Here is a 284,997-nt window from a genome sequence, read left to right as displayed (position 1 = left end):
GCATCCACCTAATGAATGCTCCACTTTATAACAAGGCACAAGAATGTAGAATGCATTTAGAAATCACAGAAAATTTTTTACTGATTCGCTCTCCGACGTAGAAGCTTCGCTGCAGACACTTGGAAAAATAATTTACTACGGTCAAAAGATTATATCGGCCCTACGGCAAATAGCTTTTCAGTTACAAAAGCAACGCTCTTTAGCATACCAAAATGGAATTTTGTACCTTGAGGATGGTTTCTTTACCCGTGCTTTAATGTATATTAGACCACAGAGTTTTGCCCTATTATTTACCAGTAGGTTTATTGAGCGCTTCTTTTAGAAATATGGTAAGGTGAAGTCAGATTACTAGCAAAAATAAACTCGAAGGTTATGAAAATAGCACTTTTGTTTTCAATTAAAATTAAACCCTAGAATAAAATGTGTGATATTATTTGTTGTCAAGTCTTTTATACAATTAAATAAATGTGTCTCCAAAGTAAGTCACTTGGGCTATGTCAAGTATTTTTCTGTGCTGAAAGATACTAAGTTGTGTAAAGACTAGTCCGTATGCTTGATATTATCGTCTTCAAAATAAATGTCGGAAATTTGTGCGGCTCGCGTTATTCAGAACCATTTTTGTGCGGTTAACGTCTGCGGCACATGCAAATGAGACTTCATTGGAGACGCAGGTTACTATGGATTTCAAGCTAGAGCTCCGTACGGGCTCGGGCCGTGGGGAAGAGCTCTTACTGAGACCCGGGCCAGGGTACTTTTGGCTCGGGTGGACCGGGTCGGACACCGTGATCCCGAGCATACTCAACTTTTATGAAAGCGTGAATATGAACGTGGTGCGATAGGCGTCTAGGAGGCTCATCGTTTTCCCGTGTCCTCCCCACGCAACAGCTTCTGATTTCTCTCCCTTTGTCCGCCCGCCTTTCCTCCACTCCTACTGGCCGTCCGCGCATCTTTTTTAGCCATCAGTGACCGAGAAGACCGGTCGTTTATATGTGCCGAGATTCGAATTTGTCTGCGCTTCTCTAACACTGGTGAAGATCTCTAGTCGTTAATTTCGAGATTAGCCTCACACTGTAGCTTACCACTCGTTTCTGTTGGGGCTTTCCCCTGGCCTCGACGTGGCCTCGGTTGAACCGGGACGTAGCTTAACGCATCCTCGGTTCTTGAGTTTGCTCTTCTTTCTCGGCTCAGACAATGCGGTGGCGGAGCCTTGCCGGCGCAGTGAAAACACGTGAAGGCCCACGTTGAGCGAGACGAAGAGACCGAGTACTTGACCGCAGAAGCAGCCCCTTGTTTAGAATTAGAGTTAGCACACTTTTGGAGCAACAAAGAAGTCGCTTACCAAACCTTGTTTTCCTTGCTAAAGCTAAAGACAGACTGTGACCGTGCTACACAGCCTGCTGAGACGATCCAACGACGAGAACCCAGACTATCCCGTTGTCGATAAACTTACCACACACGGAAGCGAGCAAAGATCGAAGCGGCCACAACGACTTCGGCTGCGGCCGATGGCTAAGACTTGTGAAACTTGCTTCAAGGGTAGTTGAACCTCAACAATTTTGTTTAGTGTGAAAGCTCTACAAGTGGTCACGATTTGTCATTGTTCAGACATGCTGCATCACGCTCTTAATTGGTTGTCAAACTTGAAAGACCCGATCTGAGACCCGCACGTTGAGAGCCGATACCGGACACAGCTTGAATTACCCGTGTGAGTGGCTTGGTTCGATTTGTAGGGTTTAATATCCCAAAGCGACCCAGGCTATGAGAGACGCCCTAGTGGAGCATTCCGGAAATGTTGCATACATGGGGCTACTTAACGTGCACTGATGTTGCAAAGGGGGAAGCTTTAAAGCGATGAAGAAATTGGACATAGACAAAAATCAGATGTATGCGCTAAGGGACAAGGCGGGCAATGTCATCACGAATATGGACAAGATAGTCAAAGCAGCCGAGAAGTTCTATGCTGATCTCTACAGCAGCCAAAGAAGTCGCGACAATAATGAGATTGGCGGGAGGGAAATGCAGTCAGACGTTCCGCCAGTGACGTAGGACGAAGTTAAGAAAGCATTAGAAACTATGAAAAGGGGTAAAGCAGCTGGAGAGGATCACATAACTATAGATTTCTTGAACGAAAGAAGGGCGGGGGGAACCCTGTGTATGCAGTGCCTGGTGTCATCGACCAATTAAAGACCAATCGGCTTACTATCTATTACAAATAAGGTATTTACCAAGGTAATCGGTAATGAATTCAGGACAGCCTTAGACTGCAACCAAGCAAAATATCAAGCAGGTTTTCGAAAAGAGCACTCTACTATCGATCATATACATACAATCAACCAGGTGATGGAAAAATGTTCGGAATATAACCAGCCCTCATACATAACATTCATTGATTACGAAAAAGCATTTGACTCAGTAGAAACCTCGGCGGTCATGCAGTCATAGCCAAATCAGGGTGTAGACTAGCCTTACGCGAAAGTGCTGGAAGATATATATATAGAGGGTGCACAGCAACCATAGTTCTCCATAAAAAAAGTAACAAAATTCCTATAATGAAAGGTGTTAGGCAAGGAGACTATCTCCCCAGTACCATTCACAGCTTGCTTAGAAGTATTCAGAGACTTGGAATGGGGGCATATAGGGATAAGAGTAGATGGAGAATACCTCAGTAATCTGCGATTTGATGATGACATTGCCTTGTTAAGTAACTCAAGAGATGAATATCAAAGAATGATTGATGACCAAGACAGGAAAAGTAGAAAGGTAGGCTTGAAAATCAATATGCAGAAGAATAAGGTAATATTCAATAGCCTAGGGAAGGAACAGCAATTTACGTTAGGTAGCGAAGCAGTGGAAGCAGTAGGCGAATACGTCTACTTAGGACCGGTAGTAACCGCAGATCCGGACCACGCAAGGGAAATAACAAGGAGAATAAGACTGGGATGGAGCGCATTTGGCAAGCACTCCAAGATTATGACTAGCAGCTTAACGGTATCGCTCAAGAGGAAAGTATACAACAGTTGCATCTTACCTGTACTTACCTAAGGGGCTGAAACGTGGAGGCTAACAAAGAGGGTTCTACTTAAGTTGAGGACAACGCAGAGAGGTATGGAAAGAAAAATGGTAGGGATAACGTTAAGAGCCAGGAAACGTGCAGAGTGTTTCAAAGAAATAACTCAACTCACTGATATTTTAGTGAAAATCAAGAAGAAGAAATGTGCATGGTCAGGACATGTATTGCGAAGAAAGGATAACCGATGGTCGCTTAGGGCAACAAACTGGACTCCTAGGGGGCGGCAGAGAGCTATGTGGGTGGATGAGGTTAAGAAGTTCGCATGGGTCAAGTGGATACAGCTAGCACAGGACCTGGTTAATTGGAGGAACATGGGAGAAGCCTTCGCCCTGCAGTGGGTATAGTCAGGCTGATGATGATAATGATGTTGCAAAGCACACGGACGTCACTCCGTTTTGCCTCCATCGAAACGCGGCCGCCAGCGGTCGGGACTGAGGCCGGGTACTTCGGCACAGTAGTCGGGCATCTTAATCTTTGCGTCACCACGGCGGGTCTATTATTGCCCGCGTGAGGCCACGTGGTTGGGGCATCACAAAACTGCTTAGCCAATCAGACTGCCTACACAAAAAAGATCGGGCATGATGCCTGGAAGGTGGTGGGGAGCGTATGAGTCATTTCCCACTTAAATTCGTCACTGGCTAGATATCGCAGTAGGCAATTAAAGTAGCTTTAAAAGGAATCGTTTTACGAATGTCAAACTAGCGGCCTGAGACGATGCCGGTAAAGCTATTTCGACAAAGAAGCAGTGGCCGCAGTAAACGTCGTGGCATCCATAAGATCTTTCCGGCGTGATAAACGCGGGTCATAGTAGCCGCCCTCTCGCCTATACTCGAGCTATGTTGGACTAATATACTATATTATGTCTTAAATGCAACATGGATATGATCATAAATCACCAAATAAAAAATAGCATTGACTTAGCTCCGTTATGCCAGGATATATGTCGCGAGAAGTGCAGGTTTCACTAAGTCTAATCAGGTGATCGGTTACACGGCGGGCTTTCACGTCGTCCTCCATCTCCGCATCGCCTTCCAGCGAGGCCAGGGCACGCCGCTTTGCGTCTCAACGCCGTCTCTTGGCCAGGTGTTACTCTCTCTGCTCCGGCGTCTCTGCGTCTCGATTGTCCTTGCGCCGTTCGTCCTTCCTGTTCTCGGCGGCCAGCCGGCAGGCCGCAACCTCGGTGTCGGAGGAGTTGAGATTCTCCACTCTCCAGCGGTGCTAGGAAGCGGCCTGACTCTCCTTCTCCATGGAAAGCGGTTATACCAGTGTTGCCACATTGGTCAGCTGCATTTTTGCAGGTGTTAACACAAAATTTCCCTTTTTTTCATATCGAAATTATTTTTGCGTGAAATAATAATTTTAGAGTTAACACCTGCAATCAAATTCATTGGAAAAGTAGCGCAATAAAACAAAATATAAATGCCACGCATATGTTGATCAAGGGGATAGTTCTTCATGGCGCCTCCCCCTAGATGTCGGTGCAGGCTGACACTAGCCCTTGAGTTTTCAGACATATGGTATTTAGAAACTCAATTTTGGTGGCTATATCTCTGTGACTCTAGCGGCCTGCGCTAACCCCTCCCCCTGCGACTCTACACTTTTTCTCCAACTTAATTACCCCCTTCTGCACTCCGCACCCCTTGTTCGAGGCCTGATCGTGTCTACGGTACAGTGACAAATTCATCTCCTTCCTGGCCTTTTCTTCAGAGCCGCAGAAAGTTTCTCGGAATGTATCTGAATGCGTTGCGGGCATCAGTGTGTGCGTGAAAAGAAGCTATCCCATTCCGGCCTTCCAAGAAAGTGAACCCGGAATGCCATCCTCTGGGCACTTTTGCGGCTTTGCAACCAAGGCCAGACCGTAAAGTGTAGAGTGGCCGAAATTCTGCATCGCAAAAAGGTAAGCTCGACGTTTTCACTCCCTGTCTACACAGTTCCCCGAGGAAACATTAGTAACAGCAATTTCCGCAAGAACAGAAATTTCCCACATTTTCAATGGGTTCAAAGTAAATTGCCCTTTTCCCCTTACTAAGCTTGCATTTCCCACAAAATGGAAAGATTCCCACGATTCGGCAACTCTGGGCTATACCCCGCGGCTGTATCACCCTTCATTTACACGGCGAGACAGCCCCGTTGCGCATGCGCAGTAGCGCGCGCCGTGCTGTCGACACTGCTTCTCGCGCACGCGCACATATGGCAAAGCGAAGTTGTCAGAGCGGCGGCGAGGCGAGCGCCAGCTGCACGCTGTGACGTGACTCTGCTCCTCGCGCATGCGCAGAACTGTACGTGCTGGAGGTACGTGAAAGGGCGAAACTATGGCCAATGTAGCTCTCGCTACAAAAACAAAACCAATTTTCCTCACACCGCTACGGTTTGATGCCCAGCGGCCGTCAGCAAGGGCGCGTCAGAGCCATGTGCTCGATTAACGCCAATGCATGATGCCCTTCATCGCTAGCGTCAGCAGCAGAATGACCGAACGCTGCACTAGAAACTCATCAAGCGTGGCATACACCCGCGCGTGAGTGAGGGTGAGTTTGTCGTTACTCGGAGCATTCTCGTCGTGAGCCCGCAGACATAGTCACTGCCCTTAGGCAGAGCTGCGGTGCCTACACGAAGCGATACAGCTGCGCCGCCTAGTATGAACTGTAAGGTCCAACAACTGCTTATTTCGCCTCCCTGGTCGTCTGTCAGCAAATTAAAGGACGGTTTGGACTGAAAACGTTCTGTGAGCTGCTTATAAGGCAACACACTTCCATGGAAGATGTTAAATGCTTTAGGTGCAGGTAATCGCATTGTATGATCGTTGCCGCACCAAGAGAAAACGCCAGCGATTCCTGCCGCGTCGACGCAAAAACCTGTTTTCAGCTGCCGCGGCGACTCGAACGGAGAGAGCGACGCAGTTTCAGCAGGTTGGAAAATGTTCGCTCTGTCGCTGCTGCTCGCTGCCGAGTTTGCTCAATTGCTTGCATGTGAACCAGCCTTAACATATGATGTCCCCTCCTGGCTATGTTCACTACTGGTTTTGCGGCTGCTTAGTCTCAAAAGCATTCCGTAACGCAACCTTAAAGATAACACACCCCAAGGGAAGGCGGCTTAGCTGCGTGATGCAAAATGTCAATTAAATTCAGAACGTTTCTGGCTTTTTTTCGCTAGGTGATGCTGCTGAGGCCCCTATACCGTTGAGACAACGCAATCAAGCGCCGCGGGGCGTCCCCGAAGCTGTTCCAGCTGCCTTAGCCGTGATCCGTTTATTTGACCGATAATGTCTCACAAAAACAAAAAAAAGCTATCATACTGCGCATTTGAAACAAGTAAAAAGTGGTCTTGCGTTTATCAGCTTTAACTTAACCTAAAGAAATCATATTATCATCAAGTAGAACATTCCGACGCAGTCTGGTTATCCCGAGCCGCATCGACCCACCCTCGAGAGAAAACTACGCCGAAACTTTCTTGGAACGGTAAGCGCTAGCAGTCTCCCTGCAAATCCCCCGCTGTAGGTATGTGCCATTTCGACTCAGGACTTCATCATCAACGTTATCTCGAACCACAGCAGAGCTAGGGTTGCAAAATTGTATCGAATACGTGGATTGCAAGACCCCCCCCCCCCCCCCTCTGTCTGTCTTCAGGCGGCAGTGGCCGTCCTTCTCATTATACTGTGCATCCTCGTAGAGAACTTCGTTCCCAATAGGACTACTAATCTCCTTGTTGTTCCTAAAAGCCTCAGAGAAGAAATCTTTCAAACGTCCATCTATCAACCGACAACAGTGTTATGTAATCAGTAGCGCCCCCTACGAATCCCTTCGTTCTTACGCAATAAACGCCACTTCCAACCTGAAGTAGGCCAGAGTCATGTCATGCTCTCACCATGGCGCCCGTTCTCTGTCGTATCATCTCACATATAATCTGCAGTCATCCAGATATAATATGGTGTCAGAAGTAAAGCAACACAACGTATCACCGCTTCGGCCCTTGAGTGACACAATGTCACAAGCATGGCACACCCCCTCATTCAACCACCTAAGCGTTTTGAGCCGGGCAGCAATCCCGCGGAAGCCATGGTAGGAATGGAAGGCGGCCTACCAGCTTTACGAAGCAGCATGCGAATATACCACAAATGCAGAAGCATCAAGGTGAGCACTGCTACTTCATGTCATGGGCCCAACAGTGCGGAAAGTTGTGGAGACATTCCGTTTTCCTGAGCCAGCATGCAGGTGAGCCGAGAAGCGACACGGTAGCAGCCATTTCTGCGAAGTTCGACGAGAGGTACCTTCCTTACAAAAACGTGACGCAAACGACCGCGTCTTCAACAGCATGAGTCAGAAACAAAACCAACCTATCGACGAGTTTATTGCTGAACTTCAGCATTAACAACAAGGTGCGACTTCGGTGACAAGCATGACCGCCTCCTTAGCAACAGGATCATCGTCGGCATTTGTGACGCAGCACTACGACTTGACACTAGAGAAAATCATCTCTACATGCAGAACGGCGGAAATCTCCAAGCAGCATGTCTTCGCTAGCAACGACTGCAGACGGACAAGAAATGACGGTGCACTACCTGGACAGAAAATATAAGCGCATTCGACAACAAGTAGCTGGCAAGCAACAGTCGAGAGGACAACCAGCGTTCCATCGATAAAACAGTCAGCCCAAAGAAACAGTACCGCAGCGCACATGTGGCAGCGTACAAAGTTCGGATGCTTAGCACTGAGCATGATGACTCCGACTAGAAATTCTTCTTGGGAAGCCTCATCGTAGACATTGTAAATGATGAATCATAAGACTGGTTCGAAAGCTTCGAAGTGAATGGCCGGAACGTGGATTTCAAATGGGACACGGGATCCGGTGTGAATATTCTTCCTGAGCAGCTAGTGTCCAAATGGAAGCCTCAAGAAACTGTGACAACAAAAGTAAAGGTCATAGCTTACCTAGGTGAGCAACTCAACATTGAATATGAATGCACTCTCTTCCTCAGTGAAAAACAAGCAAAGCTTTCTCAAGTTTTTGCTAGTCAAAGGAAGCCTCAAGCCTATACTTGAAGCAGCTGCATGAACAGCACTAAACTTGGTGCACAAAGTCAGGAACATCACAGCAGAGGAACAGCCATGCCCTCCGGCTTCTCAGAAGCTTGAAGCTCTGCTGCAAGAATTTCTTGATGTGTTCAAAGGCATTGGCAGGCTACCAGGAGAGTACAGCATACACCTCCAGCAAGACGCAAAACCTACAGTTGCCGCCCCTCGCCGCCTACCAAGTGCACTATAAAGAACTGTCAAAGCTGAGCTCGAAAGAATGGAACAGAATGGCATAATTAAGCATGTGTAGAACTAACAGACTGGGTGCATCCGATTGTCCTAACCACAAATAAAGATGGAATGTGCGAATCTGTCTTGATCCAAGAAACTTAAGTGCACCAGATAAAGCGACATCACTATTGTATTCCGGTTCCAGAAGAACTGTTTGCACGACTAAGTGGGTGTACAGTGTTCTCAGTTTAGAATGCAAAGTGCATTTTTGCAGCTAGCACTCGACGAAAGTAGCTCGTATCTATGCACATTTTCCACACTATATGGGCGCTACAGGCTCCTCCGGGTGCCATTTGGCCTCGATACAGACCCTGAACGTTTTCAGTAAGCAATTGACAGTATCTTTGAACGTCAATGCCTTGTAACACCCTACTTCGCCGATATCTTAATCGCATCAAGAACCCTTGATGAATATTTAGCTCATTTGCGTAAACTGCTAAACATAGCACGAGCTAACAATCTCAAACTGAATTACGACAGACTCAAACTGGGTTTGTCCTCGGTTACCTATCTAGGACATCAACTGAAAAAGCAAAGCATAACCCCTGACCCCAGCAAGGTCAAGGTCATTAACTCTATACCGGCTCCAACCAGCAAAGCTGAGCTTCTTCGCTTTCTGGCAATGGCAACATACCTCATGAAGTTAATCCCAAACTTCTCAACGAAGACACAGCTTCTTCGACAACTACTTAAGTCTGATATCTCATGGCACTGGACTACCAAGATGGCAGATGCTTTCAACGAGATCAAGAGCAAGCTGACAACAGAACCAGTGTTGCACTACTTCGACCCGGCACAGCCTATCACATTATCAAGAGATGCAAGTTCCTATGAAATTGGCGGCGTCTTTTTTCAGAATGGACACCCAGTGGCCTATGCATCTGCAGCACTCACACCAGCACAGCAGCGCTATGCACAAATTGAGAAGGAACTGTTAGCTGTTGTGTTTGCCAGTGAACAGTTTTGCCATTATATATGTGGTCGCAGCATTGTGATTGAAACTGATCATATACCTCTCATCGGTCTTCAGTGTAAGGACTTGCACAAAATCTCCCCCAGACTACAACGCCTACTACTTCGGCTCCAGCGCTATACTGTGAAGTTGGTGTACGTACCTGGTAAACACTTGACAGTTAAAGACACACTGTCCAGAGCTCCTGATTCAGCAGTCACCATTAAGACCTCGGACCAAGAGTATCAGGTTATGGCATGTACATTGGTGCAAGCTTCAACTGCCAAGCTAGCTGAGATAAGAAACTGCCCAGCTACGGATTGCACACTTCAACGTGTAGCCACATACATTCAGAAGGGCTGGCATGACAAGATCTCAAATGTTGCTGCAGCAGTGAAGCCTTACTACTCTATTAAGAATGAACTATACACAACTGATAGTTTTCTGTGTTATGGTCAACGACTTTTCGTGCCCCAGACATGCCAGGAGGAAGTGTCCTCTAAGCTCTACATGACCCATCGAGGCATCGTCTCGTGCAGAACAGCTCGCCAGTGTCTACTGGCCTGGAATAAACCAGGACACTTAGGAGATGATATCTAATTGCGAGATCTGCCAAAGCCATCAACGGACTATAGTCCGTTGATGGCTTGAGTGGCTCTCGCTGGTTATAACCAGCGAGAGCCACTTCTTGACAGAGAACTACCAACACGTCCACGAGAGAGATTGGCAGTGGACTTCTTCCACCACAGTGGAGCTACTTATTTGCTCTTAGTGGGCTGCTATTCAAAGTTTGTGGAGGTCAAGAAAATGCCAACAACCTCAGTCTCATTGGTGATCCCATTGCTAACAGATATACGCACGCTTTGGTATACCTTCAGAAGTTGTGAGTGATTAAAGGGGTCGTGAAACGCTTTTCGGAAATTTTGCACGGCTTTTGTAAACGTAATCCTTATCCTTCATAATATATTCCTTTCGTTTCATTTTCGATTCGTTTCGTTTCATCACCCACATTGGTTTAATAGCGACAAAAACAGAATTTCGGTTTCCTAGCGCTGCGTCCTCCTCAACTCAACAGATACGTCATAGCGCTAATCCAATGAGAAGCTCCTATTGTCGGAGCCTGCTGAGCCGAAGTTGACCGAGCTCGCAGCATTTCTAGATGTTCTAATTGTGCCCTACTCTACTCTCAATTAGTGTTTTTAATATGGCCGACGTTCCAGATGCGAGGCGGTCGTTGTTTCAGCATTGCTACTGTTAGAAACATGGTTAGAAAGAAGTCTGCTATTGTGCTTTGAGCCTTACGCCGACGCAAGTTTTCGGGTGCGAGGTCGGCGAAGATGGTGCTTGCGATCGGCCTGTAACGCTCGTGTCGAGAGGCCGCGGTAACCGCGGCACAACTCCGGCTTGCAGAAGCCCCGACCACCAGCCTCCCGATCCTAGCCGTCTCGGAAGTACGCATTTGTATGTTATATCCTAGTCTTGCAGCCTAGCCTACGTTCGACCGTTGCGAGAGTGCGCAACCGCTATCCGAAGCTTTCGAACAGGTGCAGCTGCGGGCTATGCGTGCCGATGCCGACTGCTCTTGAGAGCATCTGGACAGGACCCGGCGGCGACTACGTAATTGAAGCAGCCGTCTGGGTACATTACAGATCATCCGCATTTACTCCAAATGCTTCTTGATCATGGACTGCTTGTCGAGAACACAAGGTAAGAAACGAGCGAAAGGCGACATAGCTTGAACAAGTGATCACCTGTTTTTCATTTTCTCGAGCAAGAAACGCTCTCATGAAAACTATTGCGGAAGGCAGTGCTAATAAAATAAAGCTTTCCCGTTAACGTTACCTACTTGCGATCATCTACACTCCCTAAGAAAAATGTGAAAAAAAAAACGCTGATGTTGCATTTGCGCTGTGTTTCAGTGTCGAGTCGACATTGCGCCACATTAGCGCGAACAAAACATCGCTGAATTTTATATATATTTTTTTTGTTTTCGTAGATAGGTGCGCATGACACGAAGTTTAACCATGCAGATTACTGGTTTGCTTAATTCCATGCACGAGTAAACGAGAAAACATGCATCATCTGATAGAGTGAACTTGCTAAATGGAAAGGGCATGCACAATGATGTGAAGTAATGGCAAAAAATAAAAACGTTGTCCAGACACATTTGCTTGTTTTATTAGCCAGGTATGACCTTCAACAAATGCAGCACTTCAAAAGAGGGATACATAAGGAAGGCCACAAGAAATACAGTAAATAAGTACGAAAACAGTCATTTCGGAGGAGTCTGTGTTAAATTAAATTGCATATAGCGAAGTAGCCTGTCCTCTGCAGAAGCCGTGGGAAAATGCACTAAAAATTAGCTCGGGCTTTGCTTTGGTTAAGTCTGGTAGGTTGCGAAAGCAATGCGGCGACCTTGCGCAATCTTTCTTTCTCCTTGTCCATAACATGTCTAACGTTGTTCTTGTTGCGGCTGTAAGAAGAAGGAAATAAAATACACGGGCCTGCTACTGACTCTGTAGCTGAGCCACCTCCGCTGCCTCGTGCGGACAGAAGAGAAAATAGAAAAGAGAGAAAAAGAAGAGGAAGAGAAAGACGCGCGCCGCAACAACAGCCGTCGTCCACCACCTAACGCGGTGGCGGGCGCAATGACGGCCTACAATAGATAAAAATTCGGTGGCTGGCTAGCCCCCACCGCAAGCGATGTTGACCTGCCGCCCCAGCCCCGTAGGGCCAGGAACAATCCACCCCTGTCCCAATACTCTGTCAAACAAGGAGCAGCGTGCCTCTTTTATACCGTCACTAAAAGGGGAAGCGCAGTGCCTCCTAGCAGGAAAACCGCCGGCTGGCGTGGCATGATCCGAGATCGCCCGACGACTAGATGTAGTAGCCCATCTCTCGCAACTGGTATGACGTCATAGCGAGCGCGGCGCCTCTAGCGAGGGAACCGCCGGCCGGCGTGGCACGATCAGGGATCGCCCGACGACAAGACTTGGTAGCCCATCTCTCGCAGCTAGTATGACGTCATAGCGAGCGCGGGCGCCTCTAGTGGGAGAAATGCCGGCCGGCGTGGCACAATCCGGGATCGCCCAACGACTCGACTTGGTAGGCCATCACTCACAGCTGGTATGACGTCATAGGTAATCCATGGTTGGCGCCTAAAGGTCAAACGAGGCACGGTCCGGGATTACGCGAAATGTCGTTCATGGGCGTTATATTGCTTTCGCAATAAAACGACAAAGAAGAGGAAAACACACAGAGCAGGACTGGCTTCTGCAGACGATCACTAACTAACCAAACAACTCTTGTTATAGCCTGTCCCCACTTGCTGGCAGAACAATCACCATACCAGCACTCAAAGCTTTATTTGCTAGTTTTTTTATCCACTTGCATTAGGTGACAGTGTTGTATAGTCTGCAAAAATAATTAAAAATTGTCTAACGTCACTGATACCATCATCAACACTTCCACACAGTGGTGTGCTTTGACACTGATGACATCTTACATGTGCTGAAATGTGGGTACTAAAAAAAAAAAGAAGAAAGACGTTCTTCCAAAGGACAGTACAGCGAAACTTCCACAGCTTGAGTAAGTGTTGGACATTTTATAGTTAGCAAATGAAGTTGACAAAAAGATCATGTCATAGAGTAGTTCTGCGCCACTTCCAGAAATTTGGCACCAAAAACTTAGTTTCACTGTTACCTCTTTATGTGCTGGTTACGCTTTGTTTATCAACTCGCTGTGGTGTGTTGCGGGGAAACAACTGAGAGTCGTTGACAGAAGTGGACTTCATGCTATGCGGATGATATCAGCGTGCACATTGACATCGGCCACAACACTAGTATACAGAGTGTAAGACGACGACTACCAGGTGTTGTCAGTCAAAAGCTGCATTGCCTTCAGGCATTATCCTACTGCAGTAGCAAATTGTGATTGCATTGCAGTTCTAATATTTGGTGGGTATCATTCTCTCTCGGTCACCTGAAGCAGAATTCAAAGTTTGCCATACTTCCAGTGAGAATAAATTGACAGAGAAAGTTACATTGTACAGCTTGCAACCTGTTAGATGGGAATTAATTGTACAGATGCTGGCAACATGAATAACTTTCTGATTTGTAAAAGATCCCAACTAGATTTTCGTTTTCTTATGCTGAAAAGTGAATATTGCTCTTTCTCTTGTCAGCAGGAAGCACCGCTACATCAGCTACAGTCAGCTTGTGCACTGGCTTTGGGGACACCTCAGCAGACCTCCATATTTATGCTGCAAGCCAAATAAGGGAAATATTTCCATCTGACAGTTACACTGGTTTCCAGTTTACACATGATTTGTAAAGTCATCACCTTATTCATTTTGAAACCAGCCAAAAAACATGAAAAAAGAACTGCAAGACAGCTGGACTAACAACTGAAATTTTACTGAAGAAAAGAGGCAAAAGAAGACTTGCACAGAGATGCGCACATAAAAAAGGCCTCAAAAGACTGTTTGTTAACCAACTACTTAGCCACACACACGTCCTTAGCCTTTGCGATATAGTGTGCTTTTGGGTTTGTATATCTGGCTTCCCTTTTGTAACGGGTGGTCCTTGACCAAAAGGAATTTGCTTTTTTAGATGATTCAGTAGCACAATGGTGACTTTTGGTTGTTTTCCACCCTTTCTGCTTTCCACGCGTTCACTGCTTTCGGGTTTTTCGTGCGCGCACATTTCTGTGCGAATCTTCTTTTGCCTCTTTTCTTCAATAACATTTCAGTTGTATAGTCAAGCTTTGTCTTGTACTCCTCTCTTCTCATGTGTTTCGTCTTCTGGCTGGTTTTAAAATGAATCAGTATCATCTCCCGTTGTTAGTCTTGTTGACATCACTAGCCTGACTATACACCCACTGCTGGGCAAATGCCTCTCCCATATCCATCTGAATAACCTGCTCCTGTGCCAGGTGCATGATTCCCGTAAACTTCCTAATTTCATCTGCCTGCCTCAGTTTCAGACGAGTGCTGCCCCCTGCTACACTTGCCTTCCCTTGGAATCTACAAGACATAGATAAACTCACTTAGAATGAATTTTGTGCACTCAATCACTACCTATACCTTTGACGGGTGTATTTTTTTAGCACTGACCACAAGTACATCATAATTTCGCAGCTGTATATACCTGTTTGTATAGATGTCTCTCCCATATCCATCCAAATAACCTGATCCTCTGTCAGCTGCATCCATCACATCCTCGCAAACTTCCTAATCTCATCTGCCTGCCTGAATTTCTGTCGCCCCCTGCTACACTTGCCTTCCCTTGGAATCTACAAGACATAGACAGGCTCACTTAAAATGAATTTTGTGTTACTCTCTCCCGACCTATATCTTTGACGGGTACTTTTTTTTAGCACTGACATCATGATTGTGAAGCTTCATATACCCATTCGTACCTTTAGGAGTGAGGAAGGCAGCGTAGTAGCATGAATAAACGCTGTCTTGCTCCAGGTCAGCTGCCTTCTAGCCTAAAAAAAATTATTGCACTGATGAACCAGCAGCCAACCAATCAATTATTTTGAAAGCAACACATCTCTTTTTTAACACTCATTTGGTAACATTAGAGAATACCCAAATGTACTACAGAGTGATGGTCCTTGTGGCACTGACAAACCTAGATCTTCTAATTGCCACGTTCATCTTTACACAGCCTCGGAAAAGAGTGGTTCATAGGGAGTAGAAAGATCGAAAGGTTTGCCGCAAAAGCGGCTTTGAAAGGTGGCCACTGCAGCATTTTGCAGTCTCATTTAGAAGCAAGCCAACATAATCTGCAATTAAGTAGACATGCATGCAATATTATGAGCCTTATCCTTTGAAATGCACCAGACATTAACCAGTCATAAAACAGCGTGCTGAAAATGTATGTATAGTACAGCCTCCTTTGTTGATGATCATACACACCCATAGTTTGCATGGAAACATCTGAACTAGAACCTGCATATATTATTGCGTTAATTGACCTGCTGGTTCAATACGCACCAAAACTCTGGTAATACAATAAAATTCCTCTCGTCCTGGGGAAGGACTTCCTCGGTGTAGGGGTCAAGTCTGAAAATATAAAGTTGGTATGGTTAAATTGTGAAATCTTTTGGTGCTGAATTCACTGCAGGCTAGAGTAACAGGATTAAATGGCAGCTGTAGACGTAAGGGCAGCCCACATTGGCACTGCATGTTATGTGTCCTAGTGCGCATATCTGCATACCGGGAATGTTTTGCTTGTATACAATGTAACCACATTTTTGTAAAGCTCCAAGAATGCTTAACGACGGCGCCAACGTGGTCGCTCAAAAACTGGCCGTAGATTTGAAGAAAATCGGCCTACCTGGTCGACTTTTGTGTCCAGTTGTTCCGCTTGGTTTTCCGGATCGATGGATGCCAGTTTCGACGGGGTAGAATGATTTGGGACGCGGCCCCAGCCGCAAATTGGCGGAGCCGAAACACACGCATCTGCTCACGTCGCATGCTCGCAGCTTTGCGGGGGTAACACTGATGCTGTTTTAGTACCTGCTTGTGTCACTGAATATTGTGAAAGCCTTTTGATGGAGCGACAACTGCTTTGTGAATATTTATGCAGAGTGAGGTTGGTCAGCAGAGCAGGTGATATGTACACCTTCGCAATTTAATCACGCAAGTACAGACAATATGATACTCATACAAATTGAAAAATAAAAGGGAAGGAGCTGAACTGAAGACTTCTCGGTTCTGCATTCCAAACTTCTGCTACATGTGCCTTGGGCTGTGTGTGCTATTCCGCTTGGAATCTGATCCCCCGAGCCAAGAAAATGGTGCACACCCTTATGAGCACCACTCCCAGTACTCCTTAACACATTTTTTGGCTTGCGGCTTTGCAGCACAGAAGTGCAGGTGCCTAGGATAAACCTTGGCTTCCGCAATGCACCTCAAACAATGGCATGTTAGCCAGAATAGCAGATTGGGCTTGTTGGTTTTCCATCCTCAGGTAACAGCGCAAAACGGGGACGGGAGCACAAGATGAGAAGACGACGTGACGTTGTTTCGTCTTCTCGTCTTGTGCTTCCGTCCACGTTTTGCTCTGTTACTTCAGAATGGCATGTGCCTGCCCAATACCAACATACTTGTTGCAACTACGCAATTCTAATTCATAAATTTAGGACATTGGAACCAACAGGAATAAATATCTCTAAAGGAACATTAGAATCCCTTAAGTATATATCGTCTGTACCATAACTATTCGGGAAAGCAGTCCCACATAACGTTATTTGTACAGTTTATTCACAACACATGTACACTCCATTCCCTTCTGCAATAGCATAAGCTGCACGTATTTCTCCAAACACATTTCCTCCTTATCGCTTGCTACTTGATTTCGCCCTCGAACCTTCTTTTTTTTTTTTTTTTGCATGTCAGTTGTGGTTTACTGTGCGGTTATTATTCTGTTGCTTTGTCCTTCCCCCCCCCCCCCCCCCCCCCCGTCCTTTGCAAAACGTTTTAAGAATTGTTCCCCTTATATATATATTCTTTATCAGGGCCCTTTCCAAAGCTTGTCCTTTTAAGGTGTATCTGCACCAAACCTCCTTAGGTTGTGGCTAATCATCCACCCGGTATTGTAGTTTTTTCCTGGTACTGCCTTTTTTATTTTTTTTGCAGGCCACACGATCCCTGATTCCAGGCTTAGAAATACGTACTGTACATACTGAAGAAACATTTTTCCCCTCCATGACCTACTTTCTTCTCACCCATCCTCTTCCTCCACACTCCTTGACCTACTTTCTTCTCACCCACGTTTCTCCTGCCCAGCTCGTCTTCGGAAGCAAAAGCGTATTTAAACCCCTGCCAGTGATGATCGCTTCGCCCAGATGAAGATAAGTCCACTTGTCAAAACATTGGCCCGACCTGCGAACTGAGGCGTCCCCCCTTTACCCTTGTTTAGTGCTCCTTCATACCGCGTAAACCGTCTTCTTCCTCTTGTTCTACCTGGATCCTCAGGGAACTAGAGAAATAGAGACAGAACTTTTATTTGTCCGACATTGACTATTCCCGCTCTTCGGGGGTTAGACCCGGAAGGTGGGACAGTTGCCTTAGTTGCAGGCCGGTAGTTCTTGGATTCCGGCGGCATCTTCGGCCAGTCGAACAATTTCTCTTTGGGCTCTTGGGTCTGAGCTTCGCAGAGGGGTCTCTCAGGTGTCTTTAGTTATATTTATAGCTCTGCCTGGTGACTTCGCACATTCCCATATTATGTGATCTAGTGATTCCCTTTCTTTCCTTACATAATGAACATAGGTCTGATCGTATTTCCGGCCATATATGATTGACTAGAACTGGGTTAATGCATTTTATGACCATGCTATTCATCCTATATTTTTCGGCCTATTTCGCATGGCATACTCGACTCTGCTTATTATGAAAGCTTGTATGAGCCTTAATAGGTTACTTTTCTTAAGGCCTCCTTTTTTATTGGGTATTCTCCTTATAAGGGTTTTCGTTTCTGTGACCTCTTCTTCCAATTTCTTTATCGTTTCTCTGTTGTATTCGTTTGTTTGGAGGACCATTCCTAGCACTCTCATTTGCTCAAATTTCGGGAGCGCTTTTCTCTCTACTTCTATATTTACGTCCACTTGTTCTTTTGGCCTTAAGTGTTTCGGATTGTATATAAACAATTCCGATTTTTCTGAAGAACATGTCTCTCTCTTTTGCATATTGTACAGTGTTGTTTGCCGCCTCTTGCAATTTGTGCTCGATTTCAGCATCGCTACCTTTGTTTGTCCAAATGGTTATGCCATCCGTATATAGGCTGAATTTTATGTCTATTATTTTCCTTAGCTTTTTTGGGAGACCACGCATGGCTATGTTGAAAAGTGTGGGCGATAGCACCGCTCCTTGCGGTGTGCCCCTGCTCCTAAATTCGAATATCTGAGATTCTATCCGCTGGTATCCTATTTTTGCTTTTCTGTCCGTTAGAAAGTTTATTATATATTCATACAACCTTTCTCCTACGTTTAGTTCCGTGAGGGTCTCTGAATAGCATCGAGTTTTGCACTGCCAAATGCCTTCTTCACGTCCAATCCTAAGATAACTTTACCATCTTTTGATCTTGATTTTACTATATCATGGTGTAGCCTGAGCATATTAAGATGTTGCCTGAACCCTATGAATCCCGGGGCCATAGCTCATTCTCCTCCATGTATCTGGTCAGTCTTCTCTGAATCACATGTTCGAATAATTTACCTACACATGATGTGAGTGATATTGGTCGCAAATTATCGACCATCGGAGTTTTTCCGGGTTTGGGTATTAGCACTATCTCAGCAAATTTTCATTGCTCTGGGATTTCCCCTGTTTCCCAGCATTTCTGCATGAAATTAGTTAGCTCCACTATTGAGTCGTTATCCAAGTTCCTCAGCATCTTGTTTGTTATCCCATCCGGCCCTGGTGCCGATTTCATCTTTAGTCTACGGATTTCTGCCACCACTTCAGCTATCATTATGGGGGCATCTAGTCGCTGGTTTGGGTGTCCTTTTTAGTTTTCTAATTTATCTTTCCTTACTTCTCCGATATATTTGTATTTACGTTCTTTAAGGAAGTCTTCATCGCTGCCTCTATGATGGTGCCTATAGCCTTTATTAACTCAATGGAAGTTTGCGTTTTATGGCGAATTCCAATCGCAGAACTGGAGCAGCGCGCACGCTCCATCACAGAACGCCTCAATCCGGCGGAAGCACGCTCCCAGACTCTGCGTTTCGAATACTCTTGCTCTGGCCGGAGCAAGTAGGTGGCGCTCGTGAGCAAACGGAGACGGAGAAAGTACCCATCATTCCTTGCACTTGCCCGCGCTTTTCGTACGCTCGCGTCGTCTGCTTTGCAAGCCTGCAGCCTTTCTTCCCTTTGATATGGAGGTTACACCAGCCGTTTACGCAATTATATCCTCCTTGCTCGAAGAGCCGAGCGCGGACACACACGGTAAGACTCCTTCAGCATTTTCTTTAATATGGAAGAAAACTTCGGTTCACGTACCGAATGTTTGCAGTCTTCCAGAGCCGAGCTGTAACGTGCGCGGCTTTGAGTTTACACGGACGATGGACATATAAATAGTTGATTCTTGATTCTTCGACAGATGAGTCGGAACTGCTGCTCTCCGACTCGCTGTCCTCAAGCAAAGCGAGCGCAAGAGCGCGACGCGAATCACCATCCATGGCGGCGGCAAATACTGATCGTCTGCTATGGAGCGGCGCGTTGTCTCTGAAGCTACTGAAGCCAACGCGGCGAGCCACCGGAAATGGATGCGCTAGCTAGCGCATGCGCAAGCGTCGCTCGGAAAGTCACGTCACGCAAACTTCCGGTCGGTTCCCCCCGATTTCGGCGGAGCAGTTTTGACTGCTCCGCGGAGCGACCCTTGCTCGGCAATTGCTCCCGTTCTGCGTTTGGAAGACGCGATCCGTGTTCCGGATCTGCGTTTGGAAGACAATTGCTCCGAAAGGAGCAGAAAACGTTGCTCTGGAAGTGCTCCTGCTCTGCGATTGGAATTCACCTTTAGTTTTCTCTGGGTCTAGCAGGTGTCGCATTATGCTCCATGTCTAATAGTGTCAGCAAGGACACGTCTCCGGACCTTACACTTTCAAAGAACATAGAAGGTCTAGAGTGGTACAATCTGGAATTAAACGCAGGGGACTAACAGATCACTAATGATAAATTATCTAGACAGGAGAAGCAGAAAGGTAGGCCTACAAATTAATATGCAGAAGACTAAGGTAATGCTGAACAACCTGGGAAAGGAACAGCAGTTTAAAATAGGTAGCGAAGCATTGAAAGTGATAGGCGAATATGTCTACTTAGTACAGGTAGTGACCGCAAATCCGGACCACGAAAGAAATGAACTAGGAGAATAAAACTGGGATGGAGCGCATTTGGAAGGTACTCAAACATTATGACTAGCAGCATACCGGTATCACCCAAGAAGAAAGTGTATAACAGTGGCATCCTACCGGTACTGACCTATGGGTCTGAAACATGGAGGTTAACGAAAACGGTTCTACTTAAGTTGAGGACAACGCAGAGGGCCATGGAACGAAAAATGGTAGGGGTAACATTAAGAGATAGGAAGCGTACAGTGGGAGTCAGATAAATAACTCAAGTTACCGACATTCTAGTGGAAATTAAGAAGAAGAAATGGGCATGGGCAGGACATGTAGTTCGAAGAGAGACTAACCGATGGTTTCTAAGACTAACTAATTGGATTCTAAGGGAATGTAATCGTAGTAGGGGGCGGCAGACAATTAGGTGGGTGGATGAGATTAAGAAATTCGCAGGGGTCAAGTGGTGGCAGCTAGCACAGGATCGGGCTAATTGGAAGAAAATGGGAGAGGTCTTCGCCCTGCAGTGGGCATAGTCTGGATTATGATGATGACAAAACTGCTTGTGTGTGGGCGCGCATGCATGCAAATAACTCATGTGGAGTCTGCGGCCCCGCGTAAGGTGATCAGTACTCTTGCGCGTTTTAATTACAAAGGGCGAAAGAAGCGCACAATCCCTGCAGCGTACTGCGAAGAAGCAGACTCACGACTTCGAGTCTCTGCGTCGATTCCAATACCAGCCATCCCGCCAAACCATCGGAAGAAAAAGAATAAAAGCAAACGCAAAGTGGCTTGTTGGGCGAGTTGGTTAGAACACGGACAAAAAAAATCTGTGTTTGTCTCTACCTGTCTGTGTCTCATCTGTCCATGTGTGTTTGTCTCTATCAGTCCGTGTTCTAGTGCTGTTTTTCAAAGTAAAGAAAACAAAACGTTGCGAACGCACCGAATCGGCTCTCACTCTATACATTACCCCACATCGTGCCTTTTGACTAAACAGCACGCTTGTCTCAAGGCAAAAAAGAAAGGAACACCTTCACGAGCAACGTGTACGTGACGTATAAGCGACGTCACCCACGTGACACGTGATTGTGCACCGAGGACCTGCTAAAATATTTCTCCAAGACAAGCTACCTTAGGACGCCCGGCTGCCACCTGCAGACAAATGAACTTACATAATTTTTGAATAGAATTATCGCGCTCATGCTCGACATGTACCTCAACACAGAACTCGGGACATGGACACCATCCTGCCGTACGTCATCTTCGCCCTATAACACCGCCGTCCAAGAGACAACCCGATGACCTCTTTCAAACTTGTGTATGGCAGTGAGCCCACGACGACGTTCGACGCAATGCTGCCGCACGTAACCGACGAGGATAATTTGAACGGAGAATCTGAAGCCCGACGACTCTCCCGGCTGCACATTAATACCAGTAACGCATCTACTTCTGACGATACAACTTGGAACGACATCACGCAGAGTATAAGCAAGGAGACCAAGTCTGGGTTTGGACGCCGATTCACCGTCGCTGACTGGGTGAACAGCTCTTACGGCGGTATTTTGGCCCATACGAAATCCTAGACGCATTCAGCAACTGGACTTGGAGTCGTCCATGCTGTGCACCTGAAGCCTAACTACGCGTGATAAAGGCAATTAATGTTTTAATTTGTAAAGGTTATGTTTACCTTGCTCTGTTTTGTTAGCGGAAGCATTATGCTGGTGCATTTTCAGGGGGAGTAATGCCGCGAAGCTTGCAAACCTTTGTTTGTCGTCTTCAACAGCCGCTAGCATGGTGCTTTATCACTGTAATTGCTGTGCACGGAACGACCTTGTGCTCTTTGTTTATGCTCGGTGTCGTGAACCATGTCTTTATCAATTTCCTTCTAACCCAAGATTAAGCTGGAATGATTGCGGACAAGCACAACTGCTGAAATTATGAGCCTGTCAGAGTACCCACTCATCTTTAACTCATACCTGTAATACGAGGCTACGCGTTACTTGATGAGAATATTGTCATGTGCATGGTGGTGACAGTGTCGTGGGCGACAAACGAAGAGACTAGCGTTTTACTTAAACTCTATTAGGCTGAGTTGCGCTCGCAAGAGCATTAAGCGACTTGTCGGCGTCGATAGCAGCAATCGTACTCGTCGGTGTCGAACTAAGAATGGCCACTCCATTCGGCTGCGCTTAATTTATAGCCGCCTCCCCAACATCCAGATAAACTAGCAAAAGAATACTTGAAAAGCCTAGAACAACACGGAAACTGTTGCACTCGCCTGCCATCATTCCAGACTATTCTCGGCGCATGTAGCGCTGGAAATGAATTAAGATACGTTTCACACAACGAGCATATACAAAGAGCGCAAGATCTTTCCGTGCGTAATGTGACAACGAAACACGCAGTATTATTGCTGCTGGAAATTTGTGAACTGTTAAAAACGTGTTTTTGACCTATATTATCACAGAGTATTGAAAAGCAACGTTATCATAGTTATTCAAACGTTTTAGTCCATTTTTATGCTGTGAGGCGGCGTGAGACGAAGGCGTCTACTATGACGTCTACGAGGCCGTCTTGTTAGACATCTCAGGAATCGGAACGCACCCAGCGACGAGGCCTAGCCGCGATGGTTGTAGACGATGGGATACCCGGTTTTCATAAACTCTCGTTAGGACATAGTACGCCCTCATCCATGTTATACCTAAATGCCACAGTTAATTTTTAGTTGTGATGCCACGTCCTGTCACGTGACTTTTGGTACCATCCCTTCCAGCGACGTGTCCTGCATTGCATGAGACGTATGATTTTCGCCTTAATAACAAGCGGCAGACAAAGCGATACGAGCATAGACATCGCTGCGCACAAGAACCGTACTGAGGTAGATATTTACTATTTGTGGATTTGACTGGCGGTGAAGACGAGAATTCGGCACCTGTCCGCTGCCCCGTCTCCCGCCGAACTCTACTTTATATACAGGGTGTCCAAGCTAATTTTACCCAAGGGTTAAAAAATGAAATATTTGTGGTAGCCCAGAGAAACCACTTGTATACATCTGTCAGCCATTTGGCGCGCCATATGGAATTTTTTTTTATTTATAATCAACTAATTAGTATTTAAAACAATTTTCTAATTTATTAACTATTGCCTTTAGACAATAAATGGATTTGCAAAGTTGGAAAACACTTTCTGAAACCCCCATCGTTTTTCCGATCTTTAAAGAAAGTCCGCGAAATGCAAAACTATCACGTGACCGGCGCATTCGTACGCCATTATTGTGCTGTTCTCGACCTGGATTTCAGTGAACGAAATCAGCTGCGGCCTTGGCTTCACGACCTCGTGGCAGCAGCAGCCGACCGATATGTCTGCGATGATTTCTTCGTCCGCTTCAGGCAGTCGGCGCACGTGATGGTGTAAGTCGCAGCGAGCTCACCGCGCAAGCTACAACCATCGCTAATTTCATTCACTCAAAACACGATTGAGAGCACCACAATCGCGGCACAGGAAGGAGGAGAAGGAGAAGAAACCTTTATTCAGGAGAAATTGGTGTGGTCTTTCTTCGTGAGAGGACGCTTCTCCTCAAGCGCCCCAGGAGTGGTCGTCGCTCAATGGTGCTCGACGACCTCCTTGGCCCAGGCTGTGATGGCGAGTTGACGGCCTGGATAAGAGCTAAGTAATGCGGCCTCCCGTTGTTCCGAATCGATAATCTGAAGGCCCTCCGGCGATTTCATGGTTTCACATTTAAACATCGTGGGCTATAGATCTGCCCTCTGATCACCGCAAAGGCAACATGAGGGGCTATATTCGCCTGGATACCGTTGTGCTAATTTATGTCGATTAAAGCACGTAATTGCTTAAAGGTTTCTGAGTAGTGTTTCTTGTGATTTGCTGAGCTTAGGGTGGGGTTCTGGATATTTCAGTCTGTTGTCTTTGTACCAATTCTCAATTCCTCTGCACGTGGGGTCTCTCTCGCGAGCCGATCTTAGTTCGGGGTAACGCACCTCTCGGCCTACGACGAATCCTCAGGCATACTGGTGCGCCACCTCATTTCCAGGATGACCCGCGTGTCTGAGGACCCACAAAATTTTGATTGAACGTGCAATTTTAGAGTGATTAAAAGCCTTCAAAATTTCGGGAGTTTGTTGATGAATTCTACCTGTTGATAAATTTCGAATCACTGTTTTCGAGTTGCTCAAAATGAATTTGGAGTTCGTCATGACAATCGCCAGAGCTACAGCCGCCTCTTCTGGCTCCTCTGGTGTTCATCATAGAAGACAGTTTGGCTAGTTGGTGTCTATTCGTTAATGACTGTTACATTGCAACTAGCGTGGAAAAACACAAAGCACAGGGACAAAAGGTACCGACGTGTTTTTTTATCGCTCTTGAATTTTGTAAGCGATACGTGTGATCGACTAGTGCCAGGGCATAGGCTCTCTTGCCTCCGTATTCTGCCGCGTCGACATATGTCGTTCGTGGTAGATTAGAATAGTGTTTTTCTAATGATTGGGCTCTTGCTACCAAACACTGCAGATGAAACTCCGGGTGCATGTTTTTAGGTAGGGAAGGGACTTCCAGTATTTTGTATATTGAACCGGGTACCGACTTTACCTGGGAGTGTCTACCCTTGTAGTGTATGTTGGTCTTTTGCAGAATTGTCTTCCGATCGATGCTCCGGTCAGCCGCTCATAATGCGCCGTGAGGTGCGCTTCAGTCACTCCTTCTAGTGTGTTATGTATTCTCAGTTGCATGAGTATCTCGGTAGTCGGGCTAAGGAGAAGACCGATTGCCGTTTTGAAGTAATCCCGAATAATGGAGTCGATCGCTTCTCTTTCCTTGGCCTGTAGTAATAAGTAGGGCGTTAGCTCAGCTACTTTGGTCATCTGATGAGAAGAGAGGAGTCGCTGGAGAAATATTTGATGTTGGGAAAGGTTGAGGGTCGCCGGAGAAGGGGTAGGCAGCGAACGCGATGGTTAGATGGCGTCCTCGAGGCGCTGCAGATGAAGTTATGTGATGTTAGGAAGATGGTGAGAGACCGGAAAGCGTGGCTTGACATGGTTCATAGGGTCACGAAGAGTCGGACACGACTGAACGACTGAACTGACCTGGAATATATGATACGGCTGAGAACGAAGGCTTGCACAAGTTTTAGCGTCTCCTTTTCTTTCATTTCGTTTTCTTTTTGTGATATCCTCCATATAAGGCGAGATGTTTAATTACTTATCGTTCGGAGTTTCTGCATTAAATCGGTGTTTTTACCATTTGATTGAACGTACATACCCAGTATGCGTAACTTTTCTACTCTCGGGATGGTGAAACCATCCATGTATGTATTAATGTTTGTGTTGATTTTTTTTTTATCTTTTCGGTCCAGCGAATAAAAGTTAGATTTTTGAGATGATCATTCCAAGCCAATTTTCTTCGCCTTCTCCACTACCGCATCTGCTGCTTGCTGCAGCGTGTCCTCAATTGTGCCGGCGTGACCCTTGGTTGCCCATAGAGTAATATCGTCGGAATGCAAAGAGTCTTCTAGATCTTGAATTTGTTCTGATTTGCGTGCCAGTTTTATTAAAGTGATATTAAAGAGAAATGGGGACAGTACAGAGCCTTGCGGTGTACCCCTGTCTCCTAGTGGGAATTTGTTAGAATGAATACATACTAATGGAATTTCTGCTCTCCTACCTATTAGGAACTCCATGATAAAATTATGCAATCTGACGCCTACCTCAGGCTCGGATGGACACTCGCGCGGCCACCGACGAGAGCAGACGTGCGCGGATGGGCTCTCGCCTCAACGCTACAAGCTGTGAGTCCTCAAACGCGCCGCGCCGTACGACTACCCTCGCATCGGACCCACAGGCCGCCCGACGCGTCGTAGAGCGAGGCTCTTCGCCTCAACCATGCTGGGCTAGGCATATCGACGACCACGCTGTCGAAGAGCCGGACATTGCCAGCGCTTCCCTGCAGTGTTGGCCACCTCCTCATTGGACAAACAACCAACAACATCATGGCTATCGGAGGAACGCAAGATTAAGCAAGCACCTCCCGGGGAAATCCACATGAAGAGTACGTAGGCCTTCCTGAGGACTACGGCTCAATGAACGATAGCCCGGAACCCGACACCGTCAACGTCTATGACGAACCCTGCAATGAACAAGGGCCCTTGTCATCAACCGAGTGTGCTGCTGGTGTTCTCCCGAGCGACCCAGCATGGGAGGACGCCATCAGCAGATTCGGGCGAAGAAGCTCCGCACGGCAGCCCGAAGACAACCCAACACCGAGAACCCCACCCAACCCGTGAGTGGTACAACCGCTACGAGCCCAAATGACCCAATTTGGAAGCAAGGTCCTCCCCGTAGGCCCAGGCTCACCCCACTACCCAAGGGAGAGATCAAAATCGTAATACGCCCTACACGAGGGCTATGCCTACGCGAATATCCGAACCACGTCATCAAAGCAGCGCTCACCCGTTCCTGCCCACAACCGAACGAGGTCGAAGGCAAATACATAATAAGGCCACACCTGGGCTCCAACATAATAGTGGCTAGTAAACCACATCAAGAAGTGGCAGCAACGCTCCGGCAGCTTACACACCTGAAGATCACAAGTTCGGGCCTACGGGCCATTTTCCCCTCAACTACTACGCGGGGTCATTCATGGACTTGACCCCAACAACAGAAGAGAATCCCTCATGAAAGGCCTATGGTTCAGGGACACAAGAGTCAAAATCTTGGATGCCCGGATCCTGGGAACCTCAACAATCGCCCTGCTGACGAATGACGATGGACGGCCCAAATCTCCCAAGACTCGTTTACAACGGACGCTGCGAGTACCCATGCTTTCATTACGGACCTGCACGGCAGTTTTGTCCGTATTGCATGCAAGCAGGACAGGCATGACGTCTGCCCTACCCCGAACATCCCAATCTGCCGTAGCTGCGGCCTGCAAAACCCCACCGCAGACCACAAGTGTCAGCCCAAGTGTGTCAACTTCGGGGGCCCACACGTAGCAACGTGCAAAAAATGCCCAACGACTCAAGCCGGTAAGAACAAACCAGCCACCAGCTCCACCACAAAAGAAGGCCCATATCCCGAGAAAGGAAATGGTCAATACAAACACAAGGCAACGCTGGTTCAGTAACGAGGACCAGGGCGGCAACTATCAACACCAAGACATGCCAAACAACAGGAGTGAAAGCCGCAAACGAGCGGAGAATAAGAAACGAGGCGAGAGCGGGGCGAGCGGCCATGTGCCATCCCAGACCAAGGTTACAGCCGGCGAGGGCGGGCAGTGGCGTGCAGTGGGACTTGCGCTGCGCCCGACTCCGAAGCCGCGGTGAGAGCCGCCGCAACGACATGTGCAGCTGCAGACGAAGCCGAAGTCAGCAACCCAGGCGCCGGGCGGCATCAACCAGTCGAGCCAGGGGCCATCGCTTTGCGCACCCGGACCCGCAGCTTAAGAACAAGCAAAACAGGCGAGTTGGGCAGAGAGGCTTAAGCAGCAACCACCCCCACTAGCAGAACCGAGAATAATACAACTCCAGACTATAATCACGGAACAAAACAAACAGCTTGCACAACAAGCTGCGCAGATGGCGCGCATGCAGACCCAAATAGAACAACTAATATCAAGCAGGGGAACAAATCTTCAGCGCGAACAAATAACTGAGAAATCTACACCGTCGCCCCCGACACAACAACATCGACTAGAGAACATAGTAACCCCTCAGGTCATTGGGCTCCTCCCCTCCAAAGTGGAACAGACAGTTGAAGTCCGCATAGAACACAAGGTGGCCGAGATACACCAGGCCTGGCAATCACTGGAAGAACGTATGACACATCTCATACAGGCATCAATACAGGCATTGGAAGAACGCATGACACAAACCATGATTGTGCTATTTCAGGAACTAGCCTCAAGCCAAATACGTAAAGTGTCACACACACCGAAGCAGCCCCCCCCCCCAAAAAAAAAAAAAAAAAAAAAATGCGACATCGTGCAGACTCGCAGGGCAGTGAAACTAGCTCTTCGAGCACTTTCACACTGAACTAAAATGGCAGGATACCTTCGCACAAAGAAAACAGAACGCCTCGAAATTTGGCAATGTAATTGCAGAGGGTGCCGGCACAAGCAGGAGCTCCTCAAGCAGTATATTGCCAATATGCCGATCAAACCTGACGTAATCTGCCTGCAGGAGATAGGAGCCGACAGTACTCTTATGTTATCCGGCTATTACGCTATCAGTCAACTCCTCAAGCCCACAGTGGCTAACCTCGTAACCAAAGAGATCACAGCCGTCGAACACACCTTTCCGGACTCCGACATTGAACACCTCTTAGTAGAGATAGTCCCTAACAAACGGAGACGGAAGAGTATATCACGAACATATACAAGCAGCCCAAACAAATGAAGTGCTCATTCACAAATGTCATCAGAGAAGCCCACAAGTTGGCGCAGTCAAATCAGCTCGTCATTGTGGGAGACTTCAACTCTCCCCACACAGAATGGAGATACAAATCCAACTTGCAAAGAGGAGACTATTATGCTCAATATGGAACTTCCCACGAATCCGCTCTATCCGACTAGAGAAGGAAATAGTGTTTCAAGAGACACATGTGCTGACCTCACAATGATCAAAAATGCCAAGGAAGCTACATGGACTAACCTGGGCGAAACACTAGGAAGCTACCCCGGCATAATCAGCACCTCCATATCCACCCCTAAAATTCGTCGAAACCTCGGCATTGCCAGACTTGCTGACTGGACCCTTGTCCCAAAGCTCAACCTCTTAAACAAGCCAACCAATAACATCGATAACAGACTGAAGTGAGAGCATCTGTGGAGCCCACGGTGAGGCCACGGAAACCGTAAAACGCATCCCAGACGCACCGGAAATTCACAAACACCTGGTTCAACCCTAGCAACAGACTCCGTATGATACGAAGATGGAAGAGACGAAAGCTCAAATGGCAGCTACGCTTCCGCATAGCAGCCATCACAGAAGAAGCACAAGCTTATGCAACGGAACCAGCCCACAACAATTGGCAACACTACTATGAATCGCTCAAGGGTACATTTGGTTCAAAACATGGACCATCCTAAGGAACCTAATCGACCCTGCCAAATCCAAATCAGAAGCGAACAGAACACTTAAATGCATCACCCACAGCTATCCGGGAGATGATGAAGCATTACTCAAAGACCTAAAAAACAAATACATGGGAACAAATGGAAATAATACCCCACCCTGCACTCTACCATATACTGGCCGAGCCAACCCTGAATTGAACGCTCTCATAACTGAATCCGAAATCTATGCAGCAGCACGCGCATGCACTAAAAACACCGCTGCCGGCGCTGACAAAATCAACTACGCCATGATTCGAAACCCAAGCAAAGAGTAAATCAAAGAGCTCACTCTATACATTAACGACTCCCTATGGCTGTAAAACACCATGCCACAAGAGTGAAATCACACAGAGATCATTGACATACCCAAGCCGGGGAAGCAGCCAATGATCGAAGCACTGCGACCCATCTCTCTAACATCGTGCCTGGGAAAACTACAAACTAGTGGTCCAGCCTAGGCCCCAAAACTACCTAGAAGACAACGATCTCAATTTATGACTGGCTTCAAACCAGGGTTTTCTACACAGGATGCCTTCCTTCTCCTAAATGAAGAAGTTCTTACCAACATACCAAGAGGCGGGGAGCACCTTATCATGGCACTCGACCTCAAAGGTGCCTTCGACAACGTATCGCATCAAACAATACTAGAAGAGCTATCCAACATCAACTGCGGACAATGGACCTGCGAATATGTCCAGACGTTCTTGTCAAACCGCACAGCCACCATATGAACGGGGGAGACAAGATGTGACCACCAGGCCGTGCCAAAGGCACACCCCAAGGCTCGATCATCTCATCTCCACTCTTCAAAATCGTCATGACAAGAGTTGTCAGGGGACTACAGGCTGTCCCTAAAATTGGCTTCACCCTGTATGCCGACGACATCACGGTTTGGACAAAAACATGCTCCCTAGTGGACCAAGAACAATCTCTTCAACAAGCCGCCACCTGCATGGAAGACATCGCCAGACAATGCGACCTAATGTGCGCGCCGAAAAAATCCGAAGTGATCCGCATCAAAGGGTACAACTACCGCACTCAAGACCCAATTCAAAATCCACTTGAAGGAGACCTAATCCGAGAAGTAGCACTCATAACAATCCTAGGAATCTGGATCCAATTCGACTGCAATGCAACCCACGCAATCAAACTCCTGAACACAGCTACCACCAAAGTATCACGCATGATACGCCGTGCAGCCAGAACGCGCAAAGGAATGAAGGAAGAGGATGCTGTGCGGCTCTTCCAAGAACTGGTCATCACCAGAGTCGCATATGGCCTCCCCTACTTACCACTACCCAAAGTATAATGCAACAGAATAGATGACTTCATCAAATCAGCCATCAAAAATGCCCTCGGCCCCCCATCATACACCACCAACAACACGCTTGAAGCGTTGGGAGTCCACAACTAAAAAGAGAGCGTCTGCTCAAAACAGAAGCGGACAGACAAATCCTACAACGAGTCGGCTATCCAGCCGACTTGCAGATCATCCAATCCACAACCAACATCCCATCGGAAAGCAGATCTCACATACACGTAGCTTCCATGCCCAAGAACATGTCGACCCACTCCCACGAAGCCAGGAGAACAGCCAGAGTGGACTTCATAAGGCGCACGATAGGAAGAAGTGACAAGGCAGTCTACGTAGACCGAGCCTTGTATCCATCTTCTCATGGAAATGCAGCGGTAGCCACCGTAGTAGCCGCCAACGACCAAGTACTCGTCAGCCTCTGCACCATACTGGAAACAGAAATGACTGCGATAGCCCTGTCAATACAGCACGGAAACGGTACCGGCCGATCCCTCCACATCGTGATCGACTCACAGGCGGCTTGTCGGCTCTCCCTTGCAGGTGGAATTCATAAAAGATTGCTTCCATTAGTATCAGGCAACCCAACACTAAACACAGATATCAAACATGAAATAACATTTGACCCCTGCACACTCAGGATTGGAGGGAAACGATGTCGCGGATGTCTTAGCTCGAGGATACGCAAACCGAGGGGGCCAAGACACAACACCACCCACCCAATCACTAATACAACCTATGTCGCCATTCTACAACACTAGACTCGAACACCAACGCATCATGCGACAGTTGCTGCCACCACCTCACAAGCAACTAACAGCACAGGAGGCTAGAGACTGGAGACCAGACCAACACTTTCCTTAACCTCCATAAATACATTATATTCCCAGACAGATACCGCCCCACCTTCCCATGGTGCGATGGCCAACCCACAACTCACCATGTAACATGGGGATACACCAGGCCTGAACCACCTCATTTACAAATACATAAAACAAAGGAACAGTGGGAGGCCTCTTTTTCTACCTCTGACCAACAACCACTGGTTCACCAGGCCCGAGCGGCGGCGATGGCCACAGGAGCTCTGAAATGAGAGCCCCAACTACGACTACGCCTCTGACATTTTGTTTCCGCAATCAATAAATGTTTTCCTACTGCTACTACTACTGCAGCTCGGATAGGGCACCCATGATAGCATTGTGGTTCACGTTATCGAAAGCTTTTGTGAGGTCAAGGGCTAATATGGCTCTTAGCCTGTTATGCATCTCAGGTGCAGAGATTTCATGCGGCATGTCACAGGATACTTTTTTTTTTGTATTTCACGGGCTTTCTGTAGAGCTTGGAGAAACGATACACGTGAGTCTTTCTTAATCGGAATTAAATGGAATGGGGGCTTCAGAATGTGCTCTTCAACTTTGCAAATCACATTTGTGATCTAAAGGCGATACTTAGTAAATTAAAAAAATATTTAATTACTAATTAGTTAACTGCAAAATAAATGTCTGAGGTGCGCCAGATGGTGGACAGCTGTATACAAATGGTTTCTTTGGCATAACTCATATGTTTTATTTTTAACACTTGGCTAAAGTTAGCTTGGACACCCAATATATCTTAAAAGCAGGGGCCACAATATATAATTGCTTCATCCTCCACTGAATCATCATCATCATCATCATCAGCCTGACTACACCCACTGCAGGGCGAAGGCCTCTCCCATATTTCTCCAATTAAGCCGGTTCTGTGCTAGCTGCATCCACTTGACCCCTGCGAACTTACTTCTTAACCTCATCCGCCCACCTAACTTTCTGCCGCCCCTTGCTACGCTTTCCTTCCCTTGGAATCGTGGAACAAACTGGATCCACTGAATAGGTCAGCGAATATTTTTTCATTCATTTACCCCCCCCCCCCTCCCCCCCCGCCACACACGCACACACACACACACACACACACACACACACACACACACACACACACACACACACACACACACACACACACACACACACACACACACACACACACACACACACACACACACACACACACACACACACACACACACACACACACACACACACACACACACACACACACACACACACACACACACACACACACACACACACACACACACACACACACACACACACACACACACACACACACACACACACACACACACACACACACACACACACACACACACACACACACACACACACACACACACACACACACACACACACACACACACACACACACACACACACACACACACACACACACACACACACACACACACACACACACACACACACACACACACACTTTTTTTCATCTATAGAACCGTTTTCATGCCGCGAGACAATAAACGTTTTATAACGGGTGTTTTTGTTTGAAGGTCCAAAATTTTACGCCAATGGTAACTGAGTTTAGATTTCAACGTGGCGGCTATACTTGGGAGCTACGGCGGACATCCAAGTAAGAGGTAAACTTCTTCATTAGTTCGCTAATCAACTAAATACATTAAATTCTCTCTTTTTCTCTATGTTTGTTTTCTTGATGTATTATTGATATGCCCACTCCTGCCTAAGGCCTCAAACTGAGGCCAGCAGTATCCTGTAAATAAAATAAATAAATAAAATAAAATGTCTAATTTTCATTTTAGGGAGGATGTTGTATTTGCAAACTGTAGCTCGTCTTCCAAACAGTATACCAACGAAGACAAATTTTCTTTAAAAAAAAATATTGTAGAGCGCGTTATAAGGCCCACAAATGTCACCTTGACAGGTTGTTTCACACTGTAGGACAACGTACGTCTATGACGTAGATTGCTGTACACGGATATTTTGTCCCTCTGCTAGCATTACCTAACAGTCAGACGGGCGCGCGGCGGTTCACTGTCTATTTCGTTTCGAGAGCAGCCTCGCTGATATCCGCCGCGTCGATCAAAACGCGCAGTCACGGCATGTGGCCGAGCGATCTACGCCGGATGCGCCACTGGCGCTGGGTTATTGGGTGAAACCGACTATCAAGGGGACATTTGTGGGCCTTGTAACGCCCGGTAAAATTTTTTTGAATAATTTTTTTTTTTCGCAACTGTACTGTTTGGAGGACAAGACCCAATTCTGAAAATACAATAACCATACTCCCTAAAATAAAAACTAAAAAGTTAATGAACGTGTTTAGTGAACTAACTGAAGCACTCTGAGTCTTACCTATTGACCGCCGTAGCCCCCAATATAGCCGCAGGGCTAAAATTGATTTCACGACAGTTACCTTTTTTAAGAATTTTGGACCTTCTAAACAAACAAGCAGCGGTGGCGTAGCGGTAGAACATCCGCCTCGCATGCAAGAGGACCGGGGTTCAAATCCCGGTGCCGCGCAATTTTCCACTTGATAAAAAAAAAAAAAATCCGCGTGTCGATGGAATTGCATACACAGGTTTGGGGTGCGACCTGATGCCGGTGAACACCTCCGGCAACGCACTCCCTCACCAGAACAGGAGTTGGCCACCCTGGTGCAGTAATTGGCCACAACCTCCTATGATAAGCTCCATAAAACCCCGGCCCTCAGTCACCAGCGGCTGCGGAACAACTGACCACGGCGGCGGTCAGACCTGTGACGCAGCAGGGGGTGCTAAGAAAGCCTGGCTCCGCTGGACAGGCCGCCATTGGAAACTGACCCTGGCAACGTTTAATGCTAGAACCTTAGCTAGTGAAGCTAGTTTAGCAGTGCTGTTAGAGGAACTGGAGGGCATGAAATGGGATGTCATAGGGCTTAGTGAGGTTAGGAGGCTGAATGAGGCATATACTGTACTGAAGGATGGGCATGTACTGTGTTATCAAGGTTTACCGGAGAGGCGACAACTAGGAGTAGGTTTCCTTGTCAATAAGTATATAGCGGGTAATATACATGAATTCTATAGTATTAATGAGAGGGTTGCAGGCATCGTAATTAGGCTTAATAAGCGGTATAAACTGAAGGTTGTACAGGCCTATGCACCTACATGTAGTTATGATGACCAGGCAGTTGAAAGCTTCTATGAAGATGTAGAATCGGCAATGCGAAAAGTAAAAACGCAGTATACTGTACTAATGGGCGACTTCAATGCCAAGGTAGGGAAAAACAGGCAGGAGACAAGGCAGTAGGTGACTATGGCATTGGTTCTAGGAATAGCAGGGGGGAGTTACTAGTTGAGTTTGCAGAGCGCAATAACTTACGAATCATGAATACCTTCTTCAGCAAACGGAAGAACCGGAAATGGACATGGAAAAGTCCTAACGGAGAGACTAAAAATGAAATTGACTTCATAATGTGTTCAACCCCCGCCATTGTGCAGGATGTAGAGGTAATCGGGAAAGTGCGATGCAGTGACCACAGGATGGTGAGGTCCCGAATTAGCCTAAATCTGAAGAAGGAACGCAGTAGATTAGTAAGAAAGAAACCCATCAACGAATTAGCGGTGAGGGGGAGGGCAGAAGAGTTCAGGATCTCGCTACAGAATAGGTATTCAGCTCTAACTGAGGATGGCGACATTACCCTAGAGGCAAGGAACAATAATTTCAGAAATATCGTTACTGAGTGCGCGGTAGAGGTAGGCGGTAGGATAGTTAGAGAGGATACCGGTAAGCTGTCCAAGGAGACGAAAAATTTGATTAAGAAACGCCAGAGTATGAAAGCTTCCAATCCAACAGACCAGATCGAATTGGCCGAGATATCAAAGCTAATCAATAAGCGCAAGGTGGCCGATATAAGGAAGTATAACATGGACAAAATTGAGCATGCTGTAAAAAACGGGGGAAGCCTTAAAGCGGTAAAGAAGAAATTGGGCATAGGCAAAAACCAGATGTATGCGATAAGGGACAAGGCGGGCAACATCATCACTAATATGGACAAGATAGTCAAAGTGGCCGAGGAGTTCTATACAGATCTCTACAGTAGCCAAAGTAGTCAGGACCGTAATGAGATTGGCGGTAGGGAAAAACAGTCAGACGTTCCACCAGTGACGAAGGACGAGGTCAAGAAAGCACTAGAAACTATGAAAAGGGAGAAATCAGCTGGAGAGGATCAGATAACTACAGATTTGCTGAAGGACGGGGGGGATATCGTGCTAGAAAAACTGCCCACCCTGTATACGCAGTGCCTGGTGTCATCAACGGTACCGGAACCATGGAAGAACGCAAACATTATCCTCATTCACAAGAAAGGGGACTCTAAGGACCTTAAAAATTACAGACCAATCAGCTTACTGTCGGTTACGTATAAGGTATTTACTAAGCTAATCACTAATAGAATCAGGACAACCTTAGACTGCAATCAAGCAAAGGATCAAGGAGGGTTTCGGAAACGGTACTCTACTATCGATCATATCCATACCATCAATCAGGTGATAGAAAAATGCTCGGAATATAACCAGCCCTTATACATAGCATTCATTGATTACGAAAAAGCATTTGACTCAGTTGAAACCTCGGCAGTGATGCAGGCATTGCGAAATCAGGGGGTGGACGAGCCGTACGTGAAAGTGCTGGAAGATATATATAGTGGCTGCACAGCAACTATAGTTCTGCATAAAGAAAGTAACAAAATTCCCATAACGAAAGGTGTTAGGCAAGGAGACACAATCTGCCCAGTACTATTCACAGCTTGTTTAGAGGAAGTATTCAGAGACTTGGAATGGGAGCAGTTAGGGATAAGGGTAGATGGAGAATACCTCAGTAATCTGCGATTTGCTGATGACATTGCCTTGCTAAGCAACTCGGGGGATGAACTGCAAATAATGATTGATGACCTAGACAGAAAAAGTAGAAAGGTAGGCTTGAAAATCAATATGCAGAAGACTAAGGTAATGTTCAACAGCCTCGGGAAGGAACAGCAGTTTACATTAGGTAGCGAAATACTGGAAGTAGTAGGCGAATATGTCTACTTAGGACAGGTAGTAACCGCAGATCCGAACCATGAAAAGGAAATAACAAGAAGAATAAGATTGGGATGGAGCGCGTTTGGCAAGCACTCTCAGATTATGACTAGCAGCTTACCGGTATCGCTCAAGAGGAAAGTATACAACAGTTGCATCTTGCCTTTACTCACCTATGGGGCTGAAACGTGGAGGCTAACCAAGAGAGTTCTACTTAAGTTGAGGACAACCCAGAGGGCTATGGAACGAAAAATGGTAGGGGTAACATTAAGAGATAGAAAGCGTGCAGAGTGGGTCAGAGAAATAACTCAAGTTACCGACATTCTAGTGGAAATTAAGAAGAAGAAATGGACATGGGCAGGACATGTAGTGCGAAGAGAGGATAACCGATGGTCGCTGAGGGTAACAAACTGGATTCCAAGGGAAGGAAAGCGTAGCAGGGGGCGGCAGAAAGTTAGGTGGGCGGATGAGATTAAGAAGTTCGCAGGGGTCAAGTGGATGCAGCTTGCACAGAACCGGGTTAAGTGGAGAAATATGGGAGAGGCCTTCGCCCTGCAGTGGGTATAATCAGGCTGATGATGATGAAACAAACACCCGATACCTATATATATTTATTTATAAACACCCGATACCTATGTGTGTGTGTGTGTGTGTGTGTGTGTGTGTGTGTGTGTGTGTGTGTGTGAGTGTGTGTGTGTGTGTGTGTGTGTGTGTGTGTGTGTGTGTGTGTGTGTGTGTGTGTGTGTGTGTGTGTGTGTGTGTGTGTGTGTGTGTGTGTGTGTGTGTGTGTGTGTGTGTGTGTGTGTGTGTGTGTGTGTGTACATAAATGATCCGTACACAAGGACAGTACCGCAGTAAAGGTACCATGATTTTTCACTGCTATTCAACTCTTTCAGTTCTCCATCGGTCTTCCTCACATATTAAGTGAGCCTGCCTAACCACCTTCTCGTTGTTCCATTTTTTCTGAAATTTTGAAGCGAAAACTTCACTTGGCTAGCGGAGGCGTGTTTCACGTACGCCGCAGTTTGACCTCCTGCCGACCTTCAACTGCGTGCCTCGCGGTGCGCGGCCTACTAGCCGCCCGTTTCTTCGCACGTGTGATGCCCAGAGCGGGCGGCACTACGATATTCTTCGGCGGTTGCTTCGCTTCTTTTACATCGCACACGTGCGTCTTCTTCACAGAGCTGGCAAACTTCATTCGTGCCTGTATGGTACTACATATCGCCGGTCTCCGCGGAGCGGGCGCGTGACGTCGTCACTTTGCTATGCGACTCACTGCGCATGCGCGGTACATTTCAGCTGCTGCGATTCAGCGGAGGATATAAGCAGTGGAGCAGCCGCTGCTCGCTTGCGAAGGCGCATATATACGCTCAGAATTGCGCCGAGTCTGTAGTGCTATGCCATGGATAAGGTAACAATAGTACGAGCGCTAGCTACGCTCGCCTAAAAGCCGAATCTGCTCATGCTGCTATCATCTCTCGCCGTGAAGAAGCGGCACGTAGCAAAAATCAAGCTGAGAGAGCTAAACGATCGATGGAAACTCCCGAAGAGCGAGAAGAGAGACTGAAAGTGACGACGCAAGACGGGGGAGAAGAAGGTGCGACAAGAATAGCATCAGAGAAACGATTCGGTCTCATCCACGACTACTACTGCTTTTGCTTTGTGTATCATGGCTTAGCTGAGTTAAGCCACTGCCAGTTTTTTCATCACCAACTGGATCAGCTCATCACGGAAAACTGGCAGCGCGCCTGAAGTATTGCCGTGGATGGTATGCACACACGATGGGGGGCTGACCAGGATTTGGTATAGATTGTTATTCAGAAGAAATATTAACAGACATGTATATGAAAGTCACGCATTGAAGTGGGAAGGAAGAATCTTTAAGGAAAGTATGAATTTAAATTTTGGCTATGGGTCGAAAGCACCTTGAATGAGGTTAACCGAAACATAGCTGATGTAAAAATTAATTTAAACCACCTTTTAAAGAAATAAAAAGACATCTTATGATAGCAATAATTAAAGCTCACGAGATGCTCACATAAACTTCCTTCTTGTTAGGAATTATTTCTAAATCATTATCTTCAGTCAGTGTAATCACCTGGCAGCATACAAAAGATGCAGAATTTTAACCATCCCTGGATCTCGCATGAATAGGACCTGTTCAATAGAATGCCACTATTTTTATTTCTACATAAAAAAATACAAAAACTGACAGGTAGCGTTTCAAACCTGTCGGCTGCGTTATTGTCGCTTTTACAGGCACCTTGTGGCATATACATGCCCACATTGCGGGACGGCTGAAAACGGGAGGCGTTTCTACCAACTAAGAGGACAAACTTCCTTTTGTTCACGCTTTTGCATATTCGAAGACGACAATCTCGAAGTCAAGTACAACTTTTTTGGAGAAAGATAATATGAATAATTATCAGCATCCCCTTTTTAAAGGGGTGGCGAGAAGTGTCACCTAGCTCGTAATATGCGTCGAGTGCTCAGTATTTTGATTACGTTAATTGATTATTTTCTCTGCACAGTCAAGCACTACTCCCTTGATCTTTTCCACCAACCCTCAAATCTCCTCTTACTTGCTTCCACTGTTTCATAATTTAGCCTATCATATATGTCCCGAAACCGCAGTGCTTCTCGAATCCCGTCGTCGTCGTCGTTCACTGCCGGTTGAAATGCCTTACATTCCATAATGATATGTTCAATCGTTTCCCTGCTTTTCATGCCGCAGCAGCAAATGTCCGCGCTGTCAAATTTTTTCCGGTAGCATTTCGTCAAACTACTACCTTGCGAATTTAAAAAAAAGTTTCCTTTTGAATTTTGGTCTTAGCCGCCCTATAAAGCTCCATCGTCAGTTTGTCCAGCATTCTCTTAGGCAGGGCACTTGCAGTGCCATCCCGTTTGCAAGCAATCAGGCCACGTAATCACTACCACCGTTTTCGTCATCCTCACCCCACGAACTGCAAACAAGAAAGCACTGCATTTGTTTAAATTCAGTCGGAGTTTTTTCTATTGACAAGACAAAAGCAATCTCTTTTTGCGTTATAACTTAACCAATATAAATAGCCCCCAACTTGACTAGCAGATGTGTGCTTGTGCAAAATGTGTAAAGAAATGATATGACACTACCCTGAACGCTGCATAAAAACATCACGGCACAATTTTGATGCGAAATCTCCTTCGTATTTTTGCCACGAATTTTTTCTTTTCAATTCTCGGATGCGGCTCAGCGACGGTGACGCCTTTTCAACCGAAAGAGCTCTATACGATACCGCGTAAAATAAGGTGCCTCGGTGCCCCTAGCGTAAAATAGAGCAACGTGAGAAGTGAAGCGTGTGTCCTAGATGAATCACTTCCTCGCTTAAGCGTGCCGTATTTTCAGGGGCGAGTATTACAATCAGACATAAAACAGACTGGTGTCACGTTCACTGGTTCCCTGTTTTTTTTCTTGCGGCAGGCATGTCCTACTAAGAAAAATATGTGCCTCATTGTCTTCACAAGACATCGCTAGCACAAATAGCACTACAAAATTTTCTAGCACCCCTGCCTGCCAGGCGAAATTCCTTTTATTGCGTTAAAAACAACAGCGCTCCTTCATTAAAAATGATATATCGCATTCGTGATAGTTATCGCACTTGTAATGGCTTGGAAACGGGCGGCGTCTGTATGCAAGGCGCTCGCTGTTGCTACTGTCCATTGCGTCTGAGCACTCAGTTCACTAAAAATTATTTATTTTGGCTACGGCACAAACCGCAGCGACCAAACAGCTGGAGACCATCAGGACCATTTGGCTCCTCCGCGGCATGCACTCTGTTCCGGCCGAAAAGTCTGTTTAGGTATCTCTGATCGCCTCTGTTCTCCAAGGCATACGTCGCCGCTCCAGTTTCGATCAATGAATGTATTTGCGCTAATTCATGCTGAAAGGTTTGCAACTATCAGAAAGATGGATGCCAATGTTCCACGCTAGCGGGTAGCTCTTTTTAAGGTCATACGTGTTACGGGCCGCGGGAACTGATAGCATGACGCCTATAGTGGTTCACGCGTGCCTGTCATAACCTTATCTGGATCAAAAACATAATTCGATACATGACTGACTGCTTCAGACACATTTGGTGATTTGTTATTCTTGATGACAAATTACGCGTTCCTGCTTGCAGGTACAGCATTGCCATAACCTTCATTTGCTGAGTATATAGGTCCTCCATCAGGGCAGCTTTCCTCGCCACGGAATCCAGACGTTGTTGTACAGTCCCGGGTCAGACAAGGGGTCGTACGGGAGGTTGGCAGGCGGCGTGGCCGCAGCCGCGTAACGACTCAGCTTCGCAAGCAGTCTTTGCACCAGCTGCGCACGAAAGAAAAAAAAAAAAAGCCGATTCAACAAGCAAGCAGTTATTCTACAAGTGTTGAGTGCAACGTATATAGGACAGTTCTGCAGCACGTATTGACCGTAACACCATGTCCGCGCGCGCAAACACACAAACACGCGCGCACATACACACGCGCGCGCGCTTTCCTTTGCCCGCTCTCGGGGCAGCGACGCATGCGCGTGCACGATACCTTGTTATCAAAGGAAAAGGGCGTGGAGATGCCGAAAGGGCTCCAAAGGAGGAAGAAGGTTGGTTTGTGAGGTTTAACGTCCCAAAGCGACTCAGACTATGAGAGACGCCGTAGTGGAGGACTCCGGATAATTTCGACCATCTGGAGTCCTGTAACGTACACTGACATCGCACAGGACACGAGCGCCTTGCTTTTCGCTTCCATCGAAAAGCGGCTGCCGTGGCCGGAATTCGATTTGCGCGTCCTTCAGTTCAGCCCTCGAGTGCCGTAACCACTGAGTCACAGCGGCAGGGCGTACAGTAAGCAAAGATATCTTATTGCTCTCCCAGAGCTCAGCATCCTAATAAATTTGTTTCCCCCAGGATAGGAAGAAAGTGTCTGAATAGTGTTGGTGTAAAATTTTCAAAAATATTGAGAAGATTTGAAACGTATCAATTGTTTTAAACAAACCAAGATCTATAGCTGTACCGAAGCAGCAAACAGCTTTTTATCCTAGCTGTTTGTTGCTCATGGATATACCTATAGAAAGGCATAAATGACACCTTTCATGGATTACGATGTTGCTGCCATATGGGCTGCAGCCTCCGCTGCCGCATGTAAGAGGAAGGGGTCAAAGTTCGGCTGTGCGCACCCAGAGCGGCAATAGGCTAAAGGTGCAGCGAGTGCAGAAGCTGGTTTTCATTTGTTCCAACTTATACCTTAAGTCTCTATTTTGATGAACAGCGCCGGAAATGACAACAGCAACGGTTCGGTCTTGCCTTGCTTCCGGCATGGAGGCAAGGCCAGAACTGTTCCGGCAGAGAACAGAGAAGCAGGCACTGCTTCTCTCGAGCGAAGTTTCTTTTGCAAATCATATATTTTTTTAATTGTATATATTTTTTTTGTAGTGAAATATCCTGTGCAGTTCAATCTACCGCAATTTCCGCACTATAGTTTGCATCCGGTGTATAGGCCACGGGGGTGAATTGTGGCTAAAAATAATGTTTTTTTTTCCCGTTAGCTAATTCGCCGGGACGAATTTCACTTGAAAACAGGCTTCTTTTTCTGTTCAATTTTGAGCAAACAGTGTACAATGGGCAAGCAAATTCTGCTGCCAAAAAGTAAAACCGTGCGCTGTATTATACTGCATTTCGATTTTCTCGGGGCTGGACGCCTTCGAAAACGCTCTTTTCCGAGCCATCGCAACCGTTTAGATTGCGCCAGCACTGGCGTTACATTTAAATGTATGCATCCCCTTGTTTGTAATTTATTCTTAATCATGTACATGTTCTCAAAAATAAGAAGCACTGCAAAGCAGCCACCCTCCGCAACAGCGACAGCATTCGCTTGCACGCCGAAGTTGATTCCATGCCAGAGCCGATTTCGCTATATGCCATTTAGCACGATAACTTGTAGTAGGCGCCCATTGGGGCACGTTTCTACTTTTCCTTCATAGCGACTGGTAGGCTTCTCCAGCTCTGACAAACCATATGAAAAAAAAAATAAAATAATGTAAAGTCCGCACACACTCTGTATGACGCAAAATTTATACTCTTGGACATGTATAATCCGCCGACTAAAGCCCGCAAATTACGGTATATCTTAATTTGCTTTCTTTTTCTTTTCTTTTTCAATCAGTCAAGTGGGAATAAGGGCTCCTCATTCTTCTCTTTTCTTCTTTTTGGTTCGTTTTATATTTACGTTCAAATGTCCTTTTAATACTCCATTGAGTGCTCTTGTACCATTTGGGGTTTATTTCAGTTTTCCTTCCATCAAATACGGGACCAAATGTACAGACAACATTTCTCTATCTTCCCCTTGTGTTTTTATCCATGCTTACTCTTACTTGCCCTTTTTCTTTCGTGCGATATTTAATGCGCAGTTTAAAGTATGCAAATTTCCCTCTCAAATACCCATGCAGAAACAGTATTGGATACTTTTTAGCATTTTTAAGCTATATAATATTTTGGTCTCTTGATGCCAACGTGCGCAAAAGTTAACAGCATTTAATTAAAGAATGAGAAAAAAATTATGGTTCACACATAAGCTCCGCCCTTTAGGGTATGACGCGATAGCGTAAGCCACCAGCCCACACATAAAGCCCCGCTTTAACCAAGCCTTATGACTGTGCCTGCGTGGTCTAGGAGTAGCGGGAATGCAAGACTCCTGGCAGGCAGATTCTGATATCACCCCCTCATTTGGGAAGAGAGGCCCGAGTAGGAAAAGCCTGCTAAATAATGTTAGGCAACCCTAGGTCCAGTCAGTGCTCGGCCATGTCAGCTGCCAGCTACCGCCTGCCGCCACGATCGTGATTTTCCGCTCACAACGCTGACAACGATGCCGGACTTCCGGTGAACGGGGCCTTTATAACGTTAAAATTTAGATCAGAATATGTGAAAGAAGGCTCATGGAGTGCAACAGAATGTAGGATCAATAAAACGTTCTGCTGGGCGAGTTGGTTCATAGTGGCAAAGGACTGCTTTTAGCGCGAAACAACTAAGAATGGACTAAAACAGAACACATAGACATATAGCGTCCTTTCGTGTCTACGTGTTCTGTCCTGGTCCCTTCCTAGTCATTTCGCACTAAAAGTAGTCATTTGCCCTTATGAACCAACTCGCCCAGCAGAACGTTTTATTGAACGTCATTTCCCGCACTGTCGGTCTTTCTACTTTTTCTTCAAGCGCCTTTTCGTGTCTATGTGATCTGTCCTCGATCACCCCTTGCTAGTTCTCGCGCGCTAAAAGTAGTTATTCTCCACTAAGACAGCAGGACGACGCAACGCACTTGCAGGTGTGGCGCTGGTCAAACGCGTTAATTAGAACACAAAATCGTATAGGCACATTTTTGTGCCTACAGACAGCACTGACACAAGTGAGAAAGCACGTAAATGCGGTTGCATTTTCTAAACACTGTCAATTCACCCTTGTGGGACAGAAATCTGCATTGCAGTGATCTCGCGCTCGGCTAAGTAGGAAGACTTACATAAAATCCAACAAGCAGCGGATAACTGCTATGTCGTTTTCTCGGAATACGATCCCATTTCTTTCTACAACAGCTGAAAAATTAAAAAAAAGATTATCTACACGGGCTTGTTAACGCACAATGGCTACGAGTATCCTTCACATCTGAGTATAATCCCAGCCGTCAGTTCTACCTGCATGCACTCAATATGTTCCAGCACTGCACTGTTTATGTGCTGCTCCCGAACTTACACACCACCTATAATGCGTGTCACACTGCTTTACTCATTGCCGTGTACGCACTGCGCGATCTTTCGCTCTAAGAGTAGCAAACAAAGCTTATGACCCGGTAATTCCACCTCGGGGCTCGTCACCTCGGGGTGTTCGGAGGCAACGTCGTTGTATTCGCACGGGTCCTTTTCCAGGTCAAACAGACAGGGTGCCACGGTCGGCTGGCACGTCTTTCTGGGGACCTGGGAGCCGCAGTCGATGGGCGCGGGGTAACTGCCGCCGCCTAAGCCACACACGGGGTCCAGGCCCAGGCTTGTCAGCACTCGAGCCACCGTAGACCTTTCGCACTGTCCCAGGGGCTCCGTCGAACTCCAGTTGACGTTGCCGACTATCGGGTACCAGTGCTCGAACATCCCTCCCTCTGCAACTCCCATCACGAGCTTGAAGCGGTCTTCAATTATGGCCGAGTAGTTGTCGACGGGGTCAATGTTGACCACGAGCTCTGTGCGCGGAGGTGCAACCGAAATTGAGGCCAAAGATTCAGCGTGGCTCACTCCGTCGATGTTGCCCAACTCGGCGGAGGCGCCTCCTGCAAGATGAGTGTGATAAGTGCACCTCACAGCATAGGGAAGTGGAGCCATGGGCAGCGAGAAAGCGTACACTGTCGGATGTATAGTTATTGGTGTTGGTTCCCAGCTTTCCAAGTAAAGCTACAGTCGCGAACACTCTGCTGTTTAAGTCACTGGTAGTTTAACCAACTGTAAATTTACATAACGCAAACCACACTTATGTCCGCTCAGGCGGACGTCCTTCCGACGTCGGAGGAGCTACTGATGAAACCACTTCAATGCGACGCTGATACATCCTCTCATGCCAGTAAGTCGAACCGCTTCCTTTGCACGTGCAATGAAATTATAACTAAGTCTCTTTAGTAGATCGTGTCATCAAGGATTCCAACTATTCGCGTACAGGCGTTGTGAAAGTCCCAAGCAGCATTACCGCGTATACGCTCCCTAAATCACTTTTTTTTTTTACGCTAAATAAAGCACAACTTTGGTCTTAATTGGCGATTAAGATCAAATCACTGACGACAACGTGAACGTCAGCACGAAGCCAAGGAGTGAGGTTTTACGAAAAGAGCCAGTGAGATAGTAAAAGACGCGCCCAAATGCTTTGCCATGTTTTTTCTTAGCGAAGATTAGTAAAAGGTATATTTTTGAAGAAAAATCATTTTGTAACAAGTTATCAGCAACAACATGCATAGCAATAGATGTCCAATTTTATTTAGTCGAGAAAAATTGTAAAGAGCTCGCAATATGCGCAAAAACGTCCGTTTTAAACAGACGCAGCCTCAATCACAGCCGACGACAATGCGTTCCGGATCTAGTCTGGTTTCCAGGCGAAACAACCATGCCGGTGTAGAATCAACTGATATATCTCCAAGGCTTTTGATTTCGCTGTTCTGCGGGCGTAGTTGGGTGCGATTGGTTGGGATCGATGCTCGTGTTTCCCTCGTCTGCGAATAACCATGCGAACGGCGATCGGTCCGTGAGGTAAACATTGCTAGACAAAGGCATCGTGCGCGAAGCTCTCTGCAGGCGCCCTTGAAAACATGGAAACTATAAGCCGCACGCACTGGGGCTTCTGAACTCCGAGGTGAAGGCCCGTTTTTCTCTGCAAAACCTGGTTCGCATGCAATTCATTGAGCGAACTCAGCGGCGAGCGGCAGCGACAAGAGCGACAAATTTCCAACGTGTTGGAACAGCGTTGCTTTCGCCGCTGGAGCCGCCGCGACAGCTGAAAACGGGACGCGTCTTCGCGGCAGAAATTGCTAGAGTTTTCGCTTGCATGTGAAACAGGCTTAAACCGGCGCGAATTTACGGCTCAAGCCCGTTTCACATGGTGCGACGAGCACGACAAAAATCGGCCCGGTCGCACTGTCGTTGCGACGGCAATCGCAGCAGCCCGTTTCACATGCTTGACAGCGCCCTGCGATTTATGTCGGTGCGGCGCGAGCGGCCGATGATTCCGAAGAAATTATTTTCAAAAAATGAATATCAAACATGATGTATTGTCTTTATTTCATTGTACGATATCTTTCAATTTATACGTAACCTACATTTAGGCAGAAAACTATTCTTGGAACTTTCGCCGGCTTCGACAGCTGCCGCTCCGTCGTTTCCTGTGACGTATGCCTCGGAATCCTATTGGCTGACGGCTGGCCCCGTCGCAGCGGTTGCACCGGCCGTGCGGCAATGAGACCAACTCGTTGGAAGCTCGTTGCAGTGGCTCTACGACGAGAGCGGCGAGCATTTCTGTTGCTGTGCGGCTGAAATCGCACTCTGCTGCGGCAAGAATGGCATCTTGTGAAACGGGCTTCACTCCACTGGAGGCTATTTGCACAGTTAACTCCTTCACCCCCCCCCCCCCCTTTTACTTCCTAACAGAAATGGTGGTGTCACTGTGTTTTCCATAAAAATAGTTTCAAGTATTTCAATCATATAGGCGACCGGATACGGAGCACGCACCGCCGAAAGAAGGCCGCGCTTGGCCCTCGGCCTCTGTGCCACGCTCACTCCTGTTTCCTCTTTCATTGTTTCTCATTGCTACCCCCTTCCATACCATAGCCTCCTCTTTCGCTTTCTTGCACTCGCCTTACCCTCACCCTGTACTTTTCTCCTGATGCTACCGTTACACCTTCTTCGCTTTCTGCCCATCGCCTTCTTCAGTATCGTCCTACTTTCATCCTCCACTATGCTTGCGTTCGCTCTCTTTCATCATCCGCTGTGCTTTTCGTACGCTCTTCTGTTTACAAGCTCGACACTGGCACTCTACCCAAAAAGGGTGTCTTAAGAGCTGCGCTCTAAATCTTTTCATTTGCTCATCGTTTCCTTTGCTTAAATTCTCACATAGTTGTACTGGACGTGGCATAAAACATGCAACAATTCAGGTCCCAGCTGAAATAAACTAGCGGCAGGTTCAAGCCTCGCGATTGGCATGCATCAAAGGCCGAAAGTTTTAAAACACAGGCACGCTTTCATTTCACGCCCTTCCATCCTTGTGAAAACTAACCAACCATGTGATCGAGGAATAACAGTTCCAAGACCTTGAGCTACGAAAGCAGCTGCACACGATGCACCAAACGCAGAGGAGTTCTCACAGCTGAACGTCCGTATATATAGTGCTTACTACGTGCCTCGCACCAGCAGGGGCGACATGATTGATTGCGGCTGCGCCAGTTTGATGCCACAAAAACAGTACAAGATAGCCGTAGGCTTTCGATATAGGCGGCATGTTCACTGGCTTATTCATTATTAATATCTTACAATAATAATTAATAATTAACAAAATATCTTGATGTTCACTGGCATTGCAACGGCCACTGTGCGCTTGCAAAACTGAACTTTATATAGGGCGATTCAGAATTCGCAGAAAAAGTAGCAGAAACAATCGGTCATTCGAAAAGTATTGGCAGTCGTAGAGTGCGATTCTCGCAGGATTGCCCAAAAACATATGGGTGTTTTCTTTAATAATGACACACTGTATATTAATTATAACACTCGCCACTGGCAGGTTGTGCTTTTGTTGCGTTGGTAGCGTCTGCATGTTGTGGGTGGACGGACGAATGGACCGGAAGAAAGACTGATAGTTGGGTAGGCAACGAGGGTTAAATTTCGTCTTGTAGCTTCGAATTCTATATCACTCCTATTTCGCATAAAAAAGAAGGGCGCTGCCTTCTGAATTATCAAGGGCCAATTCTTTCCTGATTGTCGTGTTCATTCACTATATAGGTGTAGAGTCCGCTTTCTTTTTTTTTTTTTTTTTTTTTTTTTTTCATTCAAATAATCTAGTTCCTACTCTCCGCGTTTGTGACATGTCGTTTCAAGCTCTTTATTTCTCCATACTGGTCACCTGTATACTTGTCGGTTAGTTTTTTAAACCTTCTTCTGCCACTGTGTGTCAGCACACTTTATGTACAAGTATTTAAATAACTTAGCGGTCCACCCTCTAAACATGAATTGCCTTATGAGGGAGTAATAAGGTAGGAATATGTTCCCCGTTTTTCTCCCTATTAGAGAGAGGGCATGCTGCGTAAGATGAAATGCAGATTTCGACTACTGAATATACGGAATGTTATGCTATTAGTTATAAAGACATACTCTTACCTCAAATCGCTTTAATTTTATGCAGCTAGCAGTAGGAGACTTTTATCTGCAGTTCTAGATGTTTTGAGGTTAGCGATCACAGGAGGTTGAAACATCGGTTAAATTCTGGACTTCACGAACTTCACATGTTTTGAAAGGAGAGATTGCTTCTGCTGCCAACCGCAGGTATTACGCATTTTATAGTGATGAACATCTACCACATAAATTCCTTGCCCCTATAAGGGAGTGTGCTAGAGGACATGTTACTCCCTTTCTACTCGCTCATAAGGTAATTCGTGTTTTGGGGTTCACCAGTTATTGTTCACTTCTTTATCAGGTGTTATTCATATAATATTTTACTTTCAGCTTCCCGCGCTTCGAGCAATTCCCAGCCCATGTCCCCCAGTATCGTCTAATTTATGGTTTTACCATGGGTACCTAGTGGTAATCTGCCAACAGCTCTCTCATTTATTTATAGCCCCGACTGAACTTCCTCCCACAATCCCAAACGTAAGCCTTGGTACTAATATTTCCTAATGCCTTTGGGTACTTCAATACCTATTATACCTATATAATGTTGTTTGCTTAAGTATCGCTGCATCTCTTCGCCTTTATTCACTAAGTGTTTTTATCAAAGAGGAATTAATGACGGTAAGTTTTGAGTGTATTACTCTCCTCAAGTATTGACTAGAGTTTGTCATCAGCACAATAGTACGATATCGTCAGAATACATTAAGCTCGGAAGCCTCTACAATTCATGCGCCCAGTATTCGTACGCACCTCTTATGTCCAGTAGGCTAAATAGGTGGGCCCTTTTTCCCCCCTAGCTATTTCTATGCATTAGCTGAGAACGAACAGGCTACCATGGAAAGCGCTACCTCTTCTAAACCCGTTCTGAAGTCCTTTTCTAGCCATGGCTGCATTCTTTATTTCAATGTCTGCATTTACAGCCTGCATGTAACTGAATATATCATATTTAGTCTAAAGGATTGAATGTTCTTCCTGTCTCTTTTCTCTTTATAGATCAAAATCATTTTATTTTGTCAACAGATGCCCGGAAGTTGCTTATTTGCTATTGCTGCTTCCAATGCTTTTAGCAACGCTTCATTGCTGCTTCAACCAAGTTGAATAATTAGGTTCACTAGAATTCGTCTATCCCTGCGTTTGTGCACTCGGAAGTATTTGCCTCCGCCTTTTCCCAGTTAAGATTGTCCAATTCTAGGCTCCTTTCCGTTATGCCGTTTCGTGCTGCTGCTTACTACAGGAATGTAACCCCCCCCCCCCCCCCCTCTCCCGTCGCTCATAAATGACCGAGCTATAACTGATGTATGTATTTCAAAGCGCCGTCTTCTTCTAAACAGTTTCCCTCCGCATCTTGGATCATTTCCTGCTTTTTTTTTTTATTCTCTTTACCCAGACAGCTTATACGGCTCCAGAATTTGTTTGCCCATTTTTATTTGCATCGCAAACATAAGCATCCAGCGATTAGTGCTTCTTTATTTTATCTTGTACTTCCGCTTTCTTTTGTCAGTAACGTTTGCATTTTGGTCAATTTAATTTTGAGACATCTGAGCAAGTTTCTTTGCTTTTCTGTGTTCTTTTGAATCTACCCGTGTGTGTTCGATTGTCTCTTTAATTTCCTTACTGCACCAGCTTCATGTCTTCTATTTTCGTTACAGCGGTTTGCCTCTTACTGGTTCCATTTGCTTGCAGACGAGGCGTTCTAACGGATTATAAGCATACATTTTACCTTCATGATGGAAAATAGCGCGAAAGTACACGAAGGACGGAAGGAAGTAAGACACGGACAAGCGCTATTGCTGCTTCCAATGCTTTTAGCAACGCTTCATTGCTGCTTCATCCAAGTTCTATAATTAGGTTCACTAGAATTCGTCTATCCCTGCGTTCGTGCACTCGGAAGTATGTGCCTACGCCTTTTCCCAGTTAAGATTGTCCAATTCTAGGCTCCTTTCCGTTATGCCGTTTCGTGCTGCTGCTTGTCCGTGTCTAATTACTTCCTTCCGTCCTTCGTGTACTTTCGCGCTATTTTCCATCATGAATGTTAACCAACTCGCCCAACTTTCGGCATTCCATTTTACCACAGGGTGCTTCTCTACTGTTTCTTCAACGCCTGCTGCTATTAGCACCACCTGAGAGTCGTTGAAACCTGCGTTGGCGTTCTGCGTTTCCTGCATTTCTGTTTTGACCCGGCGTCCTCTCTGCAGACGTAAACGCTCACGATCACTTTCCCCGCGATTTTTCTTTTGCACTTATATTTACAATAACTAGGTTTTGCTTCTCACTGAGTTCTAACATTAACTTCCCGTTAATCTGTCCAAATATTCAATAAGGCCATTCTTAACTCCCCATAGAATTGTATCGGTGCCATCTACAAAGCGCTTTAGGCCTTTTACTATATCCGTGTTTTCTTGCTTGCAATTGTCCCTTATCCACAAATAACCTACCCTATAGCCATGTGTGCCGAGACACGTTATCTGCAAATTGATTTCATTCTTTGCCAATAGTTTCTTGGATGTATATGCGTACCAACTCCCCCCCCCCCCCCCCCCTTTCTTCGGCGTCGTTGTTCACTAAAGATATGTCGCCTAGATCGCCAAGATGTGTCTTGCATAGAGTACGTACGTACGCAGACGGCCACCATTAACGTTATCATGCCCTCTATAATTTTGTTCTCTTTTTGTCTCTTCTGTTTGCGCCCTGTTTGTTGTTCTCCCTAGTAAAATTCCGACTTCTACTCGCCTCGCCTTTCTTCCTATATTTCGCTCCATTAGAGTCCTGAAGTCCAATCGCCTAAAGAAACAGCCCTCGTCCCGCTTAATCCGCGCAGTGACTCGTCGTTTTCGGTGGCCATGAACCAAAACACTGGCCAAAAACTAAAGATAATCAGCGTCTTCTCTCTCTCTCTCTCTCTCTCTCTCTCTCTCTATATATATATATATATATATATATATATATATATATATATATATATATATATATATATATATATATATATATCCGCGGTCCTGTATTGGAAGAAGTTGAGGTGTGGCGGGAGAAGCTGAAGAAGAAGAGGAAGCTGGGTTTGTCAACTCTTGGTGTGCTAACGTCCAACGCATCTAACACCCGCCGTGTAAATAGACCACGTAACACCTATGGTGGAGGTGCTGGGTATCGATCACCACGGAACCTCTGCAGAATAGCTAGGCTGCCCCTCTACTGACGGAGATGGCGCAAGTACACGTTCCAACGCTGCCAATGTCAGAAGCTCAACCGACCACCCCAAGGCCTTATCGGGAACCCCGGCACTTTTAAGGCAAGCCCGGGGAAGCAAATAAAACCGCTGGGATGCGAAGACCACGTTGAGGAATGTGGTATTCTTTCTTGAAGAAACGGCGCTAACACGGTTTGACAGTCATGAAGCATCCCTTACCACCTGGAATCGCTTCATGGAAGAAATGAGAGCGGGATTTGGCGATGCCGATGCTCGAAAAAAGAGCGCCGAACATACTCTGGCTCAGCGAGCGCAGTACCGGGGGAGACCTGGGCCCGTATTCCTAGTTTGCGTCGTTATCGAAGTGTCGCTATCTCAAGTGACTTCAAGTCATCTGATTGGTCTAAACGACGGAACTGGGTGTTGCCACTGCGGAACCGGAAGAGGTGGCAACACCATTTTCCCGCGTTTCCACCAATCAGGTGTCTCGAGGTCGGGGAGACAGCGACACTCACGATAACGAAGCAAGCTCAGAATACAAGCCCTGCACATCTTACATAGAAGAAGTCCTCAAGCTGTGCAGAATAGTTGATGCTCGGATGACTGAGGAAGACAAAGTGGGCCACCTCCTCAAAGGAATAGCGGAAGCCGTGTACAGCTTTCTCTCCAGCAAGGACGATTTGAATACCACCGCTGATGTAACACGACACTGCCGCACGTTTGAAGGTTTGAAGCGACGCCGTATCATCCGGAAGTTTGGTCGGTTGCCGAATGTGAAACTGCCCCCAGTGTGGATGTGTCTGAGGTGACGAGCATGGCAGATACAATTCGACAGATTGTCCGCGGAAGAGCTTCGGAGGCATCACAATTATGGGGGCTACGTCAGACCTGTCTACAGTGGCGTCTCTTCGGCAGACAATCGTCCATCTTCTGCCTGTTATGCTCTCCCTGTTACATCCTTCGGACATCCGATGCTCTGCTGCTCATCGCCCTAACATCCAACCTCCCACCATCAACGCCTACAATAGCGAGCACGCTCGCCTTCCTCGTCGACGTCCAGACCATGAAGCATTTAACCCAAGCGGCGATAAGCCTTATTCATCGCGTGAAAGTGAACCGCCGGTGTGTTATGCTTGTGGAATGATGGGCCACATTTCGCGTTTTTGCCGCAATCGCCGTCGATATACCAGCAGTATCGCAGACAGTGAGTGAGCTCCCGTAGAAAGTTTCCCGCTGACAGTGATGATCCATATAGAACGCCTAGCCGGAATTAGTGCAGAGCAACACCTAGCCGACAAGAGCACAGAACGGCGCTGAACCGAAACGAATCACCGGCCTCTGACCGCAGCCTGACACCACCATCTTGGCGCCTACGACACTCACCTTCTCCCCGACGACGGTCGCCACCTCCGGGAAACTAGTCAGTGAGCCCGATGGAGATGGGGTCGCAAATGATTCTAGCTTACCTATGCCTCCGCCCGTTTCGATGTTAAAGAACAGAATTGAAGTTTTTGTGGACGGTGTAGGTGCTATGGCGTTGGTGGACACAGGTGCAACCTTTCTATTATGAACCTCGCTTTTAAAAACTGCCTTGGTCGTAAAGATGCGCAAAACGCCGACAACTCCGCCTCTCGCCAAAGCCGCAAAGCGTAGGCGGGCTCGGTCGGGCGCTGTTCATGTCAGCGTATATACGCGCGCGTCGTGTTTTCGTCTTTGGTCGCGGTTTAACGGATATAACGCCGCTGTTAACATTTAGCAATGTCCGGGAAGAATTGCTGCGCATTTGGTTTTTCAAACACACATAAAACCTTGCCAGGAACATGTTTGTATAAGTTTTCAGTTATGCATCACGAGAACGACGGCGGCCGTGAATCTCGGCGTTCGACGCAGAAAGCAAACAAATCCACCGAATTACATTTGTTCAGGTTAAAGTCCCTTTTTCGACGCGCTGCTACACGACCAAAGCTAATGCAATTTCCAAATTATGGTAACTGCGATTGATATGCAAATGTTGGTGCGCCTTCAATATGTTGCGAAGATGACTGCGCTGTAAACGAAAGCAGCCTTTCAATTGACATTCATGTCTTGCTTCCCTTGTAATCAACCTGTTGATTAGGACTACCAATCACGAAGTTAGCGGCAGTGTCGGTGGCGTTTGTTTATGAAAGGGCACGGAAGGTGCGCATGTCTGCGCTCGACTGCGAAACGCTTACGAGTTTCAACAACAGACACTTTGCGCACTATAAAGCAAGTGTCAAGAGCAACACGTAAAATAGGCAGTATCTAGTGTACTGTCCGACGGCGCTTTTATAGAACCTTCGAGTATCACCCTACGCCGAAGCATACTACAGCCCCATTGACTCCCGTGCGTTTTCGCCATATCGTTCGCTCGGCGTATTAAGGCCCGTCGAAAAATGCTCGAGCTTGGCCTCATCAAGAAAGCATGCGGCGAATTCGTAACGCTTGCCACATCTGATACCGCGAGCTTGCCGCAACGACGCTGCCCGCGAAAGCGACCGACGACGGTGCTCTGGCCGTGTGCTGGGCCCTAGTCATCGCTAGGTCCATAAACGCCTAAACGATTTCGCATTAAAGCCGTAACTGGAAGCGCTTTGGAAATAGTAAATTTCATATTCATAAAACTTCCTTGGTATCAGCTCAATCAGAAAGTGTCTCACAGTAAACGGAAGGTGTAACTTCGGCGACGTCTTAGCAGTGGAGCTAGATAACGAAATCTGATGAGCTGCATCACACCGGCGGCAGCTGCTGATGTAAGCAGAAATTTGCTTTTATTGCTGTTATCCCTTCTTCCAAAATCTCGTTACATAACAGCGATCCTCAGTAAAGATAAGTTTTTTTTTTAGATTCCTTCATCAAATTCAGCGAATATTATTTAAGGTTAACAGAGCATGTTTTTCTGAAGGTGGCGAAAGAAATACGGCGTGTCGGCGACTCGGCGCCGACGGACCGCGGCAGCAGGAGCGACTTGTTCCGCCCGCGCTGAGTGCAGTGGCTACGGGTTGGCTGGCAGCTATGGGTGCCAGTTTTTTTTTTTTATGATGATATGGGACATATTTTACATAGATGACTAGCGAAATTATAGGAGCGCAACAGTATATAATGCAGGTGGCCCTTTTGCAGTTTATTTTGGGTGTATCTTCACACCGAGTCTCTGGTGTAGAGATAACATATCTCGATCGCATTAGGATGACCAAACTGATTCGGTACCTAATGTCGTTTTCATCGAATGTCATTATATTTTCTCGTGCAGCAGCAACCAAATATCATTTTGAACGAATGTCATTCGATGGAAATGGCATTAAATTTGCCGAGTGGCAGGGATGAGTGATAACTATGTTTTCAGTGTTTTATGCTTGTCATTGCACCTTCTGTGAGCACTTCTTGTTTAAACTACGTCGCCTCCGCTAGCTAAGAAGATAATATATGCATTAGATTAGTGAAACACTTAGCCAGGCGATCTTAAGCGTGCATTGACATTGCACACCACACGGTTGCATTTTCCGTTTCGCCTCCACCTAAACGCGGGCGGCGCAGTCGACTTCAGTCCCGATAACCTGATCCTCCTCAGTAGCCTGAGCCACCACGGCGGGTTATTGAACAGATATTTGCCAATATGCGTTTTGAAACTTGCCATGCAATTACATTGAAGACCAGAGCCAGTGTTCCTGTTGTCTGGCAAGATTACGAAAACATAACATGTCGCTGCACTTGCTATTCAGACTATAGGGCCCTAGGATTGGTTATAAAGCGCGCTGTAATTCTGCAGTTGGGCGCGAGGGTAATACAAATGAAATGAAGATGATACTACAATAATAAAATATGATATAAAGTTTAAATGTAATATGCCCTACGTCCGCCTCGTGTTCGGGAGGTACCAGGTTCAATCCCTGGTGCCGCCGGGTACCCACCGGCTTTTCAATGGGTGCAAGCTTTCCCCCGGCCTGGTGCTCGGCTCTTTGGGGTGAAATGTTTGGGAAAGGGCACACATAATGGGCTTTTGCCGCACAAGGCGGACTTATTGTTGTCCGATGGCGGAACTGATCACTGCCACATCGGAGCAACAATTTGGAGGGGGCACCCGGGTTTTTTTTTTGTTTGTTTTTACCGAAGCGTGGCCTTGTGGTAGAGCATCCGCCTCGTGTTCGGGAGGTACCAGGTTCGATCCCTGGTGCCGCCGGGTACCCATCGGCTTTTCAATGGGTATAAACTTTCCCCCGGCCTGGTGCTCGGCTCTTTGAGGTGAAATGTTTGGGAAAGGGGTCATAGGTCTGAAATAATTGCTCCGATGTAGCAGTGACCAGTTCCGCCATCGGACAACAATAAGTCCGACTTGTGCGGCAAAAGCCCATAATGTGGCCCTTTTTTCAGCCCGGCCTTTGCAGGCCATTGTTGTTCGAAACTTTAAGCCCTCAAAGGAGCACAGCAGGGTTAGCAGAGCCTCTTCCAAACGCACACCCCTGAAAGAGCCGGGCGCCGGGCCGGGGGCGCTTGTACCCAATTTTACCGGTGGGTGTCCGGCGGCGGGTTTCGAAATGACCACCTCCCGCAAAGAAAGTAACAAAATCCCCATAAAGAAAGGTGTTAGGCGAGGGGACACAATCTCCCCAGTACTATTCACAGCTTGCTTAGAGGAAGTATTCAGAGACTTGGAATGGGAACAGTTAGGGATAAGGGTAGATGGAGAATACCTCAGTAATCTGCGATTTGCTGATGACATTGCCTTGCTAAGCAACTCGGGGGATGAACTGCAAGCAACGATTGGTGACCTAGACAGGAAAAGTAGAAAGGTAGGCTTCAAAATCAATATGCAGAATACGAAGGTAATGTTCAACAGCCTTGGGAAGGAACAGCAGTTTACATTAGGTAGCGAAGTACTGGAAGTAGTAGGCGAATATGTCTACTTAGGACAGGTAGTAACCGCAGATCCGGACCATGAAAAGGAATTAACAAGAAGAATAAGATTGGGATGGAGCGCATTTGGCAAGCACTCACAGATTATGACTAGCAGCTTACCGGTATCGCCAAAGAGGAAAGTATATAACAGTTGCATCTTACCTGTACTCACCTATGGGGCTGAAACGTTGAGGCTAACCAAGAGAGTTCTACTTAAGTTGATGACAACCCAGATGGCTATGGAACGAAAAATGGTAGGGGTAACATTAAGAGATAGGAAGCGTGCAGAGTGGGTCAGAGAAATAACTGAAGTTACCGACATTCAAGGAGAAATTAAGAAGAAGAAATGGGCATGGGCAGGACATGTAGTGCGAAGAGAGGATAACCGATGGTCGCTTAAGGTAACAAACTGGATTCCAAGAGAAGGGAAGCGTAGCAGAGGGCGGCAGAAAGTTAGGTGGGCGGATGAGGTGAAGAAGTTCGCGGAGGTCAAGTGGATGCAGCTAGCACAGAACCGAGTTAAGTGGAGAAATATGGGAGAGGCCTTCGCCCTGCAGTGGGTATAGTCAGACTGATGATGATGATGATGATAATGATGCCCTTGACTAGCCTGTGATGCAGCTTTTCAGATAATTCCTTTGCTGATATCTCACTCCCGCATGAAATTATCTACCCCATGTGCCTTTTTGACGACGGAATACGTGAAATCCATGCCGTACAGGCAGTGGTAAAGCGGAGGCATAAAAAATCTGAACTCTTACTACAGGAGCCCAATATGCGCTATTTTTCTGATGCTCAGAATGCTCGTTTGCAAGCTCGCTGGCTTTTCCTGCGGTTGCACCGGTAAGAAACCGCTCGCAGTTACGACGATGCCGCCTAGTTTACTGTAGCGATATATTGCATGTAAACAAAGCAAGCGTGTACCATTAAGCAAAGAAAGAGCATTGGTTCATAGGTCAAGGAATGAACGAATTAGCGTGGCGTTGTAATGAAAGCGAGGAACTCAAAATGAGCTCCACTTCGTACGCAACCTTGTTGACGCTCGTCTTCAGCAGACACTTGATGCATATGGAGGCGATGTAGTCCCAGACGGCCGTGATATCGAACACATGTCCACTATTATACAGTGCGATCCCCCTGCGCACGCTGTCAGTGCGGAAGTGCCCGCGAGACGCGCACATGGCAGATCGCAGGCGCGCACCACGGCCAGGCTTGCCGCATGGGGCCCACCTCGGATTCCGACGGCCGCCGCTACGCGGCTTTCAGTGCCGCTCCTATAGGTGCTGCTCATGGCGTACAATGTTGGTGACGAACCACTTAACCCACTTGGAGTCTGTTCCGTGAACCTTGTAATCGCCGGCCACACATTCCGAGCCGAATTAGTGGTACTTGCTCGGATCAACGCACAACGTAATTCTTGGTCTCGATTTTCTGGAACAATGTGGGGCCACTCTCGACTTTCGCAACGGAGACATTTCTGTGAGCAATTGAATTGAATCTGCTTTGTGTGAAAATTCGTGGAACAATCCTAGCACGCTTTCGGTTTCGGACGACATAATCATTCATGCAATGTCAGCAGTGTTTATACAAGTTCGTAGTTCAGGCTGTGCCAGTGATGCGTTCGACGCTGTGGTTGAACCAGTCACCCTCAAGTGCGCGAAGAAAAGTATTCTGATTCCCCGCTGCATCATCTCAGTGATGAATGGCCATGCTTCTGTGTGGACGACTAACTGCTCTAACGAACCTGTTGTATTGTCACGTGGCCTAAAACTGCCAACTTTGACGAAGACGCTGTTGAATGAGTGGCAGTGCTCAGCACAGACAATTCCCAGCCTACCGCATGCTCAGAAGAAGATAAGACAAAATTTCTTGTCATGGTTAACAAATCCCTGCGAACAAGTGATCTTCACATTTTAGTGGTAGTTCTGCCGAAACATGCTGCGGCTTTCGATTTCTCTCGGGACTCGCCGCCACGGATTCCCATTTCTCGTACTCAGTGCAGAATCAATACTGGGACTGCTGATTCAATCGGTCAGAAGCCTTATTGTGTATCCCCATCAGAGCGCCAGATGATCGGAGAACAAGTTCGTGATAAGCTGCATAAGGAAATTCAGGTATCATCTGGTCCGTGGGCTGCCCCTGTGATATTAGTAAAAAAGAAAGGTTTTATGTTGATTATCGACGGCCGATAAGTGTTACCAAGAAGGACGTGTATCCTCTGTCACGTATTGATGACGTCATTGATTGTTTGCATTCTGCCTCCTATTTTTCCTCACTTTACCTGCGATCAGACTATTGGCAGATTTCCAAGCACCCGAAAGATGAAGAAAAGACGGCATTCATCACCCCAGACGGACTGTATAATTTTAATGTGATGCCGTTTGGATTATGTAACGCTGCAGCCACCTTCGAAAGATCCATTTTTGGACGATGTAGTAATATTCGGAACTACCTTTCGTGAACACAATAGTCGATTAGAGATTGTCTTGGAGTGCATTGAGAAAGCTGGTCTGGTACTCAATTGCAAGAAATGTCGTTTTCGAGAACTCAAGACAGTGGTACTTGGAGATCTCGTAGACAAGTATGGGGTCAGGCCTGATCCGGAAAAAATTGAAGCTGTCACTTTAAACGGCCGAAATCGTTAAAACAGCTCAGAAGTTTTTTGGGGCTTTGCTTCTATTTCCAGCGCGTTTTGTTCCAAAGTTTGCTGACTTACTTGACAGTTTTGGCCTGCAAATAAAGTCCCGCATATCTCAGGACCAGGCGCACTAATAGTTTGTACAAAATAAAATAGTTTTTGAATGACATTCTGAAACGTTTTCAATATAAACATGCATGCTATAGCTGCAGTGAACAAAACGTTTATTAGTGAATTCTAGTTAATTTCTGAGTTTACGAGAACAACGTTTTTCAATAGTTCGTGCCCGCCTGGCCAGATGAGCTATTAACATTAACCACATTCATGTAGTGCTTCTCGTACTTTTTTATGATGAGGAAAAATATAACTTTGAACCTCCTGTAGTTCTTTCGAGCGCAAGATGTTAGTGAACTTCCACGTGGTTGGGCGGCTGTGGCCCACCATGCTACCCAGCCTCTGTTCCAGACTTCCACATGAGAGTTGGTTTCATGTCCTTCATCAAGAGTAGCCGCTCCACATCACAGGGATGTAAGTGGAGGGCGTTGACCACAAAATTACCAAGTTGCTAGCTCTGTTTATCCATCTGTAGGTACTGGAAACATGTGCTGCATCAGAATAGCCTGGTATTTCTTGGGCAACTTCTGACATTAGGCCTTTCAATACACCCATTTCATCTTCTACGCCGTCAAGCGGCAGAAAGCAAGATTGTATCACCACCATGCAAATACAAGTAATTCTCGATTTCGCCTGTAAAGGCCGGTTCACTGGACCAAGGTCTTCAATTTCTCACCAATGCTTCAATGTAGAAGAAAGAAGAATGTCTTTACGGTAACATCTTCTTCAAAGACAGCCTCACTGATAGCATCGGTGGTCAACCTTCCAAAGTTGCACGCAGCTACAGTAATAAACCTCGCAGTAATAGACGAAAATCTGGATTAAAAAAACAATGGAAATAACAAAGTAAAAAACCAGTTGATAGCTAATACACATGCAGCCGCGCTATTCAGTGCATTTCACTAGACTTGATTGTATTGCAGCTGCAGGACATTTGAAACAGCACCCATTTGGGTGCCTTTTCTTCGAACTTGCAAATGGGGCGTTTTTTTTTTCCGAGGCCATTTTTTCCAGGAACGATTATTCCAGGGACGTTTTTCAAGAATCCCGCGACTATATACAGGCTTGAGCTACTTTTGGAGCGCTGACATATGCATGCAAGCTTGTCTAGCATGCAGGAGCGGTATACGGCTGCACAAAGAAAGCGAGAGCTTAGCACACCTGCTCTGCTGAGGGCATAGAGCTCGTGTCAGCGTCGTTTCCATGCCAATGCCACAGCGCTCAAGCGCAAGGGTTGTCTGGAAAATCCATCAGCTGCTTCAAAATTTTTCCCTCATCTGCCCTGTAGAGTACCGCTCCAGCCCCTATAGACAAGCTGGTGCAGGACTCTATACATACATCCTGCGATACCGTACCACCTATTACTTCTAGCTCCACTTTGATCGGCCCAGTATCTGTCCACGGAACATGATGACATTCATTCCTTTTCGAAAATAAGTGCCGCGGCTGCACTTGGTGTCATCGAAGTGTGGCGTCTTGAAAGCTATACAGTCGGCATCAGTACACTAAGATAGAGTTATCAAACCTGCTCGGACGCAAAGTTCGTAACTGGATCGCTTTACAGTCGTGATAATCTAGCGTACGATAACTAAAAAGTCTGCCAATTTCTCCAGTCGTTCAACGTGCGAACAGTTTTCTATATACAGTCGCTGATTAGCTGAGACTAGCTGAGGTTGCCGTTACACGATACCCCATTTTGGTGGGACAAAGTAAGCCTAAAGGTCGCCCATGTCTCATCGCCGCCACCGGTGGATGGCTGTAAATGGACGAGCTTTTACAGAGTAATTTGGCATTATATGCAGGGCAAGCATAGCGAGCTAGGCGGAACTGAAAGACACCCGCTCTTGCAGTGTGGAGAAATCGCACTAACCCGCCATGTTGTAGAGGGTGGGAAGCCAATCTGTGATGTGGAACAGGTGCTCGTAATCTGCGCCCATGGAGTGCAAGAGAGCGGAGCTCCAGATGACGGCGGCGGCGCGCACGCCTCCCTCCCAAGGGGTGTACTTCTGGCCCTTTAGCGGCCACGAAGACGCGTGGTTGGCGTTGGCGCCCGCCACATCAGCACCGTTGTCCGAGCAGAACACGAACAGCGTGTTGTTCAGCATGCCCCTCTTCGCCAGCGCTTCGAACACTAGTCCCACAGATTCGTCCAAGGTCGAAACCATGCCTGCGATTCAATGAACAGTCCAGATGATGTCAGCTGAAAAAAAAAGAACAAAAAAAGAGGAAAGGCAGACAAATCACATTTTTTGTAACTGAAAGTGGCAGCTGTTGAATGGCTGAAAGATGTGAAAGGATCGGTTCTGTGGAGTGCCATTTTTTCGGGCCGCAGTTGTCAGGAACGGGGTAGAGGTGTCTATAAGCGAGTCAGCGGCCCCTGGGCAGCGACTTTAGTGTAGACGGGCAACAGAACCTTCCAGAACACCAAGCAGCAGCGGGAAATTCTTCTAGGAAAGGGAGACCGCTATAGCATGGTGACCATCGGACTGCTACAGCCGCAGCTTTCACATGTCTCTTTTGCGTACGATCCTCCAGCTAGCGCCGTGAAAGGGGGCACCTACAGCTACAGCCGAGCAATATGCCGATGCCACTAACGTCCTCCTTCCCAGGTTTAAAGCGGCAAGCCAGCCCTTCGGTTGCCGCAGTGCCATTTTATGCTGCACTACATTATCACAAGTTGTCTTGCTTGTGTGACTCTGACGTGATGAGATCACGGTGTTATTGCTCACCATGGCTTCCTGCACAGGCGGACGCGCGGTCGACGTCACTTTTGAGAGAGCAAAGCTGGCACCTGCGCACCAGTCGCGAGCACGGCGCCCCAGCTAGAAGGGTTGCCTTAGGTATAGCCTGGCAAAAAGAGGCTTGAAACCATACATGGCAAAATCACCTTTGAAAAGGAATTAAATTACATTACTAATTACTTTACGGCAAATCGCAGAAAGGTAATTAAATTACATTACTCCTTACAGCTCCCAAAAAGTTATGAATTTACTTTACAATTACTTCTACTGAGTAATTCAGTTACTTTGAAATTACTTTCTACTCTCTATCTATGCAAAAACTAAGTAAAGCTAGTAAACAAAAGAACAACTTGTTCTCCAGACGCGCAGCTCACACATTATTTCGTCTTCCCGCTAAATTCCGTCCCAGAGAGCTATTCCTTCGCTCTTTCCTACAGCACTTGCCATTACAAAAGCAAGACCACAGCAAAAAAGAAAAAAAAGACAACTACAACAAAAGCAGAAGCATGGTCCAACGATCGTGGAATGACCGGCGAAGCCAGCGTCTTGCTAGCCCGGAGCTGCTTCCTCTATCTGAAGGGCCCCAAGAAGCTATGTTATTTATTGTTTCCGCAGTCCCAAGAATCGACGTCGGCATCTTGTGCTCACTGCTCAGTAATGCTCAAGCCACGGTGGATCACGCTATGAACCCTTCCGCCTATCTCCCCCAACCCCAATCCTCCCTCGCTCCGGATGCGAGTGTAACCAGGCACAACTGTGCCCTAGTCGACGCAACAAGGAGGGCCACTGCGCCGCGCTCCCAACTAGTTTTCAACTCCAGCCTTCTTGCACCATCTCTACCTTCGGCATTCCCTTGAGGCCTTGTATCCTGCTGCTTGGAGAATGGTTGCCATGAGATAGCCACTCTAAGTGACCCTGCTACACACGAGGTATCAGACGCATTGTTCTGCTCAATTCCGTCTCCTTTTGCCGATCCGTTACGCTGGCTTCGGCTTGCCGCACGTCATTTCTGCTTTCGTGGCCCTCAACTTTGTTGGCTATTGAAGGAGTAGTGGCACCCTTTAGTAAAAGTAAGTTCGAAAGAAATAATTACTTTTGCTGCGAAATTACTATCAAAAAGTAATTCATTACATTACTAAATTACCGGGGAAATAATTAAATTACAGTAATGAAATTACTATAATTCAATTACTGCCATGCCTTTACAGTAATGAAATTACTGTAATTCAATTACTGCCATGTCTGCTTGAAACAACTGGTCAAACACGCGTTAACGCCATGGTGGTTAGCACTCCACCAGTAAGAACTGATGACTGGAGATTTCTTAAAGGACCTCTGAAACAGTACTTGGGGTAATATTCTAATGCGAGAAATCCAGAGGTGGTTGTTGTAAGTATTGAGCTAAATTTAAAAGCTTTTTACGGAGTCTTAAATTTACAAATAATTTATAAAAAGTGCGCTTCGCGACCGTTCGCAACCACATTTGGGCGACACCTCCATGCGCGCTCCCTTTCCGACCGGGGCTTGTTGGATGGTGCCGGAGCATAGTGGGGCGCCGTCACGACTTGTTCTCTTCATGTTTTCTTGAGCTCTGGCACGCGCTGAGATTAGAGGAGAGAGGAGGAGCATCATTTGCGATATTTTAACAGAACCAATCTCACCTCCGAGGTGTGCGGATGTCTTTTCGCTCCCCTCCCGCGATATAGTCGCGCCTCGCTACGTCGCGCCAGCCTCACTGCCGCCGAGCACCGTCGCTTGCGCTCGCTACCACACGTAGCGACAGGCGGTTCCCCAGCGTCGCCGAGAGCCCTCCCAGCAACCGGCCGGGCTACGGCCACTCGCTACCTCTCCTAGAGGCTTAGCTCGGCGGGCCGCTTCGGCGGCCGCGGCGCCCTACTCCTCGAAGAAGGATTTCCTCGGGGCCGCCTTGTTTGCTGCGGCGGCGGCCCCCCCTCCCCCCTCTGCTACATGAATAGCAGCCTGCAGAAGCGCCCGCGGCTACCTGCAGCTCCTCGGACCTGGGACAACACCGGGCTCCTTGCCTTCCCCGCCGCCATGGATCACGTGTTGCCGTGACACCCGGTGGCATACCCACCGCGCAGCAGCAGTAGTTTCAGGTGGTCCTCCAAGTTGCCGCCCGACCTCGTCGAGGCGGTGACTTCCTGCCGCCATCCTCGTAATGCCGCAGTCCTCGCTGCGCTAGTACTCCTTGCGAAGCGCAGCCCTAGGCCATGCCTGGCCTCGCCGCCGGCGCCAGCCAGCACGTTTGCCACGTGCAAGCCACCTGCCGTCCTCGCATCACCAGTGGTGCGCTCCGAGGCGGCTCCACCTCGCCGCCATGGACCGCGTGTTGCCGTGAATTACTGGTGGCCTACCCGCTGCGCTGCTGTTGCTGCAGCAGTTCCCAGCGGTCTCCCAAGTTGCCACCCGACCTCGTCGATGCGGTGATTTCCTGCCATTATCCTCGTGATGCCGCGCAGCCCTAGGCCATCCCTGGCCTCGCCGCTGGCGCCAGCCAGCACGCCTACCATCGCGGCCCTCCCCGCTGCAAGGAGCGGCGGCTGTGGTATGAGCCACGTGTGGGCAAACAACTCCCCGATCTCTTCGCTGCATCCCGCGGACCGGCGGCGGACGAGCGAGCCCCTTCTTTCTCGACATCACAGCTGCCGCGCCATGGCAGCACCCCTCCTGCACGTTTCGGTGCAGATCCTGGCCGTTCGCGCGCCATCCTGGCGTGCGCTCACCTACCCCTCGGTCTCCTGGATCTTCCCGTGTTCCCTGGATTGTTGTGCCTGGCCAAAGCCGCCCAGAAATTCAGCCGGACGCCAAACTTCTTCGGCTAACGCCGCCTTCACAAAATACGAATACTTCTCTGCAAATCACCAGTGCACTGGAGGCGAGCCGTGCCAAAGGGAGAGAAGCGATGTGTTTCAACATGAGCTGAGCGTCCAGACAGCACGGCGCCGTGGCCCTGACGGTGAACCCCTTCTCGTTCCGCGGCATATTTCAAGCGATAGCGCAGAAAGCTCTCCCATTGGCCCTGCGAAAGTGCTGCCGTCGGATTGGACCATTTTGAGCGTCAACGGTTCTCGGCGACGGAGTCTCAAGTGCTTCCGTTCGAGACTCCGAGTGTGAGTTCGTCACTAGCGTCCATCGGGAGCAGTTCGCCCCCTGACAGTGCGGACGCGGCGGAATCTCCCCGGCCGTCGCTGCGCGAGAACAGTCGCGTATGACTATGTTGGCTTTCGGCCCCAGAGCCGAACTCGTTGTTTAAATGCCTGTAAATAGTGTATAAAGCGTTTTCTTCATCTCACCAACGCCGACTCGGATTCATCGCTACCGCCCAGGGAGCTGACAGCCCTCGTTCACGAAACGGGTGACGAGCGCTGCGTTACCAACTCCTTGGCACAACCCTGTTGACGGTGGGCTACTGTGTGATAACCCCACCGGCACAACAGGATGCACGGACCTCTGCGCGCCGCCGGACACGGCGGTCTTCCCAGCGCAAACCGCCGCGCTGCTGCCTTGGCAGCAGTCAGTTGAGGTCCTCCCCTGCTGCTACGGTTGTCTCAACCGTCGTGGCATCCTGCTGACAACATCAGCAGTCATCTCTGTACCTCGCAGAGGCGCAGCACCAGGCTTTTTCGCCTGGACCTACCCTGGAGCGCTGCTGCAACGGAGCCTCCACGCCGGACCGCCGCCCTGCAGATGTTCACCGAGCTATTTGCTTGGTGCTGGCCATATAAACTACCCTCCCTCCCTCCCCCACCCCTCCCCATATCCCATCTCGACATCCTTGGACGCCAAGAGTACCGTCACGACTTAGGCCGGCATAAACCGCCTCCGGTATCTCCTCCCCAAGAATACATCGAAGTACTCAGCAGTAGTATTTTTCTTTTTCGCGCTGCGGGTAGGAATGATTGGATACCTGTTGCTCGTGCGAGTTTTCTAGTTTGAAAAAAAAAAAAAAAATCTGTTTTAGTAAAAACGTATACTCGCTTTTAAAGGGTCCATGAAATAGCTTTTCATGGACCCTTTAAAAGCGAGTATACGGTTTTGTACTCCTGTATTTTGTACTCCTGTACTCACCTATGGGGCTGAAACGTGGAGGCTAACCAAGAGAGTTCTACTTAAGTTGAGGACAACCCAGAGGGCTATGGAACGAAAAATGGTAGGGGTAACAGTAAGAGATAGGAAGCGTGCACAGTGGGTCAGGGAAATAACTCTAGTTACCGACATTCTAGTGGAAATTAAGAAGAAGAAATGGACATGGGCAGGACATGTAGTGCGAAGAGAGGATAACCGATGGTCGCTGAGGGTAACAAACTGGATTCCAAGGGAAGGAAAGCGTAGCAGGGGGCGGCAGAAAGTTAGGTGGGCGGATGAGATTAAGAAGCTCGCAGGGGTCAAGTGGATGCAACTAGCAGAGAACCGGGTTAAGTGGAGAAATATGGGAGAGGCGTTCGCCCTGTAGTGGGTATAGTCAGGCTGATGATGATGATGATGATGATACGGCTTTCACTTTCGAGAGCTCCATTCTAGTTTAGAACAACGCAGAACACTTAGTGGAATGGTTTAGTTTGGTTTACCAAGGGGACTTATATGAGGAAAGTCGTAGTGGACGACTCTAGTGTGCTCTCTCTCTTGAAAGCTTTCCGCAACTTAAAGCTTCCCATATGACAAAATATTCACATATATTTGTATATTAAGAGCTTTTGCGTTCTTCTATGCTAGAATTTTCAAAAGTGAACAGCGTGATTTTAAAAATCTTTACAACACTTTAGCCTATTTAATCACGTGGGAGCACATAATGAACTTGTAAAGTACAGGTTTTGCATTGCGGACATAAGCTATTCGAGAAATATCAATATAGAAATAAGCGCTTGCGTGTGATGATTCAACGCCCGTTCACACGAGTGCGGATTTTCGTACATTCAACAAGGTTATACAGATCGATCAACGTCCTTAGTTGCGCCGTGCTACTTGGACTCACCTGCATACTTCATTCTTTCGGGGGACCCAATATCTCGGTACTGCTCGATGTATTTGTCAGGCACTTGCAAAGGATCTCGTGGAGTGGCCGAGTGGGGAGCTAGGTGTGCCAGGTACAAAAACAAAGGCTGTGAAACAACGCCGGGAAGTAGCATTCGTTAAGGCAAAGCTAATCAACGGCTACTAAGCAGAAAACATTGTGATCGCTCATTTGCCGCGGGGTGTTTCAAGGCAGGCTACGGGAATCGACGCTCGGGTTACCTTGTCGTCTGGATGGTCTTCTATCACTGCCACAGCTTCCTCAGTTAGCAGCTGAGTGAGGTATCTCCCTGTGTCATTTCGGGCTAGAAGGAAATTCCTTCTTATATCCAGTCCTGGAGATCGAGTAGGCTGAAAAAGAAAGCATTCGTAAATAAAATCGGGCGCTTTGAAGAAAATTTCACTGACAATCAATGAGGTTGATGCAGCATACATAGGTATCAGCGTGAGCGTTACTTTTTTGCAGCATGCTGTGTGTATACGTTATCAGATTATCGCCTATGTAACGACATAACTGTGTACATTAATGCAATTTAGGAAATTGCGGCTCCAATCAATCACTGTCCGGCCACGTCACCTGTCAACGGCTACCTGCCAGCGGCGTGCCAGTGATTTTTCGAGGCTGCTAGGCTTGAAACGTACGACGCCGCCGGGCTTTTCTTTTTTTACAACGTGGGCCGAGGTAGTAATGCTGTTGTGTTCAGAAATTACCTGCATTCTTCGTTATAATTAATGAGGAACTTTTGACCACATCCGGGACGCTTCAGAGAACACCCACCACGTCAACCGTATAGTGGAGCTCTTGATCGGCACCCGCAAAGATCAAAAGATCTACCGAAAGGTGAGGAGAAGACTTCTGGTTATCGTACGCTTGAAAGAACGCCACAAGTGTACTGCTACAGAGCGCTACAGAGCTAGGAAACAAGCTCTGCTGCTTGGTCACTTTTTCAATGGCGCAGCAGCAGCGGCACGTCGACGCCTCACGGAAGGTGTGGTCTTCTAGCCTTCAGAAGCGTGCTGGCGCCATGATACAACCACACGAGTGCACCTGACAGTCATACAAATTTACTACACAGTGGCCGTGCGAGGAAGCGCTCACGCGGGTCTCGTGAATTCTTGCTGCAGTGCAGGAGGGCGTGAATACGCAGGTGACTTTTAAACTCGGTAGCGGCTTTGTAAGCGAAAAGTGATGGGACTGCCTCTGACGATGGTTGTTGGCAGGTGTCATGGCCCAGCACCCATTCGTCGATGAGTTGTGTTGTGTAACGATACCATATAATATCAGAACGTTGGGAAGAGCTGCCAATGGGAGTTGCTTATCTGAGGGATGTATACCAGTAATCAACCTTCCAGGCATCTTGGGTGCCGAGTCAAGTGCGCTACTGCTAGGCCACACAGGCAGGTTCGCACGCCTCGGCTAAAGCGGTGCTTTATATCCATGTCTGGTGGTAAATTACGACCGGCAAATGGATAACGTGGTAGCATAGCACTGCATGCTAACAAGAAGGTGTGAGACATTAGACGCTCGAGCTATGTGAGACTTTAGACGCTCACAATTATGTGAGCAGAGGCTGTGTGCGTATGCGCGCGCGCGTGGGTGTGTGTGTGTGTGTGTGTGCGTGTGTGTGGGTGTGTGTGTTGTGTGCGTGCGTGCGTGCGTGTGTGTGTGTGCGTGTGCGTGCGTGAGTGTGCGTGTGTGCGCGCGTGTGTGTGGGTGTGTGTTTTGTATGTGTTGTGTGTGCGTGCGTACGTGCGTGTGTGTGTGTGGGCGTGCGCGCGTGTGCGTGTGCATGTGTGTGTGTGTGTGTGTGTGTGTGTGTGTGTGTGTGTGTGTGTGTGTGTGTGTGTGTGTGTGTGTGTGTGTGTGTGTGTGTGTGTGTGTGCGCGCACCAGCGTTACGCGGTGAAGCAAATGGAGCGCACTGCATGGTGGCCTGGTGTACCTCGCTCGCTTAAGTACCTAAGGCGTTGCGGAAAGTACTTGCGACTTAATTTTAATGAACGATTACTCAATTTACATTGCACTGGTAACAGGAGTATACATTTTATGATAAGCTGCGGCTAGTTTCGAAGTGCTCTCTGTTGCGATTTCAGTGCTAAGCTGACGAGTCATGTCCGCACGCAGCCAGCACGCCCCGGCGCGCGGAACGCCTTTGCAAGACAAGCGTCACTGGAGGGGGTGAAACGTATTCCTGACTTCAGCTCAGATATCGCTTTTTGTTTTATACATTATCTGTAAAACTAAATGTTTGACAAGCGCCATAGAATTTGATATATCTGGGCTCGGCGTAGTTGAAACCAAATGTTTTGTTGGAGCTCAAAAAACGTTCCCGCCCTCCATCATGACGCGCAGCTTCTACGAATGCCTTTTTTTGTTGTTGTTGTCGTTCAGGGCAGTCCGCGACATAATGTAATACATCGCGAATAAGACTGAAAATGCATTTGCCCTATTTTTAGTGCCGCTGAGCAAGGATTCAACCACACTTGGACACACATGGATGTCCATATGCAAGCGCAGTCATCGAAGATCGTGCACGTGACCTTACCCCGAGGTAGTCCTTTTCGTGCTGGTAGTAGTCAATGTAGGCTCCCCAGAAACCCACGTGCCGCTGGAAACCTCGCATCGTGGGTGTGTAGTCCTCTTTGTAGAAACCGATGTGCCACTGAAATAAACGGCGTATCGGTGTGGCCACAAGGTACTTACTGTGTAAAACATTAGACAATATATAAGTTTGTATACGTATCTCAAATGCAATTTTGAAAGGTTCCAATAGTCTCAGCTGAATACGTTTCCTCATTTCGTTGAGGAAATACTCCTGACACACGTTTCCGAGTGAACAAGCTTTATGGAAGTCCGTTGTATGCAGTACGCCTCATATATGCATTCGTGCGGTTTACTGAAAGCCTCCTTCAATTTTAAGCACCGAAGAACCGCGGGAAAGTATGACCTTCGCATCTGCATTTTAAATTAAACACAAACGCGCTTCTGGCACTACAACGACACAGGCTATTGCTAAAGGTACTAATATTTGCCTCAGGAGCGAGCTGCAGGAGTGCACAGGAGTCAATCGCTGGAGGATCGCCATCGTGCTTTAAAACGGCACTGCAACAGGTAAGCGCCGCTGCGCTTCACAAGCCTTTCACGCAGGAATTCGGTTGCTACCTTGGCACTTCGACCTCTGGGCAAAATTCCACTCTTTAAAACAATAGCAAGGCCAAAAGCCTACGCGAACGCCTATGCGAACGCCTCCGCATACTAATCGGCCTGTTTGGCGACTAACATGAAACGGTGCGAATGAGGCCACAGCAGCTCTTGAGCGATGAGGCAACCATCTCTGCACTTTCGATTCACGGCGACGAATGGTGCTGCTATGCGTCCCGGGACGCTAGTTCTGCACTCACACGCATGTATCACAATGTTTCTACGAGCAAGGTGGTATACACTAATTAACCGTGGTTAAGAAAAAAAGGTGGGAAGTGAAAATTTCTGAGGTGGAGTTCAAAGTGCCATTCAAAATAAGGCCTTCGCAGTCACCACGAATCTTTATATTTCTATTAATTTAAATATTTTTATCTTTATTCATTTAATTAGCGTCTTTGTATAAGTATAGACTTAGTGCTGGCTTGGGGTAGCGTGAAAAGGGAGAGCAAGCGTGTATATTGTGCTAGGGAACAAACGCGTGTAACATTCTAGTCGAAATCGAGAAGAAGTGGGCATGGGCAGGTCATGTGTAATGCGAAGGCAAGATAACCGATGGACGCCAAAGATAACGGCAAGGGAAGGTGAGCGTATAGCAGGGAGCGACTGAAAGGTGAACGGATGTGATTAGGAATTGTGCAGGGATTAGGTGGCAGCATCTGGCACAGAACCGTATTAATTGGGAGGGTGGGGGAGAGACCTTTGCCCGGCAGTGGGTGCAATCAGGCCGATGATGATAATGACGATGATTACTCCCTCCAACCCGTTATTGAAAGCGCGCCCCTGAGCATGTAGAACCGAAGAAGTTCTATCAACACGAAAACATCAAACTACGCTTCTGTTCCAGCCATACGGGCTTGATGAAGACTGATTATACGGATGCGGTTTGCCATCTCCTAGCACAATAACATAGCGATCATGGTGACGTTGGTGCATGTCGTCTGCGCGCACGCACACACACACACACACACACACACACACACACACACACACACACACACACACACACACACACACACACACACACACACACACACACACACACACACACACACACACACACACACACACACACACACACACACACACACACGCACACACGCACACACGCACACACGCACACACGCACGCACGCACACACACACACACACACACACACACACACACACACACACACACACACACACACACACACACACACACACACACACACACACACACACACACACACACACACACACACACACACACACACACACACACACACACACACACACACACACACACACACACACACACACACACACACACACACACACACACACACACACACACACACACACACATATATATCCGAAGTGAAAAGGCGTTGGATACTAGTCATATTTCTTGATAGATGCTGGCTTTTTAAAAGCCTTTTTCCAACTTCAGATTTGTTCACTCCGAAGAAGGCCGAACCCCGGCCGAAACGTCAGTATTAAAGTGTTTTTCGTCGTGGCCATATTCAGGTATATATATATATATATATATATATATATATATATATATATATATATATATATATATATATATATATATAGAGAGAGAGAGAGAGAGAGAGAGAGAGACCAGCACCGATCTGTGACGTAAGCACGATGCAGTGGCGCTTCTGTCACCAGGCTGAGCCGACTGGTGTGAAAAGTAGGCTTAGCGCTAATAGAAGTACATTGAAACGAAATATTATTATGCAGTTCTTTTTTATTTCATGGGGCACCTATGATGATGTTATTCGGCACAGAGCAACCAACCATGAACATCCTAGAACAGATCGTGAAAGTATGAAACCTCATTTCCGAGGCGAAGTATATTTAAAACACCGCGAAACGTATGGGGGTGCGAGTTTGGAGGGCGACCCATAGAAACACATGTAAACAAAACTTACGGCAACATTTTTCTCGTCTCGCAGAGCACCAGAAGTGGTGGCCGGTCGTTAAACGTTTCCCAGCGCTTTGAATAGGTGTGTTACAAAGTATGTTTCGTCATTGCTGAGGCCGTCTACCTTTAAAACCCCTCGTTGTGTAGAATACAAGTTAGAAATGCATTGCGAAAGCGCGGTCCATACAAAATATATGTAAAGAATGATTCGAAAAGAAGCTGACTTTGCGCCTACGAAAGCAGTCGTTTGTTAAGGGCTGGTGCACTTTTTTTAAGGTCATGAGAATGCGTATCAGCAACATTTCGCCCCTGACATCTCTGTAAGTATAATCATCAATAAATATGTGCGGCGCGTTTCCAGAAGAACCCCTGTCTAGAGGTTAGTCACCCAAGCGGCTTTTTTTATTCTTTTTTTCTTTTTTTTTTTTTTTTTTTTTTGGTGAAGGTCTGGCGACGCGCATGAGCCGCGTAAGGCAGCAATGATGCCGTCGAGACGTGGTTCATTTTGTAAACCGACAGGAATAAAACGAAAAATTACCTGCACAACGTCATTCCGACAAAAAAGGGACTCCCTGAAAACGTTGCAGCTTTCAAAGCATCTTTCAGGGTCCTAAACTATCGAAAGGTGCAACATTGATCTCTACTGTGGTACACGAAACACGAATTCGGACTATTATTTGCATCATAGTAAAGTTACACGCCCAGGGAAAGGCTGACGATGAGCATGATTAAGCTATAGCGGCTGATGTCATTTGATGAGAGGGATGAGCGTGTGAGCCACGTCCACCGAGATCGAACATGACGGCGGGGTTTGTTAAGCAAAAAAAAAAAAAATTGTTTCGGAAAAGAAAATTTACGGCATTTACGGCATAGTGGATGGGGGAGAGATAGATTTGGAGCTTCGGAGGACCGTATTCTCTATTACAGGATCCCGTTGTCCACCACCGTAGCCTTGGCCTTCGTCACCAGTTTATAAGCGGCATGCAGTGTGCTCGGATCGGAGGAGTCACTCAGGAGGAGACGAGGGCTGCTTGTCTTTGGTAATAAATCCTGATTAACTCTGTCGCATCGCTCATTCCTGAAGCATATGTGTATGATTTATGAACGCTACCGCGAAAATGGACCGAGCTGCGGCGCTGAACAATTCTTCTAACTTCCGACCGAGACCGATCGGTACAGCATTAGCAGCATTCTGTGCAGCGATGGTGTAAGTTATGCATTTTAAAATGTCGCCCAACGTAACCACGGCGTTTCCTGCTCCACTTCCATGCCAACCGTTCTCAAACTGTTCAAAAACTTGAGGACATGTACGACTTGTTTGGAGTAATTTTGAGCATGCACTATTCAATTATCTCAGCGAATCTAATTGGGAATATTTGATTTGTTACTCGAGAATATCCAAGTTCGTCCACCCCTGCTAAAACATGATATCGCTATCATAAACGGCAAGCTACAAACCTCACGAAGTAATTAATTGAAAAGGTCCGAATTAGTTAACACGATCAATTCACTTGCTTTACGTTCCTCTGCAATAGATGTAATATATGCACATAAAAAACGCTAAGTGGGTTTCGCTGAAGCACGCTGCATACAACTACCACTAAAATTCGCAGTTATCCTCGAGCTCGCAAGGCTGAACGGTATGGCTTCGAATACCGTGTGGTTCTTGCTGCCGCTGTTGTCCCGCCTTCTCGGCATCGTGACCTCGCACGTCACGGTAAATCAGAGGCGGTGAAGCCGGCTAGAAAACGAGCTTTTCATCTGTCATGTCTCTGGACATAACAGACGACATAAGAACAGAACAAAGCCGTGTGAAATGTTCAAGCGCAACCTGCGATGGGCATGGTACTTTCAGTGCTTACCTTTCCCAGAATATGTGTGACGTACCCAAGGCCGGCTAGCCACTGGGGCAAGAGCTTGGTCGATAATGGGAGTCCCCTCGGCTCCTCGTTGTAGATGACCGAGTGCTGGAGCCCTGCAACGGCATCAAATACATGCAGATGCGCCCCGCTGGGGTGGTGGCGCAGTGGTTACGGCGCTCGACTACTGTTCCCAAGGGCGCGGGATCGAATCCCGGCCTCGGCAGCAGCTTTTCAATGGAGGCGAAAAGCAAGGCGCCCGTGTGCTGCGCGATGTCAGTGCACGTTAAAGAACCCCAGGTGGTCGAAATATCCGGAGTCCTCCATTACGGCGTCTCTCATAGCCTGAGTTGCTTTGGGACGTTAAATCCCACAAAGCAAACATGCAGATGCTGCGCAGCATGCCTATATAGGGCATCTCAGTGCAGGTGGCGTTTGTCAGGTGAAGGGTCGCGTCAGGAAACATGCAGGACCCAGTCTATACGACTCTCACGTATACTACAAAAAACATGGCCTCATCGGCCAGCGTTGATGTCTATGAGTATAGTGGAAGAAATAGCCACCCCGCTCTAATAGCGGTGACAGGAGTACCCGCGCGCATTATTCTAAATCATGAGCGTTCTCTATAAGCCTAATTTTTCACCAAAAGCCTCGCAACTGACAGGGACGCGCTCTATCACATACATAAGCCACATAGGAGCGCACAATTTACAAATAATTGTTAAAAGTGCTCCTGGCGACCGCTCGCGAGTGATTGGGGCGAAACATCCCTTCTCGCGCCGCGCGAGTCCTCCCATGCGATGTCACATGGGCTTGCTGGGCGCGCCCGCTCATTGGACGCTCCCAAATTCCGCAGGCGAGACGGGGCGTGATGAGGCCCTTCGCGACTTTTTCACTTTGTTTTTTCTTGCGCGCCGGCGTGGGCAGAGTTGAGGGGGGAGAGAAGCATCATTTTCGATCGCCCATATATTCGGGGCTAATGAAGGTAGCTTAAACATTTTTTGCGTTGTGGCGACGATAGATGGGATGCCTAATGCTCGTGCACGTTTTCTAGTTTTCGTAATTAGCTTTATATGGTCCCTTTAAGGTCACTCGCTACATTTTTAGGACGCATCCGGACCCGAGACCCCAACGAGTGGGCATGAACGGCGCAAAGAAATTCCTAGTAGGGTGGCGTGGAAAAAAGGACGGGGAGAGGTAGATCCATTAAAATACGGGGACGCTTAAGTCACCTTAAGATTAGAATGCGACGGCATTGGAAGCAAGGTTGCTGCTACAGGTGCCTACTATTGCATCTTGACGTAAACGAGTATCAAAGCTCCTGCATGCGAATAGGACCCACAAGGGAAGCCACAGACGGGAGCCATTAACGTTTTCGTGTCATCCTCTAAAAAGCGGAGCTCAAGTATCTCTTTTTTTTTACGCGAAAACGTTAGTATTTTCATGTCGAAATAAAAATGTCTGTCAGCGGCGTCGACCGTTTGGAGCCTCGTAGCCTAAAAAATTACAAGGGTTCAACGCTGCTGAACCAAATATTGAGCGAAAGCATTAGCTGCGGGTGACCGAGCATTCTTCTTCTTCTTCTTCCTCAGCCCACCTATAAAGCCCCACTTTAACCAACCGATATGAACGTGCCTTAGTGGCCTATAGGAGTAACGTGAATGCCAGGGTCCTAGCAGGCTGATTCTGACATAACCGTCCCATGTGAAACGAGAGACCCAAGTTGGCAGCTCCTGCCAGCTTGGGGTCGTCGTCTAAAGGTCAAAGGTCAATAGTGGTCACCGCCGTTCTACGCTGAAGGCTCAAACTGCGAGCAGTATTGCTTTCGCAATAAAAATATCTCAAGCCTGCATCTGACAGGTGATAGTTGGCAGGTGACATGGCTGGGCAATGATTGGTAGGAGTGCAATGGCGCGCCAGCGCTCATTTCTCTTTTTCTATTTCGCTAATAGAAGTCGCCGGGCGTGTGATTGCTCGACTGGTTGCGTAACTTCACGAAACTAGAGGGCACGGTCGAGTTGGAAGGAGCTATTAAAAACTATGGCAACCCCGTTCATATCGAAGGATGAGAGGTCAATAGAGCACGGAATCAATGCACGCCACGTTTGAAGCATGGCTACCAATAGGAAAATCACGAACACTCTTCTTGGGGGAGCGGCATGGGAGTGTCTGCTTCTCTGACCACGAGGTTGTGATGATGCCATTGAGATCGAAACCTTCATTACATGATGCCGTTGGCTACATGACATCCCATGTTGTATAGATGGTTTGGTTTGGTTTGTGGGGTTTAACGTCCCAAAGCAACTCAGGCTATGAGAGACGCCGTAGAGAAGGACTCCGGAAATTTAGACCAGCTGGGGGTCTTTAACGTGCACTGACATCGCACAGCACACGGGCGCCTTGCTCCGCCGAGGTCGGGATTCGATCCCGCAACCTTGGGAACAGTAGTCGAGCGCCGTAACCCCTGCGCCACACCGGCGCGGTTCATGTTGTATAGAGGTTATTCACGTGACGTCATTCACGTGACGGCAACCATGGCACGCACAACGCAACATAGGAAAGGGGGAAAGAAAAAGAGAGAGAAGGCCTACGGCGAATCGTGACACGGCATCGGTGAAATCCGAGCTTCGGTTGGACGGTGTTCCAAACGGCGTCTCAAGTGTCCGACGAATGAACGGCGCGCAGCAGGGAGGACGCCGCTAGACCGGCGCCGAAATGCTTCGGAAACATTTTTGCGTGCTTTTAGTTTCGAACCACCCAACGTTATGGCGCCTCCACAATACAGGGTTGCCACAACTACCGCCTTCTAAACCTGATAGTGAATAGGGTCTATAGGTCACCTAAAAGCAAATCTTCATCGAACAATACATCATTCACAAACAAGCATTAGTGCCTCTGGGATTTTTTGCGTAGACGATAACATACTCATGTAGCACCCTGTGGAAAAGTAACGCTCTCGTGTATATGCCACATGAATACCACTGATCGTCTCTGAATATTTTAATTGGCTTTAAAGTTTTTATCCTTACCGCAGGCAGTGAATCTAACCTACCGCCACCGCTCTCCTCTATGTCACGTGACCATTGCGGCTGTCAACTTGTGTGAAATGTAAATTGGTTTATAGAAAATGGAAAGGCGCAGTATCTGTCGCACATCTCCGTGGACACCTGACCCGCGCTGTAAGGGAAGAAAAAGGGTGGGATCGAAAGAAGAGAGAGAAAGAAAGAGGTGCCGCTGGGGGAGGAGTCCGGAATAATTTCGACATCTGGGAATCTTTGACGTACACCGGCGCCGCGGTATACGGTTGGAACTCGGGCACTCCGGATCATGACACCGCCAGGTTTTTGCTCATGTGGACTCTAATACTATCGCAATAAACTTTTGGACAGGCATGATGCCTCTGTGGCTTTGATATGACCAGGCAGTTTCTCTGGGGCCCGACAATATTTGCCCATCCCATGACGCCGTCACCACGAGTACGGTGATATGGTGGGTCGGCGCCGCTGTCGAACTGGAATCAAGGCGCTGGCCAAAATCGACAGCCCGTCGACCACGACTTGGTGGTAGTTTGTCGCGCGTCTGTTGCTCTTAGAGCATCTCGGCGCTTGCATTTCTATTTGTGCAGTGCTGACTTACCAAGGTTAAGCGGGTAGCGGCCACTCAGCAGAGCAGCCCTTGACGGCGTGCAAAGCGGCTGCGCGTAGTAGCGGCGCAGCCGGATCCCGTTCCAAGCTAGGGCGTCGATGTTCGGCGTGCGGATCTGCGGGCAACCGTGGTAGCTCACGTCGTTCCAGCCCTGCGATCGAGCGCTGCCGTAAGTGCGTGTTGAGACCTCTGACACTGTCCCAATTAAAGCACGAGCCAAAGGTTGCAAAAAAGTGTTGGTTACGTCGCTCTGACCTAGTTGTTTACTTTGCAGTTACCCACAAATTTTAATTTGTACCTGAAAGCTTATCTATTCGGAGAGATGTATACTGCACAAGGCTCCTTAACTGCTCCGGTGAAAAGGGAGCTTGGATAGAGCTGTACTATAGAAAGCAACCTTGGTCATCTTAGAGCCAAACGAAAGTGGTGCCCATGTGGATTGTTTCAGAGTAGGGGAAGAGGCTGCAAGTTCATCGCCGTCACTTAATTGCTTACTCTGCAGGAAGGTAAAAGGTCCGAGCGTCTTTTTTGATTTTCATGGTAACCTCCTTAATCACGTTACGCGGGACTGGATATAAATAAAGGTCGCATAGTGCCAGCAATCAGCTCGTGCTGTAGTTAACCTCTATTGAGGTGCTCCACATGCCCCAGACCTGTACACGTTACAGAAAATAAGTAACCGATTTCGATTACAATTACTCCACTCGAAATGTAATCTATTACAGGCGTCAATTACAGCCCTACAAAAGTAACTGAACAATTGCAGAAAAGTAATCGATTACTTTTGCGTTACTTTTCTTCGAGCAGTTTATTCATATAACACAAGTGTACAGAGATGACAGAGAAACTGCGGACTGCGTGATACACAATTAAACATTGTTAATTTTCAAGAAGAGCTGTTTTTTCATGCTATCTTCGCTAATCCTCCCACGTTTTCTCGTTAAGGGGTCCGCAGCTTTGTTAAACACTAGTTGCAGCTACGAAGGCCAGCGAGCTTCGTTCGCTTTGTCGTCTTCACAACTTCGTCGTCTTCGGCGACGTCTCCGTTTTACTCTAAGAGAGCACGTTGTTGGGCTGGTCGGTCACACATACTTAAAAAAAGGGAATTGCGCTAAAAAAGACACGGACGAGAAGAGGACATGGACGGGCGCCCGTCCATGTCCTCTTCTCGTCCGTGTCTTTTTTTTAGCGCAATTCCCTTTTTTTAAGTTCGTTTTACTCCTCTTGCTGCTTGTTCATCAGGTCAAGTATCTCTCTTACAATACCCCACCTTCCCTGTAAAAAGACGCCGTCCTTTCATGCCCAGTGTTCCTCTGGAGCAACAACTGAAAAAAAATTTCTTTTTCTTCGGCCCATTGCGCGCTTTCGATCCGGCAGTGCCATCTGGTGTAACTGTGAAGAAGCCTCTACCTATGCAATCAAATCTATATTGCATCACTAATCCATCCTTGCTCAGAAGTAGCCCACATTTCGGGATCCTCGGGGCCACGTGCACACCGCTCCACAAGGTGAGATGATTATTTTGTCCCCTGCCCATTGTTATGACCGTGCATGGTCCGCACATGCGCACTCTATTGTTCGCCTGTGGGCATGGATATGTGCTGTTGTTGCAAGGGCGCTAAGTGAGCCTGTTTCCATGAATCCTTTTGTGTGAGCCTGTTTTGCTTTGTTGAGACCCTGCAAATGCCAAATTGGCCCTGTCAAGGGAACGTCAAGAAAAATACAAAGAAACGTCGCCCTGTGAGAAATAGCCGGATGTGCTTTTGTTCAAATTGTTCACCCTTCCCGTCGAGAAGCGCTATTTTCAAGTGAGGAATGTCTATTGTCCAAAGGAGGCGTCAGAGTGACACGTCCGCTGACGTACAGGACAAGAAAGGAGCAAGGTGATTACGGCCATTAGAGGATTTCCCGGGAATGCAGGAAAGATTTGCAATTGTCGGAAAGGGACAATGCTGGGAGCAGTATGTGGCGCGCACGTGCACTTGGGTTTCTGAGAAGGAAATCCACTTGCCGGAACCAGCATATCGGATCTTTGCTGAAGGATAGAAATGTACCTCCTCGCCGTTCCCAAGCTCTACCCGCCAACAAGTGACCACGCCCAACGAAACAATGCCGGACCAGTCAGTGCATCAGACCATCAGTGCAGTGATGTGTTCGATTGGATGCCGATATCTGAGGGGCGTGCCCTGGAACTGGTTGGTCAGCATCTTCAGAGAGGGGCTGGACATAGGGGGTTTTAAGGACATTGCAGAGCACGAAATGACGCTCTGAGCCCTGGGTAAACGGCTCATCCAGACGCTTCTCGCTATGAACTCTACGCTTGCCATTTTGTTAATATACCCTTTTTTCATGTAAATACGTTTTCTCAAAGTGCCATTAAACCTGCTTATATATATTTTACCAACTTCGAAGATTCAATCCTTAATCAACCCGGAGTCTCGGCACGCTACCAAGTGAAGGCCGGGTTGACTTAGTCCCAGCGTCACGACAACTGGTGACCAGCGTTGGGATCTGAATCTACAAGCCACAACATCTGGTGATTGGAGGTGGATCAGAATCTACAAGCCACAACATCTGGTGATCGGAGGTGGCATCAGAAGCTACAAGCCACAACATCTTGTGATCGGAGGTGGCATCTCAAGCAACAAGCAGGAGGAACAATCGGCCTACAAGAAAGCAGCTCGGAACATCGATCGCATGTGTGGGTGAGTGCTTGGCTTTTCTTCTGATGTGGACCAGGTTCTAGAACAGGGTTAGATTTTAGAACTGGTAAAGAGTGTTGAAACGCCTTTAGATTTGGTAGTTTGCACAGTTGTTTTGGAAGTAGCCGACACTCGGAGCGATCATGGACCTACAAAAGCTGCAGAAACCGGAACTGTTGCTACTGTGTGAGGAATTGGGAATTGATACAAGTGGTTTGGCACGAAAACCCTTGATTTTAAAGGCAATCACTGATTTGGGAACCGATGATGAGGAGCTCAGTGAAGCATGGAACCTCATCGGACAAAAAAAGAAAGAGCGGGAAATAGAGGAAAAGAGGCGAGAGCGTGAAATTGAGAGAGAAGCAAAAAGGCTGGAGCAAGAAACTGAGCTCCGGAAATTAGAAGTAGAGTTGAGCAAGAGGTCGGACAATTGTCCCCAGCTAGCGGTACCTCTTCTCAACAAGGAGGCAGATTTCAAGATGTCAAAGTACATGCAGCCATATGTGATATCAGGGGATATCGGTCTGTATCTGGCTAACTTTGAGCGAACCTGCGAAAAACTGTCCTTCCAGCGAGACACTTGGTCTCAGAGATTATTGACGGTTCTGCCCTGCGAGGCAGCGGAGGTTGTCGCGCGGCTAAGCAAGGAGGACGCGGACAACTACGAGAAGGTCAAAGCTTGCCTTCTGAGAAAGTATATGCTTAGCGCCGAGGCGTTCAGACAACGTTTTCGGAACGCTACTAAGTCCAAGGACGAAAGTTACCCTGAATTCCTGTACAATTTAAGAGTCAATTTTGGCGAGTGGCTAAAGAGCACAGATTCCTACAGTGATAGGGATGCTGTAGTCGAGCGAATTCTATTGGAGCAGTTTTGTAACTGCCTTCCAGAAAAAGAAAGAAATTGGTTACAGGACCGAGGCGACATTAAGTCGGCAACTGAAGCTGCCGAACTCATTGAGGAGTATGCTTCGCGCCGACAATTCAGCAACCCAGCAGTGGATAGGCCCTGGAATCCCAAGTTGAGTGTGAATAACAGTCAGGAAAGGCACTTTGCTAGAGTTGGAAACGAAGAAAGGAAGGTTTCTTCAGGCAAACTCCCTAGAAAGGACGGCAGTGAAAAAAGTGGGGAAGTGACCAACGCGCACAACACAAAGAATAAGCTTGATGCTAGGAAGCCGCTCACATGCTTTAGGTGTATGAGCAGGGTCACATTGCCGTCAACTGCCGGAAAGAAAAGATTGCTTTCTCGTATGTCAGTGACTGCGATGAAAATATGCAGCTTTTGAAACCCTACCTGCCTGACCTAGTAGTCAACGGGAAGCCTTGCAAGGTACTGCGCGATTCGGCCGCAACGATGGATGTTGTCCATCCGGCGTATGTGTCGCCTTCCGACTATACAGGACAGTGTGCATGGATCCGCCAGGTAGTGGAGGAACAGAGTGTGTGCTTGCCAGTCGCGAACGTGGTCATCGAGGGCCCTTTCGGCGAGTTAACAACCGAGGCTGCCGTTTCAGGAAAGCTTCCTAAGTGCTATCCGTATTTGTTTTCCAACAAATCGGACATGCTACTGCGAAAGAGGGGCATCCTTTTCGGAGACAGAGTTGTGCAAGCCTTAACACGTTCAAAGGCGCGAGAACTAGCTACACTGCTCATTCCAGAAAAATCCACAGCAGAGGAAACGGCAGTTAAAACAGTGGTCGATGCGGAAGATAGCGGTTCAGAAAACTTTGAGAGCGAGGCATCTCAGATAAGTCAAATTGAAAGTGAGCTTGATGAGACGCGGAATGAGGACGTTCTTGAGAGTAACCTCTTGCCGCCAGTGTCTAATAATCTCACGAGACTTTTAAGTGGAACCCGAGACGACTTAGCTATGGAGAAAGCCAATGATCCCAAGATACAGGAGATAAGGGAGCGCCACTAAGACAGCAAGGAATATTTCTTTCGAGATGAGAAAGTGAGTGCTGTATCGCCTATTCAAGGATAAGCGCGGAGTTGAGCGGGACCAATTAGTCGTTCCCCAAAAGTACCGCGAAGACTTACTGCGACTTCCCATGGCAGCTCGTGGTCATGTCACCTTTGAATAAGGAAAACAAAGCAGAGGCTGTTGCAAGAATACTATTGGCCTGGATGTTTTAAGGACACGGAAAATTTTGTACGGTCATGCGACACGTGCCAGCGAGTTGGAAAGGCGCAATATAAGTGGAAAGCTCCGATGATGTTAGTACCAATCATTACCGAGCCGTTTCACCGGTTAGTAATAGATGTAGTTGGGCCACTTCCTGTGACAGAGTCAGGGTACCGTTATATCCTCACTATGTTATGCCCAGCCACAAAGTTTCCAGAAGCTATTCCGCTGCGCGAGGTGACGTCCGAGAGTGTAGTGGATTCGCTGCTGTCAGGGTTTGCGCGAGTTGGATTCCCTTCCGAGGTCCGAAGTGATCAGGGTAGCGTTTTCACAAGTGTCCTCACCACCTCATTTCTCGAGCGATGCGGCATTAAGGTAGTGCATAGCTCGATCCACCATCCGCAGAGCAACAGCGTAGAAAGATGGCATTCTGTTCTCAAACGCGTCCTGAGGGGACTGTGCTAAGAAAACAAGCGCGAATGGGATACCTGCCTGGCAAGGGCGACCGTGGAGTACATTTGGGTCACAATCTAGGTCAAGGTTTCAGGAAACCCAGCGAGATTAAGATTTCTGAGGTAGCAGACTACCCACGGCCGAGCACGAAGACGGAAATTCGGGCATTCTTGGGGCTGACGGGATACTACAATCACTACATCCCTAACTATTCATCTTTAGCTAGCCCCCTGACCGACGCTCTCCGCAGGACAGAACCGACAAATGTAGTCTGGGACGAACAAAAGGAAACCTCCTTCGTAAACCTGAAGGCTGTGCTGATTAGCCGTCCGGTATTGCGAGCTCCCGACTATGACCGAGAATTCACGGTCCAGTGTGATGCAAGTGATCGAGGGCTAGGTGCTGTTCTCTGCCAGAGAGATGACGACGGTAATGAGCACCCCGTGCTCTACCTGAGCAGAAAACTGAGTTCTAGAGAGAGGGCTTATTGCGCGTCAGAGAAAGAGTGCGCTTGCATTGTATGGGCCATTTAAAAATTGCAGTGCTATCTTGGAGGGGCCAAATTCACCGTAGAGACGGACCATTGTCCCCTGGCTTGGCTGCAAACTGCGACATCGAATAACAGTCGCCTTCTGAGGTGGAGCTTGATTTTACAGCAGTACAATTTTGAAATAACATACAAAAAGGGGAAGTTAAATGGGAATGCGGACGCGCTTAGCCGCTGTTTCTAAGCGATCCGAGGTGTTCCTCACCATGTATCCAAATTGATACTCAGGTTCTTTTTTTTTTCGTGCGCTTGTACATGTGTGACTATGTAAAGCAGCACGTTTGGTTTTCTAGGCATACTGGGTCCTGAACGTCTTGAGTGTGGGCTTTTCTCGGACAACGATGGCAGTTTTCTGCTCACCTGGTCTCTTTAGACAGAAGCCGAGTGCTTGCTTAGACATGTGGTTGAGTTTCAGACAGCTCAAGCAATTTGGCCTACGACAATCAAGACAACGCGACAAGCAACAGCGAGCTGCAAGCGTTCATGTGCAGGCCATTAAGTCGTCTCTTTATGCAGCAGCTGCGACTGCTGCCCTCCGTGACTCTTCTGGCGGGGGAGGAGGCTGTTATGACCGTACATGGTCCGCACTTGCGCGCTCAATTGTTCGCCTGTGGGCATGGATATGTGCTGTGGATATGTGCTGTTGTTGCAAGGGCGCTAAGTGAGCCTGTTTCCGTGAATCCTTTTGTGTGAGCCTGTTTTGCTTTGTTGAGACCCTGCAAATGCCAAATTGGCCTTGTCAAGGGAACGTCAAGAAAAATACAAAGAAACGTCGCCCTGTGAGAAATAGCCGGATGTGCTTTTGTTCAATTGTTCACCCTTCCCGTCGAGAAGCGCTATTGTCAAGTGAGGAATGTCTATTGTCCAAAGGAGGCGACAGAGTGACACGTCCGCTGATGTACAGGACAAGAAAGGAGCAAGGTGATTACGGCCATTAGAGGATTTCCCGGGAATGCAGAAAAGATTTGCAATTGTCGGAAAGGGACAATGCTGGGAGCAGTATGTGGCGCGCACGTGCACTTGGGTTTCTGAGAAGGAAATCCACTTGCCGGAACCTGCATATCGGATCTTTGCTGAAGAATAGAAATGTACCTCCTTGCCGTTCCCAAGCTCTACCCGCCAACAAGTGACCACGCCCGACGAAACAATACTGGACCAGTCAGTGCATCAGACCATCAGTGCAGTGATGGGCTCGATTGGATGCCGATATCTGAGGGGCGTGCCCTGGAACTGGTTGGTCAGCATCTTCAGAGAGGGGCTGGACATAGGGGGTTTTAAGGACATTGCAGAGCACGAAATGACGCTCTGAGCCCTGGGTAAACGGCTCATCCAGACGCTTCTCGCTATGAACTCTTTACGCTTGCCATTTTGTTAATATACCCTTTTTTCATGTAAATACGTTTTCTCAAAGTGCCATTAAACCTGCTTGTATATATTTTACCAACTTCGAAGATTCAATCCTTAATCAACCCGGAGTCTCGGCACGCTACCAAGTGAAGGCCGGGTCGACTTAGTCCCAGCGTCACGACACCATATATAGAAGCTATTTAAGAACGCAACACTATGTGGTACTTTTTAATTAGTAGACGGGAAGCATTCGTGTGCAGCAATATTGCGAAAAAGATCCATAGTCTTCTGAAGTTCAAACAGTGATGTTGCTCAGGAGCAATATCGGGCACCTGCGGGTGCTATCTGACACCGGAAATGGTAGAGGCGGCAAGCCATCACAATTGATAAACTGCTTACACAGGGGAGAATTTCTATCGATTTCCATGTTGTTATGCTTTAATGAGATGAACGGATGCAGTTCTTTTCTATTGAGATAGAGAGATCGAGACATCAGAAGCCACGATGGCAGGGTCAATATGGATCATTTCACTTCCTCGGCTGCGGTGATCTATTAAAGGCGGGAGGGGCTCGATATGGTAATTATCCGGGCAAGCTTGTTGAAGCACACGATAGGGTCCCTGTATCGACACAGAAGCTTGGGCGACTGGTCTGAGGTAGCAGAGGGCGCCCTGTTGTGACCGGAGTTCCGGCCAGACTTCAGTAGCTGACAATGGAGGCTGTTTTAACCGGAGTTCCGGCTAGGCTTCAGCAGCTCACAGTGGAGGCGTACTTAGCGGACGCCGGCGAGCGACCGCGAACAAAAGTAGCGAAGCGACGGCGACAACAGAGCACCTATTCTTGTGCTTAATGGGCACGAGACCCGTCGCCGAGCAGCATTGACCCCGCTCGCCGAATTCTCGAGGCAAGCAGGTGGCCCCCTTGGAATTTCGCGGGGTGAATGACCACCGTCAATAGGCGACTTCTCGCACCATTTTGCCCTGGTACCGAAACACCATCGCCCGCACAAAATCGTCATCGACATCAGAAGATTTGCCCTCGTCACCGGAAGATGTGCAAGGAGGTTCACCCTTGGCAGTGGGCGGCACCACGAGTGATCCCTTGCCCCCACTGATTGGATAGCATCGATGAACTTTGTTTCCCCAGCTAGGGAACTGGGGATACCAAACCATATTTAACTGACGGATTTTGTTTGGACAGATAGCTCCGTTTTCCTATCATGAATTGTACCCTCTTCAGTATGTAGAAAGTGTATAACTTTACTTTTGCCTCTCCTCCCAGGCTGTCTTCCGCCTCGATGCATCGTCGCTTCCTGAGGCCGCTGCGGCGAAGCTCGCCCCCTGAACCCGACACACATCAACTGGTTGGCTGCAGTGGAATCGTCCACGCTTGGTCCTGGCATCGGAAATGGTGAGCGCTTGACTTTCTGTGAGAATTTGCCAGGTTTGATAACTCAGGGACTTTATCAAAACTAGTAGATTTCATTTTGTGCTTTTGAAGCAGCAGTGTTTTACGAAAGTCATTGTTCCAAAGTGGCCATGGACATCAGCAAGTTAAAGGAACAGGAGTTGATTTTGTTTTGCGAAGAGCTTGGTATTTAGGTGGGGAAAAGCCATAGAAAGCCACAGCTTATTGAGGCTATTCAGGAGTGTGGGGCGGATGGCAATGAAATTTCGGAGACTTGGGATTTCATTCAGGAGAAGTCCAGGGAGGCTAAAGAAGAGGCCATCAGACTTGAGGCTAAAGTTGCAGAGGAGAGGGAAATTGCACTCAGGCAGTTAGATTTTCAAATTGCTCAGGCAACGCGCGCCGGAAACAATCTAACAATCAGGCTATTCCGACGGGTGCAACAATAAAAATGAAAGATCTCCTGCAGCCCTACAAGACAAACGAGGACATTGGGCTGTTCCTCGTAAATTTTGAAAGGATCTGTGAAAATGAGGGAATTAAGCGGGACATCTGGCCCCAGAAAATATTAAACGTACTTCCTTGTGAAGTGGCTGAAGCAATTGCCAGATTGTCGAAAGAGGATGCCGAAAGGTACGATAAAGTTAAGGCAGCTCTCCTTAAAAAGTACCGGCTATCAGCTGATGCATTCCGGCGCCACTTTCGAGAGGCAGCACGGAAGCAAGGCGAGACGTTTCAGGACTTTTCGTACAAATTGAAAGCAGATCTGATCGAATGACTGAAAGGTGAAGAGGCTTATGACAGTCGCGATAGCGTCATTCAGGTAATCTGCCTTGAACAGTTTTATGGTAGCCTGGGAGAGGAGAAGCGCCAATGGGTGCAGGATAGGCCCTGCAAAAAGACTTTGGAACGCGCTGCAGAATTAGCTGACGAGTTCGCGACCCGTCGAGAATCGGAGAAAGCACGCATCAGATCCAGTTGAAAGTCGGTAGGGATAATCGGGCGCACTCTCACCCACAGGGAAAAGTGGGAATTGCGTTGTCTAATATCCCTGTTGTACAACAAAGAGGTGGAGTAAGCAGCTCGAAGGAAGACGCGAGAAAAGAAAAGGTTTTCAAATCTAAGAAGCCGGTCGTCTGCTTCCGCTGCCAGCAGCCTGGGTATGTAGCGGCCTGCTGCCGTAATCCAAAAGTGGTGTTTTCGTTTCTGGATAACGAGGACGACAACTTGCGATTGTTGCAGCCTTATCTTAGGGATCTGACCGTAAATGGCAAACCATGCAAAGTTCTCCGCGGCTCCGCTGCTACCATGGACGTCATCCACCCTGAATACGTTAGTTCTGGAGAATTCACGGGTGAATGCGCCTGGATACGGCAGGTGGTTGAGGAGAATAGCGTATGTCTGCCGATTGCCCGTGTCGAGATCGAGGGACCGTTCGGGGTGCTTTACACTGAGGCAGCCGTCTCTCAAAACCTACCCAAGCAGTATCCCTACATATTTTCCAATCGCTCGGACATGCTGCTCAGGGAAAAGGGGCTGAGTTTTGGAGACCATGCTGTCCAGGCTCTCACACGTGCGAAGGCGCGAGAAATCGCAGCGCAGACGAAGCTAGAGGAAAAGGGTAAGCATGAAACTGTAAGCCAAGTGCAGGATCACGGTGGCGAGCAGCAACAGGATTTACTCACTAATAGCGCTGATCTAGAAAGCACCGATAGCGGTGCTGGCTGCACTGACTGTCCCGAATTATGTGCAACTGCTCAATCTGAGCCAGGAGAGGAAGTCAGTACGAATCTGGTGCTGCCGCATTCAGAGAGTTTTCTCGAGCTCCTTCGTGTGGACCGAGAAATGTTTGCCGCTGAGCAAGAGAGAGATCAGTCTGTGCAAAACGTGTGCGACCAAGGAGAAACGTGTGTGTCACGCAAAAACATCGCTTTCCAGCGCCGGTCTGGCCTATGGTATCGCCAGTATAAGGACAGGAAAGGAGTAGAACACGACCAGCTTGTTGTCCCGTCTAAGCATAGGGCTCAAGTTCTCGCCCTGTCGCATGGAAAAGGTTGGGCCTGTCACTTGGGTATAAAAAAAACTAAAGACAGGCTGCTGAGAGAATTCTACTGGCCCGGATGTTTTAAAGACGTCGAAAAATTTGTTCAGACATGCGACACTTGCCAGATAATTGGCAAAGCACACGAGACCAGAAAGGCACCTATAAAAATTAGTGCCCACAATCACAGAGCCATTCCGGCGTGTTGTTGTAGACGTAGTGGGACCGTTGCCTGTAACTACGTCAGGTTACAGATATAGTTTGACTATAATATGTCCGGCCACCAAATTCCCAGAAGCCGTCCCACTTAAGAAAGTAAGCTCGGTAGAGGTGGTCGAAGCGCTGCTTTCTGTGTTTTCTCGAGTGGGGTTTCCGGCCGAAGTGCAGAGTGATCAGGGCAGCGTCTTTACCAGCGCTCTGACAACTACCTTCCTTGAGAGATGCGGTATTCGCATTATACACAGTTACGTGCGGCACCCACAGAGCAACAGTGTAGAGGCCTGGCACTCCGTGTTCAAAAGAGTGCTAAGGTCTTTGTGCCATGAAAAAACCGATTGGGAGGCTTCCTTGCCAGCTAACATGTTTGCGTTGAGGTCCGTGCCACATGAGGCCACCGGCTTCAGCCCAGCAGTACCAGTGTACGGCCGTTCTATGAGGTCCCCGCTTCAGATGCTCCGCGAGGCATGGGAAGGGCGCGGAGAGGACCCCACAGTGGTTGAGTATGTGGAGTATGTGTTGCAGCTACTAGAACGTCTTCAGTCATGTCGCGAGCTAGTGGAGGCTAACATGAAATCAGCTCAGGGCAAGGCGAAACTATATTACGACCGGAACGCCCGAAAACGAACTTTTGCTGTTGGAGACAAAGTGCTCTTACTGACTGCGTCGCGGAAGAACAAACTAGATGTTTTATGGGAGGGTCCCGCAGAGGTTGTACAGCAGATTTCTGACACTATGTTATTAGAATGCCGGGAAGACGCAAAGAGGTGGGGATCTACCACACCAATTTAATGAAACCGTACAGACAGAGGGAAGCCGTTGTGCAGTTCGCTCTAAATGTTCCTGAAGAGATGGAAAATGATTTTTTTTCCCAGAAGTACAACTTTATTCCGCACTCGAAAAACTTTGCCAGAAAATTGAATGCGACGCCAAACTGGAAGATAAGCAGAAAGAAGAGCTAGAAACGCTTCTGCGAGAGTTCAGAGATTGCTTCGTTGACCGGCCCGGCTGGACTAACTTGATCGAACATGATATAGAGCTAATTTGCGACAAACCCATCCGGTGCCGGCCTTACCGGGTTTCACCCCGGCAGAAGGAAATATTGGCAACTGAGATTCAGCGGATGTTAGACATGGGGCTGATTGTACCATCCGAGAGTGAATACACGTCCCCCATCATATTGGTTGAGGCGCCAGGTAAAGACCCTCGTCCATGTATCGACTACCGCCGTCTGAATGAGATCACATGTGATCAGAGCTACCCGATTCAGAATCTTGAGGAACGGGTTGAGGCCATAAGTGGTGCTCATTATATATCCACGCTGGACCTCACTCAGTCTAGCCGGGCGAGCATGCAAGCATACGACCAGCAGCGTCATACGGGCTGCAGCTGGCTGTGAGCAGATGCTTCTGCATGGTATTGCAGCTATCACTCCTACCAATACCATAAGGGTCAACGATCCTCAGGAAGATTTGTTTTTGGCAGTCGGCTTATTATTTAAGAAAATAACAAATTTTAGCATGCCCTTCTGACGCTGGCGCAAGGGATATATATCGTATCGTTAGCGCGGGGTTTCGGGGAGACAAGGCCGGTGCGGTGTGCGGTGTTTACGCGTGTGGAGGAAGTAATATGGGTATGATATTCCAGAGTCCGACGTCGTTACGAAGTGTCTCTGGTTTACACAAAACATTAATAGACGACTTCAATCAGGATCTACTAAAAATCGGCGGAGCAAAAACATATCAAGCCATACTCGAACTGTCGTTGCATGCTTCCCGCATACACTCTCGGCAACCAGCTTTAGATTTTTTTATTTGTGCAGTCCACTGCCACGCATTGCTGTCCCTATGACGTTACTCCAAAGAATGGCACCAATGAAAGGATTTATGTCTTTCAAACGACAAAATACTCAGGAGCAAAGCCGCTCTGCATTGCATAAAGCGTGCGAATGCACAGCCCACTCAGGAATGGCAACAGTGCGCCGGCACATTGAACCTGGTTAGAGAGTATTTTCCTCTTTTCCGAATGCTCCCAGAGCCCATAAGGTGCGAAGGCATTGAGGAACCCTACGTCCTCACTAATGGGGCGCCTCCTCAAGCTTGTCGTCAAAGTGCAATAAATGCTTCCTGCACTCCCACAAATAATGCGTCCGATGGCTATAGAAAATAAATGACATGTACCGAACATTCGAAGTTATCGCGGTGATTTTAATGTTCAGCGCCACGTGATAACAGTCTTGCAAACTAGAAGCGTTTTTACAGATTGCCCGGACTACGCTCGCATCGTAATCGTCGCCAGTATCATCCCGCCGTCTACACAACCCGGGTTCCTGTTTTCGAGCCACTAGAAACGACTGTGTCTCACCTAGTTATTCTTATGCCGTTTCAGATAGGAGGCTGAAAGCAAGCCTGGCTATGCAGGTCACTGCTGAAGGACACACCTACACCACGAGGCCATCGCGAATGACTTCCCTGCTACCAATGTGATTTCGGGTATAGCGTGATGTAAGTGTTATACGACCGCGAAACAACAGCGATACTGACGGCGCTCATTGCAGCGCGCGCGAAGCTGGTAAACAGAAGAGAATAACTCCGACTGGCATGCGGCATACTCAACGCGGATTCATGGAGACTCGTGCGGCGCTACCAACTCGCAGTGCATTAAAAGAGAAAGGGACGCACTACGTACGCTATATTCACAATACAAACTTGCAAGAAAAGTGGGAAAATATAAATTCAGGTGCGAAAATGGCCAAGAAAATAGCGGCTGAAGGTAAAACTAAAAAATTCGAATGTCACTTCGCTGAACCAAAGCTTCTTTGTTTTCCCCAGGGAACAAGCTATGTCGTTCAACCTCCAGGCACTGCCCAACTCTTGCGTATAAGGCGCGCAGGAAGCAAGAGCGCAAGCATGACTCGACACTGCGATAAACGTGATATATTCACTTTGCTAAAAATGTGAATTTTGAAATACCCTGTGTAAAAATCAAATCTGAGGATGCTTGAACTTCAAACTACGGTCTCTCTCAGGTGATTGACGCGTCGATGTTTACACCACGAACAGAACACGTATACACTTGTGGCCTCGGAATAGTTTCCTATTTTTACAAAGTAATTATTTGTGGGACGTTTAGAACTTCTATTGTAAAATGATTTACAAAGTAATTTAATTACTTCGGAAGGAATGTTATTTCCTTGCGCTTTAGAAAATCGCAGTAGTCAGTACACAACAGTCTTGCGGCAACCTTTTAAGCAATAATCTTCAATGAATTTCGTCGCATCTCTAATCGCACTCAATGTCCACATCTGTTTTGGCAAACGGCCATAGCATGAGAAACGGGCTTCCCAGGATTCTCTGGTTTGTGAAAAGGAATGTTTTTCCACTCACTCAAAGTCGACTGTGATGGGGATGCAAACAAGGTTTAAAATATCTACGATAAAACCAAACCTGAACGCAGAACAAAATAAGACACAAGAATATATTTGAAGTGGTGTTTTACTTGCAGTGCACCACTCTGAAGCAAGGCTCTCCGTTATGTCACCGCTGGCGGCTCGGTACGGTGCACTGATAACTACTGCGGGACATGAGCTATCTAGCGTGCCACATTCCATATGTTCCGGTTGTAAAAACCTCTCCCTATGACAGTCTTTGAGTTACGTGGGCCTACAGTGCTCTGAATGAGTTGTTCTAAGCATGCCCTTCGCGGTTCTCCCTAAATATTACATCTCACTGTACAAACAAACTACAGAAAACCGCAACCATGCCTCGTCTGCCTTATTCAACGCGTTTACAAAACCTTCACACTAACACCCATACTATTAATGTAAAAAGAATAATCGCGAAAATGAGCTACAAGAAAATAGCAGCAAAGAAAAGAACACTATTTATGAAAGTTTCCCTCTTCGTTTTCTTTTCCTGACGCGCGGGGTTTCTTCGTAAAATTACGAGAGCCTTTCATCAGCGTTCTAGTTCGAGCAGCCGTCACACGATGAATTCACTCGCTTTTTATGTCTCATCGGGGCAATGTGAGATTCCGCAGATATTCTCCTTTTTTGTTTCTTCGGCGCTCCAATAAAATGTCAAAAGCAGCGAGACGAAAAAAAAAAAAGCTGAAGGTTAACGAAGTGAGCTTCTAAATTTCTTAATTAGCATGGTTCAGAGACCGCATTCAGGAATACTCTCTATTGTTTTTCTGTGCGATAGCTTCTTCGCGAACATGAGCGCAGCCACACAGTGCACCGCGGTGGACCGGCCGTTCAAGACAAGCGGCAGTGCCCGTCGCTCACCAGGTCGTCAGCCAGGACGAACACAATGTGCGGCCTCGGGACCGGCTGCCCGGCGTCCTGACGCAGCACGACCCACGCGGTGCCGGACAACAGCGCGGCCAGCACCAGACACAGGAGAACAAAATTGACCCGCGCCGACTCCATGTCCACCGCCGTTGTGCGGCCACGGCGAAGTCGGTCTGGCTCACAACCCAGTGCGCGAGCTGCCACAGCACGACCCGAAGGCCCGCTTGCGCCCCTGACGCTCTCCTCTTCGTCCCCGGACGATAAGAGGAGGATGAGACGATAGCGCGCAGTACGTACCACCCACGGTGCGATAAGGACAAGGCTCAGCGCCTCACCTCCTGTGTGCGGCATGCGCGCAAGATATAACGTAATAATTTTTTTTTGTCGAGCGTTTAAAGCGCCATTAAGCATCTCACCTTGTCCGCATGAGAGAAATGCATGAAAAAATATTTATCACGAAATGGCATATCGCAAAGGTACAGAAAATAGAGTCGCGCGCGGTGATCACATTCGAGGGAATTAATCGTCGTATAATATGTTATATGCTTCGTACCTGTCCTTGTTTCAAGGCTATAAATATGGCCAGAGATAACGACACACAACACAACGGTAAATGCTACAGGCGCTGTTTGTGCGAGCATACAAATACATGATATGCGACCCACAAGGCGGCTGAGAGTCAGATTTCGGAGAAGTTCCCGCGATGCTTTAATTCAGATGTTCATCCCGGTGCACACATCATCTTGCGTAACCACTTTTTGCCTACTTGCAACCGCCTCAGTGCTGCAAGGGGTTTTGTTATCGACTTCGTCGTATCCAACTCCCATTGTCCTCACGGACAGCAATACCAAGATATCGGAAGGCAATCCACGATCACCTTCTGCCTCCGTATCAAGTGGATACACTCCACGTCATTTATGTAGTCACTATGAGTGCTTCAATTTTAAAGCGATAGCTTTAAGGCTCCAGTTCAGCGGAAAACTAAGCGTTGTCCCGTAGGCGTTTGGCATCGTGTCGTGAAAATCCTGATTGGTTGCTAGAATCATGATATCAGTCTCATGACCTCGCGCGGGAATTTCAAACACGCCGCCACGCTCATTTAAAACATGGCGTCAAGCGTGGAAAAGAATGGATATTAAATCTTGATATGTAATGCGAATTAAAAGTAACTGGCTTTCTCAAATTATTTAAATTTATAACGACATTTCCTTTGCTGAAAGAAAAATGTCTAATTTTGTGGTTTAGGTAGGATTCGGACGCACGACTTTAATACATAGGTTTCACTGACGGCACTTGCGGCTTTTTTTTCTTTCTTTATTAAGCTATGCTGGCGAACCACTGCCAGACCGAGCGCTTGTGCATCGCGTAGGTCGGATTGCTTCGTGTTCGTTTGCGTCTTTCCGCAGCTACGACGTTGTTTCCTGCGCTTTTTTGGCTCTACTACAACCGAAGCGACAGTTCGAGGCAAAGGAAGAAGGCGACTAACACACACTTCTTTCGCCTGCCGAGAATCATCGCAGACATTGCGAACGCAACAAGACCGGCTGAGCACAGATTGGCGCACGTTGTGGCTGGCTTGCAATAATCAAGCTGATCTGGACTCCAACAACCCGAATTTACGAGTGTGCGGAGCGCATTTCGTGAACTTGTTTTGCAAAGAAGTGGAAAGTGAAAGCTGAATGAAGTTAATACTTTAAAAGTTTCAAATGTTACTCTAGTAGGACTCCCATAAATTTTGCTATGTTTGAACGCTGTCTGATGCCTCGTTGCTTCCTTAGGCGAAGCAAGGCTATGTCACGCGCTCGGTAATCACCAGAGGTCATCACCGAGACATGACAAAGGGGGGGGGGGGGGGGGGGGGGGCGTGTCACAGAATAGGCGGCATCCATTAATTTGCCCATGTTGCATTTATACACCGGCGGAAGTGTTGTTCTGTAAACCCCATATGTTCACGGGACATGTATATGTGACCATCGGTCGGGCGCGCAAGAACGCATACGTGCACGTTGCCTCGGAACAGTATAGATTTCCCTGTGTTAGCTACAACTCTCTCCATGCTCGAGAAGAAGAGTACGTGCGGCCTGTGTCGTACGTTCTGCACTGAGTCACCCCTACTACGTCCAAAGTATAGAGCTTCCTTTGTATATCCGTATATTCCTTTTTCCCTGGCAATGCGACCCCCAGAAGAACCGAAGTTAGGGGCATACGTGACTGTTGTTTTTGTTGTGCGTTATGTTTTTCAAACCTAAGATGGCGGCCATGCAGTGGAGAAGTGTGGTTTGTCTACGGGCGCCTTCCTCTGTGAGTGAACTACTTTGCGCGCTCTATGTGTGTGTTTTGTTTCGGACCCCGACCCTGCGCACAAGGCACCGTCGACAAGGGTTTAAAAAGGAGCCGCCGAGGCCCCAAAGTCAGTCCGTCCAGTTCGCTCCCGAAGAAGGAAACCCGAGCTGCCGCGTACACCCGGGGGGTACCCGAGCGCCGCCCGCCGGCACCGCATCCTCTGACCGCAAGCTGCACCGGAAGGACCGTCGTCTTCGAGTGCCTTCCGTCTGCGTCGTCCCAGTGATGGACTGCCGCCGCGCTCCCTGGTAAATTGTATGTTCGAAACTGCTCTGAACTTTCGTTCCCTTACTGTTACTTGAATTTTTACTTCCATCCAGGAAAAGCATGAATGACCTTGTACACGTAATTTGAAGTATTTAATTAGATTGTTTCTTCACTCATGTCGTTGCCTTTTAGAATGTTAATTGCTGCCCGCTAAATGTTTTGTGTATTCCTCGTTCTGAGCATATAAACGTCTTCTTATTGTTGTTTCAAGTCAACGCATCTTCGTCGCATTCTCCACGTTTGCTTACCGGCTACGCCGGGCATCGAACGACCCCCCCCCCCCCCCCCTTTTGTCATGCCTCGGTGATGACCTCCGGTGATTACCGAGCGCGTGCAGGCTAGCGTGCCTACTTCACATTTGATCTCATTTCAACGCGCCTACTTCAACAACTGTCGCATTTGATTAACTGCGCAGATGGATTTTTTTATACAGGGACGCCGTCAGGGCTGTCGCTGAGCCTTTGGGGCAGTTGACCTGCTAATAAAATTATTAGGCTTACACAAGGAAGCACTTTTCGTTTTGAGCGAAATACACACATGCACAGCAGATAAACTGGTCGTGGATGAAGCAAGTATCCACTCTCCAATAAAACCTACCTTACAGAACTTTCCATTCAACATTGCCTTTAACTACCTCTGTATATTCTCACAAAATATGTTTTCTTAAGAGTAACCCCAATCAGTCCTGTTTTTCCCCTTTTCCTCTCTTCAAAATCATCCCTCTTTCTTTGATGCTTAAAACTGCGCCGAACTGGAACAACCCGGCCTTCGCCGTCTCCATCGAGGCTCCTCACACATCCAAGGATGCTTGTCTTCATGTGCTGTAAGTACATCTATTTTTTGTTGACTTTTTCCTCCCACTCAGTGTGACACCTGAGCAGGCTTGAAAGTAATAAAATGAAATGGCTATATAGGCGGACATGCAGGGCTTATCTTTGCCAACTGTATTTTTGACGTGCTCCGCAAATTTCGGTTCCCGGACATCCGATACTCTCTCGTAACGGTAAGCGCTGCCTTCACAGCGAGAATTTTTTTTCTTCAAGTCGTGGATATTCATTCACATAAACCAGTTCGTGTAATTTAATTTCCGAGCAGAAGCACTTTTCATCACGTAGACGCATCGCAGTCAGGCTTCCCGCTTGTGCAATAGCTGTGCGCCTCTAATGATTTGAATGCCTTAATTTCTTCCGAAGTCACAAAGCTGGAGGAATTAACTAAATAGCTGACGATATCATCGTGGGTCAGTTCTCACCAGCATGGCCGCTCGCGTTGGGCGAAGGCGGAAGTCACCTCACGTGCAAGTCATGCATTGCGAGTTAAAAGCGTTGGAGACTAGTCCAAATAAGACTCGCTTGTGTAGCTTGGGAGCAATTGCAGGGTTTGATACGCGTGTCGTGTGGTCTTTCACGTGAAGTTGTATCTTACGACTTTATGCTAATGAGTGGGCGTAACTGAGAAGACCACAAGCCGCTGCCGTGTCACACGCATGAGGTGGAGCTTAAGTGCCTCCCCAATTTTTAAGGTGAAGCTTTAATTGGCTCGTGGCAAAAACCACGCGTGGGCAATATCTGTCCGCAAGATTCCGCAGGATATTGGCGGGCTTCTGTCTAACCTTTGGGGAAAAAAAATCATCCTCCACCGGGAACCGAACTCCTACCCCTCCGATCGCCAGCCGACCGCGTTGACCGACTACGGCGCAACGGCCACGTGAGAAACATATCTTAGCTCTTGCCTAGCATTCCTGCCGTCTCTATGGCAACATAGGGGTGCGACAATAGAGAGATTTAGCTTGCCGGAGCACAGCCGGTCTCGAGGGAGAATGCGCACTCTTGAAGAGAAGCGCGCTCTCCCTCGAGACCGGCCGTGGCAGGAGACGTGACGTAGACGCACACCGGATTACCGCACCCCTCCCATGCAGGCTCAGTAGCCGCGATTGCACTCAACCCTGTCAATGCGCGTGCGCAGGAGAGGTCCGGCAAACCGGTATACGCCTCCGTCAGTACGTCTGTGGCCTACACGTCCCTACGTTGCCATAAAGACGGCAGGAACGCTAGACAAGAGCTGAGATATGTTTCTCACGTGCTCGGCGTGCCTTAGTCGGTTAATGCGGTCGGCTGGCGATCGGAGGGGTATAGAGTTCGGTTCCCGGTGGAGGATGATTTTTCAGGAGGGACATGGCGCACGCCATCTGCCGCCAGCTATAAAGACCAAGCGCCTCATCAAGCGCGCGTCATTGCCACCGAGTGGAGCTATTCATCACGAATCCGGCACGGAAGAAGCCGCTTTCCGGCACTCTGGTCGGCAGGGTTCTGTCAAATAAACATTACAGGGAAGGAACACCAAAGGCTTTCGCCTTATCGTTCCTAAGAGGTCTTAAATGCCTCAGGAATTTTTATCTTGTCATGCTGTAGTCAGTACACATTTCAGCCAAGGTGTCCAGAATTCATGCCCAGTCGTTTTCACAAAGCTATTCCATATACGAAACCTGCCAGTCTTCCCAACAATATTTGTTACCAGACTTCCGACTCTCAGTATGGCCCTCCACAACATTCCTTACGAATCACCGCACTGGAATACGCTGAAATACGGGCATCACCGTCCATAGCTGGCTTACGATTGAGTAAACCCCAACTTCAGTATTCCACACGAAGGAAAGTACGACGAATACGACGACAGCCCCAGCTTTAAAACTACAGAGCCAGGCCGAAAGCATAAGAAGCGTACGTGCCGCAAGACGGTGGCGCCGCGTTGTGATACCGCGTTATGTGCTGTCTGGTGGCGGCATAGAGCAGCGCGCTTGCAGTCGTAAGGGATTCGCGACGTCTATTTGTTTGTTTTGCGGGGTTTAACGTCCCAAAGCGACCCAGGCTCTGACCGACGATGTAACCACTACACCACAGCGGCAGGGCGCAACAGCAATCGAGAGCCCTGACCACTGTGCCGCCATGGCGGGGCGAAACAGAGAGGCGAACAGTTTATTTGGCTACACGTTCCGCGCCTAGCAAGATTACTTATAGTTACAGCATATTGTCGCGTGGTATATGACAGTGCTGTATAGGCGAGAAACGAAGAGGCTATAGTGGTGAATTGACACTCTTTATTGGGGCTGACCTGAGCCCGCAAAATCAGGCAACACAGTGGCGTCGAAAGCAGGAGTCCAAATAGAAGTGCAAGTCGTAAGTGAAGAAAAGTAGTCGAATGCCACAAAAGAAAAACGTTCGGAAATCATGCTCTGTTAGATGAAATTATCCTCCAGAAAAAGATGTGCAAATAAATGGTTTAGTTTGTTTTGTGGGGTTTAACGTCCCAAAGCGACTCAGGCTATGAGAGACGCCGTAGTGGAGGACTCCGGAACTTTCGACCACCTGGGGTTTTTAACGTGCACTGACAACGCACAGTACACGGGCGCCTTGCTTTTGACCTCCATCAAAAAGCGGCCGCCGAGGCCGGGATTCGATCCCGCATCCTTGGTAACAGTAGTCGAGCGCCGTAACCACTGCGCCAACCCGGCGGAGCTGCAAATAATGTACCATTATTTTACATGCTATTGATCTGAAAGATAAGGGTCAATGGTTAGATGTATTCTGCATGTTTATCTCCGGCTTTATGTACTGGTACGACCACATCAGTCTTCAGTACCATAATGACAAGATACTGGGAATGTGCACTTCATGATGATATAATTATACTCTTTGGCATTCCGTATGAATTTGCCATTTATACTGTCACGTACGAAGACAGACATACGGGACGTCATCACGTGTCAGGCGCGTCAAAGGTTCTGCAATCGTGGCAAAATCGGCAATGAAACGGCGATAGCACGCGCACAGGCCCAAGAAACGTCGGACTGCTTTCTTCGTGGTAGGGATGGGAAAATTGGCTACAGCGGCTGTTTTATCAGGGTCAGGCCGGACACCGTCAGCGCTAACCACATGACCGAGAAATTTTAGCTGCTGATATCCAAAGTGACATTTTTCCGGTTTGAATGTCAAATCGGCCGAGCGAAGAGCGTCCAATACCGTTCGCAGCCGCTTAAGATGTTGGTCAAACGTTTCTGAAAACACGATGACGTCGTCCAAATAAACCAAACAGGTTTGCCATTTAAGACCAGCAAGTACGGTGTCCATCATTCTCTGGAACGTCGCTGGCGCTGAACACAGACCGAAAGGCAATATTTTAAATTCGTATAAGCCATCGGGTGTCACAAAGGCAGTCTTTTCCTGATCGCGCTCATCCACTTCTATCTGCCAATAACCACTTTTTAAATCAATGGAGGAAAAGAACTTGGCGTTGTGAAGTCGGTCGAGTGAATCGTCGATACGGGGCAACGGATATACATCTTTTTTTGTGATGTCATTCAGTTTCCTGTAATCAACGCAAAAACGCAGCGTGCCATCCTTTTTTTTAACAAACACGACGGGCGACGACCACGGACTTTTAGACGGCTGAATAACATCATCATTAAGCATTTCCTGGACTTGTGTCCGAATTGCCTCACGTTCTTTGGCCGAAATACGGTACGGCTGCTGTCGAATAGGTCGGGCATCGTCAGACGTTATGATGCGATGCTTGGCGATAGAAGTTTGCCGGACTTTCGATGATGAGGCAAAGCACGGGGCGTACTCCAGCAGTAAGGCACGCAGGGCGCGTTGTTGACAGAAAGAAAGGTCACTGCTAACATCGATGCGGTCTAGAACACTGGGAGTATCAATAAGGTCAAACGCAAAACATTCAGAAACTTCCTTTAACAGTTCGCCGAAAGCGATGGCAGTAGAGCGATAGAGGTGGCGAGATTCATTCGTGAAGTTCGTGACGAGAAGCTCAGAGTGACCATTGCTGAGTATAATTAAGCTTCGAGCTGCACAGATGCCATGAGAAAATAAAAGAGAACGGTTGCTTTCAGCTATTATCGGCCCGTCACGAAGCCCGTCGCACACAACACTCACAAACACGCTGGAGGGGGGAGGCACTGAAACACACTCGGCTGAAACCCGTAGGGCGCACGCACGTTGGCCATCGGTGGGGCTGGCAGCCGCTTTCTCCGTTGAGAACGAGACCGTTCGCTGTCGGAGATCGATGATGGCGCCATATTCCCGCAGGAAATCCACACCGAGAATCAAATCACGAGAACATTCCCGGAGAACGACGCAGCTGACAACGAACGTTGACGTACGAATCTGGATTCTAGCCGTGCACTCTCCAATAGGAGTAATTATATGCCCCCCAGCCGTGCGTATTTGCGTGCTACACCATGGCGTCATAACCTTCCTAAGGGTCGCTGCCAGTTTCCCACTCAAAATCGAAAAGTCTGCTCCGGTATCCACTAAAGCGCTGACATTATGACCATCGATGCACACAGGGATGTCCAGCGATAGCCGGTCTCGTGAACCAAATGCTGTCGTTTCTGCTCCAAAATCCATATCTGTTCTCATTGGGGGGACTTCTTTGTGCTGACATTTAGCGGCCCCGCCCCCGGAGGTCGCTCTACTCAGTTTTCCCGGTGGGGGCTTGGCGAGCGACCAGGCGGTGCTCGCGGGAAGTTACCAGTTGTTGAAGCGGTTTGCCGACGTGGGGATGGAGACCTGGATTGTCGGCGCGCCATCCGGAGGCTCTCTTGTGCGAGGTTGTCTCCAATGTCACGAGGTAGTTGTCCGAACGTGCGTCTAGGTGCGTTGGTGTAAAAACCCTCCGGTCCGAGTTCCCGATAAGGGCACCACCGGAAAATGTGACCAGGTTCCCCACAGTGGTAGCAAAGGCGGCGGCTCCGAGGGGCCTGCCAGACGTCCGTTCGTCGAAAGTTTGATCGCGGTGGCCGCACGTACCGCGTTGGCTGCTGTACAGGAATGTATTGCATTGGCTGCTGGACGGGCATGCACTGGGTTGGTGGTAACATAGACAACGGAGCTTGGACGGGAACTGGGCGTCGGAGAATGTCAGCGTAAGTCGGACGAGAATAATCAGGAACAGGGGTACTTTGAGCTTCAGCAACATGCAGAGATGGCTGCGTGACTTGCTGAATCTCTTCGCGGATCATATGTGCGAGAGAATCACCCCTGGGTTGGAACGTGCCACAAACCTTCTGCAGTTCCTCGGGTACAATTGCACGAATAAGATCTCGGAGCTGTTCAGTATTGCTTACAGCAGCTGTAAGAGGCTCGGCAGCAGTCGTAGCGAGGATTGGGCTGTCGTAGACCGCCGAGCGGCGCTGGTGTAGGATCTTTTCCATGGTGACCGCCTCTGTTAAAAATGAGGTAACTGTAGTTGGTGGGCTACGTACAAGACCAGCAAAAAGCTGTTCTTTAACCCCATGCATCAGGTGGCGCAGCTTTCTCTCTTCAGACATGTTGGGATCCGCACGTCGAAATAGTTTCGTCATGTCCTCAACATACATCATGACGGACTCGTTTGGCATCTGTTTTCGAGATTGTAGAGCACGTTCTGCTCGTTCGCGCTTATCCAGGCTGATATACGCCTCTACGATAAGACGGCGGAACTGAGGCCATGATGGAACTGAGGCCATGATGTTATTGTGCCTTCTCGGTTCTCATACCATGTCAAAGCATGGTCTTCCAGGCAGAAAATGGCGTTCCGTAGCTTTAAGTTGTCGTCCCACTGATTAAAGGATGCGACTCGTTCGAACTGAGTTAGCCAATCCTCAACGTCTTCATGCGCAGTGCCATGGAACGATTTCGGCACTCGGGGGTTTTGAACGTAAATAGGAGTACCTTGCATGATTGTCGTAGTGCTTTGCGTGGCTGGCCGGAGGCTCGTTGTTGAAGTGGACTCCAAGGGCCCGTGTTCGGGAGGAAGGCCCAGGTTCCTCCGGCTGACGCGATGAACTGGCGTGTCCACAGGGCAAAAGCTCGGTGTCGTTGGCTCGCGGAGGGGTGTGCGACATTGAGAGGACAATTACCCAGCACCTCCACCAAAACTGTCACGAAGACAGGGATTTATGGGTATCGGCAACAGGGGCAGATACACACAGTCAAGAGAGAGGTTCCCGAGAAACGGTAACACGAAGACACAAGCTCAAGAGTCCACAGTCCTAACTAGCCGAAGCGCGCGAGAGTCTCCAACTTCTTTGTCGTTCAAGCGCTACCTCGAACCGTCAGGTGGCAATACTATCAATTCCGCTAGAAGATGTTAATTTCAAATCGATAATCTATACGATGTCTTGCAAGTCTAACATAGTGGGATCCATCGCGAATTGATTGCACAGCTGGAGATCGGGACGCCGCACAACATTGGATAAAGAAGGAAACGACTTAACGAAAGCGTCATTTAGTACAGTTAATTATAAAGTAAAACTCGCACTAGTTTAGCTTTCTAGGACATCATTTTTAGTTGCTTAATATTGTGATTTACCGTTATGAATGAGCTATTTAAATGGACTAAATGATGCGTAGCTTATTCTTGTTTTTGATGTTTCTCCTGCGCTAATCCCGAGTAATAGAAGTGCCATAAAATAGCCAATGGGTGCAGTTTTACAATGAATTGTAGAAAATAAAAAGCGTCACGAAAGAAGTCTCCCGACGCATTTATTTATTTTTACTGCTAAGTTAGATTATTTGCGGAAAAATAAAAAATAAAAAGAATTGCTTCAAAACCTTAACGATGACGCTGTTAACGTTCTGTATACATTATGTCAGCAAATTTGGACAACCCTGCAGTGGCCACAGGATTGAAGGAGGTCAGTTTACATCCCCATTCCAAAGAAAGGCGGTGCCAAATATTGTTCCAACTACCGCACGATCGCGCTTATTTCGCATGCTAGCAAGGTGATGTTGAAAATCCTCCAACGTAGGCTGCGGAAGTATGTGGAACGGGAGCTTGCGGACGTGCAAACTGGGTTTCGCAAGGAAGAGGAACTAGAGACCAGATTGCCAACCTTCGCTGGATCATGGAAAAAGCAAGAGAGTTCCAGAAGCCCATCTACTTCTGCTTTATTTGTTATGCGAAAGCGTTTGTCTGCGTAGATCACAACAGATTGTGGCAAGCTCTCCTGGGAGTTCCAATTCACCTCATCTGTCTCCTCAGGAACCTGTATGAAGGGCAAGAGGCCACAGCCAGAACTGGGCATGGTCTTACTGATTGGTTTCCCAATTGAGAAAAGAGTGAGACAAGGCTGCATACTGTCGCCCAGCCTATTTAATCTATATGTTGAGTGCGTCATGAGGAAGGCCGGTCTGGACGAGTCTTCAGCTGGAGTGAAGATTGCTGGAAAACGTATCAACAACCTTAGATATGCGGATGATACCACTTTAATGGCAGAAAGTGAAGTGGAACTCAAGAGACTTCTGATGCGCGTACAAGAAGAGAGTGAGAAGTTTGGGCTTAAACTGAACATTAAAAAGACGAAGATCATGGCGTCTTGCCCTATCAAGTCCTGGAGCATCAATGGACAAGAAGTGGAAGCTGTGACAGATTTTCGGTTCTTGGGCGCCAAGATTACCTCGGAAGGTGAGTGCAGCCATGAAATTAGGAGACGCCTGCTTCTGGGAAAGAGAGCAATGGTTAGCCTTGACCGCCTAGTAAAGAACAGAGACATTAGTCTGCCAACCAAGATCCGTATAACTCGTGCTATGGTTTTTCCAGTTGTGATGTATGGATGCGAGTTGGGCTGTGAAGAAGGCTGACCGCCGAAGAATTGACACGTTTGAGTTTTGGTGCTGGCGGAGACTTTTGAGAGTTCCTTGGACTGCCAGAAGATCAAATCAGTCGATATTGTCGACCATAAACCCTGACTGCTCATTGGAGGGTCAAATTCTAGAGTTAAAGCTGAGCTACTTTGGTCATCTGATGAGAAGAGAGGAGTCGCTGGAGAAAGATTTGATGTTGGGAAAGGTTGAGGGTCGCCGGAGAAGGGGTAGGCAGCGAACGCGATGGTTAGATGGCATCGTCGAGGCACTGCAGATGAGGTTATGTGATGTTAGGAAGATAGTGAGAGACCGGAAAGCGTGGCGTGACATGGTCCATAGGGGCACGAAGAGTCGGACACGACTGAACTGAACTGACTTACATGATATTATGCTTATTTTGAAAACAAACAATGGTTTGATATTCATGACACCCTTTGTACTGGAAGCGGTAGAAAGAGGCCACTAAATGACGTAGGTGATACTCGATTGCAGTAGCTAACAAATGAGTTCACCTGCTATATCGAAAGCAAATCCAAGAAACCTCTAAAGCGTTAAAGAATGACACTCTCCCTGAAGAAACATTTCAAGCACTATATAGCGACCCCATTGAGGTACTCTTCGGGAAAGTAAGGCTAATGTGCGGAAGGGAACGACATACTAGACGCGAGGGCCATAACAGCGGCACTTGACTACATTGTCAAGACAGACGTTTCATCTTGGAGCAAAATCAAGGCACCTTGCGTCGATGCCGAAGAAATCATTTCTGCTGTGCCGCAATCAGTAACCGAGGAACGTAAGGAAGTGACGGCCTATACTGCCATATCCCATTGCCCACTGTAACATATTCCGATTTAGCTTACGTCGCTGGATATATTCTTAAGTTAATCAGTGACTTCGAGTGTGACGCTTGCGCTATTCTTCTTGAAACTAGCGAAAGAAGCAGCCCCATGCACGCGCTTATACTAGGACAATATCTAGTGGACTGCAATCTCCGAAAACAGTGTTTGTTTTTTATTTTTTGTTTTTTGAAGTAGCTTTCGTGCACTTACTATATACACAAAAATGCTCTCGAAGTACATATGATCCTGATACAACCAGCACTTGAGAATTCGCCACTGAATTGCCCGGAATAAATTGACAACAGCCATTGTATAAGGTCCGCTTCTTTGATATCTGAAACATTTCTCAGTATCCTTCTTGTAAATTATGCCAAGAAAGTGACAAACAGGAACGAGAGGCCAGCTCCTTATGTGCACAAGCCGTCCAAGAATATTTTGAGTGAACTTTCTAGCCGCAGGTGGCATTTTGATGAATTGGTAAATATACTTTGAACGACATTTTTATTGTTTGCCACTCTTTTCAATTATGCTTACCTGTTTATGCCCATTTCCTTGAATAAAAGTTGTTGTTTATGTATTAAACCGACTATCTGTCATACATGGACTTCAGTCGCGAGACTACATATTACATCTTCGACCGTTCAACCGATTGATGTTTTGAAAGAGGCTAGAACAGCCCACTCCCCTAGACAACTGAAATTTTAACTATATGCGCAAATTTTTGTTCCTTACTCTGAATCTGAGACGCGGCATGATTTTTTGCCGGTTCCGGCGAGACCAGTTGCCGGGAGTTGGAGACAGCGCTGAGAGCGAACGCAGGGCGGGAAGGGTATGAGACAGCGTCTACGTAAACGGTCTCTGGCTGGAAGCTATAGTGTTTGTGAAGAGCTTGTGCGCGTGTCTTGCGGCGAGCGACGTGGTGCTCTGGGTGCATATGCTTAGATAGCAGATGCACCTAAGAACGTGGTGTATCGCAGGGGGACGTGTATGTTGTGTAGAGCAGTGACCGGGAGGTGAGAGATGGATGCGAGCAAGGATGTTGCGGCCAGTAAGGGTAGATGATAGTCGCTCCAGCTGGGCTGAGCGGTGTGCTTCCGTGAGCTCAGCCCGGGAGTTATGGATGCCCATGTGAAGAAGGCGTTCATTGGAGGTGTAGCGGGGTAAGTTGAGGGCGGCTTTGTACGCCTGTCGGATGAGGGCATTAACCTTATCTTCCTCCGCCCGCGTGAGGAAGAGGTAGGGCAGGGAGAATACAGCACGTCTCAGGGCAAAAGCCTGTACCAGGAGTCTGATGTCATGCTAGCGCATGCCACGATGGCGGTTGGCTATGCGGCGAATGAGGCGGATTGTTCGATGAACCATCATCGTCAGCTTAATGATAGTGGCAGTATTCTTGCCATTGTTTTGTATCAGGATACCAATAACACGGATTTTGTCCGCTTTTGGTATACGGGTGTCGTCAGCTGTCACGAAGATAGGGGAAGGAAGGCCTCTGTCTGTGCGACATCTAGGATGTTGGAGCATGAGAAGCTCCGATTTGGTGGGGGAACAAGCCAAGCCGACATTTGCGGCAGAAGACACTAGAATATCTGCTGCGGCCTGTAATGTATCTTCAATGGCGGCAGTGTTACCTGTGGTGGTCCACAGTGAAATATCATCGGCGTATAAGGAGTGGGACAGGACAGGGATTTGGTTGAGGACGTGTGCCACGGGGATAAGGGTTATATTAAAAATCAGTGGAGAGAGGAAAGAGCCCTGAGGGGTGTCAATGCTACCGAGCTTGAAAGAGGGAGATGAGAGAGAGCCAATGATGATTTCTTCTGTGCGGGGACGAAGAAAGGCGGATAGGTAGGGGCGGACACGCTCGCCGACTTGAAGCGAATAAAGAGCATCTAAAATGGTGGAATGACGGACATTATCAAAAGCCTTGTGAAGTCTAGGCTAAGAATTGCTCGGTTGCGCCATGCGTGGCGGGGGTGAAGGACATCTTCTGACAGCTGCAGCATAACATCCTGTGTGGAAAGATGTGGCCGGAAGCCGACCATTGTGTTAGGGAAGAAGTTATGGTCGTCTATGGTTCTGAAGGCGTGCGAGCACATGTACAAAGAGTTTGCCAACACAAGAAGTGAGAGATATGGGTCGGAGATTCTTCATGCCGAGCAGTTTGCCGGGTTTAGGGATAAATTTGATGCGGGCGTGTGTCCACTGGGTCGGAAGGTTTCCCGTGCGCTAGCATTGGTTGAAGAGGTCCGTGACCGCATCGACAGACGAATCATTCAAGTTACGAATAATCTTATTTCTGACTTGGTCCGTCCCCGGTGCTGCTGTCATCCTGAGGCGGTGCATCGCCGCCCTGACTTCTGCTGAGGAGATTTCCTCATCAAGGGCAGGGTTCGGAGAACCGGTGTAGGAAGGGAGGTGGTGGAAGTGGTTGTAGTGAGGTATTGATCGTTTAAGGTCTCAAGGAGAGCGTCCACATCTAGTGGAAGCTGATGAATAATGCGGGTAACATTCTTACACTGCATGGTTTTGGTGTGCCCTGGATCAACGAGGTAGCATAAAAGCGACAAGGTGTCATTAAGGCTGAAGTGTGTCGGGTTCAGGGGGCGAGCTTCACCGCAGCGGGCTCAGGAGGTGACGGTGCGTCGAGGCGGAAGACAGCCAGGGAGGAGAGGCAAAAGTAAAGTTTATATACACTTTCTACATACTGAAGAAGGTACAAGTCATGAGAGGAAAACGGAGCTCTCTGTCCAAACAAAATCCGTCAGTTAAGTATGGTTTGCTATCCCCAGTTCCATAGCTGGGGAAACAATTTTCGTCGATACTATCCAATCAGTGGGGACAAGGGATCACTCGAGGTGCCGCCCACTGCCGAGGGTGAACCTCCTTGCACATTTTCCCGTGTCGAGGGTAAATCTTCTGATGTCGATGATGATTTTGTGCGGGCGATGGAGTTTCGGTACCAGGGCAAAATGGTCCGAGAAGTCGCCTTTTGACGGTGGTCATTCACCCAGCGAAATTCCAAGGTGATCACCTGCTTGCCTCGAGAATTCGGCGAGCGGGGTCAATGCTTCTCGGCGACGCGTCTCGTGCCCATTAAGCACAAGAATAGGTGCCCTGTTGTAGCCGTCGTGGCGCCACGGGGTAAGGCTCGAAGGGCAGCTGGTCTTTATCCAGAAGGAGGGGGGGGAGGTGCGGGAAGGGTTGGTCGTCGCAGCCGGAAACACCTGCCGTCGCCGCCGTTTGCTGCTTTTGTTCGCGGTCGCTCGCCGGCGTCCGCATAGTACGCCTCCATTGTCAGCTGCTGGAGTCGGCCGGAACTCCGGTCACAAAAAAGTACGCCTCCATTGTCATCTGCTAGAGACTGCGCATACTTCGGGCGGAACTCCGGGCACAACAGCCAGTCCGCCACCCAAGGCCGTCTCGTAGTGTTAGCAGTCTACGCTGCACCCCGTAGAGACCTTGAGTCGGTTCAGCCTGGTCGGTCAGGCCACGTCAAACCTGGCCATCTGGTTCCTGCTTCCTTGCTGAACAGCACTAGCAGACTCAGCCACTCAAAGTCCAAACCACAGCAAGCAGCGAGCGCAAAACAAACTCTGAGAAGTACCAGGCAGGTAAACTAAACTGGCGAAGGCTTGCGGGAATAGATGGGCTGCCCTTCCCTGTACAGCAGGTGTTCTTGCTGTTTCTTCTGCTGCCTTCGCTCGTACCGAGTGGTGTTGGTGACCACCGCTGCGTCCGTGGCTCAGCGACACATTGCGGTGCGGAGATGACGACTTCTCGGACTGTACACGTTTATTTACACCTTTTTACAACTTAGTATTTACAATAATGTCGTCGGGTGCGACATCAAACAGAGGGTTAACTGCAACGGGGTGTACGATCAGAGGTCAGAGGCTAGCAGAATCAGGCCTTGGCCTTCTGCTACACTTTAGGCCGGAGTCCCTTGGACCCTCCGTCAGCCTAGCCTCCCCCCTCGAACAACCCCGCATCCAAACATAGAGGGCTAACTGCAACCGGGTGTACGATCAGAGGTCAGAGGCTAGCAGAATCAGGCCTTGGCCTTCTGCTACACTTTAGGCCGGAGTCCCTTGGCCCCTCCGTCAGCCTAGCCTCCCTCCTCGAACAACCCGTCTGCTCTCGACTCTCGTCCGAGCCCAACTCTGCTCCGAGCCCCCCTGTCTTCCGAGCCCAACTCTCCAACGCTCCTTCCTAAGCGCTCAAAATTCGAGTCTCGTCCGTTGACCAATCAACGACTAGTCACTCTGTAGCCAATAACATGCAGTCTTTTGAAATGGGCTGGCCAATCATTGTGCCACATATACCCCTCTCCTATGCATGTCAAATAAAACACACACAGAGCACGCACTAAGCGGCGAGTGGTTGTGCACACAAACACATACATCTACAACTTTTCCCTCTCCAAAATCCTCCCACGCAAGAGGCGCCACGCAGTCGCAAAGACAAACGGCGTCGACGGTTACACTTCCGAAAATACATAAAAACACACACGCGCAAACCTCAGGCCCAAACATTCCGATCCCTGCCCTTGGCCGGTTGCGCGCGGGCGGCGGATTCAAAGGGACTCACAGGCGTCTTCACGGGAAGGCGTGTCAACAGCGCGTTCTCCCAAGGCCCGTGTTACGAAGCGTTTCGGGATTTATGGCCTTCGCGCCCTCTCCACTCAAACCGGGGGACATAGCAGTTAGCGCTGAACCCACAACCACTGCGCTTATGCTGTGCGCTCTAACTGCACTGTTCTGCCTCCCTCGCGGCACGGGACGGACAGGGCCGGCAGCGTCGCCCGCTGCCATGTGTTCTGGGCTCAATTCCGAGAAGCGGTCGCCCGCGCAACCGTCATAAATCTGCCCGCGTCAAGCTGCCCCTTGACCTTGGTCGCCCCTTCGGAATCTCGCTTCTGTGCGAACCCGTAAACTTAACTCAGGCTGCCTTCATAACAATAAATGCCATTTCAACGTAAAGAAAACAAAACAAAATTCGTCTACAGAACATTAGGTTCTCTTCCAAAAGAGACCATATCCGAGAAACAGGGAAAAAACAAGATTGTTTTTCTTAGCAAATATGCTAGCTAAAACTTTGATCCATGTCGTAACGTGAAAGATGCCATAAAAGGCCACTTCCTGTCAGAACATATCCTAAGGTGGAGCGGTAGGTACGATAGTAAGAACAGCAACAACAACAAAAAACAACTACGCAAGCAAAAAAGAAACATATATGATATGCGTAGCCAGTTAACGTCTGCGAGCCCAACCAGAGAGCGTTACCTAGGGAAACTTCGGCTGAGGCCATCACCGTTAGCATTATCGCGCCCCTTTCTATAACGCACGTCAAATGCGTGCTCCTGCAAGGCTAGACTCCAACGAAGTAGCCTGCCATTTTTGGCCGACATATTACGAAGCCAAGTCAAAGGACAATGGTCAGTCTCTACAAGAAACGGAGACCCTGTCAAATAACACTGCAGCTTCTGAATCGCCCGCACGAGACAGGCGCATTCCTTTTCTGATGCACTATAGGCCTGCTCGCGTAGGGTGAGCTTGCTACTTACAAATACAACAGGGTGCTCCTCTCCATTGTCATCTTGCTGGCTGAGGACGGCCCCCATACCGCGGTCACTCGCGTCGCATTGTAGCACAAACTGACGCATGTAGTCTGGAGTTCTCAAAACAGGCTGACTGGCCAGAGCCGATTTCAGGGCCAGAAAAGAGCGTTCTTCGTCCGAATTCCATTCTACTTTGACAGGTTCATTCTTTCGCAGACTGTCGGTAAGGGGGCTGGCGGTTTAGGAAAAATTGCGGATATAATGTTGATAGTATCCGGTTAGTCCGAGGAATGAACGAATATCTGTCTTGGTGACTGGACTGGGGAATTCGGATATTGCCGCTACTTTTAGTTCTAGCGGGTGCCGATAACCGCGTCCGACAATGTGACCCAAGTAAGTCACTTGAGCTTTTCCCAACTGACATTTCTCCGCTCTCATAGTAAAGCCTGCCTCACCTAACCGTGTCAGTACCTCCCTCAAATGACAGAGGTGTTCCTCCCAGCTCTTAGAAAAGACAGCTATGCCATCTAAATATGGAAGAGCGTAGTCCCCCAGACCCTGCAGCACATGGTCCATGAGACGGGAAAAACAAAAGGGTGCGTTTTTGAGGCCAAAAGTAAGGACGAGAGGACCAAACGTTCCTAGAGGGGAAATAAAAGTGGCGATTCGGCTCGCTTTCTCGGTCAGAGGCACCTGCCACTACCCCCTAGTGAGGTCCAGCGTGGATATATAATGAGCACCACTTATGGCCTCAACCGTTTCAGACGGGTTGAGGCCTCATTCAGACGGCGGTAGTCGATACGTGGACGAGGGTCTTTACCTGGCGCCTCAACTAATATGATGGGGGACGTGTATTCACTCTCGGATGGTACAATCAGCCCCATGTCTAAGATCCGCTGAATCTCAGTTGCCAATATTTCCTTCTGCCGGGGTGAAACCCGGTAAGGCCTGCAGCGGATGGGCTTGTCGCATATTAGCTCTATATCATGTTCGATCAAGTTAGTCCTGCCGGGCCGGTCAACGAAGCAATCTCTGAACTCGCGCAGAAGCGTGTCTAGCTCTTCTATCTGTTTATCTTCCAGTTTGGCGTCGCATTTAATTTTCTAGCAAAGCTTTGCGAGTGCGGAATCTATTCGTACTGCTGGGAAAAAAATCATTTTTCATCTCTTCAGGAACATTTAGAGCGAGCTGCACAACGGCTTCCCTCTGTCTGTACGGTTTCGTTAAATTGGTGTGGTGGATCCTCACCTCTTTGCGTCTTCTCGGCATTCTAATAATATAGTTAGTGTCCGAAATCTGCTGTACAACCTCTGCGGGACCCTCCCTTAAAACATCTAGTTTGTTTTTTCCGCGACGCAGTCAGTAAGAGCACTTTTTCTCCAACAGCAAAAGTTCGTTTTCGGGCGTTCCGGTCGTAATATAGTTTCGCCTAGCCCTGAGCTGATTGCATGTTAGCCTCCACTAGCTCGCGACATGACTGAAAACGTTCTAGTAGCTGCAACACATACTCAACCACTGTGGGGTCCTCTCCGCGCCCTTCCCATGCCTCGCGGAGCATCTGAAGCGGGGACCTCATAGAACGGCCATACACTAGTACTGCTGGGCTGTAGCCGGTGGCCTCATGTGGCACGGACCTCAACGCAAACATGATAGCTGGCAAGGAAGCCTCCCAATCGGTTTTGTTTTCATGGCACAAAGCCCTTAGCACTCTTTTCAACACGGCGTGCCAGGCCTTTACACTGTTGCTCTGTGGGTGCCGCACGGAACTCTGTATAATGCGAATACCGCATCTCTCAAGGAAGGTAGTTGTCAGAGCGCTGGTAAAGACGCGGCCCTGATCACTCTGCACTTAGGCCGGAAAATGAGAGACTTAGACGGGACAACAAGCTGGTCGTGTTGTACTCCTTTCCTGTCCTTATACTGGCGATACTATAGGCCAGACCGGCGCTGGAAAGCGATGTTTTTGCGTGTCACACCCGTTTCTCTTTGGTCGCTCAAGTTTTGCAGAGACTGATCTCTCTCTTGCTCAGCGGCAAGCATTTCTCGGTCCACCCGAAGGAGCTCGAGAAACCCCTCTGAATGCGGCAGCACCAGATTCGTACTGACTTCCTCTCCTGGCTCAGATTGAGCAGTTGCACATAATTCGGGACAGCAGTGCAGCCAGCACCGCTATCGGTGCTTTCTGGATCAGCGCTATTAGTGAGTAAATCTTGTTGCTGCTCGCCACCGTGATCCTGCACTTGGCTTACAGTTTCATGTTTACCCTTTCCCTCTAGCTTCGTCTGCGCTGCGATTTCTCGCGCCTTCGCACGTGTGAGAGCCTGGACACCATGGTCTCCAAAACTCAGCCCCTTTTCCCTGAGCAGCATGCGCGAGCGATTGGAAAATATGTAGGGATACTGCTTGGGTAGGTTTTTAGAGACGGCTGCCTCACTGTGAAGCACCCCGAGCGGTCCCTCGATCTCGACACGGGCAATCGCAGACATACGCTATTCTCCTCAACCACCTGCCGTATCCAGGCGCATTCACCCGTGAATTCTCCAGCCCTAACATATTCAGGGTGGATGACGTCTATTGTAGCAGCGGAGTCGCGGAGAACTTTGCATTGTTTGCCATTTACGGTCAGATCCCTAAGACAGGGCTGCAACAATCGCAAGTCGTCGTCCTCGTTATCCAGAAACGAAAACACCACTTTTGGATTACGGCAGCCGGCCGCTACATGCCCAGGCTGCTGGCAGCGGAAGCCGACGACAGGCTTTTTAGATTCGAAAACCTTTTCTTTCCTCGCGTCTTCCTTCGAGCTGCTTACTGCACCTTTTTGTTGTGCAACAGGGATATTAGACGACGTAATTCCCACTTTGCGCCGTGTGTGAGAGTGCGCCCGATTATCCCTACCGACTTTCGCACTGGATCTGATGCGTGCTTTCTCCGACTCTCGACGGGTCGCGAACTCGTCAGCTAATTCTGCCGCGCGTTCCAAGGTCTTTTTGCAGGGCCTGTCCTGCACCCATTGGCGCATTTCCTCTCCCAGGCAACCGTAAAACTGTTCAAGGCAGATTACCTCAATGACGCTATCACGACTGTCATAAGCCTCTTCACCTTTCAGCCATTCGATCAGATCTGCTTTCAATTTGTACGAAAAGTCCTGAAACTTCTCGCCTTGCTTCCGTGCTGCCTCTCGAAAGCAGCGCCGGAATGCATCAACTGATAGTCGGTACTTTTTAAAGAGACCTGCCTTAACTTTATCGTACCTTTCGGCATTATCTGTCGACAATCTGGCAATTGCTTCAGCCGCTTCACAAGGTAGTATGTTTAATATTTTCTGGGGCTAGGTGTCCTGCTGAATTCCCTCCTTTTCAGAGATCCTTTCAAAATTTACGAGCAACAGCTCAATGTTCTCGTTTGTCTTGTAGGGCTGCAGGAAATCTTTCATTTTTATTGTTGCGCTTGTCGGAATAGCCTGATTGTTAGAATTATTTCCGGCGAGCGTTGCCTCAGCAATTTGAAGATCTAACTGCCTGAGTGCAATTTTCCTCTCCTCTGCTTTCTCAAGTCTGATGGCCTGTTCTTTAGCCTCCCTGCACTTCTCCTGAATGAAATCCCAAGTCTCCGAAATTTCATTGCCATCCTCCCCACACTCCTGAATAGCCTCTATAAGCTGTGGCCTTCTGTGGCTTTTCCCCACCTCAATACCAAGCTCTTCGCAAAGCAAAATCAACTCCTGTTTCTCTAACTTGCTGATGTCCATGGCCACTTTTGAACGATGACTTTCGTAAAACACTGGCGGAAGACAGCCAGGGAGGAGAGGCAAAAGTAAAGTTTATATACACTTTCTACATACTGAAGAAGGTACAAGTCATGAGAGGAAAACGGAGTTCTCTGTCCAAACAAAATCCGTCAGTTAAATATGGTCTGCTATCCCCAGCTCCCTAGCTGGGGAAACAAAGTTCGTCAATACTATCCAATCAGTGGGGGCAAGGGATAACTCGAGGTGCCGCCGACTGCCGAGGGTGAACCTCCTTGCACATCTTCCGGTGGCGAGGGCAAATCTTCTGATGTCGATGACGATTTTGTGCGGGCGATGGAGTTTCGGTGCCAGGGCGAAATGGTCCGAGAAGTCGCCTTTTGATGGTGGTCATTCACCCAGCGAAATTCCAAGGTGATCACCTGCTTGCCTCGAGAATTCGGCGAGCGGGGTCAATGCTTCTCGGCGACGCGTCTCGTGCCCATTAAGCACAAGAATAGGTGCCCTGTTGTAGCCGTCGTGGCGCCACGGGGTAAGGCTCGAAGGGCAGCTGGTCTTTATCCAGACGGAGGGGGGGGGGGTGCGGGAAGGGTTGGTCGTCGCAGCGGGAAACACCTGCCGTCGCCGCCGCTTCGCCGCTTTTGTTCGCGGTCGCTCGCCGGCGTCCGCTAAGTACGCCTCCATTGTCAGCTGCTGGAGTCGGCCGGAACTCCGGTCACAAAAAGTACGCCTCCATTGTCAGCTGCTAGAGTCTGCGCATACCTCGGCCGGAACTCCGGTCACAACAAGGCCTAGATTACGTACCGCTCATGCGGTCACAGACCTTCCCCCACTGCCTGTGAGCAAGGTCCTTTGTATGAGCTTCAATTGCTTTCACAAGACGAGAAGGATGGATGGAAACAACTTTATTTAATAAAAAAAAAAGTCTTCCAGGGTGGTCCACTACTAGTCCAGGAGTCCACGAGCTTTTTCTTCACATAGAGCCCGATCGACTAGCCATTTCTGACCGGCGGGTTGAGCTGTCCGCAAAGCAGCCTCCCAGGAAGAAAAGGTGGGATGGGGGATGGGGGGAACTGCCTGGGGGGAAGGACAATCCCACAGGTAGTGGAAAAGTGAGGATTTTGGCTCGCCACAGGTGTCGCAGTGAGGGGGCAAGCCAGGGTGAAGGCATGAGAGACGGCTGGGGGAAATGAAACAATCCGTCTGCAATTGTCGCCATGTAGCACTGGATAAGGGTGACAAGGTGCTGTGGGGTGCTGGCAGTGTCATGCGCTTGTGTTTGTAGAATGTGGTGATTAGGTGGCATGTAGAAAGGACTGATGCGGCCTCCTGCGCGGAGTTGGGTGCCTGATCATCCGGGGCCCGGGTAGAGAGTTTTCGAGCCAGCGCATGAATCCAAATCCACTTTATTTCCAACCTATAAGTTGGGGGCCCCCAGGGAAATAGCTGTCACAGACAGCTTGACTGGGCCCTGGGGGCCTATAGGCAGCATTTCGCAGAGGATTTCACAACACAGTCAAAAAATGGATATGTACATGAGATCAAAATCAAAAGAATTATACACATATCAGATATCAGAAATGAATATGAACATCGCAGTATTTATTCATTGCCTCATCATAAAATTTGTTAATTCGGGTCTAAATGTGTTAAGCGGGGCAGTAAAGTCTATGTGGGTTTTAAGTTTATTATAAAGTGGTGGTATGCGGTAGTCAAGAGTGGCCCGGCCATAATTTGTTCGTGTATGTGGCACTGGCGTTAGTTCCCTGCGTAAGCTGTAAGCATGCAAGGGACGGTGCGTATCAATGGGAAAGGTTACGTTTATGCATATAGAGAGACAGTTTGTAATCATATAATTTAGTTGCTTTAAGCATACTATGTTTAGTAAACAAGGGATCAGTAGATAGCTGGCTAGGGTTTCCATAAAAGTTTTCAAGAATTCGTAGCACCTTTTTTTGTAGCCGCTCGAGTTTATTATAATTATGGATGGTTGTAACTCCCCAAACTAAAATGCAATATGAAAGACGAGAGTAGAAATTAGCAAAATATATTGCTTTTTTGAGCCTCACTGGAAGTAATTCTCTCAGTTTATAGAGACAGCCAACTGTTTTGCTTAATTCTATCGCCAGCTTGCTAACATGTGTGTTCCACGACATGGTTTCTTCAAACCAGACGCCTAAAAATTTTTCTGAAGTTGCACGCTGCAACGCTGTACCTTGAAAGTTTAGGACTAGCTCAGTGTCACAGGCTTTGTTACAAGGCTTGAAAATAATATATTTAGTCTTTTTAACATTCAAGGTTAATCTGTTTTTATGCAACCACTCTTCAAGTTTGATCAAATAACTATTTATGACAGTGTTCAAATGGGTTACGGTTTGTGCGGAGAAAAAAATATTTGTGTCATCAGCGTACATGACCAGTTTCGGTGAAAGAGGCAAATTGCACATATCATTAATATACAAAATGAACAACAAAGGTCCCAGGATCGATCCCTGAGGTACACCATGTCTTACTGTTGTAATCGAAGAAGTCAGGTCATTAACTTTTACACACTGTTTTCTGTCTGAGAGATAACTTGTGATAAAATCAAGAGCAACACCACGTATGCCATAATCTTGCAACTTTGAGAGTAATATATTATGGTTTACACAGTCAAATGCTTTTCTGAGGTCAATGAATAAACCTACAGTGAATTTTTTGCTATCCATATTTTTAAGTATTTTATCTTTGATTTGTAATAAGGCCATTTCAACTGATTTTCCTTTCTGGAAGCCGTACACATTTTAATTTTAACGCGCTCATTACCGGGGATCGAGGCATGCCCTGGGATCCACGTTATATTAACCGTTCGGTCGAGAGAGGTGGCGGTGGTAAGAATATGATACGCGGCCGGTGTCGCCACGCTGTTTAGGTAGTGGCGGTATGCCGCCTGAGAATCTGTACAAATTTCGGTGATGGCTTCGTCAATGGCTGAATGGGCAAGCGCGAGTGCGATGGCGGCTCCTTCCGCTTCTGCAGGCGAATTAGTTCGGATAGTGGCGGCGGACCCCACTCTGCCATCCTCGAAGGCCTCGTAGGCAGCGACTGCAGAGAAAAATCCTACTTTAGAATTCCCTGCCGCGTCGACATAGAGGATATCAGAGCGGTTGCGGTATCTTTTGGTGTAATAGCTGGCTCTAACTTTCCGCCTTCCCTGATAAAGGTAAGCGCCCATGTTGCGTGGTAGGGGCTTCTGGTATATGTGATCCTGCGTGCCCGGAGAGATCATGAAAGGTGTAGCACTTGCTGGGGTAGCGATGGGTGGATTGAGACGGAGTTGTCGCAGTAGGCATCGTCCTGTTTCCGTGCGACTCAGGCGGGCTAATTGGTTGGTGCGTTGAGCTTCTATTAATTCGTTCCCGGTATTGTGAGTACCAGTGGCCAGCAGACGTTCTGTGCTAACCGTCCGTGGAAGACGTGGGGCGGAGGTTACGGCCATGCGTATTAGGATGTCCGCCTGCTCTGTTTGGCGCTGAGTGAGTATATGATATGGGAGGTGGTATGTGATTCGGCAAATGATTAATGCATTGGTCATATTGAGGGTTTCGCGTTCCGACAGCCCATGGTTGCACACAGCCACACGCCTGATTAGTCCAGCAACCTGCTTAGTCTGTCTTTGCAAGAGTTGAAGGGTGGCGGTTGCATCAAGTGCGTTGTTAATGAGAAGGCCGAGAATCTTCATCTGAGACACACTGGGCACTGGGTTTCCGTACATGTGAAGTTCAATGGGGGGATCACCGGGTATGGGTTTAAGCTGCATTAGTTCCGATTTAGTTGGGGAGCATCGGAGGCCTGTGTTTTCTAGATAGGTGGTGGTGATGTCTATGGAAGACTGCAAGATATCCTGTGCTGTTCCAAGTGATCCGCCTGTTGTCCAGAGGGTTATATCATCTGCATATAAGGCTGTGTGGAGCTGTGGTATAGCAGCAAGGGCCTTTGCTAATGGCGTTAGGGCCACGTTAAAAAGTAGCGGTGATAGGACCGCCCCTTGAGGTGTTCCGCGGTTAGGCAGGGGGAAAGGCTGGGAGGCAATATCCCCAAGGTAAAGTTGTGCCGTGCGTCCCTGAAGAAAGGCCCGAACATACTGCCATATGCGCGTGCCGCAGCCCGTGGTGGCTAATGTCGTCAGGACATGGTCATAGCTTATCGTGTCGAATGCCTTGTGAATATCCAGGGCCAGTATGGCGCGCGAAGAGGCTGTACGGCGCTTAGTGTGTAAGAGAGACTCTTTAAGGGCGAGAAGTACGTCTTGTGCCGAGAGGTTTGGGCGGAATTCAAATTGAACATGGGAGAGAAAGCCTGTTGCTTCTAGGAACGGTTGCAGACGACTGAGAATGACATGCTCGAAGAGCTTGCCGACACAACTCGTTAAGGATATAGGGCGCAGGTTTTGAAGAGTGAGGGATTTGCCCGGTTTGGGTATAAATCGCATGCTATAAATCGCCGACAGTAAAGACACTCAATATACCGCGATAGAGCTCAGCTCACGCGGGAAACAAGCAGCCTGACAATTATTAACGTATGCAGCAACCCTAAAGATAAAGGCAGAGCTATTCCGGGAATCCTGGGCTCCTTTCGCACCTCACAACTCCTTGTGATGGGGGACTTTAATGCACGCCACACGCAATGGGGATAGACCTCAGACGCACCCAAAGGTAACCTAATATCTACCGCAATGGCTGATCATAACCTCGGCCTGATCACGAACCCCACTGTACCCACTCGCATCGGCACAAGTGTCACTCGTGATACCACGCCGGACCTCACATGAGCCTCACCAAATTTAATTGTTAAATCTCATATGGTGCTACAAGACAGCCTTGGGAGTGACCACTTCCCAGTGTCCACTACTATCGCTTACGATTCCAAGATTTTCAGCCCTCCCACACACCTTCTCACCGACTGGGATAAATTGCGCTCATACTTGGCAGCTGACTCTATCGAAGTCCCTACTGTCACCGACTGGACAGACAGCCTGGTGGAGGCCATCCGGGTGAACAGCAAACGCATTAAAAATACTCCTACTGTACCGCAGGTTGATCCGCACCTGGCTCATCTATGGGAGGCCCGACAGGGACTTCTCAAACGCTGGCGTCACCAGCGACACAATCGTAAATTGAGACTCCGCATAGCCGCTCTCACTCGTGAGGCAGAAGAATACGCCAACGCCTTAGGCCGTGCAAACTGGGCAACCTTTCGTAACGACCTCAAGGGTACATTAAGCACTAAACGCACGTGGGCCCCCCTACGCGCTCTTTTAGATCCAACAACCACTAAAGCACAGACACAAGTAAACACACAGCGTCTGATACAGCTAGAACTCCGAAAAGGCACCGACGTAATTGGTCAACTACGGGACACCTATATACCCATATCCCTTCAGTCAGCAGATCCACTAAATTCACCTCCGCCTAACTCCGAACTTGATGCTGACATCACCTTAAGTGAAGTTCGCCGAGCACTCTTTAAGATTCGCCGCTCCACGGCGCCAGGACCGGACGGCATAACTTACAAGGCATTACTCAATCTGGACGAAGTCTCTCTCCAGGAACTCACGGAACTCTTTAATAACCACTGGCACGCTGGGACGCTCCCATCAACCTGCACAAGGCGAGAAATTCGGCATTTGAGAGGGCGATTATGGTTCTGGGACAGCCAGCGTTTCTGAAAGCTGGCGTGTGCTTCCCACTTGTGGAGAAGGCGACTATCCGCAGCCGAAGTGTCCTCTGGTTCCGAAATGGTAGAGGTCGTCGACTCCACATCCTGTGTGAGAGAAGCCACTCAGCCCTGCAGGTCTGGAATCTGTTTAGGGCATTTTGCCGGATACGGCGAAATCGATCCCAATCCACCACTCAGGCCTGATTGCGTTTGAGTGGCGTGAGGAAGGAGATGGAGAGTTCGGTGCATAAAATCTAATGATCACTGCCTATTGAGTGAGTGGTATTAGTCCAGCGGCTTTCTGGAACGCATTTTGAGAGTCATCCCTTACAAAAATGAGTTTTGAAACTCTATTGTTGGACTATTGACCGCCTTTTGAATTTACTGAATTTCGATAGACATTCAACCCCAGCTGAATGCAATCTTTACAGGGCCAACAGAATTTTCATTGTGTTCTACCCAATAGACTTTTTCTGCAATTTTTTCTATGTGCTTTTTGTTGTCGGTTTTCAACGTTCACGAACAATTCGCGTGTACTGTTCATGCTGACCCATGTTTTTAAGTAGTTTTAGGCACAAATGATAAGAGCATGATGTGACAATTTCGTTATAAATTTTTGGTCTCACTTGTAATCAACTATTGGCCACATTCTGCAAAGGGAAATATAAGAGCAGCATGCAGTTGTGTGCTCGTTCATGTTATATAAAAGTAAATATTAACGGTGCACACTTAGCTCAAGCTTCGCAACACAGTGAAAATATGCCCTAAAAACTTCATGATGGCAAAGCCTCCACTAATAATGCAAATACATCGTTGAATGTCAATCAGAATCCGTAATGGATCAGCTTATGTATGTTGCAGAAGGTAACTTTAGTGGTAGGACATATTTTATATTTATCATAAAACAAGTTCAGTGAGTCATCATACTAACAAACAGGATCCTAGATTGAACCTACCATGTAGGGCAGGACAGAGCTTTTTTAAACCAGTTCCAAAGTTCATTATATATATGCTTCAGGGTCTGACATTCTGCCCAAGCATAGGTATTTTTGCCCGTAGCTTTTTGCCGCAAAATGAGGTGCAGTCTGTATTGGAATCCTCCACCGCTGTATGTCTTTGGAGAATTTTACTGTTATTTTTTTCTTTTCCTTCCTTTCTTAGTGGACACCATGCTAAAATGAAGTCACTTTAAACATTGAGGGGTTCTAATAATCACGGATTGATCCCACGCATACTATAGAGTTAACACGCATAGCAAAAACATTCGCGTATGAAAAAAAAAAAGAAGAAAAAAAACAAGATTGCATGCGTCTTCTAACGGCGACTCTTCTTTTCAAAGAAGCATACGGCCGCCGCCTTGCTCCTGTCCGCATCCCACTTCCCCCGTGCCCCGCGAACGGCGCCAGCATGTCCGGAGATGTCGAGGGTCGCTTCCTGTCGGCTGGGGGGAAAAAAGGGGGAGGGAGGAGGGGTTGCTCCCGCTTGGTCTCCGCTCTCTGCCTTCACCGTGGTTTGTTTTCACGGAGATGACCTTGGCTTCAGCAGTCGCGCAGCGGGGGTGGCGGCTTTTCACCGAAGCTGTTCTTCTGCGCCCCGTTTTCTTTGCACGCAGACGCGGGTACGCTGAGTGCGGCGATGTGCCAGTTCAGTTGGCGTTTTCCCGCCACCGTGGTCGCATCTTGCACTGTGAACGAAGCACCGTATATAGGTTTTTCGCTGGTGATTATCACGAAGATCGTTTTGTTCAAATTGGAGCGCGAACGTACGAATTTAAGTCTTCGGAGGACTCCGCTCTTGGGCGGCAGCTTCTGCGCAAGGAGGACGTGTTCAAGAAGTTCAACAGTCGCAGGCGTTTTGGATTCTAGGCGAAAAGCCGGCGCGGGCGGAGGGAGCGTCTGCACTTTGGTGTTTTACTTTTTCCTATTCGTGTTTGTGCCAGTCTTGTACAGTGTGTGCTACAAGGTGAAGCCCGCATGTAAATATTTCTAGCAGACAAACCAGCCTCGTCGGAAAAAAAAGGAGGGGGAGAGAGAGGGAGAGAGAGAGAACGAGGCTTGTCTCTACGCGGACGCTGGGGCCGATGGAACGCCAGCTGGAATGGCGACATTTTCTTTCTTTTTTTTAACCGGTGACCGTTTTTGACAGATTGTTCGGCACAGTGCTGTACTCTTTCGATACGCTACTCGCGCTGAGACGAACACATTATCGAGATCATAATATGCCTCTGTCACACACAGTGGATTATTGAATCTGTGCAGCTCCGCCATTTTTGCAGTGTTTGTTTTTGTTTCCACTCATTTTAGTGCTTATCGTTGGTAATTTTGCTTCAAGTTTTCTGGGTAGTAATGCTTGTGACCTGCGCTTTGCTATTTATATTAACAATGGGATCTTTTACGGCAGCATATATTGTTTATCAGGGAGAAATGAACGATGTGGTAGTGCTGCCGAGCTGTGGAGGCGGCGGTCGATGCCGTCTAAGCAGTGAAAGACAGTGACAACTCATTTTAGACAAGAAATTTCTTGAGCTATGACGTGGAGCAGCGCACAAATGCCTTTGCTCTATTTTTAGGTTAGTATATACCTAAACTTAATTATGATTTATATTGTTTATTTCAGCATCACATGCGAGGAGTTCCCGGACGTATCAGCGTTTTACGCAAAGAACAGCCTGGCGTCATACCTTGCACATGAATTGAAATAAAGCAAATAAACAACCCAGCTCATGTTATGGGTTCACCAAACATGCATATTTTTTCTTTCTCATTAACGCGCATTTTTTATTCTGTGTTCCCTTTCCGCTGCGGATTAACAGAAAATGCTGCGTGATCAACGGTTAGCCAGGAGCAGGCACGAGGTGGTTTACAGTAATGCAAAAGTAGCACAGCACATATCCTTGCTGCGGTCAGTCAACACACACTATGTTCTGCTCGACCAATCAACAATTTAGTCAGTTTAGTGTAGGTTAATGAGTGAGTAAGTATAATGGGGCTTAAAAGATCAAGATCTGTTTTGTTCTTTTATGCCTCACTATGCTTATCATTAACCAGCACTGATCAGACAGGATTGTTAATTGGTCGGGCAGAACATAGAATGTGGTGACTTATCGCAGCTAGGAGATGTACTGTACTACTTTTGCATTAATGAAAATCACCCCGTGTCTGCTCCTGGCAAACCGATGGTCGTGTACTATTTTCTGTTGTTCAGGAGTGGAAAGGTAGCAGAAAATCAAAAAGCGTCACTTGCAGAGTTTCTGAAGCATTTGAGCCTGAAATCAACAGAATTTCAGTTGCGCGAATCCCAAAAGCGCTCTTAAGAAACACATGGGCCACTATTTCATAAGCGCTCAACAAGAGGTCAACACTGCATCATCCAAGATGTTGCCGATTATCCACAGACTTTCAACAGCGTGTATTGACACAACGCTTTCGAATTTCTATAGAAACCCTACATGCATTTTTGTAAGGGATGTCTGGGCTTGTGTCGTGTTGTACGCTAGATTCGATTCAGGTGGAATAGGAGGTGTCATTGAGAATATGAAGCCCTTCGTCCTGAGCGAAGGACAAAATTGCCGTACCTTTACGGCAGTTGTTGCGGTAACCCCAGCTGGTATGGCTAGCATTGAAGTCGCCAACCACTAGTAGGGATCCACCCGCGCTAACTGTGAGGGCTTTCTTGATTGCACCAATGACGGTGGCAGGAGGGTTCTTTGGAGGGCTATAAAGGTTGAGAACAAAAAGGCTGTGTGCTTTTCGTGTGCGAGGTAGGAGTTCCAGCAAGAGACCATCCACGTAGTCTACCTCAAGAGGGTGTTCGACTCTGGTAAAGTCGCGGTGCACCAACGACGCTACCCTGAACTGAGGCTGGGTGGAGGGCTTGTAAGTAGTATTGTTGCGAAGCTTAACCGAAACAAGCGTCTCCTGCAGCGATATTATTACCGGTACCTCGTTAAGGGATAGGGTAAATAAGTGAAGCTGCAGATTATCCCGCTTTGTGCGGAAACCTTTGTGGTTCCACTGCCACACGCTAATACTGTTGGGGTGTGCCGCCATGTTAGGTTGTATCAGTAATAGCTAAAGGGGTGGGTAGTACAGTGCGGCCTCTGGGGAGAAGCTCGCAAACTTGTGTTTGGAGTTGAGAAAACGAGGCTTAATTCTTGAGCACTTTGGCGTTTCTCAATGGCCTTTAGTCGTTTTGCGGTGTTTGTCATCTAGTTCTGGGTTTCGGCGCGAAAAGACTGCACCGAGCGTTCCAGGGACTGCAGTGCCGTCATAAGAAGGGCAATCTGCTCTGGCGTTGATGGCTCGGAAGGAAACTACCTCGGTGGCTATCTTGCGTTTTGCAGGAACGCCACGTGCAGGTGACGTAGCGCGCGAAGAGGAGGCGGCGAGAGAAGCGTTTGAAGGAGTTCTGGAAAGGGTGGGAGGTGCTTGGGGTTGTGATACTGTCGGCAACACTGCAGGGGACTGCTCTCGCCTTAAAGGCCCACTGTCCACCCTCCGGTCGAAAATATTTTCTTCCCCGGTGACTGTGAGACTTCGCCCCTGGAACGCAAGGCCGCAAAATATTTTTGAAAACAATAACTAATAACGCAGTTACAGCCACCGCAATCACCCGATTCTATCCTGCCTCTCTCCTTCCGTTCCCTCGCAAAGGTTTTTCACTCTCCTGCCCGAGGTCGTCTATAGCCTCTGCAATACAAATTCCCCTTCCTCCTCCGCGTTTGGCGGGAGGTGGGGCGTGGCTCTCCGCGTGCGCGAAAAAAAAAACGGTCGAGGGAGCGCGCGCTGCTGGATTCAGTCTGGCCGTGGCGAGGGAAAAGCGCGCTGCGAGCGGTAGACACCCATCCTTCTCCCGTCAGTCAGCGAGACGGACCAATGGACGTCGTTCGCGGTACGTACGTCATTATCGGGGCCCGTCGGGCCAGCGCAGGAAACGGTGAAGCTGGCTTCTCAAAGGAGAGCATGAGGGCGCTTTGAATTGTATTTTCGATGCTTTGCGGCGCACGTGTCGCTGTAGAATTTTGCACAGACTATCTCCGGTACCTGATCGAAACACTGGGCTCCTTTTCTTAAAAGGGCCTTCCCTGGACAGTGGCCCTTTAAAAGGAGTTGTAGCTGCCACTTGAGCTCGGTAATTTTTTGAGTCTGTGTTCTCAACTGAGCTGTAATTCCGCGTTCTCTCGCTGGAGCGGGGAAGACTGCGGATTCCAGCTCATCTGTTTTCAAGATTCTTGGAGTGTTTGGCTTGGGAGTGACAGTAAAGACCTCGAGCGGCTTCTGCTTTGGCCATGGTGGTATCCCGTCTTGGAGCGGATGCGGGTCTTCGAAGACGATCAAAACCGGCTTCTTGATGGTCTAGATGACTTTAGAGTTGTCACAGAAGGTGGAGCGGCCGAAAGCGTTATCGACGGCGTGGAGTTTCGGGATGAGTTGCTGGAGCGTTCGAAGCGCAATTTGCAGCGTTTTGTCTCCGTGAAGTGGACTTCACCGCATAAGAGGCACTTGGGCATGCAGTCTGGCGTTTGTTTGGGTGGATGGGCAACGCCGCAGCGGGAACACAGGTCAGTCTTCTCCTTGGGACAGACGTCGGCATGGTGTCCAGGCTTCCGACAGTTGAAAACCTTCAACTTTTGCCTTGAAGAGGTAGCAAGAATAGTGCCGCAGAAGTTCAGTTGAGGCGGTACCTGCGCGGTGTCGATGAAAGGGACTAAAATTTACTTGGTCGTGCCGAGCTGTCGGGCGTCGGCGGTGGTGAAGGACTTGCCCTGATTAAGGGCCATAAGGTCTTTGAAGATTTCGCCTTCCGTCTGAATGTAGACGGCGTTGTTAAGAATGCCTCTTACGGCGTTGTCTGGGGCTATGACATAGGCTTTCAGGGGTACATCCGATCATTGAGGCGAATTCCTTGAAGGTGGACAAACTGCTTCATACGAGTTTCAGATGGTGTGCTAAGCGTGAAAGAGTTGTGCGGATTGATACGCAACTGGTCGTTGGTTCTGGCTTCCTGGTAGTCGACTACTGCTCTGGCACAGAGCAGAGGCAGTGCATCTCCATTGATTAGACGAAGGTTCAAGCCCCCCTCCGATCGGAAAACAATCTTGTAGTCCGATGTCGGTAACCGGGGAAGAGGAGCATGCCTCTTCAGCTTGGGAGTGAAGTCTTGCTTTTCGGCGCGGAAGCAAGGTTTTCCGAACTTGTCGAGACTCCAGTAGACGCGGACACGCCGCTTTCCGAGGCTTGCATCAGGTTGGGGTACAGCTTGTTCTGGGCCGGTACCGCACGGGTCCAATGAAGATCGTTATGAAATTCTTCTGGTGAAATATATTCTCCTTTTACACCAACTGCCATCTTGTAAGATGAAGGATTGAGTCAAGGGTTTTGGGCGATGAGCAGCCGGCGGCACTAGGCCTGACAGGCAAAGGTAAGGCAAAGATGAGCTAGGCCTGACGAGACGCGCTCGGCACAAAGGAGAAATCTTCGAAAGATGGAAAATTAAGGACAGATATTGTCCGAAAGTCTCTGAAACTGGCGCGGAGCACCTTCACTGACCGATTTGATGGCGATCAGGTCATTCCAGGTCGTAATTCCACCACGGAAGTTGAAAATCGCAGGAGCCGATGGGAAATACATCCGCTGGCTCCGAACAATTTTGACATCAGCTGTTACTTTCAATGATTCAGCGCATCATACAAACGTTTTTTTTTTTTAACTTGAAAAACAAGGAAAGACAAATATACGCGTTGCATCTTTCTGTTTCGATCACTCCAAAATAAAAGTCACAATAGCCAAGACTTGTGTTTTTATTTTTTCACAGAATTGCGCACTTAGCGAAACAAAAAAAAAATACAGCGCTGGAGCACATGTAACATACCACACAGACGAGCTAACCAGGGAGGAAGTTAGCATCGCAGTCCAGAAAATACACGTGCACATTTATTATTATTATCACCTTACTGACGCGTAATAAACACACTTCTGGTGCTGTCATTTTTTTCCACAGGCCTTAATGCGGTTGAGTACGTGTTTCGCGGTAACACACTTCTGGTGCTGTCATTATTTTCCACAGGCCTTAATGCGGTTGAGTACGTGTTTCGCGGTTTCCGATGCTAGATGGGGACAGCGATTTAGTTGACAATGAAAACTAATATAAGCTTTGCACGACGTGCTTTAACTCACTTTAAAGTAGTCATCTTCACAATAGGTAAATCTTGTGCTTCTATTTTATCACAAAATTTCGTAATTAGCGTATATTGCAAAAAAAAAAAAAAAGAACTTCGGTGGAGCACATCTAACACACCACGCAGACGAGCTAGGCAGGGAAGCAATTAGCACTGCAGTGCAGAAAGCACAGGTGCACATCCAACATTACTATTGCAGTATTGACGCTTAATAAACACAGTGTTTGGTGCTGTCACTATTTTTTACAAGCCTCAAAGCAGCTGAACACTACGCAGCGAGCACCGTACGGACAAAGCAAAGCTGGCACTTACCAGTTGGTGCAATGCTGTAATCCTGCAGCACCCGAAGGCAGAGAAAAGTAGAAGCATGACCTTGTACACTGCAAAACAGTCCACGAAACAGCGAGGAAGAAGCAGCGCGTGGCTATCCGGACCGCTTCGCAACACGGCGCACCCGGCACTCGCCTGGCGAGGCTGACCCTATGTCGCTGTCGCCATCTCTCGGTATCCAGCGGCGTAACTTGTCAACGGAGGAGCAGCGGCGGCGATGGCCGCGGATCGCGGAGTTGCCAGGCACTAAGCGTATAAAGGAGGCTATGCCATAACAATAATGCTATTGTTGTGAATGTTTGGCAGCAGCTTCCTCGAAAACCACTCATCGATGTACTTGCTTTCCATCTCGGAGTGGTGCTGACGAAATAATATATTAGCTATTATTTCATGATGAAAGTATAGGTTCATTTCACATGACGCCATCGCACAAGCGCCGTCCGCCATTTTTTTGGTCACGGGCGCGACGCTACCCGCTCGTCGCATACCAAAGTTGACATGTGGTGGAGTCACACGACGGACAAAATCGTGAAGCACTATCGCGATCTGGCATTGCGTGACTATAATGAGCTAGAATATTCTAGCATACTGTAGACGTGACCCTTAAGTCAGCGATTTCCACCGCTTTGCTTCCGTCAGCGAGCAGCGTTTTCGCAATTCGGATTCATGCGCGAGCAACACTTTCCTTTTGCTTTAATTTTTTGTAGCGGAAAGCATTCCAGCCACAGCCTGGTGCCCAAGCATGTACAGCGTAACATGTATTTAACTAACACACCGGAAGAAAGCGGGCTTTGAGGGACTGACTAGTACAGCCGCAAAGCAGGCCCGAATGGGCGTCGCACTGTTCTGTATCCGATCATCTTAGCGCAACGCCTGTAGTGCGCGCAGCGGTATGTTTGGTCAGCGCCTGTTCTGGTACCCACAGTCACAGGGAAAAGGTAGCAAGAGCTAATTAGTAACGTGCAACGGCTTGAAGGTATTCCTCGCTTTTCTCTAGCGCTTTAGGGCACTTGCAGTTACGCTGCATACAAGTACCGCGAGCACAAGGGCAGCAGTTCGAAAGGTTCTCCTCCATATGTTGAAAGTAGCATGTTTATGAAGTAGTCATTGAGTATTCGCGATCACTTGCACATACACAACCGCGTTTATATCACATCGAGCGGGACAGTCAGCATGGCAATGCTATAGCAAAACTACGCAGCAGAAGGAACACTGCAAAACACCGCCACAGCAGGCGTCTACCCCAAAAAGTTGACAGCTGTGCTGTTCTCGGCGTTTTTACACCTGCAGGACCTATTGCCGCGTCCGTAGACAGCGCAATTGACCATTATTGTAGCAAATTAGTGTTAACAGCACCTTGGATCTTCCAAACTACCCAAACGAAACCTTAACAGACGACGACGATAACCAAGACTATGGCGGACCGGAAGCGGAAAGGCTTCATTTTTCCCGTCGTCCTCCGCGCGGCAGCCGACAGTGAATACAACCTATATGGTAAAATCTGAAAGCTCAATGAATGAGTACTCTACTACGCTTCACCGTTCCAGTCCAACTATTGTTCCACCTTTGAGTTGTACTGTGCAGCATCAGAGCTGTGTCTTTCAGGCATTGCTCTTATAATAAAAGAAGGCTCCTCTGTTTGAAAAGCTATTCTGGACTGCTGTGTGAAAGGAATATGATGCAGTTGCAAAGCAAATGGATACTATACCAATTTTATTAGACCATGTGCTAATCAATCGCAGTTCTAGTGTGACTCATGACAGACCATCATCTGGATTTCACATTTGGTTTTCTTAACTTGATCTTTTTTAATGGTATTCCTGGCAGTTCCCCATTTTTCCAGTTGCATAAGGATTATGTGGCAATTGCAGGTTGTTAAAGATGCTAGACACCCTGCAGCAAGCTTAGACTGCTGAGCAAGTAGAAGTTTTGTAGTACCTGCCCTTCAAAAACTTTTGTGGACTCCTACGCCCACCGCAAGGCAAAGACCTCTTTCATACCACCCCAATTAACCCAGTCATGTGCCAATTGCTTATGCCACCTATCATATTCTTTTCCAGAGCTCTCTAAATTGCAGAAAAATTGAGTTTAACCCTTTTCATTACCCTTCATAGAGGTAAGCAAGAGTAAGATACAGGCACTGTTAAGCTGCCATTCAAGATTTGAGAGTTCTTGCGGAATGTGTTCTATACCAATCTTATTTTTGGAATTATTTAACTCTTGTTGTCTGGATATGCAGTCACTACGAAGTAAGTATATTTCCTTATCACTTCCTGGGCCTTGCTATCTGTCACATCAAGCTAGAATTAAGCATGAACTGAAAATAAAATGTAATATGTGCTATTTCCACTATGCCCCAATGAGTAGTGTGCCTGATATTGATATCTTAAGGTTCCAGCAACGCTCATTAACACGGCATTAACACTTATGTCGTGTTCCACAACTTAGATACAAAAATAAGTGCTTTCACTAACACAATCCTTCCCTGTTTTACATATCAACTGTTTTCCTGACGGTACGCAGGGCAGACTTGCCATAGTAAGATATTAATTTTGAAATTACGACCGCAGCAAACACAGGACAGATGAAGGAGACGACTATTTGCTGCGGTTTTCGTTACTCGCCGATCGACTGTGGTCGGTTGTCGGTTGATCGAGGGACGTTTGAAAGATTTCGTCTCTGAGGCTTTCAGGAACAACAAGGAGATTAGTAGTCCTATTGGGAGTGAAGTTCTCTACGAGGATGCACTGTATACTGAGAAGGACGGCCACTGGCGCCTGAAGACAGCCAGAGGGAGGGGGGGGGGGGGGGGGGGGTCTTGCAATCCACATATTCGATTAAATTTTGCAACCCTAGCTCTGCTGTGGTTCGAGATAACGATGATCATGAAGTCCTGAGTCGAAATATCCCATACCTACAGCGGGGGATTGGCAGGGAGACTGCTGGCGCTTACCGTTCCAAGGAAGGGTCGGCGTAGTTTTCTCTCGAGGGTGGATCGATGCGGCTCGGGATAACCAGACTGCGTCGGAATGTTCTACTTGATGATAATATGATTTCTTTAGGTTAAGTGAAAGCTGATAAACGCAAGACCACTTTTTACTTGTTTCAAATGCGCAGTATGATAGCTTTTTTTGTCTTTGTGAGACATTATCGGCCAAATAAACGGATCTCGGCTAAGGCAGCTGGAACAGCTTCGGGGACGCCCTGCGGCGCTTGATTGCGTTGTCTCAACGGTATAGGGGCCTCAGCAGCATCACCTAGCGAAAAAAGCCAGAAAAGTTCTGAATTTCCTTGACATTTTGCATCAAGCAGCTAAGCCGCATTCCCTTGGGGTGTGTTCTCTTTAAGGTTGCGTAAAGGCGGAGTCACACTGCGGAAACAGTTGGTCAACTCTGTCCGTCAACAGCGTGTTCGCGCAGTGTTGGCGGCCCTGTCACATCGCGCCAACACGAACTATTGGGAAACATGTCGTTGTCGCCCTCCAACAGCTGCCGCGAACTTGTTCTCCGACAGTTGGGCGACACCGTGTCACACCGCGGAAACTTGCTGCTCGTTGAGGCGCTGATGTCAGGAGCCGCCCATTTTGCTACTATTTCGCCCAAATTCATGCGCTATACACGTGCCTGTGAAAAATTCAATAGACAAAGAGGCTGTCCCAATTACTCTGAGCTTGCTTTAATGATGAACGAGGGCACTGTTATTGTGGGACCCTCGGTTCGGCTCTCACTCTGGTCGATCTCCCGTCCTGAGAAATGATGAGCAGTTTGGAGGAATAGGCAGAGGCTTACGGCAGAGAAGACATTATATGAGATTTATCTACATACTTACAGGAGTACAGGAAAGTCACATGAGAGGCATTTGTGAAGCCTCGACCGTGAGAACGCGAATCCGAGAGACCACCACCTTGGCTTGCAACACAACACGAGTGGAATTCCTCGTCCGGACTTCGAGTCGGCGTTCTGACGGCACAACCATACAGCTCGCCCACGCGAGCTTCGCTGATCCGATCACGTCATACGCCTTATCAATAATTAACCACTCGATTACAAATACACTTCTTCGTTTCACACACGCACGTTCGCACACAGTTTTCGAACATCCGCTCTCCGTGCTGACGCACCACTCACTCCTTCGCCCATTTCTTCACGTGCCCGCTCTCATTGTCGACGCACCACGCACTGCTGCTCGGTGTCCCGTGATCGCACTCTCTCGCATCAAAGCATGGACGCTGTATTTGCTGCGCACTAAGCCCATTCCAAAAAGAAAACACCACTACCAAAACAAGGTAAACACGGATGGCACGGCGCCAGCCACCGCGGCGCCGAATCGTCGGAGGGACGCTGCAGATGGGGGTTGTCATTTAGGCGGGAATTCCCAGCGCAATAAGTCAGCCGGCGACATTACGGCTGGCAGGCAGCAGCGCATATCATCGCCACCCGCGGGAGGCGCCGTTGCCGAAGCTCCGCGCCCTTGCCAACGGGTGAATGCGCTGCCTGCAAGACGCCACAACGTGGGAAATGGTTTGCATGGAAACTCTGCAAAAAAAGAAAACCGTATCTGCAAGTAGGAAATTCGCAGGAATGGGTCAATCAGCTCAAATATGAGTACTTTTGGTTGGTCTGTTGTCGTCCGGAAATTCGCCCGGCCAGCGAACAGGTCGAACAGCGTTGACGGACACTGTTTCCTGCTTGTTTTGGTTGGCAAATACTGTCACACCGAGGCAACACTGCAGCAACCTGTTCGGCTTCCCTGCTGTTTGTGCGGTGTGACATGCTGTTGGGCAACAAGTTGGTTCGGAAACTTGTTGGCGGCTTGTTTGGCGAACTTGTTCGGTTGATGTCGCTGTTGTGTTTCCGCAGTGTGACTCCGCCTTTACGGAATGCTTTTGAGTCTAAGCAGCCGCAAAACCAGTAGTGAACATAGCCAGGAGGGGACATCATATGTTAAGGCTGGTTCACATGCAAGCAATTGAGCAAACTCGGCAGCGAGCAGCAGCGACAGAGCGAACATTTTCCAACCTGCTGAAACTGCGTCGCTCTCGCCGTTCGAGTCGCCGCGGCAGCTGAAAACAGGTTTTTGCGTCCCCGCGGCAGAAATCGCTGGCGTTTTCTCTTGGTGCGGCAACGATCATACAATGCGATTACCTGTACCTAAAGCATTTAACATCTTCCATGGAAGTGTGTTGCCTTATAAGCAGCTCACAGAACGTTTTCAGTCCAAACCGTCGTTTAATTTGCTGACAGACGACCAGGGAGGCGAAATAAGCAGTTGTTGGACCTTACAGTTCAGACTAGGCGGCGCAGCTGTATCGCTTCGTGTAGGCACCGCAGCTCTGCCTAAGGGCAGTGACTATGTCTGCGGGCTCACGACGAGAATGCTCCGAGTAACGACAAACTCACCCTCACTCACGCGCGGGTGTATGCCACGCTTGATGAGTTTCTAGTGCAGCGTTCGGTCATTCTGCTGCTGACGCTAGCGACGAAGGGCATCATGCATTGGCGTTAATCGAGCACATGGCTCTGACGCGCCCTTGCTCACGGCCGCTGGGCATCAAACCGTGGCGCTGTGAGGATAATTAGTTTTGTTTTTGTAGCGAGAGCTACATTAGCCATAGTTTCGCCCTTTCACGTACCTCCAGCAGGTACAGTTCTGCGCATGCGCGAGGAGCGGAGTCACGTCACAGCGTGCAGCTGGCATGCGCCTCGCCGCCGCTCCGACCACTTCGCTTTGCCATCATATGTGCGCGTGCACGAGAAGCAGAGTGTCGACAGCACAGCGCGCGCTACTGCGCATGCGTTACGGGGCTGCGTCGCCGTATAAATGAAGGGTGATACAGCCGTGGGGTATAGCCCACAGTTGCCGAATCGTGGGAAACTTTCCATTTTGTGGGAAATGCAAGCTTAGTAAGGGGAAAAGGGCAATTTATTTTGAACCCATTGAAAATGTGGGAAATTTCTGTTCTTGCCGGAAATTGCTGTTACTTATGTTTCCTCGGGGAACTGTGTAGAGAGGGAGTGAAAACGTCGAGCTCACCCTTTTGCGAAGCAGAATTTCGACCATTCTACACTTTACTGTCTGGCCTTGGTTGCAAAGCCGCACAAGTGCCCAGAGGATGGCATTCCGGGTTCACTTTCTTGGAAGGCCGGAATGGGATAGCTTCTTTTCACGCACACACTGATTCCCGCAACCCATTCAGATACATTCTGAGCAACTTTCAGAGGCTCTGAAGCCAAGGCCAGGGAGGAGACGAATTTGTCGCTGTACCGTGGACACGATCAGGTCTCGAGCTAGGGGTGCGGAGTAGAAAAGGGGGTAATTAAGTTGGAGAAAACGTGTAGAGTCGCAAGGGGAGGGGTTAGCGCAGGCCGCTAGGGTCATAGAGGTATAGCCACCAAAATGGAGTTTCTAAATACCATATGTCTGAAAACTCTATGGCTAGTGTCAGCCTGCACCGACATCTTCGGGGAGGCGCCATGAAGAACTATCCCCTTGATCAACATATGCGTAGGATTTATATTTTGTTTTATTTTGCTACTTTTCCAATTAATTTGATTGCAAGTGTTAACTCTAAAATTATTATTTCATGAAAAGATATTTCGATATGAAAAAAAGGAAAATTTTGTGTTGACACCTGCAAACATCCAGCTGACCAACGTAGCAACACTGGTATAAACGCATTCCATCGAGAAGGAGAGTCAGGCCGCTTCCTTGCAGCGCTGGAGAGTGGAGAATCTCAACTCCTCCGACAACGAGGTTGCGGCCTGCCGGCTTGCCGCCGAAAACAGGAAGGACGAACGGCGCAAGGCCAATCGAGATGCAGAGTCGCCGGAGCAGAGAGAGTAACACCTGGCCAAGAGACGACGTTGGGACGCAAAGCGGCGTGCCCTGGCCTCACTGGAAGGCGATGCGGAGATGGAGGACGACGTGAAAGCCCGCCGTGTAACCGATCACCTGATTAGACTTAGTGAAACCTGCACTTCTCGCGACGTATATCCTGGCATAACGGAGCTAAGTCAATGCTATTTTTTATTTGGCGATTTTTGATCATATCCATGTTGCATTTATTACATAATATAGTATATTAGTCCAACATAGCTCGAGTATAGGCGAGAGGGCGGCGGCTACTATGACCAGCGTTTCTCACGCCGGAGGGATCTTATGGATGCCACGACGTTTACTGCGGCCACTGCTTCTTTGTCGAAATAGCTTTACCGGCATCGTCTCAGGCCGCTAGTTCGACATTCGTAAAACGATTCCTTTTAAAGCTACTTTAATTGCCTACTGCGATATCTAGTCGGTGACGAATTTAAGTGGGAAATGACTCATACGCTCCCCACCACCTTCCAGGCATCATGCCCGATCTTTTTTGTGTAGGCAGTCTGATTGGCTAAGCAGTTTTGTGATGCCCCAACCACGTGGCCTCACGCGGGCAATAATAGACCCGCCGTGGTGACGCAGTGATTAAGATGCCCGACTACTGTGCCGAAGTACCCGGCCTCAGTCCCGACCGCTGGCGGCCGCGTTTCGATGGAGGCAAAACGGAGTGACGTCCGTGTGCTTTGCAACATCATTATCATCATCAGCCTGACTATACCCACTGCAGGGCGAAGGCTTCTCCCATATTCCTCCAATTAACCAGGTCCTGTGCTAGCTGTATCCACTTGACCCATGCGAACTTCTTAACCTCATCCACCCACATAGCTCTCTGCCGCCCCCTGCTACGCTTTGCTTCCCTTCGAATCCAGTTTGTTGCCCATAAGCCACCATTGGTTATCCTTTCTTCGCGATACATGTCCTGCCCATGCCGATTTATTCTTCTTGATTACCACTAAAATGTCAGTGACTTGAGTTATTTCTTTGACACACACTGCACGTCTCCTGTCTCTTAATGTTACCCCTACCATTTTTTTTTCCATAGCCCTCTGCGTTGACCTCAACTTAAGTAGAAGCCTCTTTGTTGGCCTCCACGTTTCAGCCCCTTAGGTAAGCAGGTAAGATGTAACTGTTGTATACTTTCCTCTCGAGCGATACCGTTAAGCTGCTAGTCATAATCTGGGAGTGCTTGCCAAATGCGCTCCATCCCAGTCATATTGTCGTTGTTATTTCCCTTTCGTGGTCCGGATCTGCGATTACTACCGGTCCTAAGTAGACATATTCGCCTACTACCAGTGCTTGGCTACCTAACGTAAATTGCTGTTCCTTCACTAGGCTATTGAATATTACCTTATTCTTCTGCATATTGATTTTCAAGCCTACCTTTCTACTTTTCCTGTCTCGGTCATCAATAATTATTTGCAATTCATCCCCTGAGTTACTTAACAAGGCAATTTCATCAGCAAATCGCTGATTACTGAGGTATTCTCCATCTAATCTTATCCCTAACAGCCCCCATTCCAAGTCTCTGAATACTTCTAAGCATGCTTTGAATAGTACTGGGGAGATAGTCTCCTTGCCTAACACCTTTCATTATAGGAATTTTGTTACTTTCTTTATGGAGAACTATGGTTGCTGTGCACCCTCTATATATATCTTCCAGCACTTTCGCGTAAGGCTAGTCTACACCCTGATTTGGCTATGACTGCATGACCGCCGAGGTTTCTACTGAGTCAAATGCTTTTTCGTAATCAATGAATGTTGTGTATAAGGCCTGGTTACATTCCAAACATTTTTCTATCACCTGGTTGATGGTATGTATATGATCGATAGTAGAGTGCTCTTTTCGAAAACCTGCTTGATATTTTGCTTGGTTGCAGTCTAAGGCTGTCCTGAATTCATTACCGATTACCTTGGTAAATACCTTATACGTAATAGATAGTAAGCCGATTGGTCTGTAATTCTTCAAGTCCATAGCGTCCCCTTTTTATGAATTATGATAATGTGTGCGTTCTTCCATGGTTTCAGTACCGTCGATGACACCAGGCACTGCATATACAGGGTAGCTAATGTTTCTAGCAAGATATCCCCCCGCCCTCCTTTCGTTCTCATAGAAATCTATAGTTACCTGATCCTCTCCAGCTGTTTTCCCCCTTTTCATGGTTTATAATGCTTTCTTACCTTCGTCCTAATTCGTCACTTGCGGAAGGTCTGACTGCATGTCCCTACCGTCAATCTCATTGTCGCGACTTCTTTGGCTGCTGTAGAGGTCAGCATATAACTTCTCGGCTAATTTGAGTATCTTGTCCATATTCGTGATGACATTGCCCGCCTTGTCCCTTAGCGCACCCATCTGCCCAATTTCTTCATCGCTTTAAAGCTTCCCGCTTTGCAACATCAGTGCACGTTAAGTTGCCCCATGTATGCAACATTTCCGGAATGCTCCACTAGGGCGTCTCTCATAGCCTCAGTCGCTTTGGGATATTAAACCCTACAAGTCGAACCAAGCCACTCACGCGGTTAATTCAAGCTTTGTCCGGTATCGGCTCTCAACGTGCGGGTCTCAGATTGGGTCTTTCAAGTTTGACAACCAATTGAGAGCGTGATGCAGCATGTCTGAACAATGACAAATCGTGACCCCTTGCAGAGCTTTCACACTAAACAAAATTGTTGAGGTTCAACTACCCTTGAAGCAAGTTTCACAAGTCTTAGCCATCGGCCGCAGCCGAAGTCGCTGTGGCCGCTTCGATCTTTGCTCGCTTCCGTGTGTGGTAAGTTTATCGACAACGGGATAGTCTGGGTTCTCGTCGTTGGATCATCTCAGCAGGCTGTGTAGCACGGTCACAGTATCTGTCTTTAGCTATAGCAAGGAAAACAAGGTTTGGTAAGCGACTTCTTTGTTACTGCAAAAGTGCGCTAGCTCTAAATCTAAAAAGGGGCTGCTTCTGTGGTCAAGTACTCGGTCTCTTCGTCTCGCTCAACGTGGGCCTTCACGTGATTTCACTGCGCCGGCAAGGCTCCGCCACCGCATTGTCTGAGCCGAGAAAGAAGAGCAAACTCAAGAACCGAGGATGCGTTAAGCTACGTCCCGGTTCAACCGAGGCCACGTCGAGGCCAGGGGAAAGCCCCAACAGAAACGAGTGGTAAGCTACAGTGTGAGGCTAATCTCGAAATTAACGACTAGAGATCTTCACCAGTGTTAGAGAAGCGCAGACAAATTCGAATCTCGGCACATATAAACGACCGGTCTTCTCGGTCACTGATGGCTAAAAATGATGCGCGGACGGCCAGTAGGAGTGGAGGAAAGGCGGGTGGACAAAGGGAGAGAAATCAGAAGTTGTTGCGTGGGGAGGACACGGGAAAACAATGAGCCTCCTAGACGCCTATCGCACCACGTCCATATTCACGCTTTCATAAAAGTTGAATGCGCTCGGGATCGCGGTGTCCGACCCGGTCCACCTGAGCCAAAAGTACCCTGGCCCGGGTCCGAGTAAGAGCTCTTCCTAGTGGCCAGAGCCCGTACGTAGCTCTCGCTTGAAATCCATAGTAACCTGCGTCTCCACTGAAGTCTCATTTGTATGTGCCGCAGACGTTAACCGCACAAAAGTGGTTCTGAATAACGCCAGCCGCATAAATTTCCGACATTTATTTTGAAGACGATAATATCAAGCATACAGAATAGTCTTTGCACACCTTAGTATCTTTCAGCACAGAAAAATACGTGACATAGCACAAGTGACATACTTTGGAGACACATTTATTCAGTTCTATAAAAGTCTCGACAACAAATATCACACATTTTATTCTAAGGTTTAATTTTAATTGAAAACAAAAGTGCTACTTACATAACCTTCGAGTTTATTTTTGCTAGTAATTTGACTTCACCTTACCACATTTCTAAAAGAAGCGCTCTATAAACCTACTGGTAAATAATGGGGCAAAACTCTTTGGTCTAATATACATTAAAGCACGGGTAAAAAAACCATCCGCAAAGTACAAAATTCCATTTTGGGATGCTAAAGAGCGTTGCTTTTGTAATTGAAAAGCTATTTGCCGTTGGGCCGAAATAATCTTTTGACCGTAGTAACAAGTGTCTCCAGAGAAGCTTTTACGTCGGGGAGCGAATCAGTAAAAAAGTTTCTGTGATTTCTAAATGCATTCTACATTCTTGTGCCTTGTTATAAAGAGGAGCATTAATTAGGTGCATGCACGGATTAGAAACTTGTCTTCAATAAGCTAATAAAATATATTGTCATGCACCTAAAGTGACCTGCTGTAGCTGTGCGCTAATGTCTAGCCGGTTCGCGAAATTTCTGCAGTGCATTTCCGGAACCCCACCATGCAGTGAAAAGCATCTACTAAACGAACCATTTTAAATTTCTTTCAGGCTAGCATCTTGAAGGAAACGGAAATACATAGGAGGAAAGAACGCGTGAGGTCAAAAATAGCCAAAAGATTCGTTTATATCATACAATTCCGAAAAATTTAAAAATATACATAGAAAACCGCTACCCTTATTACAAAGTTTTCAGTGCTGACGGGTGGCACATCAATGCTGCAAACTCCGGTCTAGCGAAGCGTACAGAAGCTCGACGAGCATCTTGACGGGCGCCTAGGTTGTGCAGTCCGATTAGCTCACCGCGCAATGACACAGCACCACCAACAACCAAGACTGGCCTTGAGGCATCGATTTGACGGGGCAGCTCGAAACGTGGCAGGGGATATCCTGCAAAGGTATCAACCATCGTTTTTTTTAAGTCAGAAATAAATGTGAGATACTCCGTGCGTCAGAATACAAGCTTGCAGCGTGCGTTAGCCTTTTCTTAGAATGACACCACGGAGCTTTTACTTTGGGCTCTAAAAGCAGTCTAAGAATAACCTAGTATTCCAAAACAACCAAGATCACGTTTGGGCTAGTGGTTTTAACGCACGAGCGGGATTAGGGTTACAGTCGTGTCTAGCCAATTACTTCTCCTGCGTCACTTTTTGCTGTGCTTGTATGTCTAACACTGTTCATTAAGTCCTCCTAGAGGTTCATGAGTGTATTCCAGACTGTAATCCGCACTATAATCAGAGAACCGGCGTGTTATCGCAGAGATGCGCTGATTGATAAGTTAAAAATATGGTACAGTTTTATTAGACTAAAACGAAGTATACGCGCGAAAGATTGTATTGAGGTCTGTCATATCATGATTTTGTTTTGTTCTTGGAAGATAATGAAGCCGACATGCGATACACAGCGCCAGAGTGTGCCAGTAAAGCATGCGGCGCCTCAATCGACTGCGGCGAAAAATAAAGTTCCCTAGTGCCTTCCCACAAGAAACCTCTGGGTTTGAATGCGCTCCTCTACGATCGTTTTTTTTTTTTTTTTCCTTTGAATGTTCCCAGGCCAGTCTGCCAAAGCCATTCTAGGTCACCACGAGATAAGGAACGGCGATGCACTTTAGGACATATGACAAACTGTGCATTCGCAATAAACGAGCGCCGCAAGGTGCGTCAGTTACACCTTGTCACGTTGCAGTTTAGCATACTTCAAAAGCATTTGAGTGCTAAATCTGTGATTTGACGAGCTCCTAGATGATAGAGGATCTATAATTTGGCAAAGAAAATATAATAGGTGCATCTTCCTTAAGTTAACTGAGAAATGGCGTGTCACTCAAACGCGGTAGAAAACCCCTGACGCTGCGAGAAACGACCAGTAACTATTGTCTGGAGCAGCGAGTTATCCGCCGGTGGCTGCAGTGATAGAGCGTATCTGGGCTGTGAATTGAGCCAGGTCCACGTTTCGGGATGAGACGATGCGCTCGGCGGGCAGCGTGAACCTTAATTTTCTAGACGGTCGGTTCAGCACGGGTTCCAGCTACCAGCCCTCGAGATTCCTTCCGAGCATACTCAGTCGTCTGGATGAGCACGAGGAGTTTGTCCTTTAGGCATCGCCTTGAATGGAAGTCACTTTTCAGTTCGCTGAAGGCGCCAGTGTTCTCAGTCTACCCACTTATTCCCATTTTCAAAATGCGCGCGTATTTAGTAGCCAGCACAGGGATAGGCAGTTAGTCCCAGCAATAGCCCTGCATCACCTCCTTTTGATTTTTTTTTTTTTGAACAAGGCTAACCCTACAACATTTACACTGCATACTCCATAGAGAGATTCTGCGTCATAAGTTTGATAGAAAATGACGTTCTTATTTTTTTCCGACCCGGTTATTTCAATTCTGGGTTACGGCGACGGCGACGCCTTTACGACTGGACGAGGTGCATAAGCTATGTTGTAAGCTTTCATTTTCCAGTTTCAGCATTCGTGGTGCGCTTGTCGTGTCTCTCTCACCTTTGAACAGACAGTCCTTGAGGTAGAGCAGCGTGGCGCGCCGCAGGCGCTCCGCAGGAAACGCTGCGGGCACTGCTCCCACACTCTGTCCTCCACTTGTCGTTTATCGCCCGCCCTTCTCCTGGAGTGGGTGGTTGTTGTTGAAGAGCCCGGATCGCGCTGCAAGATGCAGATAAACGCAGCGCAAAACTTTAGCGCTTGCAGGAATTGAATATTCGCTCCTCATTAACGCAGATAGGTTGGCTACTTAGTGTCTTCAAACGGAATAGATATTGTGACGGCGAAAAAAACGCGGTAGGACTAAGAGACGGTACATGGCGCTGTCCTTCCCGATAGCTTAGCAAGCTATCGAGCTTTATTATGGCCTGTGTTTCTAGGATAGTGTTAATGAATCCCAAGGCACCTGATAAAAAATACAGCTGTACTAGAATGTATACGTGAAAATTACTCCGTTGTTGTTATAATATGTACCAGCGCAGGCTGAGTAGGATTAGGAGAAAACAATTGTATGCTAATATGCTTAGAGAAAATTGACAAAAATATTCAAATGAAACATCAATTAGTTTTTAACGAAATGTGAAATTTTTGGATAAACACGTGGGGCCATGCTGTAGGAAAGGTCTACTATTCATGCTGTATGGATTACCCACTGCCTAGAAGGCTCCTTCATCCAGAAATTATACACGCAAGCAGACGGCATCCAATGAATATAAAGTTCATGCATCATTCATGTAATGTTCAATGGTCATCATGCAGGTAACGCTGACGACCTTTTGAAAGCAGTTTCTATATTAATCAGAATGACCATTAATACTATGTAATCATATTATCTATGGAGCGGAGGTAAGGCATCTCCCAGGCTTTTTCAAGTATTTCTCCCCACACGAACGGAAAACCAGGACATGGTTAATCTTGTACGCACACCGTTAACAACCGAAGAATTCGGAAGTGGGGTTGAACCCAGAATCATCCGGGTGTGAAGCGGATGCGCTGCCGATAGAATACTCCCGCAAGAACGCATTAAATGCTGAGTTGTTAAACGCGACCGTCTGTAGTGGACGACAGGCACTCACCCTGATGTGGGACTCTTCGGTGGCTGGTGTCGACTGCAATGGCGCCGGTACGCTGCTGCGCACCCGTAGGCGTTCCCCAGTCAACGGCCAGAGTAGTCCAAGCGCCGACTCCCGGCTTGATACATTGGACCAATTTGTAGCTGAAATTAACCGAAATCAGGGATACTATGGCATGGAACAGAAACTTGATTTAGGACCACGTGCTTGTGTAGGGACCACAGACACATACAGATGGAACCGCGGTTAGTGGGCTAAGAATACTGGCAGCGCGCTTTTTATATACGTAATTTTAGTTACTTCGTAGTAACTTTGTAATATTCGTAGCCTACGTCTTTGCATTCTGTCTGGCGAACAGGAGAACACAGCGAAAAAAAAGCCAATACAGCTACAGTCTTCCTTGTCTTTTATTTCTCAATAACTCGATCACTTTTATTTCTCACTAACTCGATCATTCATTACAGGTAAGGCGCAATTATATTGTTGCAATTATAAAGCAGGAGACAAGTTATTAGGAAGACTTTTGAGTCTCATGAGAAACCCTCGAGCAAATGCGAATCACCGGCTGCAATTATTTGTGACTGTAAACTTAACAGATCCATATATACAATTAACATATGCACAAAACACGTAAATGTGATGGCAAGATTCATCCCTGATTATACAGACCGTGCTTTGAGGGTTTTCACCTACGGAATATCTTCCTTGGCATCCACCCTTATAGGGTCAGTCTCATTATATTGTTACTGCTCTAGTGTCGTAAACCTTGCCTGCCCTTTGAGATTCGTTTATTAATTTTTCTGTGTGTGTGTGTGTGGAAGCTGGGCCACTCTTTTTTATTCTTATGCGTTTCCGTGGTAAAAAGTGCCTAACAATTGTCAATTTTTAGTCAAAGAAGACACATTTTATGCAGCGCATATGAGGATTGCATAGTCCAATACCTTCGCAAGATAAAAGTCGGCAAGCGACACGAGAGCGCCACTGTATCGATGTCATCACGAGCTGGCCTCTTTCCCAATTGGGATCATACACTTACCCTTAGTACGTTCTTTTTACTCATTTTATGTTCAATGCTCTATTCGGTAATTGCACAGGCTATCATAAATGTCGTAACGGAGACGTTCTCAAAGTGGATTCCGCAGGATGTGTTCGTTGATTCAGTGAACTTAATCTAACAACCCCACCACCCTCCCCTCCCGCCCTCAACTACCTCTGCCCCACCTACTTCTACACGTGGAAGCAGTGGATAGCAATTATGATTATTTGGTGGTAGAGGCGATTGCTGGCATTTTTTTCCTTGCAAGTGGTTTCCATGCGCACCTCTTATTCGTGCAATATCTTCCACGTGCATTCTCTGCAGTAAAAAACACTGCATTCATCTGGTTATTTTCCCACTGATCCTCTTCATACACAATTCAAACCAATCACGAATAATGCACGCAGTATTCAATACTAACGAAATCAAATCAAGTCCTTTTCAAAACTCCACAACTACGACAAGAATTTGTTTTCATTGCTACGCCGCTGACGATGAGAGCATTTCGCAATATTGGCCTGTTTCGTACCCAACACCAGCTATGAAAAAGACGCTTTCCTCTTACTCCGCTGGTCTGTATGGTGCCATCAGTGACAACAAAGTTTTTGCGCAGTAATGATTCAAGAAAAGATCTGCAGGGTCAATGAGCGGATTTATTGCAATTTTGCGCTCACACAGCTGAAATGTGGAAATGCACTAGCAGTAGCAGAGACTCCGGAGTCACGGTGTCAGGATTTAAATTGACGCAAGTTTTCTTCTTAATGTACGTGTAATAATAGTACACGAGCTTTGCATGCTCCATACTATAGGCTCCAGAGTCTCTGCAGCTCAAAAATGTCTGTTACTGTCGCCAGGAGCCCCAATAACAGTAGCCCAAAGCAGACCTCCTTACCGCACGTTTGTGCGCTGATGATGGCGCAGCAGGAGGCGAACACGATCGACTGTCGCAGGAAAGAAATCGAAGGCACGCTGCGGGGCCATGTGCCCGTGGACCAGTAGAGCTCTGCAGGTGGGTGAATGCTGGACAGCATCAGCACGGAGTACAGCGCCTGGGAGCCATGTGTACACCGAGCAGAGGCTCAGACGAAGAACCGCGCGAAAAAGGTCCCCTTTACGTAGATGTGATGGCCAATTCTAAGTTACCCTAGATGTAGCAACAAGCGGCAATCTATTTGGCACCATGTGACAGCTTAGCGCAAACACTGCAGTATCTCACTTCAGTCACTCCTTCACTATGTCTCCACCTCCAAGCATATAGTTTAGTGCGAATCATTGGGTGCACCGTTGTGGCGATTTTTCCTTCATGCAGAGATGAACTGCCATACGCATCCGAACTGTGAATTATATTTCCGCAGTTATGAATGGTACTCTGGCGCAGGCAGCATTTAAAAGAGACGCATGCGCTCTCTAACGTCTTCCCAGGCTAAAGAACCTTAGTTGCTTAAGATTCGGCGCCCTTCAATACGGCGTACCTCATAGCCAATGAATTACTTGCGCACCCATCAGTGCCTATACCGACTGGGCCCTAGGCTGACAATAAACTGCTCATGCGGAAATTCTTGTGAAAGAAGAGATTGCGCTTTTAGGAAGTTTGCGCTTATGTCTTGAATTGGGAAGTGAAACATTTGACATTTCAGCATAGCATCGATGACACCAGTGCATTTCGCATAGAACCATGTAGCAGGTGCGGCAATAATTTTGATTTAACTTTAGTTTACACGTCTAAAGATTTGTGCCCTACAGGTAATAATTCCATTTTGGTTGCACCGTTGGAAGGATGTTCTCTCTCGATGCCTAAATGTCACAGACTCACAGGTGCAATAAAGTTCTTGCCGTGTGGTTGAGAATATGGCATAAATTTTCATTAACTGACGGAGTCATGCTCTCTTGAAACGCGTCTAACTTGTGGAACAGTGTGAAATATGAGATAATGGAGAAACACGATTCAATATAGGAATGAGATACCACACGCAAGAAGTTCGGCATCGAGTTCAGGGCAACGGGAGCAAAGAATACGAAGTGCTCTTCGTCAAGCCGTTAGCAGCACATGGCAGGGTGATTTTGCAGAAGAGCACGGATAAGGCCCTTGTTGGAGAAAAACCTTTTATTCCAGACAAAAACGTCAGTACAAGGCATTAAATGCGAAATGGGAATTCGCACTACTCAGCAAAAACTCAAACACAATGTTTCCTGCCCCCTTCCTCTCGCCATGAATACATGCAGTTTTGAAGAATGGAAACGTTTATTACATGCGAGTCATTTCAAGACACGAGCTGTAGGAATTATTGAAACAAATATGCGGTAGATACAACATAACTCCGCGCAATGACAACGTTATACAAGGGCGGTCGTTTGGCAAGACAGCACCCTCGCAAGACCAAACGAATGTTTTTTTGCGTCCAAAAGGTCACTTCACCGTCCTCTATCTCTACGGGTTCCAGCACGTGACAGACCCGATATGTATCGACCACCATTCTCAATAAGACAGCGTTAACTAACTTCTCCCGTCTTCTGGTTGTCGAACTGCATGAGGGCACTTTTCGTCTTCATTACATTCATACAGTTGGCTTAGTGAGTGTCTCAAGAGCGCTCATGCATATTCAGAATTTCCCCGTCCGAGTGTATGCGTCTTGGGCCTGCTTCCGAGGTATATTTACAAATCTGCCACTTCAAAGCTCTCAAGTGGTGTGTAAAGAACTTCCCACCTTCCCAATAGAACCTCGACCAGCTGGATTGCGACCATTATCGTAGGTATCGCAGCCTACAAGTCTTAAGAAAGTAAATATGGCGGGTTTCGTAATGGAGAGCATGGACGTAAGTTTTTCAAAATGGCTGAGTAGGAGACTTACCTGTGAATTGCAGAGGAAGAAAGGGACCACTACCTGGCGAAGCAGACGCAAGGCGAAGAGCGGGCGCCACAGCTCGTTCTCCTCGACCCATGGAAGTAGCCCCTCGCAATCCAGGATCCTGGACACGGTGTATCCGTTGATCCTCTCGACCGAGACCTCTATCAAGTCTGTAAGGGACCCCTGCGTACGGTCTTCTCGCAACAATGGGATGACAGATGATTCCAGAACAGCCTGCACGTTGAGCGAGCTTGGCCACAGTGGAGCACGTGCCCATTGGAACTCTTCTTTTTCTTCGCCAACCAAGCTCTTCTTTTTTTTTTTTTTTTTTGCCCCAGAAATACTAGGTGTCATAGGGAAGCCAGCGACTAATTGACAAAGACGGCTATGTTACTAAGTTACTTAACTCAAGTTACTAAGTTACCCCAGTGATTGCTTTTACGGCAGAGTATAAAAATTGGGGTGGCGTAAAGGTGGGTACTAACATGCTATCTAGTTGTCATGAGATGATTGTCTATGGCCGTTTTGTAATAACTATATCACCTTTTTGAGGATTTTGAAAGTGTCATTGTAATCAATCGGCGCGGTGACGCAACGTATTCTGGGCGTTCCGCATGGTTAAGAACCTGAAAGAGCTGCTACCGTATTATACGCCGCATTGCGGCGCAAGGTTCGTGAGACACCTTTTATGCCCAGTCTGGGCTGGTGCATAGCAGCAGCGATTCCGAGGGTTGGATAGGGAAGGTTACGTTGTGTAGTACCTCACAGGACGTCCTCTGCAATGGTTGGATGTGATGCGGCCTGAAGCCCGTGCTTTGATTTCTCAGAAAGACGGTGGATCATTGGCACCGCAAACCATCAACTGAGTCAATATTTCGCCTTCCGGTCCTCCAAACAGAGCCAGATTAGAGAGAAAAGTTGTACCCTTGCTTTCTCTTTGCCTATTTAAAATTTGCAGTAAATAAAGATGCAACTCGGTGCAGATGATTTCGTTTGAATCGCAGCTGCAGCGAAAGGTATTTACTGGCATACCTTATACTTTGTCATATTTTAATAATACCTTAATATTTACGTAAGATAATTACGTTTACGTAAGATACGTTTAAGTAAGGTTTACGTAAGATAAACGAGAGATATAGAATATCGTTACAGTGTTTAGGTTACAATTTATCGTATTAACGGACAGCGAACTTTCCGGTTAGCTTTGAAAAACACAGAACGCGTTTTTAGCATAGCGTTTTTACAGTATCGGCAGTTTTAGGCAGCTCAATTTCAACAAAAATGTGGCCACAATGCTGCAGAGTTGAGCATTGTCAAAGTTATTTCTAACCTTTTTCGTGTTGAGGCCATGTTTAAATTATTGGCCTGAGTCAGCACATGGATATCTTTTCTGGTTAAAAACAATCAATGAACGACCAAGTGTCGAAGCAATTTTTAGGGACATTAAAAACTAATGCGGCCTCTGTCTCATGTGTTGTCTGCAGTATCTAGCCCTAGGGTGTTTTAGGCACATGACGATGCGCTCACAAGCACGATTTAAATTCACTCCTGTAAGTAATACGCACCAACACTCAAAGGTTACAAAACATGGAGCAGTTTGACACAGGAAACTATAATAGAGTTACTTGGAGACCGGCGCTTTTTTTAGCTACATTACCCCCGAAGTCGATCTACATATACCCTTTTAAAACGCCTTCTCGATCTGTTCAGATTGTGAACTGCAGATCAGCATTGTTGAATAATGTTCTTTTAAATAGTTATTTTCATTAGAGTGCAACTAATCAGTTTCACGTGCAACATTCTTTTAGCTTAACCCCTTCATTTCTTTGCCGGAAATAAAAATCAAGCGGTTAGTTAAAGCTGTTTTGGGTTCTCCGGAACGTGGTGCTCAACTATCAAAATATGCGCCTTTCCTAAACTTCGGAAAATGGCACCCAACTATCACAACACACACCTTCTTCGCAGAATTTGTTTCATGTTCGATATTACCCCTGATATATTGTTACGCGTGTGCAGTATATATACCGTGCCCTTTCAAATATTTGCCAAAGGCGCCCATTTCCATGTTTCAGCTATATGTACATATTTTTATACACTTGCTGTTTATAAGCTCTGTAAAACCACAACGGAAAATCAACTCAAACACCTCAACATGCTTGGGAAGAGCAATCGAAATTTTGGTGAGCTGTTGGTAGCCGTTTCATTGAAGCGTTTGGACAAAAGACATCTGTCGGAGGAGTTGTTGCTGGCAGCTTGGCAGGACAAGGGGAAGGGTGTCCAGGCAGTGAGGGCTCTTTGCCCCCTTTTTTTTTTTTTTTTTTTTTTTTTTTTTTGTGCGCCACCAGACTTGACTCGTGCATGCAAAGCAAGTTGCCGGGCCTGTATAGGGAACCCAAGCTCAAGTTTCGCAGCGCGATGGCAGCGCCGCATTCCTGGCTTGGTGGCGAAATGTGAAACGATGGGACGTCGCCGGAGCAGACACTCCGCTAGCTTCCTGTGCACGTGCTGCGATCGAGTTGCGCCTGGCGGTTATTTGGCGATACAGAAACGCTTCCGCTGATGCGAAACGGAGGTACTAAGTAGCATTGTGTCATGGGTAGCCACAATAGTAGGCGAAGCGCCGAAAGACGAAGCTCATGTGTGAAACTTTGCAAATTCCTTTGAAAGCGTTTCCACAAGGCCTGTTTTCCAACCGCATGACAGCATTCTGAGAAGTCTCGCGTTCTTTGTGGAAACGAAAAGGGCCAATTTTCCCCTTCTCCATAAACTCAGAAATGTTCGACAGTTGACAAAGAGAGAGGCATCAAAAGAGTAAAATGGTTTAACACCATGTATACGAAGTGAAGGGGGTGGGGGATTATCCTGCCCTTCGCTCCGCGCGTGTCTTGCTTTGCCGATTTTCTGTGCTCTCTCCCTGTTTTGCGAGTGCTCTGAAAGCAACCAAATCAGCAGATATCCAGCGTGCGACGTCCGCGATCGACAGTGATGTGTGAATGTGCCTTACAGCCAAGAAAATATCTAGGAACGAGGCCTTTTTTTTTTTTTTTTTTTTGGGGGGGGGGGTGGAAAACATGCTTGGGTGAGCCGCTTTTACAGATTTCCGCAAATTGGCCAATAAATGAACCATTATTATTATTATTCACAACAAAAATATGTTGGAAGAGCAATACAAAAGCGATTCTAGTTATGGCTCGATTGACACTACTCGCACGGAGCACCCAATTCGCGTCACAGGTTTCGTAAATGCAAACCAAATATAAATGAAGCACAACCATTTAGTAAGAACCGAAATAAAGCACGATTGTAGTACAAGCTTGGATTTCATGTGCTTTTGAGACTGCTAGCGTTCGTGCCTTTGAAGAAACATCTCCTTTGGTGGACTATAGGTTATCCTTCTACTGCAAGATTTGCTTTAGTAACGTCGTAATAATAAAAACAAAACCGTATATAGATCTCATGCTACGGGCCAAAACAATGATCAACAAGCGAGCAGCTTTATTTCAGAGTACTGATAATACTTCCGCAGTTTTTAAACATATTATAATGTAGCGTGTGCAACAGCAGCCGCTAGACGGCTGCTCATCGAGAGTCTCGTGCGCGGACTCAAAGAAGTGGCCCCGTGGCGTTCGATGAGAAGCTAAAGTCGGCTGCAGTCACTCGGTGCTCTGGGCCTGCTCTCCTGTGCCTGCTAGATCAATCCCCTATTAAAAACACAACCTTCTGGTTACGGGCCTAAACGGCTACGTGACAATATACAACAATATAGTTACATAGCTGACTTACCTCGAGATAAACTTCCTACGTTTTCGTTAACGTGGGAAACGCATTCACAATCAATATTAACTCATCGCCGTCTGTCGTCTGCTCTACAGTGCAGACATGAATAAAAATTTTCTCGCCTATAATTACGTTTCCTCCATGGAAATACGCGGCAGGTTGTCCAATCTTCAAGACGGAAATCAGGCGGCATGTCGCGATGCGCCTGCGGGGCGCGTCAGGGCGCGTGCTCGTTCGAGAGAAAGCGCACGGCGCACGTCGCGAAAGCAGCGAGCCGAGCCGGCGGCGTCCCAGTGTATATTTTTCTGCCACAGATGGCGTTGCCCATCAGGAGCCGCAGGAATAGCTAAATCCCCATAATGTTAGTAATGTAGGAACAAAATTTAATAAATAGAATGGTGGTTTAGTTAACCATTCTAAATCAATCATTAAGATATAGGGAGAAAAATGAGCATGATAGCTACTGCTACCACCCCGTTTCAAAGGGGACGCTCCTATATTCCATCCATCCATCCATCCATCCATCCATCCATCCATCCATCCATCCATCCATCCATCCATCCATCCATCCATCCATCCGCAGCGCAGCCCAGCGATGCTTTGGGAGCCTATCAATTTGAAATGCATTCTCCAACATCGTCACTCAGCATGATCCTCTTCCTCCTTCCCTTCCCCTTCCTTAGTCCAGAGTAGCAGGCCAGCTTTTATTCATACCGGCCAATCTCCCTGCCTTTCCTTTGAATAAACACCTCTATCTTTGGTGAGCAACTGTTGGCTTCATGTTGGCTTTCTGCCGGTTAAACTCGTACTTAGCAAGTCGTCAACACCTGCTCAAAAATCGTTTTTGTAAAGGACGGCTTCCGAGAGGCCCGAGCCCAGCCCGTGGGCTTGTCGGGTGCGGGCTTTCGAGCTGGATTGACCTCGCGCATAGCTCTAGCTTGAAATTCATTGTGACCGCTGTCTCCAGTGAATTCTCACTTAAATGTGTCGCACAAGTTAAACACACAACGAGTGGTTCGGAATAGCTAAATTCCCATAAACGTCGGACATTTCGTTAGAGAAAAATATAAATTATCAAGGAAATAGAACGGTATTTGTATATGCCATGATATCGTTCGGCACAGAAATGTAAGTACATGCCGTAGCAAGTGTCACTTGTTATTTATTCATTTGCTCAAAAACCTGACCACAAAAATTACCATTTATTTTATTCAAGACTCTAATATACTTTGAAAATAAAAATAAACTTTTCATAGCCTTCGCAGTCATTTTTCTAGTAATCTAACAACTTCCATCTCTATATGAAGGGCTCAGTCATCTTTGTATATAATAAGGCAAAACTTACTTACTTACTTACTTACAAAACTTAAGATTACAGCAGACAGAAAAAACTATGCGCAAGATGGGAAACGCCATTTTGGCATGAAAAAGAGCAAGATATTTCCCGTGGTGGTAATACAAACCATTAACCTCAGTAAAAGGTTATTTTCCAATTGTTTCCAGTGAAGTGTTTATGTCGTGGGTAAAATTAACAACAAATTTTCCGCGGTTTTTATGACGTGTTCTTTATTCTCATGCCATATTATGAGCAGTAACACACATTAAGTCTCTATCCGGAATATGAATCTCTTCTCTATGTCAAAAAAGCGGACGTAAAACAAACCAGAGCATCAGACCCTCGATGCAAGAATACTGGATCCGGTTTGTGGTGCAATTTTGCAACCCCACCAGGCATTTAAAAACTATCTAATAAAAAAACGGTTCAGATATCTTTCAAGCTGGCATCTAGAGGCAAGAAGAAAAAACGTGGGGGAAAGTGCGGATTAGAGCGAAAATCGAGTCAATGACATTAAAAAAAAAAAAGAAACAAAAAACAGAATGGTGCATATCTATAGACCTACTGAACAGAAAGAGTCGTGTATAATTATAATAGTATGAAAAAAGCGAGTCCAAGAAAACCGCTTCCCTTATTACGAATTTATGAGTGCGACAATCGCCGGTCTGTTGTCGGGCGCCACAACCATGCAGTAAACAGATTTTCCACACGGTACAGAACCATGTAGAATAAATTTGTCGACGGGCGCCCAAGTTACAGCCCAGTGTGTTCTCCGTCCTTGAGCAGCAGGAATCGCCGGCCTTCGATCAAGCGCCACCTCCGGCAACTATAAGCCCGGCCCTCCGGCATCGATGAAACGGGTCAGCAGCGCTTGAAATGTGGCAGGGGGAATGCTGCAAAAGTATGAACCGTGGTTATCTAGCGCGGGAAAAACATTTGCGATATTCCGTGGGCCAGAATACAAGCTGTCACCGTATGTTAGCCTTCTCTCACCGTGAAGTAACAAACACTGCAGCAGTGGTGCCCGAACCTACCGCTAAGTCAAATTCATTGTTCACCCAGACTACCAGGCCCCTGCAGGTGCCAACATGTCTGAACATTGTTCCCGACTCCAGCAAATTGGAAAGCGCTCTGTCACGTCTCAACAAAGTGCGGTCTCTCCACTTATCTTCGAGGAGTCATCTTCCCAAATCGGGCTTTCGCTGAAGCGCCTGCGCGATCATCCTGATTCCCGCCTTAAAAGCCGCCACCAAAATGGCCCCAGCTTCCAGCAGCAGTGGTGGCGATCTCTCGAACCTCCCGCGAGGCATCATTCATTGTCGACACAAGTTTGTGCCATTCACTCACTTGTAATTTAGTCACCATTGAACTGCAATCACTGCGGCTGCCAACTCAATTAGCGCCGCTGTGTACGGTGCCAACCAATGCCGAACAGGTAAAAACGGGGGAGAATGTGACGCCAGAAGGAGTGAACTAGTTAGCCAACAAGTCACAAAACTTAACTATCAAGCTTCAGGAACCTCTGTCTGGACGTAAATAGATTGAATAAGAAAATTTCTGGCATGGATGGTGAAAAATGAAATGCTTAAAATAACTTCGCAAATCAAGATAAGTATTCGCGAATTAACAATACAGAAATTAATGGTGTCCGACGCACTCTTTACGCTCAGTGTGTTAGGTGCATTATCAAGGGAGCGCGAAAAAGGTATTATGAGTGAGATCAAGACTGACACACTAGCCAGAACTTTCCTGCAGCTATATATTAATTGAACGTTTCAAATATTCATGGTTTTCATTCTCCAATTACCATTCCAACACGCGCCTAGGCCGGCGGTTCAAGCTCACTTACAGATCTCGCCTTATCCAACCTAATAACCACTTCCAATGCAAGTGTCCTAGAGGCTGATTTAGCTGACAGCTATCCTTTTTTTCTTTTTTTTTTCACTTCGAGTACTGTCTTAACCGAGTTAAGAATACTGGATCCATTAAGAAACACTGGATGTTTCATTACCCTTTGAACAGACTGCCAGCAAATAGCGGCCAATAATCAAGGCTGTTCAAGAAGGTGAGGATTCATTTAGAGACTTCTTTATTATCTCTAATGCTATATGAATCAATTTTCCACTTCCCCTCCGGGCATTAAAAGCTATTCAGGTCCGAACGACCTCCGGGTATATTCTGGCCCGAAAGAGATAAGCATAACGTTTCTAATTACCGTTCATTGCGATTCTGTCATTTTTCAGCTAAAATATTGAAAATCTGTCGTTGGACTAAACAAGTGTTTAAAAAACTTTAACATTCTCTCACCGAACCAGTTTCCCTTTAGAATGGGATTCTCGACTGAAGTAGCTGTGATATCTCTCATTGATGAAATTAAATCTTTCATGGATGGAGGTAACAGTGCTGGTTCCTTATTAATCGACCTCTCCAGAGCGTTTGATTTCGGCAAACATACTATTCTGTTCGTCGGCATTTGTGGGCCTGCACTCACACTAATGAAAACTGATTCATCAGATAGAAAAGAAGCTGCATTCATTTCAGGGGATATTCAAAATTCAAGACTATAAACCTCGGCGTTCCGCATGGTTCACTCCTTGGTCATCTCCTGTTTTTATTATATATTAATAACATCCCAATGTGCCATAATAATTCCAAATGTTTACCTTAGGCAGGCTACAAGACTATGTTAACATCGAGTTCACATGTAAACAAAAATGTTGATGCAGAGAATGTATTCAGCTGGCGCCGGAATAATGTACTGTCCCGTAATGCATCCAAATAATGTTTTATAGCCTCCAGCTCATGTCATACAATTATTTGCGAAACTCTTTCTGTTAGCATCGGCGAAAACTCAGTCATTTCACCTGATCGTGGGTCCTTGCTAGGTGAGAAACTTGATAAACTTCTTAAATTTCGAACTCACATCAAATCTATAGGGCATCATTAGGGCATTGGGGCATTAATGAAATTAATGAGTATATTTATATTCACAAGCTCATTTCTGTTTATTACTCACTTACCCACACGCACATTCAGTATTGCATCTCATCTTGAGGAAACACATACACTGTGCCTTTATCTTCCCCGCAGATTATCCAAAATCGACCTGTAGGCATTATTAGTTACAGTCACCGCACTTAAAATGACCTTCTCTGCTCCAATCACACAGTATTCTTTCTGTGCCAAAATAATCAACTAAAGTTTATTTACCCTAATGTATAAATATGCTAAAGAGTTACTTCCATTTTCAATAATCACTAATGACCAAATACCGATTTGCAGCGACACACGTTTCGCCAGCAGCAATAATTTCTTGCTACCTAAACCAAAACGTTTGATTATCTGGTACCACCTTTCGAAATTCATTACCACTTACTTTTAAACAATCGTCGAATGTTTATGCCTCTAAATCCTCTGTCAACTTTTACGAACATCCTGCTTGTAATTATTGAACGTGCATTGTTCGTGTTCAATCTTAAATATTATTAAGGCGAAAGCCTGTAATGCCTCATCGTCGTCGACAGAAGTTTGTTGACACAGGTGTCACGCTTTCGAGAGCGAGTTCAAAAATGAATAACTTGTAGTAATCCCGATCGCCATCAGCTCGCGTGCCAACCCGAAGAGGTAGACGAAGTGGAGCCGGAGCCTTGTTGGCACTGCACTGTTGGCAAGCTGTTGGTTCGAACGCTACCCCCGTCGCTTTGGTTTCCGGACGTTGCATACAGTCTTGGTGCTCCAATAAACACCTTACACTTGGTGGAGGTGTCTCGGTCGCCGCCCCAGTCCTCCTCGAAAATTTCACCCTGGAACTTCGGACCCGCACGCTACCGCCTTCGGTCACAACCATGCAGGACGCTCCCAGCCAACCATCGGCGCCCATCCCTGCCACTCCTGCCACCATCTTCTGTCCCGGGGCACAAAGCCCCCGTGACCCACCTTTATTCAGTGGTACCGACGACCACGACGTTGACGACTGGCTGGCCTCTTTCGAGCTCGTCAGCACTTACAACCGCTGGGACGATTCCATAAAACTGAGCAACTTCCTCTTCTACCTCACGGACGTGGCATATCTGTAGTTTCGAAACCACGAAGCCGATCTTTCGACGTGGTCTGTCTTCAAGAAGAACTTCGCGGATGTCTTCGGCCGTTCTGCGGTACGCAAACTCCACGCTGAACAACGCCTCAATGCACGGCTTCAACTTCCCGAGGAAACGTTTACCAGCTACTTTGAGGACGTGGTTGACCTCTGCAAGCGGGTCAATCCGTCCATGCCCGAGCCCGAACGAGTCACACATGTTCTAAAAGGTCTCACTGATGATGCGTACTATATGATGTCGGCCAGGGACCCAACTTCCGTATCCGACATTATAACCCTGTGCCAGAGGTTTGACGAGAGCTACGAAAGCAACGCGCTTCTACGCGGCGGGCTGCCGCACCTGCCGGCATTGCTGGCTTGGCACTGGCTACGTCGTCGGCGGAACAGTCTCAATTTATGCAGAATATCCAAGACTTCATCCGCGAAGAAGTTGCACGCCAACTGTCCCTCCTCCATCCAGTTCAGCCGACCGTCTGCACTTCGCAATTAGCGCCGGCCAACGCGCCATCCATATCGCCGGCTATCCGCCAAGTTATCGAGGAGAAAGTCGCCGAAGCGCTGCCTTCTAGTGTTCCCATCGCTCCTGTGCAAGCCCCACTCACTTACGCTCAAGTAACCGCTGGAGTGCGCGGTCCGCTTCCTACATCGTCTTACCAGAACGGCCCTACATTTTATGCTCCACCTTGTTTCATGGCCCCTCAATCTCCGAACCCTCGACCGCGACGCCGCATTACGAACCCATGGCGAACCGCCGACAATCGCCCGATTTGCTATGCTTGCGGGCTCCCGGGTCACGTCGCTCGCTTTTGCCGTCAGCGCCCGCTTCATCCTGAGAACAAAGTCCGTCAGTACCACTACGATCCCGAGCCTCCCTTGAGCAACGTCTCTTCTGGATCGTCTCCACCTCGGGCTCAGTACTCGACACGCCGTTCGCCTTCACCTCGCCGACGTTCCATTTCGCCGATGCTCCGGCGACAGGGCCCTACGCAAGGGGAAAACTAAATGCCGCAGTTCCGGAGGCAAGAACTGCGCGTATGACGAACTCGTTAAGTCCTCCGCCTTCTCCCGCCAACGTCATTGAAGTGTTCGTAGAAGGTTTTCACGTTCTTGCGCTGGTGGATACAGGTTCTGCCGTTTCCGTAATTTGTGATGCCCTTCGCCGCAAAATTCGCAAGGTCACGACGCCGCTTTCTGCCTTTTCGCTTCGTACGGCCTGTTCAGAGCGCATCACCCCTGTGGCAGCGTGCACGGTACGAGTTTGCATCAAAGACATTACGTATCTCGTCGAGATGGTGGTGCTTTACGCCTGCTCCCACGACATCATCCTCGGCTACGACTTTCTGTCGACTCACAGTGCTGTGATTGATTGTGCCCGTGCTGAAGTTGAGCTTTCCCCTGTGTGTAATGTTTCCCTGTGTGACCCGCCTGTGCGCCCTGCTAACTCCTTGTAGCTGCAGACACCGACATTCCTCCCTTTTCTTCTGTTCTCGTTCCCCTTATTACGACATCTGCCCTTCCTAGTCCTGTTCTCTTTACGCCCAAACTCGCCTCCGCCCACCATAACCGCCTCCTTCTTCCTTTCGCCGTTCTAACGATTTCTGATGGCAGCTGTGTCATCTATGCTTCCAACCCTTTTCCCTGCCCGACGGTTGTTCTTCGCGGGGAGTGCCTCGGCTACATTGAAGAGCTGGACCCTGATCGCACTTACATGTTCTCCGAACCTGAAGTTTTTCCTCACGTCGCTGCCCTGACGTCTTGTGCTGCTACGAGTGATGAGCTTCCTGTCGACGCCCTTCATCGAGCTATCGCGGCCGACCTTCCGTCCGCCCAACGGGACCAAATAGTCGCCCTCCTTCAGCGCTTCAGTGCATCTTTTGACGTGTCCCAGCCTTCCTTGGGCCGCGCCTTGACCGTTTCTCATGCAATCGACACTGGTCTTCATGCTCCCCTGCGGCAGCGACCATATCGCGTGTCGCCGCCCACTGAGCGCCGCGTCATTCGTGACAATGTCGCCGATATGCTTTAACGGGGCATCATACGACCATCTCATAGCCCTTGGGCCTCCCCCGTAGTGTTGGTGACGAAGAAAGATGGCACGATCCGCTTCTGTGTGGACTACCGGCTTCTGAATAAGATAACCCGCAAAGATGTTTACCCACTACCACGAATTGACGACGCGCTAGATTGTTTGCAAGGAGCGGAGTTCTTTTCGTCACTAGATTTGCGCTCTGGCTATTGGCAAGTACCGATGGCTTCCTTTGACCGCCCGAAAACAGCCTTCATCACTCCCGATGGCTTGTATGAATTCAATGTGATGCCATTCGGACTGTGCAACGCCCCCGCCACCTTCGAGAGAATGATGGATAACATTCTCAGTGAGCTCAAATGGGAAACGTGTCTTTGTTATCTAGATGACATTGTCGTTTTCTAGAAAGATTTCCCTTCGCACCTTCTGCGCCTTCAGCGTGTCCTTACGTGCCTTACTGAAGCCGGCCTACAGCTCAACTTAAAGAAATGTCACTTTGCCGCTACCAAGCTCACAATACTCGGTCATGTCATATCCAAGGATGGCGTTCTACCGGATCCTACCAAACTTCGTGCCGTCGCAGACTTCCCCAAGCCCACAACCTTGAAAGAACTTCGCAGTTTTGTCGGTGTATGTTCGTATTTCCGCCGTTTTATCCGCAACTTCGCCAGTATCATCGCCCCTTTAAGGCAACTTCTCGCCGGAGGCCCGAACCTCTCCTCTTGGTCACCAGCCTGTGATGCTGCGTTCAGTCCACTACGCCGTCTACTGGTCTCTCCCCCTATACTCCGCCATTGTGACCCTGCCTGCTGACCGAAATACACACTGATGCGAGCGGCGTAGGTCTAGGCGCTGTTCTTGCTCAACGAAAACCTGGATATTCCGAGTATGTCGTCGCGTACGCTAGTCGTACCCTCACGAAAGCGGAATCGAACTATTCTGTGACCGAAAAGGAGTGTCTAGTCATCATATTGGCCATTACCAAGTTTCGTCCTTATATTTACGGTCGCCCATTCTACGTTGTTACCGACCACCACGATCTCTGTTGGCTATCCTCCCTCAAAGACTCCTCCGGCCGCCTCGCCCGCTGGGCGTTACGTCTTCAGGAGTACGATATCCACGTCATCTATCGATCTGGACGCAAGCACACCGACGCTGATGCCCTTTCCCGTTCACCGCTTCCTAACGACTCGACGGCTGGCTTCGTTTGTGCCTACGATATGTCGCCGCTCAACATTACCAACATGAAATTTGAGCAGCAGAAGGATCCATGGATATCCTCCCTCTTAACATTCCTGTCTACGCCCGCAGAGCTGTCTTCGTCGTCAGGCCCACCACTTCGCCACTCGTGATGGACTTTTATACCGCCGCAATTACCATCCTACAGGGCGAAAGTGGCTTCTCGTGATTCCGCGACATCTCCGTGCTGAAATCTACGCCTCTTTCCACGCCGATCCCCAATGCGGCCATGCAGGTGTCACGAAAACCTATTCTCGACTGCGTATGAGATATTACTGGCGCGGTATGTACCGCTTCATTCGTCAAAACATCCGATCCTGTACCGCCTGCCAACATCGCAAGAATCCACCCCCTCAGCCAGCCGCTCCGTTGCAGCCATTGCCTTGCCCCAGCCGCCCTTTTGACCGTGTCGGTATCGATCTGTATGGCCCGCTTCCGATCACTTCGGCTAACAACCGCTGGGTCATCGTAGTCGTTGACCACCTAACCCGTTACGTGGAAACATCGGCCTTGCAGTCTGCCACCGCACGGGATGTTGCTTCGTTCATTCTGCATCGCCTCGTTCTTCGTCACGGCGCACCGAAAGAATTGATCAGTGACCGCGGACGTGCGTTTCTTTCCGACACTGTCGAAGCCCTCCTCAAACAGTGCCAGATCATTCACCGGAGCACCACAGCGTATCACCCCCAAACGAACGGCATGACTAAGCGATTTAATCGCACTCTTAGTCACATGCTAGCCATGTACGTTGACAGCGCTCACTCTAATTGGGACCAGGTGCTTCCTTTCGTAACGTACGCCTACAATACGGCTACGCAGACTATGACTGGGTTCTCCCCCTTCTTTCTTTTATATGGTCGCGAACCCACGTCCACCATGGATACTATCCTGCCCTACCACCCCGACGCTTCAGAGACCACTCTACTGTCTGAAGCGCACACATTTGCCGAAGAATGCCGACAATTGGCGCGCTCCTTCACAACGGAGAACCAGGCTCAACAAAAGCATAACCGGGACCCTACAAATCCAGCGCCTTCATATCCCTCAGTTGCCCTCGTTTGGCTCTGGGTGCCTTCCTCAGCACCCGGCCTCTCATCCAAACTCCTATCGCGCTATCATGGACCTTACCGCATTCTCGAACAATCTTCTCCCGTCAATTACATAGCAGAGCCCTTGAACCCATCTCCAGATCATCGCCGCCGCGGCTGAGAAACTGTACATGTCGACCGCCTCAAGCCGTATTATGATCCCTCACCCCTTTCCTCACCATGAGTCGCCAGGATGGCTCCTTTTCCGCCGGGGGGTATTGTAGTAATCCCGATCGCCATCAGCTCGCGTGCCAACCCGAAGAGGTAGACGAAGTCGAGCCGGAGCATTGTTGGCACTGCACTGTTGGCAAGCTGTTGGTTCGAACGCTACCCCCGTCGCTTTGGTTTGCGGACGTTGCATACGGTCTTGGTGCTCCAATAAACACCTTACAAAATAACCATGTCTCCACCGGGAATCGAGCCTTCATCCTTTCGATTCCCAGCCCATGGTTCTACCAAATGCGCCGCGACACGGACCGTGAAGCGCTATTCATAATTCCCCTTCACTGCCGTAAGGATGATAGCGTGATTCGGTGAGTGACAGATGCTGCGCCTTTCCTTTCCTGTTAACAAATTATAGAATGGCGGTGAACGTTGATGCGTTCAATGAAATGCTGGTTGTGTTTGAGAAGGTTCGCGGAATGTACCGTCACGACAGGTCATGACGTCACCATGCTATTTATGCATATACGAAGCTGACCCCGCCGGCCGACCGATGCAGGCGTCCGTGCGGCGTCTTCCGTTTGCCGCTTCCTCGAACGCCGCACCACAGAGCAAACAGAAGCAGACCCAGATGTCTAGCGAGAGTACAGCAGGCATCAGCGGCGTTTGAAATTTATTTACAGGATAGAAAAGGCGCAGTACCTGTCACATTTCTCCGCGGACGCATGTACGACGCCGAAAAGTAAGGGAAGAAGGTTGGAGTGAAAGAAAAAAAGGAGATAAAGGTGCCGTAGTGGAGGGCTACGATCCACCGTGCTATAATGGTTTTCGCCTCATCGCACTTTTGTGGCCCTAAGCGCCCTATAGAATTTCTTTGGCACTCTTCAAGTGTTTTCTTTATGAGAATTGGTGTGCTATTGTTTCCATTCAAGCAAAAGCGGTTGTCATAAATTAATATGTTAAGCTCGCCACAACCCTTTGATGCTATGTATTGTACAGTTTTTGCAGTTGTTCTTTGTACATTTCTCTTCAAGAGGTTTTAAAGGATGTCCCGCCAACTGTCCTTGAATTTGGGCACCCCTTCTTTATTGTGCGTTGCAAACTACTGCCTGCTACATAAAATAACCGAACCTTCACGTAAGAACATAACTTTGAGTCTCTTGTCGGAGCTCTGAAAACAGCCAAGTAATAGGCTAGTAATCTAAAACAACTAGGACCCCTTTTCGGCTGGTGGTGCTAATAGACAAGCGGGGTTACGCTTACGGTGGCATATATGCAATTACTTGTCACGTGTCGCTCCTTTATGTGATTATGTGCCTAGTTCAGCAAAACCAGCTTACTCTTGAAGGTCCATGCATATTTTCGACACTAAAATTCGCAACATGTTCAGAGAATAGAGAAGCATTAGCGTACAGTGCGCTGATCGATAAGAGAAAAAATACAGAACTCTTGTATCCCAGTCCAACAGAGTATTGTGCGAAATATTGTGTTCAGTTTTGTGAGCTAATGATTTTTCTTTGTGCTTGGAAGTTAATGAAGACGATATGCAATAGACATCGCGAGAGTGCGACCGTATAACTTGCGAAAATATCGACTGCGGCGATAAAGGTCCCCAGCGCCCTCCCACAAGAAATCCCTGGGTTTGAATTCCCTCCTCCCCGCCAGCTTGTTTTTTTTTTTTTTCACTTTACTGTTGGCACGTGAGTCTACCAAAGTTATTCTAGAACACAGCAAAATACGGTACTACGAGGCACCTCGGATCATCAGTAGAGGTGCATTCGCACAAGAAATGCGGGAAAAGGCGACTTTTATACCTTACATTGTGCCTCAGCCTGCTTTAAAACCATTTGAGTTCCAAATTGGCTAATTTACGAGTACTTTCTTAATAGGGCATCCAGATATTGACAAATGAAATGGATTAGAAAGCATTTTCGTGAAGTGAATTGAGAAATTTCGTGCCACTCGGACAAAGAAGAAACCTTACTGGGCTGCCGGAAATGACGCTCCCAGAAACAACCAGAGTCAATACTCGGCCTGGCCGGCCAGGTTTCCGCCCATGGCTGCCCTGCTCGAGGGTATCTGGGATGTAAAGTGAGCCAAGTCCACTTTCTGGGGAGAGATTGTGCTCTCGCCGAGTAGCGGGAACCGAACTTTCCAAGGCGTTCGATTCACGGCGGTCTCCAGCCACCTGCACGCGAGATTCCTTGTGAGCCACTTCGAACGTCTGGTAGAGGACGAGGAGTTTGTCCTCTATCCATTGCCTTGAGTGGAAGCCATTTAGCAGTTCGGTGAGCTCGCTAGGGCTCTCTGCCCACTCACTCATCCACTTTTTCAAAATGTGCGAGCAGATGGTATAGTATGCTCGTCACATGAATAAACCGATAGTCTTGCAAGAGCCCAACATCATCTCCGTTCTTCTGAACAAGGCTACCGATACAATATTTATCTCGAACACTCCACAATTAATAGCTGCGTCATAATTTTAAAGGAAAATCACATTAATATTTTCTCCGACACTTTTATTTTATTTTAGATTTATGGCAACGGTGCCGTATTTTCGACTGAATGAGCGGCATAAGCTATCTTGCAAAAGCTAATTTTTCATTTTCACCATTCGTGGTGAGGGGGTCGTATGTATCTCACCTTTGAACGGACACTACTTGAGGTAGAGCAGCGTGGCGCGCATAGATCGCTGCGCACGAAACGCTGCGTGCACTGCTCCCATGGTGTGCGCCACTGGCTGTTCTCTGCCCGCCCTTCTCCTGAAGTGGTCGGTTATTGTTGACCTGTCTGGATGTCACTGCAATATACCAATGTACACAGGGAAAAACTTGAGCCATTGCTATAATGCGATTTTAACCTCGCTATAATGCAGACAGCCAGGCTAGTGGGTGTCTTATATAGGAACGAATATTGTGACCGCGCAAAAAAGCGGCAATACAGTAAACAGACGGCGTAAGGCGGGTACTGCACCGCAGCTTAACAGGCTATCGAGCTTTATGTGGGCATATGCGTCTCTAAGAAGGTGTTAATGAATCCAAAGGGGCCTGATTAAGAAATACAGCTGACGCATAAGACGTGTGAAATGCAATCCGTAGGTTGTGGAATATGTACCAAAAATGTGCTATCAAGCTAAGAGTAAAATTGTCAAAAGAAAAATATTTATAAAACGACCATCATTAGAACGAGCGAAAGCACGAGCCCCTGTGGCTCAGTGGTTGAGACGCTTGGCCGCTAAACCCGTGTACCCGGTTTCAAACGCGAACTGTTCCAATTCGCGCCAGTGTGTGTGTGTGTGTGTGTGTGTGTGTGTGTGTGTGTGTGTGTGTGTGTGTGTGTGTGTGTGTGTGTGTGTGTGTGTGTGTGTGTGTGTGTGTGTGTGTGTGTGTGTGTGTGTGTGTGTGTGTGTGTGTGTGTGTGTGTGTGTGTGTGTGTGTGTGTGTGTGTGTGTGTGTGTGTGTGTGTGTGTGTGTGTGTGTGTGTGTGTGTGTGTGTGTGTGTGTGTGTGTGTGTGTGTGTGTGTGTGTGTGTGTGTGTGTGTGTGTGTGTGTGTGTGTGTGTGTGTGTGTGTGTGTGTGTGTGTGTGTGTGTGTGTGTGTGTGTGTGTGTGTGTGTGTGTGTGTGTGTGTGTGTGTGTGTGTGTGTGTGTGTGTGTGTGTGTGTGTGTGTGTGTGTGTGTGTGTGTGTGTGTGTGTGTGTGTGTGTGTGTGTGTGTGTGTGTGTGTGTGTGTGTGTGTGTGTGTGTGTGTGTGTGTGTGTGTGTGTGTGTGTGTGTGTGTGTGTGTGTGTGTGTGTGTGTGTGTGTGTGTGTGTGTGTGTGTGTGTGTGTGTGTGTGTGTGTGTGTGTGTGTGTGTGTGTGTGTGTGTGTGTGTGTGTGTGTGTGTGTGTGTGTGTGTGTGTGTGTGTGTGTGTGTGTGTGTGTGTGTGTGTGTGTGTGTGTGTGTGTGTGTGTGTGTGTGTGTGTGTGTGTGTGTGTGTGTGTGTGTGTGTGTGTGTGTGTGTGTGTGTAAGCACTGCGACACGTCATAGTCAGTCACTGATAAGTCACCGGCTCCATCACTGTCTCTGTTGGCCGAGAATCTTTTAGGACCCGTTGGGGGGACTCCTGCTCCGGACTTACTTTAACTAATCCTCATGAGGACAAGTAGTTCTCACCTCACGAAACATCTTAGCGAATCAGAGCGAGCGCACAAACAAGACCGGGCAATTTTCTCAGTCAGTGGCAGAGGTGGGCATTTGACCTCAAAAACCTCGACCTCACCTCAAACTCAAAAAATATTTGGCGACCTCACTCAATCTCAACCTCATCAATTGAGGTTGAGGTCCCCCGGGCGACCTCACCTCACTTTTCAGGTGACCATTGCGACCTCACTCAACCTACCCTCAAACTCAATATGTGAGGTTGAGGTCGGGCGCTCGAACTCAAAAAAAAAAAAAAGAAAAAAAAAAGAATCATTAAATTAAACCGTAACTTAAAGCAAATATACATTTCTCGGTGATCTTAGGGTATACATGCTAGCCAGAATTTTTTCGTATGAAAGGCTGTATTTTAATCCTAATTTTACACAACAATTAATATCCGCGGATAAAAGCAGAACAACTCCGGACACATGTCCAACTCTTCACTAAAGTGGCAATCCTCTCACCCTCTTCGCCTACCCTTTTGTGGTCGGTTTCAATCTAAGGCCTACACGGGTACCACGTTACTACGCACCCATAATGCAATACAAAGAGTTTATCCCATCTGACCCACGTGAATAAGATTCGTATTAGAAATAAAACAAACCAGTTCTTACTATAAACTGAAAATACAAATGCTGTTGACCCTAGTGACGACGACAACAATGACGATATGCTCTTTTTCTTTTCTTGCCACATAGCGCTAAACAGACAGGGACACAGCGAGACACACGGGACGGGCACTTTTTTTTATCGCCTGTCCCGTATGTCTGGCTGTGTCCCTGTCTGTTTAGCGCTATGAGGCAAGAAAACCGACACCAACTCGACCAAGCTTCCATCCTTGCTCTTTTTCTTAATTCGAAAAATAAATTGATAATTGCCGAGCTTTCTTTTAAAACACTGTACATTGTTTTGCGACAGAATACATTAAATTAGGAAAAAATAGGAATACAGTCGTACCTCGTTAGTATGGACACTTTGGTTTCCGACCAAAACTTTCCATAAAGCGAATCATCCATAATAACGAGTCATGAATAAAAACGAAGAGTATATAATTGAGAAAAATTTATAACTAATGGCTGCTGTTTTAATTTGGGTGTATAAACACAGCCGAGATGTCGATGCTACCCTCTTCTCCATAAATCCGTCGACCCGAAACGTCATGTCTGTTCTTAAACCTTGTCAGCCATCCTCTTGAGTAGCGGAAGTCAGTAACTCCTAGATACAGCGTAGAATAATATTTCTCAGCAAACATGTCCCAGTTTTACTGAACAAAAATTCCGCAAGTCATCACAGGTAAACCCTATCAAGACTGAAAAGAAGCACCCATAATGTTGCCGATGCTGCGAGCCTTCTCTTGAAGCATTTCGTCGCTCACGACAGCACCATTCGCGTACACATTCCCGAACCACATTAACAAGGCTGACTCCATTTCTTCGAACTGTGCTGGGCGCTGTGGGACTGTGGCTTTCGCTGCGATGCCGACGTTGAGCCATTTATCGGAGTCCTGTAGTATATATAGATGGTATACCGTCGACCTGGCGAGGCTGATGCCTAGTTGAACTTGGATCCAGTCTTTCACGGCTTGGATTGACTGAGATGGCTTTTGCCGCTTATATTCACAGATTTCCCGCTTCGCGCCTAAGTTCAGCTCCATTCTTTTGCGTTTAATTCCCGCCATGCCAAAAGTCAGACTAAAGTTGAGGGTTACAGGCTTCTGATTCTTTGTACTCTTTTTGCCTAGTAAACCTCCCTGACTTTCCGTTCTTCTGATTCTCTTTCTTGCCTTGTACTGTTTCTGTAAGGAAGTGAGGGAGTCAAGTTGACAGGCTACTGTACGGAGGGCTATCAAACAGCCCTTTCCTGTGCCGTTTGTATGTGTTCCTATGAAACAAACACTGCGAGCTGAAGTACAGTTTAGAACGACGGCTAGCTGACTACGAAGAGCTCAGACCTTGTCAAGGCCACATCGTTGACTCAAGGCGAAGCCGACATGCGGATCACTGTGGTGCAAAATGTGGTAGTTCGGCAGCGCAACAGTGACGAAAACCAGGAGCATGAGAAGGAAGGGCAGGGCGTCCAGGACGGGACGCCCGCTCCTGGTTGCGTGCTCGTCGCCTTTGTTTTGTCGCTCTACTTCGTGAGTGTGTCTTAACCATGACCAAAAAGCGTTAGCGGCTTCATGGAACACACATTGTGTTCTGGGATAGAAAACCTTTAGCTCCCACCCCCAATTTTGGCGCTTGTCTTTCTTCTTATTATTTCTTTCTTACGCTTTTACCGACCTCTCTTCTGTTTACGTTCAGTAGAATTTATTGCAATCACATGTTGGTATTTTCCCGACTGCGGCCTCTAGTTGCGGCGCTGCCGCTGCATCCAGAAATCTCCCGGTTCCCTCCTTTCGGGGTCTTTCTTAGTTAGCTGACCCTCGGTTTGCTGTGTACGATCCTTGCCATCCACCCTCTTTTTCTCCTCCTCCTCCCTTCCTTTCCGCTCTTGCGCCCTCCCCCCCCCCCCCCCCCCCCCTCTAAAACGACGACACGCCCGCTTTGGTTCTTTCCAACTCCACAGGACTCGTTCAGGCATCCGACCGTATCGGCTGTCGCATAGGTTCCCGGCCTGCGCACCCTTATTTAACTTGCGTTCGGACTCCCCTGCTTTTTTCAAACGATGTCCATATTAACGAGACAAAAATACATGGGCCGAATAGGCTGTGTGCATTCATCCCCTGTCCATCGTCCAGAGAGCGAGTTTCTATATTAACGAGGCATAAATACATTGAAAAATCTTCGCCCCAGAAAACTGTCCATAATTCGGGTCCTCCATATTAACGGATGTCATATTAACGGGGTACAAATTTTTCATAATAGCCACTCATGAAACGACTTGTGAAGACTAAATCCCCAACAAAGCAAACAAAAGAGGAAAAGACAGCAAAACACCAATTAATCATAAAACTCTGCCAACGCCGAATAAACCTTCAGAAAATTTTGAAGAGGAATGCTGTTTATCTTATGGAGTCCCAACCGGCCACTCCTGGGCGTTTGTTTATAATTCTGTGATCCCGTGGCGTATTGCAAATATTGGCGAAATTGCTTCTTCGAACACAACGCTTACAATAAAAAATTACAAGGGTCGGAACTGCTAGGAAAGAGGGTTAAACGTGAACCACTTTGCTGTCGCGAACATCGGCTCGTCCGTCAAATTTCGCCGGAGCAAAATGTCCAACACCCACCCGCCTAAAAAAATAAATAAATAAATAAAAAACACGATATAAATACTTGTACGTCCGAACTGAATACTGGATACCATTTCGCTAACAATTCTGAGAAGAGCTTCTTTGTGGTATTCACTTGTTTTCCTTTGAAAACTGAACTAATAAATTGCACGGTGGTGTCTCCGAAGCTGCTTCGCCGCATGCACCGTACGTGAATCTAGAGAAACCGTTTCCCTGTTAGTGTCGTATAATTACAGCACATAAACGTAAAATAAAGACAAGAACAACAGAAAGGAGCGAGCAAGCAGCCCAGAGGGACCGCGCCTGCTGCTGTGCACGCGCTCCTGCCTTTGCCGTCCGTCTCCATGGCATCTGGTTTTGCTCATGCGGTGAAGGCCGAACTGTCACCGATACACACCAAAAGGAAGTGGCGTATGTGTGCCACCTCCGCTTTCAGAGACTACATCGCGCTTTCTAATACTTGCAAAAAAAAAAAAAAGAAAAAAAAACTAAATGACAGCGCCGGCAAGTGGAAAGGAGGGTTGTGCTATGGGCCTCTGGAAAGATGCCCAAGAAAGAGCCTAATGTGAGGGAAGAAGCCTGTTCTCTTTTCGGCAGCGTACGAACTTAATTGACATACAAGAAAATATATATAAAGAAATACCATGATGACGAAAGTAATAACAAATGTCGCATACTACAAACTGATAAGAACTGCGCTTCCCAGAGCGTATAGAAGGTTGGAGACATCGACTTAGTACTGCATTCCTCAGTGCTAGCATGTAATTGCCTTCATTCACGTATATCTAAATTGATTTTTAAAGAAAAAAAAATAAATGTCTGAAAAAATTATTCCGACATCTGGCCACAAAAATTTTCATCCGATTGATTTGTCCGTCTCGAGCAGACGGGAGCACAAAAGAGACACGCTCAGTTTGCCACACCAATTTGTCCGTCTAGACACCAAAATGTCGAGCCGGAAACCATCTCAATACTTTCTAGCTCATAAAAACACGTAGGAGACGCTTTTTTCTTTCTTTTTTTCTGCGCCTGAATAAGAGATTTCAATAGAAACCTGATATTTTGAAGTTAAGAATCAATTACTCTCCTCCTGCCTCCTGCATTGCTTCATTTCACTAGGATTGGAGAGAGAAACAAAGGGCCTCAGCGGTGCGAAATCATTTTTTTTTTTTTCATTGGGCTTTACTGTATGCAAGCCCCATATATATTTTTTTGTCTCTTCTATCTCGGCAAATAGTTAATATGCGGAGGCTTCTTTCCCGTATACCAGCGGCGTCTTATAAGCTGTGCCGTCCGTTTCATCCTGTTGCATGTTTTACCTCGACACTAGCATTTTCATCCCATTGTAGTTTTTCGGGGCCACCTGTGAATCTGTTAGAATTAACAAGCAGCACAAGACCAAAGAGATGTTTTTCTGGAGAATACAAGAATATAAATTTACAGGATCGGAATATAGAACGATGACGTACAATTAGAGAGGGAGGACTTCGATGAAATGCTCAGATGGTATTGTGCCGGTTTTCCTGGTTTGTTCATGTTTTCCTTTTTTTTTTATCTGTCATTATCACGTCCTCTAACAATTTCGCTGCACCATTTTCTGTTAAGTTTCCGTGTAATGTACAACGGGGTCCTTTATCGAATGTAAGGCAGCAGCCCTGACGTTAGCGCCTAGAAACGGGCATACACACGACAAACAGTTCTGCTCCGTGCCGTCTGCGCAAAGACAATTTGCTTCGCTTTTTAGTTTGCTTGTTTCTTTGCGGCATTCGACAAAAGCACCGCGGGTCAACGTGAGTTATGTGCTTTGCGCGCTCCTGGGTGTTTGAGCCTGCGGCAAGCATCGGCACAAACAAGTCAGAGGAAACGGGGGTGGCGAGCGGGGGGCATGAGGAGTTCGTGAAGTAAAAAAAAAAAATATCTCCTTCCAAGAAGACCAGAGGGAAGCGTCCTCGGGCTGCGGACATTACGGTGGAATGCCGAAAGCTGGGCAGGGGCTGCGGCATTCGGTCGTCCGAACGGGGGGTAACCAAACACCGAGAGTCGGCGGGCACACGGCAGTACACTCGAGCTCCACGTCAAAAGGGGCGCTCTTCGAAGAAAGCCGCGGCAACAGCAAAAAGCCTGGACCTCACAATTTCGACCTCACAAAATGACGACCTCACTCAACCTCAAACTCACGTTTGAGGTTGAGGTCCAATTTAGTGACCGCACTCAAAAAAGTTCAAGCTGTCACCGACCTCACCTCAACCTCACCTCACTCCGTGAGGTTGAGGTCATTTTGAGGTTGAGGTCAACCTCATGAGGTCGAAACCTTATGAGGTTGGCCACTTCTGGTCAGTGGTGGTGAGCGTGTGAGTGCTTTTAAGCTACGTAAGGGGACCACAAAGGGCCTTACCGCAAAAACGCGTACATCGGTCCTCCACGAATAGATTTCTTCTCGTGAGAGGGTGAGGCTGAGATTTAACCGATGATTGTTTTTTAAAAATTTTCCCACACACGAACCGTAACCGAGGCCGTGGGAAGTTTTGTACGCACACATTAAACAGCAGAACGGTATTCGGCGGCAGTGGAATTGAACCCAGAAAATTCTGGGTGCGATGCGGATGGGCTGCCGCTAAATACTCCCATAACAATGTATTAATGTAAGAGTTTTATAAGCGTGGACTAAAGTCACTCACCCTGGCGTGGTGCCCTTCGGCGGTTTGTGTCGACTTCAGTGGCGGCTGTGCGCGGCTGCGCTCGCGTAGGTGCTCCCCCGCCGACCGCCGACGTAATCGAAGCGCCGGCTCTCAGCTTGATACATTCGATCAGTTTGGAACTGAAATTAACCGAAATGCGAGACCATTATGGTACTGGACAGCGACTTGTTGTAGGACGGTGTACTTGCGCCGGATCTCCAGACGTACACATGGAGTGGCGGCGACTTGTCTATGAACACTGTGATGGTACATTTTAGACACAAAGCACTGGATAGTTACTTCTATACTATGAATCAGAAAACAGTGCGCGTTTTGCCTTATACCTAACAAAAAGGAGAATATATATGGAAAAGGCTGTACAGCTGAAATGATTGCTCCGTTTCTCTTTACATTGCCTCGATCGTCCATTCCAGGCATCAATTATATCAATTATTTTTTTATATATTTCTTTCCGTCCGCGTGAAGGCCGGGCCACTCATATCTTTAAGTTTTATATCATTTGTTTGGAAGAAATGCCACTAAAATTGTCTATTTACAGCAAAAAAAAAAAAAAAAAAAAGAAGAAGAAGATATAGTTTGTGGAACGCATGAGGAGTGCATAATAAAGATATTCGCAAGTTAAAAGTCAGCCACTGACGTGAGAGCGCCCCTGTACCAAATTCACCATGAGCTTGCCTGTTTCCCCACTGTAGAGATCCTACACGCACACCCTAATAAATGTTTTTATTAATTTTACGTTACACGCACCGTGTCGTAATGGCACAGACTGTCATAACTATCGCAACTGAAAGGTTCTCAAACTGGGTTCCGCAGGATGCTTCTGTTTGTTCCGGTACTGAAGCCAACCCCCCCCCCCCCCCCCCCGCCCCCCCCTTCCCCGCTCCACACACTCACACGCCCAACTACGCTTTACCCACGTCTTTCTAAGGACAAGGAACAGTGGGTATAATTATGATTATTCGGCGGTTGGGACGAGCGTTCGTTTTTTTTTTTTCATGCAAGTGGTTTTTACGGACACCACTTATTCGTGCAGTACCTTCCACGTATAATCTCCGCAGTAGAAAACACTACATTCTGTTGGTATATTTTTCTCCTAACCTCTCCATATACAAATACACGTATACTGTACGCAGTAGTCGATACTAATGAAATAAAATGAAGTTGATTTCAAAACACTACGACAAGAAATCATTTTCATTGCTGCGCCCTGGCGATTTCAGTGCCTGTCTTAAGATTTGTCTGATTCGTACCTCACACCAGCAATGAAAAATGAAGTTCCGATTACACTGCTGCTTTAGATGGGGTCATCAACGGCAGCTGAATTGTTGCGCCGTCACGATTTAAGACGCGATCCGCAGCTTCATTAAGAAGATTGAAATTGAATTTTGCGCTTGCATCTCGACAATATGGAAATGCACTAGCTGCATCAACACCTTCCGAGTCATGGTGTCAAAATTTGAAGTGGTTAAAACGTTCCTTTACTTGTTTTTATAGTAATAGTACTCGAGCTTTACATCTCCATACTGTTTACTCCCGAGTCACAGAAGCTCAAACATGCTTCCGTTGTATTCGCTTGGCGCTGATTAAGAATGGCCGAAAACAAACCTCCTTACCGCACGACTTCGCCCTGAAATGGGCGTAGCGAGAGGGGAATACGATTGACGGTCGCAGGCCAGGAATGGAAGGCACGCTGCGGGGCCATGTGCCCGTGGAGCCGGAGACCTCGGCAGTCGAGTGGATGCTGGGCAGCACCAACACCGAGAACAGAACCTGACAGACCTGTGTACAACGAGCAGAGGCTCAGACGACGAGTCGCACGCAATGGTTCCTCTTTCCTAGTTGTCACGGCCATTTCGACGGTATTCTAGAAATATCCACAAGCGCTAATCTATTTCGCAAAATATGATAGCTTAGGCAAATACGAGGGTGTGTCTCTTCAGTCATTCCTGCCCTGTGGTCTCCATCTCCAAGCTTAGTTTCGTGCATTCCGTTAAGTGCACGGCTGCGCCGAATTTTCCTTCATGTAGAGATGAACAGCCGTACGTATCAGAAACCCCCCCCCCCCCCCGTATTGCGGATAACATTTCCACATCTGTGAATGGCACCACGGTGCTGGCGCCACTTTAAAGACGCTCACGTGATCTGAAATTTGGCCATGTTCAAAAAAGGTAAGGTACTCTTAGTTCGAGGCTCTTCACTACTGCATACCTAATAGCCGGTGACTCACTTCAGCACCCATCAATGTTTACCTGCATGACACGCAGCTGACAAATAGTTCATGCCGAAATTCTTATGATGAAAGCGATCGCACGGTTAGATACGTGAATTGTGCCCTTACTTCTTACATTGCGAAATGAATGATTTGACATTTTGACATAGGCTCGATTACAATAGCGCACGTCGCAATGCGTAAGGCTACAATTTTTTTTTAAACTTTGGTTTACACGAAGAAACTTTAGTGTCCTTCAGGTAATAGTCGCATTTTGGTTACAACTGGGAGGATGCAGCAGTGTGTGACAGAGCAATAATGTTGTCTCGCGATGCTTAAAAGTCAAAGCCGTAATAAACTTCTCGCTGTCTGGTTGAGACATGCGGTATAATTTTCATTAGGTGACTAATTCACGCTCTCTTGACCCGCGTCTCTTGAAACGTGACGTTGAAAAGATTTTCTTTTTTGGTGATGCGATGAGGGATAACCCGAGTCAATAGGAACGAGATATCCCGCGTAAGTAGTTTGGCGTCGAGGACATTGCCATGTGAGCAGAAAGTCCGAAATATTATATCTGTCAACACGTCAGCAGCACCCGGCGGAGCGTTTTAGGAGATCGGTAAAAATAAGCCCCTCGTCGCAGAAAAAAACGTGTCATCCTTAGAGAGAGAGAAAAAAAAACAGTACAAGGTGTTATTCAACAAAACCAAGTGAAACTACTCTGCAACAGTCACCAACATCGTGTTTCCGGTCGTCTTCCTGCGCCCACGAATACAGGCAGAGTTTTGAACAAGGAGAACGGTTATGCCATGCGAGTCATGATTTCAAGACGCAAATTGTAGTTATTGAAACACATTGGAGGTAGATACCACACAACGCCGTGACTGCTTAATGTAGACAAAGGCTGTCGTTTGGCTATACAGCACAATTGGAACCGAGGGCAAGCGAGACCGAACTCACATTCTAAGCTTCCGCCGCGCGCAGAACTCTTCCAAAGAGGCACTTCGTTGTCGTAAGTCGGTGCGAGACCCAGCAAGCTACAGGCTCGATACGCATTGATGACCATTGCTATCTTCTCCCGTCTTTTCTGGTGTCGTACTGCATGTGGACACATTTCGTTATAATTGCGTTCATATAGGTGGCTTATTGCATGTCTGAAAAGACGTCATATTTTTTTTCTCGATCGAGGATCAGCGTCTGAGACCTCTTTCCGGGGCATATTTGCAACTCTGGAATTTCAAAGCTTTGTAGTGGTGTGTAAATGCCTCTCCATTTTCCCAAAAGAACATCTAACAGCTGCATTACGACAATTACATATATCTATATTGCAGGCCTTAATGCCTACATAGCCTAAGAAAGCAATTGTGGCGGGTTTCGGACTGGAGAGCCTAGGATGAAATATTCTAGAGCGGCTGAGTAGTAGCCACTTTACCTTTGAATAACAGAAGGAAAAAAGGAACACAACCTGGCGAAGCAGACGCAGGGCGAAGAGCGGCCGCCACACCACGCAATCCAAGACTCTGGACACGGTGCATGCGTCGATCCTCTCGTCCACGACCTCGCTCAAGTCTATAAGGCCCCCCAGAGTAAGGTCCTCTCGCAACAACGGGATGGCGGACGATTCCAGAACAACCTGCACGTTGAGCGAGCTCTGCCACTCTGGCGCACGTGCCTTACTGGAAGTCTTCTTTTTCTTTGCCAACCAAGCTCCTCTTTTTGTGTCCTAGAAACACGAGGTGTTGCAGTGAAGACCAGGACTAATTGACAAAGATGGCTATGTTACTAAGGTACGTAAGTCTAATTACTAGGCCACCGCCGCAAAGTTACAATGATGGCTTTTAAGGCACAGTACAGTAATGGTGGCGACGTAAAGTTCAATACAATCATGTTATCTAGGAAATGTTTTTACTAAATTCCAATAGCCGACCTTTTAATTGTTACAGTTTGGCATCTCTTCGTCATAGGAAGCTTATCTAGGGACGTTATCGATGACTATATCACATTTTTAATGTTTTGAAAGCGCGATTGCAAACATTTGGTGCGGCGACACCGATTTCTGGTATTACGCGTAGTTGTTACGAACGCGAAAGAGCCCGTACCAATATATGTCGCAGTGTGACGCATGTTTCGTGAGACTTTCATAATCTTTAATATCCAGTCGGAGCTGGTGCGTAGCAGAGGCGACTCCGGAGGATAGTCAGGTTAGGCCACGTTGGGCAGTATTACACAGGACCTCTTCTGTAATGGTGAGAAGTGGTGCGGTCTGAGCCGGGGCTTTCATTTCCCGGCAGGACGGAGGGCCATTGGATCACGATAACCATCGACTGAGTTTTGCCTTCCGGTCCTAAAAACAGAGCTAGATTAGAGAAGAAAGTTGTACCCTTCCTTTCCCAATGCGTAGTTCAAATTTCATGACAATATATGCATCTCGGCGCAGACGGTCTCCTATGAGTGTCACCTGCAGCGAAAAGTATTTAGTATTTGCTGGCTTATCTGATACCTTGCTTGGCTTCGGAATATTTTAATATTTATGCTTGTTACACCTTCCTTCCACTCCTTCCAACCATGTTCATCTCGAGATCGTGGGTCCTCTGCACCCTGTCCCAAAGTTATCGTTACCTCCTCACCATTATCTACCCTTTCACACGCTGGCCGGAGGCTGTGCCCATCAGTGATATCACCACTCAGGCTGTTCCGCGCACCTTTGTTTCTGTATAGGTATGCAGCTTTGGTTCTTCTGGCATCGTACTAACAAATCTTGGGCGCAATTGCGTCCACCCGTTTTGCTTCTCTCAACCGCATCCTCGGCTCCAGGCATTGCCGTACCACCACGTAACACCCATCCGCCAACAGCATCGTGAAACGCGTTCATCGTCAATGGAAGGCCGCCCTAGCTACCAGGCTCAATTGCATCAATTGGGTTGACTCCTTGCGCATGTGCTCCTGGGTTTATGACTGAGAAGTCCTTCTAGCAGACCTACAGTGTCTGCAGCAGAGCTGGTGCAGGATACTTTCCTGCGTCTCCCCGGCGAGTTCTGCATATAGCGCAGCTACCTGACAAGCCACATGAGTACCTGCCGCATATTGAGTATTGAGAATTGTGCTAAAAACCCTAGACCTATTCCGTCTCTCCCTTGCCGCCGCAATGCCATTTTGTAAATCCCGATCTTGCCACTTTCACACATGTTTCTGTCCGCCGCGCCCCGAAAATTAAATTCCACCCTGCTGCAGAATGGCCATCAAAGGACGGTCAGTTTGGACCGTCTTAAGCCGGAGCACCTGGAGACCATGGGTGAGTGCATCGCAGTACCGCCTGTCATCAGCAACCGCCCGTCCACGGTTTCTGATTCCCCGTAGCTCCTGCTGAGCCGCCGGTCTTCAGTTTGCTTTCGGGTTCCGGCCTAGGCGGCGGACCCTGTAGCCCCAAGAGCGCGGCCAACGCGTGGCCGCTGGAAGAAGAAAATAAAGACGGAGGCTGGAGGTGGCACGTGAAGCCACGGCTGGCTGTTCTTTACTGGCCTCGATCGTTGTCAGCTGTCTCATCCTTCGTTCCTGACGCCCTATGCCTATAATGTGAGCCAGTTTTCCCGTTGTAGTTTTCAGTATTCCGGTGTGCAAACGTATAGGGAAAATTAGACTAAATTATTAAGGTGAATTTGCAATTGAACATAAAGCTCGGAAACACAAAAGCTCGTGTACGAAACACTAAGTGTGGTGTCTACGCCCAAGCTCTGTATTTTTTGCATAGGCCGGGCGTAGCATAGACAGAACAGTGTTTCAAATGACAATCTTAAAATCCAAATGAACGTAATATCTCCGTTCTGTCGGCTTTGCAGCCAGCAGGCAGGCACTGATAATGTATCCTCACTATGCTGCGGAGCACATCGAACAGCTTTTCGGGGCATATTGAACAAGTTCAGTTATTTTTCTGCGTAGTTAGCTAATATCCCGTGCCAAAATTGGGGGTTTTGGAGTGCGTTTGATTAAGTCAGAACTTATTAAAATACATCGAAAAATATGAGCTCTTTTTGATGAATAATTGTTCCTTATACTCTTAAAATGCGAAGTCGCCCATCCACCATTTAAGATCAGTGTAATGCTAAATGGTACGGAAAAGTTTCAAGCACAACTCCATTCTGCTCGTGTCAAGCAATTCCCAGGTGTGTGCTTCTTCCGCGCGCGATGCGTGTACCTAAACCAACGTGTGCCCGATACAAACCGAGAGGCAATGTTTTGAACCATCTCGAACCCACCTTTATCTTGAGCAGTAGGTGGATCCCAAACCGCACAGGCGTATTCAAGAGCTGACCTGACATAAGTCTTCTATAATATATCCCGGCATGACAATGGAAACGTGCTTGCATTTCGTCGAAGGAAACCTAAGGACACGCTTTAGCTGTGACACAATTGACATGACGACGCCAGTTCAGATCAGATGTGAAATAACACCTAAGAATTTATATTCAAATACTTATTTTAACAGGCTGTTTTTATTAATACACGAGTGCACGTCCGCACTTTTCTTGTAAAGCTGACATGAACTGTTTCAGAGAAATTGAAATGCATGTTTCATTTACCACAAATCAGAGATTCTATTCGGGTCTTCCTGACAGCTTTCAAGAGCTCGGTCCCAAGTGACTACTCTATAAGGTACGCAGTTATCTGCAAGTAATAATATATGGGACCCTCTACCGTCACCAATATCTTCTACATTGAGCACGAAAGACACGGAGTCCTGGGGAGAACCGGACACAGCTTGCACCATTTGGAACTGAGCGCCCTTCGCAACTGCAAACTTTTGCAGTATATAAAAGTAGCCCTTTGCACACACAATCATTTCAGCATTGATAATAAAAGATCATTTTTTAAACGGGTAAAAAATGTGCCTTTTTGAGATCCATAAACACACAGTCCACACTCGACCGTCTGTCAAGCGCCTCGTCCGGTCATGAGCAAATTCAGTAAACAGCGTAGAACAGCACTAGCCCCTTCAAGAACCATGCTGACGAGGTTAAAACAATGAAGTTGTGTCCCCGAGTGACGCAATACTGGTACACAAAATATGTTTTAGGGTGTTGCACATAACTGAAGTTCATGATACTGGGACATTGTGTCCCAGTATCATGCACAATATCCCGAAGAACAGATTAAAAATTGGCGCAAAGTTTGAAACCTTCCATTCATCAGGAAGGCATGATTCATAATACTTGAGTACTGTTCTACTGACAGTGCTCAAATTTTATAGAATTTAGTGGGCAAGTCGATAGTACATCCAGCATTTGATGCCCTCAGGCTCAGCAAGAAATTCTGTGTACCATTCATGCCGATAATAACGTCATTGATAACACTTATCAATCTAAGGAAATTCGAGATACTCACATCGCCATGATCAATATCAAAGCTGAAAACAAAACTAAAATGCTCAGTGAAAGTTGTGCTTTTCCTGCGTCATCATCAATGAACATGATATCAAACACAAGAGAGGACATATCCGCATTTTGTTTCCATTTCATCATGACACTAATCGGATTACAGTAATTTTATTAGTGTAGTTCAACTACTGTAATTAATGTAATTGATTGTTTTTGTAGTAATTTGTAATGTAATGAATTACTTTTTGGGCATGAAAGTTTAACAATCTAATGAATTTTTTGGGCATTACTTTCGTGAGCATTACTGAGCGCAAGGTGCCGAGGTCGATTCTTGGGACTACGAAGCAATATATAACCTAGCTTCTTCGGGACCTTCAAATGGCGGAGGCAGCTCCTAGCCATCAAGACGTTGGGTTCACCGCTCATTTCACGACCGTTGGACCATGAATCTTGTTTGTTTCTTTGTTGTTGTTTTTTTTTTTTTTTGTTACACAGTTCTGTTATTTTTTTTAAGTGAAGTGCTGTAGGAAAGAGAAAAACAATAGCGGTCTCGGACGGAATTTGGCAGCAAGACGAAAGAATGTGTGTGCTTCGCGTCTGGAGACACGTTGTTTTTGTTTAATAGCTTTACTTAGTTTTTTCGTGGATGAAAACTAGAAAGTAATTTAAAAGTAATTGAATATTTCAGTAGATGTTATTGTAATGCAATTTCATTACTGTTTGTTGGCAGTAATTATTCATTACTTCTCTGCTTTTTTAAGCACAGTAATTAGTAATGTAATTTGATTCTAAAGCTCAAGTTCTCAATGGTAACAAATAGCTGCTGGTACCGTGTACAGTGAGGTTGGAAAAATGTGCAAATGCGCCCAGCTCAATCGCTTCCAAAAACATCTTTCACAAAACGTAAATAAAATAAATCACTCGGCGCCAAGGGATTTCACAGGCGACACAAATGAGGAGATTCTACATGATCTCCCTGGTACCGTACTCTGGGGTCCCTTATACACTTGACCGAAGTCTCCTTTGAGAAGACAGGCGCATTCACCTTTTGCAGCATTCTGAATTGCAAGAAGCTGCTTCCATCGGTCGGTCGAGGACAACGACTTTTGACAACCGCCCTTCGCCCTGTGTCTGCTTCGTCAGGTGGTGCTCTCACTTTCCCTCTGTAGTTCGCAGGCAAGGCTTCTCAGTCACTTTGGAAATTTATGCCTAAACTCTCCGATGTGAGACTCGACAGATTTAACTTTCTTTGGCTATGTCGGCTTTGAGGCCTGCAAGAATGGTCGAAATGCATCTGGTAGGGATTTTTTCTTTCGGGAAAGTGAATATTCTGTACACAGCATATCAAGGCTTTGAAATGTCATAGTTGCAAATACACTTCTAATTATTATACATGGATGTATGTGTTGTCATGATGACTTCAGATGCGGTCATGACGTCACGAAAGGTCATGTCCGATGGCGTCTCCAGGTGACGACATCACAGTCTCGCGGTATCCGGTGGAATCTCACGAAGAAGCATGACACAACATGACTTACGGACAGCCCGGCGAATCATTGGCTTTAAAAACCTCTCGCCTTAAAAAATGAAACAAATGATTCCCAAAGCCCCTTCTTTTCAACCAGTGCATTTCAGTCAATTTGAAAACCATTTCAGCTTTCATTTAAGGTTCCGTGGCTACACCTTAAGTGCCGGGAGTTAGGTGCGCGGAATTTCGCCGCTATGGAAACAACGCCGGGTTGCCACTCGCCATTGGAAAGAAAGAGAGAGAGAGGGTGATAAAGATGAAAAAGATAATGGTGTAGAAAATATACATATAAAAAGAATGGAAAAGAAGTGGCCATTGTATTGTATGCAACACAATGAAGAATTCCGAAAAGCTTTCGAATTAAAAGACTGATTCCAATATAATCCTGCAAGTTTACAGAAATAAATATCAGTGTACGGTGAATGCACATCAAGAGGTGCGCAAAAATTGGTACGACCTGTGTAGCCGAAATGTTAAGAGCTGCCTTGCATTATACTACTCCTACCTTACAAGGCAAGTACATCTGTCCTATCCCTAAGACTACACCCGATGGATCGTGATTGAGTGTCGAGGATAAAGCAAATCGCTCCAATTAGCCGCATCCTGTAGCCGCATCATGTGCGTTGACCGCCGCACTGGTCCCGGTTAGCATCCCTCAGGGGCCAACATGGCAACAGCGTACTCACAATCGACCTTCGGGGCAAATATGAAACATAGGGTTCAAGTAAGCGCTTTTTTCTGTGAAGTCGTTGCGCACCTGTAAAAAAACAAAGGCAGAATCTTTTTTCTAGAGTTTCCATGTTTTGATATGTCGTTTCGAGCGTTTCGAAAGAGACCACGATCGCCGCACCTCGAATATCTCATGACACACTAACGATTTCGTGCAGCCAATACTGGAATTGAATAATGTGGGCTACCATACATATCAAACTTCACAGCTGATCTTGAGGGCACTCTAACACATTGATTACTGCAAAAATGTTCAATGCGGGCTCCATCGCAGGCTCCAAACAGAGCCTACGCATTAGCGAGCGTAACCTGCACCGCGGCCCAGTATAAACAGCAAAAAGAAAAAAATAAAACAAGGAAGAGAGTAGTTTACCGAGCGATGGGCCCATGATAGAAAACAAAATAACATACAGCGCTTGTAATTCATATTTCATATTTGTAATTCAAAGAAAAAAAAAACTGTTTGGCCGAGTGGTGATCGTAGTAAGCTACGGAGTAACAGTACCTAGTTCGATGCGTCCTAGTGTTGCAGTTTTTTTATTTGAGCTTTTTTTAATGTAGGCGAGGTACTTCGTTGCTTTTCAGCTTTTACTTTTTATCCGAAGCGTTTTTTTTTTTTTTCTCCAGGCGACCAGTGTGGTGCGTGCCAGTACGCCGCGTCCCAGTACGCCCAGTCTCCAGCGTCATACTGGGCCCATAATTAGGTATGGCACCGGTGCGCTGGGACCCAGCGGCACTGGTTTTTGCAATAGGGATGCGGCAGTTGAATATGCTATATTGGCTTCCATGTGTGCGTTGATCTACAGCAGTATATTCGCAATATTGCTTTGCATGGTTATGCTCGAGTGGTAACTATACGGGAAGCTTGACGCAACAGATAATCGAGGCTCACACCCCCTCCTTCCGAAAGGGAAAGAGGCCCCAGAGTTTCACACTGTACTTGGACTTCTATGTACAAGCGAAAAAAAGAACAATTACCAACATGAATCAGCATTGCATGATTTAAAACGTGTTAGCGAAATTTTAAAAAATACAGCAATATAAAGAACAAACAACAAATACACTAAAAAGCAAAGTTTCTATAAGGCAACAAATACACTATAATGCGAAGTTTTGATAAGGTACGATTGAAGAGAGCAAACCGGATAGATATAAGGTGGGAAAAATTGCATTAAGAATAAAGAATAAATGAGCGGAGCTCAGGTGAAATAAAGATACGCATGAGACGGTTTTCATACTTCACTCACTTCAAACTCCGGTTTCCAGCCGCCTCGTCCTTGTTCCTGCTCCGACAGCCAACCGGGCCTAACACACGCAACCTGGGTCACGATAGGGGCCATAAAGAATGAATGCTCAGCGAAAGCGCGGGACAGTCAGTGTAGGTCGAAGTAGGAGCTGAAGGTGGACTGAAAAATAATTCGGTGAAAGCGTTGGCAATGTCAGGGGTTCCATCATTGGTTTGGTTTGGTAAAACTATTTCCCACAGTAGGGGTCCTGGAGGACACTCGGCTAGACGCCAGGTGTAGAGGGCAGCTCCCACGTCGCCCGCGATGCTCTCCGCCGCCGCGCGTGCCTCCTGGACAACCCGCTGATCATGCAGTGAAGCCCTTTTTAACACTTTGTCCCAATATTCCTTGTTCTTGGTGTAGGCGTCGCTCTATGCACAACCACATAATATGGTTTAAGTCTACACGGTCACTGCACCGTTCACACACATGTTGTCCGTCGTAGTCTGGGTCGATGTGCTTCATGCGCCAGGGGTTGGGGTATGAGTTTGTTTGGAGCAAGCGTAACGTAAATGACTGTTGATATAGATAAATTGAAGTTCCTGTTGAGAAAAGAGTTAATGATGCGCCACTGTTTACTGCAATACAAGCCAGAACTAAGAATTTCATTTTCGTAATAACGTTTCTTGGCATTGTTCAAAAGTATTATCAAGGTGTGACAGTACTTTTTATAGCGTTGATGTAGGCGAGTGTTAAATGATCGTCTTTTAGTTTTCCTGTATAATTTTTTTCTATCTAAGACTCGTAAGAAGGCCTTTGCTAAGCCAAGGGGTGTTAGGATGCGACAAATAGCGGTTGATGTACAGAAAGCCAAACAATCAGTATTTATAGATGTAAAAGTACTATATGTCATTTGAGCGTCAGTCACCAAAGTTGTATTCCACCAGTATATAAAGAGATTAAATGAAGAAAGTGTGGGCGATCAAATACGGTCTTGGAGAAGGTGTATGATGTGGTGCGAGGACTATTTTGAAAAACGAGGGCTACAGGGTAGTGATCAGCGATATCGACCCTAATAATAAAAGCCGATGGAGGATAAAGAAGATTGGACAAGGCATAATTAATGAGAGAATCAGACTCAGGTGAAGTGCAACGAGTTGGAAGGTTGAATAATGATTCAATTCCATATCCCACAAAGCAGCTAACATACTCTAACAACATATGCGACAACATACAGCTAACAACATGCGAAATCGGACCCAGTAGGATCGCGATTACCCCAAGAAGAGACCTACGACCACCGGATTCACCCTCCGCACATTCAAGCTCAGCATAACTATCTCAAGATCGAAAGCAAACAAACTGCATATCAATTCTTTTCACTAATGTTCGAAGTGTCATCAACAAACGTACATCACTATCGTCCCATATCGATACATGCTCGGCTGATATAGTTGTGCTCACTGAAAAGTGGCTCTCGGCAAAAATCAAGAATAATGAAATACTAGATTGCGAAAAAACATACAACTTTTACAGATACGACCGTGATTTCCAATCAGGCGGAGGTGTACTGATTGCCGTGAACTCTGCTATCAATTCCTTTACTATCTCTATCGATTCCCCATTAGAAAGAGTTTGCACTCACGCTACATTTCCAACTGGTGACCTTATGCTTTGCGCGTGTTATAGGTCCCCATCCTCACCTACTACTTTCTGCACTGACCTTCATGATGCACTTAATAAATTGGTTGTTCGATACCCAAAATCACATTTATTCTTACTGGGTGACTTCAGTTTCCCAAATATAGTGTGGCAAAATGGTATTCCCTCCCTTAAGCTACCATCCTCCGAGTGCAGTAATTTTTTAGACACCTGCGCCGATTTTAATCTAACCCAGCTAATTAATAAACCCACACGCACCACTAGCACTTCGTCTAATATTTTAGACCTCTTTTTTACAACAGCTCCCGATTTGGTCTCTCCGCCAACGTACCTAGAAGGAGTGAGTGACCACTCACTGCTTCAATTGACAATTAAGAAGAATGTCCGTCCCAAGAAAGTTGTTAAGACTATATGTGATTATAATGCCGCCGACACCGCGTCCATCACAGCTGAACTAGAATCATTCACATCCGACTATACTCTAAACTTTTCCGAACGTACCGTTGAAGCAAACTGGTTATTGTACAAAAACAAACTGCTAGAACAAATAGATCGTTACGTACCTAAAATTAGGATTGTCTCATATCCTACCTCACCATGGTTTACTAAAACCCTACGCAATTTATGCAACAAAAAGAAGCGTATTTTTCGTCGCGCCAAAGCATCCAACCTTCCTGAACGCTGGGCAGCATATCATCGCATTCATGCAGAATATCTAATGGCTGTTAAAGATGCAAAAAAAAAAAAAAGAGTTTTTTTGATAACATCCTCCCATCACTTCTGCAATCTAATCCGCGTAAATTCTGGAATGTTGTTGGGGGCAAAGAGGACAAGGTAATTCAACTAGCCCGTTCTGATAATGTCGCGATTCCTCCGAACCAGTGTTGTTCCGTTTTAAATGATGTATTTGCTTCCATTTTCCACAAAAGTGTTCCTAATATTATACCGTCTGTAACTAATTCTTATTTTTTACCAATGAACTCTATCAGTATAGACTGGGTTGGCATACAAAAGCTGGTTGGAAATTTGAAAATATCTTCTTCGTCAGGTGAAGATTCAATCAACCCTAAAATGCTGAAAATCACTGACCTATATTCTTCCATTTTGCTTTCGATGCTCTTTTCCCAGTCTCTAGGTTCCTCGGTACTTCCAAGCGATTGGAGGGTTGGCAAGGTTGTTCCAGTACCTAAACCAGGTAGCGCTCATTCCCCCGATAACTATCGTCCTATATCACTCACAAGTATACCATGTAAAATTTTGCAGCATATTATATATTCTCATCTGATTGATTTCCTTGAGTCGAATTCCTTCTTTTCAGCACAACAACACGGTTTCAGGAAGACATTTTCATGTGAAACACAACTCATATGTTTTACTAATGACCTATTTGCCCTCACTGACTTGAACATTGGCGTAGACTGTGTTTTTTTTTTTTTTATTTTGCGAAAGCTTTCGATACTGTTTCCCATGATCTCCTAATTCTTAAACTTAGCATGCTTAACATTGACCCTAACGTACTCAACTGGATTAAAAGTTTCTTATCAAATCGTACCCAATATGTATCTGCTAACGGCTGCTCCTCCTCTCGCACTTCCGTAACATCGGGTGTACCACAAGGATCGGTACTGGGTCCTCTTCTCTTTTTTAATATACATTAACGACCTTCCTGAATGCATTTCTCATTCTTCTATTAGGCTTTTCGCAGACGACTGCGTCATCTATCGCAAAATATCTAACCAGACTGATTCTATTTATCTTCAGCATAATCTCACAAGCATATCTAACTGGTGTGATAAATGGCTCATGCGACTAAACATTAATAAATGTAAAACAATGCATGTACCGCGTTGCACTAGCATCACTGACAACAAGCGTCCTTATGTTCTTCACGACATTCGCCTTGAATCTGTTAACTCTTACAAATACCTAGGTGTTCATATCTCACGTAACTTATCATGGCATAGACACGTCGAACATGTCACCAATAACGCCAGCAGGACTCTTGGATACTTGCGTCGAAATTTCTCTACCGCACCTCTGCCGATAAAACTAACCCTTTATCAAACATTAGTACGACCAAAGTTAGAATACGCATTTGCAGTTTGGGATCCTAATATAATCACACTGATAAACACACTAGAATCCATTCAAAATCGTGCGGCACGTTTCATCCTTTTCCCGTCACGCAAGCATTACTTCCATGAAAAACACACTTGCCTTACCCGACCTTTCTTCGCGCCGAAAGTGTTTTCGACTGTGTATTTTCCAGAGAATGTATCATCATAACCCTCTGTTAAAGAATCCTCTTTTTGCGAGCCCTTCATACATTTCATCCCGTTCCGATCATGTATTTAAAGTAGGTGTTCCATTTTCGAGAACAAAAATGTGTCATTATCAGAGGTGGGCAACCTCATGAGGTTTCGACCTCATGAGGTCGACCTCAACCTCAAAATGACCTCAACCTCACGGAGTGAGGTGAGGTTGAGGTGAGGTCGGTGACAGCTCGAAATTTTTTGAGTGAGGTCACGAAATTGGACCTCAACCTCACGCTCGAGCGTACTGCCGCGGTGTGCCCGCCGACTCTCGGTGTTTGGTTACCCCCCAATCGGACGACCGGATGCGGCAGCCCCTGCCCAGCTTTCGGCATTCCACCGTAATGTCCGCAGCCCGAGACCGCTTCCCTCTGGTCTACTTGGAAGGAGATATTTTTTTTTTTTTACTTCACGAACTCCTCATGCCCCCCGCCAGCCACCCCCGTTTCCTCTGACTTGTTTGCGCCGATGCTTGCCGCAGGCTCAAACACCCAGGAGTGCGCAAAGCACATAACTCACGTTGACCTGCGGTGCTTTTTTCGGAGGCCGCAAAGAAAGCAGCAAACTAAAAAGCGAAGCAAATTGTCTCTGCGCAGACGGCGCGGAGCAGAACTGTGTCTTGCGCATGCCCGTTTCCAGGCGCTAACGTCACGGCTGCTGCCTTACATCCGATAAAGGACCCCGCTGTACATTACACGGAAACTTAACAGAAATTGGTGCAGCGAAATTGTTAGAGGACGTGATACTGACAGATAAAAAAAAAACATGAACAAATCAGAAAAACCGGCACAATACCATCTGGGCATTTTATCGAAGTCCTCCCTTTCGAATTGTACGTCATCGTTCTATATTTCGGTCCTGTAAATTTATATTCTTGTATTTTCCAGAACAACCTCTCTTTGGTCTTGTGCTGCTTGTTTCTTATACAGATTCACAGGTGGCCCCGAACAACTGCAATGGGATGAAGGTGCTAGTGTAACGGTAAAACATGCAACAGGATGAAATGGACGGCACGGCTTATAAGACGCAACTGGTATACAGGAAAAAGCCTGTGCATGTTAACCATTTGCCAAGATAGAAGAGACAAAAAAAAATATATATATGGGGCTTGTATGCAGTAAAGTGCAATGAAAAAAAAATGATTTCGCTCCGCTAAGCCCCTTTATTTCTCTCTCAAATTCTATTGAAATCAAGCAATGCAGGAGGAAGGAGGAGAGTAAGGGATTGTTAACTTCATAATATCAGGTTTTTCTTGAAATCTCTTATTCAGGCACAGAAAAAAAAAAAAGAGAACAGCGTTCTCCTACATGTTTTTATGAGCTAGAAAGTATTGAGAAGGTTTCCGGCTCGACATTTTGGTGTCTAGACGGATGAACTGGTGTGGCGAACTGAACGTGTCTGTTTTGTGCTCCCTCCCGTCTGCTCGAGACGGACAAATCAATCGGATGAAAATGCTTGTGGCCAGATGTCGGAATAATTTTTTCAGATATTAGTTTTTTTCCATAAAATCAATTTTAATGTACGTGATATGAAGCCAATTACATGCTAGCACTGAGGAAAGCCGTATTAAGTCGATGACTCAAACCTTCTATAAGCTCTGGGAAGCGCAGTTCTCATGTTTTTAGTGTGCGATATTTGTTATTACTTTCGTCAACATGTATTTATTTATATATATATTCTTGTATATCAATTAAGTTCGTACACTGCCGAAAAGAGAACAGGCTTCTTCCCTCACATTAGGCTCTTTTTCAGAGGCCCATAGCCCAACCCTCCTTTCCCGCGCGGTCATTTAGTTTTTTTTTTTGTCTTTTCTTTTGCAAGTGTTGGAAAGCGCGATCTAGTCTCTGAAAGCGGAGCTGGCACACATACGCCATTGCCGTTTTGTGTGTATTGGTGACAGTTGGGCATTCACCGCATGAGCAAAACCAGATGCCTACAGAGTACAGACGGACGGCGAAGGGAGGAGCGCGTGCACAGCGGGGGGCGCGGTCCCTCCGGGCTGCTTGCTCGTCTCCTTTCTGTTGTTCTTGTCTTTATTTTACGTGTATGTGCTGTAACTATACGACACAAACGGGGAAACGGTTTCTCTAGATTCACCTACGGTGCATGCGGCGAAGTAGCTTCGAAGACACCACCGTGCAATTTATTAGTTCAGTCTTCAAAGGAAAACAAGTGAATACCACAAAGAAGCTCGTCTCAGAATTGTTGGCAAAATGGCATCCAGTATTCGGTTCGGACGTACAACTATTTTTATTGTGTGTGTGTGTGTTTTTTTTCTTTTTTTAGGCGGGTGGGAGTTGGACATTTTGCTCCGGCGAAATTTGACGGGCGAGCCGATGTTCGCGACAGCAAAGTGGTTCACATTTACCCTTTTTTCCTAGCAGTTCCGACCCCTGTAATTTTTTAATTTAAGCATGGTGTTCGAAGAAACAATTTCGCCAATTCTTGCAATACGCCACGGGATCACAGAATTATAAACTAACGCCCAGGATTGGCCGGTAGGGACCTCATAAGATAAACAGCATTCCTCTTTGAAATTTTCTGAAGGTTTATGCGGCGTTGGTCGAGTTTTGTGATTAATTGGTGTTTTGCTGTCTTTTCCTCTTTTGTTTGTTTTGTTGGGGATTTAGTCTTCACAAGTCGTTTCATGAGTGGCTTTTATAGAAAATTTGTGCTCCGTTAATATGACATCCGTTAATATGGAGGACCCGAATTATGGACAGTTTTTCTAGGGGCGAAAATTTTTCAATGTATTTATGTTTCGTTAATATAGAAACTCGCTCTCTGAACAATGGAGATCGGATGAATGCACACAGCCTATTCGGCCCATGTATTTTTGTCTCGTTAATATGGACATCGTTTAAAAAAAGCAGGAGAGTCCGAACGCAAGTTAAAGAAGGGTGCGCAAGCCGGGAACCTATGCGACAGCCGATACGTTCGGATGCCTGAACGAGTCCTGTGGAGTTGGAAAGAACCAAAGCGCGCGTGTCGTCGTTTTAGGAGGGAAGGGGGGGGGGGGGGGGGGGGGGCAAGAGCGGAAAGGAAGGGAAGAGGAGGAGAAAAGAAGGGTGGATGACAGGGATCGTACACAGCAAACCGAGGGTCAGCAAACTAAGAAAGACCCCAAAAGGAGGGAACCGGGAGATTTCTGGGTGCAGCGGCAGTGCCGCAACTAGAGGCCGCAGTCGGGAAAACAGCAACATGTGGTCGCAATAAATTCTGCTGAACGTGAACAGAAGAGAGGCCGGTAAAAGCGTAAGAAAGAAACAATAAGAAGAAAGACAAGCGCCAAAATTGGTGTGGGAACTGAAGTTTTTCTATCCCAGAACACAAAGTGTGTGTGTGTGTGTGTGGGGGGGGGGGGGGGGGGGTTCCATGAAGCCGTTAACGCTTTTCGAAGTAGAGCGAAAAAAGAAACGCGACGACCACGCAACCAGGACCGGGCGTCCCGTCCTGCCTTCCTTCTCATGCTCCTGGTTTTCGTCACTGTTGCGCTGCCGAACTACCACATTTTGCACCACAGCGATCCGCATGGCGGCTTCGCCTTGAGTCAACGATGCGGCCTTGACAAGGTCTGAGCTCTTCGTAGTCGGCTAGTCGTCGTTCTAAACTGTACTTCAGCTTGCAGTGTTTGTTTCATAGGAAGACATACAAACGGCATAGGAAAGGGCTGTTTGATAGCCCTCTGTATAGTAGCCTGCCAACTTGACTCCCTCGCTTCCTTACAAAAACAGTACAAGGCAAGAAAGATAATCAGAAGAACGGAAAGTCAGGGAGGTTAACTAGCGAAAAAGAGTGCAAAGAAGCAGGAGCCTGTAACTCTCAACTTTAGTCTGACTTTTGGCATGGTGGGAGTTAAACGCAAAATAATGGAGCTGAACTTCGGCGCGAAGCGGGAAAGCTGTGAATACAAGCGGCAAAAGCAATCTAAGTCATTCCAAGCCGTGAAAGACTGGACCCAAGTTCAACTAGGCCTCAGCCTCGTCAGGTCGACGGTATACCATCTATATATACTACCGGACTCCGATAAATGGCTCAACGTCAGCATCACAGCGTAAGACACAGTCCGACAGCGCCCAGCACAGTTCGAAGAAATGGAGTCAGCCTTGTTAATGTGGTTCGGGAATGTCCACGCGAATGGTGCTGTCGTGAGCGACGAAATGCTTCAAGAGAAGGCTCGCTGCCTCGGCAACATTATGGGTGCTTCTTCTCCTGCGTCTTGATAGGTTTTACCTGTGATGACTTACGGAATTTTTGTTCAGTAAAACAGGGAGATGTTTACTGAGAAATATTATTCTACGCTCTGTCTAGGCGTTACTGACTTTAGCTACTCAAGAGGATGGCTGACAAGGTTTAAGAACAGACATGACGTTTCGGGTCGACGGATTTATGGAGAAGAGGGTAGCATCGACATCTCGGCTGTGTTTATATACCCAAATTAATTCAAACAGAAGCCGTTAATTATAAATTTTCTCTCAATTATATACTTTTCGTTATTATGGATGACTCGCTTTATGCGTCCATACTAACGAGGCACGACTGTATTCCTATTTTTCCCTTAATTTAATGTATTCTGTCGCAAAACAATGTACAGTGTATTAAAAAAAAGCTCGGCAATTGTCAATTTTTTTTTTCGAATTAAGAAAAAGGGAAAGGATGAAAGCTTGGGCGCATTGGTGTCGGTTTTCTTGCCTCATAGCGCTAAACAGACAGGGACACAGCCAGACATACGGGACGGGCGATAAAAAAAAGCGCCCGTCCCGTGTGTCTCGCTGTGTCCTTGTCTGTTTAGCGCTATGTGGCAAGAAAAGAAAAAGAGCATATCGTCATTGTTGTCGTCGTCACTAGGGTCAACAGCATTTGTCTTTTCAGTTTATAGTAAGAACTGGCTTGTTTTATTTCTAATACGAATCTTATTCACGTGGGTCAGATGGGATAAACTCTTTGTATTGCATTATGGCCCTATGCGTAGTAACGTGGTACCCATGTAGGTCTTAGATTGAAACCGACCACAAAAGGGTAGGCGAGGAGGGGGAGAGGATTGCCACTTTAGTGCAGAGTTGGACATGTAGTGTCCAGAGTTTCTCTGCTTTTATCCAGGATATTAATTGTAGTACAAAATTAGGAGTAAAATACAGCCTTCATACGACAAAATTCTGGCTAGCCTATATTCTCGGTAATCCTAGCCCCAGGATTACCGAGAAATGTATATTTGCTTTAAGTTACGGTTTAATTTATTGATTTTTTTTTTTTTGAGGTCGAGCGCCCGACCTCAACCTCACATTTTGAGTTTGAGGTGAGGTTGAGTGAGGTCGCCAATGGTCACCTGAAAAGTGAGGTGAGGTCGCCTGGGGGAGCTCAACCTCAATTGATGAGGTTGAGGTTGAGTGAGGTCGCGAAATATTTTTGAGTTTGAGGTGAGGTCGAGGTTTTTGAGGTCAAATGCCCACCTCTGGTCATTATTCTTTTATTCCTAAAACTAGCGTTGACTGTAACGACCTTCCTCCCTCCATCGCTGCCATTACTGATGTTGCAAATTTCAAGAAAACTGTATTTTCCGCCATTATATAACTTCATTATTGTATAGCTATGCACTGTATATTTTGTTTTTGTTTGTACCACTCCTTTCTGTAATGCCTTCGGGCCTGGAAAGTATTTGAAATAAATAAATAAATACTCCCAGGTAGCACAGAATGTGGGGCCCCAGTAGGTCCGATGTAGGCAAGTGGGGCTGGGGCAACCATCATAAAACCTGCATCGGTCCCCGATGGGGCAAAAGTGGGCATGCCCCATTTGGGCTTGCCCCTGCTCCTCCTGCATGGGTCCCATAGCGGCGTTTCTTGGGCTAATGCAGAGCACATTCCTGCATCCAGACCACAAGGGTCCCTTGCCGGATATTTGAGGGCAATCCAACCTAAATATGGGCTTTTTATGGGAAAGCCCTCATAGATCCTAAGTGAGGCCGCCCCCATTAAATCATTGTGGGACCAACATCGGCCGTAGTGGGGCAAGAAAACGGACATACCCACATGCTGCCCCAATCGGTCCTTTGTAGGTTACTTCAGGGCAGGTGAAATATGAATAAGGACTCAATTTGAGCAAGCCCTCGTGAAGCCCAAATCAGGCAGCCTTAGCTAAACCGCTTTAGGTCCCACATAGGCTGCAATGGGGCTGGAAGGCGGGCGTGCCCGCATGGTACCAAAATCGGTCCTTTGTGGGGCCTTTGAAGGCCCCTGCAACAGCAGGTGGGCTCTAGGTTCAAAAACAACGTCCAGCCCAATTGGGGCTGCCCACATAAAACTGCTTTATATCCCACATGGGCCGTAATGGGGCTGAAAGGCGGGAGGGCCCGCATGATACCAAAATTGGTCCCTTGTAGTGAATTTGAAGGCACGTGCAACAGCAAGTGGGCTTTAGGTTTAAAACCAACACCCAGTCCAATTGGGGCTGCCCACACAAAACCGCTGTAGGTCCCACATCGGCCATAATGGGGCTAGAAGACGTGCGTACAATTGCGTAATCATTGTTTCCAACCTTTATTTGCATTAGATGTTGCCCTAAGTTGCTATTATAGATGATTTGTGTAACAGTTGTGGCCATGTTTAGTCGATTAGAAATTTGCATGGCTTTATTTCTCGCGCTCATGCAAATTGCGCTACAAATACTAAAACAAACTGATTGCTAACTGTTGCCTCTTATGTGGTTGCTTTGGACAGCCTGCAACTCGCAGCACAATATTACTGTTCAGAACACACATCTCCATAGCCTGAACAAGATGTACATGAAGTCATTTCGGCTAGATGAATGTTATGAATTATTGTAAAATTTATTATTGTGGCTGTTTAGAAAGTGCAGACATGTATAAAATATTTACTTAATTATGTGCATAAATATTGATTGGGAAACCTTAGACTAGGGCTTTCCATCAATTTCCTACGTCGGACCCCTATGAGAATAATGTGGACAAGCACATGTGCGGCTAGCGCCATAGAACCCGCATTGGTCCTATGTCATTATCTGAGGGGCTAACTGAAATAAAAAAAAAATGTTCCTCCAAAGCGGCTGCCCAAATCGGTCCACAGTAGGACCATCGCGGGGAGCTGGCGGGATGTGCCCTTTTAACAATGCCGGAAAAATGTGGGCAGCCCCGCAAGGGCTGCCTGCATCGGCCCCTGGTTGGGCCCATTGGGGCTTTGTCGACAGCCCCCTTCGGGCCTACGTCGGCCCCTCTTGCAGCACCCACATTGAGCCCACCGGGGCTGTCCTGCATTGCCTACATCGGGCCCACCGGGGCCCACCCTTCAGAGCCTACTTTGTGTTACCTGGGCTGGTCACTATGAGCACAAAAGTCTAGTACATTTATGTTTATATCACCCATAATAACTACACACTTATTATGTTTTGCTAAAGCATCAAGTACAGTGTCGAAAGCTTCACAAAATGACGGAATATCAAAGCTTGGGGACCGGTATATGCAGGCTATTACCACATTCTTATTATCTATACCAAATACAAAATGATCCAGTTCGATCCAAACAGACTCACAGTGCGTCAAATTTAAGCAGAAATCTATTCTTCGTTTATATTCTATGCCAAAAAATAGCAGAATCGCCATGGCAAGAAGAAGCACGGTTAAAATAGTCAGGGTAATAATTCGGAAAGCAATACAAGTTTTGATCAGCACTACATATCCATGTCTCAGACACACAGGTGACTGAAGATATGTTGAGACTAGAGGATAATAGCCTTGGAATTCATTATGATGTTTACGCAAACTTCGCGCCTTCAAATGTGTTGCGGAGTGACAGAGATTAGAAAAATGCACATCGATCTAACCAGAACTCATGTACGGCATGGTGAAGATTTGAAGAAAAAAAGAAACAGAAAACGCATCACCTGTTTGAACACCCGCAGGTCAGATTCGTTTTGGGTCCGGTCAACTGTGCTCACATGTGTCTGCCTAGCCAGTATGACACAGTCCTTAGCCCACAAGAACTCCCAACCGTTATCTTTTTTTAGCTGTTTATCCTTTGCGAACAGCAGCTTGTTTTTGGCCGTGAGCTGATCATTAACGTAGACCGAGGCAGTTTCAGGAGAACAGAAGCCAAGACCACGAACGCAAAGGCGGGCTTTGCTAGCTTTGCTGATAAACTCAGCCTTTTTCGACCGGGAGTGGAATCGGGCGAAGTTTTCTGTGTCCGATTTCTTTCCATCTGGGACGCGGTGCGCTTAATCCGGGATTGTGCGCTTAATTCGAAAGCCAGCCTAATATTTCGCTCGTAAAAGTACAGAACTTTGTACTCGTTGAATTGGGTGAAAAAAAATGCAAAATAGTCTTAGCTGATTCTAACTGGTTTCAGTTCATTTCAGCTGGTCCCAGCTGGTACACAACTGGCATTAGCTAGTTGCAGATGCCTAGCAGCTGGAAGTAAACTGGTCCCACTAGGTGGTCAGGTGGGATCAATGGGCGCAACTGACTTTCGGTTTGGAGTCAGCTCATACCAGCTAGTAAACCAATTGACATTTGTCATTTCTGCTGTTGAGGTCAGTTGTGAGATTTATTGATTTTAGACTGAGCAGTGAAGGCTGTGACGAAAGCAATAAATAATTCTTGCAATAACTGGCTGCAGATGCCTAGCAGCTGGAAGTAAACTGGTCCCAATAGGTGGTCAGGTGGGATCAATGGGCGCAACTGACTTTCGGTTTGAAGTCAGCTCATACCAGCTAGTAAACCAATTGACATTTGTCATTTCTGCTGTTGAGGTCAGTTGTGAGATTTATTGATTTTAGACTGAGCAGTGAAGGCTGTGACGAAAGCAATAAATAATTCTTGCAATAACTGGCTGCAGATGCCTAGCAGCTGGAAGTAAACTGGTCCCACTAGGTGGTCAGGTGGGATCAATGGGCGCAACTGACTTTCGGTTTGAAGTCAGCTCATACCAGCTAGTAAACCAATTGACATTTGTCATTTCTGCTGTTGAGGTCAGTTGTGAGATTTATTGATTTTAGACTGAGCAGTGAAGGCTGTGACGACAGCAATAAATAATTCTTGCAATAACTGGCTGCAGATGCCTAGCAGCTGGAAGTAAACTGGTCCCACTAGGTGGTCAGGTGGGATCAACGGGCGCAACTGACTTTCGGTTTGAAGTCAGCTCATACCAACTAGCAAACCAATTGACCTTTGAGATTTTTGCTTGTTGAAGTCAGTTGTGAGATATATTGATTTTAGAGTAAGCAGTGAAGGCTGTGACGAAAGCAATAAATTATTATGGCATTCACTGGTTTCAGATGCCTAACAGCTGGAAGTAGACTGGTGGTCAGGTGGGGTCAACGGGCGCAACTGACATTCAATTCAATTTATTGTCAACTCGAGGTTGAAGGCCCTCAGGCGAAAAAGCGGTTCTAGAACATCTTGAAGAGTGCCTGAGGGCCCATACATGAGAGCAGTTATCCCACAGTAAATTACAATGTAGACTCACATCAATTTAACATCAGTTCAAACAAAATCTAAAAACATTCAGAAGTACAGTAATTAACAAAACAGTAGTTATTCACGAAAATTATAAGAAATTTGCGTTATGCCTCAATTCACAATGAAACTTATAAAGCACTACAGAATTCTAACATGTCAGTACAACTCTAATCACAAAGTTAGCATGGTTATTGAAACATAAGTAGTTCATTTGGTTACAAAATAATGTCGCGACCTTTTTTTATTGGAAGTCTCGAAATGTATTGCGCTCTTTTCATAGTCATTGAGAAGTGGAAGTTGGTATTGTAAGGATTGACAGAGATATTCGGTACGCCGATACGGTACAAACCACTTGTCACAGCTGCGGGTGTGGTCTTCGCTTTTTTGTTTGCTTAAACTTGCGGAGCTCTTTAAAAACTTTTGAAGATCATTGTTTGCAAAAAAGAAAGTATATATTAAGCGATATTGTAGGTAATATTGTGCTTTTATTATATTATACTTGAGAAACAGTGCTTCTGTCGGATGGTAATACGATACATTAGCAATATTACGAAGAGCTTTTTTCTGTAAAAGAAAAATTGCGTTAGTGTTGCCGATCGTTGTTGTTCCCCAAACAAGCGAACAATAGTTTAAATGTGATGTGAATAATGCTTGGTAAATGTGAACTTTTATTTTTTCAGGCAGATAATAACGACATCTGGCAAGTGCTGCCACAGCTGATGACAGTGATTTGCTCAAACAATCAATGTGGAGCGACCATGTCGGGTCAGCCGAAAATGTCACTCCTAAAATCCTATGTTGGTTAACAACTTCAATAGTAGCTGTACCGTGCGTTAAAAAACGATATATTGCAGCCTGCTTGTTTCTTGGTTTAAAAATTATAGCTTTAGATTTATTTGCTTTGATCTTAAGACCATTGACGTTGGACCAATTGATTATCTTAAACATCTCAGTTTCCGCTTTTGCAACTACTTCCTGTATATCATGACCAGAAACAAACATACTGGTATCATCGGCATAAAGAACATCAAAATTCGGTTGAACAATATCGTTTACATATACATTGAAAAGCAGTGGCCCCAGTAGGCTGCCTTGTGGCACACCAGAAGAAATACTCTTAAAAGATGAGGAGTGGTCCCCAATACTGACACACTGTTTCCGATCACTCAAGTACGATTCAAACAACACATGTGATACACCGCAGATACCGTAAGCACTCAGCTTTTTCAACAGAAGCTTTTGGTTCAGGAAATCAAAGGCCTTGCTAAAATCCACAAAAATACCCAAAGTAAGCATTTTGTTCTCAATGTTTTTGATAAGTTCTTTCACCGTTAACAGTACTGTTTCAGTCGATTTTCCTCGACGGAAACCATGCTGATGCTCTCGTAGTATATTATGTTTAGTGAAGAATTTTTCTATGCGTACCAACAAAATTTTTTCTAAGCCCTTTGAAAATACTGGCAGTATAGACACCGGCCTGTAGTTCGTAACGTCATTTTCTTCGCCGCCTTTAAAGATGACCGATACTTTTGCTTCTTTCATGCGACTTTGGAAGCAGCCTGTTGTGAGGACCAGGTTGAAAATATATACTAAGTGAGGCGAGATAACGTTAATTACGAACTTGACAGGCTTGATCTGAATATCGTCGACATCAGTTGAGCTGGTATTTTTCAGGTTAAGTAACGTGCTACAAATTTCCGTTTCGTCCGTTGGGTCGAGGAATACGGTTGGATTTTGTTTATACCTAGTCGTTGACCCTGTTTCGTCGCAGGTTGGTCTCATCATGATTACAAAATGGGCATTGAAATGTTCGGCTAAATCGACACCCAAAATACATTTGCCATCTTTTGACATTTCAAGAGGGCTGCACTTGCGATGTTGTCTTTGAAGAATTTCGTTAATGACCTTCCACACTTTCTGAAGCTCATACCAGCTGGTAAACCAATTGACCTTTGTCATTTCTGCTCTTCAGGTCAGTTGTGAGATTTATTGATTTTAGAGTAAGCAGTGAAGGCTGTGACGAAAGCAATAAATAATTATTTCAATAACTGGTTTCAGATGCCTAGCAGCTGGAAATAAACTGGTCCCACTAGGTGGTCAGGTGGGATCAACGGGCGCAACTGACTTTCGGTTTGAAGTCAGCTCATACCAACTAGCAAACCAATTGACCTTTGAGATTTTTGCTTGTTGAAGTCAGTTGTGAGATATATTTATTTTAGAGTAAGCAGTGAAGGCTGTGCTGAAAGCAATAAATTATTAGAGAACATGAGTGTCCATAGCTGACAGCCGCCTCAGCAATTTTAGCTGCTGTGAATAGAGACGCGAGATTATCAGGCGTAGTCAACGTTGAAGATATCATTAAGAAACTCTTTCAGCAAAAGTGTCGAAAGCGCTGATAGAAAGTTGAATACCTTTACTCACTTTACTCACTTGGCAACGAAAAAATCAGACATGCTATGCAAATACATGCCCCCTTTCAAACTTGAATTTCTTTGAAATGAATAAATTTATGTTTTATTCATTGAATTTCTTCATTCTGTAAAAAACTAGGAGGACGCTATAGGGAACACAAGCTCAAGTTTCGCCGCGCGACGGTAGCGCCGCATTCCTGGCGTGGTGGCGAAATGTGAAATGATGGGGCTTCGCCGGAACAGAGGCTCCGCTAGCTTCCTCTGCATGCGCGCGGCGATCGCATTGCGCCTTGCGGTTATTTGGCGATGCAAAAACGCTTCCACTGATGCGAAACGGATGTACTAAGTAGCATTGTGTCATGGGAAGCCACAATAGTAGGCGAAGCACAAAAAGACGAAGTTCACGTGTGAAACTTTGCAGATTCCTTTAGAAGCGTGTCCGCAAGACCCGTTTTCCAACCGCATGACAGCGTTCTGAGAAGTCTCGCGTTCTTTGTGGAAACGAAAAGGGCCAATTTTCCCCTTTCTTCGTTAACTCAGAAATGTTGACAGTTGACAAAGACGGCTTGGAGAGGCATCAAAAAAGTACAGTGGTTTAACACCATGCATAAAAAGTGAAGAGGATGGAAGATTATCCTGCTCTTCGCTCAACGCGTGTCTAGCTTTGCCGATTTTCTGTGCTCTCTCCCTGCTTTGTGAGTACTCTGAAAGCAACCAAATCAACAGATGCGACGTCCGCGATCAAGACTGATGTGTGAATGTGCCCTAAGTGTCCACAGCTGCCTTTTCATTTCTAGATTGACCAAGAAAATGTCTAGGAACAAGGCCTTTTTTTTTTTCGGGGGTGGGGGCGGAGTTCGAAAATATGCCTTGCTGAGACGCTTTTACAGATTTTAGCAAATTGGCCAATAAGTGAACCTATTATTATTATTATTATTATTATTATTATTATTATTATTATTATTATTATTATTATTATTATTATTATTATTATTATTATTATTATTATTATTAACGAAGGTATGTCGGAAGTACAGTACAAAAGTGATCCTAGCTTGGCTCGACTGACTCTACTCGCACGGAGCACACCATTCGCGACACAGGGTTCATGAGTGCTAACCAAATATTATCATAAATGAAGCACAACCATTTAATAAGAACCGAAATAAAACACTGTGTAGTACAAGCTTGGACTCTCACCTGCATTCCAAGCCAGCGAGCCGGTTATCTCGCTAAGATTGCTAGCGTTCTTGTCTTTGAAGAAACACCTCCTTCGGACTATATAGTTATTCTTCTACTGCAAGATCTCCTTTGGTAACGTCGTAATAATAAAAAACAAATCCGTATACAGATGGCATGTTACAGGCCAAAACGATAGTCAACGAGCGGGCCACTCTATTTCACAGTACTGATGATACCTTAACAGTTTTTAAACATATTATATACGACAATATAATTACATAGCGGACTTACCTCGAGATGCACTTCCTACGTTTTTGCCAACGTGGGACGCATTCACAATCAACATTTACTCATTCCCGTCTATTGTCTGCTCTACAGTGCAGACGTGAATAAAAAGTTTCCCGCCTATAATAATCCTTCATGAAAATACGTGTCAGGTTGCCCAATCAAGACGGAATGCAGGTGGCATGTCGCGGTGCGCCTGCAGGGGCGCGTCAAGGCGGGCGCTCGTGCGAGAGAAAGCGCACGGCGCACGCCGTGAAGGCAGCGAGCTGAGCCGGCGGCGTCCAGTGTGTGCTTTTCTGTCCGCGCAACAAAGCAGCGCAGCGCGAGACGTCTGCCAAGGTATCTTATCTGCTCGTGCGCGGAAGCGAGCGAGCGAAAGGAGAAAACTTGCACGGGATGCCTAGGTTACCATGCCGCCGCGTGTATCCGCAGTTTCTATTTTTCTGTCAGAGATGGCGCTCCCTGTCAGGGGCAGCAGCGCCGCTCGACGGTGCTTTGGAAGCCTATAGCGCGGCTTACGTCTTTATCCTATATTAAAGGAAAGTGGACACATATGCGAGCAGGAATCGACGTGGGGAGGCGACGAAGAGGTGCCATAAACACTGCCTTATAAAACACTAAAGGCGGAACTGTAATGTTTAACCCATTTTCAGTGCCAACCCTATTTTTTCCGTCCGGCGTCTGCGGCGACGGCGGCATCTCGGTGGAGTGAGCTGAACTCGCTGTCTCGTAAAATGTGAATTTGTTCTTTAAATCAAAAGCAGAAAAGGTGTGCTATACATGCTAAAGAGTTTCATTCTGTTTTAAAAGGGGAAGTCATGTACAAAATGCAAATATACTGGATGTGTAAATGTGGTTCCGTATAAATGTAAATATACGTTCTGATTATTAGAGCGTGTTCAGAATTTAATTTTGTGACAGTTCAGTAGGACTGAAAAGGTATAGCTCCTCACATTCCGCCACCGTTTGGTGTAATATAAGCATCATTTCCTATACTGCGTGACCATAGATGACCCAATATCACAGTTTCTCTAGAAACACCGCATGATGCGCTTCAATTCCTATTGCTGGATGAATTAACTATTATATGATTGGTAGCGTACTTACGGTAGCAATTTGCGAACAGTTATGAACAAGACCCATTTGTACTTTGTGCATACAATCGTCCTGGGCTATCGAATTAGTCAAGAAAAAAACCGCTCGAGAAATTTATTTTTCATGAGTGCGGCTTCTGATTTTTGCGGAAGATGTAGCGTGCCCTGTAATTTCCTAGAATACCTCAGTCTAGACACCGGTCTGTCCGTGTGTTCTGCAGGAAAGTATATGCTCAGGCGATGTTCCTACACAGTCCGCTAATTCATCGGGTAAATATGGTTCCTGTGGTTTCTTCCTTTCATCCCCGTTTGTTCGCGCTGTTTTTGGATGATGTATCACCAACTCGCCCGCTTAACTATCCTGTTAAATATGGTGTTTGTTCTGTGCACCAAATTGTAAAGCGGATGAAGTCTCAGACATCACAACAGGGTCAGGGATGTAGAGGAGGAAGGGGGGGGGGGGGGGGGGGGGGGTATACGGGGCCCTCTTAATTGTTTTTGAACCGGGCCCTCATCACTGTTAATCGCGCCATTGTGCTCCTCCTACATCTCTCTTGGCCCACAAAATGGCGGGTGCGTTTATAGGAACACATTTATCTAGTGCGCACAGTGGCGAGAAGCGCCAGTACTGGGCTCTGGTGCTATCAATCGTGGCTTGAGTGAAGGAAATTAGCTGCGGCCATGACTCGACTGCCCAGTCCCAGCGGTAAGCTGATATGTTGGCGATTGTTGCAGCCAGCGCTGTGAGCCTGGCTGCGGCATCGTCACGTGCGCCGACTGCCTCATGCGGACGAAAAAAACCACCGCAGTCATATCGGCCTGGTCGTGGAGCCAAGGCTAACCAAGGCCGCAGATGATTTCATTCACTGAAACCCAGGCTGGGCGCAGCACTATCGTGATGCACTGATGCGCCAGTCACCTGATATCTTTTTTATTATTTTTCTCGTTTTCTTTAGAGCTTGGAAAAACGATACATGAGAGGCTATCCTTATCGGAAATAAATGGAGCGGGGGTTTTAGAAGGCGCTCTCGAACTCTGCAAATCCATTTATTGTCTAAAAGACAATGGTTATTAAATTCAAAAAATGATATTAATAACTAATTAATTGCAAAACAAAAATTGTGTGTAGTGCGCAAGATGGCTGGAATCTGTGCACAAGTTGTTTCTGTGGCCGATCTCAAATGTTTCATTTTTTGACCCTAGCTGCAGTTAGCTTGGACACCCTGTATAGGTGAACGATGCAAAGGGAAACAAGAAGATCTGGAAAGCAAGAGCGTGCAATCGGATGTAGTCCCGTCACAAGGGTAAAATCTTATGAAGTTGTGCGCCACATGATAAAAACGGTAAAAAGCGAGGGTGTAAAAGTCCACTCCAGGAACAAAGTTACTGCGTCACAGGGTAAGAACGATAAAAATGCCCCGGGGTGTAGTGGCCATTCCGGAACGATCAGTCCAAAGCAGAAACAACAAAAAAAAAGGTGAATAAAAAGCAAACGAACATGAAAAGCAAGCCAAAACGCGCCCGACTAGAGGCACATTGAAACTGTCATCTGTAGCCCCACTTCTAAAAAACAATATTTGAACTCTTTATTGGTAAGCGAGACAGGCGGGATGCTGATGCAGGCTTCCTTGTAATCAGCTATGGCCACTGCCTCCAAGACTTCACTGCCGCGTGTCACGTCTTGGCTCCGCATCACCGTTGTTCACTTTCGCACACATATAGAACGAGCCTGAGTGCGGAAAAAAAGACAGTCACGTCACATCTTGCGCCAATCTTTTAAGGCGAAATCCTTTACCGGCTCATACTATCGGCCACGATTCTGTCTCACACTTCCGTCGCAATATAGCTAATATGCCGTCACGTTAGGTTAGGCGGAAATTTCGAAAATTTAGTCAGCAGGAGTCTGGTCAATGAAACTGATGACTTCATCGACAAAACTCAGTATTTTGGTAGTGGTGATATGATAACATTAATTGGTAATTATTCTGTAATTAATTATTTAAAATTCCATCTGCACCGCGAACCGAACATCCATCCCTCTAATCCCCATCCGAGCGCTTTAACCAACTGCGCTCCGCCCGGGATCGTGAAACGCGCATTATAATTCTTGTCTACCATAAGGATGATAGTAGCGATCACAATGACGCTGCAATTAGTGATAATGACAATGATAACGTTAGCATTTGTAATGACTGTGCATTTAGTTGCTAATGATAATGAGAGCGAACGTGATGCCCCGTGTCCACGAGCAACGCTGAACCCTTCGCATATCTGCAGTGTAGATTCCACAGTACTCTCGGCATTTTTTTAAGATAATGCACGAGCATATGTGTGGGTACGTAATAACTTTTGGCTTTCGAATGCTCCCGTCAGTAGAAGGGTCAGGCGTTCGGCTATTGGGAAGAGCTTTGTACCGGCGAAGCAACGTTTCGAACACAGCCGACATAATTGTTTCCGGAGAGCCAGCTTATGAAAACCTGGCTCTATGCGTGGCGAATAACGGTGAACATCGTAGAACACTACCATGTCCATGGGTATTCTTCACGAAAGAAAACATCATAGGGGCACTGTGAAAACAGAAAACTACTTTGAAATATTTTAGTTCCATGTATTTCTAAGGGCGCTAAGCCTTCTCTTCACCCACAGTCGACCCAGCCTGGCGACAGCAGCACCACAGCATCTTGCTTATGTATCAGCTTGGGTCCAGTATCTTAGCTCCGCCTTCATTTACAAACATGAGGTTGCGCTGCAATCAGCAGTGACGTGGACGTGAAGGCAAAAACACAGCATGCATACCCTGCGCCAGGCGACGCTGCCTTCGAAACCATCTTACGCGTGTGAACATTTCTAAGCGTGCGCGTCTCTTTTGCTAAGGAATGTTTCTGTTTATACCTAGAGAGCATGTGCTGCAATGTTTCAGCCGATTCCTCGGACGAAGCTACCAGGCAGATTGGTGTATCAGCTTCCTTTCCCGTGGCAGCAAAAGCGCCGCTGCGGTGGGCGACTGTACAGTGACTGATTAAATTAAGTGAAAACGAGAAAGCGCAAGGTATAAGAAATGTCAGTCGTCTACAGGCTTGAACTTCCGAGACTAGAGCTAGCGCATATGCAAACCGGAGGACGACGCCATGGACGACTGAAAGCAGCTTTTTCATATATGATGGACCTTTAGATGGGCTAGCTGTCTGCGCCAGCTTCTCCAAGCACCTTCACTCAAGAGAACGTATAATATTAACGACAACTTAAGTCATATGGTTTCTTTGAATACGAACTCGATCTTTTAGTTCTTTGTAACTTCGCCTAGGCCGCTGCCAGCTTGTTTATTATGCTCGATGAAACGTACGTTTGAGGCGCTATAGATAAAGTCATTCACAAGTTAATGCACACATGGCGGTCCGTAAGAATGCTATCATTTTGCTCTATAGGGGAACAAGCATGAGCGCAGAGGCAGACGTTTTCCGTGAGCTTACTGCGACAATTACGCTAACCATACAAAATAGACAGAGAAAGTCGCCAGAAAACGGGATAACGCTAACGGTAAACGGGGACAACACAACCTGGGAAGAAACGATTACAGTGCTGGGTCTTTGAATACTGTCAACCGGTAAGAACATCGAAACGATACAAAAAGTCGAATAAAGTGTAGGCCAGACGTGTAGGCTAGTCAAGAGAATAGCAAACAAACACGCGGGAATGAAAGAGACGAACCTGCTGGGACTAAATCCTTCATTTTTAATAAGTAGGATCACATACGTGGCACCATACCTACGGTTATCCAAAGCAGAAAAGAACCAGATTGAAATGCTAATCAGAAAAGATGTCAAAACCGCCCTGGGCCTCCCTCCGTACGCATCCACCCAGAACATTCTCAACATTGGGATTTCAAACACACTAGACGAGCTCATTGAGGCTACCAAAGCAAAGCAACAGCAATGGCTCCTACGCAGCCGATCGGGTCTAAAAATACTAGAAAAACTAGACTTCGAACCTCAAGCAAAGCTCAAACTCACGAAGAATATCCCAACGGATATAAGGAATAAAATAAGAATCCTACCCCTGCCAAGGAGCATGCACCCGGTACACCATGAGAGTACAAGAAAGGACCGAGCGAAAGCTCTACAGAAAAAAGAGAAACTAGCAAACAAGCGGGACGTGGTTTACACGGACGCGGCGGAATACTGACATAGAACTGGTTTTGTAGCCCTAGCAACCAGGCAGGACGGGGACTGAGTCTCGTGCTGCAGCGCTTGGCAGAGGGGAGTAGAGCGGATGAGGAGGTGGCCATTGCGCTAGCCCTAACTCAACAAAATGTAAGGTTAATTGTAACCGATTCACAATCGCCTGTCCGAAACTACAACGCAGGCAGGATATCTGCCGAAGCAGTTGAAATTGTGGCTGCCGGACCACCACCGCCGGAGCTAATTAACATCATCGGGACTCCGGCCTCCGAGGGCCTGCGAGGAAACGAGAAAGCGCATGCACTAGCCCGGGGACTCGCACACCGGGATACCAGTGCGGTGTCGTCGAGCAGGAGCCCCTTCAGAGCGAGGAGCTGAAAGCATGTCATGATAATCTGAATCATTATAGACTAGAAAGACAGACACTGCCTCGAGGAGCAGGCAAATATCTGAGCAGAAAGGAAGAGGTTATGTGGAGAAAGTTGCAGGCGGGGTTCTTTCCTAACCCACTCGCACTAGGCAGATGGCATCCGGCAATACAGGACTCGCGGTGTAAACATTGTAACGAAAGTGCAGACAACTGTAACAAATGATGTGGACATGTCCTAGCTACAGAAAACGAGACAGGAATATAGAGTCCTGTGAGGTTATATGATCGTCCAGAACGAAGACGTCCAAAAGGAAGTCATCCCTCTGGCCCTGGACACCGCTGAAAGGGGACGAAGAATCCTTGATGGGTTCAAATAGTTATTCCATGCTTCATCACGCTGAGTTATTTCATAATTTGAAATTTTCTCTATGCTGACGCATTAAAACAGAGCGCTAAAAAGCAGCCGCTTTGACGATGAGGAGCACGGGGATAGGCGTATCCATGGCACGCAATAATGCTTAGAGGGATTAAGCAAAGGTGACGACGTTGTTTTTCGCGACCTATTTTGGCAAAGCCCGTTGATATCTTGAGGGTAGACATTTTGGAACTGGAAACGTGAAATGCTAGGCGAGTCGGTACATGTCGAAAAGAAAAAACCAGCGAAAAAAGGCGCAGGACCAGAAGGAGACCCATACCGGTGACACACCGGCGACAATGTGTTTGTGTGTCTCTTACTGGTCCTGCGTCTTTTTTCGCTGTTTTTTTTTTCTTTTGGAACTGGACAAACTGGGTAGACTTTATGGAGGTCATCTTTCCTATTAGTTTACCTGCACATTCATTTTAAAACGATCTGAAAGCTGTTATGAGCATAGGGTATGCATCTCTTCCACGGGTTCCTAAATTAGTGCACCAGCTCAAATTTTCAGCAACAGGGCATGGAACAAAAGTCACGTCGATGAAGCTAGCAGCCGTCGGGCTTCAGAGGTAGGTTATGCACTGCCATCATTCAACATTTTGATGGAGTACTCAGGGAGGAGCTTTATGCGTTGAGCTCATCATGCGCATGTCTATGAGCTGCCCAAAATTTCACCATGGACATTAATACGACCATTTTAATATTTTATTTATTTAGAACGTTCTTTCAGGCACAATTACTCTTGGATAACAACGAAAAGGCAGATGCTCCCTGCCTAACGAGGGCTTTGTCACCCATACCCTGGTTGGCAAGTGCAATTGAGGGATTATACAAATGCTAACAGTGTCAATCAACATGTAGTATTGTAAACATCAACAACACTTTTAAAAAAATGATATTAATAACTAATAAATTAATTGCAAAACAAAAATTGCGTGTGGTGCGCCAGATGGCTGGAAGCTGTACACAAGTTGTTTCTCTGGCCGACCTCAAATGTTTCATTTTTTACCCTAGCTGAAGTTAGCTTGGATACCCTGTATAGGTGAACGAAGGAAAGGGAAACAGGAAGATCTGGAAAGCAAGGGCGCGCAATCAGATGTTGTCCCGTCACAAGGGTAAAATCTTATGAAGTTGTGCGCCACATGATAAAAACGTTAAAAAGCGAGGGTGTAAAGGTCCACTCCAGGAACAAAAGTTACTGTACTTTATTGTCCACTCCAGGAACAAAAGTTACTGCCGTCACAGGGTAAAAACAATAAAAACTCCCCGGGGTGATGCCTGCTCATCACTTCCTCATCCAGCCCTGCCTTGCGAGTACCTTTCTTGGCGCTAGGGTCGCATTACCTGGGGTGCCTCGATTCGTGCCCGCTCTCCGCATCAAGGCACCCTAAATTGGGAGGTTGTGAGGGTCGCCAGAGCGTCGCGGTGACGCAGTGTTTCTCAAGTGCAACGAGACGGCCAGGCAAGCAAGCGCGACTGATAGCGGATTAATGCGCGTTCCTGCATACGCACCACTCATCGCCCCTGTACTTTATTGTGGAGGAATTCAAGTTCCTTTATCTTTAAAGATGCCAAATGCTTCGTCCCTTATAGCTTATAACCCGGCCCAAAAACACGCCATCAAACGAGACGCCTGCAACGCATGGTGCGTGGTCGTAACCTTATACGGACAGGACGAAAACTGACACCAAACAACCAACTCGGCCCAATTCTCGCACTATTTGCTATGGTGTTTGAAGCGCGCGATCATCCACTATCACTTGCAATTGCTTTTGAACCGAGCGATCACCCGATATTACATTGCACTTGCCTAGCCGATACGTGATTCGCACGAAACGCGTTGGTTTCCAGGCCGCTGTTACACATCATTAAGCGCGTACCTGGCGGCATGAAGCGCAATCACTGAATGAAAATGAGGCCGGGAACCCACGATCAGGCACTGCTTTATGTTGGCCGCGCATGCGCATGAGACGCATAACTCAAACCCAGAGCCTAACATTAGATGGCGCTGACTTGCTCCGCGGAGCACTGTCGGCGCGCTCTAGACAAGGCTGCTCACGACTGTACTTGGCTAAATGAAGGAGCGGCGCGGCGCAGATGAAACTTGAAGACGACGATGTTCACTGCACAAAGTGAGGATGTGGTGCAGTTGGAAATTGATGAACACGACGAAGTGTTGTTGCTCAGCGTGAGAATACAAGATCATATGTTCAGGGGCAGATAACCCTGAGGTTTGACATGGGAGAAGTAGAGCTTCCACTCTAAAAATCGTGGTTGTATATACGGGCTGGCTGCAGAAAGAGCCCTCCCTAACGTTGCCGTATTAGATTCCCCTTTTAGGCGGCCCTTTCACGTCATAAAAATCGCAAACCAGCATTTCCGGAACGCAGACCGGTCTTCTAATTGACTGAAGTTGATTTCTATCTGATCCAACTGGCGATTACTTTATAATTATATTATAAGCAACGAAGAGAAACTGATCGATCTGTACTTTCTGTATTCACTGCCGTCCGCTTTCTTAAGAGATTAAAATAACGTTCGCCTCGAGGCACCCTAATTTGGGAGGTTGTGAGGGTCGCCAGAGCGTCGCGATGACGCAGTGTTTCTCGAGTGTGTTCCGGAAATGCTGGTTTGCGATTTTCATGACGTGAAAGGGCCGCCTAAAAGGGGAATCTAATATGGCAACGTTAGAGAGGGCTCTTTCTGCAGCCAGCCCGTGTATACAACCACAATTTCGGCACACTCGAGGTCATGATTTATTGAATATTCACGCTAGCAATTGTTTCTAGTCTAACGTTCATATCATCCTTCAAATGATCCGCAGTTGAGTGATTCGCAAGAGCCGCTTTTCCCGCTTTCTTCTTTCCCTCTCGCCTGGATAGTATTATTCTACCAAGGCTCAAGGGCACCAGGAAATCACATAGGTGACCCCAGGAATGTTTCACATTTAACGTATCAATAAATAGGTCTGCGAAATTCATAAGTCATGTCATATGTATTTCTTGTTTTATACTTTATTGCTGTGTGCTTTCTGTTTAATAATAATAGTAATTTGCTAGACGGCTACCATGTAGATTTGAAGCATACGCCAATTTTAGCAACATGCGCTTGATGATGCAGTAGCTAACAAGTATACAGGATCATGTGCCCATATCTCTCTCCCGGGCCGCTGTTCTGATCGCTGTTTGCTACTTCTAGCTTAAGGCTATTCCCATGCGCCACAGAGCTGCATCTACTGGTGGTGGCAAAACCGCTCGGTATGAATAGTTCCCTGGATGAGCACAGACGTAGTTAATTACGTCATGCTGTTGTTCCATTTGATGCGCTCCCTTTCAAAATCACCTGCATGAAATGGAATGTCAGACATGGATGGCACTTCTTTTTTACGGGCCTTTTCTTTGTCCTCACTTTGCTTCGCAGCTGCTGACTGTAGCTAGAGACGCCCGCCTCCAGCCCAACCGGTGCACTATAAGCAACTTTCATGGCACGTGCGTGCACCTGACAGGACATACCAGCAGGACGTCCGCAGAGCACAGTTGTTGGGAAGCAGCTGAACTGCATTAACAGGAAGAACACTGCCATTTTTCTATTTGCACTATAACGTCATCCGGTCGCCGACCTAGAACGCCGACACATGTGGTGTTTTGAGGCTATCTTGTGCTCTAGGAGCGTATGTCATTTAGGCGCATAGGACTCCGCACAGGCTATGCCCGAACCTGTGCACCGCTGGACCAAACCGCGCCGAAGGTGAAACAAGCCAGAACCACTTCCTGCATATTTACACAATGCCCAAGTCCAATAAATTCCAGTGCACCGAAACGATGAAACTGAAAGAGTCGAAAAAAGCGAAAGAACGCCGTGCACATTACCCCTGCAGTACGACGTAACATGGGAGGCATGACACAACGCTCAAAGCGCGCATGAATGCAGATATTTGTGATGCGGCGACGTGTTCAGCGACGATAAGCGGACAGCAGCAAGCCCGCTTTCCAAGCTGACAATCTATAATAAGTTTTCTAGTCATGCCTAAGTTCGCATTATTCTGAAACCGCTAAGCCCTGAGCTCCACAATTTAAAACAAAAAGATCAAAAACAGGTTAGAGCAAAACAAGATGAACACGAGAGAGAGGAAGACAGGACAACGCGAAAAATGGAATTCATAACGGATTGTTGAACTATAACGCAGATTAAAATTGTATGTACAGTTGTTTTCGCCAACTTCGGGATCTCCCGTAAATATGAACAGAGGCAGGCCATCACAGGGTCCCCAATCCCCAGCTCCGATGTGAGCATACCACTAGTCGGCAACAGCGGGAGTGATTTACAATTAAGAGTTAAGATGCCACGAGTAACCGTGACCACCAAGATCCTGACAAGGCCAGCGCACCCCACCAGCGTACCGTCTTTGCCAAAAGTAACCAAGCTGCGTGTTCCGCTATCAGATGGGCAATCAAGGACCAGCAAATGAAGCTGCGAGCGCGGATCTGAGTCCAGTCAAGAGGTGTCCCCTCGCCGCTTTGCTCATACCCATACCCGTAGATTCATTTGCGGAACCTTTATCGCTCATCTGGTAGTCGTGGCGTAGGCTTCTGAGCGAGACGGGACACGCAATGGTCTTGTTAAGCTGCTGGCGGTGCAACCTGCAGGATTTCGATTTAGTAAATCTCGCTTCCGCTGTCAGCGTTCATGAACTAAATTAGCGCGTGACAGCTCATTTTGTATTGCCACTAGTTTGCTACTCAGTTGCTAGTTGCTTGCAGAAAATGCACCCGGGAGTGTGTGTAAAACATCCACCCTGGATATTCGTAACACCTGCTTTTCTGGATGACACCAGAGACAAACGGCAAGGAGACGAACGAAAAGAACGAAATAAGAAAAGCAAAGGAAACTGGATAGGCAGGAAAGTGAAAGGAAGTAGGGGCTGGTTCCTATCTTCAAACTTTTGTTCTTTTTTTTAATCAATATTTATTGCCTCAGGGCATCAGTAGGGTATGAGATGAAGGATGAATAAATGATTAAATGAATGGAAAAAGGTTGGCTGATTTTATGAAGTCCAGAAGTGAGCGATGACGAGGTCCTTGTGTCCAAGTGATGTATGAGGCAGGATTCGTTGCTGAAAGGCCAGCTAAGCTCAGGTGCCGGATTCGTGTTGGTTTGAGTGCTGAGCAGGCCCACAGCAAGTGATGGATGTCGGCCTCAACATCTTCGTTCTTACAGATCGGGCATCCTGGGCGGGAATATAAGTGTTGGAAGTATGACCACGTCCTAGTGACAGCTGGTGTAAGGGCAACATCCACCCGGATCCCCCTAAGCGCAATCTCCTGTGCACTTTGTTCTTTTGGTTAAGCCCTAAAAACCTTGGCCTCTAATGTTTTATTGCCATCTAGTCCGTGTGGCCAAATATGTTTCATTTGATTTGATATTGCCGATTAGTCCATGAAGACAATATGATCTGAACTGCCTAAAGCAAAACCATAGTAGGCCGACGCCAACCAAACGCAGACCAAAAGCAAATCAAACCTAGAGCAAATGCAAACAGGCCAAAGGCAAATCAGATATTATATTCTTTACTGAGGTTTTCTTGACATACAGGTCACTCCCTGAACCCCCTCTATGGTTGCCTGTCCTGGATAACCTATGTGCTATGAAAAAGATTTAATGCAAGTATGCTGCGTTAAGCAGCAGATAGCGCACTTTTTTACCTTTGGTTGTTTGTTTGAACGCCCTGTATAAGCAAACAGAAAATCAGAAAAGAAGCGCAGTCGGCAGTGCGTCAGTCTCATAATCTGAAGGTCGTGAGTTCGATCCTCACCCGGGGCAAGGCGGTTTTATTTTTTGTGCAATGGGTATTAGTAATTGGGTTTGCACCCTAGGCTTTGACCTTTTACGAGATCAAAACATCCAGCTGGTCATTACGGACTTGATAGGTTCGCATCAGGTGTGTGGTATCAGAGGGCGTAGTATGCAAACACAGATCCATATTGCACGCTCAGTAATCGAGACAGTATCAGATGAGACGGGCCAAGTAGCTCTCATTCAAACTGACCTGCGAAGGCGTTAGAATAAGCTCGGCACGATTTCTCGTTCGCAGTCCTGGAGCATGCAAACATTGGTAACGTTGTGCTCAAAGGCATAAGGCTGTGCTGTATGAACTCGTATACAAGACTAATTGTTAATCAGGAGCTAACGAAACCAATACCACTGGAATCATCTGTTCGTCAAGGATGTCCACTGTCTCCATTGTTGTTTTTCTTATATCTGGAACCCCTCAGTCTCAGTATAATCAACAGTGCAGCCACCCGGGGTTTCTATCTGGCCCAATGTGAAGTTAAGATTTTAGCCTACGCTGATGATATCGCCATGTTTTGTTCTGAAAAAAAGATTGTACTTGAGGCTTTACACTTGACTAAACCGTTCTGCGATATATCAGTCGCGGCTCTTAATTTAGATAAATCTAAAGGCTTTTGGTTAGGCCTTTGGAGCACCAAGCCAGTTTGGAGGCATATGCTGGGACTTCTTCAGTACCTAGGGGTTCCGCAGCACCAAGCTCACAACAGCGCAGCCTACTGGGATTCACAAATTGTACCTATGCGGCGACAAATACAGGCTTGGATGGGCAGGGAACTCTCAGTGTTTGCTAGGGCACAGGTCAGTAACATTTTTTTGTTCGCAAAGCTTGCGCATGTCCTTCAAATCCTGCATTGTGCGAGGAGGAAGGTACAGTAATACATAGAATATTTGCAACATTTGTGTGGCTCTCTCAATGAGAGCATATGTGGCGTGACAATTTGTTCCTTCCCTTAGAGTTTGGTGAGTGGGCCTTGTTCACTTGTTTGTACATCAATTTGTTTCCCGTTTATTTCTTTTTCAAATCGGCAAACCACCCGTTTCTTGTAGCTGTGCTCATTAGGCGTCTTAGTCCTCATTTGCCTTACTTATTCGCACCGACTGGGCAGGCTCGTGAGGGCCCTTTATAGGGATTCCTTAAGGAGGTTGCCGACACTTTTAATTTTCTCACTGTGCGTTTCTCTATAGATTACCTGTATAGCTTATCGAGAAAGCAGATGAACTAGGTTTTCACTGAGTATTTGTTCCCTACACCCTTGAATCGGCAGCCTTATCTGGGCTTTTTGGACACCACTTTTCTAAAGCGTGTTAGGCAAATATGCATTCAGGCAGCCGCAAAAACGTTCTTTTTCAAACCACACACTGCGACGTTACCTCTCAAGACATTTCTTCATGATAAGGAGATATTTTTGCCCTGGACGGTGAATTGCCGTCTCTGTAACGTGCCTGAAACAACAGATCGCTGCTTTATATTGTACCGTGATGCTATGTTCCTTTGGGACCTGCTACAAAGAACTCTCAAAAGGGACATTGATATTACAAAATATACAATTAGCTTTTTTCCTCTTTACAAAACCTCTGTCGTGCCTCATGATCTATTTGTGTTGATGGGACTGCTCAGTTTTTGGAACAGCCGCATGATGGACAGGCATACCGAGCCACCAAGATCGTCCAAATCCGTGTTTCGGAAGCAGTGTGCTTTGGTGAGGAGTGTATGCTGCACGCGAAGAACCCCCAAACTGGATGCCGTACCCAGATGCATGTGTGTGCCTCCCAGAATTTTGATGTTTTGATGATGGTGCATTGTCGGGCTAGGGATATGGTGGGCTCGTATTAAGCAGCCCGGCAAATTCAGACCTGGACAAGTTTAGGTAAGTGGAGTTTTTCCTTTTTTTTACGGAAGTTTTGCGACTGGAGAAAAATACAAACAAACACATTCCCTAATCTTCAAATTTTAAATAAGATAAGCCCAACAAAATACACGAGTTACTGTCCTTGGTGCGGTGCAAGCCCCACACTCTATCACATCTCTTGGGAATGCCAGGACAAACCTGACCCAACGTTAATAGTGCCATGCCCGACACACGAGCAGTGGGAGGCGGTCCTGACCAGCGACAACCTGGACCAGCAAGCCTGGATTATCCAGCTAGTCCGCAAGTCAGCTGCAGCCAGCGGAGCCCTGGACTAGGGGCACCGACCACCCAGCTCCTGCGAATTTTTACTGATTATATGCTCATTAAAAGTTTTCTCTCTCTCTCTCTATCTCTCTCTCTCTCCCATGCAATAGAGAAAAGAAAAAAAAAAGCCTCAGTAGCGCAGTAGGCATCGCATTAGTCTCATAATCTGAAGGTCGTGAGTTCGATCCTCACCCGGGGCAAGGCGGTTTCATTTTTTGTGCAGTGGGCATTAGTAATTGAGTTTGCACCCTAGGCTTTGACCCTTTCCGAGATCTAAACATCCGCCTCGGTAGCGCAGTGGGCAGCGCGTCAGTCTTATAATCTGAAGGTCGTGAGTTCGGTCCTCACCTGGGGCAAGGCGGTTTCATTTTTTCAACTGAAACCGCGGTTTCAAATCCCCGTCCCTTCCGAGTCGAGGATTTCTGCGATGCGCTCGCCGAGACGGACGCGCTCCCCGAGGTTGTCGCCTTGGGGGCGTATCAGGTCAATCACGTATGGGCTGTCACTTTCAAGACCGCTGAAGCCACAAAGCTCACCTGTGCTTTGAAAGAGGTTAACGTTAAGGGGCAACGATGCATTATTTTCGACCCTCAAGACCAGCAAGTCCGCCTCCGACTTCACTGGATGCTCCACGGTGTCGCTGACGACGATATTCGGGCGGCTTTCGCCCCATTCAGCAACGTAACCAAAGTCACCCGAGAACGATGGCGCGTCTCGGGTGTAAACGAAAAAGGCTCCACAACACGGTCCGTACTCCTGAAGTTGAAGACAGGGGTGAAGTCGGATGACCTTCCCCATCAACTGAGGGTAGCAGGCGAGTTGGCTCTCGTCGTACCCGGAAGGCCTATGCAATGTCTACGTTGCCTTGGCTCGGGACACGTGCGACGCGAGTGTAAAGTGCCGCGTTGCTCTTGCTGCCGGCGCTTTGGACACGCGGGAGATTAGTGTGTGCGCACCTACGCGGCGGCAACGGTACCAGCTATGAGAGAGGAGACACCCGAGGACGTGATGGACGTTGCTGAGGCTGAAGAAGCAGCGATGGGAACCCAAGACAACACGGGAGGTTCCGCAGTGCCAGATAATGTGGCGACATCGCATGGCACGGATAAAGAGGTGAGCGTGGACACCAGTACTCAAGTGCAAGCGTCAGCTGTATCGGAGTCGTCCTTGAAAGAGGACGTGTTCAGTCAAGGCACCGCACAACAGGAACCAGCAATGAGTGTCAGTGCCGTCACGGAAGTCGGAGCTCGGTCAACGGGCGCCGCTTGTACGCCAAAGCGTCCGCACGCCGAGGCCGGCAACTGTGCTGACAAAGCGAACCCTAGCAACAACGAGGAGCCACCAGCGAAAGCGACGCAGAGCCGACGACCATCGTTCAGGCCCCGACCTAATACCTCGGCAGACAGGAAAACCGTTGAAAAGCCTTCCCCGCCGCAAGTCGGGCCCACCACAAGTGATGGCGGTGGGACTTCTGGAACTGTCTAGCGGCACGCTAGACGTGAAAGGTAAGCGCCTTGCTCCCTGTGTCCTCCTTATGCATGAAAATGGCGATGAAACAGGCCCTGAGCGTAGCAACGCTTAACGTCCGTGGGTTTGCAGGTAGACGAAAACAAATCCAAGTACATGGCCTTTTGACAGAGCTAGACATAGACGTGCTAGCGGTTCAAGAAACCAAGAGGAAGGGGAGGAGGCGACTGGGAGCATGGTGCAGCGTTTCACGTCAAGGTATGATGTGGCTGTTAGTCACGCGGTGGGTTCATCGGCTGGGTGCCTTCTGCTTGTTAGGCGGTTGCCAGGGCTGACAGTGCAACAGTGCAAGCCGTGACTTCATCCGCATGTGGAAGGCTTATTCTCTGCGACGTCGTTTTTCACAATAGCGAATGGCGCGTTCTGTGTGTGTATGCACCTAATACTGTTGAAGAAAGGGTCAATTTTTTCACAAGCATGCAACGATACTTAAATTCAGAGAGGAAACTCGTGATGATGGGGGATTTTAACTGCGTGTTAAGCGCTAGAGACGAGACCTCAAACCTTGCCTACCAAGACGCAAGCACTGACGGTTTGTCCCAGATGATTGGCGAATTTTCGCTGGAAGACGTTGCGGAGTGTTCGGATGGTGCGCGCAGCGGGCTTTACATTCATTTCCACGGATCCAGTCATGCGCGACTCGATCGGATTTATGTATCGTTGGATGCGATACCAAACTGTCAAAATTATACCGTTATCGTGATTTCGTTTTCCGAGCACTGTCTTGTGAAGTGCAGTATTGAACATAGAAATCAAAGCAAACACTTTCTCTGGGAACTCTGGAAGTTAAATGCTAAACTTTTATATGACCAGATTTTATGCGAAACTATAGTAGAGAAGATAAAAAAAATAGAGCAGCGACCTAACAGCAACATTGGGGAGCAGTGGGAGCTATTTAAACAATAAATAAAGATGAAAGCGATAGAAAGAGTTAGTTGCATTCGTCATAATGAAAAGCGAGAAGAGGCAGGTCTAAGGTCAACAATAAACATGTTAGTTGCTCAGGAAAGCAAACAGCCGGGGGTGTATAAATATGACATCAAAAATGTAAAAAAGAAAATAGAGTTAATGGATGAGGAACGATATCGTGGATCGATCGTTCGTGCAAGGTTTGAAAGATTTACAGCTGGCGAGGCCCCCACTAAGCGGGCCCTCAGTCTCGAAAAAGCGCACGCTCGTCGAAACGAAATACTAGAAATAGAATGGAACGGCAGCCGTATGGCAGATAAGGATGACATAGTACGTGCGTTCTATTATTACTATCAGCAGCTATTCGCACTAAGAGACATTGAGTTGGAAAAATTTAAGAGGGTGTTTGTTCATTACCCCGACTGGACATCTGCACAAAAGAAAGACTAGAGCAGCTAATTTCTGGGCAAGAAGTAGAACGAGCAATAGAGCACCTAAACCCAGGGAAGTCGCCTGGGTCTGATGGTTTGAGCGCAGCTTTCTGCAAAGCATTTAAGGAAGAGCTATCGCCGCTGTTGCCAGCAATTTTTAACGAAGGCTTCCATCTTAAAGCGTTTCCGCCTTCATTTGCCACGTCACACACTGTGTTAATTCCTAAAACTAACGAAACGGAGAAATTAAGACTGACGTCATACAGGCCTATATCACTAACAAATGTTGATTATAAAATTCTAATGAAAGTTCTTGCGGCCAGGTTGCAGACAGTAATTCAAGAGATAGTCGGCACCCATCAGACTTGCGGCGTCAAAGGACGGTCCATAACTACTAATATACATAAGGCGAGGTGCGCGCTAGAGTGCTGCGACGCTGTTTGCGCTAGGGTCGCGGTTCTCCAGCTCGACTTAGAAAAGGCTTTCGATTGTGTTTCTCATGATGCTCTGTTTTCTATTTTGGACTATATCAACGTGCGTTCTGTTATCAGAGAGGGCGTGGCCCTGGCGTACCGAAACTGCACTACGAGATTGTCAACAAGTAACTGGGCGATTCAATAAATGTACAATGCTCGGTGCGCCAGGGCTGCCCTCTCAGCCCTCTTCTGTTCTGTATTTATATAGAAACGTTATGCCTGTCTATTATACGAAGCGAATTTGTCCAGGGCTTCCAATTGCATATATGTGAGGTGAAACTCTTGGCGTACGCAGGTGACGTAGCAGTTTTCTGCTTGTACAAACAAAGTGTACTCAAAGCTGTTGAGATAGTGAAAGATTTAAGAGCAATCTCAGGAAGCCCAGTAAACTGGGGAACGTGCTTAGGGTTCTGGCATGGGGAGTGGTCATCGACACCCGATGTTTTTGCCAACGTAACCTGGGCTACAACACCTGTGAAGTATTTGGGCGTACCTTTGGAATGTTATGAAGACAGTGATTCATTCTGGCGTGTCCAAGCTCAAGAAATAAGCGAGAAGGTCGACAAGTGGAAAGGGGCACCGCTAACTATCTTCGCACGAGCCACTGTGTGCAATCTGTTTTTTGTGGCAAAGTTGTGGTATGTCATGCAGATACTTCATTGTTCCAGGTTAAATGCAAAAGCTTCATCGAGTTTTTTCTGTTTCTATTTGAGCATCCAAATGGGAAAGGTGTAGCCGAGATAACTTGTTTCGCCGGGTTCGAGAAGGTGGACTTGGGCTTGCTCATCTATTTGTACGCCAACTGGTAAATCGTTTTATTTTCCTTCGTGACATCTCAGACCCTTTCTTACGTACTGCGTGCTAAGTAAGACTCGTGCGGGCAGTGCCCAATTTTGTGGTCTCTACGCGAAGTATGCCAGGGCGAATGTCCAAGTTTTTTCAAGAGATAGTAAGCAGTGTTCGAATTTTAACTGCTCGTTTTTCGGTAGAATACTTTAGTACAGTCAAAAAGAAGAAACTGTACAATGATATTTGTGACAACGTTTTTCCTCTTCCTATGTACAGAGCCTTGTACAGCGAGAGTCTAGGTCAAGACGTATTAAAACGCGTGAAAAGAATGCCAGTTTCTCAGGGGGTAAAGACGTTTTTCTTTAAGCTACACACAGGTACCTACATTATCGGTGAAAACATTTTTCGAAGATAAGGGTTTTTATCTGCCTTGGGGTTCACATTGGTTAATATGTAAACAACCAGAGACAATGAATCATGTTTTTCTGCACTGCTGGGAGGGGGTTTATTTTGGGGACGTATTACAAAGAACACTTAAAGAAGAATCACCTTTAGATCCACACGGAATCAGGTTCCTGCCGACAGATAATGAAGATGATGTATACACAGTTGAAATCTCCCATTATCACCGTCAGCTTTTCGGAGTTGCAATAATGACGAATACCTTCAAAGAAATCGCGCCTTTCACCAACGTTGTTCGGTGCATAAACACAAATGCGCCATTCGTATGAATACAAAACGAGATCGCAAACAACGAAGCGGCCATACGCACAAGTCGTGAAAGCCTGAATTGTGACAACAAGGCACTGACGCACGAAGAGCACACAACCAGCCGCCGCTCCAACTGCATGATTTACAACGGCATTGTATCTTGAAGTAAAGCAGCTAACCATTCTCCCGGTTTCTTCTTCACCATCAACTTTTGTTTCTTGAATCGCGATGACGTCTAGCTCCAGCTCGATAACCAAACGAAACAGTTGATTTTGCTTACGCCTTGCAGCGAGCCCTCGAACATTAATAGTCGCGAATCTAATGGCTTTATCTAAACGAATCATTGCTTATAAAAGAATAACCGGGAGCATACAATTTACTGATGTCTGTGGCCTGAGCGCCACAGACATACTATACTGAGCGCCCTCGCTGGGCACAACCAGGCTTCGCATGCGTGAAACCGCAACCCGCACTTCATACGCGCCTAGTTTTTATCATCCAACGGGAGAGAGTGAGGGTGCGAAGTTACGTCAGCGGTTGTACCCTCGGAGCTGACGAGCACCGATTAGCCACAGCGAGCGCAACGCCGCCACACGGCCGCGTGCTTGCTCCGCCAGCCTTCGGAGCAGCCTGGTTACTTTTGGCAAAGACGGTACCTACTGCATGACTCACGCATATATTACAACGCGATCGAAAAGGCTGCAACATGCGCTCAGTTTGCTCTTGAGATTCAACTTTGGTTTCTTGTATAGCTGCGATATCGATATCGTTTTCAAGAAGACGACGACTAACTTGGTATTGCCGGCGCTTTGAAGCTAGACCTCTCACGTTCAACGTTGATATACGTAACGCTACTTTTTGTAATGCATTCATTTTCATTAAGAAAAGGATCACGCATATAGTTTACCTTTGTAAACAGTAAGACTAGTTACAAAAAACTCCACACAACTCACAGCAGTTTACAGTTGCGTTGACTGGGCAACTTGTAAATGACGTCTGCCAGCAGTTCGTTGTCGCTCCGCTTAAAAACGGAGCCTCCCAGATTTCCCAGGTAGCAAGCATTACGGGGGCGGCGGCTTGGCCGCCTGCCGCGGGTCGGGCGGAATGTTCGGCCGCGGCTTGAAAGACGGACGTCTAACACCAGGAGCTTTCGTCAGTAGTTCATCGGCACTTTCTTCCGGTGTCTGCTCGTCGTCAGCGTTCTTCTCTCGCGGTCGCTTTCCAGCCTGGCTGCCGCTGGCGGCTACAACGACCATAGCCGCCTCCTCGCGGATTTCATCACCCTTTGATGCTTCGTCAAAAAGGGTTGTTGGCGTCTTCCGCCTTGTTCGCCTTCTCTTTGGGTGCGCTTTCCTGAGGGATATCAGCAGGCTCAAACTTCCCGCTCAGCTCTTCATCACACTTTGGGCGAGACACTAGCTTCGCCATGCTGCTGTCACCCTTTTCTCTCGCTGCTTCTTCTGCGTCAACCTCATCCATTAGCAGCTCGGATGTTTCTTCGGCTGAAGCGTGCCCGGTGACGCTGGCGTATGTCCGCGTACACTAGCTCTCCTCATGCCCAAAACGGCGGCTCGCCCCACACTTCGGTACTCGGCATTCGCGTCGGACGTGGCCCTTACCAAGGCAGCGCAAGCAGAGGGGAGCCCTGCTTGGTACCACGACGAGAGCCAGTTCACCAGCGACGCTAACTTGATGTGGCAAGTCTTCTACCTCGACACCTGGCTTCAATGTCAGGGACACCAGGCGCGTTGTCGAACCTTTTGTCGGTCATTCCATAAACACGCCAACGCTCGGCCTTAATGTCAGTCACTTTCCCATACGAGGAAAAAGCCTTTCGCACATCTTCGTCAGGTACACCTGGAAGCAACCAGTACAGCTTCATTCTGACGTCTTGGTTTGCAGGGTCAATAATCAAACAACGACCCTCCTTCACTTTCAGTTCACCAACGGTGAGGATCTTCTTGACATCTTCCGCATTGTCACAGGTCACAGCCCAAACGTGGCTCATCCGATACGCCGCCAAGGCGGTTACATCGGGGAGCAGCTTAAGATCGGCCAATGCGTCGCGAAAATCTTCGACACGATATGGTCGGGCACGGACGTCGGCGTGAAGAAAAACAGTATTAAAAACAATAAGACCTGTTGGCAGGCTGGGCAGGATCACCTCGTACTCATTTTCCGGTGCAAAAAACCTGTAACCGCGGCCTGGCATGGCCGCTGAAGCCGCTCCTGAGGAGCCCTGCGTCCGTTCACTGGCGTGGCCGGAACCAGAATCCCTGCGCTAACGAGGCGGATGTGGCCGGGAGCAGAAACTGCGCTACCGAGGCAGATGTTTCGATCTCGGAAAGGGTCAAAGCCTAGGTTGCAAACCCAATTACTAATGCCCCTTGCACAAAAAATGAAACCGCCTTGCCCCGGGTGAGGATCGAACTCACGACCTTCAGATTATGAGACTGACGCGCTCCCTACTGCGCTATTTTTTTTTTCTTTATTGCCGGTCATCACCAACACACAACAAAACCAACAAAAACGCGCTACAATCGGAATGCTCACAGCAGAGCGGTTACCACACGCATGACACTTAATACAGAAGCCGGCAGGCTCATACGAGTTGCCTTTGTCAAGTTAAAATTCCTTCAGCTCGCATAGTGGTTCGACTCTTGAAATCCAGTCTGGCACAGTGGTCTTCAATTTGTGCATTTCAACCAATGCGTGTATACTCTCGCGGAAGTAGAGCCTTGCAGGGCGGGCGTCAGGGTCACAGTGAAAACCCGCCATTCTGGACCGCCATAGACTGTGCAGGCCTATTAGCATAACCGTATCAAGTGGAATCCCATCATTATTTTCAGTTGGCAGGAATCTAATCCCGTATGAGTCTAATGGTAATTCTTTTTTAACAGTTCGTTGCAGCACGTCCCAAAAATAGACGCCCTCCCAACAGTGCAGAAATACATGGTCTATTGTCTCTGGCTGTTTACATATTAAGCAAAGTGAACCCCATGGCAGATAAAAGCCCTTGCTTTCAAAAAAAGTTTGTACCGATAATGTTCCTGTATGTAACTTTAAGAAAAACGTCTTTACCCCAGGAGAAACTGGCATTCTTTTGACACGCTTCAGTACGTCTTGACCTAGACGGCCGCTATACAAGACTCTGTACACAGGAACAGGGAAGAAGTCGTCACAAACAGCTTTATACAGGTTCTTTTTCACTGAACTTAAGCATTCTGTCGAGAAGCGAGCTGACAGAATTCGAACACTGCTGACAACCTCTTTGAAAAAACTAGAAAGACGCCCTGGCATGCTTTCCGTAGCAACAACGAAATTGGGCAACGCCCGCGCGAGCCTCACTTGGCACACAGTGCGCAAAAAGGGGTCGGTGACGTCGCGAAAGAAAATAAATCTGTTTACAAGCTGGCGCACAAATAAGTGAGCAAGCCCGAGACCTCCGTCTTTAATTGGCCGGAATAGGTTATCCCGACTACATCTTTCCCAGCTTGATGCCCATACAAACACAGCAAAGATTCGGTGTAGCTTTTGAACACTCAACCTAGAACAATGAAGTGCTTGCATGACGTACCACACCTTGGCAAGAAAAAATAGATTACACACTGTAGCTCGTGCAAAGATAGACAGCGGCACTCCTTTCCACTTGTCAGCCTTCTCCCGTATTTCCTGAACTTGGGCGCGCCAAAATGGCTTGCTGTCTTGTGAGGATCGAACTCACGACCTTCAGATTATGAGACTGACGCGCTGCCTACTGCGCTACCGAGGCGGATGTTTCGATCTCGGAAAGGGTCAAAGCCTAGGGTGCAAACCCAATTACTAATGCCCGTTGTACGAAAAATGAAACCGCCTTGCCCCGGGTGAGGATCGAACTCACGACCTTCAGATTATGAGACTGACGCGCTGTCTACTGCGCTACCGAGGCGGATGTTTCGATCTCGGAAAGGGTCAAAGCCTAGGGTGCAAACCCAATTACTAATGCCCGTTGTACGAAAAATGAAACCGCCTTGCCCCGGGTGAGGATCGAACTCACGACCTTCAGATTATGAGACTGACGCGCTGCCTACTGCGCTACCGAGGCGGATGTTTCGAACTCGGAAAGGGTCAAAGCCTAGGGTGCAAACCCAATTACTAATGCCCGTTGTACGAAAAATGAAACCGCCTTGCCCCGGGTGAGGATCGAACTCACGACCTTCAGATTATGAGACTGACGCGCTGCCTACTCCGCTACCGAGGCGGATGTTTCGATCTCGGAAAGGGTCAAAGCCTAGGGTGCAAACCCAATTACTAATGCCCGTTGTAGGAAAAATGAAACCGCCTTGCCCCGGGTGAGGATCGAACTCACGACCTTCAGATTATGAGACTGACGCGCTGCCTACTGCGCTACCGAGGCAGATGTTTCGATCTCGGAAAGGGTCAAAGCCTAGGGTGCAAACCCAATTACTAATGCCCGTTGTACGAAAAATGAAACCGCCTTGCCCCGGGTGAGGATCGAACTCACGACCTTCAGATTATGAGACTGACGCGCTGCCTACTGCGCTACCGAGGCGGATGTTTCGATCTCGGAAAGGGTCAAAGCCTAGGGTGCAAACCCAATTACTAATGCCCGTTGTACGAAAAATGAAACCGCCTTGCCCCGGGTGAGGATCGAACTCACGACCTTCAGATTATGAGACTGACGCGCTGCCTACTGCGCTACCGAGGCGGATGTTTCGATCTCGGAAAGGGTCAAAGCCTAGGGTGCAAACCCAATTACTAATGCCCGTTGTACGAAAAATGAAACCGCCTTGCCCCGGGTGAGGATCGAACTCACGACCTTCAGATTATGAGACTGACGCGCTGCCTACTGCGCTACCGAGGCGGATGTTTCGATCTCGGAAAGGGTCAAAGCCTAGGGTGCAAACCCAATTACTAATGCCCGTTGTAGGAAAAATGAAACCGCCTTGCCCCGGGTGAGGATCGAACTCACGACCTTCAGATTATGAGACTGACGCGCTGCCTACTGCGCTACCGAGGCGCATGTTTCGATCTCGGAAAGGGTCAAAGCCTAGGGTGCAAACCCAATTACTAATGCCCGTTGTACGAAAAATGAAACCGCCTTGCCCCGGGTGAGGATCGAACTCACGACCTTCAGATTATGAGACTGACGCGCTGCCTACTGCGCTACCGAGGCGGATGTTTCGATCTCGGAAAGGGTCAAAGCCTAGGGTGCAAACCCAATTACTAATGCCCGTTGTACGAAAAATGAAACCGCCTTGCCCCGGGTGAGGATCGAACTCACGACCTTCAGATTATGAGACTGACGCGCTGCCTACTGCGTTACCGAGGCTTTTTTTTTTTTCTTTATTACCGACTTGGCAACTACAAAAAACGATGAAAAGTCGCATGGAATTAAAAACACAAGTCACTTTCTTACAGGTTTCTTGTGGTAGAATGGATTAGGTGACATGAGCTTGTCCAAGACTGGCAGCCAATCTGGGGGTTCAGATTGCCCTCCGAAAACATCACGCGTGTACATTACACTTTCAACAAAGTATTGATGGGCTGGGTGTACGACAACATGCTCATGGCGAACATCCATCCGCGTTCTCCATATGCTGTGCATACACAAGACCATTAATAAATCCCTGGGCACTTCTCCTGGCTGGGCGCATGGAAGGTAGCGTATGCCAAACGGCGTTATTGGTAAGTCCTTTTTAATAGTGCGCTGTAGCACGTCCCACAAAAAAACCGCATCGTGACAATCAAGGAAAATATGCTCTATGGTTTCCAGCTTTTTGCAAATTAAACAGTCAGCAGACCAAGGCACGAAAAGGCCTTTGCTTTCCAGCCATGGCTTCACCGGAAGAGTGCCGGTATGCAATTGAAAAAAGAAAGATTTAGCGGACGATCTGATGGGCATTCTTTTCACTCTCTTCAACACGTCCCGCTCCGGACCCAAAGCATATACAGCGCGATAAAGAGGCACAGGTAAAAAGGTTTCCAATAAATCTTTGCACAGCCGTTTTCGCGTAACAGTAAACATATACTCATTCGAAAATCTCGCCTTCACTATTTGGAAAGACGCGACAACTTCGCGAAGAAAAGCACTTAGAGCCATTGGCCCTGTAGACATAGTGGAAACTACATATTCCGGCAGTGAATCACGCAATCGCACTTGGATTACCGTTCTAAGAAAAACATCGCTTTGTTCGCGCAAAAAAAAGAACCTGGTTACAATCTGCTTTAAGTATAAATGTGACAATCCCAGTCCACCATTATGCACCGTATGAAACAAATTACATCGACTGGTACGCTCCCATGTTGAAGCCCACACAAACGTGGCAAATACCCTATGCAGTTTTTGAACAGAGATTCTTGACATAGATAACACTTGCAGCATGTAAAAAATTTTTGCAACTAGGAACATATTGCAAAGGGTAGCTCTTGCGAACATAGAAAAGTTATGTCCTCCCCATTTATTTGTTTGGGTTTTCACTTGCTCAACTTCACCGGCCCAACATTCCTTGCTTTCACGGTAATGCTTTAGTGGCACACCAAGGTAATTGCCTGGCGTTGTTGTCCATTGCATACTGGAGAATAATGCAGGCGCGTATTGCCAGTTTCCGTGCCAAAATCCTAAACACTTTGCCCAACTAATTTCACTTCCACTTGCAGTGCAAAAAGCAGTGGCTTCTTTTACAACTTCTTGCACGCTCTCATGGTCAGTACAAAAAACCGCAATATCGTCCGCGTATGCCAAAACCCGAACTTCACTTTGAAAAAATCTATAACCGCGTATGTTTGGCCTTGTAAGCAATCTTAGACAGAAAGGCTCCAGATAAAGCGCAAACAAAAGGGGAGACAGAGGACAGCCCTGCCTTACTGACGACTGAACAGGTATACGATCAGTTAACTGCTTATTCACGACCAGTCTCGCTGAACAGCACTCGTAAACCATTTTCACGCCCTTTGTAATCACGGAACCAGCATTGACGTACTCTAAAACAGAGAACAAAATTTCATGTACCACTTTATCAAATGCTTTGTGGAGGTCTAATTGCATCATGGCTACGTGGTCATGCATCGCGTCACAACACTCTAGTACACTCCTTGCTGCGTGTATGTTAGTAAAAATGGTCCTTCCTTTTATACCGCATGTCTGATGTGGGCCTACAAGAGAAGTAATTACACGTTGGAGTCGTCGCCCTAATACTTTCATGTAAATTTTATAGTCAACATTCGTTAGACTTATAGGACGGTAAGACGCTACAGACTGAAGCTTAACATGGTCATCAGTTTTCGGGATTAATACAATGTGTGACATTCGAAAAGACGGAGGAGGTACGTTCTTTTCGTAGCATTCACTAATAACTCTTTCCAGTAAAACAGCCATTTCAGTTGGAAAGGCCTTGTATATGGCAGCACCAAGACCATCTGGTCCGGGTGACTTACTGGAATTTAATTCCCCGATAGCGGCCTCAATTTCCTCAGAAGTAATACTTGCTTCAAGTGTCTGCGCCACTTCGTCTTCTACTCTTGGCATCAGCGACAGAAAGTCTTTTCTGAAGCGTTCAATGTCCGGTGTTTTCAGGCTAAACAATTCGCTGTAAAATTCTACAAACGCCCGTTCAATCGTTTTTTTTTTTCGAGGTAACTACGTTCTGATAGCAGATTTCTTTTATCTCTTTTGACACTGCGTACCTTTTTTCGTCACTAAGTGCCCTTTTCGTGGGCGTCTCTCCGAGCCACAATTTTTCGCTGCGTGCCCTTATCACCGCACCGCGATACTTCTCTTCGTCCATCCCCTCAAGTTTGGTTTTTATCTTGTTAATATCTTGGGCGAACAAGCCAGGCTTAACGCTCTCCATGCTAAGCATGTATTCAAGTGTGCTACGAAGTTCTTTTTCTTGTTCTCTTTCTTTACGTCGGAGAGTGCATGCTCGGTCAATAGCAGCTATCTTTATCTCGCACTTAAACTGCTCCTATGCTTGTATAAAATTAGAGTCATTTTGTAACATATGCTTAATATATTCTTTAACTTTAGTGGTAAACTCTTCATCCAGCAGCAGTTTTTCATTAAATTTCCATAGCTCCCAATTGAACGTTGTTGCCTTACTTTTCATGCCTAGAGTAATCATTACGAGGGAGTGGTCACTAAAGCTCATGGGAAGTGTTTGATATTCCGAGCACAAGGGCACACAATCAATGGGAACATATATTCGGTCCAACCTTGCATGACAGCTACCTTGAAAGTGCGTGAGCTTTGCTTGGCCTTCATGCGTCATTATACAGCCAGCATCTTCAAGCTCTGCCTCAATAACAATGTCAATAAGTAACTCTGCACTCTTGTCACGAAGGACACGGTCTGTTGTTCTATCTTCCGGTCTACAGACACAGTTGAAGTCTCCAAGCAGGAGAACACGCCTCTCATGTATTAAGAAGGATTTCATATAGTGAAAGAACTCTTCGCGCTCAAACGTTCTAGTCGGGGCATAAACGCAGATCACTCTCCAGTCCAATCCAGAAAAACTGAAATCACATATCAAAAGCCGACCACTCTCACACGAGAACACAGACTGCACACACTCTATGCAATTTCGAATGAAAATGACACATCCCCCCGATCTTCCAACCGCATGACAAACGCTAACACTATATCTAGAACGATATATTTCAGCCATTTTCTCTGTTTGTTGTTCGCTTTCCATTTTGCTCTCTTGAACTGCTAGCACATCAATTTCATTTTCCAGCAGAATGCGGTTCAGCTGCAGTTGTCTCCGACGCGTCGACAGCCCCCTCACATTTAGCGTGGCTACGCGCAAGCTAGTGGTTAAATTGGTCGCCATCTCAAGAAATTATAAATCGCGAAACATATATCACTCACATCGCTTTTGCAGAAAGACAGCATTGCGGTTGATCTGTTGCACGGGATGACCATTCTTCCTTTTTGGCGAGTCCGTCCGTCGTTCCAAGCGCTGCTCCCGATCATGGACCGGGCTTGTAACGTCTCGACCGGAAAGGGCACCCCCGCTATGGCGGAGGCACAGGTGACACAGTTCTCCGGTCTGGGGGCACGTTTGGCCTTGGCTTGAAGGACGCCCGGCGAAGGGGGGCCGCCTTCAGTGGAGGCTGTTCGTTTTCCGCTCCTCCTTGGGTTGATCCCTCGTTGACACTGTCTTCGTGCACACGCTTCACAGGCAAGGTAGAAGCAGCTGGCATCTCAGCTTCAGTGTCCCCCTGTTCCTCACTGTGTTGCGTAGCCGAAGCTGGGCGTGCAGCACTGGCTTTGCCGTCTTCTTTCGAGGGTGTCTCGGTCCCAGCGACATTCGACAACGGAACTATCAACTCTGATTCACAGTGTTCTTTAGGGGCAGGGGTCTTCTCAGAGGACTGTTCGTTCTGTTCTGCCTCCTCAGCGATTCCACTGCTCGCTTCCTCGGCGTCCACTGCGTCCATCAAGTGCTCGCCTGCCACTTCACTCGGCACGGGGCCTGCAACGTTGGCATACGTGCGCACACACTGGGACTCGTCATGGCCGTAGCGACGACACAGCCCGCAGCGCGGCACACGACACTCACGCCGTAAATGACCTTTCCCGCGGCACCGGAGGCAAAGCGGGGCTCTGCCTGGGACGTGGACGAGTGCGGCGTCCTCGGCGACCCGAAGCTGATGCGGCAGGTCCTCAATGGTAACGCCCACTTTTAGCTTCAGCGTGACCGTTCGTGTCGTTGAAGCCTTGTCGACACACCCTTGTACTTTCCACTTGTCTCTTGAAATTTCAGTCACTTTTCCAAAAGCTGCCAACGCCGCTCGCACATCATCGTCTTGCACGCCGTGAAGCAGCCAGAAAAGCTTCAGCCTGATGCCATGGTTACAGGGGTCAATGACTACACAGCGGTATTCCTTCACTTCAATAGCTTGGGCTTCCAAAATCTTCGCTTTCGCCTCTTCACCTTTAAACGTTACCGCCCACACGTGATTCATTTGGTATGCCCCGAGGGCAACCACTTCCGGCAGCAGTGAAAGACGAGCGAGGGAGTCTCGAAAGTGCTCCACCCGGTACGGCCTGGCTTTTATGTCGCCATGCAAAAAAACAGTATGTAAAACACTCGAACCTGTAGGCAGATGCGGTAGAACCAGTTCATAATCCTTGGTAGGCCTTTCCGTGCTCCTGATACCACGGCCCAGCTGGGCCGCTAAATCCGCTCCTTGGGAGCCCATGATAATCACGTCCGTCACGCTCGGTGGCCGGAAGTGGGACTGCGCTACCGAGGCGGATGTTTCGATCTCGGAAAGGGTCAAAGCTTAGGGTGCGAACCCAATTACTAATGCCCGTTGTACGAAAAATGAAACCGCCTTGCCCCGGGTGAGGATCGAACTCACGACCTTCAGATTATGAGACTGACGCGCTGCCTACTGCGCTACCGAGGCGGATGTTTCGATCTCGGAAAGGGTCAAAGCCTAGGGTGCAAACCCAATTACTAATGCCCGTTGTACGAAAAATGAAACCGCCTTGCCCCGGGTGAGGATCGAACTCACGACCTTCAGATTATGAGACTGACGCGCTGTCTACTGCGCTACCGAGGCGGATGTTTCGATCTCGGAAAGGGTCAAAGCCTAGGGTGCAAACCCAATTACTAATGCCCATTGCACAAAAAAAAATGAAACCGCCTTGCCCCGGGTGAGGATCGAACTCACGACCTTCAGATTATGCGACTGACGCGCTGCCTTCTGCGCTACCGAGGCTTTTTTTTTTCTTTATTTCCTGACCGAGGACGTACCCAAAAAAGACACATGTGACATCAATAACATGACAAAATAAAAGATCAAGCATTGACTTAAAGCTTCAGCCTTCCTTAGCTGAAGTTGTCGGATTAAAAATCCCTCATATGTGACAACCCTTCAAAACTAACTAACCATTCTGGCTCTAGTTTTAAAGCTTTCTGTTCGTCCACATATGCCCGTATGCTCTCTCTAAAGAGCTGTCTCGCTGAACGTGCATCGACGTCACCGTGCTCTACAGCCATTCTGCTTTTCCATATGCTGTGGAGAGCCAGTAGCATCAAAAGATCCAACGGTGTATCATTGTTCGCTTCTACTGGCGAGAATCGGATACCATGTGGGCTTATGGGTGTGTTCCTTTTTAAACGTCCTCTGGAGCACGTCCCATAAAAATACGGCATCCCAGCATTCGAGAAACACGTGTTCAATCGTCTCCTCTTTCCTGCATATTATGCAGTGGACACCCCAGGGTACAAAAAGCCCTTTCTGTTCTTTCCATTTCTTTACCTCCAATGTTCCAGTGTGCAGCTTAAAAAAGAACGTTTTCACCCCTGCCGGCACCATCATCCTCTTCACTCTTTTAAGAACATTTTTGCCCCCTGTGGACGAGTACACAGCTCTGTACAACGGTTCTGGAAGCACCACATCGCACAAGTCTTTATACAGTTTTTTCCGGTTTACACTCCACAAATAGTCTAAAGTAAACCTCACCATCAAGAACCTGTACGCCAAGACCACTTCCCTTAGATACCCGTGGACACCTCCTGACATGCGGTCAGAAGAAACGACAATTCCCGGGAGAGCTTGACCCAGGCGTAACTGACAGACCGTACGAAGAAATGGATTTTTTTTACATTCAAGAACATGAAACGGTTGACTAACTGGCGCAAAAACAGATGTGCCAGGCCAAGCCCGCCATCCTTCACCCGCCGGAAGAGATTTGTCCTACTTGTCCGTTCCCACAAAGACCCCCACACAAAAACGGCAAAGATACGATGCATCTTTTGTACCATTTGCTCTTGTACAATATAATACTTGAAGCACATACCAAACTTTAGTTACTAAAAACAAACTACAAATGATGGCCTTAGCAAACACCGACCACTGCCATCCATTCCATTTGTCCACTCTATCTTTCAATTTACCGACTTGGTTTTTCCAGTATGGGTTACTGTCCCGATACGATTCAAGAGGGGCACCAAAGTAGCTGACAGGGTTGGTAACAAATTTCATGTTAGCAAAAATGCCTGGGGTCGCTGGCCAGTCACCGTGCCAGAAGCCCAGGCACTTGCCCCAGTTAACAGCACTGCCGCTTACAGCGCAAAAATCTTTTACAGTTTTCACAACTTCTACGATGCTTTCGTAGTCTACACAAAACATCGCGACATCATCGGCATAAGCCAAAAGCTTCACTTCTGCTTGATGCAGCTTGAAGCCCCGCATTTTCTCATGCTTGATAATGCTTAAACATAAGATAGATACAAAAGAGAAGAGGTGAAAGGGGGCAACCTTGACGAACTGAGCGTTGGACAGCAATACAGTCACCGACAGATTTGTTCACAATTAGTCTAGTTGTACAAGCACTGTAAGCCATAGCCACTCCTTCTCTGATGACGCATCCGACCTTGACATAGTCTAATATACACAAGAGCAAGTCGTGGGGCACTCTATCAAAAGCCTTTTCAAGATCTATTTGGAGCATTGCTACTCCAAGTCCACCAGCATCGCAACATTCAAGAATGGCCCTCGCGATGTGAATGTTCGTAAAAATGGACCTGTCTTTAATACCGCATGTTTGGTGGTCTCCAACAATATCTTTAATAACTGTTTGCAGTCTTTTAGCTAGTATTTTCATAAAAATTTTATAGTCGACATTGGTTAAACTAATCGGCCGGTAAGAGGTAACACTGCGTAATTGACCTCGGTCCTCCGTTTTGGGAATTAGCACAGTATGAGAAGATGCAAAGGACGGCGGCAGCACATTAAGCTCATATGCTTCATTATACACTTTTTCCAGTACCGGCGAGAGAAAATCCTGGAAAGCTTTATAAAATGCGGCGCTAAGTCCATCAGGGCCAGGCGATTTGCCGGGGTTCAAATTTCCAATAGCGCATTTCACTTCGTCCTCCGTGATGGGGGTCTCTAGCACACGTGTCGTCTTTTCGTCGAGTTGTGGCATTAAAGGTAAATAAACTCTCTTGAAACTCTCGATATCAACTACACACCGTGCGAACTGCTGACGATAATGCTCGAAGAAAGCTTGCTGGATTTCTTTCTTTTCATTGGTAATGGTCCCTTGGTAATCAATTTCATCTATCTGATTCCTTCGAGCGTGCCACTTTTCTGTGCCTAACGCCCTTTTTGTCGGACCTTCCCCCCTTATCAGCCGTTCGGCTCTAGCTCTGACAAGGGCACCGCGATATCGGTCAGCGTCGAGTAGTTCAAGCTTGCCCTTAAGTGCTCGTATGTCGTCTATGAACAAACCAGGGTTATTGCTTTCCACATCGATTAGACGCTGTAGATTCACGTGAAGGGACCTTTCTTCGGCCCTTTCTTGTCTGGCTATAGCGCTCGATCTTTCCAATGCTGTCATTTTGACATTCTGTTTAAAAACCTCCCATTTAGCCCCTAACTTTCTTACGCCTTTGTCATTCATATTTGCTATATGCCTTTCAACGTCGGCTTGGAAACTGTCATCAGATAATAATTTTGAATTTAACTTCCACATTTGCCAGTCAAATCCTTGACTTTTAGTTTTGTTCCCAGCGATAGTGACGGTGACCAAGCAGTGATCGCTGAACGATACTGGCTTAACGTGGTATTCGTGGCATACAGGCACCAGATCAAGAGATATGTACATCCTATCGAGTCGAGCATGGCTAGAAGCCTGGAAATGAGTGAACTGAGCAGCTCGTCCACCCTCCAGACATCCAGCCACATCAACAAGGTTAAACTCATTTACCAATTCTGCGAGAAAACAGGTGCTGGCATCACTATGCGGCCTTCTACTCGTTTTATCTGATGCGGAGAGTACACAATTGAAGTCTCCCATTATCACAGTTAGCCTTTCAGAGTTGCAATACTGACGAATACCTTCAAAGAAATCGCGCCTTTCGCCCACGCTGTTCGGTGCATAAACACAAATGATGCGCCATTCGTATGAATACAGCACGAGATCGCAAACAACGAAGCGGCCATACGCACAAGTCGTGACAGCTTGAACTGTGACACCAAGGAACTGACGCACAAACAGCACACAACCAGCCGCTGCTCCAACTGCATGACTTACAACGGCATTGTATCTTGAAGTAAAAAGGCTAACTATTCTCCCGGTTTCTTCTTCACCATCAACTTTAGTTTCCTGAATCGCGATGACGTCTAGCTCCAGCTCGCTAACCAAACGAAACAGTTGATTTTGCTTGCGCCTTGCTGCGAGCCTTCGAACATTAATAGTCGCGAATCTAATGGCTTTGTCTAAACAAATCATTGGTGATGAACGAATACCCGGGAGCATGGTCATACCTTTAGTGATGTCTGTGGCCGAGCACCCCTCCATGGTGGCAGGTGTTAAGTCTGAGGTGGGAGCGGTGCAGCCCCCCCCCCTCTTTTCTCTAACAAGTTCGACCTAGTCCGATAGGACGCCCGCCGTACCGCCGTGGAAGCCTTTGTCGGCGGTCCTTCGACGTCTGCGTTCTCGTGACCTGGTGTTCGGTCCTCCGTGTCGTCGTGTGTCCGCTTCGCTACCGCTGCCGAGTTCGCTGCCTCAGATTCGATCATGCTGTCTGTCTCGTGAATGAATACTGTGTTGTGACTGACCTCCGTGTCCCCAGTTGAGTTGCTGCTGCTGGCCACCTTAGCGTCCGCGACGCCGACGGAACACGCTTGCAAATTCTTGACACCCTGCTCCTTGTCCTCGTCCGCGATTGGGGAGGGGGGAGTGACCGTTGTTTCTGGTGAGCTGGTGCCTGTCTCCTTAGCTGCTTCTTCCGCATCCGCCTCGTCCATGAGGTGTTCCGACATGTCGTCGTTCCTCACGGGCCCTGCGACGTTTGCATACGTCTTTACACACTGCGGTTCGTCGTGGCCGAAACGACGACAACGAGCGCAGCGCGGAACCTGGCACTCCTTCCGGATGGGACCCGTCGTCTTGCAGCGAAGGCACAGGGGAGCCCTGCCCGGAACGACGACGAGCGCTGGCTCACCGGCAACTCGCAGCTGGTGTGGGATGTCGTCAATTTTCACCCTTGTCTTCAGCTTTAGGGACACGGTGCGCGTAGTTGACCCTTTGTCAGTGACGCCTTGTGCGCGCCACCTTTCCCTTGCGATGTCAGACACCGTCCCATACGGCAACAGTGCGGCTCGCACATCTTCGTCAGGAACGCCATGCAACAGCCAGTGAATCTTTAACCGGACGCCCTGGTCGTCGGGGTCGACGATTACACAGCGATGGTCCTTCACTTTCACATCACTGACAGCGAGCAGCTTACGTGTGGCCTCGGCGTCTTTAAACGTCACTGCCCAAACGTGGTTCATTTGGTACGCCCCCAGGGCGACCACCTCTGGGAGCAATCCAAGACGAACCACGCGTCCCTGAAGTCTTCAACTCGGTACGGTCGAGCCTTCACATCACCATGCATGAAAACAGTATTACGCACAATGCGCCCGGTTGGCAAACTTGGCAGAATCACCTGATACTCGTCAGCCGAAGCGTCAAAAAACCTGTTTCCGCGGCCGGCCTGGGCCGCAAACGCCGCTCCGCCGGAGCTCATGCTTCTGCGTCCGTACACGCCGGTGGCCGGAAGTAGAAGTACTGCGCTACCGAGGCGGATGTTTCGATCTCGGAAAGGGTCGAAGCCTAGGGTGCAAACCCAATTACTAATGCCCATTGTACAAAAAATGAAACCGCCTTGCCCCGGGTGAGGACCGAACTCATGACCTTCAGATTATGAGACTGACGCGCTGCCTACTGCGCTACCGAGGCGGATGTTTCGATCTCGGAAAGGGTCGAAGCCTAGGGTGCAAACCCAATTACTAATGCCCATTGTACAAAAAATGAAACCGCCTTGCCCCGGGTGAGGACCGAACTCATGACCTTCAGATTATGAGACTGACGCGCTGCCTACTGCGCTACCGAGGCGTATGTTTCGATCTCGGAAAAGGTCAAAGCCTAGGGTGCAAACCCACTTACTAATGCCCATTGCACAAAAAAATGAAACCGCCTTGCCCCGGGTGAGGATCGAACTCACGACCTTCAGATTATGAGACTGACGCGCTCCCTACTGCGCTACCGAGGCGGATGTTTCGATCTCGGAAAAGGTCAAAGCCTAGGGTGCAAACCCAATTACTAATGCCCATTGCACAAAAAAATGGAACCGCCTTGCCCCGGGTGAGGACCGAACTCATGACCTTCAGATTATGAGACTGACGCGCTGCCTACTGCGCTACCGAGGCGGATGTTTCGATCTCGGAAAAGGTCAAAGCCTAGGGTGCAAACCCACTTACTAATGCCCATTGCACAAAAAAATGGAACCGCCTTGCCCCGGGTGAGGACCGAACTCATGACCTTCAGATTATGAGACTGACGCGCTGCCTACTGCGCTACCGAGGCGGATGTTTCGATCTCGGAAAAGGTCAAAGCCTAGGGTGCAAACCCACTTACTAATAGAGAGTTTTAGTACTGCGTACGTAAGCATACGCAGAACCCTTGCGCACGTAGGCGGCCTGCGTGCTGCTTATTGCGCATGCGTCATACGCATCACGATTCTTGCGTACTGCGTATACGTTGCTCGCGTACGCAGAAATCCCTACCTCTGCGTGCGTTCGTTGAACCGTCTGCACGTTGCTCTCGCGTATGAGAAAGCTCGATAGACACGTTTGGCTATATGGCACGCATGATAAGCAGCAAACACGCAGCGCGTGTTCGTTTCTTTTCTTTTCATTGCAGGCGGTTTGATGTTTCGCAAGAAGTAAAATCTTCTAATTTTTTTGTTGCTCCGCAGTAGAGGGCGTGGATTGCCTTATGCGACGCACAAATTGTTTTCTATGAATGTGCTGCGCGAACGCTCCAACTTCTAGCTGATGTATTTCGTCTCCAGGATATCTGAAACTTGAAGCAGTTAGTACCAAGTTTCCTGTGGGCTTTACACCTATAGACAAACGCCGTATTCACAAACAAATTGAGCGCTCGCGACTCCGCCGCAAACTGGGGTTGAAATGTATAGGCTTACCACCTATGAGAATATGTGGAAGCGAAAGATTTCAAAGCCATTGTATGTCTTCACGGGGGCACCTATGATTTTGTTTTTGGTATAGAGCAACAACAAACATCCTAGAACAGACTGAGAAAATATGAAATGCCATTTCAAAGGCGGAGTATCTATATAACGCTGCGTGACTTATAGGGGTACGAGCTGGTAGGGCCCTTAGAAAACATATAAACACAACTTACCGCAGTATCTTTCTTGTTTAGTACAGTAACAATGGAGGCTGCTTATCATTAAATGTTAGCGAGTGCTTTGAATAAATGTGTGACAAAGTATGCTGAGTCATTCCGCAGGTAATCTATTTATAAACGCTGCTAAATTATATGTTGTGAAGCCGTACATACCGCACACACGCTCGCTATGCGCTGGGTGCTTCTCCCAATCGCGGAAGCTTCTCGTATACAGCTGCCGTATGTACTAAATTTTCTTAATACCTTTCATTCAAATTAAGCTGCCCATAGACAAAACTACATTCAAAAGGCATTTTTAAATTTCGGTGGGGAACGGTCCATTGCAGCAGACGGCGACGCAGCCGACGCTCTATTCGATCGCAGACGACGCCGACGACCGCGAATGACATTCGGGTCTTCGGGTGAGCAGACGGACTGTTCGTCGTCTGCTGTTGTGAACGGTTCGTTTTTCGTGCCAAGCGATGACTACTTTTAGCGTAAAAGCTTGTATCATTTGAGCGGCCGCCTTTCAGAGGGAACGTTGAAACTTTCGGAAGAGCAGACAGCTAAATTTCAGGCGTATGTAGGTTTTTACAACGCAGATTTATCGAGGCGCGTTAAATATTGTTTGGCTCCAAAAACGCCGTAGCATATATTGTCATACTTTTTCTTCAAAACATTCGCTGACTGTTAACCATCTGCTGTGTTCATTGGGGCTGGCCTAAACCGGAAAATTATTTTGGTAAGTTTTCTTTGCCTATGGGCCATGGTGTCGACTTTTACGGCATACGTTTCGTGGCATTTTAAATATACTCCGCCTCTCTAATGAGACTTCGTATAGTGTATTCTCCGAGGTTCACAGTTACTTTGCACTGAATGATGACATCATAGGCGCACTGTTAACTCGGAAAACTGCTTTGGCATGACATTGTTTCTTTCGGAAAAACGGTTTGCGACTTCGGATTTAAAATTTGCACGTGGTTGTATTGTTAATTTTTGTTTTCTACTACGTTTGCTGGGGGTAGTGCTCCGATTCGGTTAAAGTTATTAATTATATCCTAATCCTCTGTAACAACGACGAACCAAATCAGCACCTTTGCAGCATGGGTTCCATCTCTCGCCTGTCGGAAAAACAAGGAAGCAGGAGTTCCTGCGCTGGAAAATTCAGTTTTTGAATGGCTGCGAGATGGCACTGTACAGGCCACTGCGCTTGCCGCGTTAGCTTTCAGACCCCTGCGTACGTATACGCTTCCGCCCTACTAAAAGTCTTTCTGTGGCATGTACGCGACCGTGGCGTAGCGTTCCGCAAAGTACGTGGGCTGTGCGTACGTAGCGCTCACTACGCAGTACTAAAACTCTCTAATGCCCATTGCACAAAAAAATGAAACCGCCTTGCCCCGGGTGAGGATCGAACTCACGACCTTCAGATTATGAGACTGACGCGCTCCCTACTGCGCTACCGAGGCTTTTTTTTTTCTTTATTGCCGTGAAACAGAAAACAAAAATACACATGATAAAACACGTCAACTACACTTGAGCTAACGCGTACGCGGCTAAAATCTTTTCATGTTCACCAACTCATCAAACAGAGAATGCCATTGTGGCGGATCCTGCTGCATCCTGAAAGTTTCGCGTATATACACCGCACTTTCAATGAAGTTTTCACGCGCAGATCGTGTATTTATATCTGCGTGACGCACCTGCATTCGTGTTTTCCACAAACTATGGAGACCAAGAAGCATAATTAAATCATAAGGTGCATCATCGTTCTGCACTGGTAGGAATCTGATTCCGTACGGAGTTAGGGGAAGTTCCTTTTTAATTGTCCTTTGGAGGACGTCCCACAGAAAAACAGCATCCCAACACTGTAAGAAGACGTGTTCAATTGTCTCCGGTTTTTTGCACAACAGGCAATTCGTTGTCCATGGGACGAAGATACCTTTTTCATTCAGCCAGGTTTTAACAGGGAGCGTATTAGAGTGAAGTTTGAAAAGGAACGTTTTAGCAGATGGCCTCACGGGCATTTTCTTAACTCTTTTCAAAACGTCCTGCCCTGGGCCTCCACAGTGTAATGTCCGGTAAAAAGGCACCGGCAGCATCACGTCAATGAGATATTTATATAGTTTTTTCCTCGGAACATTGTAAAGATAACCAAAAGAAAACCGCACTTCCAGCAACTTGCACGAAAAAACAACCTCGCGCAGGTAGCCAGTCAAAGTACCAGGCATGTTTTCACATGACACAATCCATTCAGGGAGCAGCCTCTGCAATCGCACTTGCATCACAGTTCTTAGAAAGGTATCTTTTTGTCCAAGGAGGAATATAAATCGCGAAACCACCTGACGCAAGAACAAATGTGCAAGGCCAAGCCCGCCCCTTTTAACAGAAATAAACAAATTCGTCTGGGCGGTTTTTTCCCATGTGGATGCCCAAAAAAAAAACAGCAAAAACTCGCTGGCCGGAAGAAGCTCTACTGCGCTACCGAGGCGGATGTTTCGATTTCGGAAAAGGTCAAAGCCTAGGGTGCAAACCCAATTACTAATGCCCATTGCACAAAAAAATGAAACCGCCTTGCCCCGGGTGAGGATCGAACTCACGACCTTCAGATTATGAGACTGACGCGCTCCCTACTGCGCTACCGAGGCGGATGTTTCGATCTCGGAAAAGGTCAAAGCCTAGGGTGCAAACCCAATTACTAATGCCCATTGCACAAAAAAATGGAACCGCCTTGCCCCGGGTGAGGACCGAACTCATGACCTTCAGATTATGAGACTGACGCGCTGCCTACTGCGCTACCGAGGCGGATGTTTCGATCTCGGAAAAGGTCAAAGCCTAGGGTGCAAACCCACTTACTAATGCCCATTGCACAAAAAAATGGAACCGCCTTGCCCCGGGTGAGGACCGAACTCATGACCTTCAGATTATGAGACTGACGCGCTGCCTACTGCGCTACCGAGGCGGATGTTTCGATCTCGGAAAAGGTCAAAGCCTAGGGTGCAAACCCAATTACTAATGCCCATTGCACAAAAAAATGGAACCGCCTTGCCCCGGGTGAGGACCGAACTCATGACCTTTAGATTATGAGACTGACGCGCTGCCTACTGCGCTACCGAGGCGGATGTTTCGATCTCGGAAAAGGTCAAAGCCTAGGGTGCAAACCCAGTTACTAATGCCCATTGCACAAAAAAATGGAACCGCCTTGCCCCGGGTGAGGACCGAACTCATGACCTTCAGATTATGAGACTGACGCGCTGCCTACTGCGCTACCGAGGCGGATGTTTCGATCTCGGAAAAGGTCAAAGCCTAGGGTGCAAACCCACTTACTAATGCCCATTGCACAAAAAAATGGAACCGCCTTGCCCCGGGTGAGGACCGAACTCATGACCTTCAGATTATGAGACTGACGCGCTGCCTACTGCGCTACCGAGGCGGATGTTTCGATCTCGGAAAAGGTCAAAGCCTAGGGTGCAAACCCAATTACTAATGCCCATTGCACAAAAAAATGAAACCGCCTTGCCCCGGGTGAGGATCGAACTCACGACCTTCAGATTATGAGACTGACGGGCTCCCTACTGCGCTACCGAGGCTTTTTTTTTTTCTTTATTGCCGTGAAACAGAAAACAAAAATACACATGATAAAACACGTCAACTACACTTGAGCTAACGCGTACGCGGCTAAAATCTTTTCATGTTCACCAACTCATCAAACACAGAATGCCATTGTGGCGGATCCTGCTGCATCCTGAAAGTTTCGCGTATATACACTGCACTTTCAATGAAGTTTTCACGCGCAGATCGTGTATTTATATCTGCGTGACGCACCTGCATTCGTGTTTTCCACAAACTATGGAGACCAAGAAGCATAATTAAATCATAAGGTGCATCATCGTTCTGCACTGGTAGGAATCTGATTCCGTACGGAGTTAGGGGAAGTTCCTTTTTAATTGTCCTTTGGAGGACGTCCCACAGAAAAACAGCATCCCAACCTTGTAAGAAGACGTGTTCAATTGTCTCCGGTTTTTTGCACAACAGGCAATTCGTTGTCCATGGGACGAAGATACCTTTTTCATTCAGCCAGGTTTTAACAGGGAGCGTATTAGAGTGAAGTTTGAAAAGGAACGTTTTAGCAGATGGCCTCACGGGCATCTTCTTAACTCTTTTCAAAACGACCTGCCCTGGGCCTCCATAGTGTAATGCCGGCTAAAAAGGCACCGGCAGCATCACGTCAATGAGATATTTATATAGTTTTTTTCCTCGGAACATTGTAAAGATAACCAAAAGAAAACCGCACTTCCAGCAACTTGCACGAAAAAACAACCTCACGCAGGTAGCCAGTCAAAGTACCAGGCATGTTTTCACATGACACAATCCATTCAGGGAGCAGCCTCTGCAATCGCACTTGCATCACAGTTCTTAGAAAGGTATCTTTTTGTCCAAGGAGGAATATAAATCGCGAAACCACCTGACGCAAGAACAAATGTGCAAGGCCAAGCCCGCCCCTTTTAACAGAAATAAACAAATTCGTCTGGGCGGTTTTTTCCCATGTGGATGCCCAAAAAAAACAGCAAAAACTCGGTGGCTGGAAGAAGCTCTACTGCGCTACCGAGGCGGATGTTTCGATCTCGGAAAAGGTCAAAGCCTAGGGTGCAAACCCAATTACTAATGCCCATTGCACAAAAAAATGGAACCGCCTTGCCCCGGGTGAGGATCGAACTCACGACCTTCAGATTATGAGACTGACGCGCTGCCTACTGCGCTACCGAGGCGGATGTTTCGATCTCGGAAAAGGTCAAAGCCTAGGGTGCAAACCCAATTACTAATGCCCATTGTACAAAAAATGAAACCGCCTTGCCCCGGGTGAGGATCGAACTCACGACCTTCAGATTATGAGACTGACGCGCTGCCTACTGCACTACCGAGGCTTTTTTTTTTATTTTTTTTTATTGCCTGCTTTGACAAATACACTGCAAATATATACAGATAAAACACGGTGACCATGCCGTGGTCAGCGTGAATGCTTAAAACTTCTTAAAATGAACAAGTTCATCTAGGACGCCAATCCAGTCTGGAGGTTCTGGCAATGTACGGTAAACATCTCGTAAGTACAAAATGCTTTCAATGAAATTCTCCCTGACTGGACGGACGTTTACATCGGCGTGCCTAACAGCCATCCTTGTTCGTCATATGCTGTGGAGCCCCAGAACCATGATTAGATCATAAGGAATGTCTCCATCGTTTTCAATTGGTAGAAAACGGATTCCGTACGGTGTTATTGGTAGGTCTTTCTTTAGAGTCCTTTGCAAGATGTCCCAGTAGAAGACTGGATCCCAGCAATCAATAAATACATGATCTATTGTTTCTGGTTTCTTGCATAATATACAGTTAGTTGTCCATGGAACGAATATTCCCTTTTCCTCTAACCAAGTCTTAACTGGGAGCGTGCCTGTATGAAGTTTAAAGAAGAAGGTTTTAATGCTGGGCTTAATATTCATCTTTTTAACTCTCTTTAAAACATCATTTCCTGGGCCTCCACAGTATATTGTTCGGTACCTGGGTGTTGGCAACATTGTATCCAGTAGGTCTCTGTACAGTTTTTTCCTTTGCACTGAACTTAAGTACTCAAGGGAAAATCGAGCCTTTAAGATTTGTACTGCAAGTACAACTTCTCGCCAAAACCCAGTTACTGCGCGTCCACCGTCATTGCATGATGAAACAATAAATCCAGGTAAGGCATTGCTTAAGTGCACTTGCATTACTGTGCGCAAAAAGTAGTCTTTCTGGTCCCGCAGAAAAATAAATCGCGACACAATTTGTCTTAAAAACAGGTGAGACAGGCCTAATCCACCATTACAAACAGAATGAAACAAATTCGTCCTACTAGTACGTTCCCAACTTGCCCCCCAAATGAAAACCGCGAACACTCTGTGAATTTTTTGCAGATCTGTGCGTTTCATGAACAAAAATTGGAGTACGAACCACACCTTGGATATCAAAAAAAGATTGCAGACAGTCGCGCGGGCAAACATGGACAAATTACGGCCTTGCCAGCCTTGCGCCTTTTCCCTGACCCTTTCTGTCTCTTGACGCCAGTACTGTTCGCTATCTTGATAGCTATCAAGTGGCATACCCAGATACTTCGTAGGCAACGATGTCCATCGCATGTTTGCAAACGTTTCCGGTCTTTCGTACCAGTTACCATGCCAAAAGCCAGCCGATTTTTCCCAGTTAATCTCACAGCCAGTTGCGGTGCAAAAACCGCCAGCAACCTCGACTGCCTCACTTACGCTTTGTCGGTTCACACAGAAAATGGCTATATCATCCGCGTACGCAAGTACTTTCACTTCAGATGCCTGTAGCTTGAATCCACGGATTCTTTCATTATTAATCAGGCTTAAACAAAAGGGCTCTAGATACAAGGCAAATAGAAGAGGGGACAATGGACATCCTTGCCTCACTGACGATCGCACGGCTATTGCGTCAGTAAGACTTTTATTTACAATAATACGGGTAGAGCACCCAGCGTATGCCATTTTGACTCCATCTACGATAACACTTCCGATATTTACATGCTCTAAAATGGTGAAAAGGACGTCATGTGAAACGTTGTCAAATGCTTTTGACAAGTCAAGCTGCATCATTGCTACGTGTCTTCCGTCTGCATCACAACACTCTAAAACGCATCTTGCTGTGTGTACATTCGTACAGATAGTGCGGCCCTTAATGCCGCACGTTTGGTGTGGGCCTACCAACTGTTTAATGACACCTTGCACCCTCCTTGCCAACACTTTCATAAACAATTTATAATCCACATTTGTGAGGCTTATAGGCCGATAGGACTCCACCGATAGAAGTTTGACTGCGTCATCTGATTTAGGAATTAAGACAATATGTGAAGCTTTGAAAGATGGCGGCATTTGTTTAACATGGTATGCTTCCTTTATTACGCAGTACAATGCCCTGCTGGCTTCTGATTTGAATTTCTTGTAAAAAGCAGCCCCTAATCCGTCAGGACCGGGTGATTTTCCAGCGCTTATTTCTTCTATAGCCTGCTCAATTTCAAGTACACTGATTGGTTGCTCAAGCCTGGCTTTAACTTCATCCTCAAGCCTGGGCATGGTCTGCAAAAACTGACTTTCGAATTGTTCTTTCCTTTGCTTAGCCCGCCCAAGTAGCTCACTATAGTACTCTGCAAACGCTTCTTTGATAACCTCGCATTCTGTTGCAACTTCGTTATGGTGAAGTATCTTTTTAATTTTGTTTTTTTCCACGTATCTTTTCTCGTCACCGAGTGAGCGCTTGTTCGGTGTCTCGCCAACCCATAATCGCTCTGCTCGTGCTCGCACAATAGCTCCCCTATATCTTTCTTCATCGATAAGCTCAAGTTTATTCTTAACTTCTTTAATCTGCTTCGACCACAATCCAGGCGTCCCGCTATCTAGGTTCAGCAACAAGTTGAGTTGACGGTGCAGATCTTGCTCGTTCTCTTTACTGACATGTCGTAAAATGGTTGCTCTTTCTATTGCTTTCATTTTTATATTGTTCTTAAAACTTTCCCACTCATTCATCCAGTCCCCTGATTTCGTCGCAAACAGTGCGTTGAACATTTCCTTTACTTCGTTCACATAGCTCTCATCATCCAAAAGTTTAGAATTAAATTTCCAAAGCTCCCAGTTAAATTTAGATTTATTTTCCTTTGCTCCTATGCAAAAAACTACTAGGCTGTGATCTGTAAAAGACACGTGCTTAACTTCATAACTTCGGCACAGAGGCGCGAGTTCTAGGGAAATGTATGCACGATCTAGCCTCGCATGGCTTTCTCTTTGGAAATGGGTGTACTGGCATTGTCCATTAGGTGACAGAAGCCAACCAACATCTTCTAGATTATACTCTGTGGTTAACGTCCTTAATAAGTGTGCGCTGGGGTCCTTCACAGGCTGAAGTTTTACGCGATCTTCAGGCATACATACACAATTGAAGTCACCCACCATAACAACACATCTTTCACCCTTCAAATGCTGTTCGAGCTGCTCGAAGAACAACCTACGCTCCCCTTCCTTATTAGGTGCATAGACGCATATCATACGCCATTTCAAATTAGAGAAGGAAAAGTCAACAACAATCAGGCGTCCAGAAGGGCACACTGTGACTGCCTCCTCGACAATGCCCAGACTGTTGCGAATAAAAATAACACATCCTGCCGAATTGCCAACAGCATGACACACACATACATTGTACCTATCTCTGAATGGTTGCACCATGCGGTCCGTTTGTTCTTCACTTTCTACCTTCGTTTCTTGTATAGCGACCAAGTCCAATTCGTTTTCAAGAAATAGCCGACTAACTTGATATTGCCGCCGCCTTGCTGTCATTCCGCGAACGTTTAAGGTGGCTATACGTAACGCAGACTGGAGGTTTACTGCCATTTAATTGCAAAACAAAAGGACCGCACAGCGCTTACCACGGCAGTCTGGGAAGCAGTTGAGCATGTGCACTTGCTTTTTTGGTTGAGCCCGTAGCCACAGCGAAGAGGCCTTGCTTCTCGGTCGAAGCACCTTGAAGGGTTTGTCCAGTTCCTTGTGCACAAACTTCACAATCGCTCTTTGCTACGAGGGCGGTGTCCCGACCGTATTCCGGTCGAGGGAGATGTTTGGCTTCGGTCTGAAGCTAGGTCGCCGTGGCATGACGGCTTTGGGGGGCGGTCCCTCGTTGTTAGTGTAGTCAAGGCCGTCTCCTGCTCCCACGCTGTCCCCGTGCGTTCTTTTTGAGTTCACAGTTAATTCCATCGGCTCCCGCTGACTTCCATTGCCTGCGGCTGACGCTGCTCTTCGGTCACTACTAGACGCAGCCTTCGTAACTTCAGGTGACTGCATGCCGTCCTGGGTGTGTTCGTCTGGCTGGCCCTCCGACAAGGTGCTCTCGGAGGACTTCTCAGCAGCCTCCGAAGGCGTCTTTACTTGTGTATCAAGTGACTGGCTTTTCGTGTCGCGGCTTGCGGCCTGCGTGGAGCCTTCAGAATTTTCGGAAGACGCGTTAGGGCATCGCGTGGACACTTCTAGCCGCCCTTTCGCTGCTTCCTCGGCGTCGGCTTCATCCATAATGAGGTCTGAAGCGTCCTCTTGTTGCAGTGGTCCAGTAACACTCGCGTAAGTTTTAACGCACATGTCCTCCCGATGACCAAAGCGCCTGCATCGGGTGCAACGAGGAACACGACACTCGCGTCTAATGTGCCCCGCAGTCCGGCACCGGAGACAAAGCGGAGCTCTGCCCGGCACTACAACCAGAGCCAACTCGCCTGCTACGCGGAGCTGGTGCGGGAGGTCATCCACCGAAACACCGGATTTCAGCTTGAGACCAATTACTCTTGTCGTTGATGCTTTGTCCGCAACGCCACTGACACGCCACTTTTCTTTCGAAATGTCCGTTACCTTCCCAAAAGGTGCCAGGGCAGATCGCACGTCGTCGTCATGGACACCGTAGACAAGCCAGTGCAACTTCAGCCTCACGTCCTGGTTCATTGGGTCGATGATGACGCATCGTCGTTCCTTCACCTTGAAATCACGCAGGGCCAACATTTTCTTCATCCCGTCTCCGCTCTTGAATGTAAGCGCCCAGACGTGATTCATCTGGTACGCCCCCAAGGCAATCACCTCGGGGAGCATATCCAGACTATCCAACGCATCGCGGAAGTCTTCCACGCGATACGGCCGACATCTCACATCGGCATGCAGAAAAACAGTATTTAAAACATTCCGACCTGATGGCAGTTGAGGCAAAATGACTTGATAATCCTGGTCCGGTAAGTCCGCAATCCTGTTTCCGCGACCCAGCTGGGCCGCTGTTACCGCTCCGTCGGAGCACATGATGGCACGTCCGTTCGCCTCGGCGGCCGGAAGTAGAATCTCTACTGCACTACCGAGGCGGATGTTTCGATCTCGGAAAAGGTCAAAGCCTAGGGTGCAAACCCAATTACTAATGCCCATTGTACAAAAAATGAAACCGCCTTGCCCCGGGTGAGGATCGAACTCACGACCTTCAGATTATGAGACTGACGCGCTGCCTACTGCGCTACCGAGGCGGATGTTTCGATCTCGGAAAAGGTCAAAGCCTAGGGTGCAAACCCAATTACTAATGCCCATTGCACAAAAAAATGGAACCGCCTTGCCCCGGGTGAGGATCGAACTCACGACCTTCAGATTATGAGACTGACGCGCTGCCTACTGCGCTACCGAGGCGGATGTTTCGATCTCGGAAAAGGTCAAAGCCTAGGGTGCAAACCCAATTACTAATGCCCATTGTAGAAAAAATGAAACCGCCTTGCCCCGGGTGAGGATCGAACTCACGACCTTCAGATTATGAGACTGACGCGCTGCCTACTGCGCTACCGAGGCGGATGTTTCGATCTCGGAAAAGGTCAAAGCCTAGGGTGCAAACCCAATTACTAATGCCCATTGCACAAAAAAAATGAAACCGCCTTGCCCCGGGTGAGGATCGAACTCACGACCTTCAGATTATGAGACTGACGCGCTCCCTACTGCGCTACCGAGGCGGATGTTTCGATCTCGGAAAAGATCAAAGCCTAGGGTGCAAACCCAATTACTAATGCCCATTGCACAAAAATATGAAACCACCTTGCCCCGGGTGAGGATCGAACTCACGACCTTCAGATTATGAGACTGACGCGCTGCCTACTGCGCTACCGAGGCTTTTTTTTTTCTTTATTGCCTGATCTGCGGCCAATACAATGCATGTTTACATATACACACAATCGTAATTAAAAGCGCTTGCCAACCTTTGGCTAGCACATGTGTTTAAAAACGCTTCAAGTTAACAAGGTCATCTAACACCGGCAACCATTCTGGTGGGTCTGTGCTCGATTTACATACTTCACGAATGTACAGTACACTTTCCATAAAGTACTCTCTGGCTGGCCTGGGGTTTAGATCTGCGTGATGTACCGCCATCCGAGTGCGCCATATGCCGTGCATGCATAGTACCATTATCATATCATGCGGCACCCCTCCATCGTTTGATGTAGGTAGAAAGCGGATGCCATATGGTGTTAGCGGTAAGTCCTTTTTTAAAGTACGTTGTAGTATGTCCCACAAAAAAACAGCATCAGAACACTCAAGAAAAATATGATCAATTGTCTCTGGTCTTCTACAATGGAAACAGTTTACTGTCCACGGAACAAAATTACATTTCTGCTCGAGCCATGGTTTCACTGGTAGAGTTGCAGTGTGTACTCGAAAAAAAAAAAGCTTTTTACCGAAGGTCGAACTGGCATCCGCTTTACTCTCTTCAATACATCTTTACCTTTACCTTTTGGATACATCAAGCGATACATTGGCGGTGGCATGCATACATCAACAACATCCTTGTACAATTGCCTTCGGGTTACGTCACCCAGGTATTTTACTGAAAATCGTGCTTGGAGAAATTGAAAGGACCCAATAACCTCTCGAAGAAATCCGCGCACACTTGATCCCTTAACTCGAGTTGAAGACACAACAAAAGATGGCACATGATCACACAATCGGGTTTGAATCACAGTCCTTAAAAAAGCATCCCCTTGGTCTCGCACGAACAGAAACCTCGAAACCACTTGTTTCAAGAACAAGTGAGCTTAACCCAGTCCGCCCCCTTTTACTGTACGAAAAAGGTTCGTGCGGCTTGTGCGCTCCCATGTCGACCTCCATATAAATACTGCGAACACCCTATGTAGCTTTTGTATGCTCCCTCTCGAAGCACACATGACTTGCAGAACATACCAAATTCTCGCTACAAGAAACAGGTTACAAATAGTTGACCTCGCGAAGATGGATAGGTCTCGCCCACCAAACTTCGCGGTTTTTTCTTTGAGCTGCTCTGCTTCCAGTTTCCAATATTCCGAGGTATCTTTATAGTGTTGTAGGGTCACACCGAGATACTTCGTTGGCGAGCTTGACCATTTCATGTTTTCAAAACGTACTCGCGTGGGACCCCATTCCCCATGCCAGATTCCTATAGATTTTTCCCAGTTAATGCTGCTTCCCGTCATCCTGCAGAACTTTGTTGCTGCGCTTACCGCGTTAGTGATACTGGTCTCATCAGTGCAGAATACAGCTATGTCGTCCGCGTATGCTAAAAGCTTAACTTCATTTGAGGAAAATCGATAACCGGTGATAGCATTGTTGGTTATAATGCTTAAACAAAAGGGCTCCAAAAACAAGGCAAATAGTAAAGGCGACAAGGGACACCCTTCCTTAACAGATGATTTTACTTGAAATGGAGTGGTTAATGTCTTATTGACTACAATCCTGGTGAACATGTTAGTATAGCATAACTTAATTCCTTCTATTAGTACCTTCTCGACGTTCCCATGTTGCAAGATACTGAACAGGATTTTGTGAGCGACTTTATCGAACGCTTTCTCTAAGTCTAACTGTATCATTGCTACCCTCTCACAGTACGCATCACAACACTCTAGGATAGTTCTAGTCACGTGGATGTTTGTTTGAATAGAACGCCCCTTGATACCACACGTTTGGTGTGTCCCTACCAACCTCTGTATTACGCGTTGGAGTCTTTTGCCTAATATTTTCGCAAAGATCTTATAGTCTGTATTTGCAAGCGTTATCGGTCGGTATGCTCGTACTGACAACAGCGTAGTAGGATCGTCTGATTTGGGAAACAGCACCATATGACTGTGCCTAAAAGACGGAGGCAATTGATTTATGCTGTATGCTTCTTCTATTACGTGGTGTAGGACTATAGCGAACTCGTCTTTAAACACTTTGTAAAACTCTGCGCCGAACCCGTCAGGTCCCGGCGCTTTGCCTGAGTTTAATTCGTCTATTGCACACACTACTTCTGCAACGATAATTGGCGCTTCCAAACTTGCTTTCATCTCATCTTCTATTTGCGGCATGAGCTTTAAGAATTGCATTTCAAACCCTTCTTCCAGTTGTTGCTCCCGACCAAGTAATTCACAGTAATAATCCACAAAAGCGCGTTGTATCTCCTGGTTTTCTCGCACAACCTTGTCCTCGAACGTTATCGCTCTTATTTCGTTGCGCGTAGCATTACTTCTTTAGTCTGATAAGGACCGTTTTGTTGGAGCTTCACCCATGTACAGAGTTTCTGCGCGCGCACGGATTACCGCTCCCCTGTATCTGTCTACGTCGATTATTTATAATTCGATCTTTACTTCCTTGATTTCCTTACTGAATCGGCCTGGCGACGATGCTTCGACGCTTAAATAAAAATCCAACTTAGTACGTAGTTCATTTTCTTTCTTCCTTTTGTTTTTACTCATTACACCGGCACTTTCGATCGCAATCATTTTCGCCTCTTGTTTAAACAGTTCCCATGCCTCACTGTAGCTTTCCTGCCTACGCACCAGCAAGTCGTCAATTTTTCTTTGAATTTTTTTAACAAATGATTCATCATCGAGAATCTGTACGTTGAATTTCCACAGATCCCAGTTGAATTTGGGCGGTTTTCTCGGACCCAGCATCACCCTGACCAAACTGTGGTCACTGAAAGAAACGTTTTTAACATCATACTCGGTGCACACAGGTACTACTGTTGCCGATACATAAATTCGATCCAGTCTGGCGAGGCTGCCTCGCTGGTGATGGGTAAACCATTGGGATGTTGAATTCGACATAAATAACCCTACATCTTCTAGTCCGCGGTCGTCAACCAGCTCGTTCAAAAACAACGAACTCGCATCTCGAACAGGCGCCTGCCTAGTTCGGTCTTCGGATCGGCACACACAATTAAAATCACCCATCATTACGATGATCATTTCATCTGTGTTTAGGTGGCGCTCAACTGACTCGAAAAACATTTTGCGTTCACCCTCCTTATTTGGAGCGTATAAACAAATGGCTCTAAACTTGTTACCTTGCAGTATAAAGTCACACACTATTAGACGGCCACTGCCACAAGTATAAACACTTTCAATGGTTGCTTCCAAGGACTTCTTAACAAAAAGGCCACAGCCACCCGCTGTGCCAGTAGCGTGCGAAATGCACACATTATAATGTGCACTGAAAGGTTCCACCATGCGGTTTGTTGCTTCCTCACTTTCCACTTTTGTCTCTTGAATAGCAATGACGTCGAGGTTGCTTTCCATGAAAAGCCGACTTAGTTGACATTGCCTTCTCCTATTGGACAAGCCGCGCACATTCAGCGTGGCCACATGCAAACTTGTTTCTATGCTCACTGTCATTTTTTTCTCAAAGAGCTCCCAATCGCATGGTGTTACCTTCGACTTTGGAGCCCCCGATCGAAACCTCATTTTCTCCCTTTTGCACAGTCTTTTGCATCCTACAGTTCTTAGACACGGCGTTTTTTAAATCGCCGCGAGAAGCTGTCCCTGCCTTAGCCATCGTACCCTCGTTGGCGGCTCCAACACTCACTTGGCTGGGGATCACGTCGGTGGCATCACCGACGGTTTCCGCTCGGGTCTCGGCTCGGGCGGAATTTTGGGTGCTACTCTCAAGGACGGCCTTCGGTTGGGCAGAGCTTTCACTGGTGGCTCCTCGTTGGCTTCGTTTCCTTTGCCGTGCACATCGTTGCTGCTGTCGGCGTGAAGTCGCTTCGTTGCTGTAGGCATGGTTGACATCACGACGTCTTCACTTTCCTGATTTTTCCCAGGCGATGCACAAGTAGCTTCGCTCCTATTTTCACCATTCTCGTCCGCAGCGTTTTCCGTCGCAGGAGAAGCTTCCGATAAACTCTTTGTTTGCGCGTTAACTGGTCCTTCTGTTTCAGGAGCAAGTGCCGCATCCTTGTCTGCAGTAGATGGCACGCTCCCTCCACCAGCTGCTTCCTCTGCGTCCACTTGGTCCATAAGATGTTCTTCCTGGACTTCGTTGCCCGCTCTGATACCTGCTACATTGGCATACGACCTAGAGCACATAGCTTCTTCATGGCCGTATCTCTTGCACATGGCACAGCGAGGCACTTTACACTCCCTCCTGATGTGCCCTCGGCTATTGCATCTCAGACATAACGGCGGGCGCCCCGGTGCGACTAGTAGTGCCGTACTTCCAGAAATACGTATTTGGTGAGGCAAGTCCTCCAGTGTCACGCCGGGCTTTATCTTTAAGCCTACAGTACGGGTAGAGGAACCTTTGTCTGCCATACCCTGAACGCGCCAGCACTCCCGTGACAGGTCAGTTACTTTGCCGTATGGGGCTAGTGCCACACGAATATCTTCGTCAGGGACGTTATGAAGCACCCAGTAGAGCTTCAGCCGCACATCCTGGTTAGCCGGGTCGATGACAAGGCACCGTTTTCCTTTCACTTGAACCTCGCTAGCTTCCAAAATTTTTCTTGTCGCTTCTGGGCTGTTAAAGGTGACCGCCCACGGTTCATCTGGAACGCCCCCAAAGCTAGCACCTCAGGGAGCATTCCGAGACGGACCAGCGTGTCGCGAAAATCTTCCACACGAAAAGGCCTGGCTTTCAAATCGCCGTGAAGAAAGACGGTATTCAAAACGCACGCACCTGTTGGCAATTGCGGCAGCACAACTGGATAATCCTGGGCATCACCAGCAAGAAACCTGTTTCCGCGGCCCTCTCGGGCCGCTGACACCGCTCCACCGGAGCTCATGATAACACGTCCGTCACGCTCGGTGGCCGGAAGTGGAATCACTGCGCTACCGAGGCGGACGTTTCGATTTCGGAAAGGGTCGAAGCCTAGGGTGCAAACCCAATTACTAATGCCCATTGTACAAAAAATGAAGCCGCCTTGCCCCGGGTGAGGATCGAACTCACGAACTTCAGATTATGAGACTGACGCGCTGCCTACTGCGCTACCGAGGCGGATGTTTCCATTTCGGAAAGGGTCGAAGCCTAGGGTGCAAACCCAATTACTAATGCCCATTGTACAAAAAATGGAACCGCCTTGCCCCGGGTGAGGATCGAACTCACGACCTTCAGATTATGAGACTGACGCGCTGCCTACTGCGCTACCGAGGCGGATATTTCGATTTCGGAAAGGGTCGAAGCCTAGGGTGCAAACCCAATTACTAATGCCCATTGTACAAAAAATGAAGCCGCCTTGCCCCGGGTGAGGATCGAACTCACGACCTTCAGATTATGAGACTGACGCGCTGCCTACTGCGCTACCGAGGCGGATGTTTCGATTTCGGAAAGGGTCGAAGCCTAGGGTGCAAACCCAATTACTAATGCCCATTGTACAAAAAATGGAACCGCCTTGCCCCGGGTGAGGATCGAACTCACGACCTTCAGATTATGAGACTGACGCGCTGCCTACTGCGCTACCGAGGCGGATGTTTCGATTTCGGAAAGGGTCGAAGCCTAGGGTGCAAACCCAATTACTAATTCAAATTGTACAAAAAATGAAGCCGCCTTGCCCCGGGTGAGGATCGAACTCACGACCTTCAGATTATGAGACTGACGCGCTGCCTACTGCGCTACCGAGGCGGATGTTTCGATTTCGGAAAGGGTCGAAGCCTAGGGTGCAAACCCAATTACTAATGCCCATTGTACAAAAAATGGAACCGCCATGCCCCGGGTGAGGATCGAACTCACGACCTTCAGATTATGAGACTGACGCGCTGCCTACTGCGCTACCGAGGCGGATGTTTCGATTTCGGAAAGGGTCGAAGCCTAGGGTGCAAACCCAATTACTAATGCCCATTGTACAAAAAATGAAGCCGCCTTGCCCCGGGTGAGGATCGAACTCACGACCTTCAGATTATGAGACTGACGCGCTGCCTACTGCGCTACCGAGACGGATGTTTCGATTTCGGAAAGGGTCGAAGCCTAGGGTGCAAACCCAATTACTAATGCCCATTGTACAAAAAATGGAACCGCCTTGCCCCGGGTGAGGACCGAACTCACGACCTTCAGATTATGAGACTGACGCGCTGCCTACTGCGCTACCGAGGCGGATGTTTCGATTTCGGAAAGGGTCGAAGCCTAGGGTGCAAACCCAATTACTAATGCCCATTGTACAAAAAATGGAACCGCCTTGCCCCGGGTGAGGACCGAACTCACGACCTTCAGATTATGAGACTGACGCGCTGCCTACTACGCTACCGAGGCGGATGTTTCGATTTCGGAAAGGGTCGAAGCCTAGGGTGCAAACCCAATTACTAATGCCCATTGTACAAAAAATGGAACCGCCTTGCCCCGGGTGAGGACCGAACTCACGACCTTCAGATTATGAGACTGACGCGCTCCCTACTGCGCTACCGAGGCTTTTTTTTTCTTTATTACCGACTTGGCAACTACAAAGAACGATGAAAAGTCGCATGGAATTAAAAACACAAGTCACTTTCTTACAGGTTTCTTGTGATAGAATGGATAAGGTGACATGAGCTTGTCCAAGACTGGCAGCCATTCCGGGGGTTCAGATTGCCCTCCGAAAACATCACGCGTGTACATTACACTTTCAACAAAGTATTGATGGGCTGGGTATACGACAACATGCTCATGGCGAGCATCCATCCGCGTTCTCCATATGCTGTGCATACACAAGACCATCAATAAATCCCTGGGCACTTCTCCTGGCTGGGCGCATGGAAGGTAGCGCATGCCAAACGGCGTTATTGGTAAGTCCTTTTTAATAGTGCGCTGTAGCACGTCCCACAAAAAAACCGCATCGTGACAATCAAGGAAAATATGCTCTATGGTTTCCAGCTTTTTGCAAATTAAACAGTCAGCAGACCAAGGCACGAAAAGGCCTTTGCTTTCCAGCCATGGCTTCACCGGAAGAGTGCCGGTATGCAATTGAAAAAAGAAGGATTTAGCGGACGATCTGATGGGCATTCTTTTCACTCTCTTCAACACGTCCCGCTCCGGACCCAAAGCATATACAGCGCGATAAAGAGGCACAGGTAAAAAGGTTTCCAATAAATCTTTGCACAGCCGTTTTCGCGTAACAGTAAACATATACTCATTCGAAAATCTCGCCTTCACTATTTGGAAAGACGCGACAACTTCGCGAAGAAAAGCACTTAGAGCCATTGGCCCTGTAGACATAGTGGAAACTACATATTCCGGCAGTGAATCACGCAATCGCACTTGGATTACCGTTCTAAGAAAAACATCGCTTTGTTCGCGCAAAAAAAAGAACCTGGTTACAATCTGCTTTAAGTATAAATGTGACAATCCCAGTCCACCATTATGCACCGTATGAAACAAATTACATCGACTGGTACGCTCCCATGTTGAAGCCCTCACAAACGTGGCAAATACCCTATGCAGTTTTTGAACAGAGATTCTTGACATAGATAACACTTGCAGCATGTAAAAAATTTTTGCAACTAGGAACATATTGCAAAGGGTAGCTCTTGCGAACATAGAAAAGTTATGTCCTCCCCATTTATTTGTTTGGGTTTTCACTTGCTCAACTTCACCGGCCCAACATTCCTTACTTTCACGGTAATGCTTTAGTGGCACACCAAGGTAATTTCCTGGCGTTATTGTCCATTGCATACTGGAGAACAGTTCAGGCGCGTATTGCCAGTTTCCGTGCCAAAATCCTAAACACTTTGCCCAACTAATTTCACTTCCACTTGCAGTGCAAAAAGCAGTGGCTTCTTTTACAACTTCCTGCACGCTCTCATGGTCTGTACAAAAAACCGCAATATCGTCCGCGTATGCCAAAACCTGAACTTCACTTTGAAAAAATCTATAACCGCGTATGTTTGGCCTTGTAAGCAATCTTAAACAGAAAGGCTCCAGATAAAGCGCAAACAAAAGGGGAGACAGAGGACAGCCCTGCCTTACTGACGACTGGACAGGTATACGATCGGTTAAATGCTTATTCACGACCAGTCTCGCTGAACAGCACTCGTAAACCATTTTCACGCCATTTGTGATCACGGAACCAGCATTGACATACTCTAAAACAGAGAACAAAATTTCATGTACCACTTTGTCAAATGCTTTGTGGAGGTCTAATTGCATCATGGCTACGTGGTCAAGCATCGCGTCACAACATTCGAGAACACTCCTTGCTGCGTGTATATTAGTAAAAAATGGTCCTTCCTTTTATACCGCATGTCTGATGTGGGCCTACAAGAGAAGTAATTACACGTTGGAGTCGTCGCCCTAATACTTTCATGTAAATTTTATAGTCAACATTCATTAGACTTATAGGACGGTAAGACGCTACAGACTGAAGCTTAACTGGGTCATCTGTTTTCGGGATTAGTACAACGTGTGACATTCGAAAAGACGGAGGAGGTACGTTCTTTTCGTAGCATTCACTAATAACTCTTTCCAGTAAAACAGCCATTTCTGTTGGAAAGGCCTTGTATATGGCAGCACCAAGACCATCTGGTCCGGGTGACTTATTGGACTTTAATTCCCCGATAACGGCCTCAATTTCCTCGGAAGTAATACTTGCTTCAAGTGTCTGCGCAACTTCGTCTTCCACTCTTGGCATCAGCGACAGAAAGTCTATTCTGAAGCGTTCAATGTCCGGTGTTTTGAGGCTAAACAATTCCCTGTAAAATTCTACAAACGCCCGTTCAATCGTTTTCTTTTCCGAGGTAACTACGTTCTGATAGCAGATTTCTTTTATCTCTTTTGACACTGCGTACCGTTTTTCATCACTAAGTGCCCTTTTTATGGGCGTCTCTCCGAGCCACAATTTTTCGCTGCGTGCCCTTATCACCGCATCGCGATACTTCACTTCGTCTATCACCTCAAGTTTGGTTTTTTATCTTTTTTATATCTTGTGTGAACAAGCCAGGCTTAACGCTCTCCATGCTAAGCATGTATTCAAGTGTGCTTCGAAGTTCTTTTTCTTGTTCTCTTTCTTTTCGTCGGAGAGTGCATGCTCGGTCAATAGCAGCTATCTTTATATCGCACTTAAACTGCTCCCATGCATGTATAAAATTAGAGTCATTTTGCAACATATGCGTAATATATTCTTTCACTTTAGTGGCAAACTCTTCATCCAGCAGCAGCTTTTCATTAAATTTCCATAGCTCCCAATTGAACTTTGTTGCCTTACTTTTCATGCCTAGAGTGATCATTACGAGGGAGTGGTCACTAAAGCTCATGGGAAGTGTTTGATATTCCGAGCACAAGGGCACACAATCAATAGGAACATATATTCGGTCCAACCTTGCATGACAGCTACCTTGAAAGTGCGTGAACATTGCTTGGCCTTCATGCGTCAGTATACAGCCAGCATCTTCAAGCTCTGCCTCATTAACAATGTCAATAAGTAACTCTGCGCTCTTGTCACGAAGGACACGGTCTGTTGTTCTATCTTCAGGTCTACAGACACAGTTGAAGTCTCCAAGCAGGAGAACACGCCTCTCATGTATTAGGAAGGATTTCATATAGTGAAAAAACTCTTCGCGCTCAGACGTTCTAGTAGGCGCATAAACACAGATCACTCTCCAGTCCAATCCAGAAAAACTGAAATCACATATCAAAAGCCGACCACTCTCACACGAGAACACAGACTGTACGCACTCTATGCAATTTCGAATGAAAATGACACATCCCCCCGATCTTCCAACCGCATGACAAACGCAAACACTATATCTAGAACGATATATTTCAGCCATTTTATCTGTTTGTTGTTCGCTTTCCATTTTGCTCTCTTGAACTGCTAGCACATCAATTTCATTTTCCAGCAGAAGGCGGTTCAGCTGCTGTTGTCTCCGACGCGTTTACAGCCCTCTCACATTTAGCGTGGCTACGCGCAAGCTAGTGGATAAATTGGTCGCCATCTCAAGAAATTATAAATCGCGAAACATTTCACTCACATCTCTTCTGCAGAAAGACAGCATTGCGGTTCAACTGTTGCATGGGTTCAACATTCTTCCGTTTTGGCGAGTCTGTCCATTGTTCCAAGCGCTCCTCCCGATCATGGACCGGGCTTGCGACGTCTCGACCGAAAAGGGTACCCCCGCTATGGCGGGGGCACAGGTGACACAGTTCTCCGGTCTGGAGGCACGTTTGGCCTTGCCTTGAAGGACGACCGGCGAAGGGGGGCCGCCTTCAGTGGAGGCTGTCCGTTTTCCGCTCCTCCTTGCGTTGATCCGTCGTTGACACTGTCTTCGTGCACACGCATCACAGGCAAGGTAGAAGCAGCTGGCATCTCAGCTTCAGTGTCTCCCTGTTCCTCACAGTGTTGCGTAGACGAAGCTGGGCTTGCACCACTGGCATTGCCGTTTTCTTTCGTGGGTGACTCGGTCCCAGCGACATTCGACAACGGAACTATCAATTCTGATTCACATTGTTCTTTAGGGGCAGGGGTCTTCTCAGAGGACTGTTCGTTCTGTTCTGCCTCCTCAGTGTTTCCACTGCTCGCTTCCTCGGCGTCCACTGCGTCCATCAAGTGCTCGCCTGCCACTTCACTCGGCACGGGGCCTGCAACGTTGGCATACGTGCGCACACACTGGGACTCCTCATGGCCGTAGCGACGACACAGCCCGCAGCGCGGCACACGACACTCACGCCGTATATGACCTTTCCCGCGGCACCGAAGGCAAAGCGGGGCTCTGCCTGGGACGTGGACGAGTGCGACGTCCTCGGCGACCCGAAGCTGCTGCGGCAAGTCCTCAATGGTAACGCCCACTTTGAGCTTCAGCGTGTCCGTTCGTGTCGTTGAAGCCTTGTCGACACACCCTTGCACTCTCCACTTGTATCTTGAAATTTCCGTAACTTTTCCATAAGCCGCCAACGCCGCTCGCATCATCGTCGTGCACGCCGTGAAGCAGCCAGAAAAGTTTTAGCCTGATGCCTTGGTTGCAGGGGTCAATGACCACGCATCGGTGCTCTTTCACTTCAAAAGCTTCAGCTTGCAAAATCTTCGCTTTCCCCTCTTCACCTTTAAACGTTACCGCCCATACGTGATTCATTTGATATCCCCGAGGGCAACCACTTCCGGCAAAAGTGAAAGACGAGCGAGGGAGTCTCGAAAGTGCTCCACCCGGTACGGCCTGGCTTTTATGTCGCCATGCAAAAAAACAGTATGCAAAACACTCGAACCTGTAGGCAGATGCGGCAGAACCAGTTCATAATCCTTGGCAGGCCTTTCCGTACTCCTGATACCACGGCCCAGCTGGGCCGCTGAATCCGCTCCTAGGGAGCACATGATAACACGTCCGTCACGCTCGGTGGCCGGAAGAAGCTCTACTGCGCTACCGAGGCGGATGTTTCGATCTCGGAAAAGGTCAAAGCCTAGGGTGCAAACCCAATTACTAATGCCCATTGCACAAAAAAATGGAACCGCCTTGCCCCGGGTGAGGATCGAACTCACGACCTTCAGATTATGAGACTGACGCGCTGCCTACTGCGCTACCGTTGCGGATGTTTCGATTTCGGAAAGGGTCGAAGCCTAGGGTGCAAACCCAATTACTAATGCACATTGTACAAAAACTGAAGTCGCCTTGCCCCGGGTGAGGATCGAACTCACGACCTTCAGATTATGAGACTGACGCGCTGCCTACTGCGCTACCGAGGCGGATGTTTCGATTTCGGAAAGGGTCGAAGCCTAGGGTGCAAACCCAATTACTAATGCACATTGTACAAAAAATGAAGCCGCCTTGCCCCGGGTGAGGATCGAACTCACGACCTTCAGATTATGAGACTGACGCGCTGCCTACTGCGCTACCGAGGCGGATGTTTCGATTTCGGAAAGGGTCGAAGCCTAGGGTGCAAACCCAATTACTAATGCCCATTGTACAAAAAATGGAACCGCCTTGCCCCGGGTGAGGATCGAACTCACGACCTTCAGATTATGAGACTGACGCGCTCCCTACTGCGCTACCGAGGCTTTTTTTTTCTTCTTTATTGCCGTGAAACACAAAACAAAAATAGACATGATAAAACACATCAACTACACTTGAGCTAACGCGTACGCGGCTAAAATCTTTTCAAGTGCACCAATTCATCAAACAGAGACTGCCATTGTGGCGGATCTCGCTGCATCCTGAACGTTTCGCGTATATACGCAGCACTTTCAATAAAGTTTTCACGCGCAGATCGTATATCTATATCTGCATGACGCACCTGCATTCGTGTTTTCCACAAACTATGGAGGCCAAGAAGCATAATTAAATCATAAGGTGCATCATCGTTCTGCACTGGTAGGAATCTTATGCCGTAAGGAGTTAATGGAAGTTCCTTTTTAATTGTCCTTTGGAGGACGTCCCATAGAAAGATAGCATCCCAACACTGTAAGAAGACGTGTTCAATGGTTTCCGGTTTTTTGCACAACAGGCAATTTGTTGTCCATGGGACGAAGATACCTTTTTCATTCAGCCAGGTTTTAACAGGGAGCGTATTAGAGTGAAGTTTGAAAAGGAACGTTTTAGCAGATGGCCTCACGGGCATCTTCTTAACTCTTTTCAAAACGACCTGCCCTGGGCCTCCATAGTGTAATGCCGGCTAAAAAGGCACCGGCAGCATCACGTCAATGAGATATTTATACAGTTTTTTTCTGGGAACATTGTAAAGGTAATAAAAAAAAACCGCACTTCCAGCAACTTGCACGAAAAAAAACCTCGCGCAGGTAGCCAGTCACAGTACCAGGCATGTTTTCACATGACACAATCCATTCAGGGAGCAGCCTCTGCAATCGCACTTGCATCACAGTTCTTAGAAAGGTATCTTTTTGTCCAAGGAGGAATATAAATCGCGAAACCACCTGACGCAAGAACAAATGTGCAAGGCCAAGCCCGCCCCTTTTAACAGAAATAAACAAATTCGTCTGGGCGGTTTTTTCCCATGTGGATGCCCAAAAAAAAACAGCAAAAACTCGGTGCATTTTCTGAATTGAGGTTCGTGAGACACACAACACATTGATGAGGTACCACAGCCTCGAAATAAGAAAAACATTGCAAATAGAAGCGCGCGAAAACATTGAGATTGCCTACCTTGCCACGCATCCGCTTTTTCTTTCGCTCTGGACGTTTCTTCCATCCAGTGCACGTTGGGATCTTGATAACAATCCAAAGGCACGCCTAGATATCACGTTTGGAGAGCAGACCATCGCAGCTTACAGAAGAAATCAGGTGCCACGTCCCAATCACCGTGCCAAAACCCAGAGCTTTTCTCCCAATTGATCTTACATCCGATTTGATCACAAAATGTTTGGACGACACCCGTGACTTCACAGATGCTCTTTCTGGTTGCACAAAACACTGCTATGTCATCAGCGTATGCTAGCATTTTCACGTGTGCCGATTGCAGCTTGAACCCTAAAATGCGATCGCTATCAATGATAGCCAAGCAAAGTGGCTCTAAATACTGTGCAAAAAGCAGGGGTGAGAGCGGGCAGCCCTGCCTTACCGATGAACGTACTGCGATGCTGTCAGTCAGTTCACCATTCACTATAATACGGGTCGTGCAGTTCGCATAAGCTATTTTAACACCCTCCACTATGACTTCACCTAGGTTAGAATGCTCCAAAATGGAAAAAAGAATTTCGTGAGAAACACGGTCGAAGGCTTTCGCCAAATCTAACTGCATCATGGCTATCTGACCCCCGAGTGCATCAACACATTCTAGTACGGTTATTGCGACATGTATATTCTTGGCAATCGATCGACCCTTGATGCCACACGTTTGATGAGACAACCAATTTCTTTATTACGCATTGCAGTCGTTTTGCTAAAACCTTCATGTACACCTTGTAGTCAACATTGGTGAGGCTAATCGGTCGATATGACCCCACCAACAGTCGTTTCTCCGGATCATCTGTCTTGGGTAGTAGAACAAAGTGCGATGTAGAGAAACACAATGGAACAGTATTACGTTCACAAGCTTCAGTGATTAAACAAAGCATAAACTTAGCCGCATACTGCTGAAAAGATTTAAAGAAGGCAGCGCTTAGACCATCCGGCCCAGGGGCCTTCCCAGGTGACAGGTCATCTATTGCAGATTCTATCTCCTGCAACGTTATCGGTGTTTCTAGGCGCGCTGTACTTTCGTCATCCAGGGCAGGCATCAGACTTAGCAAACCTGTTTGAAAGCCGCCTACAGTCTGAGGCTTAGCGCTAAGCAGTTCTTCGAAGTGCTCTGCTACCGCACGCTGAATATCTTTAGCATCTTCAGTGATATGGCCGGCATACCTTATACTCCTTATTTCTTTCCGGCAGGCGTATCTTTTCTCTTCTCCTAGCGCTCGTTTTGTTGGCACTTCTCCTGCCCAAAGTTTTTCAGCCCTTGCACGTATGACAGCCGCTGTGTATCTTTCGCTGTCGATTGTTCCCAGCTCACTTTTAATCTCTCGTATTTTACTGGCGAAATGCCCTGGCGCAGAACTTTCCATGCTCAAAAAAAAAACTTGAGTTCAGTTCTTTTTCTTTTTCTTTCTCTTTATGCCGCACCTTACTACTGTTTTCTATGGATTTCAATTTGACCCACTCTTTGAAGCTGTCCCATTCCGCTGCAAAACTTACTGGTCGCATAGCAAGACGATTTTAAAACTCTGTCTTACCTTCCGTAAGGAACTCTTCATCGGCGAAAAGCTTGGCATTCAGTTTCCATAGGTGCCAGTTGAAGCTCGATATCTTTCCTTTCCTACCAAACACTGCACTCACGAGACAATTATCACTAAAAGACACAGGTTTGACCTCATATGCAGTACATAGGGAAACAAGATCTACCGAGGCATACACCCTGTCCAATCTAGCATGGCTATCTCGCTGAAAGTGCGTGAACTCTGGCTGGTTTCCAGTGGAGAACGCACTACCAACATCCTCAAGGCCATACTCATGCACAAGTGCATTCAACAGCTCGGAGCTTCTGTCTGTTCGAGGTTTACACTTAGCCGCTCGGTCCACAGCTGCGCACACACAGTTGTAGTCATCAAGTACAAGCAAGATTTTGTCGGCCTTCAACCACAATTCAATAGACTTAAAAAACAATTCACGTTCGCATTTTGAATTGGGAGCATACACACACACAACACACCAGCATAAATTACAGTAGGTAAAATCAGTAACCAAAAGCCGACCACTTGGACAGGCAAAAACGGACTCTACGCTTACTCCCAGCGTGTTACGTATAAGTGAAAGGCATCCACCCGGTACAATAACAGAATGGCATACACACACATACAAGTTTGCTTGAAAAGAAGCCACCATACGGTCAGTGCTTTCTTGGCTCTCAATCTTTGACACTTGCACAGCTGCTATATCTAAATTATTATCCAAAAGGAGGCGACTGAGCTGCCATTGTCGCCTTCTCGCTCCCAGCCCTCTGACATTCGAAGTAGCTACGTGTAACGGCGAATTAAGCTTGAGAGTCATGTATTAGAAGGAGACGCCCGTACCCGCATGGTGCCTATCTTCATGGTTGCGTGACCTCCGCTTCTGAAGAACAGCGGCATATGTGTGCATGTAATGTCCTCCCAGCAGAACGTCGGGCTGCATTCAAACGAAGTCCAAGCACCGTCTTTCATTTTTTTTTTTTCACACACGTCCCGCTTGGTTGCAGAATGTTCCTGACGCTGGTCGGCAGGCAGCCGACCCACAAATCGTTCAGGACACCACAAAAACTACGGAGGCGGTTTCCCCGCCTGCTGCGTGTCGGCCGAGAAGTTCGGCTTCGGTCTCAAAGTTGCTCTTCGGATGCCCGCAGTTTTCAGCGGCGGCTCACCACAAACACCGCCTGGCAGCTGAATCTCCTCGACGGTTTCCTTGTGCGGACGTTTCGCGGCAATTCAGGCTGCTGTCTCCGGCCCAACTTCCATGGCATCAGTGCAGGGAGGCTCAGTACTGAGATGCTCCTCAGGGTCAGAAAAATTGATTGCATCTGTCGCTTCCTTTGACGAGCCTTCATGGTCCTGTGACAGAACGTGCAAGGCTTTCAGAGTTTCATTCTCTTGACTGGAGACCGTCACCTTATGCTTTGTTAAAACAGTCATGGAATGCGCGACCTGTTTTGATGGCTGACCTCTAATGTCAGCAGCCTCCTCCGCATCCGCCTCGTCCATAATTAACTCGGACGAGTCTTCGCTGGTCCCAGGTTCGGCAATGCTAGCGTAGGTTCGTGCACACTGGCTGTCTTCATGTCCGAACCGTCGACAGGTTCCGCAGCGAGGAACCTGGCACTCTTTGCGGATGGGACACGTACCCCGGCAGCGTAGGCACAAGGGGGTCTGCCAGGCACAATGACGAGCGCCAGCTCGCCGCTAACATTCAACTGATGCGGCAGGTCGTCGAGCTTCATGCCAGCTTTCAGCTTCAGCGTGACGAGTCTAGTTGTAGAGCTCTTTTCTAGCATACCTTTAACACGCCAGCGCTCCCGGGAAACCACCGACACCTTTCCGTGCGGCGCAAATGCAGCACGAACATCCTCGTCTGGCACGTTGTGTAGCAGCCAGTGAAGTTTGAGTCGCACGTCCTGGTTCGCCGGGTCAATCACCAAGCAGCGACCGTTGTTAACACACAGCTCACCTACACTTACAATCTTGTTCACCGCTTCAGTATATTTGAGAGTGACGGCCCAGACGTGGCTCATCCGATACGCCCCCATTGCGATAACGTCGGGGATTAGCGAGTGTTGCGCTAAAGCATCCCGAAAATCTTCCACCCGGTACGGGCGGGCCCTGATATCAGCGTGCAAAAAAACGGTATTCAAAACAAACCGACCTGTTGGCAGTGCAGGCAAAACAACCTGGTCAGTATTGTCCTGTTCAGCAGTCCTGTTACCGCGGCCTGACATGGCCGCTGAAGCCGCTCCTGAGGAGCCCTGCATGCTGCGTCAGTTCACTGGCGTAGCCGGAAGCAGAATCCCACTGCGCTACCGAGGCGGATGTTTCGATCTCGGAAACGGTCAAAGCCTAGGGTGCAAACCCAATTACTAATGCCGATTGCACAAAAAATGAAACCGCCTTGCCCTGAGTGAGGATCGAACTCACGACCTTCAGATTAGAGACTGACACGCTGCCTACTTTTTTTTTAGTTGCCGGTTGTCATACACAGAACCAAGGTTTACACACCAATTGAACTGAACACTCCAGCTCGAGATGTTCACATAAATATGGCAGATAAAAAAGCCGTTGACCCTAATGGGGTTGATGTTCTCGAGTTAAAATTCTTTCAACTCTACTAATGGTTCAACTTTCATCACCCATGCTGGGACTGCACTCATCGCTTTTTGCATTTGGATGCGTACAGACAGTCGCGAAAGTAGAGCCTTGCAGGGCGAGCCTCAGGGTCAACGTGGAAGCCCGCCATTGGGGACCGCCAAAGACTGTGCAATCCTAGTAACATTACGGTGTCTAGAGGTACAGTCGAGCGCGATTTGAAGGTTATCGCGCGAGCGTCGACAGGGAACATGAACAGCGCCATGGCCCAGAATTCTCTGCCGAGGCGAGGGGGGTATCAAGCCAGCTTCCCTCACTCGTTTTGCTGTTCCTTCAGCAGCCGTCACTCCCTGCTGGGACATCACTTCCTTTTTTTTTTACTTTTGGTTCTGCGAACAGGCAGTGATCGTTGTGCGCACGACGTATTCTTCGGTATTTTCTGAAATTGGACACTTTATCGCACCAAACAGAAAGCTTAGAATAGAGAGAAAGGGCGGTGAGTTTGTGGCCGGGGGGGGGGGGGGGTTGTTGTATTGTATTGTATTGTGTCGGGAACAGCGAACGAGGGAGAGAATAGTGCGAAATCATGATTTTTCCTGTTCCAAATTTGGCCGCCAGGTGCCTGGAGTGCTAGGCTGGTCGACGCTACCGCGACAACCTTCAAATCGCGCTCGGCTGTACATGCACTGTAAGCCATAGCCACTCCTTCTTTGATGACGCAACCTACCTTGGCATAATCTAATATACACAAAAGCAAGTCATGGGGCACTCTATCAAAAGCCTTTTCGAGATCTATTTGGAGCATTGCAGCTCCAAGTTCATCAGCATCGCAACATTCAAGAATGGCCCTCGCGATGTGAATGTTCGTAAAAATGGACCTCTCTTTACCGCATGTTTGGTGCTCTCCAACAATACCTTTAATGACTGTTTGCCGTCTTTTAGCCAGTATTCTCCTTAAAGTTTTATAGTCGACATTGGTTAAACTAATCGGCCGGTAAGAGGTAACACTGCGCAATTGACCTCGGTCCTCAGTTTTGGGAATTAGCACTGTATGAGAAGATGCAAATGACGGCGGCAGCACATTCAGCTCATATGCTTCATTGTACATTTTTTCCAGTACCGGCGAGTGAGTGAGTGAGTGAGTGAGTGAGTGAGTGAGTGAGTGAGTGAGTGAGTGAGTGAGTGAGTGAGTGAGTGAGTGAGTGAGTGAGTGAGTGAGTGAGTGAGTGAGTGAGTGAGTGAGTGAGTGAGTGAGTGAGTGAGTGAGTGAGTGAGTGAGTGAAAACTTTATCGGATATTTCAAGGGTTTCGCGGTTGTGAAGTCTCCGTCGTCTTCTCTGGCGCTGGCGACTTGAGGCTTCTGGTCAGCAAGGGTGGGCCCCTATTCCAAGGCTCCACTGAGTCGTGCTGCATCAGTCGCGTGCTGCACTAAGGCCCTTTGGGTCGCGAGCTCGCCGCTGGTGAGCCGACTCTCCCATTGCTCCGCACTCGGGTCTTCGTGTTGGAGGAATGCTTTGTTGCGTTCGCATTCCCACGTGATATGATAAAGTGTAGGTGTGGCATCGCACCAAGGGCTGGTGGCTCTGTATTGTGTCGGGAACATTTTATTAAGTACGTGTAGGTTAGGAAAGGAGTTGGTCTGTAATCTGCGCCAGCCGGTCGCTTCCTCCTTTGTTAGGGCTTTGTGTGGTGGTGGATATCTAATTCTAGCTCCCCTATGCAAGTGCAAGATCTCTGCGTATCCCCCCTCGCAAGCCTGTAGGCGGAGCTCCGGAGCGTTTGACTGCCCTGCTCGGAATGCGTTACCTCGAGCTAGGCTGTCTGCCCTTTCGTTCCTCCCTATGCCCGTGTGGCCCGGGATCCAGATTAGGTTATGCCTGGGTTTCTCCTCGGCGGAGGTTACCCCGCTGAGTATTTTAAGGGCTGTTCTGCTGATCCTGCCCCTCGTCTAGTTCCTGCACGTCTCATTCGAGTCCGCCAGCGCAACGGCAATTTCTTCGGCCTCCGCTGTGCCGGCGACCTTTGCCGTGGCACACGTGATCATGTTTCCTTCCTTGTTTACCACTACTGTCGCGGCTACGCGTTCTCTCGGCCCGTTCTGTAACCTTCTGTTGCCGCCAGCGCAACGGCAATTTCTTCGGCCTCCGCTGTGCCGGCGACCTTTGCCGTGGCACACGTGATCATGTTTCCTTCCTTGTTTACCACTACCGTCGCGGCTACGCGTTCTCTCGCGCGCGGATATACGGCAGCGTCCGTGTATACGGTGTTGTCTAACTGGGCTAGCGTTCTCTCAACGTACTCGGCCCTCGCTTTTCGTCTGTTTTCGTGAAGATTGGGGTCCATGTTTTTCGGCAATGGTCCCACGTTAATGGTTTTCCTAAGGTGGTCCGGTACGTCCGCGTATCTGTCTACCAGTCCGTTCGTGTCCCGACCCAACCTTCTTAGGAGCGCTCGTCCCGTGGGGGTGCCTCTGAGTCTCGTGATTTGCATTCCCAGCAGAGCTTCGGCGAGCTCGCTGAAGGTGTTGCTGATGCCTAGCTGGAGCAACTTTCCGTTCGACGTGTGCTTGGGTAGGTGCAGAGCAGTCCTGTACGCCTTCCTGAGAATGATGTCGGCTTGCTCTCTTTCCGCCTTGGTCGTCGCGTGTTACGGCAGGGAGTACGTGACTCGGCTGACAATTAGGCTGTTAACTAGCTTGAGAGTGTCTTCTTCTCTCATTCCATATCTCTCTTGGGAGACTCTGTTGATCATACGGCCCACCTGCTCTGCCGCCTTACTCAGCAGGCTGATGGTGTGGCTGCATTTCCGGCTTCCTTGCAACCACATGCCCAGGATCTTTATCATGTTCTTTTCCGGGATGTTCTGTCCCTCGAGAACGACCTCCAGTGTCGCTAGAGAAAATCCTGAAAAGCTTTATAAAATGCGGCGTTAAGTCCATCTGGCCCAGGCGATTGTCCGGGGTTTAAGTTCCCTATTGGGCATATCACTTCGTCCACCGTGGTGGGAGTCTCTAGCACACGTGTCTTTTCGTCCAGTTGTGGCAATAAAAGTATATACATTCCCTTGAAACTCTAGATATCTACTGCACACCTTCTTTCTTCTGATTCCTTCGAGCATGCCACTTTTTTGTGCCTAACGCTCTTTTTGTCGGACCTTCCCCTCTTATCAGCCGTTCGGCTCTAGCTCTGACAAGGGCACCGCGATATCAGTCAGTGTCAAGTAGTTCAAGCTTGCCCTTAAGGGCTCGGATGTCGTCCATGAACAAACCGAGGTTTTTGCTTTCCGCATCGATTAGACGTTGTAGATTCTCGCGAAGGGACCTTTCTTCGGCCCTTTCTTCTCTGGCTATAGCCCTCGATCTTTCCAATGCTGTCATCTTGACATTGTTTAAAAACCTCCTATTTAGCCCCTAACTTTGTTTTGCCATTGTCATTCACATCTGCTACATGCCTCTCAGCGTCGGCTTTGAAACTGTCATCTGATAATTTTGAGTTTAACTTCCACATTTGCCAGTCAAATCCTTACCTTTTAGTTTTGCTGCCAGCGATAGTGACGGTGACCAGGCAGTGATCGCTGAACGATACTGGCTTAACATAGTATTCGTGGCATACTAGGCACCAGATCTAGAGATATGTACAGCCTGTCGAGTCGGGCGTGGCTAGAAGCCTGAAAATGAGTGAACTGAGCGGCTAGCCCGCCCTCCAAATATCCAGCCACATCAACAAGGTTAAACTCGTTTACCAATTCTGCGAGGACAGAGGTGCTGGCATCACAATGCGGCTTTCTACTCGTTTTACCTGCTGCGGAGAGTACAACTAGGCTGATTGTGAAGAATTCTGTTGGAGACACTATTGAAGTTTAGCGCTCAGTTCGCCAAGGTTGCCCCCTTTTACCTCTTTTCTTGTGCATCTATCTTGAACCTTTATGTTTAAGCATTATCAAGCACCAGAAAATGCGGGGCTTCAAGCTGCATCAAGCAGAAGATAAGCTTTTGGCTTATGCCGATGATGTAGCGGTGTATTGTGTAGATTACGAAAGCATCGTAGAAGTTGTAAAAACTATAAAAGATTTTTGCTCTGTAAGTGGCACTGCTGTTAACTGGAGTAAGTGTCTGGGCTTCTGGCACGGTGACTGGCCAGCGACTCCAGGCATTTTCGCTAACATGAAATTTGTTACCAACCCTGTCAGCTATCTGGGTGCCCCCCTTGAATCGTATCGGGACAGTGACCCATAAAAAACCAAGTCGGTAAATTGAAAGATAGAGTGGACAAATGGAATGGATGGCAGTGGTCGATGTTTGCTAAGGCCATGATTTGTAGTTTGTTTTTAGTAACTAAAGTTTGGTATGTGCTTCAAGTATTATATTGTACAAGAGCAAATGGTACAAAAGATGCATCGTATCTTTGCCGTTTTTGTGTGGGGGTCTTTGTGGGAACGGACAAGTAGGACAAATCTCTTCCGGCGGGTGAAGGACGGCGGGCTTGGCCTGGCACATCTGTTTTTGCGCCAGTTAGTCAACCGTTTCATGTTCTTGAATGTAAAAAAAAATTCATTTTCTTCGTACTGTCTGTCAGTTACGCCTGGGGGCAAGCTCTCCCGGGAATTGTCATTTCTTCTGACCGCATACCAGGAGGTGTCCACGGGTACCTAAGGGAAGCGGTCTTGACGTACAGGTTCTTGATAGTGCGTTTATCTTTAGACTATTTGTGGAATGTAAAAAACTGTACAAAGACTTATGCGGAGTGGTGCTTCCACAACCGTTGTACAGATCTGTGTACTCATCCACAGTGGGCAAAAATGTTCTTAAAAAAGTGAACAGGATGATGGTGCCGGCAGGGGTGATAACGTTCTTTTTTAAGTTGCACACTAGAACATTAGAGGTAAAGAAATGGAAGGATCAGAAAGGGCTTTTTGTACCCTAGTGTGTCCACTGCATAATATGCAGGAAAGAGGAAACGATTGAATACGTGTTTCTCGAATGCTGGGATGCCGTATGTTTATGGGACGTGGTCCAGAGGACGCTTAAAAAAGAACTACCCCTGAGCCCACATGGTATCCGTTTTTTGCCGGTAGAAGCGAGCGATGATACACCGTTGGATCTTTTGATGCTACTGGCCCTCCACAGCATATGGAAAAGCAGAATGGCTGTGGAGCACGCTGACGTCGATGCACGTTCAGCGAGACAGCTCTTTAGAGAGAGCACACGGTCATATGTGGACGAACATAAAGCTTTAAAACTAGAGCCAGAATGGCTGGTTAGTTTTAAGAGTTGTCACATATGAGATATTTTTAATCCGATAACCTCAGCTACGAAAGGCTGAAGCTTTTATTCAATGCTAGATCTTTCATTTTGTCACATTATTGATGTCATATGTGTATTTTCTCTGTACGTCCTCGGTAAGGAAATAAAGAAAAAAAAAAGCAAAACAAACAGGTCGGTTTGTTTTGAATACGGTTTTTTTTTTTTTTTTGCACGCCGATATCAGGGCCCGCCCGTACCGGGTGGAAGATTTCCGCGACTCGTTGGCACAGCATTCGCTGATCCCCGATGTTATTGCAATGGGGGCGTATCGGATGAGCCACGTCTGGGCTGTCACTCTCAAGGATTCTGAAGCGGTGACCAAGACTGTTAGTGTAGGTGAGTTGTGTATGAAAAACGGTCGCTGCTTGGTAATTGATCCGGCCAACCAGGACGTGAGACTGAAACTTCACTGGCTGCTACACAGCGTGCCAGAATAAAAGTAAGCTGAAAGCAATCGACAGCGAAATATACATAGCGGCTGTCATACATGCAAGGGCTGAAAAACTTTGGGATGGAGAAGTGCCGACAAACCGAGCGCTAACAGACGAGAAAAGATACGCCTGCCAGAAAGAAATTAGGAGTATAAGGTATGCCGGCCATATCACTGAAGATGCTAAAGATATTCAGCGTGCGGTAGATGAGCACTTCGAAGAACTGGTTAGCGCTAAGCTTAAGACTGTAGGCGGCTTTCAAACAGATTTTCTAAGACTGATGCCCGCACTGGATGACGAAAGTAAAGCGCGCCTATTAACACCGATAACGTTGCAGGAGATAGAATCTGCAATAGATGACCTGAAACCTGGGAAAACCCCTGGGCCGGATGGTCTAAGCGCTGCCTTCTTTAAAACTTTTCAGCAGTATGCGGCTCAGTTTATGCTCGATGTAATCACTGAAGCTTACGAACGTAATACTGTTCCATTGTCTTTCTCTACATCGCACATTGTTCTAATACCCAAGACAGATGATCCGGAGAAACGACTGTTTGTGGGGTAATATCGACCGATTAGCCTCACCAATGTTGAATACAAGGTGTACATGAAGGTTTTAGCAAAACGACTGCAAAGCGCAATAAAAAAATTGGTTGGGTCTCATCAAACGTGCGGCATCAAGGGTCGACCCATTGCCACGAATATACATGTCGCAAAAACCATATTAGAATGTGTTGATGCACTCGGTGGTCAGATAGCCATGATGCAAATAGATTTGGCGCAAGCCTTTGACCGTGTTTCTCACGAAATTATTTTTTCCATTTTGGAGCATTCTAACCTAGGTGAAGTCATAGTGGAGGGTGTTAAAATGGCTTATGCGAACTGCACGACCCGTATTATAGTGAATGGTGAACTGACTGACAGCATCGCAGTACGGTCATCAGTAAGGCAAGGCTGCCCGCTCTCACCCCTGCTTTTTGCACTGTATTTAGAGCCACTTTGCTTGGCTATCATTGATAGCGATCGCATTTTAGGGCTCACGCTGCAATCAGCCCACGTGAAAATTCTAGCATATTCTGATGACATAGCAGTGTTTTGTGCAACCAGAAAGAGCATCTGTGAAGTCACGGGTGTCGTCCAAACATTTTCTGATCAAACCGGATGTAAGATCAATTGGGAGAAAAGCTCTGGGTTTTGGCACGGTGATTGGGACGTGACACCTGATTTCTTCTGTAAGCTGCGATGGTCTGCTCTCCCAACGCGATATTAAGGCGTCCCTTTAGATTGTTATTGAGATCCCAACGTGTACTGGATGGAAGAAACGTCCAGAGCGAAAGAAAAAGCGGATGCGTGGCAAGGTAGGTAATCTCAATGTTTTCGCGCGCTTCTATTTGCAATGTTTTTCTTATTTCGAGGCTGTGGTACCTCATAAATGTGTTGTGTGTCTCACGAACCTCAATTCAGAAAAAATACCGCGTTTTTGCTGTTTTTATTTGGGCATCCACATGGGAAAAAACCGCCCGAACGAATTTGTTTATTTCTATTAAAAGGGCCGGGCTTGGCCTTGCACATTTGTACTTGCGTCAAGTGGTTTCCCGATTTATATTGCTCCGTGATCAAAAAGATATCTTTCTAAGAACTGTGATGCAAGTGGGATTGCAGAGGCTGCTCCCTGAATGGATTGTGTCATGTGAAAACATGCCTGGTACTTTGACTGGCTACCTGCGCGAGGTTGTTTTTTCGTGCAAGTTGCTGGAAGTGCAGTTTTCTTTTGGTTATCTTTACAATGTTCCGAGGAAAAAACTATATAAATATCTCATTGACGTGATGCTGCCGGTGCCTTTTTACCGGACATTACACTGTGGAGGCCCAGGGCAGGACGTTTTGAAAAGAGTTAAGAAAATGCCCGTGAGGACATCTGCTAAAACGTTCCTTTTCAAACTTCACTCTAATACGCTCCCTGTTAAACCCTGGCTGAATGAAAAAGGTATCTTCGTCCCATGGACAACAAATTGCCTGTTGTGCAAAAAAAAATCGGAAACAATTGAGCACGTTTTCATAGTGTTGGAATGCTCTCTTTCTAAGGGACGTCTTCCAAAGGACAATTAAAAAGGAACTCCCTTAACTCCTTACGGTATCAGATTCCTACCAGTGCAGAACGATGATGCACCTTATGATTTAATTATGCTTCTTGGCCTCCATAGTTTGTGGAAAACACGAATGCAGGTGCGTCATGCAGATATAAATACACGATCTGCGCGTGAAAACTTCATCGAAAGTGCAATGTATATACGCGAAACGTTCTGGATGCAGCAGGATCCACCACAATGGCATTGTCTGTTTCATGAGTTGGTGCACTTGAAAAGATTTTAGCCACGTACGCGATAGCTCAAATGTAGTTGACGTGTTTTATCATGTGTATTCTTGTTTTGTGTTTCACGGCAATAAAGAAAAAAAGGTAGCGCAGTAGGCAGCGCGTCAGTCTTATAATCTGAAGGTCGTGAGTCCGATCCTCACCCGGGGCAAGGCGGTTTCATTTTTTGTGCAATGGACATTAGTAATTGGTTTTGCAGCGTAGGCCTTGGGCCTTTACGAAAACAGAGCATCCGCCTCGGTAGCGCAGTAGGCAGCGCGTCAGTCTCATAATCTGAAGGTCGTGAGTCCGATCCTCACCCGGGGCAAGGCGGTTTAATTTTTTGTGCAATGGACATTAGTAATTGGTTTTGCAGCGTAGTCCTTGGGCCTTTACGAAAACAGAGCATCCGCCTCGGTAGTGCAGTAGGCAGCGCATCAGTCTCATTATCTGAAGGTCGTGAGTTCGATCTTCACCCGGGGCAAGGCGGTTTCATTTTTTGTGCAATGGGCATTAGTAATTAGTTTTGCAGCGTAGGCCTTGGGCCTTTACGAAAACAGAGCATCCGCCTCGGTAGCGCAGTAGGCAGCGCGTCAGTCTCATAATCTGAAGGTCGTGTGTCCGATCCTCACCCGGGGCAAGGCGGTTTCATTTTTTGTGCAATGGACATTAGTAATTGGTTTTGCAGCGTAGGCCTTGGGCCTTTACGAAAACAGAGCATCCGCCTCGGTAGCGCAGTAGGCAGCGCGTCAGTCTCATAATCTGAAGGTTGTGAGTCCAATCCCCACCCGCGGCAAGGCGGTTTCATTTTTTGTGCAATGAACATTAGTAATTGGTTTTGCAGCGTAGGCCTTGGGCCTTTACGAAAACAGAGCATCCGCCTCGGTAGTGCAGTAGGCAGCGCGTCAGTCTCATAATCTGAAGGTCGTGAATTCGATCCTCACCCGGGGCAAGGCGGTTTCATTTTTTGTGCAATGGACATTAGTAATTGGTTTTGCAGCGTAGGCCTTGGGCCTTTACGAAAACAGAGCATCCGCCTCGGTAGCGCAGTAGGCAGCGCGTCAGTCTCATAATCTGAAGGTTGTGAGTCCGATCCCCACCCGGGGCAAGGCGGTTTCATTTTTTGTGCAATGGACATTAGTAATTGGTTTTGCAGCGTAGGCCTTGGGCCTTTACGAAAACAGAGCATCCGCCTCGGTAGTGCAGTAGGCAGCGCGTCAGTCTCATAATCTGAAGGTCGTCAATTCGATCCTCACCCGGGGCAAGGCGGTTTCATTTTTTGTGCAATGGACATTAGTAATTGGTTTTGCAGCGTAGTCCTTGGGCCTTTACGAAAACAGAGCATCCGCCTCGGTAGCGCAGTAGGCAGCGCGTCAGTCTCATAATCTGAAGGTCGTGAGTCCGATCCCCAACCGGGGCAAGGCGGTTTCATTTTTTGTGCAATGGACATTAGTAATTGGTTTTGCAGCGTAGGCCTTGGGCCTTTACGAAAACAGAGCATCCGCCTCGGTAGCGCAGTAGGCAGCGCGTCAGTCTCATAATCTGAAGGTCGTGAATTCGATCCTCACCCGGGGCAAGGCGGTTTCATTTTTTGTGCAATGGACATTAGTAATTGGTTTTGCTGCGTAGGCCTTGGGCCTTTACGAAAACAGAGCATACGCCAACGCGTATGGATGTCAGGCATGAGCGAACCGTTGTACACCCTGCTCGACATTACTTCATCGAGAGCGTGGTATACCTGAGAGAAATTCTGCGTGCACAAGATAATTCTCCGGAGTGGCTACCTGAACTGGACCAGCTGGCTTCAGTAAAGCCCTTTTAAATCTAGCGCTTTAGGCAGAACGTGCCTAGTGCTTTTAGCATTCCTTTTGTTTTGCTTTGTTGTTGTGTATTCAGAGTGTATGCTGTGTGCTTAAAAAAATTGGTAATAAAGAAAGAAAAAAGCCTCGGTAGCGCAGTAGGCAGCGCGTCAGTCTCATAATCTGAAGGTTGTGAGTTCGATCCTCACCCGGGGCAAGGCGATTTCTTGTTTTGTGCAATGGGCATTAGTAATTGGTTTTGCAGTGTAGGCCTTAGGCCTTTACGAAAACAGCGCATCCGTCTCGGTAGCGCAGAGCACATCTTTCCCTGGGCCTTCACAGTATAAGGTTCGTTACAATGGAGCTGGGAACAATTGTGAAATAAGATCCTTGTACAGTCGCTTAGGTGGTACCGTCGCTAAATACTCTACAGAGTACCTCACGCGCTAAAACTTGAACGACCACGCCACTTCTCGCAGGAAGCGTGACACAGTGTATCCCCGAGCAGAGAATGAAGAGACTATAAACTCTGGAATTGCACTGGATAGCATGATTTGCATAAAGGTTCTCAGGAATGCATCTTTTTGGTCACGTAAGAAACAAAACCTTAAAACCATCTGCCGCACATATAGATGCATTAGAGACAACCCTCCGTCTTTAACTCGCCGAAAGAGATTATCTCTGCTAATTCATTCCCAGTTGGACGACCAAATGAAGACCGCAAATACACGATGGAACCTTTGTATATTGCTTCGAGCACAATACAACACTTGAAGTAAATACATTATTCTTGCCACCAAAAAGGTATTGCATACATTCGCACGGGCGAAAATAGAGAGGTTACGTCCCATCCATCCTTTCGTCCTTTCCCGTATTCCGCTTTTTCATTTCAGTAATTCGTATTTTCCCCGTATTTGTCCAATGGGACTCCCAAATAAACTCCGGGCTTTGTAGCCCATCCTACTCCACAGAAAATTTCCGGTTCCTCTTCCCATTCCCCGTGCCAGACTCCGAGACTTTTCTTTAAATTAACAGCACTACCAGTCTCCCTGCAATACCTTTGTGTCACTTTCAAAGCTTCCGAAACGCTTTCGCGATCTTCACAGAAAGCGCCACATCATCAGCGTATGCCAATATTTTCACTTCACATACTCCCAGCTTAAAACCACGGATGTATTCGTTAGCAATTACCATTCTACACAATGGTTCCAAATATATAGCAAAGAGGAGAGGAGACAGTAGACATCCCTGCCGCACAGATGCTCTTACATCAGTTCTTTCAGATAACACTTTGTTAATCATAAGGCGTGTAGAGCAACATGCATAAGCCATTTTAAATCCTTTCAGTACAACGGCACCAACACCAATATGTTCCAATAAACAGTACAATATTTCATGAGACACACGATCAAATGCTTTTTCAAAATCAACTTGAACCATGGCCACTCTCCTGTTTAGAGCATCGCAACACTCGAACACACTACGCGCTACATGAATATTATTAAATATGCTTCTGGTCTTTATTCCACATGTTTGATGAGGTCCAACAATATCTTTTATAATGTATTGCAATCTCTTAGCTAACACCTTCATCAGAATTTTATAATCAACATTTGTTAAAGTGATCGGTCTATAGCTTGTAACTTTTAAAAGCATGGCTGGCTCATCAGTCTTGGGAACCAAGACCGTATGCGCGTTGCTAAACGACGGTGGCAGATAACCCACATCAAAGCACTCCTTGAAAAGCCTATAGAGCATGATAGATAACTCACTTTTAAGGCTCTTGTAAAATGCCGCGCTCAAACCATCTGGACCCGGGGACTTTCCGACATTCAATTCATCAATGGCCTTTTCTATTTCCTCCACACTTATTTCGTTCTCTAACTCTTCAGTAACTTCTTTGCCTAATATTGGCATCAGAGGCAAAAAGGTATCTCTAAACCCTTCTTCACTTGGTGCTTTGCTCGAAAACAGCTCATGGTAATATTCCACGAAGGCGCTCGTAATTCCGTCTTGCTCATCATGCCTCTGCCCCTCGTATTCAATAACCGTTATCTCGTTCGCGCGCGCATATCGCTTTTCATCGGCGAGGGCGCGTTTTGTTGGCGTCTCGCCACCGAGCCATTTTTCCGTGCGCGCTCTTATCGCAGCGCCTCTGTACATCTGGGCATCCAAAGCTTCTAGCCTAACTTTGATGCCTTTTATATCATGCATGAACATACCCGGCATTCGTTTTTCTTCAGGCCCTAAATATTTTAAGAGCTCTTGCAGTTGCTTTTCTTCTTTCTTTTCCTCATACTTAATAATGGAAGAGCGCTCAATTGCATAAATTTTAACCTCCTGTTTAAATCGTTCCCAGGATTCAATACAGCCTGTTTCTCTCTCATAAAAATTATCAATGCTTTCCTTAACTTTTCTTAAAAATAGTTCTTCTGTAAGCCTCCACTTTATTTTCCATAAGTCCCAGTTCATTTTTGATTTACACTGCTTCGTTCCGCCCAGCGTGACCGTAACTAAGCAATGGTCACTAAATGACACTTGCTTCACTTCATACTGTTCACAGGTAGGCGAAAACTCTGGCGACACATATATTCTGTCCAGTCGCGCGTTACTACTACCTTGAAAATGTGTGAAATGCACACGTTTTTCACCCTTCACCAGGACTGATACGTCCTCTAAGCTGCACTTTTGTGGAACAAGTGTATAAACTAAATGAAATTTTGAAGCAGCAACACGCTGCGGAGGAGGTCTTGAGTCTGATGGGCGAACTTGTGGTAATGAAAGTCCATTAGGCACGGATGTCAGCCAAGGGGCATGGCAACCACGATCTTTTACTGAAGTATTTGTACCAATTCGTGCAATAAAGAAAAAAAAAAAAAAAAGTCTCGGTAGTGGAGTAGGCAGCGCGTCAGTCTCATAATCTGAATGTCGTGAGTTCGATCCTCACCCGGGGCAAGGCGGTTTCATTTCTTTGTGCAATGGGCATTAGTTTATTTATTTTCAATACCTCAAATGCCCCTGTGAAGGGGTTTTACATGAGGGGTGGGTCTTGGGTGATGCAGATGAGTTTTCGAATGAAGTGGCTTGAAATGGATGTGCTTGCAATGGCTAACAGCAGTAGCAGGAAGGTCATTCCAGTCCTTTGGTGTCTGTACAAAAAACGAGGAAAGATGGGCTGATTATCGGGCTGAAGGTGGGTATACCATCCTGTCATGGCTGAGGCGAGAGGAGCGGCGGTGTGCTGGTAGAATGGCAGTTTCGAGGGGATTCATAGTAGAATTTATGGAAGAGGGAGAGGCGGGCGACTTTGCGACGGTGAATAAGGTTGGGGAGGTTAGCTTTTCCTTTGAGTTTTTTAGCACTGGATATGTATGAGTAATCAGAAAAAATAGAACGCGCCGCATGGTTCCGAACAGATTCCAGCAAGTTAATGTGATTAGCTTGGTAGGGGTCCCAGATAGCGCATGCGTATTCAAGCTTAGGTCGAACGAAGGTGCAGTATGTTAATAATTTTGCAGAGGGAGGGGCTAATTGAATGTTGCGGCGTAAGTAGCCGAGGACACGGTTAGCTTCATTTGTTAGCGTAGTTATATGATCGGTCCATGAAAGATCGGCGGATAAGTTAATTCCTAAGTATCTGTAGGTAGTTACGGAGTTGAGGTCGGAACCAAGAAGAGTGTATTTCCGGGTAGTAGGGGTCTGTCTTCGATGGAAGGTAAGAAGAGCTGATTTCTTAATGTTTAAGGACATAAGCCATATGTCAAACCAGGTTTGAATGTTGTCGAGATCAGATTGAAGTGCATTAGCATCGGCTATGTTGTTAACAGGGCGATAGATCCCGCAGTCATCTGCAAATAAACGGATATTTGAGGAAATATGATTAGGAAGGTCATATATAAATATAAATATATATATATATATATATATATATATATATATATATATATATATATATATATATATATATATATATATATATATAAAGAACAGAAGAGTGCCTAGAACAGTGCCTTGTGGTACTCCGGAAACAACGGGGGATGAAGCTGAGGAGCCGTTATTAGTGAACACGAACTGTTGACGGTTAGTTAAAAAGTCTCGTATCCAATTGAAAACTAGATCGTGAAGGGACAGAGATGGCAGCTTTAAAAATAGACGTTTGTGGGGTACTTTATCAAATGCTTTTTCGAAATCCAGAAACGAGGCATCGACTGGGGTGTTAGTGTCAAGGTTAGAGCTTATATCGTTTATAAAGAGAGCTGAGTATCACAAGAGGGTCCTCTGCAGAAACCGTGCTGGTTAGGATGAAAGTTAGTATCTATAAGAAATTTTACAACGTGAGAGTAAATTATGTGTTCCATTAGTTTAGAACAGACACTTGTGAATGATATGGGACGGTAGTTGTTGGGGGAAAACGGATTACCTTTCTTTGGAACTGGAATGACCTCCATCACTTTCCAATCTTGTGGAACCGCACCAGATGAGAGCGACTGCTGAAAAATGTGCGATAAGATGACACTACTTGCATGTTTAGTGCTCTTTAATAATTTATAATTGATGCCATCGATGCTGGCTGAAGAAGTAAGCTTCAGAGAATCATTTAGAGCTGCAATGCCGCTAGCGTTTATAGTTATTTCAGGTATGGGTGAACGATTGTAGGAAGTAAAAGGAGGTAGGTCAGTGTCAGGTTATGATGTAAATACTAAACAGAAAGCAGGGTTAAGGACGTTCGGAATATCTTTATCAGAGATGGGAATGTCTTGGTTATCACGTAATGATAAGTGTTTAGAGGGTTGCGGGCTAATGGTCTTCCAGAACTGCCTGGGGTTAGTACGCACCATATTAGGTAAGGTTGATGTGAAAAAGAAGTGTTTAGTTTTCTTGGCAAGCGATTGAAAATTCTTTTCGGTGCAGCGATATTTTCCCCATGCGATCGGTGCATTTGCGCGCTTAGCAGCCGAAACTGTCGCTTTTTTTGTTGTTGAGCCGTTTTTGTGCTGCGTTGAACCATGGTGATTGGGATCGTTCAGTAACGGTGATGGTTGGAATGTAAGTTTGAGTTAGATCATGCATCTTGTTTTTAAACAGGAGCCAGTTAGATTCAACGTCGCGATGGAAAAATCCAGGTAGGAATGAGTCACAGAAATTGGCTAGTTATTCATTAATAATATTGTAGTTCCCTTTGTCGTAGAGGGTTATCTCCTTCTTCATCTTCCTCGATGCAGATAGGTGAAAATTGAATGAAGCGTGGATAACGGCGTGATCACTAATCTCTGGCAGGTAGGTTAGCGATGTAAGGCGATCAGGGTGTGAAGTCAGGAGCAAGTCAAAGATGTTGGACGAATGAGTAGTCTGCCTAGTTGGTTCAGATATCAGTTGTGAGAGCCCTAGTGTTAGACATGAATTTGCGAAATCCCTTTCGGTGTTTTGTTTAGACATTGTTCACGGCAAATCAGACCATATTATTGCAGGAAGGTTAAAATGGGACCCAGTAGCACAATCGGAACGCGAGGATGGGAGGCAGTAATGTTGTGGAGAGCATTATGAAAGTGCATGATGAAAGAAGCTTCAGCGTCTGGCGGGCGATAGCAAACTCCGACAACGATTGGAGGATATGATGCGTTGCATGATAAGATTTCTAGTGTTGATTGGATGTTGATGACAGAGCACTGCAGCTGCTGATGCGCAGCTATAAGTACCCCACCGCCGTGCTTATCATTACAGTCCCGACGAAAAATGTCGAAGTTATGGAGACAGGATGACAACTCGCTGTCGGTTATTGATGGGTTTAGCCAGGTTTCAGTTAAAAGGACAATGTTGCATTCGGTGGTCTCAGTAAGGTGATGCAGCGGGTCGCGTTTCGGTATGAGGCTTCTAATATTAGTATAAAGAAGGGATAAGGGGGTACTATCTCTGATGCCTCCACAAGTGCCTCCACGTTTTCGACCTCATCTTTTAGGGACAGTAAGGAGGAGCAATCACTTTCAATTTTCGTTAGCCGCTTCGTTATGTCGTCGAGTACTCTATCAAGGAAATAACAAGAAGAATAAGATTGGGATGGAGCGCATTTGGCAAGCACTCGCAGATTATGACTAGCAGTTTACCGGTATCACTCAAGAGGAAAGCATACAACAGTTGCATCTTACCTGTACTCACCTATGGGGCTGAAACGTGGAGGCTAACCAAGAGAGTTCTACTTAAGTTGAGGACAACCCAGAGGGCTATGGAACGAAAAATGGTAGGGGTAACATTAAGAGATAGAAAGCGTGCAGAGTGGGTCAGAGAAATAACTCAAGTTATCGACATTCTAGTGGAAATTAAGAAGAAGAAATGGACATGGGCAGGACATGTAGTGCGAAGAGAGGATAACCGATGGTCGCTGAGGGTAACAAACTGGATTCCAAGGGAAGGAAAGCGTAGCAGGGGGCGGCAGAAAGTTAGGTGGGCGGATGAGATTAAGAAGTTCGCAGGGGTGAAGTGGATGCAGCTAGCACATAACCGAATTAAGTGGAGAAATATGGGAGAGGCCTTCGCCCTGCAGTGGGTGTAGTCAGGCTGATGATGATGATGACTTTATCATTTTCGGCTAGTTTGGAATGAATTCACTTTGACTCGGTTAAGAGGGTGGCTTGTCCGGTTTGTAGTTCTTGCAACATCGACAAGACCTCGTGATTTGCTTGCGTAGAGGAGTTGGAATTTTTAGGAGGACCGGGGTTTAGTTCAACAGCGCCAGCCAGCAGCAATAGTAATGAGCAGATAGCATGAACGCAGTCGCTAACAGCGGTAACACAATAGCCGGGCCTCGGCAGCACAATCAACACCTTGTAACGAGTGCGCGAAGCAAATAATGAATAAGTAATTGGGTTTGCACTCTAGGCTTTGGTCCTTTACTAGAACGGAACATCCGCCTCAGTAGCGCGGTAGGCAGCGCGTCAGTCTCATAATCTGAAGGTCGTGAGTTCGATCCTCACCAGGGGCAAGGCGGTTTCATTTTTCGTGCTATGGGCATTAGTAATTGGATTTGCACCCTATGCTTTGACCCTTTAGAACAAAACATCTGCCAGTCCAAATCGCGTGGTTTTAACCCATGTTGTGTATTTGTCGCGTTATATTCTGTGTGTGTGTGTATGTGGAGTAATGTTCTTTATGTGTAAAATCTGATAATAAATTAGGCAATAAAGAAAAAATCGGTAGCGCAGTTAAGCACTCTTCCATTATTAAGTATGAGGAAAAGAAAGAAGAAAAGCAACTGCAAGAGCTCTTAAAATATTTAGGGCGTGAAAAAGAACGAATGCCGGGTATGTTCATGCATGATATAAAAGGCATCAAAGTTGGGCTGGAAGCTTTGGATGCCCAGATGTACAGAGGCGCTGCGATAAGAGCGCGCACGGAAAAATGGCTCGGTGGCGAGACGCCAACAAAACGCGCCCTCGCTGATGAAAAGCGATATGCGCGCGCGAACGAGATAACGGTTATTGAATACAAGGGGCAGAGGCATGATGAGCAAGACGGAATTACAAACGCCTTCGTGGAACATTACCGTGAGCTGTTTTCGAGCAAAGCACCAAGTGAAGAAGGGTTTAGAGATAACGTTTTGCCTCTGATGCCAATATTAGGCAAAGAAGTTACTGAAGAGTTAGAGAACGAAATAAATGTGGAGGAAATAGAAAAGGCCACTGATGAATTGAATGTCGGAAAGTCCCCGGGTCCAGATGGTTTGAGCGCGGCCTTTTACAAGAGCCTTAAAAGTGAGTTATCTATCATGCTCTATAGGCTTTTCAAGGAGTGCTTTGATGTGGGTTATCTGCCACCGTCGTTTAGCAACGCGCATACGGTCTTGGTTCCCAAGACTGATGAGCCAGTCATGCTTTTAAAAGTTACAAGCCATAGACCGATCACGTTAACAAATGTTGATTATATAAATTCTGATGAAGGTGTTAGCTAAGAGATTGCAATACATTATAAAAGATATTGTTGGGCCTCATCAAACATGTGGAATAAAGACCAGAAGCATATTTAATAATATTCATGTAGCGCGTAGTGTGTTCGAGTGCTGCGATGCTCTAAACAGGAGAGCGGCCATGCTTCAAGTTGATTTTGAAAAAGCATTTGATCGTGTGTCTCATGAAATATTGCACTGTTTGTTGGAACATATTGGTGTTGGTGCCGTTGTATTAAAAGGAGTTAAAATGGCTTATGCATGTTGTTCTACACGCCTTATGATTAACAAAGTGTTATCTGAAAGAATTGATGTAAGAGTATCTGTGCGGCAAGGATGTCCACTGTCTCCTCTCCTCTTTGCTATATATTTGGAACCATTGTGTAGAATGGTAATTGCTAACGAATACATCCGTGGTTTTAAGCTGGGAGTATGTGAAGTGAAAATATTGGCATACGCTGATGATGTGGCGCTTTTTTGTGAAGATCGCGAAAGCGTTTCGGAAGCTTTGAAAGTAACACAAAGGTATTGCAGGCAGACTGGTAGTGCTGTTAATTTAAAGAAAAGTCTCGGAGTCTGGCACGGGGAATGGGAAGAGGAACCGGAAATTTTCTGTGGAGTAAGATGGGCTGCAAAGCCCGGAGTTTATTTGGGAGTCCCATTGGACAAATACGGAGAAAATACGAATTACTGAAATGAAAAAGCGGAATACGGGAAAGGACGAAAGGATGGATGGGACGTAACCTCTCTATTTTCGCCCGTGCGAATGTATGCAATACCTTTTTGGTGGCAAGAATAATGTATTTACTTCAAGTATTGTATTGTGCTCTAAGCAATATACAAAGGTTCCATCGTGTATTTGCGGTCTTCATTTGGTCGTCCAACTGGGAACGAATTAGCAGAGATAATCTCTTTCGGGTAGTTAAAGACGGAGGGTTGTCTCTAATGCATCTATATGTGCGGCAGATGGTTTTAAGGTTTTGTTTCTTACGTGACCAAAAAGATGCATTCCTGAGAACCTTTATGCAAATCATGCTATCCAGTGCAATTCCAGAGTTTATAGTCTCTTCATGCTCTGCTCGGGGATACACTGTGTCACGCTTCCTGCGAGAAGTGGTGTGGTCGTTCAAGTTTTTGTGCGTGAGGTACTCTCTAGAGTATTTAGCGACGGTACCACCTAAGCGACTGTACAAGGATCTTATTTCAAAATTGTTCCCAGCTCCATTGTACAGAACCTTATACTGTGAAGGCCCAGGGAAAGATGTGCTCAAACGAGTTAAAAACATGACTGTTGCACTGGGCGTAAAAACATTCTTTTTTAAATTGCATACAGGAACCCTCCCAGTAAAAACATGGATGGAAGAAAAGGGCCTTTTTGTACCTTGGGGCTCAAACTGTCTACTATGTAGGAAACCTGAAACAGTTGAGCACGTGTTCCTGGATTGTTGGGATGCGGTGTTTTACTGGGATGTGTTACAAAGGACACTTAAAAAAGACCTGCCATTGACGCCACGTGGAATTCGGTACTTGACGGTTAATGATGATTTTCAGTATGGCCTCATATCATGCTATTGGGCCTTCACAGTATTTGGAGGAGTAGGATGGCTTATAGACACTGTGATGTCGATGCACGATCTGTATGTGATTATTTTGTTGAGCAAGTGTATAAACTAAAAGAAATTTTGAAGCAGCAAGACGCTGCGGAGGAGGTCTTGAGTCTGATGGGCGAACTTGTGGTAATGAAAGTCCATTAGACACGGTTGTCAGCCAAGGGGCATGGCAACCACGATCTTTTACTGGTGTATTTGTACCAATTCATGCAATAAAGAAAAAAAAAGCAGTAGGCATCGCATCAGTCTCATAATCTGAAGGTCGTGAGTTCTATCCTCACCCGGGGCAAGGCGGTTTCATTTTTTGTGCAATGGGCATTAGTAATTGGGTTTGCACTCAAGGCTTTGGTCCTTTACGACAACAAAACATCCTCCTCGGTAGAGCAGTAGGCAGCGCTTCAGTCTCATAATCTGAAGGTCGTGAGTTCGATACTCACCCGGGGCAAGGCGGTTTCATTTTTTGTGCAATGGGCATTAGTAATTGGGTTTGCACTCAAGGCTTTGGTCCTTTACGACAACAAAACATCCTCCTGGGTAGGGCAGTATGCAGCGCGTCAGTCTCATAATCTGAAGGTCGTGAGTTCGATACTCACCCGGGGCAAGGCGGTTTCATTTTTTGTGCAATGGGCATTAGTAATTGGGTTTGCACTCAAGGCTTTGGTCCTTTACGACAACAAAACATCCTCCTGGGTAGGGCAGTATGCAGCGCGTCAGTCTCATAATCTGAAGGTCGTGAGTTCTATCCTCACCCGGGGCAAGGCGGTTTCATTTTTTGTGCAATGGGCATTAGTAATTGGGTTTGCACTCAAGGCTTTGGTCCTTTACGACAACAAAACATCCTCCTCGGTAGAGCAGTAGGCAGCGCGTTAGTCTCATAATCTGAAGGTCGTGAGTTCGATACTCACCCGGGGCAAGGCGGTTTCATTTTTTGTGCAATGGGCATTAGTAATTGGGTTTGCACTCAAGGCTTTGGTCCTTTACGACAACAAAACATCCTCCTCGGTAGAGCAGTAGGCAGCGCGTCAGTCTCATAATCTGAAGGTCGTGAGTTCGATACTCACCCGGGGCAAGGCGGTTTCATTTTTTGTGCAATGGGCATTAGTAATTGGGTTTGCACTCAAGGCTTTGGTCCTTTACGACAACAAAACATCCTCCTGGGTAGGGCAGTATGCAGCGCGTCAGTCTCATAATCTGAAGGTCGTGAGTTCGATACTCACCCGGGGCAAGGCGGTTTCATTTTTTGTGCAATGGGCATTAGTAATTGGGTTTGCACTCAAGGCTTTGGTCCTTTACGACAACAAAACATCCTCCTGGGTAGGGCAGTATGCATTCTACTTCCGGACACCGTAGTGAACGGTCGCAGGATCATGTGCTCCAGCGGAGCGGCGATAGCGGCCCTTTCCAGCCGCGGAAACAGGCTCGACGACATGGACGATACCGAGTATCAGATTATTCTGCCAACTTTGCCCACCGGACGCGTTGTTTTTAACACGCTTTTTTTGCACGGCGATGTGCGAGTCAGGCCATACAGGGTCGAGGATTTCCGCGACGCCCTGGTCAAGGCTGGTGCGCTCCCCGACGTTGTGGCGTTGGGGGCGTATCAGATCAACCATGTTTGGGCGGTCACGTTAAGCAGCACCGAAGCAACGAAGAAATTGGCGGCTTTCAAGGAAATCGAAGTTAAGGGACGCCGTTGCCTCATTATTGATCCCGAAGACCAACAGGTGAAGCTGCGACTTCACTGGATGTTGCACGGTGTGGCAGACGACGACATCCGGACGGCTTTTGCTGCGTTTGGGAATGTGACCGAGGTGACCCGGGAAAGGTGGAGAGTTCAAGGCGTCAAGGAGAAGGGGTCCACCACGAGGACTGTGCTCCTCAAATTGAAACCCGGCATTAAGGTCGACGACTTGCCTCACCAGCTGCGAGTTGCCGGAGAGCTAGCCCTTGTCGTGGTGCCTGGGCGAGCGATGCAGTGCCTGCGCTGCCGCGGTACCGGTCACGTTCGACGTGAATGTAAGGTACCGCGTTGTCCAAAGTGTAGACGCTACGGACATGACGAGGCTGCCTGTGTGCTTTCGTACGCTTCGGCCGCGGGACATGGAACTGCGGAACGGTCGGCGGAGCTCACAATGGACGTGGTCGAGGCGGAGGAGGCGGCGAAGGGTGCCGGAGAGGTTCGAACGAAGACACGGGAGACGGATTCATCGGTGGACTCGGCAGAAAGCGGCAATGCTGCGAGGGATGTGGGGAGAGCGGACTCTGCACCTGAGCTCACTATCAATGAGGAAGGCACGGCACTTGAGCCGGCAAATGGTATGGAACAGGATAATGGGGAGGACCACTCGGACACCAGTGCTGTTCGTAAGCCAAGCGTCCCAGCCCCAGCCAAGCGATCCCACACACAGTCCGAACCTGAAGGTAACCAGGTGTCAGCCCCCAGCGTCGACGAGCCACCAGCAAAAACGGGGCAATCCCGGCGGTCCACGCTACGTCCGCGGCCAAACATATCATCAGAGAGACGGGCAGCGGATAAAGTGCCCCCGCTGCCGGGTCAGCCGCTCGCACCGGACGGGGATGGATCCAACGACGGCGTCTAGCAACGCGCTAGACGGGAGAGGTAAGCACCATGCTTTCGGTCTCTTCACCCTTGATGAAAATGGCGCCCGAAACCACCTTAAGAGTAGCCACGTTAAACGTCAGGGGATTGGCAGGCAAAAAGAAGCAGAGCCAGGTGCACCGGCTCTTAACTGACCACGATATTGACGTGCTTGCCGTGCAAGAAACTAAGGTTGATGGGGAGGAAGAGACCGGGAGCATGGTGCGACGTTTCACGGCTAGATTTTACGCCATTGTTAGCCACGCAGTTGGGACATCGGCCGGGTGTGTATTGTTCGTCAAAAAGCTGCCTGGTCTGGTTGTAAAGGGCTACTCCTCATGCTCTTCTGGACGGTGTGTAGTGGCTGATTGTGTATACAGCGGTGTTGAGTGGCGCATTATTTGTGTGTACGCTCCTAACTGTGTGGAGGAAAGAACAGTGTTTTTCGAGAATGTTATGCAGAAGTTAAGTACGGAAAGGCAGGTAGTATTGCTGGGCGATTTTAACTGTGTACTGAATGCTCGAGACAAAACCAGCACACGCGGATTCAGAGACAAGAGCACTAAAATGTTATGCCAGGTAATAAGCGAATGGAATATGGAGGATGTGGCTGATTGCTTGGAAGGACCGCGTGCCGTTCAGTACACGCACTTCCAAGGTTCTAGCCACGCGCGTCTGGACAGAATTTACGCGTCGCTGGATTTGATTCATTCATGCAATGAATACCGAGTGGTGCCTATGACATTCACGGATCACTGTTTGGTGCAATGCTTATTCGGCACCAAAAAACGGAGCAATGCATTTAGCTGGGAGTTATGGAAATTCAACAACAAATTGCTTAAGGATGATGCCTTTAGATGCGTGGTATTGAATGAATTGATTAAAGTGAGGCCAGGGACTTGGCTCGAAATCTGGAAACAGTGGGAGTTGTGCAAGGAACAGATTAAAATTAAAGCCATTGACAGATCCAGTTGCCTGGTGTACGAGAAGAAAATTACAGAAACCCAGCTTAAGGCTTTGCTCGCAAAACTACACGAACAG

The 284,997-nt window shown here is 47.3% G+C and overlaps 3 protein-coding genes, 1 long non-coding RNA gene, 54 other non-coding genes and 1 pseudogene across 58 annotated transcripts; 8 read left to right on the top strand and 51 right to left on the bottom strand.

Annotated features, from left to right (window-relative positions):
* Positions 1-39,791: 39,791 nt before the first annotated feature.
* Positions 39,792-93,017, bottom strand: LOC146202957 (arylsulfatase B-like). The gene is made up of 9 exons (XM_084585225.1): positions 92,795-93,017; positions 77,663-77,822; positions 74,030-74,142; positions 69,601-69,717; positions 67,278-67,406; positions 67,018-67,144; positions 61,154-61,450; positions 44,402-44,847; positions 39,792-40,870 (listed from the first exon to the last, which is right to left on the bottom strand). Exons 1-9 carry the CDS (start codon positions 92,936-92,938, stop codon positions 40,733-40,735), a joined length of 1,671 nt encoding a protein of 556 aa, XP_084441351.1. The 5' UTR covers positions 92,939-93,017; the 3' UTR covers positions 39,792-40,732.
* Positions 93,018-151,290: 58,273 nt separating this feature from the next.
* LOC146202956 (uncharacterized) lies at positions 151,291-170,161 on the bottom strand. The gene is made up of 5 exons (XM_084602348.1): positions 170,136-170,161; positions 169,368-169,507; positions 161,915-162,071; positions 161,256-161,459; positions 151,291-151,553 (listed from the first exon to the last, which is right to left on the bottom strand). Exons 1-4 carry the CDS (start codon positions 170,159-170,161, stop codon positions 161,294-161,296), a joined length of 489 nt encoding a protein of 162 aa, XP_084458474.1. The 3' UTR covers positions 151,291-151,553; positions 161,256-161,293.
* An 846-nt stretch (positions 170,162-171,007) lies between these two features.
* Positions 171,008-198,001, bottom strand: LOC146202955 (uncharacterized). The gene is made up of 3 exons (XR_014702323.1): positions 197,783-198,001; positions 180,474-180,545; positions 171,008-171,167 (listed from the first exon to the last, which is right to left on the bottom strand). It is a non-coding gene; the product is annotated as an uncharacterized LOC146202955 (long non-coding RNA).
* Positions 198,002-212,140: 14,139 nt separating this feature from the next.
* Positions 212,141-212,213, top strand: TRNAI-UAU (transfer RNA isoleucine (anticodon UAU)). Its single transcript has one exon. It is a non-coding gene; the product is annotated as a tRNA-Ile (tRNA).
* Positions 212,214-220,555: 8,342 nt separating this feature from the next.
* On the bottom strand, positions 220,556-220,628 carry TRNAM-CAU (transfer RNA methionine (anticodon CAU)). Its single transcript has one exon. It is a non-coding gene; the product is annotated as a tRNA-Met (tRNA).
* An 83-nt stretch (positions 220,629-220,711) lies between these two features.
* Positions 220,712-220,784, bottom strand: TRNAM-CAU (transfer RNA methionine (anticodon CAU)). Its single transcript has one exon. It is a non-coding gene; the product is annotated as a tRNA-Met (tRNA).
* Positions 220,785-220,867: 83 nt separating this feature from the next.
* Positions 220,868-220,940, bottom strand: TRNAM-CAU (transfer RNA methionine (anticodon CAU)). Its single transcript has one exon. It is a non-coding gene; the product is annotated as a tRNA-Met (tRNA).
* An 83-nt stretch (positions 220,941-221,023) lies between these two features.
* On the bottom strand, positions 221,024-221,096 carry TRNAM-CAU (transfer RNA methionine (anticodon CAU)). Its single transcript has one exon. It is a non-coding gene; the product is annotated as a tRNA-Met (tRNA).
* An 83-nt stretch (positions 221,097-221,179) lies between these two features.
* Positions 221,180-221,252, bottom strand: TRNAM-CAU (transfer RNA methionine (anticodon CAU)). The gene has a single exon. It is a non-coding gene; the product is annotated as a tRNA-Met (tRNA).
* An 83-nt stretch (positions 221,253-221,335) lies between these two features.
* Positions 221,336-221,408, bottom strand: TRNAM-CAU (transfer RNA methionine (anticodon CAU)). The gene has a single exon. It is a non-coding gene; the product is annotated as a tRNA-Met (tRNA).
* Positions 221,409-221,491: 83 nt separating this feature from the next.
* Positions 221,492-221,564, bottom strand: TRNAM-CAU (transfer RNA methionine (anticodon CAU)). The gene has a single exon. It is a non-coding gene; the product is annotated as a tRNA-Met (tRNA).
* Positions 221,565-221,647: 83 nt separating this feature from the next.
* Positions 221,648-221,720, bottom strand: TRNAM-CAU (transfer RNA methionine (anticodon CAU)). The gene has a single exon. It is a non-coding gene; the product is annotated as a tRNA-Met (tRNA).
* An 83-nt stretch (positions 221,721-221,803) lies between these two features.
* TRNAM-CAU (transfer RNA methionine (anticodon CAU)) lies at positions 221,804-221,876 on the bottom strand. Its single transcript has one exon. It is a non-coding gene; the product is annotated as a tRNA-Met (tRNA).
* An 83-nt stretch (positions 221,877-221,959) lies between these two features.
* TRNAM-CAU (transfer RNA methionine (anticodon CAU)) lies at positions 221,960-222,032 on the bottom strand. Its single transcript has one exon. It is a non-coding gene; the product is annotated as a tRNA-Met (tRNA).
* A 5,011-nt stretch (positions 222,033-227,043) lies between these two features.
* On the bottom strand, positions 227,044-227,116 carry TRNAM-CAU (transfer RNA methionine (anticodon CAU)). Its single transcript has one exon. It is a non-coding gene; the product is annotated as a tRNA-Met (tRNA).
* Positions 227,117-227,199: 83 nt separating this feature from the next.
* On the bottom strand, positions 227,200-227,272 carry TRNAM-CAU (transfer RNA methionine (anticodon CAU)). Its single transcript has one exon. It is a non-coding gene; the product is annotated as a tRNA-Met (tRNA).
* Positions 227,273-227,358: 86 nt separating this feature from the next.
* TRNAM-CAU (transfer RNA methionine (anticodon CAU)) lies at positions 227,359-227,431 on the bottom strand. The gene has a single exon. It is a non-coding gene; the product is annotated as a tRNA-Met (tRNA).
* A 4,944-nt stretch (positions 227,432-232,375) lies between these two features.
* On the bottom strand, positions 232,376-232,448 carry TRNAM-CAU (transfer RNA methionine (anticodon CAU)). The gene has a single exon. It is a non-coding gene; the product is annotated as a tRNA-Met (tRNA).
* Positions 232,449-232,531: 83 nt separating this feature from the next.
* On the bottom strand, positions 232,532-232,604 carry TRNAM-CAU (transfer RNA methionine (anticodon CAU)). The gene has a single exon. It is a non-coding gene; the product is annotated as a tRNA-Met (tRNA).
* Positions 232,605-232,688: 84 nt separating this feature from the next.
* On the bottom strand, positions 232,689-232,761 carry TRNAM-CAU (transfer RNA methionine (anticodon CAU)). Its single transcript has one exon. It is a non-coding gene; the product is annotated as a tRNA-Met (tRNA).
* An 84-nt stretch (positions 232,762-232,845) lies between these two features.
* TRNAM-CAU (transfer RNA methionine (anticodon CAU)) lies at positions 232,846-232,918 on the bottom strand. The gene has a single exon. It is a non-coding gene; the product is annotated as a tRNA-Met (tRNA).
* Positions 232,919-233,002: 84 nt separating this feature from the next.
* TRNAM-CAU (transfer RNA methionine (anticodon CAU)) lies at positions 233,003-233,075 on the bottom strand. Its single transcript has one exon. It is a non-coding gene; the product is annotated as a tRNA-Met (tRNA).
* A 2,218-nt stretch (positions 233,076-235,293) lies between these two features.
* Positions 235,294-235,366, bottom strand: TRNAM-CAU (transfer RNA methionine (anticodon CAU)). Its single transcript has one exon. It is a non-coding gene; the product is annotated as a tRNA-Met (tRNA).
* A 1,106-nt stretch (positions 235,367-236,472) lies between these two features.
* TRNAM-CAU (transfer RNA methionine (anticodon CAU)) lies at positions 236,473-236,545 on the bottom strand. The gene has a single exon. It is a non-coding gene; the product is annotated as a tRNA-Met (tRNA).
* An 84-nt stretch (positions 236,546-236,629) lies between these two features.
* TRNAM-CAU (transfer RNA methionine (anticodon CAU)) lies at positions 236,630-236,702 on the bottom strand. The gene has a single exon. It is a non-coding gene; the product is annotated as a tRNA-Met (tRNA).
* An 84-nt stretch (positions 236,703-236,786) lies between these two features.
* On the bottom strand, positions 236,787-236,859 carry TRNAM-CAU (transfer RNA methionine (anticodon CAU)). Its single transcript has one exon. It is a non-coding gene; the product is annotated as a tRNA-Met (tRNA).
* Positions 236,860-237,100: 241 nt separating this feature from the next.
* On the bottom strand, positions 237,101-237,173 carry TRNAM-CAU (transfer RNA methionine (anticodon CAU)). The gene has a single exon. It is a non-coding gene; the product is annotated as a tRNA-Met (tRNA).
* Positions 237,174-237,257: 84 nt separating this feature from the next.
* TRNAM-CAU (transfer RNA methionine (anticodon CAU)) lies at positions 237,258-237,330 on the bottom strand. The gene has a single exon. It is a non-coding gene; the product is annotated as a tRNA-Met (tRNA).
* Positions 237,331-237,414: 84 nt separating this feature from the next.
* On the bottom strand, positions 237,415-237,487 carry TRNAM-CAU (transfer RNA methionine (anticodon CAU)). The gene has a single exon. It is a non-coding gene; the product is annotated as a tRNA-Met (tRNA).
* Positions 237,488-238,593: 1,106 nt separating this feature from the next.
* TRNAM-CAU (transfer RNA methionine (anticodon CAU)) lies at positions 238,594-238,666 on the bottom strand. The gene has a single exon. It is a non-coding gene; the product is annotated as a tRNA-Met (tRNA).
* An 83-nt stretch (positions 238,667-238,749) lies between these two features.
* TRNAM-CAU (transfer RNA methionine (anticodon CAU)) lies at positions 238,750-238,822 on the bottom strand. Its single transcript has one exon. It is a non-coding gene; the product is annotated as a tRNA-Met (tRNA).
* Positions 238,823-242,278: 3,456 nt separating this feature from the next.
* Positions 242,279-243,780, bottom strand: LOC146202926 (uncharacterized). The gene has a single exon (XM_084588454.1). The coding sequence runs from the start codon at positions 243,758-243,760 to the stop codon at positions 242,504-242,506; it is 1,257 nt and encodes a 418-aa protein (XP_084444580.1). The 5' UTR covers positions 243,761-243,780; the 3' UTR covers positions 242,279-242,503.
* A 122-nt stretch (positions 243,781-243,902) lies between these two features.
* TRNAM-CAU (transfer RNA methionine (anticodon CAU)) lies at positions 243,903-243,975 on the bottom strand. Its single transcript has one exon. It is a non-coding gene; the product is annotated as a tRNA-Met (tRNA).
* An 84-nt stretch (positions 243,976-244,059) lies between these two features.
* TRNAM-CAU (transfer RNA methionine (anticodon CAU)) lies at positions 244,060-244,132 on the bottom strand. Its single transcript has one exon. It is a non-coding gene; the product is annotated as a tRNA-Met (tRNA).
* An 83-nt stretch (positions 244,133-244,215) lies between these two features.
* TRNAM-CAU (transfer RNA methionine (anticodon CAU)) lies at positions 244,216-244,288 on the bottom strand. The gene has a single exon. It is a non-coding gene; the product is annotated as a tRNA-Met (tRNA).
* Positions 244,289-244,373: 85 nt separating this feature from the next.
* TRNAM-CAU (transfer RNA methionine (anticodon CAU)) lies at positions 244,374-244,446 on the bottom strand. The gene has a single exon. It is a non-coding gene; the product is annotated as a tRNA-Met (tRNA).
* An 84-nt stretch (positions 244,447-244,530) lies between these two features.
* TRNAM-CAU (transfer RNA methionine (anticodon CAU)) lies at positions 244,531-244,603 on the bottom strand. The gene has a single exon. It is a non-coding gene; the product is annotated as a tRNA-Met (tRNA).
* Positions 244,604-247,510: 2,907 nt separating this feature from the next.
* Positions 247,511-249,503, bottom strand: LOC146202920 (uncharacterized; annotated as a pseudogene).
* A 139-nt stretch (positions 249,504-249,642) lies between these two features.
* Positions 249,643-249,715, bottom strand: TRNAM-CAU (transfer RNA methionine (anticodon CAU)). The gene has a single exon. It is a non-coding gene; the product is annotated as a tRNA-Met (tRNA).
* An 83-nt stretch (positions 249,716-249,798) lies between these two features.
* TRNAM-CAU (transfer RNA methionine (anticodon CAU)) lies at positions 249,799-249,871 on the bottom strand. Its single transcript has one exon. It is a non-coding gene; the product is annotated as a tRNA-Met (tRNA).
* Positions 249,872-249,954: 83 nt separating this feature from the next.
* Positions 249,955-250,027, bottom strand: TRNAM-CAU (transfer RNA methionine (anticodon CAU)). Its single transcript has one exon. It is a non-coding gene; the product is annotated as a tRNA-Met (tRNA).
* An 83-nt stretch (positions 250,028-250,110) lies between these two features.
* Positions 250,111-250,183, bottom strand: TRNAM-CAU (transfer RNA methionine (anticodon CAU)). The gene has a single exon. It is a non-coding gene; the product is annotated as a tRNA-Met (tRNA).
* An 83-nt stretch (positions 250,184-250,266) lies between these two features.
* TRNAM-CAU (transfer RNA methionine (anticodon CAU)) lies at positions 250,267-250,339 on the bottom strand. Its single transcript has one exon. It is a non-coding gene; the product is annotated as a tRNA-Met (tRNA).
* An 83-nt stretch (positions 250,340-250,422) lies between these two features.
* TRNAM-CAU (transfer RNA methionine (anticodon CAU)) lies at positions 250,423-250,495 on the bottom strand. Its single transcript has one exon. It is a non-coding gene; the product is annotated as a tRNA-Met (tRNA).
* An 83-nt stretch (positions 250,496-250,578) lies between these two features.
* Positions 250,579-250,651, bottom strand: TRNAM-CAU (transfer RNA methionine (anticodon CAU)). Its single transcript has one exon. It is a non-coding gene; the product is annotated as a tRNA-Met (tRNA).
* Positions 250,652-250,734: 83 nt separating this feature from the next.
* TRNAM-CAU (transfer RNA methionine (anticodon CAU)) lies at positions 250,735-250,807 on the bottom strand. Its single transcript has one exon. It is a non-coding gene; the product is annotated as a tRNA-Met (tRNA).
* An 83-nt stretch (positions 250,808-250,890) lies between these two features.
* On the bottom strand, positions 250,891-250,963 carry TRNAM-CAU (transfer RNA methionine (anticodon CAU)). The gene has a single exon. It is a non-coding gene; the product is annotated as a tRNA-Met (tRNA).
* Positions 250,964-251,046: 83 nt separating this feature from the next.
* On the bottom strand, positions 251,047-251,119 carry TRNAM-CAU (transfer RNA methionine (anticodon CAU)). Its single transcript has one exon. It is a non-coding gene; the product is annotated as a tRNA-Met (tRNA).
* A 5,007-nt stretch (positions 251,120-256,126) lies between these two features.
* Positions 256,127-256,199, bottom strand: TRNAM-CAU (transfer RNA methionine (anticodon CAU)). Its single transcript has one exon. It is a non-coding gene; the product is annotated as a tRNA-Met (tRNA).
* An 83-nt stretch (positions 256,200-256,282) lies between these two features.
* TRNAM-CAU (transfer RNA methionine (anticodon CAU)) lies at positions 256,283-256,355 on the bottom strand. The gene has a single exon. It is a non-coding gene; the product is annotated as a tRNA-Met (tRNA).
* An 83-nt stretch (positions 256,356-256,438) lies between these two features.
* TRNAM-CAU (transfer RNA methionine (anticodon CAU)) lies at positions 256,439-256,511 on the bottom strand. The gene has a single exon. It is a non-coding gene; the product is annotated as a tRNA-Met (tRNA).
* Positions 256,512-256,594: 83 nt separating this feature from the next.
* TRNAM-CAU (transfer RNA methionine (anticodon CAU)) lies at positions 256,595-256,667 on the bottom strand. Its single transcript has one exon. It is a non-coding gene; the product is annotated as a tRNA-Met (tRNA).
* Positions 256,668-270,267: 13,600 nt separating this feature from the next.
* TRNAM-CAU (transfer RNA methionine (anticodon CAU)) lies at positions 270,268-270,340 on the top strand. Its single transcript has one exon. It is a non-coding gene; the product is annotated as a tRNA-Met (tRNA).
* Positions 270,341-270,579: 239 nt separating this feature from the next.
* On the top strand, positions 270,580-270,652 carry TRNAM-CAU (transfer RNA methionine (anticodon CAU)). Its single transcript has one exon. It is a non-coding gene; the product is annotated as a tRNA-Met (tRNA).
* A 239-nt stretch (positions 270,653-270,891) lies between these two features.
* TRNAM-CAU (transfer RNA methionine (anticodon CAU)) lies at positions 270,892-270,964 on the top strand. The gene has a single exon. It is a non-coding gene; the product is annotated as a tRNA-Met (tRNA).
* Positions 270,965-271,047: 83 nt separating this feature from the next.
* Positions 271,048-271,120, top strand: TRNAM-CAU (transfer RNA methionine (anticodon CAU)). Its single transcript has one exon. It is a non-coding gene; the product is annotated as a tRNA-Met (tRNA).
* Positions 271,121-271,515: 395 nt separating this feature from the next.
* On the top strand, positions 271,516-271,588 carry TRNAM-CAU (transfer RNA methionine (anticodon CAU)). The gene has a single exon. It is a non-coding gene; the product is annotated as a tRNA-Met (tRNA).
* A 367-nt stretch (positions 271,589-271,955) lies between these two features.
* TRNAM-CAU (transfer RNA methionine (anticodon CAU)) lies at positions 271,956-272,028 on the top strand. Its single transcript has one exon. It is a non-coding gene; the product is annotated as a tRNA-Met (tRNA).
* Positions 272,029-278,714: 6,686 nt separating this feature from the next.
* Positions 278,715-278,787, top strand: TRNAM-CAU (transfer RNA methionine (anticodon CAU)). Its single transcript has one exon. It is a non-coding gene; the product is annotated as a tRNA-Met (tRNA).
* The last annotated feature ends 6,210 nt before the right edge of the window (positions 278,788-284,997 follow it).

Source organism: Amblyomma maculatum, chromosome 1 (assembly GCF_055883805.1).
Source record: "Amblyomma maculatum isolate TAMU_Amacu chromosome 1, ASM5588380v1, whole genome shotgun sequence".
Lineage (NCBI taxonomy): Eukaryota > Metazoa > Arthropoda > Arachnida > Ixodida > Ixodidae > Amblyomma > Amblyomma maculatum.
Note: the sequence above shows the minus strand (reverse complement) of the source record. Positions and strands in the feature narration are given on the sequence as shown.

Coding starts and splice junctions, on each gene's coding strand:
- LOC146202926 (XM_084588454.1), bottom strand. CDS start 243,760: ATGTGCTCCGACGGAGCGGTAACAGCGGCCCAGCTGGGTCGCGGAAAC.
- LOC146202957 (XM_084585225.1), bottom strand. CDS start 92,938: ATGGAGTCGGCGCGGGTCAATTTTGTTCTCCTGTGTCTGGTGCTGGCC. Junction 61,451..67,017: donor CGAAAGAATGAAGTATGCAG/GTGAGTCCAAGT, acceptor ATTGAATCGCAG/GCATGGTTTCGACCTTGGAC. Junction 40,871..44,401: donor TTGCCTCCGAACACCCCGAG/GTGACGAGCCCC, acceptor TTTCGTGCGCAG/CTGGTGCAAAGACTGCTTGC.
- LOC146202956 (XM_084602348.1), bottom strand. CDS start 170,161: ATGACAGTCTGTGCCATTACGACACG. Junction 162,072..169,367: donor CCGAAGGGCACCACGCCAGG/GTGAGTGACTTT, acceptor GGTATATTGCAG/TGACATCCAGACAGGTCAAC. Junction 161,460..161,914: donor CAAGTAGTGTCCGTTCAAAG/GTGAGATACATA, acceptor TCTCGCGTGCAG/GTGGCTGGAGACCGCCGTGA.